The 288,358-nt window shown below is 32.2% G+C and overlaps 2 protein-coding genes across 2 annotated transcripts; both read left to right on the forward strand.

Moving 5' to 3' along the window:
- The first annotated feature begins 7,544 nt into the window (after positions 1-7,544).
- On the forward strand, positions 7,545-8,909 carry LOC129983899 (uncharacterized). The gene has a single exon (XM_056093591.1). It carries the CDS (start codon positions 7,545-7,547, stop codon positions 8,907-8,909), a length of 1,365 nt encoding a protein of 454 aa, XP_055949566.1.
- A 31,798-nt stretch (positions 8,910-40,707) lies between these two features.
- On the forward strand, positions 40,708-190,305 carry LOC129984741 (PAS domain-containing protein cky-1-like). The gene is made up of 10 exons (XM_056094688.1): positions 40,708-40,912; positions 111,556-111,737; positions 155,470-155,528; positions 174,501-174,590; positions 174,707-174,892; positions 181,819-182,003; positions 184,542-184,648; positions 184,958-185,111; positions 185,280-186,452; positions 188,358-190,305. Exons 1-9 carry the CDS (start codon positions 40,875-40,877, stop codon positions 186,448-186,450), a joined length of 2,172 nt encoding a protein of 723 aa, XP_055950663.1. The 5' UTR covers positions 40,708-40,874; the 3' UTR covers positions 186,451-186,452; positions 188,358-190,305.
- Positions 190,306-288,358: the final 98,053 nt, after the last annotated feature.

The raw sequence follows: 288,358 nt of genomic DNA on the forward strand, positions 1-288,358 counted from the left end.
ATTGAAAGATTAAGTTAACTCTTGGTGCAGACTAAACCTAAGAAAGTACAATGTTCAACACGTGTTTGATGGAATGGAATAAATATGAAATGCAATATTTTTTATGCTAAAAAAATAAATGAGAGAAAAAGTTTTCTGTGACATTTTAAGATAGCTATATTATTAATTCAATAATTCAGATTTATTTAAAGCATACATAGTTTAATATATGAAGGATATCCGCTCTAATCAGGGTCCAATAGCTAATTTCTAAAACTTTATTAATTTTTGTATTTGTCCTATACAAAATAATCTAAATGAGATAAATAATCATATTTTATGCAGTTTGAATAAATAAATATTCTGATGAATTAGGATTTTAAAATTTTTATACAGAATTCTTGATTCTTAAGATTTTAATATTTTAAACTAGTCGCCTTTGGTGACTATCTGTTTCGCCAGGATTAATATTCTCTGAAATTTTCAATTAAATATTTATGTTGCTTGGTCTCTTAATAGCTTCTTTAGAAAAATATTTTTGAGATTGAAATTTCGATGGTCATATAACTCGTATTATTATAGAATACTTACGATATTTTGTCCATTGTGTACTATTTATATCTCTAATTTGCAGTCAGCTGAGGTAAGATTTAAACTTGCATTTGAAATGGAAGAGATAAAACTTCAATAAATTCGAAACCTTTTTTGCTGAAACCAAACATATTTTTTAAGAGTATAATTACAGAAAATCGAATCCTTCAGCATTGTCATCTTATATGTAGCACAGAATATTTAAAAAAATAATTTATGTAATATTTCAACGAATTATTCAATAAAATTTCTCTGGCTCATCATAAAGTTCACTTTTACCTTCAAATAAATGAAATGCGGCAAATAATATTTTATTTCAATCAATAAATATACTTCTGAAAACAATTATGAAGATTAAATCTTGTACAGTCCTTCGATCCTATAAATCATATTCAATAAGATTATCTTGACAATCTAACGCTTCAGTCTTCTGCAATCAAGTCTGGCCGGGTTATAAAGCTCTGAAATCATTATTTTAGGACAATCTACAATTTTATTATTTTAGACAATCAGTCTCGGGGAAAATCCAAGCATTGATTGGATATTTTCTTCATGACATCGAAGGAGTGGCTGGTGTGTGCGAAAACGCGTTTGTGTTGCCACCCTATAGGCCTGACCCTCTGACCTATAGCCACCGAATTTAGTACCTTCGGAGGGCGGAAATATGCACCAGCGTGGTGCGATTTTTTTAAAAAAAATTTTAGTAAGAATTTTAATTAATGAATTATTAAGGGAAATTTGGCGCTTTTACGCAATAACTTCTGAAAATATTACAGCACAAAATTAATTTTTATATTATAATAAAGTTCAAAAAATAAGGAATATTGTCAATGATTTACTGTACAAATATTTTTTTCTACATTCAATCTATTTCTGAAAATATTTTTAACAAATTTTCCGCCAATTTATTTTACAAAAAATAAAAATGAATTTATCCTGAGTAAGGCCGTTACGAATGCATGGGAAAAAGGACCTTTTCCAAAGTGTTGCCATCACATTGATAAAAATTCAGATTCAGGGATTAAGTTAACTCTTACAGCAAACTAAACCTAAAAACGTTTCATTTTTAGCATGTGTCTATATGAAATGAAATAAACATAACATATGATATTTTTAGAAAGATAAGTGCGAGAAAACGCTTGCTTTGAACTATTAAAATATATCATTCATTCAATAATTGTGAAGTATTTAAGACAAATATAGTTTCTATATATGCAGGTTATCCACAGAATATTAGAAAGATACATAGTGTAATGAATGAAGGTCATAACGCTTCTATAATAGAGATGATTATCAAAATTTGGATATCAAAAATATTTCGCTGAAGATTCTATTGAGAGACCAAGTGGCATAAAGTATTGAATTGAACCTTTCAGTGGACATTCAATCTTGTGAACCAGCTGCTTCTCTAGGGAGGAGAGTCTCTATTGTTAAAGAAGATGAGTGTGCGTGTACTGCCGTTCTATAGGAACAGCCGTTCGATCTAAAGTTCCCAAATTTGGCAGAAATAAGCTTTGGGGGATAGAAATGTGCGCCTCGGTTTGATATTTAAAAAATTTTAATTAAAAGTTAATCAACATTTTTATGTGTTTCCACCATAACTCTTGAAAATATTATAAGGGTAAAATTATTTTTATATCAACATAAAGTCAAACAAAATACTTTTCCCATGATACCAATTTTTAAAGTATAATTTTTTTTTTTTCTGTATTCATTAAATATTTTTAAAAATGTTTTGAGCCTTTTTACAGCTTTATCTTTCATTTTTGAAATGAAACGCAACTCGTTTTCATTGTTGCTTCTGATATTTCACTTTCTTTATTCAAATTGTTGACGATCCAGATAGGAAGAATCGGCTCATTTTGCCATCTTAAGGAGATTTCTGTTTAAAGCATGTTTCTGATGAATATTTTCAAATTGGATTGAATGAAAGATTTAACTTTAGAAAGGAGGGATGGTGAAAAAAGTTTTTAAAAAGATTTTAGTTTGAAATACCGCTGCTCTTTCTTGTGATATAGTTTGATGTGTAGATAGAAAATGAGGGAAATGCATAACACAATGAATGGAACGGTGTAAAACTTCTGAAGTAGCATGAGTTCTTTAACTGTCGGTATTTGAAGTTCAAAAACATTGTGCTGCAAGCCATCAAAACCGTTGCTCAAAATATTTAATTAAAATTTTTACCAACCATTTATCCAAAGGCAGCTATTAAAACTTAATTTAGACCACATAAGAAGCTATTGGGCAAATTTCAACAAATAGGGTGATGAATTGGATTAAAGAGTTTTTGTAATCACAATAAATTTTCTCAAATTGTGAAATAAAATGGAGCTTAATGACCCTCATATTCCTTTTGCACATACATTTTTTCTGTAATACACTTTGATTTTATGACAGTAATTACCTAAAACCTGGGAAATAAGAATAACAAATGAAACAATGGCGTAGCTAGGGTGAGGCACGCAAAGTAAGTGTCTTAGACGCCATTATCAGGAGAAGCAAAATTGTGAAACAACTTGATTGAATTTTTAAAAAAAGTGCTTTTTCTTTTACTTTCATTCCCCAGATCTTTTAAAAAAAAAAAAAAAACTTTTTTTTTTCTCTTTCTCTCTTATTTTAATATTTCTGTATATTCAGTTTTCTCGATTCATTTACAAAAACCAAACTAATATTTAAGTTCAGTGCACAAATGTTATTTTTTGACATGAATAAGCGAGTCGTGCACTTCGAGAATACTTTTCCGATTAATAAGCAAAGGCAGATGCATCTCCAATGTTATTCACGAACTTAGTTAGTGTTCGATTAGTCTCAACTCGGATTTGGCATAAATAAGGTTATGTTTCTGCTCGCCAAACAAAGCAAAGGAGCAGTTAGCGTTCTGGAATGCTCAATGGATTATTTAGAATGGCTTCAATCTCAAATGAATAAGAAGAACCGGGAGTAAATTCCATCAATAATGAAAGTAACAGAAATTATAACCGAAAAAAAAATCATGCGAGGATAAAATAACCAGCTATTAAAGGGATACTTTGCTGTTTTTTGAATCAAGAATGAATATATTTCGTTGTAAAATCGTATTAGAACAGCGAAGAAAACCACCTTGCCATCACCCCTATAATATTTGGACGATGCCTTGCAAACGTTTCTTTTAAAAAATCCTTTGAAATGCATTAATTTGAAAAAAAAATGCACTTGAAATATCCGGAAGCTTGCTTTTCATCCATTTAAATTTTTTAAAAAATAACTCAGCAATTGATGCCATAATCATTAAAAATATAAAAAAAAATAGGATTAAAATAAGAAATTATTTGAACTTAAATATAATATATATTAGATGAATCTGTAATACAGACTGTTATTTCATCTGCATAATACTATGCCATAAAAAGTTATTTTAAAACTTAAAAATCATTTAGTTTTTAATTAAATTTCTCGTTTCTTGTTCAGGAAATATTTTATATTTTAATAGTTTGAACAACTAAAAAAGAGTTACATGAGAAATTTGAACAGTTAATTGCGTGAAAATTTTGCTATATTAGAAAAGCATTCCTATTGGTGAGAGCCAGAATATGCTTGCTGAAGGCACCTGGTGCTGATGATCTTGGGCACCTCCTCTGAAATAATCAACATAATGTGCATCTCTGTCTGTCAATCATTACGTTTTAAAATATAATTTCAAATGCTTTTACACATTTTAATTACATTTTTGTTAACAATTGTCTTTAAAACTGTTATATTACTTAATATTCATAAATAGTTTAATTAATCTGTTTGAATAATTAAGATGCATTGACTAGCTGAAACACCACGCTAGTTCAAAATGTTTTTACATTCAATTGTTTAAGCTTAGCTTCAATTCCCAGAGCGAATAATTTTTTTTTTCTCTTTTCTTTCTTTCTTTTTTTCGGTGGGGGGGGGGAGGGGAGGAGAGGAGGATATGAGACTTTAAAAAAATTGAGAAGGAAAATACCAAATCCTTATTTTCCCTGAGAAACATTTTATGTCTATGCTTCTCTAAAATGGAATTAAAACCTCTCTTGTACATAAGAATGGATATTCATCTTTTAATGGCAATCGAAATTTGATTATTATATAAAGAAGGCATGTCTTTTCCCTACATAATTTCTTAATAACAGAGGAATTAAAATGGCATTTAAATCACGGCAGATGCCTGGTATCCAATACTTTAATCCCTGTTTCTGGAAATAAAAAACTTCTACGGTTAATCGAGGGCTTAGGGGGTCATGGTGTTAAATTTCTTTGTAGGCACTTAAGTATATCACTCAAATGTAATCATTCATTTTAACTTGTTAATAATAATGCCTTAAAATAACATAATTTTCGACATTTTTTAAATTATTGTTTCTGTGATTTTATTAATAACTATAATAGTAGTTAATTTTTTCTATTGGTTAATTAACTTTTTATAATTATTAAGACACTTGAATCTCCAAAATTTTATTTTTAATCTTAAATATGCGTATAAAATCTTTATATGAAGAAATTAATCATTCGTTGAAAAAAAAGTAAAAAAATGTAATTGAATCTATCCTAACAAAATTACTTTGTACATTACAATTGAATAAATAATTGCAATCTTAATTTCATTATTAAGAAGTAACAAAATCAAAACGAGAACAAATTTAATTCTAAATATTGTAGTGATATAAAGCATAATAAAATAATTGCGTTTTTTTAGCCTCCCCCCTTTTAATTCGAAGCCTTTGATACTTGCCAACAGCATCTTATTCACACTGCTTAGCTGTGTGAATTTCGTAAACTAAACTCGCCGCTACTGAAGTAACACGCTGCGTCTGGTGGAGCTCCTAAAAACCGCCTGACTCGATTATCTTAGCCGTTTCGAACCATAATAGCCTCGGATATTCTAAAATCAGTTTAATATAGACACATTTTTAAATCACGACTTATTTTCTTTGAACAAGGTTTTCCAAAATAGTTCATTTGAAATTATAAAAATAAATCTGCATTAATATTTTAATAAATTCTTTTATTAATTAAAGATAATCAATAAATTTTTTATCTGTATTATTAAAATTGATTCTGAGCAGCGCAAATGTTACCGGTTCTTGCTATTTCCCTTGCCTTTTCTAATAAGTTACCCAATCTAACAATATGGATTCCTGCTCAATGACGCATACCTTTCAAACATTCATACAGCAGCATTTTTTTTTCTTAAAAATTCATAAAATTTGTTCAAATTATTGAAATGGTTCAGAATTGAACAGCATTTTTTTTTCTCTCTTTCTACATAACTTTTTGAATTTTTTTCAAGGATGTCTTCCGAAAATGACTCTCGATGAGATCGTTCCTGGTGTCAACATTGGCACTCTTGTCTGAAAAATCCATTGGTTTTGTTTAAAATATGGGAAACTTCTATTTTCTGGTACTGGTTTGATTAGTAGAGGCCTGAATGGATAATTGAGGCTGTATTATATTTATAGTTCGAACTTAGGATAGAGCGACCCGCAAAATAGAATTTTAAATCTCGCGACGCCCCTGTGAATGAAGTCTCCGATGGACTCTGGTCGAATATTGTTAGTTCCTGGGTTAAGTTTAAATCTGCCACAAGAATTCGTTCTTAAAGGTTATTTTAAGAGCGAATCCTTGTGGAGCCTTGCGTAAGTCTCGAGTTTTTTACGAACCTGAGATTTGCAAATCAGCAAGAACGCCTCCATCAATTATTTGTTTTTAGAATAAGAAACATAGGGCATTGGGTATTCGAAGATTAAATGTGATAAAATGCCTTACTGATAATTTGTACTACAATTCTATTAACTTAAATCTCAGAATTAATACAAAAAAAAATTAAGCAATTGAACTTTTGTCTTATTATTTCTTTCTTAAATTAACAATCTCTGTCAACCTAAGTTCTTTAAAATATATTTTCATTGTAATGCTTCGTTACTGATTAAATAAATTGAAAAACTTCAAAACTCGCACATTTTTTTAAAGCACTTAAAGGTAATAAATATCAACTACAAAAAATATATTGAGTGCCATAGAGAATCATTATTTGATTATATATATTAATTAAATTATATTAATTAACATACAAATATTTAGAAATAACATCAAAAGAAATGCAAATTTTGTAGATATAAAATCAATCTTAGTTATATAATATTTATTTAAAATACTCTAATTGATTTATGATCGGTTTAAAAATTCAAACTATAGTTTTAATGTTATCCGTACAGAATTTTATTTCTAGCAACAACCATCATTTCTTTTTAAACTTTAACTTAGAATCCGTACTAAAAATTACAGGTCATAATTGAATGCATTTATATTATTTTCATTGTATCCATTTCTCACACCACTTTACAATATCGATTTCAAATCAACAAGCGGCAACAAACTCATATGCTTCATAACACATGACATATGCAATTACTTCCCCTCAACTTCACGACCTCGATGTATCCTAGGGATCTTCTCTACCTTCTAGATTCTCCTCCCTTTAGCCTGCTGCTTTCTACTGTCTTTCGTTCTTCCCTGGATGGCAAGCGAAGGAGCTCTTCATGAGATGTCGCCGATCGATTGGCTTCTTGCTTCTAACAGATAGCTAAAAATCCCTTGTGTTGACAGTGCGTGATGACCCATTAGGTGCATGGTACACTACTGTCTGTCCACGACAAGAATACTGCTAGACATTCGTCTATGTTTACGGCGGGCGCTATAGAAACAGGTTGCGGTAGGGATGATCCATTTTCAATGGGTGGAATCGGAAAGAAGTCTGGGGGGGGGTATTCTTTTTCTTGGCGTCAATGTGAAGCGATAACAGAAAATCTATTGCTCATTCGTCTTCTCGCTTTAATCGCAGTTGCACGTATCTTTATATTCGCTTAACTTATTTCTTTTATATTTTATTAATCTTTTCTTTGGTTAATATTAACTGCATTTTATTATTTAATATTTTTTTTTTTGTCTCGTAAATTTTGACATCCTTTAAAATGCCTTTTCGATTTAAGAAAGGAGAGACTTTAAAATCACAATCACGTAAAATTGTGCATAATGTTGCAGAGTTCTGCTCCGAAGAAGCTGCAGCAAAATCTTTGAAGGTTCCTCTTCCACAAGCCATGAAAAGAGCTGCTCAGGCGACTGGAGTGTCGGAAGGCACTATTAGGAAAATTAAAAATGAAGTTTCGACACTGGACAAAACGGAAGTTTTGAGTACTCCTGGAAAGCACCGTAAAAGGCCTATTGACCGAAATTGTGAAATTGACGACTTCGACAAATGTGTTATTCGTCAAACAGTTCAAGATTTTTACGTCCAGCAAAAGAAAGTGCCTTCTTTAAGAAAATTACTTCCCGTATTGAGAGAGAAGTTGAATTTTCATTGGAATAAGGAATCATGGAGGAAAGTTTTGCATTCAATGAATTTTCGCTGGAAGAAATGCGCGAATAAAAGAAAATTTCTCATCGAAAGACCTGATATTGTGTTTTGGAGAAACAACTACTTGCGAAAAATGAGGCAGTACAGAAAAAGTAAATGCCAGATAGTTTTCATTGATGAAACGTGGGTCGACAGTAATCTAACATTTAGAAAATGCTGGCAAAGTGATACAATTTCAGGAGCCGAAATAAATGTAAATTCCAAAAATCGATTGATCATTGTGCATGCTGGCTCGTCCACGGGATTTATTCCTGGCGCTCAATTAATTTACAAAGCGTCAACTAAAACTGGTGATTATCATGGCCAAATGAATTATGAAAATTTTGAGAAATGGGTGTTGGAAAAACTCATTCCAAATTTGCGCCCAAAAAGTGTCGTGTGCATGGACAATGCTCCATATCACACAAAAGTTGCAAATCCGACACCTACCAAATACAGTACGAAGAAAGAAATGACCGATTGGCTGATTAATAACGGAATAGAATGCGATATGAAAATGAGGAAAGCGGAACTGTATTCGCTAATTGATAGGAATCGCCCTAAAGAAATCATATATAAAATTGACAGCATAATAAAAGAAAATGGGCATTATGTCTTGCGACTTCCCCCCTACCATTGCGATTTAAATGCGATTGAATACGTTTGGTCTTCAGTCAAAAGACTCATCAAAGAGAGAAATATAACAGGAGACTTAAGTTTAGAAAACTTACAGAATCTGTTGTTCGATGCTTTGGGCGGAGTGTCTTCCAAGGAATGGGAGGCTCATTGCCGTCATGTGGAAAAACTTGAAAATTCTTATTGGGAAAAAGATGGAATTTTAGAGGAAGTAGTAGACGAACTGGTAGTTCAAATTGGAAGTACTGAATCGGATTCCGATTCAGAAGAAACGAAATCATGTGACAGTGATTCAGAATTTTTTTAAGAAACTACACAACTGTCACTCGATCTCTGCTAGTTTTGTCATTTTAAAATAATATAGTTTTGCATTCTTTTAATCATAATTAATATATTTTATAAATAAAAAGTGAGTTTTAAAATTGCTTTTTTATTTCTTTTCGATTATTCAATTATAGATTATAGCAGAATGGAATTGTATTTAGTCTAATACATTTTGTTTCTGATACATTGTTATTATTTTCTATTTTTTTCATTAATGTGTTCTTGATTTCTACCATTCATGTTTGTGTTAATAATCAAAAGTTTCAGTTTAACATAGTTTTGATTGTCCTTATTTTTTAAGGTCTGTTTTATTTATTTATTTTGCAGATTTTACTAAATTTAAAGCATGAAATTTAGTTAGTTAATTGCTGATTAATTAATTTTTATAATTGATATGATAATACTTTAAATTGTAGAAAGTGAAACGAAGAAAGAAACAATAGATTCTAATATTTATCAGGAAATAATAGAATATTTTAGCATGAAGTTACTATGGGCTAAATTAAGATAAAACCTTGGAAATTAATTAAATTGAAATTAGAGTTTAAAATATCATTATATATATACTTTTATAGCTTTTTCTGGATCAAAAACTTTTATTTAATGTTATAAACTGAAATTTAATAAAATAATTATCGTAAATTAGAATTTAACTTTTTAGCATAAATAAGATCGCCTTTTGAATTGATCGATATATGGAACTGGAAAATATAGAAATCCATTTCAGATTATATTTATAAAAAAAATGCACAGTTCAAACTTTTAAAGCAAATTATACTCAGCTGTTTGTATAAGTAAAATTAATTGATCATTCATTTTGAATTTTTTATTTGAAAAGTGTATTGAAAATTTATTAAAAAAAAGTTCTTGCAGGGAACTTTGAGTTCCATTATTTTTTAAACAAGTATATTTCACAATTCAGTATTTTATTTTCATCGAAATTATTGAGTAATTTCCTTAAATCTACAGGTATAATTAATTTAGTTATCTACTATCACAATCATTGTCAAGATAAAAAAAAAAAAATGAGGAGGGGAAAAAAACCCCGTTGTTTTAACCTTTTGCTCTTAGTGTTAAATAATAATTATGAGAAATTGTATTTATAGTTTAAAAAAAAAAAGAATTACTTTGAAATTCAAAATAGTGATTCTATTATGCTATATGAAAATATTTAGAGATTAAAACGATTTAATTTCTTTTCTAGAATTGAATGAGTATATGCAATTATTAAGAAGTAATTCTATTAAATTTTTATCGCTAAATATTATTCAACTATATAATGGTATGAAAAAATATTATATTATAGGTAGCGCATTACATTTTTTTCAATAAAATAAAGAAAAATAGTCATTTATTGAGACTTGTTGTCTCGCCTCTCTGTAGTTTCAATAGCTTTCCTTCTTAACTAGGATTCCAAGAATCTAAAAATTGTATGCACGTTAATGTGAGTTAGAAGGATTAAAGTATTTAACGAGATTCCTTTCTACTCGGGTGCACTGATTGTGATAGTAAAACGGTAGAAGATATGTACGGTATTGATAGGTTTTGAATAGAACGGTATTGATAGGCTTTGAATAGAAATGTGAAGAATTTTCAACCCCGAAATGATAAAATGCATGCAGGAATTATGATCCTTTATTGCTTCGAGGATACATTGAAAGGAAAAGCTCATTTATCACTCTTACTTGAATTGACAGCTCGTGAGAAAAATTTTTCTTTGAAATAATTGTATTTCTTTTTCAAGCCGGGGGAAATGAATAAATGGTAATCTGGAATACAAAAACAAACTTTTACCGCGTTTTTCGTAGAATAATGTAAAGCGATATTGGGCTTATTTAGTTGGGTTCCTTTAAATCTGGGACATCTGGCACGTGCATGAATGAACACTTGAATTATCTTCAAATTCAGAATACTTTTACATATAAACTTTGCGAAATTAATTATGCTGTAAAAAGCTTGTGCATATTGAAAATAAGTTACAAATCACAGTTTGATTTTTAAAAATCTGAAAATTGATAGTGTGGTAATCGTTAATTTTGTGTTTCGGGAAATAGTATATACATCAGAAAAATAAATATAAATTTGGAAAGGTTTCAAACCTATTTAACAATGAGCATTTTACTTTAAAACAAAATAAAAGCACTTTTATAAAATTTATGAAATAAGTACGATTAATTATGTTAAATTAGATTACCTCGCGTTTGCTGCGGAGAATTTGATATTAATAACTTATATAAATTTAGAGCAAATGAAATGAAGACGATTAATGTTTTGTCATGCATGATTTTACTTCTTAATTTTTTTTTTTCTTCTTGTGTAGTCGTTAGACATACAAATATTTATTCAGTTTTTCTATTTGATTTGTTTTGTTCTTTGCATACATATGACAGGAATGCCGGATATTTTCAATATTCCGAGTATGCAAATGATTTTCAGCTGAGTGAATTATTTTTTTAAATTTGTTTTCAAGAATTAAATGCAATAATACCAAATATCGCCACTTTGGCGCTAAACGTGCCAATGTAAGAAACTTGAATGAATTTCTACCTCTGCGAAATGAACTCTTCCTACAGTAACCTGTTTCTATAACGCCCGCCGTAAACATAGACGAATGTCTAGCAGTATTCTTGTCGTGGACAGACAGTACTGGTCCCCGGAGTAGCAACGATTCGGCCAGTATCCTGATCCCGTCACAAGAATCGAATTCTAAAAACTGCCCAATTTGGCTTCAAGGAGAAGGAATACAGAAATTAAAAGCCACTAAAAGTATACGTTGAAGCATGGAAGCTCACTCAGCCTACTGTTGTCCCTTCTTTTGCAACCGTACTTAAGCAAAATAAGTTCGCACAAACAACTAAAAAGTTCACTAAAGCTGATATAATTATTACAGGTCAGTTTTACACTTCATCTGAAATATCAGTCTCACTACTTACGAGTGAGAAGATTTGCATTGTTTCATGTCCGCCCCCCCCCCCCCAAAAAAAAAAAACAAAGTCCAACCAGAGTACTGGTATCCAATCAAATGAAAATGCAGCTCAATCCCAGATGACAGGTTTGAATAAATAGACTCGTGTTTCAAACGGCTTATTTGTCCAGGACATATGAAATGCACGGCCTCTGTGAACCCAACGTCAGAATCAATGTCACCCGGACCTTCAGTACCCAACGTTACAGAACCGGATTATCTCATTGATGACGGTCCTGACGGAACTATTGCTGACATTCACCACGGCAGTTGCATAGAGCAGTCATCCCAATCAGAAGATCATAGATGACATCAAGATTTTATCAAAGATCTGCTCCTAAATTTTAAAAGAAATATAGAAGGGAAAAAAGTTGATATTTAATTTTAAAAATTTCAGAATCTTTTATATATACTATTTGTCATCGTTTTTACTAGTTCTATATTAGATTTTTCGTATTCTTCGTTTACTTTTAGTCTTGATGTTTTCGTACCATTGACATTAACACTGATTGACAATTCAAAGAAAGGGCCATGATTTTAATTTTTAAATTTATCCTTTTTGAAGTGCGTTTTTAATCCAATGCACCCTCTAATATAGCCATATGTCTATCGAAGTAGGGTCAAGTACTGCTCTAGCGCCAAAAGCCTCACCCAACCAACCATCTGTCATTACTTGCATTGTAAATATGCAGCTTTTAAATATGATATACACACTCTTTATTTAGTATGAAATCCTTCTTCAATTGAAATTAAACAATCTATTCAAAATGCAGTGACACCGAACTCATTAGCTTCACTACATTGACAGTCACTTTTCAAATGAATTGTTTCCTCGTAATTTTAATTTGACTAAATTCATTTAAATACATCAATGCTCTCTGGCAAAATTTTAAAAGTTAGCTCGCCTGCACGAAATTCCCATCTTGTTTAAGTGGAGCTGGATTTCATGTGCATTTGTCTTTGTGAAAGACTGATCGGTATCAGTCAAATACTGATATTCTCCTGCACCACGTTCATTTGGTGTGATTACGAAATATTTACTAAATATCTCTTTTCACTTTCGCTGGCAAATGCCAACATTTCACAAATAAGCATTAGGATTAAGAATTTCACGTGGATTTTAAACGCGTATCGGCGACCTTACTCCAGCCTCGGGCCTTCCGTCTTCTTAACGTTTTGCCCCAAAAGTTTTGCAATTGAATAGACTAAGAAAGATTTCATTTTAAAACTCTCTCAACATGATACACTCACACAAAATAATCGATTTCATTCATTAATACCTAATCTTAATATATTCCAACAACCGTGATAGCAATTTCTTGCCAAAAGTCACCCATGCAGACAATTGCAAACATAACACAGAAGTAAAGTTCAAGCGTAGACACTTGGGATTTTTTTTTTTTTTTTTTTAATTTTGTGACGAAGGAAGAATGACAAATGAAGGAGCTCCAGGAATCTCTTGCAACTGACAAATCATTTATTTCTACATATTTCTTCTATTTGTCACATTGTTAACAATAACCCCTGCATTCCTTCTTAACCAATAAATAAAAGTTCAGGAATTCGAATGTGTTCTTCAACCTTTTACGGATAAAAATGCAAGAAAGAAATTAAAAGAAATACAATTAAACTGTCACTTATTAAAGGTTTTTTAGTAAATGAGCTATTTTTACCTTTTTGTATATTGAGATTTATAAAAAAAATAGTTGCGAAAATATATTAAAGAAACTTTTGTATTATAAAAAAAGACTACTATCGCAAAATATATACAAAAAAATATATTAAATCTTGTGACAAAGAACATCCACAAATATATTTATAATTGAAACAGATGATTTAGATCAAAAATATTTATCGGAATACACCGAGAAAACTTTTAATTTGAAGTCAATTTCAATGAAATCGTGTACTGCGAAAAAATACATAACCAAATAATAATATTTAAAAAGTGAAACAAAACTTAATGAAAATGTTATGAATAAAAACGAGGAATGTCTGAATGTGGAATTTTATAGAAAATCGAACATCAGAAAAAATCAGGATTTCTTGCTTTTGTGAAGTTACCGACTTGGTGGATCTCAATTTAATCTTCAATTATCTTAATTTGGATAAACTTCTTTCTGCACTTGCCACATAAACTTATTGAGTGAGTAAAATGTTTATCATTTTCCAGAAATTTGCTCCAGATTATTTTTGTAAATCTGACGAAACATCTCGAAACTTTTAAATTTGACGAGAGAAAAGAATCTAAATAAGGAAATAGGCATTCAGTCTTCAATCAGTTTTTCATGAAGAAGCTTCGCTTTTTATTCTATTCACTAGCTGTCTCTGACGAACAGCAGAAATAATGCTCGTTCAAATTTTCAAATCAATATTTTATGTAACTTACTATCTTAACGGATTTTACAGCACAATATTTTTAACTTCAAATTTTGACACTCATATAGCTCATACTATTATAGAATCCTTGCATCTTTCTTTTATTCTCTTTATTTCCTGTTACATCCCCAAAAATTTGAACTTTAAATCGAAACAGAAACGGTTAAACTTCAATAGATACAAGAACTTTTTTGCTGAAACTACTCGTGTTTTTTTAAAAATATGAGTACAGAAAAGAGAATCGTTCAGTCCTGAAGTCTTATGTGTACAGAATAATTTATAATTTATGCAACATCCCAAAGAATTATTCAAAAAAAAATTTCACCGATTTATCACAAAATTCCTTCGATTTTAATTTCAAAAGAATGAAATGACATAAATAATAATATTTTACTTTGTTTCAGTCAATAAATGTATTTCTTAAAAAAATAACGAAGTCTTCATTCGATACAGTTCTTCCATATGCTGGATCCTGATAGTAGAGCAGTCTTGGCAGCCATCTTTCAAATCAAGAAACGTCTCAGTCTTCTTCGAACACATCTGACTGAGCCATAAATGACATTATTTTAGGACAATCAGCTTTGGGGAAATGCCAGGAGCTGATAAGTTATTGTCCTCGAGAAGATCAATGGAATAATCTGAAATCCCTTGTTATTATAAATTGTGATATTTAGACACTCATGGTTCAAATAAATTTTTGTGGGAAAGATGGACTTTTTCAGTATTGTCTCAAGAATATTTTATTAAATATGACTCATTTCACCGAGTGTCTATATAAAAATTTAAAACTACACAAAATATAATTATTTACTTTACTCAGAAGCAGTTTTATTATTAGATGTGCCTACCTGTTAATAAAGATTCAGAAATGAGCTGTTGGGTCCCGATTTGAATGAATATCCTGTACATACTGAAATAACACAGAATTATTAAATTAATAGTACAAATATTTTTAAAATTTGTAGAAACTTTTCTTTTATATTTATTTTTCAAGAAACTGTCATGTTTATTGTATTACATGCAGGCACGTGCAAGCAATTATACTTTTCTGGGTTTAATTCGTAGTAAGATTTAATTTAATCTTTTATTTTGAGCTGATGGCTACACATTTACAATTTTTTTTTTCTACGCAAGCATAAAAAGCTCGTGCAGGTTGAATTTTGTTTGTGTGAAATATATTGTTAGGAAATATACTTAAAATATTTTTTATCGAAAAAATACTATATGGAAAAATAATAGGTATCTTTGAAAAAATAATAAATTTTTTTTTAATATGATGTAAAAATTATTTTGTGTCCCAACATTCTCGATAAAAAACGAAAAAATTTAATTTAATTTTTAATTACATAAAATTCTAATTAATTTTTTTAATAAAACCATTCCGGGATGACATTCTGATCCTCTAAAGCATGTATGTGCCAAGTTTTGGCAGGTCCAATCGTGCAGCTTGTAAAGAGCCGATACATCCATTATTGTTATAAGAGGATTCGCTTAATACTTTTTATTTGCTGAAATTGCTTAGGTTGATATAATGGATTATAGATGCTTTTTCAGAAGGATCTCAATAATTTTTTCTTGAGCCTTAGATACTTCTACAAATAATTTCTAAATATTAAGCAGTGTGGCTTTATGCTCAGAAATTTCAACTTTGAATGACTCTTATCAAATCAATAAACTCGCTTTTTTTCTCTGAGATTCGGTTACTGACCTTGATGTTATATCTGAGGAAGAATTTGATTTTTTACGTCATACTGATGGTATAAAGCGTATTAAAAAAGCTCAAAAGCGTATTAAAAACTCATCTATCGCAGACTGAAAGTTAGAGGATTTTCTTATCAGCTTCTTTGAAAATATTATATTTCAGTATTTTTGGACATAATCTTGAATAATGTAAATTCAGGATCCTTATCATAAAAATAAAATAGAAATTCTATAGCAGATACCAACTAAATCCTATTTTTTTTTTATTTTACAAAACTAATCATTCTTATTTACATAACGTATCTCCATCTTATCTCTGTAGTACTTTTATCATTCCTAGTTTGAGATCCTATCAAAATCTTTCAAGAGCTTTTTTTTCTTCTCTTTCTTGTTTCGTAAAGTCACTAATATTATGATTGATTATAAAGACATGCAACATGTTTTCATTTTGTTGCATAAACCAGAACTTTTAGAAACAACCACTTACCTGAGAATATGTTTTTCTGATTTAAGTACATATGTTCCAAAAATATTATAAAATTTCAACAAGTTTCCTAAAGAACTTAATACTTTAATATGCTCTTTGGCACTTTTAAAATGACTTACGATTTTAAATTCGTAATGCGTTTTTAATGTTTATATGAATATTTTATATGACATTTAAATTCTTACCATATTTTTTAGAATATTTTTAAAGTTTAATATTTGCAGCATTTATTCTTTGTTTGGTATTCACTCTGCAACTAGAATTTTTTAATATTGTTAGTTTTCTTTAAACAAATAAAAAAAGAAGCTCATGCACCCATTAGCATTTTGTCTATTAGCTCTCGCCAAATTCTCCAATAAATTTATGAATTTGCAAGTCCTTAAAAAGGAATGCGTATGTGCTGAAGACAACATGTTGCATTAGAACTGTTGGCGCTTTTTAATTGAAAGAATAAAATCAACTATAAATTTTTTGTTTACAAACATATATGAAATACATAGAATGAAAGATTGGGATATATTCTTCTAATTGAATTGACTTCCAATAGAAGATTCCACATTAACATGAGTAGAGACAGTCATCGTAAGTTACACCCCTCCAATTTAAGTTTGGACTGCACTGCCCTTCTTGCAGCCATTGCTTGTAATGCTGTTTGATCCATTGCCTATAATTACTTCATTTTTACCTTGTGTTTTCTTAAGTAACGCAGTTCCACTCCTTACGTTAAAATTGGAGCTTTTATATACTTTATTTTTCTTTATTTCTTTAACTTTACATGATTTATTCAGTAGCAGCTTTTTATTTCATTCGCTTCTATCTCATTCTTCGTCATTCATTATTAAAGTTAGTTAGATACCGAAGGTGTCCAAAATAAATTGAAACGCGTCTTAATTCTTAAGTGAAGACAATTGAGAATTTTAAATAGCAAAAGTGAATAAAACAAGATAGGAAATAAAATTACGTTAATAAAATATTCCCCCCACTAATTTTTTTAAAAATTCACTTTTTTCATTATTTTAAGATTTTCACTGGACCAGAGTTTTCCGAATTTTTTTTAACCACTGTCTCCTTTAAAAAACATATTCCAATACTTTTTCTCCCATTTAGTTGTGGCAATTATTAAAATATTGCTGCGTAATATCTATAACTAACTTATCTGTCCATATTTTAAGAATCAAAAGTAGAATTAAAAACGTAATCGAATGTAGTAAAATATTATTTATTAAAAATTTGAAAATAAACAGAAGATCAATCAGAAATTAAAAAAACAACAACAACATAACGAGATAATTGATGTTCTTAGAGTTTTAACAATTTTTTAATGCCCGGTGGCAATTTCATTCAAATTGTCGCCAACTGCAAAGTTCAGTGATGTGTAGCCCATTTCTTTCCTTAAGCATTTGCACCACAACTCCTCTCAGAACTCAGATTTAGATAAAAGGGGCCTAAATGGCCCCTCTTATTTGATTGAGAATGCGTGGTATTGGAGAGAAACAGCACCTGAGTCCTTTACTTACCCCCGTCCCCGAAGGACTTTATTGAAATAACAAAAATTTACCATAATGTAAATAAATTGACTGATGCATATAAAAAAAAAAAGAAAATTTTCTTAGACATTAACAAGCTTTTAAACTGAACCCACGCTTAGCAAGTTCTACGAAGAAAAAGCAATTAGAAATGTCCATCCTCTTGCACGCAATTCAAAGCAGAAAACTGGTATTGGTTTTTGAAGCCAAAAATCTTGGTTTCTGTTTTTGGATTTTACTTTTAGTTTTTCGTTATGTATGAGTTCTCTTTTAAATTTGATTATTCTGTGCTGTCTGTATTTATGAGAGGATCTGAAACCCCAACTCGATATATTCATGTAAACTGATATGCGAATATACTTGGAGCCATAGTATACAATTAGGTGTGTTAGAGGGGAACATTTTTCCTTTTGATACAATTGGATCATTACAAATCGTCTCATGCATGCCTCATTAAAATGTACAAAATTTTAATGGAAGATAGAAGATAGAAGGTTACTTAAATTATTTTTCCTTATTATTTTAAAAAGGTTTTCTACTAGCGAAAAGGAGACCTGCAGGAATTGACGATGACATTCTTTATATGGACATTATTTTTACAGGTATGAAATAAAACTGTTCTGAGAATCATCTAAATGAAGTTTTCTACGGATAGAAATCAAGCGATGCAATGAATTTACTTTCAAATCTTAGGAATGCGATGCAAAGAGAGCCACCGTGAATCACTTTCGTCATCAAATCATTCTCTTCTTTCGCTCCACTGCGGTGACGTAACGAGGGTAACAGGTGCTCGGGATAAACGGTGAATTTTGTCGCCCCCCCCCCTCTCATTATCAGTGGTTTAGTAACTATAGGTGCCATGGCATTATTTCTTTCGTTCCTTCGTGATATCTTCATTTCAAAGAATGATCTAAAAGCACTAATGTTTTATTCTGATGACGCCCCATAAGCCTGGCGCCCGAAGTGTCTGTACCGTCTGCTTTGTTCAACTGCAATGCTCTTCTAATATTGTGCACATGAACATTTTATTGCTGCAGTCATCGATTGTCTTCAGCTTAAGGACAAAGACATTTATTGGAAAAGTTGTGTAAATCAGTATTCGTCGTCGGTCCCGTAAGTAAAGGTAAGAAAAAGTTCATAACCAGTGTTCGACTCTTCAGTAAAAGTCAAGCAAAATCAAACAAAGCATCTGTGGAGGTTCTGTTATTATAGTGGCTATTTTCCTGTCAGCTCACGGTAAATCAAACTTTTCATTCTGAAATTTGTTACATTTATACTCCAATATGCAAGCTTATTAGTGCACTGAAAATACATGTATCATTAACATGACAATATTTTTAATATAATATACTTTCTGTTCATTGCTTGCTATATGATGCGATTACTTTTACAGAAGCTCTAAAAGAAAGAGCTAGTAAGTTTTTGCATAATGTACCTCCTGTGTATTAGATGCTGTCTAGGAAAAAAATATGTAATACACAAGAGATAATTTTGTTAAAAGTCTAAAATTTTATTTAGACTTTTAAATAGTTAAAAATGGATTTGACATTTCAACGCTCTTCCTTGATAACTTCGGAGCATACTATCATGCAAGAGCAATTTTTACACCAATTTGAATTTTTTTGAAATTGGCTTTTGAACTGTAGCAGTTTATTTGCATGCAATTTTTTCTTTCATTTTAATAAATCTTCAAAATCTGTTTCAAACACAAGTTGTAACGATGAGTTTCACCGCAATAATTCTTGTAGCTGCTGTTTTTTCTGTCCACTGCGTGGTGTTGAAGTAGTTACGCAGAGCAGAAGCGGAAACGAAATAATCCGACACATTATCACGCTGCGATGCTTCGGTCTAAAGATTCGAGAGTTCTGTAAGTAGGATAATGAAAGTAGGATAACTGTACCAATGGAAAAAGGAGATTCAGGCTAGGAACCCTTTTCATTTTCCAGTTCTGGTTGAAATAAATAATTAGTGTTGAAACAAATACATCCTAAAAGAATGAGATGTCTTAGAAACACGTGTTTCTTCTTCTTTAAGCCATTACTATTTAGCTACAAAATAATATGCTTCCTTAGAAAATGAGGAAAAGGATGAAACAAAAAAGTGCGTAAACAAAATATTTGTATTCTTCTGATTTGTTTTTCATCGTGAGAATCAAATCATTCACAACAATTTAATAGCTAATCTACTTCTCCCGCTGCACATCTGTACGATTAGGAAGCATTGAATCACGTGAATTGCCCGCCGGTGTAATGTTGTATGGACTCTACGCGGATTAGGACTAACCGTGTATAAGAAGAACTAAGAACTAAATAACCAACTTTTCTGCTCCGATATTCTTCCACGTCGCCTTCAAACTTTTAATGGTGGATTGATTTAAATTTTAAGAGCAAAATAGAACAAAGTAATAATTAAACTTATTCACTGAAACCGGCAATAGTAGCCTCCACAAAATTTCCCTGCATCCTTTCTAATTCCCCCTTCCCACACCTCACATAAAATTGTGGCCATAAACGGTGTAACATTCCCCGTTTCCCAGTACTGATAAGACATTGTGTTGTACTGATTCATTGTGTCGTCGCTGTTACTAAACTCCTCGAGATAGCCAGATGGTGGATCTTTTCACCTGGGTGGTCTCGCATCTGTTCATTAGCGACTACAATGAAAGACAACACATGGAATTCCTCGTCCCAGAGGTATTGTAGTACCTTCAAAGAGAAAGGGGTGTCCAAACATCTGAATGCTAGATGTTTCTCTTTGTGAAAGGACCTTCCCATGACCCACTGGCGCCACTGAGAGAGCGTATGGCTGAACCCCGATTAGCCGAAGGAGAGCTCAAATGACCAATGTAAATTAAGAGGCGGAGATTGTCGCCGAAATAAAGCGCGGAGATTTTTTTTGGAGAGGAGAAAAGAAACGAATTGCAGGAACTGTTGGACTACACCCAAGAGTTCGGAGTCTGAGAAACTACCCCTGGAATGGTCGTGTTGACGAGATAAAGAACTGAGTTTCAAGAAAAACCTTCGATTTTGACTGTTGTACCTCCTACTACATGTGTAAATAACTATTTATTTAACCAATATTAGAACAAGTTGTTCTTTGTATATATAGAGCTGTAAAATAAAGAATTGTTGGAAATTGTGCTTCGTTATTTGATCAGTCTAGATCAGAACTTTACAACGGCTTGAGAGAGCTCATATTTTTACTTTCAGATTTTTTCGCACATAAGGGTTCTATGTTTGGCAGCATGGTAAAGAAAATTTTGTACTTCTATGTTATTCATTGCATGCCATTGCTGAACAATAGTTGAAAAAGAGCTTATTCATGCGGGATTTGTGGGGATTTCTTTCGATCAGTCATTGGGATAGTGTTAATGCACAAATATCAGAAAATAGAATACATATATTTTGGATGCCTTTTTTCTGAGCGATAGCAACTAAAATTTGACATAGAAGGGCAACTGAAGTCATAAAATAATATAACAAATTTCTCTAATTTATTTTTTATTTAATTATAAATTTGTTTATTTATTATCATTTATTTTATTTTATTTTGTTTATTAATATTTCATTATTATTTAATTTATTTTGTTATCGCGTAAAAATATAAAATGCGAGCGGATAGATGGTCAATGTCTTCACGGATGTGTTTCTGAATTTGATGTGGATCTATGCTTTAGATGTTATTTCTGCCTAGCACATTTTAAACGTCTGCGTGGATAAGAACCCGTGCCGTGCATTCGAACAGCCGGAAAGGCAGACTTCCTTTAAAGGAATTTAGTTCAAAATTTGATTTAAAAAAATCTGCAAATTCGGCCTCAAGACGAAATTTGCATCAAACTTCATCCATCTAGCTTAAAGCGTTTCGGAGTTATCGTGTTCGCAGGCATCTGCAATTTCATACCTAATTCCAAAAATACATTCCAGGATGTCTGAAACAAGAAATTCGCCAACATTTTGAATTTTTGGAAAATTGCAACGCTTTTTTATATGCAAGAAAAAAAAATACTTAACATGCGACACATTTGGACGAATGTTACGGACAGGTACGAGAGAGTTTGTGTGTCGGCAATTAGACTAGGTTAAGCTGCAATGCAAGCAGAAGGTGTCTCCGAGGAAATGCGAAGAGAAACATATTTGTGTGATGGGTTTCCGTTTGCACAGCTTGGTCTTAAGTGAAGGAATCGCGCACTGGACGGGTGTTTTGGAAGAACGGGCCTTGCGGTTGAGGAAAAGTTAAATATTACTCATCAAGAGGTGCTGCCGTTATCGATTTATTTTTGTACTTACTGAAATAATAATTTCAGCTTCGAATAACATTCATTGATTGTAATAGAGTATTGCATTACGATATCACAGCTTTTTTTCCCCCACTAATGTTATTCGACATTTCAAATACAGAGACCTTAGGTAACTCGCCTTTAAGTGTGATGATACTGTACTATTCTTAGGTTAGCGAAAGATATAAGGTATACAAAACTAATACAATTCAAAAATGTCATACAACTCGTTATCAATTCTCGAATTCGTAATCAGCACTCGTAACTTCCTCGACCTCGCACATTTTTGATCAAGTGATGCAGTTTGAACCCGATGCAGAGTATAAGTTCCTAGTCTGCCTTTAGTCTCAGAGACACTGTTGAAATGCCTTCATGTTTTTTAATAGGCAATTTCTAATTACTACCTGGGGAAAAAATATTTCTAACGCACTTTTTTTTAACCTTTCCTTTCAATTTCCTATTGAAATGAGAGATGGATGGGATTTTCTATGAATAAATAAATGTATTTTTCTACTCGGAGTAAATTGGTAGCTCGCGAACAGAATTTTTATTCGTAAAATAAATTGAATACAAATAAAAATTAAACCTGGAACATGAATAAAATTTTCGGAATATAACGATTTAAGAAATGGGCTCATAAAGAAAATAATTATATTTCTTAACTAGCCGCCTTTGGCGACCAGCCGGTTCGCCAGTATTACCGCTCGCTAAAATTCTCAATTAAATATTTTAAGTAACTGGTCTCTTAATAGATTCTCAAACAAAACATTTTTAATCTTCAAATTTTGATAGTCATACCAAACTTATACTGTTGTTTAGATCGTTTCGTTCAATTTACTATATATATTTTGCTAATTTGTTGTCATTTCCGGTAAAACTTCAACTTTAAGTGGAAATGATGAAATTGCAATTAATATATATTTTTTAATAAAACCAAGTGTTTTATTTTATTTATCATCTTTATTGCTATTTATTTATTATTATTATTACTGAATATGAGTATTGTAAACAGAATCGCTCGGTATTTAAGTCTTATGTGAACTACAAAATATTTTTCATAATTTATGTAATATCTCAAACAATAATTCAACAAAAATTTCTCAGATTCAGCATAAAATTCAGTTTTTAGTTTTGCTTTCAAAAGGATTGAAATGAAATCAATAAAAATATTTTTTTCCGGCCTATAAATATATTTCAAAAATTATGAAGTCTAAATTTAATGCAGTAAGGTATCATATTCTGAGAAATATTCTGGACACACCAAATTTTAAATAAATAAATGAATGTTTCTATTTTCCACGATCAACTAAGACTTATTTATGAAGTTTTGAATGTTAAAAATTTCGAAAAACTCAACATTTTCATAAGCTTAGGCCAATTAATCTTGAGAAACCTGCGCGCTGATTGGCGTATTTTCTTTGAAACGATCGATGGAAAATCTAAAATTATCCTTTTTTATTGAATAGTGATCAAATCAGTCAGTTTAAGTGATTGATTTAGTTGATTGGAAATTAACTCTTTTTATTTAAAATATTAGTGTTTCAAGAACATTTTGTTAATCGTGATTTCTACAGCAGAAGCTTTATGTAAAATCAAAAAATTCGTTATTTATTAGAGCATTTATTGAATCAAGTTACATAAAATATAATCATTTTCCATTTAGACCATTTTAGAAGATCTGTGTCTTACTAAAGGTTTACAAATTAGCTGTGTGGCCCTGATTTGAATGGATATCCTGTTCATATTCAACAAAACTTGCGTTAAAATAAAACTGATTTATTGGATTAATAATATAGAGAGTGTAAGAGATCATAAAATAATTTTTCTTGAATTTATTTTTAAAAAAAATAATATTTCACATTTGTTTCATTTCCTACAGACACGTGTCGAAAATTATATTTTTGCAGATTTCATTTCCAAGAAGATTTAATTTATTTTTAGTTGGAGCTTTAATCAATGTGATGGCAACACTTTGAAAAAAGTTAATTTTTTCCCCTGAATGCGAAACGTGCTCGTGCAGTTTAAATTTCATTTTTATTTTATACGAAAAAAATTGTTGAAAAATATAGTTAAAATATTTATTTAAAAATTCATTAAAAATAGACATTTAATTTTAAGGTTAAAACATTGGTATCATTTAAAAGATAAATTTTTGATCTTTAACTTCATGTAAAATTCGTTTTTGTGCGGTAATATTTTTGGAAGTTATAGCAGAAACACGCCAAAATTTCGCTTAATTTTTAAATAAATAAAATTCTAGTTAAAAATTCGAAAAAATAACTCCGAGGTGCACATTCCCAGCCTCCAAGGTATAAACGTGCCAAATTTGGTAGCTGTAGGTTGAATGGTCTGGTCTGTAGAGCGCCAACACACACACACACACATTGAGCTTTATTATAAGTATAGATATAGATTAATTCAAATATAAATATATGTCTAAAAATTTTAAAAAGAAATCAAACTTCTGTTTATTGCCTTTTAAATTACATGATTTTTTTCTTTTAAAAAATATTTCAAAACAAATATATATATATATAAGGAAAATTAACAACTAAATCTAGGTAATGAACAATTTGAGTAGGGATAACAGTCTTTAAACCTAATATTTGATGAAGATAGTATTTCAAAAAATCCTTGATGGCAAAGAGGTTGGTCATCATTGGTATGAGGTAAAATATCAAGTGAGATCGAATATCGGCATTAGATTGTATCAGATACAATGAAATCAGCTATTGGCCTTTCATTGTGCAGAGTCGCACAACTATTGACGAAATATAACTTAACGGCCCTGGTGTAATAATTCACTCTTATTCTTAATACAAAAATATTAAGATTTATAATTACTAAAGAAGTGTAATAAATAAGTGGAATTGCAATACACATTCAAATATCAATTTTATTAATGCATTTTAGATGATAAAGCAATGTTAAAGACTTTCAAATTTAAAAAAAGGAGGGAATTTTTACCATAAGTTTCTTCCTTTCTTTTTTTCTTTCATTCGATTTATCAGGTTCTGAAATATATCCCATGAAATTTGGTATTCTTCAGATCTCACGTTTTCCCCAAACGCCGCTCTGAAACTTTATATTTTAATTTGAACCATCTCGAGTCACAAATCGAAAATCATCAGCGACCAGCCTTGATTTGAAGAGTGAGAATGGGGGGGGGGGGCTCATTCTGAAGGAAGTGTGTGATTCTACGGGGAAACAGGTATATGTAAATAAAATCTTTCTATTGAAAGGATTTAAAGAATTATTTTCTTCGTCGTTTAATGTAACTTCAAACATTTTAGTCAAACCCCTCCATCACAGGCTTCTGTTAGATAACTGCAAAGTTTGAAGTAGGTTTTTTTTTTTTTTTTTTAAATATAAACAAAGAATTTGCATGATTTTTTTAAATTAATATTTAAAAAAATAATCTATTTGTCTCTGTTGTGAAATTAGTTATTTTATAAGGAGACATTGCTTGGTTGGTATACCAATATTTGTCATTAACTGTTGGCCATCAGATTTAATTATTTAAATTTTAATTAAAGTAATTTTTAAGCCATCAGAGAGTGGCCCATGCTTCTAGTATTGAATAAATGTTATAAATGATATCAAGATGCTTGCTTTATTCTATTTTAGTCAATAAATGTTCTCGAAAGAAATATGATACTCATATTTTTTGTAGTTCCCCATAATTGTTAATAATATTATTTTTGACCCTAATATTCCATAAAGAGGTTCCATTCTTCTGAGATTTTCAGAACTGACTGTCAATGAATTCCACAAATTTTGATGATATTCAAATTCTAAATCAAATTTAAACTAAAATGTGAATTGTGTCGTGCGAATCCAATCCATTAGATTCATTGTTATTAGATCTGCTCTTCAGCTAAGTAAATAATAACAACCACACAATGAGTAAAAAAAATTATTGAGACTCTCTCTCTCTCTATACATGTAATAAATCAGCATTAAAAAATGGGAACAGAGTGTGAAATTTGTAAAACAACACATTAATTTGCTAATAAGCGGATAAAATAAAAGCAAAGAATTGTTTATTAAGAATGAAACTAAATTCAGTAAGTTAAGTTAGCCGAGGTAAGTTTCATCAAACACTGAAGTTCGACGAAGCATTCCCAGATAAGGTTCATTCCATTTCATTGCAGAATTTCTCCTTCTCGAACTCAAACGAATTTGTGTCGATTTTTATGTTTATTAGAGATTTAGGATAGGATTTGAATCCCTTCTTCATCACATTAATCAGCACCAGTAAGCAAAAATAATTAAGAATGGCAATTTAATTCGAATCGTATCACATAAACTTAAAAAAAATTGTTTAAAGTGACTTGGCTTTTTGCGTACCGTCATTTAAACTCATCACTTCCTGTATGTGTAATATTAGATTAAAAACATTTCTGACCCATTCTATTTTGTTGCAGAAGAATGAAGTTTATTTGTGGTATTTTCTACAAAGGTACTCTACTCATCAACGCTTTTTGACCATCTTACATTCAAAGATGTGAGCCCGAACTTGGAGCCTCCTCTTACCTCCTCTGCTAGTACCTTCGTCGCTGCACCTCTTCGGAATTCGAGAGTTGTTGCCTCTTAACTAAATTCTTCATATAAGAAAAAAGGGTCGCATGGCGCGAAATCATGGAGATAAGTCATAAAAATGGCAGAATGTGAGTCATTTGATGCCAGAAGAGGCCAATGAGCATATGCTCTATTATGAAGAAGTTTTCACGATTTGGCATTCCTGTGACGAAAAATTTTGAATGCCTGTCATCACGAACTACGCGCATGTTCTGTACATACTTGAACTTGGTGAAACTTGCTCTGATTAGTTGAGCATATATTGCTCGTCATTTTTTTTAAGAGTATAATATAATTCATTTACATTAGGAACACTTTTTAAAAGTTCTGGAAGAAAAAGCTTTGAAATGCTTGACTTAAGTTCAATTTGAGATATTTTTATTCATTAAATGGTTTCACCAAAATTGTTTTCGATTTAATTCATAATAATTGAAAAACACTCAGATATTTATTTGAGTGAATCAACCAGACACCGAGAATGAGTGTTTCCTCCACAGTTTGTCACTTTGTTTTTTCCGATTTGGGCATTTTTAATGAGAAGAGCTCCTGCAGTGCCGAGCGAATCAGGCGCTTAATATTAAAATGCAATCTTCTGTACATTTTTGAAATGTAAGAGGAGATAAAAACAGAACTAAAAATTATTAAAAATATCAAGGATATAAAAAAGACACTAGAATGGAATTTTTAATTGTTTCAAAACATAAATATTTATTCGATAATAATAAAAACCGATTATAAATAAAAAAAATATCTTACAAAAGATTAAAAGAATTGTTAAAAACAATAAAATAATTAATTGTATGGATGTTCCTTTTAATTTTTTTTTTTTTTTTTTTTTTTTTTTTTTTTTTTTTGCATTCACAAACCTTTGCACACAAAGGATAAACATTAACATTAAAGAACGACTGCTAGCAAGGATTGATGATGATGATGTCGTGTCCGCGTTAAAACGGAAATAGGGCCTAGCAAGGATTATTTATTTTGACTTGTCGGCAAACCTCTGGCCTAATAGAACAGTTTGCAAATTTCTGCACTAGATGGCGCTCGTCTTAGTGTGCCTTTATCACATTTACCTTTTCATTTTTTTTTTAAATCTTCAGCTCTATTATAAATGATTTTCGGAAAAAGATGAAAGGTCATCAAAAATACTAAAAAGAGAGAGAGGGAAAAGGAACGGGGAAAAAAACCAAAATGTATCTGATTTTAAAATTAAAATTTCACATATTAACTTTTAAAACATAGGATCTTCAAAAACTAAAAGTTGAAATGATTTTTGTATATATTTGCTTTTTAGCTAAAAGGGAATCCGGAAAGAGAATTAATAATCCGTAATAAAGATTTAATAAAAGGTAAGAAAGAAATTCTCTCTGAATGTGAACTCTGCTTAGTCGTAGAAGTTGAAATAAATTGTCGCATTAATATCAAAATTCCATCTCTCCATTCCTTTTTAAATTATTAGTGAAAAAATGTGTCTTTTGGATCCATTATCGGATACCATCTTGCTTGCGTTATTAAAATGCAACAAGAATTCTATGTTTTTGCTGACTTTAACATCAAAAATAATCTTTCCAAATTTCGATAACTGAATATCGGTGCAAAATTTTAAAATGATGAAAACTGCGAGATTTTTAACTATTTGTTATTGAACCTTTTAAGGAATTCATTACATTTTCCAATGCTTCAATGAATTTTGAAACTCGATTGTCAGCAGGAACAATTCCATTTAATACAATCGATGCCTTTTTATCCTATTTTATTTCTTTTTTCTTTTTGTCTGTCATTTTTTTTTTTTTGTTCATTGAATCGGAATTAATGGTCTAGGACGAGATATTATGTATATTTTTCCCCTTCCTGCTATTACTCGATGATTCCACTACAAACCGTTTCAGTGCTGATAACACTCAAAACAAGCAGGGCAGTCCATTTCGACGTGCACATTCGCCATTCCAGATTTTCATTTTGGTGCGGTCGACGTGAAATTTTTTTTCTATCTAATAAAAATGAAAATATATGTTAAATAAAAAATAAAATGTTCAAATCAATGCTGCACCACAAGTGAATCCGGTATCCGGATACTGCTCTTTATTCTGAAACGAATTACCGCGCAATGAAACTGTAAATGCTTTTCGCTGTAGAAAAATGTTTTCTATAAATGTTTCAAATATTTTTTTCTGTAAGGGGTCTCCATATTTTGATATACACAAAATCTTGATTTTTTAATAGGATTACTCAATTTTGAATATATAAAATCTATATAATATTCCATAATTTTGAGTCAACGACTTGTAAGTTATAAGCAATTAAAAATTTGAATTCCTAACATTAAATGAGAGTTCCCGTTTGTATAATATATTTTCAGACATGAAAAGTTTAAAAATAACTACTTTTATACATAAAATACTCCGTAAGCAAGATTAAATTTATGCACTTAAAAGTATAAAAGTATATTTTATATTTTTAATTAGTTTTTAAATTCCCAAATTAAAAATTTTTGATTATAAGACTTTTAAAGCCACTCGAAGAAACAAGACCTAAAATCTTTATTCACATGTTATTCATTTCTGCCAAATAATTGTTAAGGTATGCAGCAATAACTAAAAGCTTTCAGAACAGTACGGTTTTCGTTTTGGGAGTGGAGTGGAGTGGAGTGGAGTTGGAGGAGGGGTTTCTCATTTCTGCGAAAGGATTCTCTGTTAGGAGTAAATATCGCGATAATAAAACGGAAAACAAAGAAAGTTTTTCTAAGTTGTTTTAGAATCGGATAGTTTTATTTCTTTTTAAAATAAGTGCCAAGGAAATAACAGATTCTAGTTCGATTATATTTCAAGCGAAATTTAGTTTGAGATAAGTGGGGACGGATTACAAGAAATGATTTTTGTGATATTTAATTAATTAAAAAGTACAAAAGTAAAATATTTCCCCAAAATGGAATGTGTATGGCATGAAATATGCGAATAAAAAAGCATCTCCTTCAGCGTAGATAATGCAATGTAACTAAACTTTAACAAATACCATTTTTTAAAAGAAACAAAAGTTTGTAAGTCTTTCGGCAATTATTTTTTTTTATCTAATACGCTTTATGGTAAAAAAAAAAAAATAATAAATTATTAAATATAAAAATAAAAATTATTAAATAAAAACTATAAAGAAATGAAATATAAAATTGCTTTGAATACCGTTTGGTGTAAACTTGAGCATGCAAAACTGCAGAATAATGTTATTCATTTTTCTAAAAAATAAGTATCTGATTTTTAGTTTGCAGCTGTTTCAAAAACACTTTTATTTAATCTTGTTTTATTAATTGCTGAACTTATCCAAATTTCTGATTATTTAAATATATTTATATTATTATTTGCAAAATTAATCATCATTTATTTGCAATTAAATGTACAAAGAAATCAATGATATCCATTTCTTAATTAGCTTTGTGTCATTGCTAATAACGATGAAAAATAAAAAAAGAAATTAAAAAAATAAATGAATAAAAACATTAATTGTTCTTAGAGCCGTACTTAGAGACTCAAAAGGAATAGTAATGATAAAGTAGTTTCCTCTAGATTTTTTTCTCTGATATTTTGGACCGATCTGTCTACAATTTTACATCTGACGATTTCTCATACTGCAGAATCTGTTAAAATATGAAAATGTTTAAGTTGAAAATGGCAAATATAAATTCGTAGACGTTTCCTAGTTTTGATGAAATGTATTATTTTTAAAGAGCATATTCTTCTAAATCTAATTATATTTCCCCCCCCTTGAATTTACCTTTTATAGATTACTAACAATAACAAGTATTCGGACATTTTTTTGACGGACTGCACAACAGCGTCCAAAGCCATTTTGGTACATTTTCACAAAAATAGATGGCGCTGTTTAGTTCGCCAGTCATGAAATTGATGAGGATATGCGTATGTAAATATTGGAAACTTCACAAAAATATTCCTGTGAGCTATCAAATACAAACCATTGCTTGGACTGTACTTGCTAGCTGAAGAAATAGATTCCTTGCTTTGAGAATTGCCTTCATCATTAGCAAAACATTTAGTGATTTTGGTTTAGAAAATAAATTATTTTTTAGAAGTAAAATTTTGAAAATGTAAGAAGTGCGCCTTTTATTATTTGTGGAAGGATATGAAAAAGTTTGGCACTTTTTAAGACACTGATAAATAAAAAATAATAACACGAGTATTATTTCCTCTTCAGTCTCATTGTGTTACTTACGAAAACAAAATGGAAATGTCAAAAGATTTTGAATAAAATTCTTTCTAAGTTATTATGTTTGGATCTGTAAAAGAGAACTTTTAAAAATTGTATTTTTTGCGTTCTTCTGCGCCATTTCCTTCATTTAAACTAAAATGAAAACAAAAAGTGGACGCCGTTTTCCTCCTTTCTTGCCTACTTCCACAGTATCTGTTTCACTTCATTATATAGTGAAAGTCATTGAATTTGCATTTTTGATAGTTGCGATAGTTTGCGATGAAAAATGTGTGAACCAGCGGATTAAAAAGCACGAAAAATGTTCGACTTTCTCGTACGCTAACTCACGATGGTGAGCTTCTTCTCGTTCTGAAGAGAGCCCGACCCTCTCCTTTGATTCCCATATCATTGTCACTGAAGTTTCCAAGTCATTATCCCCAAAACCCTGACGGACCTCCCCGTTAACGGGTTTGCTCCAAAAAAAATCGATGCAGATCTTTGTTATGCCGAATTCCATCCGCCTGTCAATCGCTGTCACGAAAACAAAAAGTAAAGAGAGACGAAACTCCAAAAACAGTTTATCAAATTTAGAGAGATTCGTGAAAATCACGATGTTTCATTTTTCGAAAATAATTTTTATATGCGAGGAAGCATAATAAATGAATAAATAAAAAAAAAAATGTTGGAAATAAAAATGAGTATTTAGTTAAATGGATCGGAATGAAACCTGGTTTTTGCTTCATTCGAGCAATTAAAAAAACGCGCCTATAATTACTGCGCGGTATCTCATTACTCTGCGAAAGACGCACAATAACATCTTTTAATAAATAAAACAGTTGCAATAATTGGTAATTTACATAATAAAAATGGCTCCGAAAGTCATGCATAATCTATCAATGCCCGCGAGAAGGCGATTTTTGTTTATTTAGATTGATGAATGAAATCCAGGCAAACAATTCGATGCTGCCACTTGAATTTTTATTGCAAACTTTCGCGAACTCCGGCAATAAAATGTGGGTTCATATCGTGACGTCACACTTTGCTTCGAAAGAGTCGTGACACCAGTGAGCACTTCAAAATCAGTGAGCGTTCAAGTCGGTTTCAATGATAGTGATCTCTCTAACGCATTTTATGTAATATATTTAAGAGCTGGAGAATGACTTTGGGATGCAGTCGTTAAATGATAAACGCATAAATCTATGAAAGTTAAATGAGAATAGATATCACGTGTCTATAAAAAGACAGTCATGTGTCAGTATAAATCCGCAGGTTTTAACTGCACGGATGTTCAGTGTACAGCTTTGCGTCTTGCTGTGCTTCCATTTTTCACTCCTGGAATGGAGAGCTGGTTTTGCTGTTAGATGACCCCACAGCGATCTTGTGTTTATCCAAAACAAACAAACAGAAAGATACTGCCATGTGCTTGCCAGGAACGGGCTTTTAATTGTAACTGTAAATGTGTTATTAAGCGTACTGATGAATTATTGTTGCTTAAATTGTAGGTTGATAAATATTAATGATTTTTCTTTTTCCTCTCTCTCTCTTTTACTTAGAAATTTTCTTTCATTTTAAAAAAGAACTTACATCCAACATATTTTCTATTTGACTATGTTACGTTTGGTTTTACATGAAAATGTGCAAGTGTGCATTAGTAAAAGGGCCTACATATTTTTATTGTATATTTACTTATTTGCTTTGCCTCAGAGCCTCGATTTATCTAAAAATGTGAAAGGAAAAAAAGCATGCTTGAAAATGAGCAGCTAGAGAAAAAGTCAATATTAAACTAAAATTGAAAATATAATAGTTTTAATAAATTGTTTATTTCTGGAATAAGTAATTTTTGGTACTAAAGTGATAGCTGAAGTTTTTGAATAATTTTAAAACTAATAATTACAATAAATGAGTGGCTTTAGTGCAATAAACGAGGCTTTGACTGCCAAAAACTGAAAAACGAGACTTTGAAACACGCGTACATGTTCTTTTTTTTATGTGGCGAACTTTTATTATACACAAAAAAAGTGCTCATGGAAATTAAGAGAGCTGAAATATTTTTTTATTCACAAAAGGTATTAAGAAAATACATAAATAATTAAAAAGTAAAAAAAAAATAATAATACAGAAATAAAAACTATTTTTTGTACAGTTTTTTTATTTCAAATGGAGTGATACAAATTCGAATGACTGACGAATCTTTAATATTGTGTCAATAATTCAGCCGGAAATTTGAATTATCGATACATTCGAATTTAAAATGTCCGAAGCAGTCGAGTTCTACACCATGTGAAGAAAACATGGAAAAAAAAATATTATGATCGTCCTATTTGCCCTTTTCATTGCTGATAAATTTTTACTCTTCATGCCTCTTTGGGTGCGAGAGAAAAATTGAAATTATGTCTTCACATCCGTCTCGCTGTCCATAACTATGTGAACGCTATAATTCAGAGAAGCAAATGAGAGATTTGAACCTGACACCAAAATTATGGCATTTTGGTGTAAAGATGGGCAAATGGAAACCAATTTTAGTTTAAATTCATCGACGGAATAGAGCACGCGATTTTTTTTATACTGCGTTTCGAATGGAGGGTAAGTAGTTACATCACATTTACCAAGCTGCGTCAAACATTTGATATTATTCTATGAATCTGCATCTAGATCATTTTATTTCAGACAATTTTTTTGCAATAAACTTTACAATTACGGAGGAGTGAAATATGTATCGGTCAACTGTTTTGATACGTGACTTTTAAACTTAAAACTGTTATTAATTACTCGATCTCGGTCTGTTTCTGACGGTCTTCACGAGCTATTTGAAAACGCAATGTCTTATCCATTGTATTTCTAATTAAGGGTATTTACATGCTGAAGTTATCAAAAAATCCAGCTGCTAAATGGGTGCTCCCTTTTTACAGTTTGACGTACGTCTGAGATATGCCCAGCTTCTCCTACACAAAATTTAAAGGTAAGTCAGGTATGCCATTAAATGTCGTTTTTACTGTAGAATAAGTGATAGCAAAGTGAAGATGCGAGGCACGTGGTCGTTCAATAAAATTTAACAAAAGTATAAATCCGCTTAATTAAACATAGTGAACATAAACTGAGTGGCATGTGAATTTTCCGATGCCATGAAGCTCATCTGCTAACAACATGCGGAGCGCCACCGTTTCGGAAGGCAGGCCGCTTGAACGCTTCTACCTGAATGTGTTTTGTTGATAATGCATCTAACTTGTGATTTTGTTTTTTTATCCATCGTGTCGTTGTTCTGTTGTGAATTTATAATCCGTTAAACCAGTGTTATATTTTTATCTGATGCACTACTTTCCTTCTTTACTTCTCGCCCCCTCCCTTTTTTTTTCTTGTCACCCGCTCCTCTTCCCCGTGTTCGCGTTCTTCGCATTTAAAGTTTGCCTAATCATTTCTGAACTATTTGTCTTTTCCAGAGTGGTTTAAGACAAGAGTTGTCTAACTTTCCATCTTAAAATATTAAAGTACTGTATTTTGCCTTTTAAAGATCCTGTTAAAACCAATAAAAGACGTTTTACATTTTCTTTAGAATAATCGCTAATTCTCTCCAAAAATAGATACTCCAATTTTAATTGTTGATTTTTTTCCTGTGCATTGCCGGTGCAAACATTTGTTATTGCAGCCATTATACGCGTGCTCGTTGCAACTCTCATCAGTGAGCGTATCGTTGCAACTCTCATCAGTATGCATTTCTCTGCCTGCGAGTTATTGCAGCCATAAGTTGGAATAAATTTTGCAAACATTGAAAGCTCAAGTAAAAGAGTGTTTATTAATTAAAGTAATACTGCATCAACACTCACCTTATTAAATTGCAAAAATCGAGGGGGTTTTGTTTTTTGTTTTGCTGCAATGTATCTGAAAATATTTGAGGATTGAATTGAAATTATGAAATCGAACAACAGTGAAAAACTGTCGCTCTTAAATGCTCCTTCTGACATCGACCGGGAGCAGTCGCTCGGATGGAATCCTTTTTTTGCGCCACTTCATAATTCAGTAGCTTTATAAAAGGACCATCCGGGTTTTTTTTAAATTAATTTTCAAAGTTTTCATTACTGATATATGAAATATAGTTTATTTACTATAATTTTTCTTAAAGTCAAATGTTTTCAATTATTATTATTAAAGAGGCTTAGCACAGCAAGCCTGAAAAAAAAAAAATAAGACGCAAAAATAAATTTATGCTAGAAGTATATGAGCTGATTATAATAAAAATGTTAGTAAAAAATAATGAACAAAATTGTATTTCTTCATTTGTATAAAAGAGTAAATTGAAACTAATGTTATCACTGCTCATTATTATTCTTATAAACGAACGATAGTCTTATAGACATGAGCAAATGCACACTTATTAAAATCTAGAAAATGTTTTGTTTTGTTTTCCCTTTTTTCTTTTTCTTTCTTTTCCTCATTTCAATAATTTCGGATTACATCTTGTTTTGAAAATATTTTCAGTAAGTTTAGACGCTGTTTATAAAATAATCACAAATAAATAAAACAGTTCGAATTCAATATTTTTATTTTTGGAAAGTAAGGAAATTAGGATGAAAAATTGTCATTTATAATTAGGCATTTTACTAATTTCGATAAAAATAATAAATGTTTTATTTCTAAATAATACGTCTTTATATTTCATAAAAACTGATATTAACAATCATATAATAATAAAACATGCTGTTTTAAAAGAGAAGTCTAGTAAAATCTCAATTTTTGCATAAATACTTTTTTTCTCTCTAAAGTCCTAGTTTAAAATGTTTATAGTTGGCTCTAAGTCCTAGTTTTGATAGGACAAAAATTTTAAAAATCATAAATAAATAAAATGAGTAAATAAGACCATTTCGTATGCTTTTCACTATAAAAATCATTCAAGGGTTGAAACGCTGCTATTATAGAAAATTGGATCTGGATTTTTGCTTATCACTTTTGAAGTACTAACTGTTTAATTGTTTTGTAAATTACAGAAAAAGGTTTTCTTCAAATGTTAAAAGTATCATTAAATGAGAATTAAAAAAAATAAATAGTGCAAACTCTTTATACACAGCATTATATATATATATATATATATATATATATATATATATATATATATATATATATATATATATATATATATATATATATATATATATATATATATATATATATATATATACTGAGGAAGAGAGATACCTGCAGAAATAAATCGTAGAATTAAAAAATGTAATGGTGTCTCTTTGTACATTACTTGTACAATTAGACAATAAAAAAGTTTTTATAAGTAAAAAAAAGTCTGCATTATTTTTTTTCTGCAGTTGAAAGGCGTTATGCATAAATAAAGGTTTTTAATTTTAGCCCATTGCTCATTTCACTTCCACCTCATTTTTCCAACATCACAACTTGATGCAAATAGAAACTTAAATTTGCTTTTCGTTCTAATAGTTACTTTTGTATCCTATAGTCATCTTTAAGGAATAATTAGCAAATCTGTAAATAAAAACAATCTTTTTTTTTTCCCTGCAGTTTTGGTTTTGTAAGAAAAAGTGTCAATGCATTTGGAGTAAAACATCAAAAGTGGTCACTTATTTCTCTGAATGTAATAAAACTGTGTTATTTTTGTAATTAAATGATTTTTTTTTTGTTAATTTTCATTTATTTTTTTTCCCTTTGATTGCGAATTGATTCTGTTTTTAATTGGTCAAGATAAAGAGTATATAATTTTAAGATAATATCACCCTTTCTCCTGCCATTTTGGTGAAAATATTTCCTTTTTCATTTCCAGGAAAATTAGTGTCAAAGAGCTTCATTAATTCTTCAGAAGTAACGAATAGTGATGTTTCTCTGTCCAGATCAATACTAATATTAATTCAACAGAAGTTTCATTTTCATTTCAGAGTCAAAAATAAATTTTTGATGGAAGCTGAGTATCACTCGAGTTCCTCAGTCTTCAGAATGGATATTCACTGAAACGAATCTTTCATCGAACGAGTTGTTGAAATGCATGTGACATTTACTTTTTGCTTTATTTCGATGGTGAAACATTCAAAAAATTATATACCATTTGATTTTTTTAATTGTCTGTACTTAGAGCGGTTTCATTTCTATGATTTTATTTTCTTCATATTGTACAGTGTTAGTATTTCATTATTTTTTTCATATTAGTATCTTTAATCTAAAGGTACGTAGAAGTTTTATTCCATTGCAAAGAAACTTCAGTTTTAGAGATAAAGAAGGCAAAGCATTGCTCATGAAATCCGCTCCAGTTAAATTGTGATTGTATTATGAGCAGTATTTAACATAGAATTTTGCATTCCAAACAGTGTTACACAATGAGAATGCGAGCTATTACACATCATGCTGTCAACAAACTTCTGTAACTGCAGATCATAACGATGGGATCAGTCCCAAGATTAGCAGAAGGTTTACAAGAGTTCAAGAACATTATCCATTAAATCCAAAGTCCATTTGTTCGAGAGTTCATTAATAGGAAAATTCATTCTTAATTTTTCTGAAATTAACAAATTTGGGGAATCATTTTCAATGCATATAAAATTCTCCAGTATTTTTTTCAGACCGATTCATTCGAAGTAGGGTTAAAAAAAATGGCATTCATTCAGAACATTGAAACTTCCATTATTAAAAAGCCGTGCTTTTTTTAAAGCAGCAAAATTCTTTCACTCTAAAGTAAAATTTGGTCATTACAAAAATACGATTTGAAGGATAACATGTTTTTAATTTCTTTGTTTTACATAAATGATGCATTAAATATTAGAATGAAATTTCTTCCTGAAAATATGGACTTACCTCAGTGCATTTGAGCCTCAGCTTTAGACCTCAATTCAATGGCATCCTTCAACCCGCCCACATTTTTCTGACTTCCAATGAGTTGTGACACATAAATGTCGCAATACATTTTTTGAAGCTTATTTATTTTTAAGAGAGACATTTTATTTTTATACTAACTTATTCTCTTACATAACAAGACAATATCTAAACGGGAAATTGAAATATATCCGCCAAAGACCACGAGAGATCTCTTCTTCGGTACTTCATACGACTGTCGGCCGAAGGAAGTATGAAAAAAATAATAATCATTTCCCCAACAGAATTTGCTATCCATCAACGGCAGCATGTCCATTTGGTTACATCCTACCCCTTTATTCTTTTATTTGCTTCGTAATGTTTCATTTTATTAGTATAGAGGAAGACTTACTTTTACTTTTCCGGTACAGAAGAAATATTGTAATCATCATCATAAAAAAAAAAAAAAAAAAAAAAAATCTTCTTTTCAGTTCTCCCTGAGTCCAAAAAATATATATATATATTTGAAATTATGCCTGTCTGTCTGCGAATACGAAAATTCGAAATCTCTTTGAGGAAGAAAAATGAAATGTGTGACACGGACTAGCGACCCAATGTGTAGATTCCTATAAATATCTTAACGAAATCCAGTCTCAGAAAGTTTCTGTGCGGATGTTCGAATACAAATGAACTCGATCACTACAAAACTCAAGCAGATAAAATTTGATACACAGGTTTATCATCTAAAAATAAATTCTTACCAAATTTTGAAGGAAATCGGTCAAAGGGTGGATCGCCGATCGATTTGCACTTTCGCATGACATCAATGCAATTCGTATCTGTGATATCTTATGTCTACGACTGACATTCCAGTTCAAATTTTGGTGTCAGTCTATCAGTAAAAAATGTCCAAAATTCATATTCTGGCGATAGATTGAGTAAAAAAAGTTAGATTCAAGCCAAAAGTCTCTACTTCGTCACCATCTTCCGCCGATGCCGTGCAAGGTATTCGAGGCCTAACGCGAACACGCACGCAAAGGGGAAGGGGGATAAAAAAGTTATTCTAGAGTGCGCGAAAAAGTTTCGGTGGGACCACTTTTTTTTTTTCAACAATTGATGATTATAAGTAAATGCGATTGAAATTATTTATTATTTTTGTAAACGCATTCGGGATGGAAAATGTTTTTGTCGTTCTATGGAACATAATTGAAAGTAAATTTTAAAAGCAAAGGATTGTTTCTGGAAAAAAATCGAAAGCTCAAAACTGTGCTGAAAATCAAATGGTGCGCATAGCAACATGACGTGATAGAAATGGCCTTTCATAACTGACTCAATTTGATCGCTCGTCGTAGGTGAAAGTCATAAAGGCTTTCAAATTTGTATTTCCTTTCCAATAACTATCATCTACTATGAGTGCTTTCACCTCGCTCTTCTATTACAATTACTGTACTTAAATATTCACTTACAGCAAGTATAGTGTAGATAGCACGTATGAATATTGTTTAAAGTTTCCTACATCACCTATCATAAATAAGTTATTTAATAAACTGTTTTTATAGAAAAAATGGATGTGTTTTTGAATGTTTTTTCAAAGCCATCTGTTAGTTTGAATTGGGTACATAGCCAGAAATTTAGGCCTATCCTTAAAATAATGATTTTGATCTTACAGGCTATAATATAATTTTCCATCATTATAATTATATTAAAACGGCTAAAAATACTGTTATTTAATTTAGCAGAAAATCGACATTTGACGTTTCTTTAATATATTTTTCATCAGGGTGTTCTCACCACTGAATATAATAATGGCATTAAAAAAAAATTCTTAAGTCAAGAGTTTAACAGAAAATGTATTATTTTTTTTTTCATATTTTTATTTTAGAATTTAATTTTTTTGAATTTATGCATCCTTTTTCATATGTTCTGTCATCTCCTTTCTTTCATATATCGCTCCCTTTTGTTTCGTTCAGGATCATATTTCTCATACGATGTTTCATTAATGAGAGTTATGCAGCAAAAAATGGGGGCTACGAAATCCTGTGATCTAATCTAGCAATATTTTTTCACTTGAATATAATAAAATGCGCAGAGCACGGGTCCGAACCCTGCCCAATCGATGTGCACTCTGTTGGAGATGTGAGGAAGTTTTCAAAAAAAAGAATTAGTGAATACAGAAAGTCTTAAAGTTTTCCGGAATGTCATTGGCATAGGAATAAGAAACTCTTATCGCTAATTAAACGCTTGAGATTTCTTTCGTCTTCTAGATGAAAGCTTTACAATTCACGAACTTTGTCAAGAATGAAATATTGAGAACTTGCCGACCAACTTACCACGATATTCTTTTTTTAAAAAAGCTGTATACTATTTCAAAGAGTCGTATGAGAAACAGCAAAGTATGAGTGTTATAGCTCTTTTAACAGGATCCTTAAATTGAAATCATTTCTTACAAATTTATTTAAATAAAAACAACTAGTTTCGCTAGAAATATTTTCCAGTTTTGTACCTTTTTTTCTCTCTCAAGACCGTTACCATTCCAAAGATAAGCAAATTCTTCCTTTGATGAAAACCGATCCAACCAGAAGATCTGCAAAAACCAATAAAAAATACCGTTTGAGAATGACAAATAAAACTGTCAAAAGGACCACCGACTTCTTAATCAGCGCCGCACAAATTGATATGCTTTAAAATGGATAATAAAAAAAAGAAAATTGCTCTTCAAGAAGCCGGCGTTCTCACCGCAACGAACTGCAATCGAGAGGCGTGGTTTGGTTGATTGAGACCACGCCCTTCGCTTCTGACGTCACATGTGGAGCCGCCCAATGGCGGCGTCATCGGTGAGCTGCCGGCCGGGTCGGTTCAGTGCCTCGTTCGGCGTCCGGTGAGTGCAGGTGTATGCAACATCGGCATAGAATCGCCTCGGTCGCGTTGTTTGTTGTTTGTTATTGTCATTCGTTAATTGTGACCACGTGCTTTCGGGGTGTGTTGACAGCGGCCTTCCCTGTCGTGTGCTGACTCATGGTACGTGGATAGCCGAATTTCAGATGCTCGCCAACACTTCCAACATCCTACAGATGTGCAGGTAAGTTGTCCGCTACTTACTGTTTGTGTTTCGTGCGGATAGGGGATCATTATGCTAATTGTTCGTCTGAGACATTACATTTGTAATAATGTAGCCGGAGGGGGGGGGGTTGTTATTAGCATGGTTCCTATTTGTTAGGCATCTGGAAAGTCATCACAATTCGCAGTGTGCAAGTATATTCACCCTACTTCTAATATCTGCTACGAACTTACGTTTACTTATTTCAGTTGGTCACAGAGCTAACTGTTTATGTGAGGCTTATTTCCATATTTAATAAATGTGCGATTCAAGGGTTCATCTTAATTTGTCAGACGTATTACGGGGCCATGTGTTCATTTATTTTGTGCTAATTACTTGCATAAGACTCCCGTGGTTCATTTGGAACATGGGATGTTGGCGGGCATTAAATTGTTGTCTTTTCAGGAGTTTCTATAAGTGGAGTCTGTTTATTTAAAATGGTATCAACAAAGTCTGTCATTCTGGTTGCATGGAAGCAATTGTTGTGATGAGAATGCAGAAATTAGTTCCAGTGGTGCAAAAGAAAATAACTAGATTCTTTTTAAATAAAATCTGGAACTAGGTTCTAGGTTTTCTTTTCTGTAAATGTAAACGAAGTTAAAAAAAGAGGAAGATTTAAAATTAGGGTGTACTAAGTTTAACAAATAAGAATTTGAAACAACACTAATGAGTTCTAATTTCTAACTAGTTTCTAATTTTTAAAAAAATAGAAATTTTTCATAGAAATGCTTGCTCTATTTGAAAATATTCTATTTGACTAACATCAAACCAGTTTAAAAATCAAATGAGGTGATTTAGAATGATTGAAAATGGAAAGGTTAAGACTCATTAAATGTTTTTGAAGAAATAATAAGCAGCATATTGTTTATTTTCAAATAAATTAATAAAGTAATTATACGAGTGGAGGAAAGTAAGATTTTTCATAATTGTGAAATAATTTGTTTGTTTATTTATTTATTTTTAAAAACAAAAGCAGTTGATTCAACGATAACGTCCCTTGTAGTGCCATGAAGGGGGATCGATTGCAATAGTGTCAACATATTCGATCATTCATTGCGATGGTTTTGGAAAGAAATTTCAAAGTTCATTTTATCCCTGCAACTGAATACATTTTAACTCATCTAATTTTTACAAAAATAAATTGCAGCACTGAAATTACTTTGGAATTCGATTATTCTTAAAATAAAATAACACAACTTTAAAAACAATATATATATACTCGAAATATTTTATTTAATTTATTAGATGACCGAGATGCAAAAATGACAATGTTGATAAAAATGATGTTATTGTCATTTTGCAACATTTGACAGAATTTTGAAAAGTATTTGAAATGTATATCCCAAAATAATATCCTGAATGATTAAAAAATTAAACTATCCATTTAATACATTTTAATATTGTAGTGGTTTATTTGTAAATTTTTAATTTGAAAACTCGACCTTTTATCCGTTTTAATAGTATTAGAATAGATTAAATCAACAAGCACTCACATTAAAGCTAATCTTAAATATCTATGTTTGACTTTGAAAGTCCGTGGTCAGCAAGAAATGCCTAAATCGATTTTTTTTTTTTTTTTAATCAGTTAATGTCTTGAGGTACTGATGACCTATATTTTTATTTTTATTGCTCGTGAAACAATTTTAATTGCATCTTGTCTATTTGAAATAATAAATTTTCAATTGTTACCAATATATATATTTCAAAATTTTGAATTGATTTTTGGTTTTTATAAATATATGAAATAGTACTATTTTTATCAATATCTTCACTAGAAAGAACATAAGAACTTTACTGCAGTAAAATGATTTTCAATTTAAAATAAAAGAAATTCAAGAAAATATGAAATTTTTTAAAATTAGGCATCCACAATACCGCGCATTTCATCTCTTTAAAAAGTATTTTCATTGAACAAATTCCACAATATCTTAGCCTAAAAGAATTATTTTAAAACCTTAAGGGATTATTTCAATCATTTTCCTCCACTTACAATAAATCATGTTCCACATCTTTCAAATGTATCTTTAGTTGAACGCCTAGGCTTTAAACTTAGGTACACGGAGAGTTTTAAATTCAATTCAGTCGATCTGATTAAACTACATACTCTATTTTTCTCAAATGTATATCATTTTGCTCTCTAGTACTCATCTTTAGATAGATTTTCCCAATTTTTTATAGTCTTATTTTTCAAATTGACTGCGCCAATTACTTCTAATTTGCTATAATATATCCCAAAATGATGGCAATCAAATCAATGCTGTCCATTGAAGAATTATTCACGGCGTGATCTGTCAAATAATTACACGAGTAGAGGGGGGGGTGATCAATTACCGAATGAGTAGTGTCAGGAAACAATGAGGGGAGGGGGGTCCTGCTGAGACGGCCGCATGGTGTCGTGCGTGTCTGATTTCACGGTCCGTCGCGCGTGACATTGCCCCGTCGCTTCCGCGCTCGACGCTGGGGCCTCTCCGTGCGCGATGCACTCCCTCTCCCGCAGCGGATTCGGCACGAATGCGTTCTTCCAACTTATTTCGTTTATTGTGACAGTTTGGAATTATACCAGGAGTTCGTATCGAAGTATTCCTATTCAAAACACTGCAGAGCTGATGTGCTAAAATTCTTTTTGTGATTTCGGAACCGAAATAAACGCTTTTAATGATTTTGGATCAGAATAAACAGAAAGACAATTGCAGCTAATCGCTGCAATTTATGATTTAAAATAATGTCTCAAATCTCAGCTTAGTGAGTATAAAACAAGCATGCCACATTTTAGAAGAATATTCAAACACTTTTGACTTGGCCCAGAAGAGTACATTTTCGCGACAAAAATTTTCAAAAAATATTTACGTTGGAATGTGATGGGAAACATACAGTCCTGAGCATTTTGAAGATTATGAATTACGAAGGATTAAAAAAATTAAATGGGAAGAGCCTGATACAAAACGAACCGACTGCGTTGAAAGTGCCTTTACATATTAACATATCATCCATCATTGAAGTTTGGCTTAGAACAAGACGAGATGAAATGTACTCATCCCGACTGTTGAGTCACAGATGACGATGAAGAAGATGCCGAAAATGGCGTTGGGAGGGTGGGGATTCAAAACCCAATTTCCATCATTAAAGTTTTGCTACAATGTATAACTAAAACTGGCCAATATTAAAATTTGGGTGTTTAAAATAGCAGACAAATATGAAATGAAACATTGAAGTTCAATTCAAAATGCCTATTAACAAATTGAAATGAAATGCCACAAAAATATATTATTTTTGATTACAACTGTTAAATAGTTCAAAGGCTTGTGTGAGTTTTCATGACCTACCTGCATTTTAGACTCATAATTTGAGTTCAAAAGAAAAAAGAGTCAGTAGTCTAGAACCGTTAATGTCGCCAGCAACCATTTCAATTCACAGCGGTGCAAATGCTGCTGGTGCTCCGAAAGTGCACGATATGGAGAAATGGGCGAACAAAATTATTAACCTCATTCCAGTCAAATTTGCGATGCATATTAACTTCGACATGCATTTAGCATAGAATCGAAATGGATTCCAACAACTGCCGCAAGCATCCAAATATCTATTTAAATAATGCTTTTAGAAGAACTAAATATTTTCAGTATTGGAAAAATTATAATTTTTATCAGATATTTGTTTTTACTTCATTCTTGAATATCATTTCACCCCCCATTTTTTTTTAAATACAGAATTGAGATTGCCTTTGCTCTTTTTTTTCCCCTATTGAATAAATTTTATTTAAATAATTTTAATGCAAGCGGAGAGAGAACCATTCTGTGAATCAAATACGCATTCAGTTTATGTCATTAATCAAGATAATTTTTTAAAAACTTAACAAAAGAGTCAATTGCGCTGAATTCTACTAAAAATCTAATGTAAGCAATCTAAGCACAGTAATTGTTTATCAAAGTTATTTCTCAAGTTATTTCCATTTCGAAAATCATCTCATTAGCCACGCTTTTTGGATCACGACTCTGGTAGCAGAGAACAAATATTTCTTACGGTTAGGAAGCTCCTTATACAGTTCGCATAGTTTCCACGGATGCGCAGTTTTATCAAGCTGAGGAAAAAGATGAAAAAATTATAGATTTTTTTTTTAAATATATATATATATATATAAAGGCTGAAGTGAAAAAAAGAGAGAGAGAGACCATCCAAATAAAAAATACTCTATTCCGTTTTGCCTTAAATCTAATTCATATAATTGGCTCGTAATTAAAAAACGATTGCAGGTTTAAAATGATTAATTGCAGGAAAAACTTGTAAAAAAAAAAAAAAAAAACGGAACATTTGATTTTTTTTTTTTTTTAATTTGTCTTTAGAAATTTATTTTGAAAAATAACTTGTTTTTACAGAATCATTTTTGTTCGATGATGTCATGGGAAAAGAAATAACTCATTCTTTTATTGGCTTCATTACATTTCTTTACCCTCCTGGGACGTGAAATTTCTGGAAATAACATTTTTGAAAACAGAATCAGTTTGCATGTTCAGCTGTCATCTATAGATAATGACAACTATTTCAAATGAACGTCGAATTTTATGAACTCTCCGTACGCTATAATGAACTGAAACGGAAAATACGAAGTCATGAGGCGAAAGGAGTTCATTTATGTCATCGAAAGTTGCTATAAAAGAAATTTCAAATCACCGCTTTTGTCTTTATCAGATGTGATCACAAGTGATGGTTCTTTAGGCTTGTGTTCGCCTAAAGAAATTTAACTTTATATTTGGTCTACTCAAGAAATGAAAATGAATTGACTTTATTTACTTAAAGGGAAGGATAAATTTGCAAATATTGCATTTAACTTGTTCAAATATATATTAGTTTATTAACAGAGCTTGTTGTAAAATATTTATAAATATCAAGTATTACTTAATACTGAATGTTTCCCAAGGAAATGAATGCAGATTTTTCATTGATGTTCCGGATTCATTATTGAAACTTTTGCAAAGAAATGGCTTCAGTGCTCCGTTTCGATTTATTACTTACATACTTCATCACATGTGAAAAGTAACGTATCTTATCCAATGAATTGAAATGATGTATTACAAAGTCTAAATAAAAATGCATGACACTGTAGAAAACTTTCCAACAACCCTTTCCTTTCTTTCATGGTCAAGCGCAAGTTCTCTCTTTGGATTCGTTCGGGTGGCGCAGCATGGAGTGATAAAAACCCAACATCCACTCCATTACTTTGGCCGGGGTTTTTTTTTTGTTGTTGTTGTTGTCGGTTTACTAACATTTTTATTATTATCTTTGCCGTTCTATTCTTTTAGCGGAAAGATTAGCTAAGTACATGAAATAAGATTTTCTTTCTTAATTCGATAAGAGAGTGACTCGAAAATTTTTCTACTGTTTTAAAATTTTATGTAATATGTTTGGATTTTTATTTTGAGTTGAATTATTTGAATCGCTTACTGAAACGAATAGGTCATTGTCGATTATTTTTATTTACGTTGTATGAATGAAATAATCTCCTTGTGGGAAGATTTCATTTCAGGAATAACAGAAAACTTTGTGTTTACATGTACTGATTACTGCAATATCATGAGTTTCAATTTCAATTGTATGCTTTGTTCTGTTCGAAAATACTGTTCCAGTATTCCGTTGCAGCAAACTTAAAAACTAAATCCTATATTAATTTTCTTGTATATGATAATCGTAATATTATGTTATAACGTTATGAAGTATGGCTGCGTTGGCCTGTGGTGCCTAAATGTGTGTAACATTAATATAATTCAAATTGTAGCTATTCTTCAGAGATCGCGATTTTTTTTTATAACTTCAGATAATAAAATGAAATATCAAACGATCATACTACTAGCGGAAGTCATTTTTTATTTATTATTAAAATAATAGATAATTTTTTTATTGTTTTCAAATAAAGTAGTATAAATAATTAAAATTATTTTTCACGTTTTATAAAATATAATATATTAATCTATTTCAAGAGAATTTGAGAAAGTATATCGCTCATACTAGAAATTCGGAATTTTCGAGATTATTCAGTAATGAAGAATATATGAAGCCAAACATAATATTGATGGTTGGAACTAAAGTTGTTTTTTCTTTCATTGTTTTCTTTCTTTAATATCATCACACTTCTTTCAAATGCTGATGGATGGGTGAGAGCAGTTTCTCCGGATTCATTAAAATTTCACTAAAATCAAATATTTGAGCTGCTCTAACAGTTTGATCTTTGTGAACATAAAATCGCATGAAAAGTTTCAGACGTGTATAATCTTCTTAAAATGCACTAATACCTTCTACTATAGAAAATTAATCATTTAAATGATTACACAGAAACATGTTTTTGTATCTTTGAAACTTCTGAGGACTTTACCCCTTATTTTTTGTGCATCTAATGTAAAATGTTTTTCTGATTTCAACGATGTTATGATCACTATTTAATGGTGTATGAAACAATAATAAAAAAATACGCGATGACAGAGTATCTGTTTTCAGTGACAAATTTAAGCAAAAATGCTTTACAGTGACAAAAATGTGTCGATCTATCATCCCACACTGTACATCCTACCCAAGAGCGATTTTCCCCCGCGCCTACTAACAAAGGAAGAGTGCAAAACAATCACTGAAAGGCACCGAAATGTTGCACATCTTATCAACCTGCTGCTTAATTTGTTCTGGGGGGGGGACTACCTACATGTGGTTTCGTTCTGCACCTTTACATAGCAGGTGTGCCACCTGTTGTGGAGGGAGGGAGCGAGTCCCTTTCATCAGAGGAGTTTTCCTAATAAGTGGTGATTTGAGGGCGGGTGTTCTCTCTGTCACGTGAGAGTGAAGGGTGCTCAGTGGCCACCTGTTTGTGACTTCCGGGGGGTTTTGCAGCCATGTTATATGTCCTGATGATCAAATTTGGCAATATTTTTCATTAATGAGTGATAAGAAGGCAGAAGATTCTTTTAATGAGATTACAATCTGCGTTAGATGCTGGAAGGTTCTTAGATATTGGTACTACGAAGTCTGAGAGCTGAAGAGCCACGTTTTGGCTACGCTATGAAAAAGAAACTTTGAGATAAATGATAAGTGGAAGCGAAGTTTACATTGTGTGAGAAATTTATTAAGTAAAAAGACAATTTTAAAAAAAATATGAGTAACTGATATATAACGAGTCTCAGCTTTTGGACAGTTTCTGATTTTATGCCCGTATATTCTTTTCTAAATTTTTATGAATTTTTATTATTATTATTATTCGTTTCAAAACCAAACACTTTTTGAAGTCTTTATTGACAATTTTATGTCTGATTTACACGACTTCTAAAGGCTTTATTACTACAAAGCCAGTAAACGACGAACTATTTAATGGCCTCGAATAACAAAGCCATAACAATGTTTTACTTTTATCTTCGTGAATATGGCGGTACCTTTCTGGCTTCTTTCTCTGTCATCCAAACTCCAGAGTAAATGGCTGAGAAAACGAGGTATGCAGTGTATTAATTGCCATGCGAACTGATACTTCACATTACTAATTATATTGGAAGCAGTGCTAGATTTGGTTTGGTAATGAAAGAGGTGTGTTGTTCAAAGGTTACTTTTGACTGTGTTGCACAAATAGGCAAATACGGAAAATAACTTGAAAAGAAATTACATAACTAAATTCAATAACTGTGCAAAGAAGAAATAAAAGAAATATATTTAAAATATAAAAGTTGTGTGATTCAAAATTCTATCATAGGGAGAAAAAAGAAAAGAAAGAAAGAAAGACAAAGCCTTTGTAAGAGATCAGGTGAGTAATCGAGAATTTCGAAGCTTAAAAGGATAGGTATTTGGCTCTCGGTGTTATTTGCAATGAGAAAACAACATTTTTACGCCGATGAGATAAGAAATTATTTCCTTTGCAAAACTGAAAAGAGTCAGATCAGAATTTGGAAGTGCAAATTATTAAATACAGCTCCAGAAAAATTCTGTTTTAACCGAAATGTTCATTCGTAAGATTCTTCTCTATAAATTAGTTAAAATATTTGCAATTTCGAACATACTTTTGAAACACGTTGTACTTCAAAACATTTAATTTTCTAATTAGAAAATTAATTTCTGTTTAAAGAGAAATTTCGCGTTTACTCCGAACAGTATTACACGGTGGAGATTATGGTTATAATGCCAAATTATTCAACAAAGATTTTTAAAAAATTAATGCCTACAAATCTAGTCCATAAAATTGTATGGTATATTAATACGCAAGTATAAAAAATTAGCAACAATATTTGAATTTATTATTAGAATATATTAAAAAATTAAAAAAAATAAAATAATTAGCCATTTGTTTGATTACTTTATTTTGAGGCATGTTTGGAACTCACAATTAATGTTGAATGAAAAGGAAAAATAGAGAATTTTTCATTGAAAAAAAAAATAATGAATGTAGTTAAGTAAAAGTAAAAACAAGGATTTAGAATGAAAAAAGTGAAGTAAGTCATTTGAGTTCTTTAAATATTTGATTTTAGGTGAAATTTTAAAAACTCCTTTCAATGTTCATTTTAACTGCAATGTTAGCTTTACAGGTTTCGAAAACAATTTCACTTTTTAATCGTCATTAAAAGGTAAAGGAAGACTCTTCAAATGGAATAATAATAACTTAGAAATATTTATAGTTAATTCAATGAAATTAAAATTTTTATGTTTTTAATTGTGCTTGGAATTTAAATTTCACTTAGAATAATGAGTTAGATGATTTTACAGCTATTTTTGAATTGAAAAATTTAAAATTCTAGAAAGCCTTACGGAATAACTCATTGCACACAGCATGTTTCCATAAATACGAGGAAATTGGCGAGCATTATATCTATACATTGAGGACTCAAAGTTTCCTGTAGCATCTTTAATCAATAAGACTCACTTATCATAATTTTCCTTTTATTTCTAAAAAAATAAGATGAATAAAAAAATTTAAAATGTTTCTTTCGAAAGTTATGTCAAAAGGTTATTGAGGCACAATTCTTTTTACAAAATTCAATTTACTATCATTTTGGTGTACACAAATAAAGTAAAATGGATCATTTATATATTAACTTTAACTTTAATAACTTTAATAAATCGAAATCATGATAACTGAAAAATGTTTTATTTTCAGTAGACGAGGCTATAATCTAAAGTAAAACAATTTAAAAATATACTTAAAAAAAACAGGGGGGGGGGGGCACAACTTTGTCGCATCCTCTCTTATAAAGGTGTTATCCCAGAGAACGCCTTGGAATACAATAATGAACTTTTTGCACGAATTTCGCCTTTTTACTGAATATATTGTGAGATGCTTGGCGAGTCTCTTTGCCGATTACTCCCTGGAATGCAGTTAATAGCATCCAAAAATCGAATTTTTGTTTTACATACATTTTTCTCTGCCAATTGAATCAAAAATATTACATAAAGTGACAGTTGTAGCCACAAAATCACATACCAAATTTCATATATTTAAGTCATTGCGTTTTTGAGTTATCGGATTTACACATTTCCAAAAGTAAAGACCGACAGACGGTCAAACTTTTGTTGGATGTGGCTCAAAATGTGTTAAAGTCCTACTCTATAGATGTTACGTCTACATACAACATTTTATCCAGCTAACTCCTTTCTTTTTATAGTTATCGTGTTAAGTTCTGAAGTTTCATTGGAACAGCCGGACAGAAAGACTTCTTATCGGATTTTGCTCCAAATTTGACCGAAAGCTACACATTTGGTCTGAAGACCGTAAGCTTAAAGTGTTTTAGAATTCGCCGACAGACAGAGAAACACTTTTCAAAAATGTGTTTTTCGAACTCATGGAAATCTAAAACGCGGAGATTCGTCCACATCTCGAATTAAGATTTTTTGACGATGACAATACTTTTTCTCTACTTCGCGTATGAGAAAGCAATAAAACATGGACCCACTGTCCAAAATGTTAAGAAAATAACAATGAAACACATTGTTATTATCTTGTTGAGTTACTTTTGCGCTTTGGGACCTTTCACAAATATTTACAACACATTTTAGCAAAATGACAGTCGATTTTTGCTCATTTTTCGATTGGATGCTTTCTTGATTACTAAAAGTATATTTGTTGAATTCTTGCAGGACGCAATTCCAAACGCGCTATTTGGGGACAATCACAGACCACCCACAATTTGTTGATGTCAGAAATATGCCTTACATCATTTGCTTGGTACAGTTTAAAACATCTTGAAATTCCTGCATTTTACTTTCAGTCTGGCAAAGAAATGTTAAGATATCGCCACGAAATTCTAAATTTTCCATGCCAGAGTTTGCCATGCAATCCTAAATCTTACTTTTGTATGTAGTGCTGTATTTGGTGAGCCCTAAAATGTTTGCTTGCTATCCATTTAAAATAACGTTAATATTTGTTTCCCTCTATAAAAATTCTATTGGCTCTTTTTGCATAGCATCAAATATCAACTTATATTAGCATATTTGTTTGCTTTGTTCATTTTGGGCTTGCTTTTTAGAATTCTGCCTAAAACATTTTGTCTCCTTACAAAATTAAAAAAGACTTGGGATTTGCTAATTTCCGAACAAATTTTCATTTTCCAGAGTCAATTTAACAGTCCTTGTGTTAGGATTAATGTGAGCTTGTCTCGTGTGTCGCCACTCGCAGGGCTCACTAAAATCAATTGGCCGATCCCTTCTTGGTTTGTTTTCAGTATCGTGTGTTTTCTTGAACCTGCAGATTATACAGTAGCCTTGCTTCAAGATTTCTTCCGTACTCTTTCTTGCAGTTATTTACTAACACATTTCCTGCAAACTCCTTTTACATTTTCCCCATTGTAAACATTTATGATAGATTGTGATTCAGTTTCGCATTTAAAATTACGTTTAAAAGGTAGAGATAGTAAACTAAACGTTAATAATATGATACAAATATATTTGAAGGATCTTATTACTAAAGTGTCTCTATAAATTTTTATTGAAATCAGATAAAATTTAAAAGGCGAAATAAATTGGGATTTTAAAATAATTTCGTGTATTTTATTTATCAAAATGCCTGTCGTGTATAATTTTGTTGTACTTTTTATGTGATTAATACGTTTTAAATAGTTTCAGGCATCATGGATGCATAAATGCTTTCTTGAACAATTACATGATTCAAAAAAGTCCACCATCTTCTAAAATTTAAATTCATACGTCTTCCTACGGCTCTCTTGCGTCACCACAATTGTAGAGTTAATAAGTGTCACATTAACTGAATTTTGAAAAATTCAATTTGCGCTGTGCAACATTTGTACCAAGATCACCTTCTTCGCCACTTTACCTCTCTCATCTCCTCATAACTTTTAAGCTCATTCTGCATTTATTTATGATGCTGTAGCGTCAGATCGATTCCTTTTTTTTTCAAGCAATTTCTATGCAAGGGCATGGTTGAATCCCCCCCCCCCTCCAGACAAAAGGATTTCACTCAGCCGCGAATCTCGATAACTCGCGATAGTGCTAGCCGCTTTATCGCTCCCCGTGTCAATTAATTAGCGAATAATTAAGAAGAAAGCATTCAAGACGCGCCGAATTCGTGACTCACGAGAGTGATTCGTCCCCACCCCAGTATCGAAACACTTTCTCTCGGCGTCTCGCGACACGAATCGGTAGGTGGAAGCAGTTCGCAAACCTCTTCTATTTCTGAGCGTGTTCTCGGGAAGTTCCGGATTTTGTTTTCGTCTAGCGTCACATTTTTAGAGTTTCACCGTAAAATGATGATTCGCAACTACATCTATAAAAACTTGTTGCACGATTCACGTTCAATTCATCATCGTCGTCAAAAAATTCAATTTGCAGGCTTTTGCTGCATCCTTTAGTTGGAGAAGTCTTATTTTTGGCATTATATCCCTCTGTTTGTAAACGAAACAGTTTTGACACGCGGTTTTTACCACGAAATGGAAGATTGTGTTCGTCTCCATGCACAGATAAGCAAGAAAGCGCTTAACGACAACACACAATGGAATCTAAAAGACGACTTCACGAGAATCATCAAATTTTGGATCAAATAATAATGCTTGACATTTTGCTTATCCATATTTATGTGCATAACAGCATAAAAATACAGTGATTAAAATCTTTTAGGAAATCCTGAAGTGAATTAGATATTAACTGTTTGAAGACTGGTTTCGAGCTATATATTAGTTTATTAAAAATAAGTGTATGTTAGCAATTCAATTTGCAAGACCACTTACCCGTTTGATTTCACAAGAATAATATATATGATATGTTTTTTTCTCTCTCTCTCTCTTTCTTTTTGAAGGAAGGATGGTTAATTAAGTTTTGTTAATCCTTGTATTTAGTTTATTCTTTCACTAATAATTAAAAAATTCAGTGTTACTAGCCAAATATTTTGATAGTTTTCACTTTAATCCGTTAAAGCATGAAGTGTCATAATAACCGAAATTGTAAAAGAGAAGTAAGATAATATTTAGAATGCTTAGAATATTGCGTTATCTATACAAGATCAATGTCCGAGTGTGCTCTTTATTCTTTCATCCATACCAAATGACGTCAAATTGAAGTCAAATTGAAAAAGCGATTATAGTGATAATAAAATACAGAAAAATTAAATTTGAGAAAAGGAAACATCAGGAATTCCGTTTATATATTGACTATAGGAATATATGAATGGCAGGAATTTTTAAATGGTAGGTTCTTCATAGCCGTACTATAATATTCTATCACTGGACATTCATTTTTCTAGAACAATCCTTCTCATCGTAAGCATTCGGAACAATAAATCTCTAAATGAGTTCGAATAAGAGTCCGTAACAACAATGCAAATGTTTCCTCTGGGAGCAGCTGGGATTTATAGCAGCAACACAATATGTTCTGTTTTCAGATGATGGTGAAAAATGACGTTTCATTTTCGATTTGCACAATTATTAATAAATTTATTGTCATTTTCATAACTTTGCTTGTCAATTAGTGGAGGGAATCAACTATAGTCTCGACACAGAAGGCTCCAGAAGTGCCGAAGAAAATTTAACAGCAACGAGAAACCATAATTATCTCGATTTGTTGTCATTTTTTTTTTTTTTTTTTTTTGTGTGTGTGTGTGTGTGTGTGTGTAGCAAAATGTAGATATTTTGAAGTATTAGCTTTTAAATGACCCAAATGAGGAAAATCCATTAAAAAAGAAATTATTATTTTAAAAATCATCTTTTTGCTTAAGTTTCTCAATCCATTTTTTTAAAATGTCAATGAAAATCTGACAATCCATTTTGACAGCAATGTTTTTAATAATGTTGGCCAGTTTCTATAGAAAATTGCAATTTCATTTAAAATACACTGATTATTTTTTAATAACTAAGATTAAATAATATTTATTTTAACCCAAAAACCGAGATAAAATTTGAATCTCTCTCACATAAGCGATCTAAAACAAATAGGATACAAAAGTTTTTAAAAAAATGCAGTATAGGAAATAAGGTAATAGTATTCATATCTTTAATTGACGCTTTTTGGAGAAAGAAAATGAAATTTTATGAAATGTATCCAGAAGAAACTCGAAATAAATTTGCAAAATAAAAGCCTTTCATTTTGAAAGCTAGCAGAACAATAAATACTCATTCCACGCAAAATTGCAAGTTAATAGATGCTCAGAAATGCAAAAATGCTATATTTTCGTCCAATACGCTGTACTTTTGTATCACAAATGAAGCAATCACAACACTGCCTACGAAATAAAATTTCCTACACAACATTTGTTTTAAACAAAAATAATGCTGTAAAATTGCAATGGTCTCGGAGGCGGAAGCGGGGGCCAAGTTTTTAAGAGTTCTAAGGCAATGTAAATATCTGAAGCCCTTCTTTCTGAAAAAATTTCAGTACATCGTGTATAAGAAATGCTCAATAAAAGATTTAAAAGTAATTTAAAATAAAATAATAATAATAAAGAATCACAAAACTTTCTTACTGCGATCAAAATAGTATTTAATAATAAAATTGGACATAGCACAAAATTATAAAGAACACTTTTTTTAAGAATTATGAAATAATACAATATAAAGCTTACAAATGATAATCAGTTAGGGATTGGTACAAGTATAACATTTTAAAATTAATTCAAACAATATCTAAGTTTAACTTGAAAGAGCTCACTTGCACTACATTTACAATTAAATGGGATTTTTTTTTTTTTAAATCTTTCAAATTGCTACAAAAAATAATCTCGGGGCTTCCTAAAATTATAGAATCGTAGGCAGTTGCCTATTTAATAATTCGGTCCTAAGGGCATAGTAAAAAAGAATCAATATCACTACCTAAAGCATTTTTGATCACTAGATATCTAATAATAAAAGGGAATTTAATTATTAGATTTTAAAAAAAAAACAAATATTATACTCAATAATTCGTTGTAAGATTTTTTCACGTCTTGATGATGCATGAGTAAGAAAACGATTAAATAAAGGAGAAATTTTGAAAAAGGGCGATCAGCAGAACACCGAATGTAACCAGCGCGCCAATTACAATGAATTCCGCCAAAAGAGAATTGCTCCCTCGAGTTTTCTTAAAACAGCGAAACTCTTTCGGTTTCGGTCTGCTTCGCGTTTCACCTATTTTACCTAAGAAGGAGAAAAGCATGTACAGGAAAGGAGCAACCCTCCCCCCCCCCCTTTCTTGATAACACACAACACTCTCAGCTTGGAAGGAGGGGGGCAGGGAATCGTATTTACGATTTTTGACAGTGTCGGGTAGTGACAGGCGGCGTTCTGTGGTATTCATGAGTCGGCGGCATTTGGGTAGACAAAGCCGTCGTATTTTCTTCTGTCGTAATTGTGCGACTGATGCGCTATTGTTTTCATTCGGGATGTTTAATACCGTTCGGAACCCTGGCGAGGGGCACACTTTTGTGTTTTCGCTGCTGCTCGGACAATCGTTTGGCCACCCCCCCCCCTCCTCCTCGCGATTTCTCCGTAAAGAACGACAATTGACAACTCTCTTTTAAAAAGTCTGTATTCGTCATTTCCTGCGTCCGATTCAGAGTTTTTTTATGAATGCGACGCTCATTCGGAAGAAGGGTGCTGTATTAAAAAGAAAGATGCAGTGTTCCTGGTAAAAACGAGTGCTGAAAGACTACTGGCTAGTTTATGGGCTTAAAAATTCAACGGTTTACCATACGAATTATGGCAGCTGTCAAAATTATTTGTACTTATTTTACTCTTTCTTTTACTTGAAAGGAATTAAATTCCATTTGATTCCATTCTTATTCTATTCTATTCTATTGTAATTTCATACTTCGAGTGGAGATGAAGATGTGGAAGAGGAAGATGCGTCTCAAACCTTGAATTTTTAACAATTTAAAAAAAGATATTTCTTAGAAAATATTTATACCAACAAATCATTTAAAAAAATATATAATCCCTGTGAAAAATTGGTCGCAAGATGATTTCAATGTAATAAAAAAAGAAAAAGAGAAATGGCGTAAGATCAGTGACAAAAAAGTTGTATTTATTAATTATCAGTAGCCTTGTAAAAATATTCTTGAAGCACATGGTTAGATCGCAAATTTAATTAGATTTCAACAGCTCCCTCCTCTGCTAACAAACAACATAAGAAAAATTAATTACGTCATTTAATTTCTTTTACATTAAAATACATAACAAAAACCTTTAAATTTTTACATATATTATTCATATTTAAATATATTCGAAAACCATTTAAGTTGCAAACATATAAATTCCACCACATTCAGGAACATCTGACACTGAAAATATGTAAAAAGATATTTTATAAATTATTACTCACAGCTCGATAGTACTGGAAGTAATTCTGATGTATTTGAAAGTAACTGATACATACAAAAACATTTTTCTTTTAAACACTAATAGCCAATATTGTGTAACAGTGCTGCTAATATTTTATTATGCCATTTTCTTCCACAGCTCTCAGGCGTGGAATGGTTGTGTGGTTAGTTGAAAATTTCTGCATCCTCTCAACATGAGTTGTACTCAGAAAAGCGTTAGAAATATAAAAGAATAATTAGTTAACAGCACATGCTTTCATGTTAAAAGTACTCGCCGTCAGTTACAGCACATACCTCGAAATTTATTGTTCAAAAGATGATCTTTTCTCTCCTGTGCTCCCGTTTTGCATGTTTTGTTCTTAGTATTTTTGCATTCAAGATTCTTTTCATACTAAATAGAAGAGGTTCTACAATTTTATAACACCTGTTCTCCCTCATATTTTACCTTTTTCGAGATAGAAATATTAACTCCTTTGTTTGTCACAAGGTGGGCCTGTAAACGATCTCAACATATGGGTTCTCTTTACTATGGCCAGGCACCAAATTTGAGGCATTAGTTCTCGCCGTTCTAAGCTAATGTGAGATAACTTGTGGGCATCTTGTATATTAATATATCAATAAAATGCGTAAAATGAAAAAGAAAATGCTTTGTCGCTTACTACAACAATTCACAGATAAATTCCCGTCAGGAAAGTAATTAGTTGCTTTTGAAATAATCATGTACTTTTCAATACACACAGGGCCGGCCTTCTCTATAAAGAAGCCTGGGTGCAAGAAACAATTTGGGGACCCTAAATTTTTTTGCGAAGTAAAAAAATTACAAATACGAGCATAATATTAATTACTATTGCATGCATATTTAATGCGTGAATTTGTTTCTGCTATTGATTGCTTCAATTACAATATTACAAATTTTTCAATGCTTAATATAGTAATTACATTTAAGAGTTCTACACACATGCCTATTATTAATATTAATTTGCTTAAAAAGTTCTATAATTTTTGGCAACGCAAAAAAAGTTTTGACACATTTAATGAGTTTAGAAATAATTCATTATAATTATTATTTAGTATATATTGCGTATGCCTCGTGTGTTATTTACATCCCTTTTGTCAGAAATCAAATTTGTAACAAACTAATTTTCTGGATTATATTTTTATTTACATCATTGTCATAGTTGAATAAGAAAAATGCTCCAAAAACTTTGTAAATTTAGAAAAACATGAATTGATTTGAAATATGTTTAAATCTAACTGACTACCGGACTAACTTAACTAAACTAACTTAACTAACTAACTAACTAACTTTCTGTGCAATAACAGTATCCATTACGGTGTTAAAAAATAACTTCTAAATTCCTCTACCGGGTTTTCTATAACTTCACCCTTTTGATATTTCGGAATATAATTTTTTTTTCTTTATCAAATTCTTTTTCAGGCAAATGTTCAGAAATATTCAAATAACGTGCTATCACCTTTGCCTCGTCTAAAAATGTGTTCAATTTTGTTCTTAAATTTTAGCTTTCAGTTGTAATTGTAATCATATCAATTCATTCAATAAACTCTATAAAGGATTCAATTATAGTTCATCTTTTTCTTCAACATTTGTATACACAGTAATGAATGTAGTTTTTTCCTGATAGAAAATATCAGGAGTACAATCCATTGGGATACTACAGTGCGTGGCTGCTTTTATATCGTCTTTCATTTTGTTAAAGACTTAAATTTCCAAACGCAAGAATAATTTGTTCTTCGGATATATATGTTAAATGACGCACAGTTCCATTTTTCGAATCTTTTATTCTGTTTATAGGATCCATTACCACAGAGTCGCATTTACTTAATAATTCGCTTTAAAAAATTTCCATCACTAGGGATTCCTATTATTTCATTTGTTCCTCAGAGTTTAAGATTATTGAATGCTAAAATTAGAATCACATTTACAATGCTTTGAAATAATAATTTAAATCTTTTTATTTCTTTAACTTGATTTGTTTTATCAATAGTCAAACTTAAATTGAGTCTTTTAGTAATTCTTTAAAAGCAATAGACGAATTCAAGAGGCAAATAAAACGCTTATGATCTTCAATTAGATTTGACAGCTATCTCCAATTATTATAACCACTTACAAATCTTGTAGAATGTTCATCTCCTCTTCTTTTGGAAAATAGTATAAAATTGGAATAAAATACCGACTCTTGAGTTTTTGTATGCATTAAACGGCGAAACTGGGTTTTATTAGTTGGTATTTTTTTAAAATAAAATGAGTGGTGGAAAATGAGCTGCCTTCAGCATTCTTAGCAAAATCTCTTTTGTTTTGTATAAGTCCGGTTTTAACACACATTCTAAACTTATCAGTTGTATTAATGGGCTCCGAACCTGGTTCACTTACATTCACTTGATCACCACTATTTTTTATAGCCATTTTTGTAGTTGTTTTCTGATTCTATCCTATTTGTATAAACATACGGCTCTTCAACGAATTTCACAATTTCTATACATGCATGACAAGACTGTGCAGTTTGTTTTCTTCCCCTGCTGAAACTTGAATTGTAACTTCTGAAGTCGAAACCATTTCATTGTCAGAATTTCTTCGTAGGAAAGAAAACTCTTATCTACATGTGACCTCTTTAAATTTAGCTCTTCTTCTTTTTTCTTTTCTACTAATTTTCATTTTTGAAACCCAGAGGGACACTTCTTTGGCACGGACATAATTATATCGAACAAAATTAAACCTTTTATAGTAGGAATTATCAAAATACAAAATGCCATCTAACCTAGTAGGTGAGATAAATGACCGTACGTTTATTTATATTATGTGGCACACCTGCACTAGATTGTAATATATCTTCATTCATTTCCAAACTCGTCGATTTTTCCAGACAAATTTCTTCCTCTCTTCTTTCTATTCCGCTATTATTGCTCTGAATATTATTTTAGTTCTTGATCAATTGGGGCTCCTCAATCCTGGGGCCCGGTGCATAGCTACCGCCGCACCACCCACATGGCCGGCCCTGCACACACACACACACACACTATCATGACAAAAAATTCACACATTCAACATTATCAAAAAACAAAAACAAAAAAAACATATACACTTTCAAAAATGTGAGCTAATGTGATTAATGACATTCAACATTATCATGACAAAAAATATGCACTATATATTTACATTTTAAGTTTTCATTGATTATAATGATCCATCAATAAAATACGTTTGCTTTAAACATTAATGAACATACAGTCATCAGAATATGCAGTTTACCAATATCAATAGAAGCAGAGAATTTTCCTAAAATGAGATAGTAGATCCGAGATGAGATATAATACAAGAAAAAAAACACACACATTAGTTTTAATTTAAAATTGTAAGAAGTTGGGGAGAGGGGGGGGGGACATTTCAAACCCTTTGAAGATGGCGGTTTTAAATGGAAACAAGGAAAAAGAATTGTATGTATTGTATTCATTCATTCTGTAAGTTAGTATCAAATCTATTGTTTCAGAACCGAAAGTTTAAAATAAACAACGTTCAAAAATCATTTGGATTTTTTTTAAATGTATAATAGTTTATTTTCAAAACAATCGAGGAATTCAAATCCTCAGAGGAATTTCTGCTGAATTTCAAACTGAATGAAAAGAAACGGAGTAAAAAACGAATTTAGAGTGAATGTTGAAAAAAAAATTTAAATTCTAATGATACGTAAGACGGCGAGCAGAAGTCGAGTTCTTTCCTCTATATGTTTGTAGGCATATCGAAAGCGGAATGAGGCTCATTCAATTCCTGTCGGGGGGGGGGATCTTTTATACAAGACAGTCCAGGTTCAGAATTAGAATGGAAAGAACACCTGTGGAATAAAGTAAAAGATGATTTCAACTGATTGAGAACTCGTAGAATGTATACTCATCATTCATTATTATCGGAAAGGGTCGTATTTTTATGCATCAACGATTTTATCATGAACGCTTTTATATTTTGATTTATTCTTCAATCATAACGAATGATATCAAACTCTTTTCTTTCTTTTCAATTTCTACATTTTCTTAAAAAATTAGGAAATCATTTTCGCTAAATCAACCATTTTGAATTTCATTAACTGCCGTACCAAATCATTTTTCTCGGAATATTCATGTCAAAATCGTTTTTGTTCATTTTAATAACCATATCTTACCTACATGTGAGTTTCTTAATTTATTTTGGCAGATTTTTTGTATCAGAATCTTTACGAAATATCATTATATGAATAAATGACATCTAATTATTTAACGAACGATTTTACATCTTTGACACAAGTGCCCTTTAAAGGATACTTGTGATAGTTTTGCTGGCTTATTATTTCTTAGTAATTATCAAGTGGACTATAGCATAGCCAGTTAAAATAATAAATAATATAGGTTAAAAATGAATAATTAATGATACTTTAATTCATTTAATAATAATTTTAATTATTCAGTGGGAATAGACATTATAGCTTTGAATTTTTGTATGATTCACAGATTTGTATTTTTTACAAATTTTTATATTTGACAAATTGGCTAATATCGCTACGCGTGCGCCACTCACCCCACCCCTGGCCTATTGGCTGTGGGCAGTTGCCTAATTCGCCACAAGTCACGTGAAATATTTTGTTACTTTCTTGCATGTAATGCTTGCAGCACCATCCGGATAAAGCTGTGCATTAGTACTTCGAATTTTACACACAATTATATTATAAATTTAACAATTATTATAATGCTATAAGTAATGAAAGTTAAGGAAGGTTTTAAGGCTTAATTAGATGAGAAATTCTCAAATTTTAAACACTGTAACCTATTTCATCCCCTGTGCGTGAAATGTTTCCTCTTTCTGGAGGAGATTGTATGGATTTAAAACGAACATTTTGTAAAGAAAAATAAATAAAAATAAACAGTTTTTGATAAACATGATTTTACAAAGAAAAAAAATGTACCTGTTGTGTACTCTGATGTTTTTAAGCCCGCTTCCTATTTTTCTAAATTATGGAAAGATACATTCTACATCCAAGCTCTTGTCGCGATCCACAGTTTGGAAAACTCTGAATTAAATAATTAATTTTTTTTACGCATTGCAACAAAACCTACTTCCGATAGCTTATTTATTATGCTTTTGCTAAAATTATTATCGAATACTATTAAATTCACTACTTTTACTTATTTGGCTTGCACAAGAAAATTATTCTAAACACAAGAAAATTCTAACCAGTTTCTCGCTACTTTTGTTTAAAATGATACCAAAATACTTTAAGTAAAAGTAATTTCGTTGAAATGAGAGCATTAACTTTGTTAGGAATTTAAAGCGTGGAAAAAAAAAAAAAACTTAACCGCATGTGACGGGATTGTTGATCTCAATGAGAAGGTGTTCCCAGAGGAAAAACCATAAGTAACTGAGCTTAATGGCAAGTGGCTCTGGGTGCGGCGAGACATCGCGTGGAAGCTGCACAAATTGAAAAGTGATCTGATTGATGACTTTATTTAACACTTTCAATGATTGCACAAATTCGCATTTTATATTGATAATCTTCAACAGGATGGCACTGATCGATTTAATAAAAGCAATTATAAGAATATAAAATATCGGAAGTTAAAACATAATATCAATTAACACTTTTAAGTGTTTTAAAAAACAAAGCTTTTTAATTGCTTGACAGAGGACTCAATTTTACACTAATACATGAATACATACACAATACTATATATGTATAGAGGATGAATACATACATAATTTTACTACTAATATAATAATAAATTTAACAAAAACTGTTTTTAATTTTGCACTTTTAAAAATGTGCTAAAACAGTAGTGATATTCTTATTTTAATAGCTAATATTACTCGAGATGGATTTTTTTTGTTAGTTTTTCTACTAAAAAAATTTATTTGGATAATTTCGACCAACTTTCATTAAAACCTACTTTAATTTTTATATTTTGTGAACAAAATGAGTTGCACTTTCTCCATAATAAATATTTACATTAAAAGTTAGAATTATTAAATATTAAAGTTTTTTATATGAAAAACAGGAAACAAATTAAAGTATATAGTAATGTCTTAACTGGATATATCCCTTATAAAAATTCTAGAGAAACAAATTAATTCACAAATATATATATTATAAAAGTCGAAAATCTTATTAATTTTACAATAAAATATTCTTTCTAGCTAAAATCCCCTGTAAATATTCATCCTTTAAAGCTTCCCATATTGTAATCTCACAGTTTTACATGTTCTCGAGACCGCTAAAAATATTCGTCGAGTCGGCAATTCTTAGATATCGGAGACTCTGGGGCCATCTTAACAAATTTGTCACCTTATTAATCCAATCCTTAATAACTTTGAAATGTGAGCGTCCTGGTTCCAAGGAAAATACTCACTTAATAAAATAATTGGAGAGAAAGGAAAACTAACTTGTTCACTGATAAATGCTTTACAACTTTGTATGTCGACACCTTCTCAAAATAATTCCCTTTACTATGCAGGGTGTCCCAAAAAAGTGGAACAAGCGTTTGTTTGCATAACTGTTGTAATTAAACTTATATTTCTAGTTACAAAGTTTCATCAAATAAAGTATCCGAGCATATGAAAATATTTTGGCTTCTGCTGAGAGATTTTTAACTGCTGACAATTCAGTTTTTATGCTGCTCTCACAGCGAAAAAGGAAGGTCGAATAATGAAATATTTATATTACGCTGACCTGTAAGCCCATCAAATTTCGTGCTTCCACCAATAAAATTTGCTTAGATATTAAGAGACAAATTTATTTGACTTAAACCATTTTTCCACATCTCTGACTGAGCGTAACTTTGATAGTTATTTTCAAGGACAATACGCATAGCTCGAAAGATTATTAAATGGACAGAATCAGAAAATAATAATGCATTTATTAAATTATATTTAAAAAAAATAGTCCTAGTTATACAGTAATTGAAATGCTTCTTAAAAATTTATTCAAATATCTATACAGAGTTGTATAGACGTGAACTAAGTAAGGCTGTGCTTACCTCATAATTACTAACTGACACCTCTACAAAGCTGTCCAATCGAATTCATCCCTTATGACTTATAGACAGGATACTTTTATATCGTTGGGGAAGGTTTACAGAGCATGCACTGATGTCGATCAAAGCGAGTTGAATGCATTTTTCGTCGTTCAGCAAATTATTGTATAAAATTTAAACAACACGGATTATAAATAGATTCTAAAAAAGCCGCACCACATATTTATAGAAAAATTCGACTCATAAAAGATCTCTTATACGAAAAATGGATTTTTTATAGTTCCAAATGTAATAGATTTTAAGATTAATGTTTCGATTTTAAATAAAGTAACATTCGTTCGTTCAAACTGCACTTTTCTGGAAAAAAAAAAAAAAAAGATTTCATTTAAGTTTGGGTCTAATGGAAAAATCTTAGACATTTATTGTATAGTTGTCCACGTTACTGTTTTATCAGTTCATGGACTTCATTAAATAATTGTATCCTTAACAATAATAATAACTGTATGCCTGCCAGTTTTTCAGTTACGGATATCTGTTGTTGCGATTTAAAGACAAGTTTTCATTTTAAAATAGTTCCTGAACTGCCGGTTTGATAATTCTGGCTTGTTGGTTGAATGTTCGTACACTAGCTTTAGAGTAGTTTGAAAAAAAGAAGAAAAAATGCCAAATTTGGCATCGCATGTATAACATTATATCCGCTTTTTCCTCTCCGGAAAAGTGAGGATCTTTTAGTTTGCAATCGCTAAAATTCATAGAAAGATGCCATGAACAGTGAAAAGCAAGTCTACATTCTTCAACAATGAAGCCAGCATTAGGATGACATTCAGTTTAAAACGTCAGCAGATTCAAACGTTCCTTGTTACTGAAATAGGTCACTTTTTTAGAAAGTAAACAATTCCAGTATTTCTTTGGGATATCTTTAACATTCATTCTCTCAAATTTCTCTTCTTTTTCTTCTAAAGGCGATGTTTAAACTATCATCAAAGTAAACAATATTATTCACGATTAGCAAATTTTTTTCAAGTAAGTTTCATATTTTCACGTCATAATGTTTGAACATTGTACTGCTGGGCAAATATTTACAAATAGCAGTTTTTTTTTGTATTGAATTAATTTGCATCTCTGAAATAAATTTTTTCATTTAAATTTGTGATGAGTCCTTCCAAATTTAAAATGAAGCGCATCTCTGCAAAGTTTGCAAATAGAAATGTGAAACTTTATGTGAATGAATGTATGAGAAAAATTTTACTAATTGGCACTCATTGGAGATATAAAAATTTAATCTTTTTAACTTTTTCTTTTAACTTTCATAGAAGCCAAAGCTTCTCTATACAACTGATTACCTTATTTAATGAAAGTTTGTAAATGGAAGTATAAGTTAGGGAAAATATATATAAGGGAACATCCATTCTACTCCTTTCGGATATCGTTTAAATGTTGCGGTCAATCAGTCATTTTTAGATTAAAAACTAATCGCCTCTGGCTACCAGCTTATTCGCATGGAGTAATGCTTTCTAAAATTTTCAATTAAATATTTATGTGCCTTGGTCTCTTAATGGCTTCTTCAGCAAAATATTTTTAAGCTTCATATTTGGATGTTCACATAAATCATATTATTACAGATGTCTTACGATATTTTATTCATTGTACTGTATAGCTCTCTAATTTGCTGGCTGCTGTTGTTTGAATTTAAAATGGAAGGGATGGAACGTCAATAAAAATGAACACTTTTTGCTAAAACTAAGCACATTTTTTAAAATTACTATAGATGAGTACCACAGAATTTTTTTAATATAATTTATAAAATATTCAAAAAATTATTCAATAAAAAGTTAAGTTATAAAGTTTCTAATATCATTATTTTAGAGCAATCAACAATATATCAGTCTCGGCGAAAGCTTAAGAACTGATTGGCTTTTTTCTTCAAGATGGTGGATGGAGAGGTTTAAAATCGCGCGTTTTTATAGAAATAGAATAGAGGCATTCAAGTTTTCATCTCTGAAACAACTTTAATTGCGAAAGAGTGGAACTTTTTTTTATTTAAAATATTAGTGTCTCAAGAATATTTTATTAAACATGACTCACAGAATAAAGGATCTGTCAAAAAATTTAAAAATCCTAATTCTTCAGAACATTTATTGAATAAAACTGCATAAAATATGACTATTTATTTCATTTAAATAATTTTTTATTAGAAATATACTCCGATTAATAAAATTTTAGAAATTAGCCATTGGGCTCTTATTAGAACGGATATCTTGCATATAATTAAATCAAAATGTATGCCTTAAATAAAAATGAATCGTTGAATTAATAATATAGTTATTTTAAATCGTCATAGAAAACTTTTTCTCGCATTCACTTTTTATTTTTAGAAAATATATTTTGTATTTATTCCTTTTCATATAGACACTTGCTGAATGTTACACTTTTCTAAGTTTAATTTGCAGTAATTAAACTTATTTTTTAATTTGAGCAGAACTTATTTTTTAATTTGAGCTTTTGTCAATATGCTGGCAACATATTGTAAAGAAAAAATTAAGTAGTTGATTAAGCATTAAATATAATGAGCAAATGAAAAAAGTTTAGTTCTATTTCAGTAGTTGGATACATTAAAAATTATTTCAAATTAAAATGAAATCGAATAAATAGAAATAGCGAATCAAAGACAGGAGGATTGTTATTTTTATAATAAAGGAATCACATTTACCCTCATTAAAATAGTCAACAAACAAAGGGAAAAAATAAAATTTTTGCATTAAATATACCATTGTAATCAGAAGAATGAGTGAACTTTGTTATTCAATTTTTGAATAATCGGATGAATGATACTGTGGAATACTACTTTAATGAATAAATTAAATTTATAATCCAATTTCTCATAATCACATCCTTCAAGAGGGGAAAAATACAAAATTAGAGAACAGAATGGTAATGTATGAGAGAATAGGACAAAAGCAAAAGCAATATTTCAAATAGATTTCTACAAACTTGCCTTTGATGGTGATTGGCCACATCAGCACATTCAGATTTCATGAATCTTCCTTCCTATCGAAGGTATTTCTGTCGAAGAATCTGGGATCTAGTCTTAACTTCACAGTCAGATTCGAAATCCGATCCCTCAAGAAAAAAATCCGTTATGTCATTGGGCCATCGTGGGCATGCTACCTCCAGTTGGAGTGGAGCGGAAGCTTAGAAAAGAAGGGGGAATCAAGTATTGTTCCCTTTATCTGATCAAGATTCAAAATTAGAAAGTCTGCACTCATGTTATTTCTAAAAGGAATGTTTTTATAATTAAATACAACTATAGACTTATTGTTTGATTTTGTGTCATTATCTCATGCTATTTTTAACACATGAGGACTGTAAAATTCCAAACAGCACGAAAGTTGAGGGAATTCAAAAATAAAATAATAGCCTGAAATGAAAGTCTATGACTCCATCTGATTTTTTTATGACTTGAGGAAACATAGAAAATTTAAATTTCACCGAAACTGTCCAGAAATGACTATTTGGAAGTTTAACAAGAGCAGGCAACCCCAGAGAGCTATCCTACAACCCAATGACCGTAAATATCATTTATTTATGCAGGAAAAAGATACGGAAATTAAATTACTAAAGTTGTTAATAATTATATGCGGCAAGAATTGTGAATCTGCGTGAAATACGAGAACACGAAAGTATTCCCATTGCGTATTATATGCTGAAATGAGAGAGTAACGAATGCTTTAAAACTGTTCACTTCGTTATTTGAATAATTCTTAGAATATGAAGCAAACCTCTTTCACGGCGCATTACAATTTCGGGGAAGCTTTTCTTTTCTTTGCTGAATAGAATAATAAAAATGCGAAATGTACACATTGTTTAAAGTTCTCTGCTGTTCATCGTGCAGAAGCCATTAGCAGCGTTTAATGGACAATCCGGCTGTAGACTATTTTTCTAATGGGCTTCACTTTTTCTGTTTCACCTGATTTTTTTTAATTTGATTTTTATCCTTTAAATACAAAAGAAAATTTTTATTTCATAGATTATTTTAATCTTTAGGGTTATTTTTTTATAACATTTGATTTAAAAACTAATTTTATGCATGGACAGAACATGCTAACTTTAGACGGTATTTGACTTCATAAATACTTTATTTTTTTATTCTTTGATCGTTTCATTTTATGTGTTTTTATACTCATTAATATTACTTTTTTAATATGCATCTTTTGATTTAGAAACCAATTATACCCATATAAAAGCTCTATTGTTGGAAGTGTAAAGACATTTTATCTCTAAAATGTGAAAATTTTAGTCAATGTCTTAAAAAAGGAGCTGCCATCGTGATGAATTTATGCATATAAAGAGCTAACATGTGTGACATAGAAATCGCTCTTATTTCTTACGGTCGAAGGGCAACAATTGAATGTAAACCACGCGTCATACAAATACTTTAGGTTGCTTCGTTGAAGTTTTCCCAGTTGCATTTTATTTAACATTTCGCATTTCATTAATGGCACCGCAAAATATTATTGGAAATGCTCTGGAGCGAGTTAGCTGTGTGATCAAAAACTGCATTTAGTCAGCAGGAAAGTAGATGCTAAAGAAAAAGATCCTAAAAATAAGCATCAAAAAGAAACCTTATTCGAGTGCGAAAATTGGCTTAACTGTCTCTCTGATGAGTAATCGCCATGTTCACATCTTCAGAAAATATTATCTCACAGAAAAGTTATCTTATAACCCGTTTTAAGAGCTCATTCCCGTTCATTTTTTTTTTATTATTATTTTTTAATAATTTTCTAATACTTAATTCCATACTCAATCTGTCGCTATGTTTTTAATGTTATGTCAAGCCTATCCGTCAAAACCATCGCTTTTGCCAGACATTCACTCCGAGGTATAACTTTTACTTCTGCTTTCGTTTTGCGGTATATACGCTTTTTAATTTGGGCTCGCAGAAGTTAACAGTAGACTAATTTAATAAAATTGTTGTTGTTTTTTCAATGAACAAGGTGAAATTTTAAAAGAATGCATTTCATAGTAATAGCCTAAAAGGCCAATAATCTGCTCGACAAAATCAGCTCGAATCCTTAAATTAGCTTATTGTTCTTTTAACATATTATTAGAAATAAAGGAAAAAATAAGCAGATGGCGTGGGACCCGGCCGTGGCCATTTTTATAGAAACAAAAATCGCAGTTCGCCAGCGAAGGATAACCGGAGAAGGAGCAGATTGGTTGCGCATTCACAGTTTTTATAAACTCAGAAGGAGAATCCTCATTTTTTTTTTTTTCGAAGATCATAACTGGCAAAATGAACGGATAAAAGGGACATCCGTTGAATTTTGAGAGGCCGGGTAAAAGCAGAAGCTCTGAACAACTCATAAATTAATGTAGAAGAGTCATAATTAAAAACGTCTTTGTTTTTAAAAGAAGGAACAAAGTTAACAAGAATTTATTTTAAAGGCTAATTTTTGAATACTGAATTGACAAGAGTACTCAGACAAACCTCATGCTTGCATGAAAATTGCTTATCTTACATAATTTTTTAAAGTAATAATGCAGGGAATAATTGCAAAATTTACGATAAATACCATATATCAATAAAAAGTTTTTCCCCCTTAAAAGTTGCTTTTTAAAAGATTTTAAAAAATCGTAATATGATATTTTTCAATATATATTTCGTATATTTTTCAAAAAAAAAATTAAATACGTTTGTTACTTAATGTATTTCTTCGTTGATTTTTTCAAATCAGATTGATTCAATCAAATAACATGATTAAACTGATTAATCGATGAAACGGTTTCATATCAAACAATGACTTTGTTAAATCGATTTTTTACTGATTCAAATCTGTTGCCATAAAATCGAAATGGGTGCCATCAAAATTGACTGATATTGCTAATAATTGGATCATTTCTATAAATTAGTTTTTATTAATACCTGCAGCCGACAAAGGAATGACCTTTTTTCACCATCCTCCGTTGCCGCCAAATAATTGCCCAACATCACAAGGTAGCACCAACGGCGTCATTCGTAACTGGCAGACAACTGAATGTCCTAATTAAGGGATTATATCAGAGAAAGACGCCAGTTTTGCATCTTTTAGATACAAAGAATGCCGGTATGGTCCTTAAAAAAAAAAAAAAAAAAAAAATGCAACTTTGTGATATGATTATTTTTCATTTGGTCTAGTTCCGCCTTGATCCGATTTTCAGAAGGAGGGATATTTCACATTAATTGATGACTTCGCATCGAAGAGATGCAGCCAAAGGCTTCTTCCTGTTTGTTTACTTCTGAGATGCCACAATGCCTCCTTTTTAATTTTTTTACAAATACTGAATGTTCATTGAATTTTACAAATATTTATTGTTCATTTGAATTTAGACTGAAATTAATCTTGATTTTCTTTCTTTCTTTTAAAATAATTTTATAATAAATTTTTCCTAATTAATTTAATTTCTTATAAGGTTTTTTTTTTAACTTTAATATTTTGTTTGAACTTTTAATTTTAAAGTTGACGCAAATTTGATTGGTCATGGAAGGTTTTTCTTTTATGAGATTCTTCATATTATATCTATGTATATATTGCTCTTCCGTTATTAAATTACTCACTAGATCGAAGCATTCTTATATGTTCTTAATATATTTCTAAATTTTATTAATGATATTTCTTGAGGTCACAAATGGTTTGGGTTCCTTCATTTAACATACATTTTTTATAGTTTTTGAATATTGGCACTTCTTAAATCAAGTTTAAGAAATGAAGTGCTCTGAAAAAGGGAAAATAACCAGAAATCATGTTTATAAATTTTGCCCGATCACGTGTTATGAATTAGCCGGTTAGCATTCTCTCCGATCAAATGTTTTAAATACAGAGCTTAAAGCAAACCACTATCAGAAGATCTTTTTTTTTTAAAAAAAAAAAAAGAACTTGGCCGATTTAGTTTTACTTTCGAGCACGTTTTCAACATTTATTCTAGGCTAATTTTTTTTATAAACTTTTTGAATATGTTTTTTTTTAAATCTGTTATAGCTCCTGACCTCAACATCCATGTTCGTACACAATATTATTAAAGCAAATAGTCTTCATAAATATAATAATAATAAATGATATATATAGGAACTTGAACAATTATTCAGATAATATCTTATCATTCACAGGATGAGAGAGATAATTATTTTGTACAATAATACATTTTTCATCATGTAACAATGGAACATGTATTTTTTATAAACTTCTTTTTTTACAATTAGGAAAATTAAGCCTTTAATTCATTTATTTGTTGCACCTTTTCAGCTTAGCGGACCTAAGGAATATCTAATTGAAATCCCACATTTACTTGTACTTAAAAATTCGAAATATAGGCATATTTTAGAATATGATAAATAGACTTTTTAGACATGGTTCAAAAGTTATTGGTTTAATTTTTTTTATATTACACATTCATTTATTATTCCTTTGATTAAAAGGATCAGTGCTTGCCTTGCCATTAGCCTTGTTGAACTAAAACTAAATACCAAAAATAAAAAAGTTTCTTGTAGTGTAATGCCATTTAACTGCTCTCAATTCCTGCCGAAAAGTTCACTTGGCGAATGGTCCCCCGTCGTTTGGCACACCTGTTGCCTCTCATTGTTCGGTAGCCAACCGCTTCATTTGCGCCGAGGTGTGGCTGCGGACCACGTGGATAGCGGGCGCGTGCCTCAGCCGGAACTGTTCTTTCCTTGCCCCCCCCCCCGTGGTGGAGATATCTCCCTAATTTGGTGTCCTCCTCACGCCCACGCATTCCCTCTGCCATTTAGGACCGCACCCGAAATCGACGCGCTGGAGCAACTCCAAACACCGAGACGAGGCGAAAGGAGATCTCTGCTCCGGGGAGAGAAGAGTCCAACAGATTAATCAGAGCTGTATGTTAATATTATAGTTGCAATCAATGGGTTTCTGTTTGCTGTTGTTCAATTTTGTGGTTACCAAAGACACCCCGTCCTAAAGAGACACAACCAGTTGGATTGCCGGTAGACATTGGTTTCTTTTGTTTACTAGCATTCATTTTAAGAATTTTTTCCATTGTTGTAGGAATTCGTTCCATTATTTTAAGATATGGTGCGTATGTAGATGTATAGGATGAATATTTCATGTATTTCAATAAATGAATTCATGGAGTTAATTTTTGAAATTTCTCGATCTGATAGTCTGAAAGTTCGTAAGACTGTACGAGTTAAATTTATCGAATTAAAATTTTAAAGATTAATGAAAAATTAAAAGGTTGTATCTACACACATATTTCATAAAAAAAATAGATCCATAGATAGATAGAACCATTTTGATCAAGTTCACTCAAGTGGGATATTTTTCATGAGTAAAGAGCTCTGATATAATGCTAGGAGATAGTACCTGATCCTGATAAGTATATGAATCAAGAATATATTCATGATTGATTTGATTCATAATTGATTTCTTTTTTTACAAAGCTGACAATGAAATTGCAAATAAAAGGCAACCTGTAAAAATAAATATTAAAAAAAAAACCTTTTTCAATAGATTATTTTAAAATAATTAAAGAATGCAAATTTGAAAAAAAAAAAAAAACATGTAGTAGACATTATAATTACTTAGATTATAGTGGACGTATGGCATCTCCGATATGTTGAACTCAATTATCCAAACTTATAGGAAATTTGAGGCAAAAAAGAAGAAGAAGAAGCCCCCCCCCCCTGTATTTTAAAAATCAAATTCGATTTGAGCGAAAAAAAATTTTTAGATGTGTCTTCATAATTATTCAAAGCTGAAAACTTTTTCATTTACGAAGGGTTCAAAAGGACAGTTTCCCTGTCGCTCTTCAAACCATTTGAAATTCTTTGAAAGAGTGAACCTATGCATAAATGGTTATTTGAATTTTAAGGCTTGTGCATTTATGGTCACATAAGTAAGATCCGATTGTACTCTTAGCGAATAAAAGGGGCACATTTTTTATGAGTTGCACAAGTGGGTTTCGTACTGATCCAAGGACAAACAGCAACGTTTAAGAAATTGGTATTGATCTGAAGAATTCATTCGATTACGATTCGATATGTTATCAGATTAAACCATCATACTGTATGTTGTTTTTATTTCATTTGCTTCGTTTGTAATTTTCTAAAATTACAAATGACGTTCTAAATTTTGAATTTAAATTGAATTTAAAAAAATTACGTTCTAAATTTTGAGTGTTTAATAATTCAAAACTTCGTAGAACTATCATTAGGAGCTTTGTCTATGGCCCAAAGAAAATTCCTATGTAATAGAATAATTAAAAATTATATATAAGTAACCGATTCTCTGATGAATGCCTTATAACGAAATCCTGATCTTAAATACGATCGGTAGTAGTGGTAACATTACAAACAAATTAATATTTTTACTTTATTCTATATATTTATCTTTATTAATACATAAGCATACCTAGGCTTCAAATGAGCGTTATAAAATATGCATGATTCTGTATTTTATTATATAGTGTAACATGTTGATTCAAAAATATACAGTTTAATTTATAATACAGGAAGTCAAAGAAATAAACTTTATATATTTTTATAATATATACAAATTTATATAATATATGCAATTTAGTTTAACAATAATAATGTCTAATGGAATCAAATAATTTAGAATCAATTCATTCTCTCTCTCAATTATTTATTTAAAAACATTTATCTTGCTTTACAAACGTTTGCAGCATTCATTTTTAAAGCAAATTCATAGTTATATTAGAATAGTAAACTAATAATAACTTCAGTTTGAGCTTTTGTCAATGTGATGGTAACATGTTAATAAAAAGGTTTTATTATTATTATTATTATTTAATGGACGCGTAACGTGCTTGAAATATTTTTGCATTTTTTTCCTTCAGGAATCTTGGTAAAGATTTCTGTAAGATTAATTGTCTTTTATGAAGTTAATTTGAAACTTTTCAATTCTTGTTTCTCAGAATATTGAATTATCCATCAGATTAGGGATGCAGAGGAAGGGCGTTTAGCAGAAAAAGACGCACTGTTTTCGTGAGAGCTCCGTAGAATACTAATTCAAAAAAAGAATTCAACTCGATTATCATTGAACTAAAAATCGAGCGTGTCAGAATTGTTTTCCAGTTTTGAAAAGCAACCACATTATGTATGATTTCAGAAAGAAAATCACTTGAATAATGAACTTTAAAGGTTTGGATTAGCAATGAGCGGAACAGCCTTTCTCTTCAGCGCGGCGCTTCAAGGCTAACAGGTGTCAAGACTCTGAAGAGTTGAACTCGAAACGATGAAGCTCAAAAACCATTCACTTGACATGTTTCGAGAGATCTAAATCATAGTTTCCTTTCTTTCTTTCTAGAAGTTTTATAAACTGGAAACGGTGAATAAATTTTATTTCATTTCCAAAGTGATTCAAGTTATTAAGAAGTATTGAATAAAAATTTGTAACTCTTAATGATTATATTAAATTATATTTAGTGGTTACAGTTTCCATTTTCTTTGTATTCCGATATTTATTCGATTTGGGGAAAAACCTAGAAAATAAATATATGTCACAATTTTTAATTTTTCTTGTTTAGTTATTAAAAGTAAAGATTAAAAAAGCAAAATTTCTTTTTTTTAAAAAATTAGATTTTCTATGTATGTTTTAAAAATTGTTTTTGAAGTAACACTTTTAAAATTTGCATATAAAATTTGAGGGGTTTTTTTTTTTGAAAGCATATTGTGGGTTTACATCTTCAATAACTTTCGATTCTATCACTTCAAACATTTTTACCAACCTTTCAGGAGTTTAAAAATAATTCCATAGAACCAACGTTAATATTCACGAAAGAATCAAAATCATCAGGCGATCCATTCGACATCGAAATCTTGATAAATTTTCGCGGTTTAGATGGCTCGGATTACAAGTATATATCATAATTTTTTAAATGCTAAAAGTTATGGAAATCGGTGATTTGAATCTGTTTTTGAATAATATGAGCAAAAAAAAAAAAAAAAAAGTAAAGAAAACTTTTATATATATTTGTGAAATTTCGTTAAAACTTGTAAGACACCTATTTTACCCAAATAATGCAAGATAACATATAAGATATTCACGAAGTTGTTCAGTATATTTATAATTACCCTGTAAGCATATTGTATAGCATTTTACGGAGTTCGAGAGTACAAAATTTTTAAACTGATTTTTAAATAACTTTTTATTTGAATGTGAGATTTTTCTGCATAAATATGCACTTTTTTGTCACCAAAATAATTTCATTCAAAGACTTTAAATTGCTGAAAAAAATATTTTGGATCAAAGTGCTAGTCGAAAAATTTAGATTCATCCTAACAATAATCTTTTACATCTACGCATCCATCAGTAAAATAAGAGAAGCAGTTGTGCTATGTGAGGAAGAGCTTGCTTCGGGCCAGGAGCATGTTGCATTTTGGTGTACAGCCTTAACCTGTCCGGCGCGGAAGACCATCCCGGGCAATGTGGTCTCAGGTACCTTATTGTTCGCGCCTGATGGGGAGGTCAAAGATGATGGGAACCACTTTACCTGGCGCCGCACGCGATGCTCTTCACAAGTCAGAGGGACGCGCAAAGGCTGCGATTTTCCTTCCTGCGAATCTTCTCATTTTAATAAAATCCTTTCGGGATAGTTGAGGCTGACATTTTCGGAACGGGAATAAGAGGAAAGGAAAACTTCTTGAAAGCGTTTCCGAAAAGAAAGTAACATGCGATTTTCTTTCAAAGATCAAGACTTTCTCTAACTATGAATTGTGATCCTAAGTAAGATGAAGGAATAAGAACTTCCGTCACTTCTTATCTTAATAAAGTAAAGTAATTAATTAATCTACTTTCATTCAAAACATCATTAAAATTACTGAGAAAATAAACATTTTATTCTCTTAAGATAATGATAAAAGCTAATTTGTCGAGAAAGAGAATTGTTACAACTTCAATATTCCTTAAAGTGTAAAGTTAATCTATCTAGAAATCAGCTTCTTACCATTTACGAAAAAAAGGATTCTTAAAATAAACTTTTCTTGGTGCGAACTTGCAAGGATTTACTACTCACCTAAAATGGTGATTCATATGAATCCGTTCCGCCATTCAATTGGAATAAACCGCTGAAACATTTAATAATAATTTAAATATAACTTTGAAAGAATTTTAATGAAATATTTAAAATTTTATTAACTAGTACACCGAAAGAATGTTAGAAAAGGAGGCTGACCGTGTTTTCGGATTCAAAATGACATAATTAATATGACATTATTTGGGATTGAAATCCTTAGTTAAAATTCTTATGGTTCATCTTCCCATCTTTCGTTGAATTACTAATATCTCACTTCCTCTGCTGCTTGGTTTCTTTGTTATCTTAGCGTACAAAAGACGTGCTTCGCCAGTCTATTCTTGTTCTCTAAATAGGTTGCTGCTGACAAAAAACTTTTAACGTTACCATCCATTACTAAACTTTTTCATTTAGTGTGGCTCTTCATTTTCGACTGCAGAATAAAGATTCAGATCACATCTTCCTTGACCGATCTATTTAGGGACACAAATCGAATGCCCATTCACCGGCTATTAGGGGTGGATCTGAAAACAAAAGCATTGATGACAGGGAGCATCAGACGATAATGGCCGAAGAACAATGGGGCCGTTCGATTAATCCCCTAACCTTTTAGTAGGCGTTGGGCCGATCTGGGCCACCGGATATGTCGCTGTGAGATCAACCACCCCCACGCCTGCCCTGGGAAGCCCTCCGTCGCTTGTTTGTCAGCTGCATAAACTGCCCAACAAAGCGGCGCAGATGAGTCGCCTGCCCCTGCTGGCATTGCCGATTCGCACGACTGCGCCGATGCGGACGAAATAAACAAGCTCGCAAGTTGTGATTTAATCGGTTAAAAGAGTTATTGAAACCGAAGAAGGTGATTGCATGAAAGCTCAGTAGATTAATTTTTTTCAGCCTTTCTTAGGCAGAAAAACTAGAGCAAACGACAAGGCAATTTGCACAGGAATTTTGTTTGTCGCTTCCCCTCCCGCCCCCTGCTTTGTGTTGTTTTGAGATTCCAAAGTGCTCAGATGTGTCAACAGAGGATTTCTTATCCATTTCAACCATGGTATTGCCTTTCCCTCTTTTTCTTTTCTTTTGGTGAAAGCACCTACCTTGACTTCTGGACTCTTGAATTACCGTCGTTGGAAAGATTTCAAAAGTGGACTTTCATACTTAATGACTATAAACATCGGTATGAATTTTCCAAACTCACTTTCTATTGATTCTATTTTCGAGCTGTTTTTGTTTTCTATTCCTTGCTTAGACGTTTGTTAGGCTTCGGAACTATTACTTTCTTATGCTGTCTAGAAAATTTTGTCCTTAGTGTTTTGCTTACATATCTATCGTACTGAGGACCTACCATTTTCGTATGGCATCGAGCAATTTTTTTATTGCCAACCTGTTGCTTAAATGTCTGCTTACTCGGTAATGGCGATATTCATGTGGTTTCAAGAAGTTTCATATTTAAATGCTCATATTTATTAAAGTGTAACAAATCTCACGTGTGATTTAATAAGAAGGAATAAGATCGACACCAAATTCTTAAAAGTAGGGTCTGTCAAGCATAGTGGCCAACAAATTGCGAATTCTTGACTGGGTATGTTATTTAGTATTGGCTCAAAGGCCCTTACATTGATAACGGTGGGATAGGTCGAAGTGTTAAGCGCCGTTTGGCATCATTTTCTTTGTATGATTTTCGCATCATTTCCATGATTTACATACAGTAAGCCCATGATGAATTTTCAGAATCGCATTTTAATGAAACAAAAGATAAAACTTCATTGAAACAAATAATATGTGAAATAGAGTAAATTGCTTCCTAAAGGGAAAAAAAAAATTCTCGGTACATTTAAATTTCACTTTTGGCAAAGGAGCTGTGAGTTTTAATTTTAAATTAATAACCCCCCTTTTTTTAACATGGCAGGGCTTCTATTGTTAGTATATTTCATGCTCCCTAACTTTTTGAAGAGTATGCAAATAAAATTTATAGTTATCTTTGGTATTGAAATTCTCGAAAATTTTTAATTGTATTTAATATTTCCTTAACACAGCATCTGCAAACTTTGCAATGAATGCCTTTTGTAGTTAACACTCGTTCGAGCACGATGGGAGATCGAGCTCCCGCAGTCTGAAGATGAGTTATAATAGTTATAGTAATAGAGTTTTTTTATAGGACAACACAGAGTCACACAAATAAGGGAACCCTGTACTTGCTTGAGGCGACTGAGCAAAGAATGCTGAGAATTAACATGCCAATTTTTTAAAGCTCGTTTATAATTAAGAATTTGAAGGATACATGAAAAATTAATAGTATAAATATATTGCATTTTTTGTCAAAGTTTTCGCTCTTTTTGATCGGTAGCATTCCTGCGGTTTATAAACTAATAGAAATTGACCACATCCTCCGCCATTTGTAAAGCTAGTTTAACATATCAGTTAGTTTGTGAAATTCCTCTATCACTGCTTTAACATCGTTTCCAATTTTACAGCTAATTGTTTATGTTAACAATTACCTCAAAATGCTCCATAATTATACTGTCAATTTTTTTTTTTTTTTTTTTTTTTTTTTTGCAATTGCTAAGCACTATTTACGTTAAATCAATATCTACTTGTCATAATGTATTTTGTGTCTTGGTAAATATATTGCACTTGATTTCGAGTTTTCATTTTAACTCCATGAAAATGGAGGGGATTTGGAATCTTGTATAAATTAAAAGAAGTTGAAGTATATAATGTATTCAGTTATTAATTCACTTTCTAAATAGTTTTTGCAATTAATCTGAAATGAAATGGGATAAGAAAAAAATTAATTTTATTCTAATTTAAGAAGTTGGATCGATTATGGGTGCTCTTATCGTTTAAGTGTAACAAATCCCGGATTTGATTCTCTCTTTCAAATCTTCTGTTCATTGCCATCTTTGCATGTTATTTTTACCGCATTGCTATTATTTATTTATTATGAACTAAACGTTAGGAAGCCAAAACTCGCCGAAGTGAATTTTGTGCTCTCATAAATGAACCACAACTCACATCTAACAGCACAGTTTTTTTATATTGTGCTGTTAGACGTATTCTGCTTTCTCCAGAAAGATTCGCCAGGAATTCCACAACTAAATAAATGTGGAGTACCTGACGTGAGCCTTTTGACGTAATGAGTTGAATAAATACAGACAAAAAATATATTCAAAATCAGACTATTATTGGTAAACAAATTATAAATTCTGTGACATGAATTTTAACTTTTTCCAAGCGGCTCACTCTCGACTAATTGAGATCTTTCTTTCACTCGGTGGTCGCTTTAAAATCTACTGCTGGCAGAAAGAAAAAAAAAAAAAAAAATGACGAGAGCTTCCGTGTTGAGAAATGGGAAAAATGGTTCTGGGCAAAATGTTTCAAGACGACTGACTTCTCAGACTCGCCCCAGTATTAACGCTCATCGCAGTTTCTCTCTCTCTCTGAAGCTTGCGAAAATAGAAACGAAAAAAAGAGCTGGAGCAGCAGTAAAAAGAGAGAGATTCCAGGCGATACATTGAAAAGGCTGGGAATTCCTACCTTCTATTAAAAATACCACCCACTATTCGAAGCACGAAAAGAAGAAAGATCCAGTTATAAAAAGAAGCCGGGAAGAGCAAAACAATCACCAGTTGGGAATGAAAGAGAAGGTGGCCGAGGAAGGGTAGGGTCGTCTGCAGAAGAACACCTCATTCCCTAATTGCAGGTGTGGGCTGCAGGTCCAATGTAGGGAGAAATGAGGTTCCACGGAAATAATGAAATGGCCATTGTTCAGCGGTAATGCGATGGTCGCAGCCGGTAGAGAGACATCAGCGGCCGGCAGTAATAATCAGAACGACGTTCCATAGAGCTCCCTTAATGATACCGTTGAGAGTTGTTTCGGCCCAACGAAGATTGGCACCTCGGCTGCTTTCTTCTTTTCTCCTGTCAATGGCCATTCATTCCCACACTGCCGGCGTGTTGGAAATCATTTTTCACTTTCGTTGTTAGTATGTAAACGAAGCATATTTTTAATTTAATTCATTAAGTTGCCCGAATTAAATTAAATTAAATTTATCGATTGCTAACGAGTGTGTGTGTGTGACGGGTGCACATTTTTCAGATCGTGAGACAATTTGCTTCGAAATAGTTTTTATCTCGGATTACTCTTGATTAAACAGCCCTATTCTGAATCTTCTTTCCTCAAGCAGTTTCTTTGCCTGGTGTTTTTTTATAGTATGAGTGCTGAAGAGGTGCTACTGCTGTGGAATGGAATTAGAATGCACTTTTCCTGTTTTCAGATTTTTATTTACTGATTATTCAGTGGATTTGGACAGTTTTCCCAAGAAGGAGAATGTAGGCGCAGGAAAGCATAATGGTGACCACTTTACCATATTGATGAAGACAATGCTTTTTCATTCGGTGCGCTTGGAATTGTAAAGCTAAAAAAGGACAATTTGCAATGCGAAATAGAAAAGTTTCTAATACATGGAATAATAGATTACTTGCAATCTAAAAATGAATTTTGGAAAGGCGGAACACAATATTTCTTCTTAAATGTTTAAAAAAGTAGCTACATCTCAAAATGCTCATTTCGGAAAGTGTTTCTTTTAAGAATGTCATCGCATCATTCCGTTTCATGCTATGATTTTCAGTACTTATTAAACTTTTAAGAGCAAATAGTTTTCTTTCTTTGTTTTGAATTTCATCCATCTATATATACACAGAGCGCAATTTTCTAATTACGCATAGACTAAAAAAATACTAAACTGATTCATGCGGGGTTTTTTACAAAATGATTCTCTTTGTCCCGAGTATGTTTAAAGATAATGAAATCCTAGAGTTCACCAATAGAAAGAGAGTTATGAGTTTAATAATATAATATCACTATAGCAATAAGCCATCAATCTTATTTTCACCAGAAGAAAGTTGAAAAACATTAAATGCATCATGAAAAAGAATATAAACAAAAATGCATAAGATTTTGGAATAAAATACAAAATTATTATTAAAAACCATGTTCTACATTGCACATTTCTTTTTCTTGCTTCCGGATTAATAATAGTCTGTATATAAGAAAAGCAATGTTTGTATCTCCATTCTTTATAGACTAAAAAAATCTGCTGAAGTTGGATGCAGTTGTATCGTTTAAATGCACTTGAACTCTCATTGAAGTTCAAGAGATAAAAAAAATTCTTTCGCGCATGCTTAGCGGTCATCTCGATTGCATTTACACTATGACCTCTGTGTAGTGAAGGTTAAAATTTGTGAAGTTCTGTAGTTTTCAACTTTTTAATGCTTTGCTCACTGGTTGTACTTAAATTTTCAAAGGAATAGTTCAGATGCAAATGGAAAAAGAAAATGAACTCATATCACGTTCCAATCTCTTGAAATTTGCTAACACCTCTTGTATAATATATTTACAGTTGGGTCCCTCTTTTTAAGAGATGACTCCTTTGAAAGATTCCCAGGTTTTTCTTTCATTTTTATTTCCATTAGAAGTTAAAAATTTCAGTCATCATCCATTATCTGATCCTAAATCTTACTAACGACACTTTCTTCAGCGCAGCTTTAGAATAGAGTATTCAAAAATACAGCAACTGTTCACAAGGGTATTCGAATATTCGCTTCGTTGAAAAGGCTCCAACAATTTATTTACCAAGACTTAATTTTACGAGAGAAAGAATCATTCTTTTTGTGTTAAACAAATTTTCCTTTTGAATATTTTTGTTTCTTAATTCTGATGTTTGCCCGTTTCGCTCTTCGTTTATATATAATAATCTTTTTATAGCTGTTGTTTTTTGAGCATATTCGTCAAAAGAAAAAAAAAAAAAAAAGTGGAATTTTAGGTAACCAGCCGTTGAAACAATAGATACACTTTACCATGGACTTCTTATTTGTGTTCTGAACGCGAAAATTTATTAAATATAGATTCAAATTTTTCATCTAACTTTTTAATGAGTGAAGAAAGATATTAACCCTATAAGTTTGTCAGAAAAATGGGAATGGGGGTTGAAGGGGAATGTTGGTGAGGGGGGGGGGTCATACATACAACTTCAAGTTTTAACTTGTCTCCTTTGACTTTACAGTTGCTTTACTGGCCTTTTGTTGGTGTAGAAGAAATCTTAGATAAATATGTCCTTGTGTTCTACTTAATCGTTGTTTGCTTCTTATAATTTATAATTTCAAATACAAAATAATCTTTTTATTATTAAAAATTCAACATGACTGCCAAATAACAAGGCGTGTAAGAGCTTTTCTGTTTCTTCATTCTGATGGTGGCTGTCACTAGAAAATTATGTAAGACAATGTCCAATAGAATTAATTTTGATCTTACTGCTAAAAACTAAGATCTACATAAAAAAATTCCCACCCTCACGTTGCATGAAGGGTTCATAAAAAAAACGTTAGTGAAATTTTTTTTTTTACTATAAAACTGCTCTGCCCAAATAGGTTTTATCTACTCTCTTAATTAAAAAGTACTAATAGGTGTCCTTAATAATAAGAATTATGGAATACAAATGTCGTCCCACTGAGAAATTCGTCAATTTTGATGTGTGTCTACTGATTTCGCATTGAAATTGAGTTCGTCAGAGATTGCCATTGTCATATGGAATAAAATTGCTTATTGCCATAAAATTATCAATTCTTTACATGACACTCAGAATAAAATCTCGAACAAAAACAAAAACAAAATGAACTTCAGAAGCTGAATTGAGGTTGGAAAAAAAAAAAAACCCACAAAAACCTGTCAATAAACTCTTGTTTCTTTCTCGGACTGATGAAAATTCATTCGCGTTCCATTTCAAGAACTGGATGTCCTCTGCAGCGGCAGGTATATATCAATAAAATTGACTCGTCTCATTCGTTTCATCTGGGCAGCAGCTGTCCAGGCAGCGAGCGATGGTGTCTCAATCTGGGGAAGTGCGAAAGATGGAATTCCTCAACACCCGGAAGCGATCCCGCGACGGACAACAATGAGCGCGCGCATCTGAATATTTATGAAGAGGGCGTGAGAACTCTATGGTTGCCCCACTTCTTCCAGACGACATCGCCCCTCTGCCCCGGCACGTGCACCCTCCTTGGGCGTCGCCCCTGCTTGCTGTAGACGATGTTAATAGGAAAGAATCTCTGGAAAAATTCCATCAGCATGTGTCTGAGGAAATGGCGATCTTTTGTTTAGGTGTGACGCAACTTATTGCTCAGGAAATAGTAGCACCAATTTCTGAAGGATCAGAATGTTGATTAGAAGTTTTAGACTGCCGATAAATTAAAAAAAAAAAGTTTTTTTCTGGGATGAACTACAAAAAAAATTATGAAATATGCTAAACATGAATAATATTTTTAAAAATCTGAATCTACTTATTGTAATTCAAATTAACCTTTAACTCAATGCGTCTCTTGTTCAAACAGCCGAATTCTATTAATTGCTTTTTATCGACCGATCTATCAGTTCCAACTTATCCGTAAGATCAAGATGTTAAAATAAATATTGCCAGAAAGTGCATAAAAAGACGATAACAAAAATTCCTCTCATATGACGAGATGATTCAACTCGTCAAAATTTCCCGCCATTCTTCCCCCTGCTTGGCGAAATCTATCGCAGATCTTCCACGATGCCGGATCCAGAGATCCGGTTTACGAAAGCGTTTTCACACTTGCGGTTCGGAGTCGGAAAATTGTAATAAATTAACTCCATACTCGATGGCGATAGGGGGGGGGGGGATAAACAACACATCGCGGCTGCGATACCATCTACTTCACTGTGTTCTAAAAAAAAAAGTGCATGGGTGATTCGCTCCGTTACCTTTGACCCCAGACGATTGTTTCTCGTACCCTTTCTGGACCTTTTCCATTACCGCATGCGAGTTCCTCTCACCAGCTTTTAGTTTGCCGTAATCGATATAAACTGATAACATCGACAAGAACAGACTTGGCGCTATCATTTCCCAGCCAAACACTGCAGTAGAAACGTCATTTGGAGCGTTTGTGGAATTGAACGATTTCCTGCATGGTCAATTAAAGGGAGTTTTTCGTGGCAGTGAAACACTCCAGCAAGTTGCTGACAAGTGGCATTTCTGTCTTCATGGAGGCATTCTGTCTTGGGGCGAGATTCATAAGCTGGTTTCCTTGAACCTACACAAATGATCCTCAATCTATAGGAATCGAAACATTATCATTGCTACTATATCATTATATATAACGGAAATATATATATTAGAAATTATATCATTGCCAACAGATTTGTAACTTTTGTTAACAAATATGAAAATTCTTTAACGTATATACATTTGGGATCTAATTTTTCAGTGCTCCATTATTTCAACAATTTTTGCAGTATTTTGAGCCTTCCCTTTCAATTGAATTATTATCCCTTTCAAATGAATTTCAAATAATGAATGAATAATGTAAAAATTTTACAGCAAATGATATTTTTAAAGCGCATAAAAGTCACATTTTTATTTCTGTTTGAATATAAAATAGTGTTTGCGCTCCTCCGCAAAGGACACTTCCCACAAGTTAAGAATCATTGAGCTGAATATGAGACGAATAACTAAGAGTTTGTCTCTGTTATTGCTTCATATTTTATCGCCAGATCTTGGCTCATGCTGCTCTTAAACTCAGTTAACATTCAGTTTATGATAAAAGATACATTGCATCCCATTATGTTGAATATCTGTCGTGAATTTACTTTTAAGTAGAAATAAATAAAAATCTCTTGTTACAATGCAAATCTTTTATTTTTTTGCGGCAAAGTCACAATAATCTTTATTTTTTCATGCACGTCTTTAAAATAATCATATAAGTTATTTTAAAGACATACATGGTAATAATAGCATTATATATTACCATTCTATTTGTTGTTCCCGCAATAGTAAATGGAAACGAGTCCTTTTTTTTTTTACCATACGCGAAAAAGAAAATAACAATGAAATAATTCTTTCAGTCGGAAAATGAGTATAGCATAACACGCTTCACGAGACTTTAGTTTGTACTGAGGAGAAACATTTCAATTATATTAAGATATAAATTCCAAATCTTTAGCATGTTTCCTAGCATTGAAATGGCATTCTTTTTGTATGCATTTTTTTATTCTTTGGTTTATATCCTTGCATCCCGTGACATATCAATTTTTTTAAATATAGATATTTTGTTCAATGTATTCAACTGAATGAATATATTGATTAATTTGCATCTGAAATGAAAAATAATCTGCCTTTCTATCCTATTCAGTATGCATTTAAAATTATTTTGCTACGTTTTAACTATTTCTTCAAAACTGAAATTATTTTATTTTTATGGTTTACAATAAAACCATAGAAACTAGTTATTGCATCGCAGTTCTTCAAAGTTTCAATTCTTTTCACTCTGATTTTCAGACTTTTTCGTTTATCAGAAAGATCTTCTGCCATAGTGAATAAATGTAAAATGTCTTACTGTTAATTTAGTTCCCAATTTGCTAAAATAATTAATCCGAGATGCTTTCATGTTAGTTATTGCTTTTACATACTCAAAAATCGTAATTATGCATATTTACTATTTTTTTAAGTAAGTTATTTGAGCGCTCAACGCTTTCAGGTGATACGAGACAGTGACACGAGTTCATACATATATCTTCGTAAAATGATTAATACTTATATGTTTTCATTAAAATTTTTTAAAGATATAAACTTTTAAGTTGAAAACATTTAAAGTTGAAAACAAACTATTTCGATAATTTTTTCTTTTAACCTTTTTCTATTTCTTCTTCAAATAAATTATTTATTTAAAAATAAGAAGATGTAAGAAGTTTCTCACTTGAATGCGTTTTTAAATTTTTTTTTATTAGAGAAAAAATTTATCTATTGAATATTTTTTTCAAGATCTCAATTATATAATAAAATATAAAACAGATATATTCTATTATATATTTCATATTAACTATTTAGTAAACTTCCTATGAAATGAAATGCACCGAAGAAAAAAAAAATTGTGTATTCACTTGAAATCTTCTTTGTGAAATCCTTTTATGAAAGTTCCTCTGGTCGAAAGATATATATATCTATCTTTATCCATTTATTGCACTTAATCATTTGCTTTATTATTCCATTGAATTTTTCCAATTGATTTTGTTACACATGGCTTTAAGCCATGCGACGTCCTGTTTTGTCCACAGCTTGAAAGATGAGCCCGGTGCCATCCCTGTCCTTTTACAATTTTGATATTTCTTGAACCAAAGTCATCTAATTTCTGTGATAAGAATAAAGATGCATGTTTATGCGGAAAGTTCACAGAATCAATTATTTTCTCAGATATTTCGATGTTTTCTTGGGCAATTCTTTCTAATTATCCTGGAAATTCGCGTAAACAACAGTTACGGATCTTCTATTTGCAGACATTATTGTGTGATTTTTAAAACGTATTTGTCATGTCAAGTGTTCCGACTCGGAACAAAAACTTTCTCTTCGTTGATATGCAAGGCGCGAACCGCTTTTATTTAAATGCAATTTATAAAAGTTGGCTTGCACCTGCAGAACAAACGGTATGTCCAATTAATATGCACACGCTTCATTTGGCGTGCACGTTTGCATTTTGGCGATAAAGAAGTTGTCTGGTGGCGCTGGCAATTTAAAGATACCCTTAAATGTGATATGATGCTATATAAACTTTTCTGGAACGAATACTTAAAATCATCATAAGTGTGCAGTTGGTTCATAAAAAGACTTCTCAACATCACTGAAATATAATGACAAAAATAAGTCAATGTGCAAAAACAGAGAATTGAAAGTGAGACATTTATATGCATTTCTAAACCCATGGATACGATTTGAAGTGCCCTAATATTTGCATGAGGGAGATGTGGGGGAGAAGACCACGATGCCCGTTTCGTTCTTTTTTTTCCTTCTCTATATTGAAATAACGTTTTTGGTTTAGTACTTTAATTACAATATCCAGAAGGTCGGGGAAAAAAAAAACATTTCATTCAGCGTCAGATGTATTCTATTTATAAAAAGTACCACGCCAAATTTCATTTAAATGCAAAGACCTTAAAAGCTTTTTGTAAAATTTCGCTTTTCCAGAAAAGCGTACTTTCCGAATATAGGTTTGTTTTCTAAATATTCTTTGTTTGATTTGTAAAATTTAAAAAATCCCTGTTTCTAAATGCCAATCCATTTATTAAAATCTCTGTCAACAGATTTAACTATACACTTCGTATAAACAATATTTAATACAGTCAGTGTCTATCACACGTTATTGAAAACAGAATGTATCTTTGATCGAAAGGGAGAAGAAAAATGTGATCAGTCATGGACTGGGAACAGAATTTAAAGCGAACGGATGCAATGGATGAATTCTGACAAATTCTCAAAATATACCGAGATGGCTGATGTGCTTTATTATTTGTTTGGAGTTATTAATAGAGTGTTTGTTATGAAATGATGCTTACGTATTCCTTCTCTTCTTATTCTGTATGTAAATTTGATCGATTTTATCCATCTTTTTTCATTTAATATTAAAAAGAACATAAAAGATATTTCCAAAAATATATTTTATGTCTATTCCGTACAGTACTTCATAATGAAATTATATTTGTGCAACAAATACATTGGTATATAATAAAGAAATGTCTAAATTGGATGTAAAGGCTTACTAAAAATTATTTAAGGATCAATAAAAGGCTATTAACGGCTCAGAGATGCTAATGTTTAAGAAAATACAAATGTATATAACTTTTACACACTATATGAGGAAGAACTTTACAAAGAAGTCTTACAGAAGTGCGGTTACAAACTATAAGATCCCTATTTCATAGGAGAGGAATTGAAAGGAAGAGGTGCTGAACATGGATGCAGAAAATGACATTTTGTCATATTTTTTAAGTTACCCCCCATGCCAGAGAACGAAATTCAATATTCCAAAGATGGCAGTTCAAAGATTATTATAATTCAATAACTTTCACATATACAGGATTCGCGGACTATTTCAACAGTTACATGGAAATTACACCACACAATTGAAGTCTGAAATTGCACCACCGAGCCCCACTTCAAGTGAAATAAAGTCCTTCTTTTCAGAGCAATGCAATTTGAAAAGACGAATGTCATTTGAATCAAGACAGAAGCATTAATCATCAAAACTATCACTTCTGCAACGATAAAAATCCATTCTTTGCACAAGAGGTTCTTCATCAATGGTAATTTCCTTTAAATGTGTGGTATGGCATTTTTAAAAACTCTTTTGTTTATTTCATTTAATTTTTTTTTTTATAATTGTATGCTGAACCGTTACCGGTATATTTAGTTTGTGCTGATTGGCATTACGTCTCAATGAAGGGATGAATGGACTTTGGCACTAAACCTTTGCCGACGAATTCAAAGAGCTCATCTTCAAAGTTACCAATGATGAGCTCGATCGCACATGCGCAAATATTGTCAAAAGAAAGCAATGGACAGAAAAGGTACTATTTGATAATTTTTTAAAAATTTGAGGAAAGTTAATGAATGCTTTATTATTTTTTTGATTCTGTCCTTTTAATAATCTTTCGATATATGTATATTGTCTCTCAAAACTGTCATGAAAACGTTGCTCAAACACTGATCAGTAATATGGAAAAATGATCTGCATAAATAAATTCGTTTTTTTATATTTCAGCAAATTTTACAGGTAGAAACATAAAGCTTTGGTTTGCTTCTAGACTTGCTCTAAAAAAACATTTTACTCATTGACAATTCTTCGCAATAAAGGCGGTATGAAAATTGAAATTAAAAAAAAAAAATTTTTTTTTGTTATTTATCTCTGCAGAACCCAAAGTATTTTCGTATTTTTAAATACTTTGGAATTTAGCAATTAAAAGTATAAGTTTAATTACAATGTGTGTGTGTATTATATAATAAAAATTTTAGAATTTGAAAACACGAAAATGAACGAAGACTACCGCCTAGAAAAGGCAATATAAACTTTCGTTTCCGATTATATTTCATTTGTCAAAATTACTAAGAATTGCTAACTTTTGAAATATAAAAGACACGACTACGAAATTTTGTTGCTTTAAGTAAAAACAGGATTAGCGAAGTAAGTAGGTACAATAAAAATCGTCATGTCGATCATTATTCAAACAATAAAAGGTATATGACAATTCTTTTTTTCCTTTTTATGACTGAATTCTCTAAATAGGGATCATATATAATAAAATAATATAATATTTAAAATGCCTTCATATATATATATATATAGTGACTATCTTTCCATAAGCTGTCGCTTTTATAGTGGTTCAATCAAGTTTTCTTGCGAAGAATTGAAAGCAACTGTTGTCCGTTTGGATGGGAGTCGTTTTTCCACTCGTCAGTTTCAATACCTCTGACAAAAACCACAAGAGTGTATTGTCTGATTCCATAACGAACTTCTGGCCACACCACTGGCCGGTGATGCCAAGGGCCGCCAGAACCCTCATCTGCGGGACTGACGCTGACAGCTCGGGGTCGGCCTGCTAGCCGGGAAGTCCGACGATTGACAGTGAGCGAGGGTGGTTGCCACAAGGGGCCCCCTGTCGCGTGCCATAGGGCTTGTCTGCCCTCGTCGAGGTGAGGTCACGGGGTCGAATCGAAACATCTCACTTTGAACATAGCCTCTCTGGATTTTCAAAAAGCGATCGCTTCTATGAAACGCATCTTCTTTTTTTGGTGGTTTATTCGTGCGTCATTGAGAAGTTCATTGACGAGTTTATCAAAATGTCAGATCTGCGTCAGACACGTGGAATCATATTTCTTTACCCCCCCCCCCCTTTTTTTTTTACTGTCTTCTTTGAGAAGATGTGATCCTTTCTGACAGACTTATGGAGAGAAAAATTGAGTTTCAAATCATTTAGAAGCATTTCTTGTGTATCGTCTCAAAGGATGCTATTGGAATTTTTCCCCCAGTTGAATTAGAAGCTGCTTTTGAAATAATTTAGAGATAATTTTCTTATGATTATGATTCTAACTTATAATGATGTATTATCTTCTTTGTTTCTTTTCAACATTTTTTTTTTTCTGTAATTGATTTTTTTAGCTAAATTTCTTGAGTTATTTTTATTATGCTTGGGGATTTAGAATCAACTGAATATTTTATTACAAGATTAAATTGTTTCCTTTCTTCTTTTAAATATGATTTTAATGGGTTTTTTTTTCGAAATCTCGCCAACTTTTTCTCGTTAAATCCTTACCTTCCAGATCAACTTAATATTTTAATGAAACATATATTGTGTGCAAGAGATGTTCAACTCGACACTCATTTGATTGTCTTTCAGCATTCTTCACTTTAAAAATGTAATTAATAAAAATGTATTTAATAAAATGTAATATCAAATATCCTCGAAAAAGAAGAAAAAATCAGCAAGAAATATTTAATAAAAAAAAAAATGATGGATTCTTGAATTACAACATGTATAATACAGCCAATCTTAACAAAGGCAATACTTTATACCTTATCTTCTATCTGACTTTGACGTTTTATAATATACAAATCACGATCTCTTTAGAGTCGAGTACAATAATAATCATGTGATGTACACATGTTTTTTTTCAACCCTTTAAAAAATAGTCTTATTTTAAAATATTCCATTAATAATTGTAGAACAGTTATTCTTGAACTTATTATTTTCAGATAACTGCGCGTAATATTTCATAATCATTTTTTTTTTATTTTCATATTTGGAGTCCCATCAAGCTCTTGTTTTTGTGAGAAAGAGGAATCGGAAAACTTTTTTAGGAAGAGGGATTTCGGGAAAAAAACAGAGAAATGTTCGCCTCGCTACCTTTTTTCGAAACACTGCTTTCGTTTCGCTACCAGCCTGCTTGTCAACTGGTGGCCTTACGAGACGATTTTGAGTTAAGGCTTAAAGTAAACAAATCTTTTTTTTAAAAAAAACTTAATTTCAATACGGCAAAAGCACACGATGGAATATTTTGATGGATGAGCTTGAATTTCATTGTAAAATTGAAAACAATGTTATCGAACAAATTAATTCATATATATATATATATAAACTAAACCTAGAGAAGTGTAATATTCAGGACGTTTTTATATGAAATATAATATTTTCTTTTAAAAAAAACGAGAAAAAGTTGTTTTTTGTAACGTTTTAAATAGCTATATTATTAATTTAATAATTCAGTTTTATTTATGGCTTACACATTTAATATATACAGGTTATCCACTCTTTTCAAGGCTCAACAATCAATTTTTAAAACTTTATTAATTTTCATATATATCTAATAAAAATGTCAATTAAATAAATAAATATATTTTTTGTAGTTTGAATCAATAAATGTTCTAATGAATTACGAATTTTAGATTTTTATACAAATTATGTTTTATTTACTATTTTGTGAATCATGTTTAAGAAAATATTCTTGAGACATTAATATTTTCAATAAAAAAGTTTCGATTTTTTGTAATTAAAACGGATTGAATTATGAATTCTTGTCTATTTCTATAAAAGCGTGCGATTTTGTACCTCCGCATCGACCGTTTTGAAGAAAAGACGCCATTCAGATCTTGGAATTTCCCTTAAACTGATAGTCTAAAATAACGAAACTGTTGATTGCTCTAAAATAATGATATTAAAATCTCCATAACTTGGTGAGGTTTGGTCGCAGAAGATTGAAATTCTTGTGAAGATCATTTTAGTGAATACGATTTATAGGATCGAAGGACATAAGATGAATTTAAACTTCATAATTGTTTTCAGAAGTACATTTATTGATTGAAATAAAATAAAATACTATATGCCTCATTTAAATCTTTTTGAAGGTAAAACTGAATTTTATGATGAAGCAGAGAAATCTTTATTGAATAATTCTTTGAAATGCTGCATAAATTATAAAAAAAAGTATTTTATTGTGCGCATGAAATTACAGCGCTGAAGGATACGATTTTCTGTAGTCCTATTTTTTAAAAAAAACATGTTTTGTTTCAGCAAAAATGTTTTTATATTTATTGAAGTTTTATCTCTACCATTTCAAGTGGAAATTTAAATCTTAAGACAACTGGCAGCAAATTAGAGAGACATATAATACAATGAACAAAATATCGTAGCGTTTTTATAAATAATACGAATTATGCGACTGTCGATATTTAAAGTTTAAAAATATTTTGCCGAAGAATGCATTAAGCGACCAAGTTATAATATAAAAGTGAAATTATAAATATTAAAGTGAAAATTTTAAAGAGCATTACTTCAGAAAACCAGCTGGTGAGCCAAAGGCGATTAGTAATTTAAAATAAATGGATGTTTTAGAAAAAATTGATCTGCAATTTAACTTCGGATATTTCCTTTTGTTAAATAATACTTCTGTTCTGTTTCATCATGAATGTTAAAAATATTGTTTTGTAATTAGTAATGAAAATTAATTCCGCATTCATTGTAATTTAATTTGCTGAGAAATCACTGCAATTTAAAGTATTTATACATTCTCTTCGGAACAAATCTCTACTGATAACAACGGCGAATGTGTCTGTTGGCACTCTGCAAGCGTTTGATCTGAAACTTTGCAAATGCTCTCTGTAGAGGGTGGAAATGTGCCTCTCGAATTAATTAATTACTATTTCTAATCGAATTACTAATTGAATTAATTAAAAATTAAATGAAATTTTAATGTTTCTTCACTGCAACTTCCGAAAATATTGCAGGACAAGGAAAAAAAAAAAGACTCTAAAAATTTAAAACATTTTCTTACCAGTGATCTCAATTTTTTTGCCGAATATTTTTTTCTTTTTTCAATTGATTTAAAAAATATTTATGTATATTTTATAACAATATTTTTTTTTATTACTGAATTGAACACTAAAATTATTTTTATTGTTGCGCTGACATTTCGTCCTGGGGTTTTTACTGATGTTGATGATCAAGATATGAGGATTCAGCTTCTGTTCGAAATAGGTTTCAGTATGAGGCAGGCTTTTAATAAAATTTTGAAATTTCGTTGTGTTTATAATTATGGTTTCATTTTCAAAACTGAGAGATTTCTAGACATTATTAAAGCGCATCCATTTTTAAGAGCTGCTGCTCTTCTCTATAATATAATTGAATCCATGAAGATATAAACAGAAAATTAGGAAAATGCATAACACAACGGCGTGAGGCGTCTAAAATAATACATGTATTTAAATGTGAAGTTTAAAAGTATTTTGTAGATGAAGCCATTCAGAAGGAGTTTCATAAAATATTTAATTAAAATGTTTAGCAACCATGACCGGGGGCAAACTACCTTGTTGGCCAAAGTAGACTAGTTTGCAATGGAAGGATTTTTTTTTTCTATCGGAAGAAAAGAAGATTCGGAGAGAGAAGTGAAACTTCGTCCCTCATCGATCCTTTGTTCTTTGGCGGAGTCATGAGCCGCGTGAAGCCGGATTTCGCGTGTTTTTTCTCCTCTCTGCAGTTTCGACGATAGATGATAGCGCTCGGCAGACGTCAGGAGCACGGCCATACTTCAGCACGAAGGGGGTATATGCAAATTATAGCAGTGACTCTTGATTCGAATGGGGGGGGGGCGAGGTTCACTCGTTGTTTTTTTTAAATTTTTGTTCTTTGTGAAACTGATGCGATTTCAGAAAACTGAGATTTTATAGCGTATTTGGAAGTGACGTCATATATTGCGTTGATTTTTAAAAATTAATTATTCCTTTCATATAAATATTATTTTAAGAAGAGTTCTGTTTTTAAAAAGGAAAGAAGATTTCTTCTTAAACGATGTAAGCTTATGTAGGTTTTTAATTTTTTCAGCGACCTCATCTGCGCATTTAAAAATTTTCTAAAACTGCTAGCGTAGTATTCAGCAAGGGACTAGAACAGCTCGGCAATTCATTTATCAATGATAAATAAATAGTTACGGAATGTTATACTTTTATCAAACATTTTGAAGGATTGCAATGCCTCCATGGCCGAGTTTCGGCTTCGGTTCGGCGGAATCAGAAGTGGTGTAGCGAAGGACATGCAAATAGATATTGAGAGTAGTGGAAAAGTAATATTTTTGAATTTTAATTTGCGTTTTTAATTATCATTTGAATTTTTCTTCACCTTAATTTATGTTTTTGTTTTAGAAATCAAGGAAGGAGTACCTAATAAATACCTAAATCGGTTACTGTTGTTGATTTTGTTTTAGCTTCACACCACCGACCTTAGACTCGACGATCGCCGTGTATTTGTGTCTAGTAGTGGCATTGAATCCGTCGAAGTGCTAAACGATCTGACCTCCGTCTGGAAGGAAAATTTGGAGGCAGGGTGCCCATTATCATCTCAGCCGTATCATCTGAACGCCTTAAAAAATGCCGAGGCGCGTCTCCAAGTAGTTCTATGTAGCTTCAAAACAGAGCGCTAAACCCATGACACAAAGTCAAAATATTGCGGGTTTCAAAGAAATGATTTGGTTGTGTACGCTTTTATGAATCTTAATATTAGGGACAAATGCATAGCTTTTCAAGATTCCTCTTGGAGTCGGAAATCATAATTAAGATGCCTGATCAGTCAGGCATCCGTAAATTTAATTTTCAAGCATTTTCTCAGCATTTCTGATAATAAAATATATTAAGTTGAATACTGAAACTCCAGTGAAATTGCTGAATGCAGAAGTTACAAATGAGCGGAAGAGGAGATGAGCACATTTCCGATATCATTAACACAGCGGAGTAAGTACAGATGAGGTATCGTACCTGAATACATAACTGCAGCAGCTGATAGTTTTCAATTTAAGGAGGGTCCCTCCGTCTTGGTGATAGCTGTCAGAGAGATGGAGTGTGTGACAAGAGCCCCCAGCAGAGTTCCTGATGTCCCATTGCGAGCATCCACCCTCGTGCACGCCATTCACTGGAACGCACGGCTCTCTTCTTCCGCACTCGCTCGCTGAAGACATCGGATTCGGAAAACATCCTCCCCCCTCCCTCTAACGATGCAAACTGCATTGAGTGAATCTTTTGATAAGTTGGAGAGTAGAGCAAGTTTGTAGGAAAAGGTACTTCTGGGAAAAGTGCTTCATCCAAAAGTAACTATTTTAAAGAATTTTTCTTTAAAAAATGCGTTTGCATCGAAGTAATTATTAATAATATAAAAGCAAGAATTCCGAAATGAATTGCATTGCGATGGCAAATAACTTATTTAAAGAAGGGTTGGGTTGGGAAGAGAAAGTCAAAAAGCAAGAACTATGAATCACTGAAATGTTAGCCTTTTAAAGTTTGGTTTTACTTCCAAAGACATGTTATTAATATCCACATAAGACATAATAATTGACATAAGACAGTTATTAATATCCATCTAGTTTTAAACTGATCATCCGAATTGACAGAATTTCTGCTTTACTGCACTGTGCAAAACAATTCACTGTTTTTCTTAAAATGTATGAAGGAAAGTGCATTGTTAGTCACCCAATCTTTTGACAATCTAATCAAAAGTCACTTTTTATTTCGATTCATCTGTTGCATAAAAAAAAATTAAATTTCCTTACAAAAAAAAATGAGTTGTGCTTTGAACTCTTGGCTGTCGGTATTGCTGCGTATGAAAGTTTGAATGCGCTCTGATTTTATTTTGATAAAATTAGTACCATTTTCTCATATGTTTTGTGATGTTATGCATTTTCTAATCTACATTGTATGAAACTTATTTCGATTTAAATAAATCTCAAGCTGTATTTTCGTGGTGAGTCACAAGATACTTCACTAAAAAAGAGTCATTTTTTACAAAAGATTTAATCCTATGGGTTTAATTTTTTTTTTTTTTTCAAACAGGAGATAGAAGTATAATGCAAAATGTTTATGTTTGGATTGTCATTAGTGGAGAGCAACATTTCAGCAGTTTTTCATCATTATTATTACTTTAATAATCACAGCTGTTTCGAGGTCATTTTTTTAAATGTTTGAATGTCAGTTGTGAGCTGTTTTTGCAATTTGTAAGCATTTATGTTGTATTTACTATTTTCTATTAAATAATATAAATAGAGATTTTTTGAAAACTTTCCCTTCTTTTTTTATTTATAGTATTTTAATACATTGAAATATCCTACATTAATTATTATTTGAAAATCTACTTATTTTAAAAATGAAAATTTTCATTCTTTCAAATTTATAATTGTTTCATTTGTTGTTTTTATATTAGTTCATATTGTTGTTTCATTTTCAAATGTATCATCAAACAAAGGGGGGGGGGAAGAAAGAAGTTTCTACTAATATTAGAATTTACTACCCTTCTTTATTGCATATTGTTTTCATTAACTTTTATGTGTTTGTTATCTTTGTTAAGACTCGAAATTTTTTTTAATTGCATGCCTTTGGTTAAACTAATTTGCTTTTTATCTAAGCCATAAATTTGCTTCTTAAGTACTTATTATTTTTAAGAACTTTGTTATAAATATGCTAGTAAATTCTATGTCATTAAATGTGTGAGATGTTTTTCAGATAAAAGACTAAATTCTAAGAATCCCGATTTGTTGAAAATTCAATTCTTAGAAATTATAATTTTGCAAGTAAAATTATTGACAAGACTGAAGCGTCATTAACTGAATGCATTCTGTTACATTTGCGCATAAAAAAATGAAGCAAACATAAAATGTTTGGGCATATCAAGTATTTGCTTATATTTCCTACCATTGAAATTTTTTTAAATTTTTCAACGAAGATAGAATGCAGATTTGTTGTAGGACAAAGGCGGGGGGGGGGGGAATATAAACGCACTAATAGAGTGATGTTAGCAGGTTTTTTCCCACATCAGATTGGTTTGGTCAAGTTAGTGCATGAGCAATTATTTTTTAAACTAAAAATAGATTTAAAAAGGAAATTCCAGTGTACATTATTCAACCACCGTTTCTGTGCTAAACTAAATGTTAAAACATAATGATTTTATTTAGAAGGCATCCTTCAAAATGCTATCCGATGCTAAAATTTTAGTTATCGATCACGTACCTGAAAATTTTAACATATAAAATATAATTGAAATCAATATATTCGAAACCAATCGAGAAACATTAAATTTTATTTACTCTTCTACAATACAAAATATTACTTTGAAGAGTTATTCATTTATTTAAATGTCATCTATCTACTTAATAATACATAATATCCTATTCGAGATTTCATTTTAAAATTCAAAATGGGATCTGAAAACATGTATAATCTCTCAGCGCCCATAAATCATAGAATTTCTTAATATTCTTATTTAATGTTTGGACATTTTTGGCTAAAAAATTCCACTTCTAATCTCTTATTTCCTTTAAAAATAAACCCTGAGAAATCTGTTTGAAGAGGTAGAGGAGAAAAGATTAACAACAGGGAATAAAAATAGCTGCACTAAAATCACATAAAAATATTATTTGAACAAAAAAAGAGAATAATCTGTAATAGATGAGATCCTTTTTTCTGATGGTTATATCCCGACCCCCTTTTTCCAACTCACAACTTCAAAGAGGGTAGAATTTCTTTTTTTCATTACTACCAGTGCCTGCCCTTGCGTTTTAAGAATTAAAAAAGCCAGAGGGGAAAAAAAGTACTTTCCCAGAATGGCGGATGAAACGAACCTATTAATCCCCACCGCATCCTCCCCTCTTCTCGCTGCACTTTATATTCCGGGATAACAATTACAGTATTTTTTTGTGCTGACCTCTGCGAAGATTAAAACAATACCCTCTTCCTTGGAACAGAAACATCTGCCCGCCTGTCCTCATTATAAAAGATGGAAACATCCGCTCTCCCGTCAGAGATGCCTTCAGCTGTCCAAACACCTCAAGAAAACCTTCTTTGTTGATTTCATCTGATTGCTTCCTCTATCAAGTCTCAATTTTTTGCGCCATCACCTGCCAATTCCCAATAAGTCACCAATAACAAGAGTATTGGAAGCAATAACCCTCGCCCGACAAATCATCTGCAGCCTCCAAGCAAAGCCAATACCTTATTGGCTGAAAATTATATCCGGAACTTGCATTACTCGAGACTCCCCCCCTCCTTGTTTCCTTATCTGATATGATTTTGGTCTCTAACAGAATTAGATTTAATTCAACCGCTTGTACCATTGAAACAATTTACTTCTAGAAATAAACCTCCTGAGTCAATACGTCGATGCATTTGGGCGAGATGATTTCTTTCTGCACTATTTTCTTGTTGAAAATGGACATAATGGTCACGTTTGAAATAGGATTCTGGAAATTTTATTCGTATGCAGGAAAGAAAATAATTGGAGATTTATGGCCAGAGGAAACTGCGTCAACTAGAAATTGCTTATCGTGGGGAGGAAAAAATCGTGATAAGCAATTTCTAGTTGCCACAATGCCCCCCCCCTTCTTCTTATATCTTACAGTGGGATTTAGCAATTCATATTCTTTGATTTGTCAATGAATCAGCTCATGGATACCGTCAAATTTTACCAGTCCTTTTTAAAATAGTGTGAATTTGCTAAAGGGCATAATTTTTCGAAATTATTATGCTAATTTACGCACAATGTAATGGAGCAGAAAATTAGTAACAGTCAATCAAAATGCTAAGTGCTGAGTGTTATTTCAACGTATTTATCATCTTTCAAAAATAAGTATATTCAATCAACAACCCTCATCTTCCATAGCTCGAATCTAAATTCCTTTTTCCTGTTTTCACCGCTAACTCTTTAGAGCTTTTAGTAGATTACGTCTTTGTTGTTATTATTATCATCGCATGTGATCTTCCGTAGTTTTTTTAATTTGAAAGGACGAATTGAATAGATTTGAACAATGTGTAAAGAGGTAGATTAATTGACATTTAAGCATTTTGTAAATGACTTATTTTTAAATTTTAGCTTCACTTGTCTCAGCTAGCAAAGGAAACACAAACTTCTACTGTCATATATTTAGTAATTTTAATATGCTTGAAAATCTTTTTATTTATTTATTTATTTTGAATCAGTTGAGATCCCGAAGTTACATTGTTCATTTCAAAATATCTATTAAAGAAGAAAAAAATGAAAAAAAAGGAGATTAAAAAAATCATTAAATTAGCTGAAAAAAAAGAGCGGCATATTCCAGGTAGAAAATGATGGTACGATGAATTTCATAGACTTGTTCGCGGTCAATGGTCCTTAGTTTTGAACCGCATCGTTTCGGTTATATCAGTAAGAAACAAATAAAATTTTCTTTAAAAATACGCACTCATTTCGTAAAGATTACTCCCGTATTTTAAGAAGACGCACACACACAAAAAAAGTCACGCTGCTCAGCAATATAGTTCTTGGCAACTTTTCCTCCATTCCAGCAATAAAGGAAAGGGTGGGATAAAAAAAAAATTAACGGTTCTGTTTTCGTGGCAAATTTACAACATAATCACGCCTACCCCTCTCGGGCTTTGTGATCCGGAATAGAGACGTCTCGTTAAGCTGCAGAGTCGGATGCTAATGCTCTCCGCCATTGTGCCGGGCATCCACGTGCCACGGATCACGTTTTATATGGATATTTTAATGTCCGGACGCGGCTCCGCCTCCGCGAATGATACAGAAGATGTGGAATATCTACGACCGAAAAGTTACATTGGAGCAAAGACGTATTGCGTCTTTTGTGTGGGAATGAATTGGGGCGGATTCTCTCCTAAATTCTCCGTCTTCTTTTGTCCTTTTGAACTTTCAGAAAGATGCCCGGGACGTCTTCTTAAGCCGAGGCAATTGATCCACTCCGCACAGTAAACTTTGGTTTAACATAGTAGAAAGGGAATTGTCCTATTGCGAAGTTGGTTGCAACTTTGAGAATTTTTGTTATTGAAGTGGAACATTTTTGTTAATGATGGTGAATATTCGCTATTATTTAACTGTATGGGCATTAAATAACAAATTTTGTATAAAGTTTATGACTAAGAAAAGAATTAATTTTTAATTTGAGAAGAGACTTCTAGGTTTCTAAATTTTAGAAACTCTCTCCAAATTGGTTCAAATGTTTCAACCCTAATTTTCTAAATTAGAATTCGTCTATATTAAATGATGAGAATCAGTTTTTAAACTCATTTGAAAGAGATGAAAACATATAGAAGGGAGCAGCGTTTCGTGAAGGTAGTAAAACAAAATTATCTTTCTAATAATCAATAATAGAATAATTCGTTTAAAGTTTTTTTTTCTTTAATTTCTATCTTGTTAAAAATATGAAATAGATTTATATATATATATATATATATATTCCTCCAGATGAAAAAAGGTGTGTTATATCTATTTTTATGAAATATACTATATTAATCAGCCGGAATAAAGTCACGAACAAACTCTTGTACATGTGCTTAAATTGCTTGTTGTCAGTGAAATTGATTGTTTCTATCGGATGTCATTTAATTCAATTGTAAGATGAACAGAAATCAAGATGCTTTTTTCAAGCGCTTTCTCGATTGTTTGGCTATTGTCATTTCACGTGTAAGAAACAAGGTGTACGTTGAAGGTTTTAGACCGAATTCCTCATTGAGCTGACTGTCTGTCAGTGCGTCTACTCGTGTGAAAGTAAAAACTTGCAAAGCTATTAGTGAGATGTCTTGCATATGATCTTTTACCCAAAATTATAGATCAACATAAAATTAAAAAGAAAATCATCGGGAAGGATTCAAAACACGCGTTCGCATTCTTTCTTTATGTAGCAAAGGCTTGGACGAAAGCTTTCGATAATTTATATATTTATTTTTGTTTCATCGTGTGCAAGTGAAAACTTACCTAAAAATTCAATGATTTAGATAAATGGAATCTCTAGGATTACAAATATTTCGCATTTTGAATGCAATAGAGCAAAGAAAAGAGCTCCAAAATAGGCGCTCACTTCTTTTCACTAAGCTAAACATGAATCGTCCCACAAAGTGTTTTTAAAATCATAGGGCAAATATTAAGAATAGAATTAGCACGCAGAAACATTTTTTGCCTCAGATCATGGGATCAGAAGCTGGGTGGGAAGATGCTATTGCAACTGGATTTGTCATTGAGCTAAAGAAAAGAAAAGGGTGCAGTGAGTTTGTATCCCGTTAAACTGCGTAACTCACTCTCTCTGCTGTACCCTTTGCTTTACTTAATTCAGTGACGGAAAGCCTCCTTTGCATTACCAACCCAATGTTCCATAGTAAAAAATGCTTCGTTCCTGTTACCTGAACCCTTAAAGTGCATGACTTTAATATATATATATATATATATATATATATATATATATATATATATATATATATATATATATATATATATATATATATATATATATATATATATATATATTACTGTCATTGCCTAATTTTTTTTTTTTTTTTTTTTTTTTTTTTTTTTTTGTGCAGTGATCCAAGAGATGTAAGGCAGGCACTCAAACAGATCTTAACAGAGAAATCCAATAAGAATTTTTGCAACACTAATATAATAAGCAGGGCCTGCATTGTTTTCTCTCTTATGTGTTTCCAAACTGATGTTACTTCATCCACAAATTTATTCCATTTCTCGAAATAGAGTAACTCGTGGAGATAGCCGATTACCTCATTTAATGAGCCAATAAAAGAGCTCAGCGGTAATATGTTTTCGTACGGGCCTTCCCGAAATACGTCTAGATTGGGTAAACAGCGACGGTCACGATTCCCAGCCCACGACTTTGTTCAGCGGATTTATAAAATTGTATTCATTTTTAATGTCGCCCCGTTGCCACCGGTGTTTGATCAGGGGATGGAATTTGCCTCTTTTAATTTAACTCACTTAATTCGATGTTCCGACATTTTGGCTGCCTTTTTCGAGGAAAGCGTCGTTTTTTATATCTCGGTTTCGACATTTTTTATGGACGGAATATGAAGAGATTTGGCGATAAATTTTAAGTAATAGGTTTAGTTGGGCATTTATATTTCAGATATTGGCAAAAAGTTAAAAAAAAAAAAAAAAAAAAAAAACCGAGCGCTAAGAGTGATTAGTGCTTTTAATAACAGTCGTGACTTTAGTTAGAATGATGAAAATGTTTTCACCCTTTTTTTATATCTAGTTTAAACAATTGTATTTCTTATTTATTGAATTTGTATTTGAAAATTCATCATTTAAGAAGAGTGAAAGTGTATCTTTCATCTAATTTGTTTTTCTAAATGAATGTTTAAAATATTTTAAAATTCATTTCGGTTTGAAAACTGGCATTTCGGATGTCTGTGTGTTCGGATTTCTTGTATTAAAATGAAACAGCTCAGTCTAATAATTTTATCAAAATGCAATAGAGCCTCGCTTAGCAAGCGGAATTTTTTCCTAGATCTTACTCATAATGGGAAGCATTAGTTAAGTGAAACATATTTTTTTTTCATAGGATCAATATAAAATTGGAAAAAGTGTTCCATTCCGGAAAAGAAAATTCAAATTTATGATATTGTAATTTATTATTTATGATACATGCATATTTTACTATAAAATTGCTTACATATTTTTACTAAGGCTTCAAAATTTGGTGAAATGAGACACAGCATTACGTTAAATTGATTTGCAGTCCATATAATTGTTGTCTTATTATATATATATATATATTAGAGCTATGTTTATAAGTTAAAAAAAAAACAAGCGAACAAAGACTGGCAGCTAAGAGATGTAGGCAAGATTCTATGCCGTCATGATGCTTCCACGCCACTTGTTTTGCGGAAATTGTTTGCAACCATTTTTTTCGTCCTGTGTTTTGCTCCTGATGCGAGTCAATGTCATGAGAGGTGCTCATTTAAGCGAGGTTTAAATATATATCTTAAATTGTAATGCTCCAATAAAACGATAATAAAATGACCAAAGCGTAGATTTTTTGTAGATAAAAATAAATGAAATTCATTTAACAATCAGCTGATACTGAATTTCAGTTTAGCTAGTTATATTTACATTCTGTTCTGCAACAACGCGATGGATATTTTAGGGCAGACTCGTAGATATGAATGGTGGTCATCAAAAGAAACACTCATGAAAGTAACGTAAAGCTGAATAAAAGTCTCTCGCAAAACAAGTGAAATGTACGCCTCGGTTTGGAAAAATGAATAGTTTATTAAAATTTTATTAAGTTTTGTTAAAAACTATGTCCGTAGTATTCTTTTTTTCTCTACCTGTAAAACACAATACCAATATTTTTTATTAATCCAAAATTTCATTTTTATTTAAAATGTAAAGATTTTTTGAAATACCGATAGTTATTAAATCACGCAATATACGGCTTCATTAATGGTATAATAAATAAAATAAAATATCCAGTCTTTCGACAATGATGGTGTCGATGCCTCCAAAGCATAGGAGTGTTATTTTTACTTGGATGAAATTATTCTTGAATGATCTCATGATTTTATAATTTTCTGTTTCAATATAGAGTTTCAAAATGAATTGATATCTATTCTAAAAAGGCGCAGTTCTTCATATTTCTAATCTTTATATGAAGTTCTTTTTCAATAATTAATTTTGAATTTAAAAAATTCACATCGCCTAGTTTCTAAAATTTCTTTTTAGCTACAAGAAAACTTTCAACAACTTAAATGTTTCTGTGTGTCAATCATCAATTTAAATGTAAATGTTGCTGTGCCATTTATGCTCTAAAATTTGGATGCAATTTTTTTTATATTTATTTTAAATAACTAACAAAACTTTTTGTCGTTCTAAATAATAACCTTATTAAAACTAACTAGCTATACATATTTAACGTCATTCTGAAAAATACCTCTTAATTTTCTATAAAATGAGTCGCGTCGAAAGCTGATTATTTTGCTTTTTGTATATAAATATTTTAAATAAAATTTATAAATACATCAATATAACTTGACGCAAGTCTTGAAATAAGTAAAGAGGTGAAATTGAAAACTCAAAAGAAAATACGATAATATAAAAATTTTTGCGAAACCGAGTCAACAAACTTTTATTCAAGACTTAACTATGAATGAAGACTACAGGAAGAAAATATTGCCATCGCCAACAAGACTTGACACCGAATTTTGAAGGATCGTTCTATTTCAAGTGTAGCCGAAATCCTAAACTCAAAGGAGAGAGAGTGAATTACTTTTGGCTGTCTGCGAACATGATCATTTAAAAGTGAAAGAATTAGGTAAATGAAATTTGATATGCGTTCTCACATCAAAACTATGCATCTGTATCAAATTTTGACGAAATATGTCTAGAAAATTTGGATCGAAACATAATAGCACAAAATGCAAGGATTTAAGCGGATAAAATTCGTCATACGATTCTGTCATCAGAAATGTATTAAAGTTTGGGCTAATCAGCCAATGGTGCAAAATAAATACTTTCCTTCACCACGCGCATCTTAACTCCAAACGCGCCGTACTGTGTAAGCATTTGAGAAATATTGCCGATGCTTGAAAGTTGACCGTTATGATGGAAAGTCAGTCGATCGTGATGCGTGTGCCCAAATCAGAGCCGCACGGAATCGCCGTCTCCCTGCGGCGTCTGACACACATTGGAGGAGCTGATTGGATTAGAAAAACAAAACCGTGAATTTCATTTCTGCACCAAGAAGCTGGCAGTGCTGGACTGGATTCTCCTTAACAATGGACAGTTTGAAATTCTCTGTCCTCTGGCGTTATTTTGATTCGCTTCATATCAAATTCATATGGAGCGATCTGATTTCATAACTTGATTATAACTCTCGTTACTGTTTGGGTTTTTTTCCCTTTTACCATAACCTTTTCAGTGAGATCATTAAGAAGAGTCATTTCTTCTCCTACATCGCGGAGTAGTGCAAGTGGTCAAAGACCCACATTTTTATGCGCAATTTTTGGTATCAATTTATGATTTACCAATCCGGTTTAATGAAAATGACATGATGGCTGGCCCTTTATTCTATTAATCCTGAATATATTATATTATTTGTGCTTATGAACTCTGTCTTAAAAGGTCATTTAATTTATTACGTAGTAATAAACTATCACAAAAATTATTTAGTTAAAAGAATATTATTCATAATAACGATTGCTAAATCAATTCAACTTTTATTTTAGGAATCAATATACATTCAAATTTTTTCTCATAAGTTGGGAAAAGCAGCCAGTATACCCATTGCAGAAATTTTTTCGGGGAATAGGTTGTTCGGCTGGTTGCATTGTAACGCGCACATGGTTGGCAAGCATCCTCGGCAGTGGAATGCTTATGGACTGGGGCAAATCTTAATGAACCCGATCCTCAGGAAGATGGATGTGGAAAAAACTCTGCTAAGCCTCTCCGCGTCATTTCTGTCTCCGATTCTGAATTTTAGCCATAACTTCGTGGAAATATTCTCTACTCGATATTCTCATGCACTTATGCAGAATGGGGCATTTCATGTTTCCGTTGAGCGTGGATTTTGCCACCCATCGATCAGGTCCTAAATTTAATATAAATCTGCAATTTTAATGCAAGAATAATACCAGATTTCCCTTTCAGCTCTTCTTGTATTAGAACCGCGTGTCACACATATACGAGTTCCAAATATAATTTTTCCCGGACTCAGGAAAGCCATGGGTAGCCATCAGAATCTTAAGAAGGAATTATTTTCCTAATTACAAGATTTTTCTAATGAATTCAATGACGCACTAGAACAACATGCTTCGTTTGTCAAAAAATTATGAAACAACTTAAAAATACCACTCGTACTACTTGCCAAATTTTGATACCACTTGCTATGAATAACTGTTTCGCGACGAATAACAGCATGCATTAACAAAACAAAATATTTGCGTTGTTTTCAATTCGTTTATAGAAGGCACTGATTCAAAAAGTATTTATTTTATGCCATAGTTGAATGTTGCGTCAAGTATCCAGATTAAAATGACATAAGCTTGTTTTGAAAGAAAATAAAACGGTATATTTTCGCCTCAACAAGGAATTCATACTCATCTTTTCGTTCCATCTGTAATTTATTTCCCGTCCTCTGCTATTTATTTCTTCATTACTCTCTTAATTTCTGGCAACCGGTTACCTGGGTGGACAAACACTGGGTTCCAGGTGTAGGGAGGAGACGCGGAGTCGCTCACTCTCGCCTGCATATTAATGAAGGCAGCGGCAGTTCAGCTGCAAAGCTGAGAACTCAGTGCCGGGAGATAAGGCAGGCCGTTTTATGCTAATACCGCCGCTCTTCGGGAAAAAACGGACGTTAGCACACAACGGTTCTGGTGTTCTAGGAAAGCGGCTTCCGCAGAACTGAAGTGAAGGGACGGCGGGGGCGGCTTCTCCCGGAGGGGTCTTCGTTAATCGTGCTTCGGAGGACATAAATTGACGAATTTTCGTGCGAAGAAGACGTGTGAAAATCGTCATGATGATAATGATCGCATTCCTAAGATGCAGAGAGTTCTCTCACCTCAAATTACCACAAAATGGTTTATTGTCATTTCCGAAATTAAATCACGACCTCCCCTCATTTGGGACTCACTCGACGGACTGCTGTTCTGGATAGCTATTTCAAAAAACAATGCTAATAATGAAGGAGATTCCAAAACCTGTCTGGAGCATCGCATCTTGATCATTTTTTAAGCTTGATTCGACCATATCTTATTTTTAAAATTTACTCTTAATCATATAGCACTGATAGCATGTACATAAAATATTTATTTAATGTAGCCGCAATGCATTTTAAATCCAATTGTTAATACAACAAAAAACATTGTTGCAACATATACTCAAAAATTTATTTAAAAAATTATGTTTAGAGAAAGAAAAAAAATGTTATATTGAAATATAATCGATATCATTGAAAATCTTATATCCTAATATTAAAGTAATGTAAAAATAGTTTTCGTATAATTATACACTCTTTCGTTACTGAGGGAAAACTTTAAAAATTTGGTAAGTTTTTAAACGAACATCAAATTAAAAATTTTGAAGCTTACTTTCTTAATGAACACCCACAACTCAAGAAAGAGCTTCATGCTAAATTTGGTAGTTCTAGATCTAATAATCTATCCTGTAAAATGATTTAAAAGATTTTTCTCACTGTGCATATACTATTTTATGCTGGCGACCTGGCCTAAGGGCAGCGCGTCTTCCTCGCGATCTCAACGTCCCGCGTTCGAGTCCTGATTCCGGCATAGTTGCTCTCTACCCTGTGTTCCATCTATGAGGTGTGTGAAAGAGCCCCCCCCCTGTAAAAACGGTTTGTGCAAGTGAGTGTGTGTCATCTTCATATGAACTAGAAGTCAGACTTCTGCCCTCGGCTGCTCAGGGACCTTTGCCCTTAGAAGTTACTGCATACACGGCTTAAGTCGCTGACAGTTCGCCAGCGGGCTTGTAAAGTGCCATAAGTAACAACAACTAATTTATAGATAACATCCCATTATATAAGGAGTACCACATTAAAATCTGTTCTGTGCATCAATGCTATTCTATTACATCGTACTCTTTTTCCATCCATTATTTTATTGAAAAACCTACGTGGTATAAAATGAACTACAATGGTGTAGTAAAATAACCAAATAAATCACTTCAAACCAGTATGGTATAAAAAGATATGTAATATCTTCACGGTCATTTCGTATTGCAGTTTTGAAGAGGTGGCATATGGGAAAATTTTATAACTCCTTCTATATAATTCTGCAAATAAGGGCACAACTTTTTTTTGTTCCTTTTTGCAAAGGAAAATGCACTGAAATAAATAGTCAATGAAAATTTGAACATAAATGATAAAGATTACTGTGGAATGAACTTTTTTTAATAGGAGAAATTTTAGTAAGAGTCGTGCTCTTACATGCTACGTTTCACTATCATCGTATCTACGCAGCCTTAAAATATTATCACTCGTACAAATGGGTTATAATACTATTTAGCAAATTTCTATTCTACCAGTGTTGTAACGGGTATATACTTTCCTTTTAACTTAATTCTCTGGCTAAAAGTCTCCTACAAGGCCTCCCATTGCATTTGAGGCCCCGATGCCCTATGAGTTGAAAAATGATTTATTTCTGTATATCTGATTTCAAAGTTTATTCCTTGCCCTTAAGATGGTTGCCCTTAGAACCCTTAAGTCTGTCCTTTAATTTTAGAAATGCCTCAGAACTAAATATCACTAAACGCTAAACAGCTATAATACGAAGCATTTTATCTTTATTTGCTGATTCAAGCTTCTCCCATTCATATTTGAGACAATTTAATATTGAGAAGGTTCCTTTAACCGAGTGCTTCCTGTTGCAAGAACTTGCTTTCTTGAAGAAAGTAAGATCCGAATCTTTGCTGCAATCCTTTTGTGGAATCTCCCAGCTTAAAGAAGCACAGCGGCCGGTTCGCGTGGCGGTTGACACTCGGGCGTCACCCTCTCACGAATCTCTGCAATTAGAGCTCTCCAAGTTTCATTCATCCACTTTTCCTGAAAGGGGTCCTCTCTTCCCCACTCCCCTTCCTTTTCATTAAATGTAATAAAACTAGAAACGTTCCTCTCAGATGGTCTTCTCTAGAGATCAAAAGAAAGAAAAAATCATGAAAAAGGGTTATTATTTCTTTCCAGGTGCGAAGACTGACGTTTAATCGGTTGCTTTGCTTATTTTGGGGGGACGAGAGGCATTGTTGGGCTACCCCTGGGTTGGGTGTCGTCTGCCAAATGCAATGGTCAAGCTTTTGTTACCCCGCCGTTAAAAGAAGTTTCCTTTGCCTTTGAATCCTTCATTTTTTTCTCCTCTCTGTCATTTTATTTTTTTCTTTGATTTTTACTTTTTATATATATATTTTGTTCCGAAGAAGAAAAGGTGAGGGTGTTTCTGAGGGTCGGCTCGTTTTAATTTGTTTCATAAGTCGACCGCTTTTCTAAACTGGTATTTCTGGTACGCTCCACAATGGTCGAGTTCCTCCGCTCAGAAATCTTGCGAAGGAGAAGACTTATGTGGCGGATGATTATAATTAAAATAACGCCAAGATTTGTGTGCTGGAAGCTTAACAATAATAAAGTCAAGAGTTTTTTCGATGCAGTGGGCTGCTTTCTGAAAGGAATGTTTTGGAAATAAGAGGATATCTAGTTGTTTTTTTTTTCTCTCGTTCTTTTTTTCCTTCTGAAGTTTTAATATTCACGTGAGAAGCAAGTATTTCTGTAAGTGGAGAGGTCAATTTTGTTTGCGTATGAATATCTCTGGCTCAATTCTTCGAGCAGGCACTGATGTGGACCTTCAATCAAAACTGTTCTAGTTTTCAACTCATTGCTGCGATGAGTAATGAAATGTCTGAATATATAATGATTAGTTTATTCAAGCTCAGATTTTTAGCTTACTGAATAAGTAATTCAAATAAACTTATGGCGAATTGGGTTTGGTAAAGAATAAAAAAGTGAATGATGGTTTGTTGAATAAGAAATGAAAAAAGTTAATTGAAAACAAAGATTTCAAATAAATGTCCTAAATTTTACCATGTCTTTAAAATAGATAAAAGGCAAAGTCAAAACCCTTCATTTCATACACTGGTCAGCAGTTAAAAATGTCAGCGCTTTTTTTTTTGTGGCATTCGGGTATTTTCATGAAGTGGGAAATATGAAATATTTGAATAATTCAAAATAATAGCATTACCAGTTTATCACAATTATTGCACTAGCGATTATTTGCATATGTTTTATGAAATAAAACAATCAAATGACAATTCCAAGATCTTTTTTTATATTATAGTTATTCTTTACAGTTATTCGTCGCTACCTTAAATAGAATGAGGTAGAACTATTAGAATTAATAAAACTCTAATAATGTCCTTGATTAAAATTTTCAAAAATTTGTTAACAAAGGGAGCTTATTAAATTTGATCCTAATTCAAAAAAGTTCTTAAAAATTTATTGAATAAGTTTTTAAAAAATTGAATATTTCCTTCTTGCTAATAGTCAATGCTTCATTTTGCTGATTGCTTTCTAATTTTGGGATTATTATAAAATATCTAATCCATAATAATATCGAATAAATTCGACTTCATTTTAACGACCCTCTTAAACAATTCTTTATTCTTTTTCGTCACCAAATTTAAAACCTAATTGTTTCTTTATTTTTATCACATTGAAAATTATAATTAAATCAGTTTTTATTAGCTCAGAGTTAGAAAAAGTCATATAGTCAATTTCTGAGATCATTGCCGCTTCTTGAGTCAGAGCTTCTGCTGTAGCCCAATGGGCCCTTTGTTTAAGATGGCCCGCGACACTGTTTATTAGACCCTCAGCCTTTCATTCGGCGTTATATAGCTGAGTTGTGTGGAATGGTGAATAATTGCCAGAGTGAAGTTCGTCACCCCTCCCTCGATAAGATTCCGATGAAACAATTTTAAATTTTGTCAACCATCATTCAGAGGCCGAGGACTGAAAACTAAACTGTCCGTCAGGCAAGTACTCTAGAAAATGCGGAAAAGGTCGCTGAAGCGAAATCCAAGCCGTCTTGCTTAGCTTAGCGAAACTTCAGTTCATAAGCCCAAGTAGATACCGTTTAGAAGAAGTGAATTTTCATTTATGAATATCATTTCATTCTGTGGAATAGCGAATGTTTATCTCTCAGTATTTTTTTTCCTTGCTAGTACTATTAATTTCGTGATTATTTGCATATATATATATATATATATATATATATATATATATATATATATATATATATATATATATATATATATATATATATATATATATATATATATATATATATATATATATATATATATATATATATATATATATGATGCTTTGTATGCATAGCCTATTTTCATTTGTCAAGTGCTAAAAGAATGTTTGCAAGGGGGATAGCAGCATTTATATTCCCCTATTAGATTTATATGCAATCAGCTGAATATTTAGCAATGACATAGAATTTCAAATGCAAATAAAAGTCGATATCATAAACACATATCAAACTTTTGCGCCCAAGCTTTTATTCTTATAGTTCCGAATGCTCACTCCGTAAAATAACGGAGCAACCAAACGCAGATATGTATTTTCGTTGTGCCTGTTGTAACTATTTTTGGAAGTAAAAAGAATGCATACTATCGGGAAGTGCTTTATTGAATACTAAAATACTGCTTATGTGTGCTAAAAATTGTGAAAGTGCATCTATTTATATATTTGAGCTTAAAATAGTGCATTTTTTAAAGGATTATGCAACCTTTGGACAAAGAAATAATGTGTATTATTTTGAAACATTAAACGAGGGGCATTTTTAGGGAAACTTTAAGGAGTACAAACGGTGGAGATGTCTCATTCACGAATATCGACAGCTTCGGTTTAGTTACATTCGGGCTCCATTTAGAAGAAGCACCCAGTTTATGTTGCAAAATATTTCCTCCTTTAAACCGCGATCGAATGATGGAATCAGCCGCCGTCTTTTCTTGACATTCCCATGCCATGACAGTGGGAAGACTTTAGACATCGGATTTGACTTCATCCGATTTGCATGTGTGTCAAATATGAGTGGAATGGGATTTCGAACTTTGAACTCTCGATGCCAAACTCTTGCCATTGTTTTTCAAAATATCACATATGAACTACTAAAAAGGCATAACATTTTTATTCAAAAAATTTAAATGGATGGTCAAAATGAATACAAAATGTGCTCGTTTTAAAATTTTTGTTTTTGATTTTTATTATTTAAATACAAAGTGTATATATATATATAGATAGATGTGTGTGTGTGTGTGTCTTTCGCTCTTCTTTAAATTGGAATGAGAAAATTTCCAAACTAGATTTTCATCCATGTTATTAATCAAAAATTAGCAATTGATTATTTTTCTTTTTATGCAGTCAGTATTGGCCAAGCTGCATGAAATTTAATATAGATTCTTTCACACACACCTTCTTTTTTTTCTCATTTTGTGTGCAGATTAGAACATCTTTTGAGATACTGAAAAACAAATTCGACTGAAGACTAATAGTTGAATCAGTGCTTTTGGGCAACTCGAATGAGACTCTCCATTCACGCTGTCTGTTTCCTGAATAGCATTTTCTGCAGAGCTTTAAAGCGAAGCGCTCTCTCTCTCTTTCAGTTTCGATGCCAACAAGTCGACGAAGGGCGCGTCCAAGTTGCGGCGGGACCTGATCAATGCTGAGATCGCCAACCTGCGGGACCTCCTGCCGCTACCTTCCTCCACAAGGCAGAGGCTCTCGCAACTGCAGCTGATGGCCCTCGTCTGCGTCTACGTGAGGAAGGCCAACTACTTCCAGCACGGTGAGCATCCCATACATACTCTCTTTGTGCATTCTGCCAATGTTTCAATTGCTGACATTTTACATTTTAATCGAAAATCCCGGTAGACTGCCTACATTATATTTGCAAGAACTTAAGGTATGGCTTATTCGTGGGAGGAATGAAAGGACTTACTAGAAACCTAATGTATCTTAATTTGGTGAGGGAAATAATCAAGAAAAATAGTATACATTATGTTCGAAATGCTGCTTATTGAGAACAACAATGTTATATTACTTTTATCAAAAGATAGTGTTACATCTATAAATCTTTTGAATGCATGCCTTTATTGACCTCAGGATCTATTTAAATAGGGTCTGTATTTAATATATCTCCGAACTAATAATGCAAGCATCTGAATTGTACGCTGATTTGTACTGAACTAGATGAAGGGGGGGGGGGAAGAGACTAACTGTAATCAAATATCTTCTTCTTTTTCTCCTTTTCATCCCCCCCCCCACCTTACCATTGTTTTATAAAATCCTATTATTTTTAGAACAGATTAAGTATTAATAGATTGAATTTTAGACAAGATACGACAAACATCGTTATTTTTATTTAATCCTATTAAATTACTTTTGTCTCCTTAAGTATCCGGATATAACTGGAGAAACAGCAACAGCAGATCTTTGTACTTGTGTCTTTCTTTTAAAATGAGGTAACCACATTTTAATAAGAGGAAAGGAAGCGAAATGAAGCTTTATTTTAAATTACAAATTAATATTGTATGCAAATTAATGCTTTTGAAATCAGCGTTCTTTTTAAGGTAATTCAAAACTTCTTTAATATTATATTTTGCTTTGTTATGTTACGCCACGCTAATTTTTTTATTTTTTATTTTTTTATAAAATGTTAAGACATACTGTTGTTAATCCTTGAAAAATTATTATTCATGCTGTTAAGCGTTACAAAACTGTTATTTCACAATTTGTCAAGTGGCATCAAAGTGAAGCGACAAATAAAGGTGAGCCCAGTATTATTTAGAATTGAGCATGCATTTGTTGATTTTCACATGTACGAAAAGCCAAAATCCTAATTTATCTTCTGCATACAGTTTTTGCAGAAATTATACAGCTGCTGAAACTATTCCATAACATTTCATGTGGTATTTCAATATCAGTCTGTGGTGCCATCTACCTCTCTTGCATCGTGTATAGAAATGTCATCCTTTTTTTTTTCCTTTGTAAAAACGATAATTTATGGGAATTTCTGCCGAGCATCATGTGATTCATTTCAAGATTGCTCCCCACTCTTCAAAACTCACACCTTAAACCGAAATAGAAAGTAATACGAATATATATATAATTTATAGCTCTGTTTCCCTGCTCAGTAAATCTCATGGTAAGGAAGATAGTTTTACAAATATAGTAATGTATGTTGAATGGATGCCGAGTCAGTGACCTTGCCTTGGCGAAAAAAATGAAGCATCCAGATTATTCGAGAATCATGGTGATATCTCCATTCATTCCGATATTTATTCCAGAAGCTTCATTGATTTTCATGGAAGCAAACAATGAAGCTTCTAGAGTCATTGTCAATCAATAAAAGAGGTAACGAGAAGTCTTCAGGGTGGGCATTTTGTGCTATTGCAGTTGTTCTACTAGTGTCCTTCTTTTTATTTTAAGTGCTGCACTTTCGTTCCATCATGAGAATACACAGCTGTGTATTCTTGTTTTCCTCTAGAACCATGTGTGCATGCTTGTTACTGAGCTTACTAGTAAGCAAGCCTTTCCACCCCACAACCCACGGACAGATTTTGGATTCTTTCCTTAACAACATATATGCAGAGGCGAAACGAGAGTAATCTGCTTCCGAAAAATAATATCATTCTTCTCCCCAATCCTTAACAATGATTTAGTAAATACTGATAGCGCCAGGAGCATGGCATTTTTTTTTTGTCCCTTCATATATTTTGTTTAAAAAAGAATGACATGAAAACACTACTGTTTTGTTCCCGTCAGTCTGTCACCAGGGGCTTTGGAGCTCTCTTGTCCTCTGGACTCTATTCCATTAGAGATTTTATGAATATTCCAAGGAATAGGAATTTAATCTCGCAATTTTAAGATCCTCAAATATGGAATCAAATGAAGGATATAGAAAGGCCGCTTAACTACGCGAAAGTATTTTCAAAAAAATAAGTTTATGAATTAAATTGAAGAGTTGTATTCTTTCCTATAATTAGCCGAAAATAACTTAACATGAAATTATAGACTATTTTCATCAAAAATTTGCACCAGGGCTTTAAAATGCGAGTTCATCTCCAAAAATTTATCCAAGTTATTAATCCGAAATTTAAATAATTGAACATAAAATTTGCATGGAAGAGAACAAAATTCCAAAAATAATAGTGGAAGCGTGAGCCTCCCAGCTAAAGTAGATTGCTAAAAATAATTTTAAAAAATGCATTTATATTTTATTACTCATGTATATGTAGTGAAGCTTCATACAATATTTAATCTGTGACTTCTTTTTTATTCTACCGTATTTACAGTTTACCCTATTTAAAATTGTACCCTATTTACAGTTTCCGGAAACTGATATTTTAAGGTAAATTTCATGAATTGATGTTACGTTTTTTTCAATGCCTAATGCCTTTTTTTACTTATTTCTTGGTTTATTCATTCATCCGAATTTCGGCATATCCAGATCGATTAAATACTTATTTAATTCAGTTAATCAGAATTCTACAAAAATGATTAACGCGAATAAATTCCTTTTCAGAATTAATTGGCGATGATTGTGGAAGGATTGCTTATTTTACAGATATCATTGGATTAAGCTTTGTTCCATGGATTTCCATTTTAGACTTTTCTTTAAAAAATCATGTCTACAAGCGGAAACAGTATAGAGTAATTTTGTTCAAGCAGATATATGGATTTATTTTCCCTTGTCAATTTATCAACATCGATTTCGATCAAATCTAAGACAAAATGGATTAATCTTAAGCTTCGCTAAGGTGTGAAGTAAAGAAGACGGAGAAGGAGGGAAATTTCCTGATTTAATCTCTGTGCTTTATTGGCGTATGAAATTGATTGCCGTTTCCTGGGACACGATTCTATAGGGGTGCTTTGCCATTTTTTTCGAACGCATCTGCCTCGAAATTCTCGCTTGCATCTGCTTGGCCTTTTAGACTGGCCAGAGCAGCTGCACCGTTTCCAAGTCACGTTCGCATTCTCCTATTCGAAAATCGAACCGGTGCTTTATTGAACATTCCGATAAAACGGAATATTCTGCACTTAATCGATGTTCCCCACCCTACCAGCAGTTTGAGAGCAATTCATCAAAGATACCTTCATTTGCTGTCTTCTCTCTTTTGCACCACTATAAGCAGTGCAGTTGCCTCAGTCAGTAACTATAAGCATTATTGCATTTGCGATTGTTTCAAAAGAATTCGTTTTCCAAAAAAGTTTTAAAATGTACCTAAAGTATTAAATTCTAAGAAAATAAGTATAATTATTATTTAGAACATTCGAAACTCTCCATTCCTTAAAAAATTTTTTAACTACAAATATTATCAAATTAATAACAACTTAGCACACCCTGTTACATTTCAAGGTTTTTTATACAATAATTTTCGACTGCGACCAAATATTAATTTTAAAATTGTAGACACATTCGTCGTTTTGTTAAATTCTTCAGCGCTAATAACAAAACGCTTTGGAAAGTTATCTTGATTCGAAATATTTTATTCAAATTTCACAAATAAATATCTTAATGTTTTAACAGGCAAAATGGGGAAAAACTGCAGTGAAAAACTTTTGGATGCATATACTAAACAAGTAGGACTACGTATAATGTATTTCCATTTTCTCAGAAATTTTTTTATTAATTAAGTCTTAGAAATTACTTTATAATTAATAGATTCTCAGAAATGACTGTTATTCAGACATCTGTGCACGGAGAACTGTTTACAATACCCATGTAAAGCGTTTGGAGTTGTAGATCTCCTATAAGAGTGAGTGAAAATAAATTGCTTCTGAGCAACCATGCCAGATAAAGAGCTGATTGAATTCTTAAAAATATTTAATGCTTAAATTTGGATATGCACTTTGGATTGTAACATCTTTCATTCAAAATCAAGATGGATGACCCGTTTTTAGTACCACTTACGATAATGAGTAGAATGAAAGAGTAAAGAAGTCATGTGATAAAGCAAAGCTTCTAAAACATCACTTTATTTTACTGACAAAATTCAATTTACTATTTTTAGACATCGGACATGACTCATGTTTCGTCACTGTCCAGCTCAAGTAAACTCATTCGTTTGAATATTTTCAGAGTTCATATTTTAAGAAACCTCAGATACGACGGGACAAAAAATATATATATATTACTAGACTATTTGGGATTCTTTGGTTGGACAATTTTCCAGGTCTGTAACATTCCGCGCACAGTGATTTCTACATCACGCAATTTACAGAAACTTTAAACATTGTGAAGCAAATCTCATCCATCACATATACACTTCTTATTGAAAAATGACAGCCAGCGTGTGTTTTTTCTTTGTAAATAGATACATTTTTAATCTTAATATAGTAGCATAAAAGATTTTTTTCCCAAAGAATAATCTGGAACTAAGTAGTCCTTAATTACAAAAGTTTGTGTATGTGTACTGTAGCGGGTTAGATAACAGATTTTCTATATGTAATACATTTGAATATCATTTGTTTTAGCATATGTATTTTTTTATTTAAATTGGATATTTGATTAAAACCATTTAAAAATTATTTATTTTTAATAATTTTCATAATAAAACGCTCATTTTGTTTTTGTTTATTTTTTGCATTTTACTCAAAGAATGATCCTTTTTTATAATACAGATAAATTGAATAATAAAATATCAAATCCGTAAAATTTTAAAAGGGAAACATTTACATTAAAAAATACTATAACTTTTTAAGCATATATAAATATATCTATTAATTTTTCACTCGAAATTATTTATTTTTAGAGATGAATATCTATTTAAAAATGCGCAAGTCATTGGTATATATTTATGCCTAAAATAGAAGTGTAAGTGTACATAAACTTAAAAAAAAAAATAGCTAAAAGCAATTTGTCTTTCTCGTACTTATAACAAAGCTGTGTGTGTGTGTGTGTGTTGAAGTTCTACAGGGCAGATCGTTTGGCCTACGATACCTACAATACTTTGGTATGTATACTTTAGAGTTCGAGAATATGCGTTCCAGAGATATTTTTTTTTAATTTTTAATTAATAAAAATGAAACGAAATTTCGAATTTTTTTTAAATAACTTTCTAAAATATCATCGCTCAAAAATGATTTTTACTTCAAGTTAAAGTTTTAAAAAAATTATCTTCTCAATGATACCCAAATTTTAACTTACCGTTTGAGTTTCTACTTTCAATTCATTTTTTAAAAATATTTTAAGAATATCTTTGAACAATTTATTTTGCACAAAATAAAAATGATGAATATAATGAACCAGAAATTTTTTTTATTGAATCATTCTTAGAAATATTGATTAAATTATATAAAAAAAATATTCTATGGTATTCATAAGATTACAATGTTGAAGGATTCGATCTTCTGTAGTAATATTTAAAAAAAATATTTTTTTGAAAAAAAAATTTCCGTATTTATTGAAGTTTTATTTCTTTCATTTCAAATTCAAATTTAAATATGACAGGAACTGACAGAAAATGAAAGAAATATATAGTACAATGTACTGAATATCTTAAAGCTTCTCTAATAATATAAGTTGTATTACTACCAAAATGTGGAGCTAAAAAGTATTTTGCTGAAAAAATACTAAGAGACCAAGATACATAAATATTTAATTGAACATTTTAGATAGAATTACTCTTACCGAACCAGGTGGTGGTCAAAGTATCATTTGAATAGCCTGCATTTACTTCTTAAATTCAGAATAGACTGCGATATTTTTGTTAAATAATTTTTCTGTTAACTTAAATCACGCTCATCATAGCGACTTTTCACAAAAGTCTTCATTTTAATTTCAGATTTCAAACGATCCAAATTTCGTCAATAGAATGGAGCAGCCCGTTTATTTACCTTTCAATGTAAAAAGTGGAATGCGCCGTGTTTTCTCACATCCGATCACAATGTTTCTCGCGCATTACTGACGAATAATAGTACCCACCCTAATCTGCCTGGCACCTATTCACCACCACTAAGTTTCTGTCAATGCGTTCCTTTAACTTTTTAATAATAACGTGTATCTGATTCGCGCATCTAGTCACAGAATACATATAAACACATTATATATGTGTGTTTACAATCACAGGGAAACAGTCAAAATAGCAATGAAAAAAGAATCGCTTGGAGGAGCATAAGATCTCAGATTTCCTTTAAATTCTTACATAGAGAGTTTTAATATTCCAAATGAGACTGTCATCTAATCAGACAGTTAAATAAATGAATATGTCAAAGGGTAGGAAGAGAAGATAAAGCGTCATCAAACGCAATGAGTATCTAAAGGAATGTATCTATAAGTAACCAACACAACAGAATATAGAGAAGAATTCTATGAAAGGCTTTTCTTGGCAGCGTTTGATAAATGAGAATTTATAAACGCAGTATTTAATGTCATTTAAATATCTTTATTCGTTTCTTTTAAATTTTAGTAATTAGAAACATGAAATGAGTAGATGGACCATTTGAAATAACTTTAAAACTCCGACTGAAGGGAGGTTTTACTTTAAAACAATATTTCCCTCTCTTCTTAAGCCTCTCATTAGAATTTTTTTCGACCAGTGCACTGTACCAGAGAAGATTAAAAGGAATCCGATCTAATCTGTGATGATTTTCCATGCTTTCGCTGGCAGCAAGTAAATCTGCCCACGCAATTTCCATTACTGAAGTTCGTTCCCCAGCAGAACGACCGAAGCCCGCCATTATCGGCGAAGAAAACGGTGAATTGAAGCGACAGGAGTCGAAATGGAGAGAAGCCTGTCAGAAGATGAGACGAACATGTTATTTGGCATCGAAATTCATTCCAACATGTTGAATTCCCTCCTTCATTTCTAACCCTCTTCCACCCTCCATCACACCGATTTGTTCAGAACGAGATGCTTCAACGGGGCCTTGTCGGTAGCACACACCGCAAACCACTGGGCCGGTCCCCTCACGACTTGCTGCGGCCAACCGAAGAACCAAAAAATGAGCGCTCTTGCACCTACAACCCTTGAAACAACCCCCGCTTACAGCTGGCCCATCGGTCACGACCGGCACTTTGTTAGACATCACCGCTTAATGATACATCATACCATGCTCCACACGGGACTTTACAGCAGTTGACGGCGGGGGGTGAGAAAAGAACTTCTTGATGTTCTATTAAAATCTCGAAAACAAGCCCCCCTTCTCCACGTGATCGACCGCTGCCTTGGTGATGAACATCAATTAAATGGGGGTGAAATTAGGCGATCGTGGGAAACAAATATTTTCCAAGGTGAAATCTACTTTTTTTTCCCTCCCTGCACATTCTCGGAAGGAGGTTTCTTCAAGCCTCTCAGGTAGGAAGCTAATTGCGAGCAGAGGGTCGAGTCTTCGAACCCTAATAATCGTCCATTTCAGGTGAGGCATGGGGGGGGGGCACCCTCTATGAGTGATGGAATGTTGGATGAGCCATTTCGTATTCCATTTGTCTTTACCTTGTTTATTCGCTCTGTTGATCGTCAGTGGAACTATATGATGAATCCCTGTGAAGTTCATGGTAACCACAGCCTGAGGTATAATCCTTCTATTTAGAGGGTAAAGGTTGCTTATGGGCATATTTTTCTAAAATAATAGTTTTAAAGCAGGTGCTTTTAAAATATGCGCCTTGTGAACTGTGCCAGGGAAAAAGGGGCCAGATAATGCATTCATCTGATAAACATAATTGTTTGCTATGAAATTAACTTCTAGACGCGAGATGGCTATATTTCGCAGGGTTCTTTACGCGAATAATAGAAGTTTGGTGTACGTATAATTGTTCTTCCATATGAAGTTTAGTTGAACAGTGTTTCATGTGTTCGAGCAAATTTCGTTTCGCATTTTGGATTCTTTTAAGACTATTAATCTTAAATCTTTTTGCTTTCAGATCCATGACCAGCTGCTAAATTTTCTTTCAGGATACAGAACTTGAGATATATGTATTATTTTATTGATATATATTTTGGAAGTTAGGATAAATATTCTATAAACATGAAAGATATTCTTCATTTAATTTGAATAGCATTATTCATTTAATATTGCTATTCAAATTCATTACCTTTATTCATTAGAAAGGAGCAGTATTCACTATCTTTAGATAATAAACTGATTTTCATCACCCAGCGGACAGTAATGTGAAATTTGTCTTTCTGGGGTTCTTTCATAAAATATGATTTCTTAATTTGTAGTTATGTTTTGTCTTATGTATATTCCATTTGATACCCTTTACTTCATTTACTTCATTGATACCCTTTACTTCATTGACTGTTTAAATTCATTAGCGAATTCGATGTACGATTAAAATATTTAATGTTTTTTAGAAAACCCAGTTTATATTATAGATTTGATTTATTGAATACTACCAAATTCATTTTCAACTCCTTTTCTCTCATTTTAGAAAGATTACACATTACAATACAAAAATCTCCACACATCGTAGAATATTATACATTTTTGCAGTACAATCATTTAACAGTTTTAGAAAATGACAAAGCAGCTGTAACTTTTCCACTGTGGTAAATTGCTCAACTTTTTTTTTTTTTTAATGTAGGACGACAAAAAATAATTGGAATTTTCTGGTCACAGCAAACATGAAGAGATGAACTCGAAATTCATTCATTCACAATTCTGGAAAATAGAGTTTGTGTGTGTGTGTATGGGATTATAATTTTTTATAGGAGAGAATAATATTCTAGTTCTTTCAATGTTAATTTTGCGAAATCTCCTTCAGATGGAATTGATATGCAGGAATTGGACAGATATTCTCCCTTAAATGTTAAGTAACTTCAAATAAAAAAAAAAAAAAAAAAAAAAACGCTCTAGCTTTTTAAAAGAACAAGATTAAGATTTTCTTTTTCACAACAAAAACCAAACAACAATTTTTTTTTAGTAGCAATAGCATTCTCGAATTGGGAAAAATATTAAAATCTGGCCAGCCGGTTGACACAGCGGAAGCGAGAGTTGCTACAATTCGACTTGTATAGCAGATATTGGCAAGTCACCACGGTGCTCTCTGGCGAAACCGGAAGTCTGTTATGATTCAGACGGAGGTCTAAGGGGAGACTTAATCGAATCTTACATTACGGATGAATATGAAGAGCGACACGATTTAAAATAAAATTCAAATAAGTTTAAACCTATTGACAATCACGGTTCATTTTATCTACTCACATTCTTTGTAAACATTCTCCATTCTGTGCAAGACCCATCATAGAGCTGTTCAAAAGATTGACGCGCAGTATTTCAACGAGCGAAATCTTGAGTTGTTACAGCCCTGGGCGAATACAGATTGACATTTTAGGAGGGGGGAGTCACCTTCAAGAATTTAAGTACATTTCTTGGATAAGTACATTTTTTAATGGATTTTCGGGTCAATAAAACTATTATATTGGCTGAGAATAAAGAATTAAGGCATTAACTGCCGTTATATGGCATGTGATTATTTTAAATGCGAAATTAGAGTTGAAATTTTCAAAATTTAGTTAATTTGTCAGGAAACAGGAAGAAATAATAAAATGCAAACCATTCATTTAAGCTACCATGATTGCGACATTAAATTTACCCCAAGCTTTGGCTATACTCTCTATATATAACATAGAGAGTATGTATATGTAACATGTAGAACGGATTACAACTTTATTGTTAATGTATAATGTACAGCAATGTTTTATGAACACACCACTTTGATACGACTATAAAAAAATGTGTCGCTCATAGTGTTTATAACAATGGTTTCACAAGAGTCCTTGACGGCAAATTGATTGCTCATTAATGAAGATTTTTTACTACATTTTTAAAGAAAATTGGAAATATCCTACCATAAAAAGGTGGATAAATAAACCAATTTATTCGATTCCTGTTCCTAACCGATTTCGATAAAGTTTTTTTTAATTAAACAATCATATATTTGTATCATATATATTATCAAACAATCCTTTCTTTTAGATTACAATATGGTCCACAATTTTAGAAAGGATTCTGATCCCCAAGACTTTCCCTTGTATCCGCGCTTTTACAATAAACCCTCTTTTTTATATAATGGAACATACGTAATCTCACCATTTCACAGCTTCACAATTAGAATAAGACATCAGCTTTTTTTATTATAAAACAATTTATCCATTCATGATAAAATGGAACATACTGTTATACACATTGCATAGTGCTGTAATGACAAAAACTCGCTGCATCACGCTATGCGCCAGCTTTGATAGCAGTAGCACGCACAATTTATTGATGAGTTTTGATTAGTACAGATTTTTTCACTTAGAAGATACGCCATGCTTAGAGAGATAAGAAAAAAAAAATTAGGACTGTTTTTAACCTACCTACCCCAAAGAATAAGACGCAGGGGTTTACCATAAAGTAGTTCTGCATGGAAAACACTCAAGTCCTCTTTCAAACTTGCTCAGATACCCAGCATGACAGTTGGTAGAATACTCCAACGAGATGTGGAACGGCAATCATCTTCCATCTATTCATGAAATCGCTCACTTTGCCATTTGAAGCCAAATGATAGCTCGTTGTGCGGATTCACAAAGAACCTTAAAATCGAGTCTATCCGATTCAAACTGCAGGCCGCGATCTGCAGTCATTGTTTCAGATACTGCAGATCTTGTCTGTTAGTCCAATTTCACAAATTTTTAAAAAAAATCTTTTAGAAGAGTTTATAATTTTCATATCGTGCATCAGGAAAATGTCCGGACCGCTTGAAAATCCATCACCGCATGCCAGACAGTAAACATATCATAGGATGGTGTTAATAACCATACGAAGTCGAGATGGATGTGATTGAATCGTACTGAAATGAGAGGAAACTGTTAGACTGGAAACTTGGAATGGCTCGATATCTGATTTCTAGAGAAATAAATGCAGTCTTTCCATAAGAAAGTTCAGATAAATATCTTATTAATTTATTCGTAACTTCCCTTGAAGATAAGATAAATAATAAATGGTATATATATATATATATATATATATATATATATATATATATATATATATATATATATATATATATATATATATATATATATATATATATATATATATTTGTGAAAATTGTTTTGAACGTAAGGGCATCTTGGTACCAGTTGAAACATTAAATATCAATTAGAATCCGCATCCAAGTTTAGTATGTTTAAGTTTCAATCTTGAACAACAATAATCACGAACTATTTTCTCCAGCCATAGTTTCATGACTTATTTTAGTTGACAAACGAATTTCAGCTACAAGGGAGAACGCGCCAGTTCAAACATTGGAATCGCCTGCAACGTAATGGGTATCGGTCAAAAATTGGGTCACACAAAAAAAATGTTTAATTATCTAATTTGATAAGATGACTTTTTTTTTAGCTTGAACATCATAGATTTATGATCACAATAAATTGGAAATTTCTATCTTACAAAAAAAAAAATGTCGAAAATGATTAAGAGACGATAGATCGGAAGTAATTCTCAGTGACAGCTGTTATAATTTTTTTTATATTTAACTTGCGAGGGGAAACAAAGTGGTTGAGGCTTGTTGTCGACATGTTGGCTCAAAATAGCATCTGTAGTTAATTCCAATGCATCAGAACAAGAGACAATGCCGCATCGTCACTTGGATGTATAAGCAAAATAGCGTTGGTACATATATTATATCGGTTTTTCTTTTTTATTATTATTCTTTCTGACTAAGTTATAACGCGGGGCTTACACATGCACAGCTTGGACATGAAAGTGATGATAAAATTAAACTTTTGCTAGGAACCGTAGAAAATCATAAACAGTCTTAGGCACTGGAAATTTGGAAACAACTTTAATCTTTCCATATAAAGGAGAAATATTTTCCTTGCTAACTAAATATTCAAAAAGAAGCACTTCGGTTTCTCCAAAAATACATTCTTGAATGTTTAAAATTATGAAATATTGATTAAATCTATGAAAACTCTGTCGCAAGCCATGCAAATGTGTGGGAAAAAAATCTTTAGATGCGACAAGAACATCGATTACAAACACAGCAATTTAAATTACTGAAAGCGTCTTCCAAAGAAACACTAAAACGTTTGACTTAACTTTCTATAGGGGTGGTCATTTTTTCTTTATATCGGATTAGTTGATTGGTATCCGACTTTTAAGTTTTAGTTACAATTTGGATTAGAAAAAATTATTTTGCCATTTAATTCCATAGAATGAGTACTTTTAATTTCTCAAATGTGAGTCATCTCGGTTTACTAAACACGGGAGGTCCGTTAATGTGTAAACAGTTATTTGTAGAATGATTTACATATGCCAGATTGAGAGCACGTTTGATTACATTAGAAATTTAAAACGGTTGATGGTAACAAGAACCGTCCAAGATCATCGTTACGCCACTGTTAGTTTTAGCATTTACTTTAAGGAAAGTCATCTTGTCAATTAATTAGTCAGCGATTTTTCACATCGATAAGATGAATCATTCTTTAAAAAAATGCACCCAAAAAGGTCAAAGACATCTGCAACCACAAATTTCTATGAAAGTAACCGTCATGTGCCAATATCCAAAGCAACATGTCTAGCGCCGTAAGTTCTAGCGCTGAAGAATTGGCTGCATACGAAACGAAATTCGCGTCCAATGCACATTTAGTTGAATTTCCGTAAGAAGCTTGGTGAACAGAGATAGCGGCAGAGCTATTAATTAAAAATGGAAGTTGCGATCTGCGGTCGTAAACAAATAAGCGGCTTAATCCATTGTAATCGCCAGCAGCTGCTACATCTGACGAATTTTTCCTTCTTACACGCACATGGTTCCACATATTTTTTTTAGCTTTATTGGCACAATCATTTCTTAGTGTTAATGTCTGCGAAAAGACGCAATCGAGAATAAGATTTTTGATTTTCTATTTCTGTCCTTACTACACAATAACTGTGTAGCAACTCACTGATCTTGCATTGACAACCTTTCCATTTTTGGCTCTGGCGCATTTAAAGAAGAATTCGTTGAAAATGCACAAATCATTGCAGTCAGTTAACTGTTGCTTTTGATTAATTTTATCATAGATCTGTGCATTATAAACAGACAAAATGTGTTGCATTGTCAGGGTCTACATCATGTGGAGATTAAAGAGGCTCCCTCATTTAAATGCTGAAATCTTTAAAAAAAAAAAAAAAAACGCTGTGGTTTTTACAAGAGCAAGAATACGATTTTATTTTCTCAAAAATAACAAAACCAAGAAAAATCTAAAAAGAACAAACAGTCGTAACTCTGTTGTACTGAGAAAAATATTAAATTTAGGCTAACCATTTAACATAGTGGGTAGTGACAGTCGGGGCAGCTTAATCAACGCAGTAGGGAGTGGCAAGTCATCATGAATATTAAAATCAAAGGAGAGTGAGGAAAAAAAGATATTATTTAATCGATTTTGGAAAAGAAAGCAGGTATTGATTTTGTAATATGCATTTAAAAGAATAAGAAGACCATCATAAATCTAACATTTTGAATCAAACTGAAGGAAACTGTAACTACTTCATGTCAATAAATCTCCTCCACTGTTCTCCATTAAAAAAGACCCTGACAGAATATTTTATTTCCTCAAGTAATATCTTTCTGAGCGATAAATCAGATATTGTAAATGCATAGATCTCTCACGATTCCGTCCACCAGCAATTTTACGACCAGAAATTTGGATGCAATTCCGCTCAGCTTATACTTTTAAAAGTAACCATCTCGACTCGGTTGCATCCCAGTTTTCAGTTGCGTGGAGCCTGCCCCATCTTGCATATATCAAGCTTCTTGAGTCTGAATAATTCATCAAAAAGTCCGCATCCCATCGTACCGGAGAAGGATGATTATAGGCTCATTGTGCAAGAGTAATGGTTTGCCGTGATAGGTGGGTTTATGACACTAAAAGACAATGTAATGGAAATGGAGAACACAAAGAAAGAGTTGTGAAAGCTAATCATAGTCCAACCTGTTGCGTAATGCGTGCATCAGCGATGCTCCTGGAAAAGAAATTACTCGGGAGAGGGAAGATCACTTTTAATCATGGGGTCAGGAGGTGGTCTCAGTTGCTGGTACAATGAGGTCCCTGCACCCGGGGTGTCATTAACAGGAAGACTCTTTAGGTTCTTTGGAAAGCCAGGAGAGGAGTTTAGGAATGATTCTACAGTTGGAATTTCTTTTTTCTTGGTTATGATCAATGACAATTTGGCGATGCCGTCAAAACTAAAGGGTCAATCATTGCGCTTGATTAAATACTCGTAATTATGACTGAAACATTTTCAAAGTAAATAAAGTATCTGAAAAGAAATTATTTGCCATTTTTCGATAATGAGTAGAATGCCACTTCGACTCCACCACTTCATTCTCAAATTTGCAAAAGAAACAAATTTGACCAAAACGCTCTGATAATTATTTTATGAACTGAATGCGCAGAAATCGGCAATTTTATAAAGATTCTGCTATAATTAAAAATATTGAAATTTTTGGTTGGCTTCTTACACATTTATTTCTCCCATAAATTTAAAACAAGATTTAACAGAGGAACGTTATTTTAATTTCATGGTTATTGAACATGGCAGAATAAATTTTAAAGCGATTGAATCAATTAATTCAATAAAATTAATTTTTAAAATTAACAAGTTTTGCAAATAAGTGATTATAATTTTGGAGTGTTTTGAACTCTTACTTGAGTTTTATATTTCTTAATCACACTCGAACACACCAGAGAGAATTTAGATTGCGAGAGATATAGTAAAAAATATTTCTGCATTACAATGACACGTTTGTAATATTCCTGAATTTCGGAACTAAAGAATTATAATGGCAATGAAATATTTATAACACTAAATGTGAGGGTGAATTTAAAAACATGCAAAAATAAATAAATAAAGCGTATAATTTTTTTTTTTTTTTTTTGATAATTTAATGCATTTGACGCCGGATCTATTATTAATGTGGAAACAAAAGAAAAAATCGAGGAAAGAGAAATACCATAAATGTACATTAAAATACTTTTAAAAAACTGAACAAACGATATTTTCAATTCAAATTTCTGTAGATGAAATAACATAACATGGGGGGGGGACATATTTCAAAATCTCCAACCAGTTTTTTTAAACAAAATTCACTCTTAGTTGTAGGATTTATATTCACACTAGCCAATTAAGAATCATAAAAATAACACAGATACATTTATGTTAGAAAAGCAAATGATTTTCTGTGTGAGTGTGTTAAGATGTATGCAGAAAATTTAATATTTATCTTATTATCCTCTCCTTCCATGTTGCCGTTATCCCTTTCGTCTTGTAGCATTCGTGGTCTTTTTTTTTCTCCCCCCCCCAAGCAACGAAAATGTACTTTTGAAAAGCTTATACTATACTCTTAAAAAAGCTGTACTCTTAGCACAGCCAAAAAGTCCATACATGTTAACGACTCAAATCTTAGAACTTAAATTCTGATTTTTCAAGTATTAAGTTTAATATGCGGAAACTCGTCTATAACACGATGTTAGCTATGCATACGGCAAATTTTCAAAACGTGCTCAAAACCAGATGATCTTCACTATACGTTAAACAATTTTGGTCGAGCGGCCAGCAATATCAGCACTGCAGACAACCAAGATCTGAATTTGTAGCCGAAGGGTCTGAAGGAGCAGTTCCTCGGAAACATTGTTTACAAGAGAGCCAGATGATTGGGAACAAGAGTAGACGACTCTTAAAAAAGGGGGAAATGACATTATTGCAACTGTCGGTGTCTTCTGTAACATAAAGGAACCCCTTCCTTAACCCGCAAACCCCTGTTTACGGATAAAGGCAAGATGGAAAATGATCCCTTCCGTGGCTACCTCGGAAGCCAGTGATGATGCACATTAGGCGTCAGGAAACCAGTGCTTTTCGCCGCATCACCTTATTTTTAAGGTGATTAGGTGGGTGTGAGGTAGCCATCAAGAGACGATTGAAATTCAGATTGCGAACCTCTCTTTCTGCGGCTGTTGCGTGAGCGAAAGAGAGTCGGCTGTGATCCGATTTTTGACCTGGGCTGCTCACGGCGCCGACGAGAGGCTCTCCCGAGGTAATCATAGATCCCAGGATGCGACTTTTGAAATGATCGTGGAATGAGGGTAGATATTGCTACGGAACATGCCCAATGAATCGTCTGGTTACATGCTTTTATTTCATACAGCATGTAATAAATACATTCGTCCATTTATAACACAATTCACGCAATCCGATTTATCCCTTGATGATGCTCAAATACGTTCAAGAGTGAAGGAGGCGCAAGTTGTATGAAGAATGATTGTCCCATTATTGGCATGAAATGCATCTTATACATCGATGTGATTGCAGTGATTTGGATGCCATGATTTGATATTAAATGGCATACTATAAATGCATCAGCCTCTGACAATATAATTAATTAATTCTGTGTCGTATAAAACCTTAAATAAACTTTTGAATTAAATAAAGAATACACAACGCGAAGTCAAAATAATTAATACAACCAAATAAAGCTCAGAAAAAAAAAGCCTTTTTTTTTTTTTTTTTTTTTTTTTTTTTTTGCGTTATGTAGAAATGCAAAGAAGCTTTACTATACGAAAATTGCGTCGTCTTTAGATTGTTGCAATTTTTGCACCGTGCAATTAGTATTCTACGCTGTAGGAGAGCATGAATTGAAGGCAGTTTTTTATTTTATTTCGCGATTTTAAATATTTCTGTGGCAGCCTGTCTTAAAACGGTACCAATTCCAATATTCCCCGCTAAATGAAGTCATATTGAAATTCATTAAGCTTTTATTAAAAAGTTATTTAACATTTAGGATTTCAAAAAATTAAATTTTTGCAATCTTTTCTGCTCTTAAGATAGAAAATAATAATAATAATATTTCTTTATTTCCTATTATTTTTTTCTTTAAAAAATTTCTTTCGGTATAACTAATGCAGCACTCTTGATTATGTTTTTAATTTTTTTATCCTCTAAATACTACGTGACTTCTAGTGCCATTTCATCGTTGTTTGTTAAACTCAATTTTTCATGAATTATTACATGTCAAACATCATATCGTCACATACGAGCCTCACATTACTCGCGGAAAGTGCAAAACGAGGAATAAGAGAGAAAAACATTAAAAATAAAGGAGAAAAACTTTCTTTTTCATTTTCTTTACAACTGAGAAAAGCTAGAGGGAAAAAAAGAGTGACAGATTATAATAAAAACATTCCAAGTGGAGAAGAAAACTGGGGGCTGTTAAAACCAGAAACAAAATATTAATTTTATCGAACAGCATTATTAGAATTTAAAAAATCAATTCGTATTTTTTTAAAAATTTCTTTGAAATTTCATCGAGCTTTATGATGTAGTTATGTGTTTATCTCATATTTTTTTCCATTTATTTCCATATAAAAAAGAGAATATAAAATGAACTAATCAATAATATTGAATCAGTGTTAAGTAGTGTTAAATCGTTTCTTTAAATATAAAATCTTCTATTGTATCCTTTTCCAATAACACAATCGACTCGATTTCTGCAGCCTCATTCCAGTGTCTCAACACCGCATTTTAAATCCATCCTCTCATTTACTCACAAATTCCTCATCATTCCAACCTCTGCATACGGCACTGCCAAAAATTCCGTGACCATTTTGCCGATGTTACATTTATGGAGCGTAATTACGTAATCCTTCTCCGTCAGCGTTATTAGAAGCCCTGCACGACACGGATGTGGATACAAAGTAGCACTGCTAACTGCGAAAATAACTGCCTCGTAATAGCGCAGTATTAATGGAGCAGGGGAATGGATAGAGCATTATTTGAACTAATAAATCTCTAACTGGCTAAAAAATCGAAATTTCAGCCAAATCCATAAGTGCCCACGGGTCGTTTGACTATCCCCTCAGGTATCGTCTGCGTCTTCACGGCGCCCCTCCGATCGCCTCAGGGCCTGCCGGGTGTAAATAGACCCATTTAAGCATCTTCATATCACGTGATCGAGCCTCTCTCCCCCCCCCCCGACTTTTTTTTTCTTTCTTTTCTTTTTCCTCCCTTCCTCTATTCTTACCTGAGGTTTCTGTGGAAGGAGAAAAACGTTTTCGGTTTTCGGCAGTTCTCAGGCACTTTTTTTTTTTTGGATCTCGGAGGGATAATGAGCAAAGAGGTCAAAGGTTGGTCGAAAGCAGTAAACTCTCGCTATCTTTGGAGTATAAATACAGAGGGGTATTTGGAAATAATGATGAGAAGATGAGTTAAGTTTGTCTTGTTTTGGTTTTACTTGCCTAAAAAAAAATTAATAAAATATTTTAAAATTATTCTATGACGTAAGCGGAGAAATAATTTAATTGAAAAAAGAAATAAAAGCGGCTTTATACAAACTGTTCCGATTCTATTGCAAAAGAAAATTTCCTTAATATGTATCGAAAATTTCTGAAGCAACAACTTTTTATTTATTTATTTGAGGTTAAACATTTTAAAACGTGGTTACAGGTACCAAACTGTGGGGAGTAGTTTTATGGCAAATCATTTTCTTGTTGTTGGTCCAAATCGTATAAAGAAACTTTTTTTCTACAAAAAGTATTTTAATTTATAGATATCGATTCTTGAAAGAATAGAAGAAATGTGAAATTTGCATTTGATACTAGGTGACATGAATTTGTAGTAGCAAATATAATCAGTTACAAAGTACACCATAATACAAAGCTATTTATTTTTATTTGCAAATTCATTTTATGAGTTATTTTACCCTTATAATTATGAATTCACTCATTTTATGATTTAAGTATTTGTCGATGCGCATTACGATGTTTTTGAAAAGCTTAGATTTCTAAATTTCTTTCAAGTCGAAAAGGGATTTGTAATGGGTGGGAAAACCACATTTTTGCAATTTTGTAACATTTCAAAAGTAGAGAAAATATCAGATGCAACAAATCTTAATAATAATTTCATTTCAGTATTTCTTATTACTTTAATTTTATACAATTTAATTTTTTTCATAATGATGTCTACTTCAGAAATTGTATCTTTTTCACTCTTTCTCTTTATTATTTATATTTTAATTTGAAGAGCTTTTATGTTATTGAATGTTAACAGTGAAAGTAAAATTCCTCGCTGCCAGATCTGTACATTTAGAATTTAGCTACTTATTGAATATTTCTGTTATTCCTTGTTTTTGATTGTTCATTCGTAACAACAAATTCTATTTGCAACAAAAACAATTTTTTTTAGTAAAGATATTTTATTCTCTAGTGAAGAATCTTAAATCTCTTTTAAATTCCTAGAAAAGAATCTTAAATATACTTCTAGATTATAATTGTTTTATGTGAGAAAATAAAGGTAAAATCTATCGCTGAATTATTTTATTTTATCTCAAATATTTTTTATATTAGACTTACGGAAATGAGAAATTATCAAAGGATTTTTAACATGTCGCTATTAAATCTGAAAATGCTTTTCAACACAGTTTCAACTATTTTTGTCTTTTTTTTAATGGTGCTGTTATCATTTCAGTAGAGGACGCTTTTTCTATTGCTATGCATTGGTTTTATTAAAATTTATGATCACTGCGGGTGCGCCACGTTTTCATCACTGTTGAAAATAATATTAACGGCAATCAATTTGAAAAAGAAAACGAATTAATAATTAACACCCATGTGATATTTCTTTAGTTGAAGGTATAAATTTTTTCTGCCCACTCGAAACAAATTACTTCTGCTGTTAGATTTCAAAAATCAGTTGTTTTAAACAGAGCCAGATTCCAATAAAGCAAAACAGGTAATTCCCTGTGATGGTGGTTGCTTTTGAAACAAAGCCAAAATAAGCAACCACCATTTTAAATCGTCAGTTTAAACAATGCCAAAATAGTCAACTGCCAACATTGATAGAAAAAGGGGAGGAATTCGAATTTTTTTTCAATATTTTCAGAGTAGTATTTCCACTTGATTTACAAAAATTGTTTAAAAACCAAATGAAAATAACGCTTATTTTTAAGAACATTATTTTTAGGCTTTTTTCCATATTTTCATATTTGTCTCCAGTACGGTACCTTTTTTTTTTGTGTGTGTTGGCGCGTTGGCTCGCAAGTCCTTACAGTATTTGCATAATAGAATTTAAATTGAATTTAAGACTATTTAGTTTTTATTTTTATCTTTTTGTTTAAAATCTTCTTAATTTTTTTTTACTCTGAAACCGAAATCGATTCCATTGAAAGTGATCTGTGAATGCATATTTTGTTATTTTAATCGATAGTTACTTTTACAAATTCAATTAAATAAGATACGAAATGTTTTGAAAATAGTGGATTAAAAAGTGTGAAAACGATTCTGTGACCTGGCTCAGGTTTTAAGAGGTTTGAACATTGGGTTTTCTACTTTCGATTCTCTAAAAGTCAGGCTTTTGGAAAACAAAAATTTCCAACTGGAATATTGATTCGCATTACTATTTCTAGTTTAGGGACCAAAAAAAAAAAAAAAGTGCTTCTGATAGAATAGCTAGAATAGACTTTTTAACTTGAAATTCTTGTTTATTATCATTATTCATACCTAATATTTTCATGCCTTTATCAGTCTTATTCTTGCTTTGATTTTTTTAAGGAAGCAATGTTTTATGTTATTTTTAAATGGTTAACATTGTTCTAATACTTGTTGTAAAAGTGCATCATAAGTTGAAGGTAGACTTCTTTAGATAACTTTTCTGAATTTGCTTCCGTGCTTTCACTCCTCACCAATGAGCAAAGCAATTTTTTTCCCTCTAAATTTCCATTTCAAGTAAATCTTCCAGTTCATCAGCGTGACTTTTTACCATTGCACTTCCATCAGAGAGTATTGTTTTCCTGAGCATTAAGAGAGGAGTTTATTACAATTGGAAAGCTTCTGCCCGATCTCACCCACCTCCCTTTTCCTAGGGCAGCTGATCCTAATGAGCGGGGTTAATGAAGGCACAGCGATTAGAGCGCACGCAAACGGCGCCCGTGAATGGCAGAAGGGTAACTCCCATCCCGGAACCAGTGCTGCGTGCTTGCGTGTCTTCATCTGGCGGAGAGCACTGTCGCTCTCTGGTGATTCACGCGGACGAAACCTGCGCTCATCCTTCCTCGCCCTTAGCCGATAGTGTTTCGGGTTGCTCTTTCGGGGACCGAAAGACGGTTTTCCTACCCCTTCAGGACTGCAAGGTCCAAAGATGTGGGAATCGGTGATAAGGTTGTTCGCTTTCATTAAAAGTAAATGGGTACAAGCCCGATTCATTGGAACCTGAGTTTTTCTCCGATATCGTCTCCATCCCGCTAAACGCACATAACGATAATCCGTAGTGCTCTAGAGAAGAATTGCGCTCTCATCGAATGAAGGGCTTTGAATGGCTCTTCACCAATCTGTCAAAATATGACTCGGAGAGATTTCTCGGGTGGCTTCGACCGTTTTTTGCACAACAAGAAGTTTTAATCTTGATTTCCTTTCTCAACTTTACACTTCCGGATAGAAGAAGAATTCCACCATTCCACTATTTCTACGATATACGTAGAACCAGGGGGGGGAAAAACAGTACATTAAAAATTAAATAACGATTAGAAATTTTTTTAATTAAATGCATTAATGCTAAAAAATTGAATCAAATCATCACAAAATTTTTGTTGTGTTTGTCTTTTAATGTTATAATAGATCTTTAATGAAACAACTTCTAGAAGTATTTTTCTACCTCTATTTGGGAACAGGAAACTATGGATTTATTTATATAATTAAGCAAACCGTGTTCTTGACTGTAAGGCTGTTCGATTCGTGATGAGGTTTCTTTCAAGAAAAATAATGAATGGTCATCATAAAATCTTCTTTTATCATGGGAATTGGGTAGCTGCAATGAGTTGTGTCCAAGAGAAGCACTCTGGCACACTCAGTACGATGTTACTTGATCATGATCTGTTAAGCTTACCATTATTATTACTTTTATTTTCCATTTGGAAAATTTTCCCAGCACCCCGAGAGCTTGCTTGAATGCAGAAAAAAAAAAGTTGGTGGCAAATAAACGAAGAAAGCAAAGAATTGAATGGCGACAAATGAAAACTTAATAATATTATTGAAAAATCTTTCATATTTAGAGAGTATTGTAATTATATTTCCTTATAGTTTTAACGCTTTTATGATTGAACCGAGCAAGACATTCAACTGTACATGAAGGACAATCAATTTAATTAAATTTCTGTTGATCGGCAAAACATTGTAATCAAAATAAGAAATAAATGCATATATGTACAGAAGAAGAAAAAAACTCTTGAGAATGAGAAAAATAATCTGAAGTGATACAAAAACTGTTATAGTATAAATTATCTATTTATTTACCAGCAGCGCTCAAAGTGGAGAGCTGGTGTTCATGGGTGGGAGATCAAAATTATTTGCGACTAGAACTGGTATTTATAGTTGGAAAGCAAGTACTAAAATATTTATAACTGCTCGCATAACAAGTTGCTCCTGCTACTTTTAAGCAAAAAGGTATCCTTCCTTAAAATGTAACTATGCAGTTTTTTTCCCCTTGTCCTGCAAGAGGGAGAGGGCGACGCAACGCAAATTAGCCTACCGATTAACGGGAGCACTTCTGAGGCCATTTGATCCTGACCTTGAACGGGCCGTTTCCAGGTAACTGTCAAGGCTCTTTTAAGTTTGCCGCATTCGCACAGAGATATGGGGATCGTTTTTTGTTTTCCTTTTATCCCTGACTACTGTTTACTAATGATTATTTGGCAGAACTCTGTGTCAGCCGCAATTACGATCAGTACCGAAAGAGCCAATAAACGGCTCAGATTAGGCAAGGCCCACCCGCAACGAGCGCCAAGACATCCCCCCCCCTCCTCTTGTTATTTATACAAGCGAGTTGCCGCTGCAACGGAGGGGGGGGGGAGGAGAATGAAGTTCGGTTCTGAGATGAAAATTACGCCAAAAGCTTTTGCGGATGTTATTAAAACGGTTTTTACGGCATTAGACGTCCGACAGGATTTTATGGCGGCTTTTTTTATGTTATTTTTTTACTTTTGGGCTGTGTTTCGACGCCAAATTTCTACTTCTACTTAATTTTGTGGTTAAGTGGAAAGGACTAATGATAAGAATGAATTCGCGAATGATAAGGTGAATTCGCTACTGCTGAAAATTAAAGTATTTTTGTTTCTGAAGTGTAAAGAGAACACGGCTGATTTTGTCTTCCGCCGGAAAATTTGAAAGATCAAAACAAACAATGATAATTGCAGCTCAAAAAAGTGAATAAAATTTTGGCGAATTAAACAATTATATTTAGTAGATAATATTCGAAAATTATTTTCAGATTAAAATTCTAAAGTAAGAATTCACTCTCTGTGGTGCGTTTCTTCCTTCTGGTTGGTACTATTTACTGCATGATAAAATATCGTGTCCCGATGAAGGGCAATTTATTTATAGTGGCTCTACCACGGCGAATCCATAGAAGTAAACATGCTCATCGACATGGATCAAATTCTGTGAATTTCGGCATCTGCTCGATGGCGGACCTCCAGATTACATCTTCGTTTTGACAAAGGGAAAAGTTACTCATTTTCATTTTGCACTGTTCAAAGGAACATGCATAAAATTATCTTTATGTGAAGGTAAATCTAATATTTTCATTTATAAAAAAATCCTGCATTTAGCAAAATTTAAAATAAAGCTCAAATTTTATAACCGCTTTTAAAGTTTTTTTCCCCCTATGCTTATTGGAAAGGGAAAGAATATTCTTTGCTTGTTTTTTTCAAGCAGTTCACAAAGATTTAAAGAGAAAAAGAAAAGAAAAAAATAGGATTTATTTAAAGTTAACATTGCCACCAATTTTCTAATTTGAATGTTATGAATGTAATGCGTTAATGTGATAATGAATGTTATGAATGTAAACTTCCTTATTTAATAAATTTTTGAATTTTCATGGCAATATTTTCAAAAATTTATATAATTTTCAAAATTTCTGCTCCTTTTCCACTTTAATTTACTCAATATCTTCTGCTAATTGTGTTCTTAATTTTTGTAAAAAAAATTTTAATTTCATTCTTTTTTTGACGAAAACTCGATATTAAAATAAGTGTTATTTCTTTTTAACTAGCAATCAGATGTTATTTTATTTTCATGCAGCAGAGTATAAAACTAAAAAAGTCAGAACTATAAAATGGATAAACAATAAGTTTAATTAGTAAGATTGATTCTAATTAATTGTTTGAATTAAATTGATCTCTGTAAATAAAAACATTCATTTAACACTAATACTTTTTACACTTGTTTTAAATTCTTTTTCTTGTTTCCTAAGTTTTGTATTATATAAATATATATATATATATATATATGGTTTAATTTGATTTTCATTACTTTTTTCTCAATTCATCTGTGTTTTAGATGTAGCTGCATTTGCGCTCTCTAAATGCTATGATGTTTCTCCTGTTACTCTTTTAGTTTTAATTTGAATAAGAAATAATTTTTAGTTGCAATTCCGAAACTATTTTGTTTCGTTTTCAAAATATTTCTTACTTTAGATTGGTAACTTATATATATATATATATATATATATATATATATATATATATATATATATATATATATAATATGTATGATGTGTGTGAATGTGTGTGCGTGTGTCAGTTCGACAGACTAATATTTTGATGCGTTATTATGTAGTAGCCTTATCATTTTTATATCTACGTAGAATGTATATACAATATTCTAATCGGATGTCTTTCAACATATGCGATGCTTACTATATCTGTTCTTATAGCAATAGCAATTAAAAGGAAATAGAATTAATTATAATAATTGTGAAATATGCATTTCGGAAGTTTATGAAATGGAATTCATTCCAAAAATACGCTTTAATTAGTTTATCCTTAAAAATTAAAAATAAGTATTAAATATGCATAAAAAATAGTGCATTAATATTATTTTTGACATTTAGAGCAAATAAATTAAAAATTACAAGAATATTTTTTCACACACCTGCTGACATAATCGATTTGTTAAAAATAAACCAATCGTTCTTTTCTTAAAATTCTGAGTAGCTTTTTCTATTTGATCCATTGCAATTAGCAATCACTACTTTATGAAAAGAGAATTAAGATGGTGTTTCCGCAGCATTATTTTCCTTAAGAAACACAGCCTCTCATCTTCAGTCTAAATAAGATATAATTTAATAATCGTAATGTGCAACTAGCACCGTGACAGAAAAAAATCATGCGAAATATTGAACGATAGTTCTTTCTCGTGTCCGCATTTAAATGCTCGATAAACTACACCTTTTTTTGACACATGGCATCTATAAATGAAACATATCCCATTCTAATGAAGAAGGTAAAGACATTAGTGTCATCTAATCTCTTTTTGTCATACAACTGGTCACTTTTTTGTTGTTGTTTTATGATCTGGCCAAATGGTCGGTCCGATCGCAGCGAAAGAGGTGCGAACTTTCAATCGCCTTCCGGAGTGCACGACTGGAGCAACCGATCACGGAGTTGGATGCTCCGTGATCGGTTGCGTCACGGGACATCCAACTCCGTATGAACCCTAACATCATGTGCAGGCCACGCGGCACGAAAGTCTGTCCGGCCAACAAATCAAAGAAATACGAAGATTATTTCTTCGAGTTTTCTTTTTGTTACTCTCTACCATGCAAATTCATTCATTTTTGATGCATTGGTGGATATTTCCAACGATAAAAAATAACGATTTCAGTTTCAATTAAAGAGTTACACTTTGTCATGTTTCTAGGATTCAAAGGAAAAAAAAAGTCTCAAAATGAATTAATCTCTGAAAAGAAGGAGTTCAGAATTTAAATAGATTTTTAGTTGCCCTTGCTTAGAAAAGAGAGAGAGAGAAAGAGTGAAAGTATTTTAATCGTCGATCAACATGGCCCTCTCGAAACTTTTTCGCAAACTCCCTAACAAAGGGGTTATCACCCCCTTTACCCTCGGGTAAAAATTAGGGATCTTGAGAACCATGATTGTCCAGACTACTGATATTTTTTTTTTCAGAGTCTCTCAGATGTGAGTTTCGTACTTCGTAGTGCATTAAAGAAATCTGTCTGTGCATTAAAGATGATTTTATCCTCCATTGAAGAAGACCAAAATGCAATGCAGAATTATAATTTCAGTAACAAGATCTCATACAAAATATCGTTTATTTAAATCTTTGCCTTTTTCGCGTTTACACGCATTCGAAAGTGCAGACCGACAAAAGGTCCATCCCTTGACGGATTCAATTGAAAATTTGATACGGATCTGGATTTTAGATACTAAATCTGAACACCAAATTTCATTTATGTAGCACTTTATATATTGTAATTATTGTCTTTACGTATACTCGAATTATCAGATAGCCAAAGAAATCTTTCGCTCAAAAAATAATAGAAACCTGATGTTAGACAATATTTCATCTGAGTCATTCAAAGCTTTTTGAAATTATCGTGTTCACAGACAGATCGACATTCCCAAAAAAAAATTTTTTTTTTTTTTTTTTGGCCTCAAAGAAGGTTGAAACGTGAAAATTCATGAACATTGTGAGGTTGAATTGTCGAACTCTTCGATGATTGCAACGCTTTCTTATCTTTTCTTTTGCTTACTTCATATACAAGAAGAAAAAAAAGTTAAGACTTTTGAGTACGAAAAAAAAAAAACATTTATAGAATTTCTGTCTTTTTTTGAAAATACGGAAAAAAATTTATTTTTTACACCCAAATTGAATAAGTGTGTCAAATTTTGGGCAAAATCCATTTAAAACCAATTTAAAACTTAATTCCCCCATGATTAAAATAATAAGTATGTTGATGAAATTAGGCTTATGTTTTTATGGGAAGGTTTATAGAATGACTAATGATAAGCGTTTGGCGGATCCCTTACTGCCGAAAATAAAAGTGCTCTTGTTTCTGAAGTGTAAAGAGAGAAGCGCCGATTGCTGGAACTCGGCGAAGGACTTTATGAAATCGTGTGTCAAATTGAAATTGGGAAATGTGTCGAATGTTAAATTCAGTCAGTCAATGCTAAGACGTTCAAAATACATACTCCCCTCTCTACACTATACTACGTGGCTAAAAAAAAAAAAAAAATGAATAAAGTTCTATAGTGTGAAAGTGAGCGAGGAATCCGCCTCATGAATATCCTTCTTTCACATCCAAAGCAAAGAGTTCAGCCCACCGTGGGCCCAGCAGGCACATGATTCTTCTTCATTGAACTCCCGAATCAAGCAGAAATGATGAAACTTGCAGGAGCATTTATTCCATGGCTCGCTGGAAGAGGCATGAAACTCCTTAATCAGAGTAAATTATTTTTTCATAAGTTCAAAAGGGATAAGATTTTCTTTTGAAAGTAAGAATTAGAAATACTTAGAAACAGAATCAAAAATAATATTTCAGGTATGGCTATTAGCTTAAAACGAGCGGGAGTGGTCTCTCGGGAACTATCTCGGATCCTTTTTCTATAAAAATCTTATCCTCCTTCCTCCACATCCAGTGGTTAAAACCGCAAATACCTTGCAAAACATTGGTGAGCGGCATAAAGATCTGTGGCGTGAATCTAATATTTTTACTGAATATATTGTGAGCACATGAGTGTTGAATGCCTTTTTGGCATCAGATTTCACATAAAATGGCGGTTGTAGTCTCAACACCCCATTTCGCTGATTGAAGCCATTGCGTTTACAAGCCTGCTAAAGTAAGTGCATGCCAACAAACGGCTTGATGAATGGAGTTCGAAATTGGATATCTATATTTTAGATGTGCAGCAAATGTCATGTTATTATTCTTTGCGTTCATTTGTATTCGATCAGGGAAGAGATTTCGTTCAAAATTTGATAGAAATATACACATGTTTGACATTTTTGTGTTACCAGGCTCAAAACATTTTTATGTTCATCGAAAAACAAACAATATGTGTTTTTTGAACTCTTGTCTGAATGTCTGAAATTCGTCAAATTCTAGAGTACACATTTTTGGATGATTACGATACTTTATACTTCGTATAAGAGAAAGCAAAAATGATCCATCATTTGTGCTTAATCAACTTCTAGTAGTATTTTTTATTATTTTTTAAATGTTTACAATCCAATTTAAGCATGTCATATTCCATGAAAATAAGTAATTTATGAACCTCAAAATCGAATCTAAGTCATTTGTTTATAGAAATGAACACAAATAGAAAGAAATAATCAGAATAACAAATAGAAACAGATAATTAAATTGAAAGTTTGATATGAATAAAAAAACCGGGGTTCGATTCGCGGCGCTCAAAGGGAAGCCGATGCAAACGTTATTGACAGTTATTCAAATGACGACGAAGGCTTTCAGGCCAAGATCCTTTTCTTAGTTCATTCTGTTTGCAAGCGTAGAAGAATCTCAAAAATAACTGACAAATAATTTGACTTCCAGTCACTTCTTGATGTGCTGGAGTTTTCAAACCCTGTGCATTTCTGTGCTCGCAGTGACAACATACTGTTGAATATTTCATAACTAAATGATCAATGAAACGATTCATTCAACACTTTGATTACCAACCATCACCTAATTCGTGATGGTTATATTACTTCACATGGCACTTTGTTGATGCCATTGTGATTTCATACGAATTCCATATTTAAAAAATTCTTATCATGAACCACTCTTTGGTAGTGAATTTGCAAGAAAACATAATTGATTTCAAGATTTCACTTTGTTTTTAATGATGGATTAAAAAAAGAAAAAATAAGAAGGAGCATAATATAAAAAGTAATTCTATATTTTACTCTTCTAATAAAAGTAATGTTGTTGCTTTTAACTTTTAATGAGCGCATTTCTAAAATTGCTCTCATTAAATTTAGTTTGAGGAATTTCTACTAAGAAAGATAATATATATTTCTTTTTATATTTTAATGCGAAGCTGAAATGAAGTGGACTCACTCGAAGCGAATAAATCATTTTTTTTTTTTTGTTATTTCGATTTAATTAACATAAACCATAATATGGATATTCTTCCAATTCCAGAGAATCAACTTATTCAACAACAAAACCTGCCGCTTCTTTTATCGTTCAAACCAACAGCAGTTTGATCAAAACACCAAAACTTCTTTGATTTGGAAATAATTGCTTTAGTATTCTTTTTAGAATGCAGAGGGAAGGAGGAGGGGCGTGGAGGGTGTTGCGGTTAATGGGTTAATACGGAACGAGACCAGAAGAATTCCGTTGGGGTTGGGTCCTGTTCGACGCCCACGCAAGAGCGCGGCCGGACTCGGTCAAGGTCCGACGTCTGCAGAGCCGGAATGAATGATGCCACTCAGCAAAGAGAAATGGTTACAACGAAAGACGAGATTGCCTATCTACCGATGATGATGCAAGCGTATAGATCCCTCCGTCTACGAAAAACAAGACGGAGAAAAAAGGAAGAAGGAGCGATGTCCGCAGAGTGTTACGATTGTTCTAAAATATATTTTTATCTGGAAAATAGAATTCAGTTTCTTAATCAGTGAGTTATTACCTGTGCATACTTTTTTAGCTCAATAAATGCTATTGTTCATAACATCGGGAAGGCACATGAAATCCGAAAATTATTCACGGCGTTGAAAAATTGCATTACAATAACGTTTATGAAAGCGCATAAACTATTATTTATTTATTACAATGGAAACCTCATTTCAAAGAGATTCATTTTGGAGCCATAAACAAAGATTATCCAAGAAAAAAAAAAGAAGATAATTAGGGCTATTACAAACTGGCCAAGAAAAGAGAAAATGTTTTGGTATTATCCGAACATCACTAATTTGATATTTGTGAATATTCTGAAATTATTTCCTAAATGAAAAATTCTAAAAATAAATAAATAAAAATTAAAAATAAACACATGCTCATGAATTTAAAAAAAATCACTTTTAAACGGTAATTTATTTACTTTCTTTCAGTACAAAATGGCATAAAACTTGACAAACGTTTTTGAACATAAACACCATCAGTTGTTCGAATGATACTGCAGCATTACTTTTGCACTAGCTGTGTGATATTTTCCCGAGAAATAAAAGTTTGAAAATTTTTTAGAGTTGTTATATAGGAGGAAAAAAAACTGGACTAAGAAACGCTTGGACATATGTAACTGAAGTGCATATTTTTTAAATTATCCTGCAGTGAAATCTGTTGGACCGTTTTATGGACGTCGCTTGGATGGAAGACGCAGGATGCCATGCAAAATATGAAATGTACGAAGGATCTGTTGTCAGCTGCTAGTATCAGCAATTGTTGCGCATGACTGTTTACATGCGCTACCATTGTATCAATATGCAAGTTTCCTATGGTTTTTATCATAAGGTGCATAATATTACTAAGATACTTATGCTTAGGCTTTATAATATAAAAAAGATTTATTGCAAATCACTTATCACTTATTCAGTAGATTATGATAAATCGCTTGTACAGTAGAGGATGCTGCTTTTCGAAGAAATAAGGTCATAGGAAGATATTAATTGCCTGATCTCCATTCCTTCAGCCGAATTCTATGCAGAAATCACGAAAGGGACAGCAAACTTCTGAACTGTGCTCATAAATTTCACACTGTCATTTGTTCTAAACATCTCTCCATTCTTTCGCTGATGAAAATTCTTGCTCGCAAATAAATGGGAAAGATGGAACAAACTATCCGCATTCCCCTTGGGCAGAATTTCTCTACAGAAAACAAGTCGGTGACTCCTGGATTATAATGTATGCGCAAATCAGATACCAACGCAAGCATAACCGCTTCCTCCCTAATGACGGTGCTCATCTTCGATGAAGCTGTGAAAGCTTTGTCAGAGATTAATAACAGTAAAATTGTAAATAAAAACCGAAACTCCTGAATCTTGGCGCATGAAATTCGCACTCTCGCTGCATTTGAACATCGTTCAACTATCTCATTGTTGAAGATGCTCACTCTCGATGAAATGAAAGAACGGGAGGGTACAGACTACCTGTGTTCCCCCTCTCAGAAACCCGCCTGACCGTGGGTGGACTCAGTCATTAGGCTAAAGAACCGAACCTACTTCTAATTACATTTCAATGAGCGAGATTCGACCCCCATCTTTCTTCCCCGGCAGAATATTAAACTGGACACAACTGGTTATCAGTCCACGGGAGGGAATGGGAGGACTATTTTATTACCCGCTTTTCATTTTTTGTTGCTTCACTTTCTTATAATGATAAATTGGTTTCCCCGATTTCTTAAGCAGTTTCCATCGGTTATTATTATGCCGCAGCTAAACATGGCTTCATAGGACTCTTGAATTATGGCGTTTGCGGAGGTGACTGGATGAAAGAGGCAATAAATGTCATATTGAAAGCTGGATGAAGGAAGTTGTCTCAAGATGTTGCTACTCGCTCAGAATAATTATAACGACTGGAAGAGGATTGGATTCGGGCAGTCAAGTTGCCCTCTACATATATCTCAATGTATATCCGACTGATAAATAAAGTCGTTCTAATGTGAAAGGGCTTCGTCATCTTTATGTGTTATTAATCGAATTTATTCATCATTTTGACAACAAGCTTTTATTCCTTCCGTCAAATCGTCGTTTTGAAAATTGTTATTCACAGTAATGCACCACTTCTGGAATAGTGGCAGTTTTATCCTCCTTCGTTCTCACTTACTTTTACAATAAGTCCGTTTTAATGTAACGAAAGGAATCAAGTGTCACTAAGTCAATTCAAACTCTTCCTGTTGCCCGATTGGGTCCAAATTGGATGCAGGTTTTTTGGTGGCTATTTTGGTGGCATGATTGCCGATCTTCATTCATTTTTGCTTGCTGCGTGCTTTTACGATATCGCATTTGCTTATACATAAAGAGGACAATAAACAGATATTTTGTTCTTTCAGAGTTTTAGTTTAAACTTAGGTAACAGGTCCACACTATTGCTGAAACGATCATTCTCTAAAACTCAACGATCGAGCATTTTCGGGTTCACAGTTGGAAGAGCAGACAGACAGTCAAACTGGTTGATGGACCTGATACAAATCTACATTTTTAGCGACGAAAATACACTCCAAATTTCATCCATCTAGTCTGTTCCGTTTTCGAGCTCTCCCATTCATTCGCACATTATTATTCTAAATCATAAATTCATCTCAGAATAGAAGCATAGATCAGCTTTTAAAACCGGCCTCATCAAAATGATAATAAAATCTTGAATTTTAGCTTTCATTCTCAATTTATAGGCATTTGAAACAAAAATAAAAAAAACACATAAAAAGATAAATGCATGCAGCAAGTGCAAAAAATTATTTTGATGTCAATAATTCAAGATTTGAAACCAGCTTTGTACAATACAATAAAAAAAAAAAAAAGGGAAAGTTTTTTCTCGATTGTAAAATGATTGAAAATCCTCTAATCTATGTACATTAGCTCCAAAAGTTGGATTGATAAGAATCACGTGAAATGAATGACAAGGAATAATTTTTTTCTATGTTATTTGATAATGATAATAACTATCATCACTTTTTGCTTGTCGTCTCGTTTGATTCAATCACCTGCAGCTTAAGGTGTCATGAAATAGCTGAGACATTTTATTTCCTCTTAAATGCTGGCAAGTAATCTGACTACCACATCAAAACTGTTTCATCCTTTTCTAGTTCCGGTGATTGTTACATCTGAAAGGGGAAGGGGGATTTTATTTCTCTCAATTGGCACACATTTCAATTTTCCACCCGCTTGGCCGCAGAACAAATGGCTGCCCAACAAGCCGTGTCTTGTTAAGACAGCGATCCTCCTCGTTCAATGCAGAAGACCAGAAAGGTCTCATTTACTGCGAAGTTCTCACGCCCCGACGGTAAAGTGTAAACTGCGGGTTCGACTGGAAATATTATGTCGGTGTCTTATCTCTCTTGCCATCGCGGTTTGACGTCCTCTGGGGAAGTGGTGTTCACGATTCGGCTTTTAATTCTCCAATGTTTATTGTTGTTGGCTTGCTTTTTCTTTTAAGTGTGGAAATAAAATTTCAGTTTAATTTTTGGGGGAGGGAGGAGTCTTCTCTCTCACATCTTGTAAAATTTCCCATAACATCAGGGTTTCTTACACTTTTCTTTCTTTTGTTTTGAATAAAATTGGAACAAAGGTTGGATATCAAACTAAAACAGCAGCACAGGTTAAAAAAAAGTCTTACGTTTTTTGCGTATACAAAGATTCTCAAATTTTATTGGAACGCATATTTATTTAAAAAAACATTGCATAAAAAAGGAGCAAGATAAATGACAGTAAAAATGTTTTTTTCCTGATATTTGGTATCTCTTTTCTGCTACCACCTTCCCTATTTCGAGAGATATTCTGGCCCCAGTGATTTTAATGCTAAATCCAATTCACGGTAAATGTTGTTAATTTTACCACTAATTGAAGACTTCTTTTGCTTTCATAATGGAAAATCATTGTTCAGATCGGCAAGTACATACAACTCCTTGGTAAGCAAACAGATCGAAGCAGACTCACTTATACACCGAAATGGGGGCTTTGGAGAAAAAAATATAAATAAAACGAAAAAAGGCTCATTGGAAAGGTTTAAGATTAAACATGAACATTTAAGAAATTTTGAGCGAGTTGGTTGCAGTCTGAATGATATTTTAATCTTATTTGCTCATCTGACAGAAATACGCTCTGTCGTTTGTTTAAGTCGCTGGATTACAATTTACAGACATTTTTCATAAATTTTTAAAGCGACGAAAATGTAAGATAATTTTTTAAAAACAAAGCAACACCAAATTTGTATTATTAAAAATTGCTTTGAGTTATTCAAATCTTGTTTTAAAGTACATGTATTGAAAAAGTATGCTTGGGGTTGATGCTCTTCGCTTATAAAAAAAATTTGATATTTAAAAAATTTGAATCAATTTTAGTTCTCGTGGAGCATTTTTTATTTTTTCATTTTTCAATGACTTAAAAAAATGTTCCGCTTCTTCATGTGGAATGTCTAGATATTTTAAAATACCTTCTTTTGAAGTTGTGATTTATAAAATGTCCATAAATTCTAATATCTACTAGTACTTACTTATATAGTTGTAAGATAAAACATTTTGAATCAACCACATAAAAAAATTAAAATTAGAAAAAAAAAAGGATATGGTAAAAATTAAATTGGATGAGTGCCTACATTTAATAAAACCTATAATAAACTTTCAAAACTTCAAAAATCTAATCAGCAGTTATTTGCTACTAAAAACGAGAATCCATGTTTTACTTTTAATGCGGTTCAGAATTTTACTTCATGAACTAATTATTTACATTCAAGAACTGTTTTTGTTTTCGCAAATGATTTTAGACAGAAATCTAATTGAATTTTTGAACTGTTTATGATTTTATAATCCTTTTGAATAACAAACTGTACGATTTATAGCCTGTTTAATCGTATAATAGGTCGATGATCCATCATCGTTTCAATCAGGTTTTTATTCATTACAATTTGCATCAAAATCAATATCGCTGACAGGTCAATATTTTAACACGTTCGACTCCAGGCAGCAGAAATTCACACAGGCAGAGAAACTTCGCAAAGGCTTTTTTTTAAAAAATAAATAAATAAAAACTGCTTCAGATCGGTAAAGAAAACGCGAAAACTGGCAGGCCGATGTTTTGACCCCAAATGCAATATGGACAATAATTCCCCGTCTAACTGGTCTTCTAGCCTTGACCGGCTGAACCTCCATCCACCCCCGCCGACGGTTGACCGTTCCATTAAGTGCCCCCCCCCCCGTCGATCAAGTTCATTAGCCCATTAAGCTCAATGAACTTTAGAGCTCATTAAAGTAAATTCAGCTTCTGGAAATTGTTTCCGAATATGTCCGTCCGGAATAGCATATTGAATGTGAGAGGATACCTCGGGCAGATGCGAATGAATTCTTATGACAATCTAATAGAAAATAGGTTTTTATATGGATGCAATATTTCTCTTGAGCATTTAAAACGAATGTGAAAATAAAATCCATTCTCATATTCCTATGGTAATTTTTTTAAAAAAATAAACTTAACATATTAATTAATTTATTTTTTAATTAATTAGATGCAGTATATTTTGTAATCGGATAGAGGTATATATTTGAGATTCAGATACCATTTAACGGATTTTGAATTCGTTAGTCGGAATTGTATCTGAGATTATACAGTTTTCTGTGTGCAGTTGTACAAGCAAAAAATCCTTGCATAGCAGATTATCAACGATTCAAGAATTCATTCCTTAGTCATTCCGATTTTTCTTGTAATATTTTGCAGAAACGATCATGTCTCATACAATGTTCATTTTGGAATTGGCTCCATATTGCAGAATTGAGATTAATAGCATTAAAAATGATTTCACTTTTAAATGAAAGTAAAGTCAAATTGAAGAATTACAGAATGTATTCTAATTGTTTTATAAAATTCATTCTGATTTCGTAATTCTTTTTGCTTTCTCGTATAGAAGTTTAGAGAAAGTAATAATTAAAGAAAGCGAAAACGGAGATTTCCATGAATGAGATTCGAGATGAATCTGCACAGAGAGAGAAAGTTTCGGGGAGACCACTCCTCCGCGGGCTTAGATAATTTTCAAAGTATTATTTCTGACAAATTAGAAAGTGAGCCTTACAAATATTTCAAGCATTCTCCGAACGGTGTTCTCACTTTTTTATTATATCCTTCTCCTTCTGAACAAGAACTCCCGTTTTTAACATTCCATAGAGTTGCTTAGTATTTTAAAAAGAATTCTTTTTTATTGGAATCTGAATAAAAACAATTCTGTTATATACCTAACATGCGGGACAAATTTATTTAAAAATGAGAACAGTAAGGAGGGAGCGGGGAAATGACTTTTAAATTAAGATTGGCAGTAAAGCTTTATTTTTAATGTGTTAGAGCGTTAATAACTTATACATAATTAATAAATAAGCAATAAGTTAATTTTAATAGCTTTTCAAATAAAAATTTTAATAAGTAAGCAACTTTAGAAAAAGAAGGCATTTGGTGCATGACAAAACTTGACCGTGTAACGAGCATGTGAAGCATTCGAAACTTTTTTAAAAACTGAAAAGTATTTTATTGCTCTTTTGATTGAATATATTGCACGTCAGTAGATAATAACTACTGTATTAAGGCAATGATTTAAATAAATGGAATTTCGTTTGCGCTCTCGTGGCTAAAACTATAGTTCTTTGCCAAATTTTGATTTCAGTTTGTCGGAAAAAGGGCATCCAAATGATGTATTCCATTTTCTGGCACTTGTGTGTTAACCATATTTCAGGATTTATCGTCAGCAATCGCTAGATTCACGCCAGAGATTGATCTTTCGTAGCTACTGTTTGCCAGTGCTATGAAATTATAACGCAAGTATGTTTTTTCTTTGCTATATTGCCAAAGGGGAACTCTAAAAATAAATAATAATAATAACTGAGCCCTCATGGACACAGTCTCACTCAAGATCCCTCATTTTATGGGGGAGGGATGGCACCTGCATTAGAGACTGGTGCGAATTAAAGGCGCATGCCAGGGTTCCCGACAGGAAGCCTTCTTTTAAAAATCGCAATGAACTTCTTTTTTATACAAGCCCCTGTCCACATTTCCCATTTTAACCGGCTAGCCAATCTCTCAATTACAGCTAAGCTTATTCTAGCGGGAAAAAAAAAAAACTAGTACTGCAAACACTGGAAATCGATGATTAATGTAAACGATTTTACTCCAAATTTCTTTCTTTCGATGGTAATTCTTTTTAGTCTTTTATTTTAAAAGTTATTGTTTATTTAAAAATATCGTTACACACACACACACACATCATTTTTTATGACAATTGAGCTGTGGAATTTTCTTGAAGATACAAAAATTATGAACATAATTTAAATATAGAAGCCACTTTTTGATTTTAAAATATCTAGAGAAGAAAAGATAATTTTTCTCGCTAAGCTAAAATCTATTTATCAAAATAATACAGATGCTGCAATATTTGAAAACTTATTGCTTGCAGAAAACGATAGGGAAAATTTTACTAACCTAATTGAAATGTATATAGCCACAAAACTGTTGCCATCTGCATTTTCTGGAGTTGGAAAAATTTTTAAAAATTTTGTAGACTCTTTCTTTAACTAACTCATCAGCAAAGAGGTAGTTTTCTGCCTTGAAAAGAGTATAAAATTATTGTAGAAGTTCAGTGTCAGAAGAGGGATTAAACACCATGACTCTGCTGTAGGCGGAACAAGAACAATTAAATGTTATTGACATATATTAAATAATATTATGCACTATTAAATTGTATTATTAGAGAGAGAGAGAGAAAAAAAAAAACAAGGAAAAAATTATTTTGATTTCTTCTTATTTTTTTTAAATGCTTGATTACTCAGTATTTTTAACCATGCATATTGAGATATTTATATGTTCTTGTACTGCTATTCTGGTATTGCGCTTGTGTGCGATTTACTTTTAGAGCCTTGATAGGTTTGCCTTTTATTTATATATTATTTTGAACAGTAACCTCTGCTGTCACTTTTTTTATACGTGCTTTATGACTTCTCTGAGTGTTTTTGGCTCATACAGTCAGTAAATGGAGCCCTCCCTGTAGCGTACTTTTTTAAATGAATAATTAATTTATAAATACTTGAAACATTTTTCTTCGAATCCTTGTGCATTCATTGCATACAAACATTGTTATTTAACATCAGTTTCAATAGAATTTTTTTTTTTTTTTTTTTGAATCGGAGAACAATTTTTTATTGATTATAGCTTATAAATTACTCTAATTTTCAAAATGTATTAGAGTGTTATGTTATTTATTAATTATAATGACCAAAGATTTGAAATTTATATCCTTATATAACTGAACTTAATCTCATTTATTTATTCTTCAATAAAATGAGGAATAAAATATTTAATATAATGTGGCCCTTTAAAAAGAATAATGAAAATAAATAAATAAAAGCAAAAGATACAGGGATTGTACTGTTATGAAAACTTAAATTTTGAAATTCTTATTTTTACCACTCTTTGCTGAATATAATATTTATTTATTCGACAATTATAGTCAAACTGGTGTTATTAGGAAAAAACTTTCTTTTCTACAATGAATAGCACATTATTTGGGTGATAGTAAGAATAATTACATGTACGAATTGCCTATATGAATTTCATAAATTTATCTACTGATTTCAAAGTATATTAACTATTAACAAAGATAATTATACTAACAAATTTGAAAAATTAAGTAACATAATTTATAATTATAAAATGTAATTATTTGCAATAAAAATAATTGTTATGAATTAAAATGTATGACATTAATTTAAAACATTATATCTGCGAAATTGAAATTCCCAAGTCCCTATTCTTTCAGAAAGCCTCCAAGAACTTTAGCTCCAAGGCGCCCTAACATGTCTGATACGCCCTAGATTAGAGAATGTGTGAGAAAGTTTTGGGGTGGCCTCTACCACTATTTTAAATTCAAATATGCAAGTTTTACAATGCTGTTAAATTTTGGCACAAAGTATGTTTAACTATTCTCCTTAATCGAAACGGTCCCCACTCTCATTAATAAAGGGTCATTTTATGCGAGGGGGAAAAAAAAGTAGCTTAGTTCTATTTTGACTTTCGCAGATCAAATCTGGAGGCTTGATGTAAAGCTACTCAGAAAGAAAAATCAAACTCTGCATACTATAATTCTTTATGATACGTCGAATGCGTTATGATACGTCAGAATTAATGTCATGTGAGCAAATTAAAAATCTTTTAAATTGAAGATTATACGCAGAAGTTGTTTTCAACTAAAGAATCATCCAAATATTTTTATCCCTTAATGAAGAGAAACATACATACTGTCTATTTAGATACGAAACTTTCCGCGCCTTACTCTTGGGCCAGGAGTCATTGATTTCATCAAAATAGAGGCGCAGTGAAAGATGGAGCAGAAGCACGTGGATGTAGAAAATGTCGTTAGCCGTGAGGTATATCCGAATAGAAGAAAAAATAAATAAATAAAACAGGATAAAGTAGAGGCTTAACAATGAACTTTGAAAATGCGTTCATCTTATGCTTAGCATATCGCTCCTTTGTGGAATACAATCGCCCAAAAGCGGTTGCCTCGAGATTCTTGAAACGAACATATGCGGATACTGAGTGTTTTCTTTCCTTTGGATCAAATCAACTTATTTGAAACAGATTGAATTGAATTCTTTTTTTTAAAGCTTTTACTGCAATTAGTCAAATTGTTTCCGTCTCATTTCTAAACCTTATTCTAAGCGATTTAATATGCTCTTAAGTCGCTACAGAGGCAGACAGATTTACGTTCAATTTCTGAGTTGCTGTTTTTTCCCCGCCCGGTGTGGTTTGAGGAAAACTGCATCGGCATTGGTGTTCAAATTCTTAAGCCACGTCAACCATGCCTGAAGATCCATGAGAGACAAGTGGTGACAGCACTTCCCATTTGGTCACAAACCGAAGAAAAAAACCAAACAAAAATGACACTCAAGATGTGCAGTCAAAGCTTAGCATGGGACCGCCAAAAAGAAAAATAGAGCCATCATAGTCATTTATACGCGGCCGCCGTCGTCGTACAAGCGACTGGACACAGACAAATGACAGAAGACCGCCGCTGCTGTCAATGAGTCCGGAACCCTCTGAAAAATGGAACTGATTCGGGCTCCCGGCGCTAAGTATGCGGACAGCGAAACAGCCGCGATTTATCTTCGGAGACGGATCGAGAAACAGTTCTGCCGCCGCTCATTTTACAGAACTGCTTAGTATTCGACAGATGGCACCGGTTTGAAGAATGGATATGAGGCTGCCACAATGTATTTGTCTTTCTTGGCAGTTTTGAACCTCGTTATCGCTTTCTTCGGAGTAGTTTTTAATTTCATTTCAGAATGCTGCAGTGTGTAGATTAAGAAACTAAAGTATTGGTGTTGTAATTAAACTGATGATAAAAAATTAAACGATGAGGAATATGAGCTGCTTATATTGCACCTCGAAGAAAGCAGATATAGAAAAATGAAAGAAATGTGAATCTATCTTTCGAAATGCTGCTGAATTTTTTTTTTCGCTACTTTTTCCCTACTAATTATATTTAAAATTAATTTTGATAAAAATTATTGAAATTAGGGAAAAAATTGCAAACAAATAAGTTTGGATTTCTTTCTATTGTACTATGATTTTTTTAAAAAAATTTTGAACTATTGGAAAAAAAATGTTATCTGTGATAATTCAGGAAATACATTAAACTTTTAACGTATATTAAATAATAGTTTTCGACAATTCCTGGTATTCTTGAAAAGATATGTAAAAATGGTTTATCTAAATTAAAATTATAATCGAAATTTTGATTTTTTTTTTTCATTTAGCATCTACTATTGAAGAAGTAATTGTATGTCAAATTTAATAGATGTAAGATCTATGGTTTTTGTTTGTTGCATTCTGATAATTACACATGGTGTTGTACACTGTGCGATATCGGCATCCCGCAATTTACAGAAAGATGCCGGCTTGAAAATATTGTGACTTTAAAAATTCGAGATATATAGTTTTACAGTTATAAGAGTACTGTTAAAAGTGGAAGCCAAAAATTTAAAAAAAAAAAAAAAAAAAAAAAAAAAAATACTTTCCTCACAAAAAATAAATTAAAAAATATTTCAAAAATGAGCAAGTGTTTATATATATATATATATATATATATATATATATATATATATATATATATATATATATATATATATATATATATATATATATATATATATATATATATATATATACAGCTTAATAAAGAAAACTGATATGCTGTTAGTAAACGGTTTTCAAATTCATTTTAAAAAATGTAATCATATCTCATTTTACTTTTTTATGTAAAAAGAGGATGTGTTGTAACATTATATTTCGGAAGTTAAGCATTTGCTTAGCTTCCGAAATATTTTGAAGGATCTTCATTTTAAACCTAACTAAGTTAAAAAAAAAAAAAAAAAAATCTTGAACTGCACTTTTCTGTCTGTGAATTGCTAAACAAGGTAGCTCAAAAATGGAACTAACTATATTATGATTTTTTTTTTTATATAGTATTTACACTAAAATTATAGCAGTCTATCAAATTTTGGACGAAATATATTGGGTGTAAAATTTGTGTATTTCTCTATATGCATGTCAACTCGGCAACTCACATACACGATAGACTAGATGTATGAGATTTTTTACGATTTTAACATTATACTTGCGGATTTCAAGAACCGAACAATTTATTTCTGTCGATCTCCTCATTCGTGTATATTTGAACTCGATGACTTAACAATGCGGCATGAGGAATGAATTTGGCCTGTTGTCTTGTCATCATTTGTGCACTTGTAACAAATTTCCCAAAAAAAATTACAAAATATACAAAAACAATTGTAAAATATACGAGGCGAAATACAAAACTTACGGTATAGTTGTATAAACAAAAGAGAAGGTCAAAAGTTCGGACATTCCAGTTAGTTTTACAATCAAGTTTCCCTAAATAGCATTTTTGAAAAACAGTTTCAGAAGTACACTTTTTTATTAGCATATTAGAAAACAGAACTTTTTTTAATTTTTTATTTGCTTTCCAGTTTTTATTTTATTCATCATTTTAAATCTAATGGAATCTTGAAATAAATATTTTCACAAATTCTCTTCTAGGTTTTGTCGTGGATTTTGAATCAATATCTTATTTAATTAATTGATCGAGTAGTAATTAAATTCCTTAAAGCATTGAAATCGTATACGATCATCGATAATGCATGAGTGTGTAGAGCCTCTAAACAGTAGCGGATTCAGAGAGTTCGGACCCTATCTTTGTGAATGGAGGCAGGTGAGACTGACTGAAATTTTTCACAGTAAATAGTAAAGCTTTTCTAATTTCTTTCTCAATCCACTAGTTTGTCCAATCAAAATAATTTCTACAAATAGGAAACCATCTCATAAAGCAGTACAGAATTAGAAAACTTCCTACAGATGCGTTTAACATCCCCAATAGGGTTCTGCCGCTTACAAGATTACGGAAAACAATGGCCTGATGAAACCAGATCCTGTTTGGCCCCAAACATCTCTCCCGATCCTCTTTCCCACAGTCCCAGTTCACTAAAGACCCCATACCTGAGCTCGAGGAAAGAATTCCGGAGGTTCACAGTGATAAAGTGTCGGCGAGCGCCATTAAAGTCCCGCTAACAGAAAGCTTCAGATCGTTTGGGTCGTGGGTGGTCCCCCGATAACACCCCCCTCAGATGCTTCGGGTCCCCTCCCGCCCTGTCTCGACGATAAAGTTGCGCAATGTCCGGAGATAAAAGTCCTGGCAGTCGCATGCCGAATGGTGGGAAGAGGTCAGGGAAGAATTGTCGGGATGTCGCTTGTTTGCGGGTTTGGAGTAATTAAAATTCTTTAAGGTAAACCTTATGACTCGAGGCACCCAACATGATGCTGAGAGGGAAGGCGGCCTCGTAAAGGTGTAATCGGTTGACAGTCCGAGGAAAGCTGCGCTGTATATCATTGGGCCCGATTAGGATCTCCCGATGATGGGAAGTTGAAAGCAATCGATATTATGCCCGTTTGATAATGACTGCATTTTAATGGGTGAATTCCTGAATATGTTGGATCAGAATGTCATATAAGATATTTTTTTTCAAAACATCTTAATGACACAAAACATTTTATCAGGTTTATTAAAAGTTTGACGCACCTTCTCTCAAATTCCATGTGATTGTTGTAGTCACATTGTTGTTGTAACGCATTTAAGTTGATGCATTCATATTCTTGTTATTCTGCTGAACGCGCTTATATATAGGAACATTCGGATTTCCGAAAACTTCGTCTACTGGAGGTACAAGGGTAAGTGGCACTGGAGCATTATATGAATCTTTCGTCTCTTGTCTTCATCAGTGGTTCTGTAAATACAAATTCCATCAAGTGCACAGCCTTATTTTTTGCACTTTTTTCATATTTTTGTTTAATATCTGACACAAACGCACTAAATTTTGTCTTCATGGAGTCCCTTAAAACTTGTTCCCGGGTCATTTATGCGTCGCTTGTCTCCCCTTCTGCCACTGTTGGAGGGACAGAATTGGCGAAGAAACTCTGTCTATGAATATTATCATTCTTGTGCACTGCACTATAAAAAAATATGAAGTATTTTATACGAAAAATTTAGTTATTAAATATTTTTTAAGCAAAAGGATCTCTGTTAAGTTTTTGGAGTCCAATATACCGATCGCTAGTTGAGTCGACAGAGCTAGATGACTTTTAGGTAATATTCTAGCTATTGTAAACAAAATTAACTCCAAGTTATTCATAAAGATAAATTAAAATTATTACTAGTAACTTTTCCCCCTTCAACTCGGTTTAGAATATGAAACATCGGCAATTTTAAGGAAAATAAAATACTAGTTTGCGAGACTAGTTTTACTAATTGTTGAAAGAAATTCATTGTCATTACTTTCCCCAGTAGTTGACTTTATGCAAATCACTAAAGCGATTCTTCAAGCTGTGAAAAAATGCCATCACGAAGAATGTTTATTTTATGGATCAAAGGAAAGAAGATTCTTTTTCTTTTTTTTTTCAAAATAAATAAATAAAAATCACAATGAATTTTATAGGAATTGTTGTTTTACAATTATGAAACATTAATTTTTAACAATGTTTTTCTCTTTTCTATTTCAGTATTCAGGAAACATGAACTACCTCAGGAAAATATGATTCCTCATTTCGGCTTTTCAAAGGTATGAAATACCCAATTTTTATAAGACGTTTTTTATTATTATTATTATTTTTTTTGATAATATTTTTAGTGTATTGATTTCCACCGTTTCTTTTTTTACTTTTTAAAAAAAATTCTAATCATTTATTGAATGCATGAAATTGTATGAAAAAAAAACCAACCATAAAGCTTGCCTTAAGAAAGACTTTTCTGTAGAGAAATCAGTTTCCTACTTCTAGATAAATTAACTACGAACAGTTCCGTGCCTTGTTTATATTAATCCCTTATATTTTGAAGATACCTACCCACGTGATTGAAGCAGTTTTTAATCACTACACAGAGGTAAGCAGTAATATTAACTCGTTTCCTGACGGTGTTCATCACTAGTTCTGACACGAAGGAGCAACTAAATACAGAAACTCATTCTTTCATTTCCAATTCAATTAATTTGTTTTTTATAAATTAAAATCTTTTTCTCGTTTAACTGTATTACTCTGCACAAAAATTTATCCGTCGATGCAAGCACGAAGTTCCCAGTCAATTAATTAACTAAAAAGATAACTTATAGACCTTCTTTAAAGCAAGCGATATATTTTTTGCGTCTGTTGAAGGAAAAAAAACAACTAAAATTTGATTTTATTTATTACAAACGTTTGATTTCTATTTTATATTAGATATTTTTAAATTTTCTATTTTCAGAATTAAAATAATTTTATAATCAATTCGCGCAACATATTCCTACTTTCATCCATTTAATATTGTTACAGTGGCAAAATTGAAAACTATAAAAATACTGTATTGATTCAAGACAAATAAAAATATATATATATATTTAAAATTGTGATTCTACAAATCTTGAAAAAATATTATAAAGGTAAAATTTTTAACTGCAAATGCTGAAGAATTTGAAAGAAAGTGGAGCGAAATTTTTGACGATTCATAGATTCAATATTTCTGTTTTCATAACATTAGTGTGAATGGTTTTTCTTGTCTATGATTTTGATTTTTTTGCCTATGATTTTTGCCTATTGAATAATCTGATTAAAGAAAATGCTTTTAAGGCTACAGTCATTTTGAAAGAAACTACTTGTTTAATTGTTTTAATTTGTTTGTTTATTTTATAATTTAAACATTTTAGTTTGTTTGTTTTTAATTTGTACTTTAAATGTATCGAAAAAGTTTATCGTTTAGCTGAAAATCATTATAAATCTGATTAACATTCGAAAATTAATTTTTGACAATGTTTTGAACAAAACAAAAAGCACAAAGAAATTTTTTTTCTAATAATCTTATGATGAATTTTAAAGGTAAAAGAAGCTTGTTAAAGGCTCTTCGTTTTGAATGTGCATAAATGAAATGGTATTGTAGGATTTGTGTATTATTTAATTTTTTTAATGCAACTGTTTGCATCAGCAAGCATGGGTGGGTAGTTTTTAAATTTTGGGATATTTTAGTATTTAAAATGTTTTTTTTTTTTATTAAAAATTCTTAATTGGGAAACAAACAGAATAGAGAATAAAATTCTCAGTATAGGTCTATAAATCTGCTTTTAAGAATTTTTAAACTGAGTATGCTCTTAGTGTCACGTTACGTTTACACTCGCAATTGAGACTGGAATCTCTTTCTCTAAATTAAAAACAAAACAAAAAAAATTCCTTTAATTAAAATTTTTTTATGTTGAAAAATAACATAAAATTTAACTTGCTTTATAAACAGAGAAATGCAATTAAAACAGCACTGGATGCCTGGAATAAATTCAGAAATCAATGAGTCGTAATGAAGGACGGATTTCTGTCGGTACTCAAAAAAATTATAAAAAATACCTATTTGGCACAAAGACTGTGCCGACAGTAACGAATTTAGGTATATAGCTTCAGCAGTACATAACGAGGTCCCTCTTTTGATAGCATGACCCATTTAGTTTTTAATATTTCAACGGATTTTAGATATGTTAATAATTTATTTCATTAATTATTTTATCAATTTTATGTTTGTGAAGTTGTTTTATTTATTTATTATCACTCCAGACTAACCAGAGCCACATTTGCTTCAATCACGCAGTGATTGAAGCAAATGATTTGTTTTATAAATTTTAAACCAAGCGAAAATGAAACAGATGGGGAATCGAGCAATTATGACGAGGTTTTATCGTTATTCCGACATTTTATGTTCCATAGAACTGGCATTTTGTATGCATTTTATTTACGGTGACTAAGAAAGTTTTTTAATCGACCCCTTTGCGGCTCCCTGTCAATCTAGCGGTCTTGGGCAGCTGCTTAGTCTGTACAGTTGGAAATCCTCAGCAGTGTCACGAATATAAAATGGCAAATGTTTGAAATATGGATGACCTGATTATGTTGTGCCGAATACTTAATTAAGAAGAATTAAATTGGTAAATTGTGCTCAATATAATTGTCTGTCAAAACATACCATTCATGAGGATCTCAAGTGCAAGATGCTCTTTAGCAACACACATTTTATGCGGTATAGTAGAGCAAAAGTATTTTTAATAACAGGAGACAGTATTTGCTAATTTATAAATTTCATATTTTAAAAACACCCTTAACGTATTCAGTTTTCTTTCAATTCCTCAATCAAAATTTGCAGAAACGTGACAAATAATGCCTTCAATCCATAAATCGAAACGTCATTTCTGTTCAAATAAAAAAAAAACCGCGAAAAAAAATCCCAATTACAAGCCTATTACCAGCGTGTTGTCTTCTGTCGGTCAGCTTAGCGGGAATCCAAAGGGTTCACGGAAGGGGAGGGTGGAGGATTGTAATGAGCCCCCGCAGGAAGTGGCTCCCGTGCGGATCCGCCCCTCCGGGCCAGTAGCAACGGGGCGACGTAAGACCGGCAGCCCCACAATTACGGCGTCATTTGCGCAGACGATGACTGGGTGCGTCGAGCCCTGGGGCAACCAGCCACGCCCTCTGCGACAACCCCCCCCCCCAGTCTCCACCAAGGAGAAGCACTTCCAGGCACGAATCCTTTGTGGCTCCCTTACTTTTCAAGTAAAAGACCGTAAAGATTTTACTTGAATTATGGAAATAATTTTAGTACCAGTTGAGTCTGCGTCAAAGAATAGTCCGATTTTCTTGTCGGAGTTATGAACACAGTTACAGCAGAGCTTTCTAAATTTTTGAGAGATTTTATATAAGGTTGTATAGGTGAAAGCTAAATCCTCAGGAGTGTTACTTCTTCAAATTTTTTCATTATTTGATAGTTTAAATCTAAATCTCAATTCAAATCATTGCATTAAGATTGGTCAACTAGACGCATTAATTAACTTTCTTTGTTAAAATCGCCAAGTAATTCTATACTTAATTTTACTCTTTTTATTTAATATAAAATTTTTCCTATAAAAATACCTCTATATATCTCTCTATCCCTCTTCCTATAAATATTCCTCTATTTTTCCTATAAAAGTCCCTCCAAAAATATAGCCTGGAAGCGTTTTGGAAAAATAATAAATAAAAATGAAAGTCGAAATAGTGTTCTCGAATAAAAAACGGTTACAATCACTTGATTCAAAATAAAATGTTGCAAGATAGTGACAGCATTGGTGACTCGTTTCTTGAGACAAATAAAATGAAGTAATAAAACATTCAACTTTGCTTTCCTAGCAGTGCATACACTACTGGACTGCACATTGACTAATTCGCATTAGTTTTCCATATGTGAAAGATTTTTTAGTAATTTTGATGCACCTAAATTGCTTATTAAATATCTGTAACTCTGACTATTTTTAAGATATTTTGTTCTATATGCTATCGTGATCACAGATATAAAGCTATTTTCCATCTAACGTTGCAGTTAATCAGCTCTAATAAAGTCCCTATACTTGCCGTCTTTTCGAGTTAATCAAAAAAATTTGTGAATGATCCTTTTAAAATTTGATTATCAAATCAAATTTAAGATCATAGTATATTTACTACGTTGGTGATATTTACTTCTTTGGTACAACTGAAGAACTGTAGCGAAAAATATATCAAGAAATGATGTCTAATTTTTGAAAAATCGTTACTTGCTAGTGAGTGGTGTGCAAAAATGAAACAGAACTGCCCTCACAAAAGAAATAAAATTCTCGCATCACTTGACCCCTCCCCTCCCCCATACCGACTGATATTGAACTGCATTCAGAAACTGGTTTGTCGGACCTTCAGAGATGGGAATGGCCAGTCCAGTCCGAATCTGCTCTGTCTGCGATTGAAATGTTATGCCTACCCCAAAATCAATAACCTATCAAACATGAAAAATAAAGAAGAAGAAAAAATCCTTCGATTTGACAGAATCGTTTGCTCTCCTCCCCTCCCAGTCCCCACATTCGATATAGGAGTCTAAGTGTCGAGTGGTAGGTCCGGGTTCATTCGGGGGTTCATCTGATAAAGACGATAATTATTTTGATGGATTACGGAAACGATTTGTCCAAAATTAGCTGCTTTGCGCTCTTCTGCCGCAAGAAGGGAGGAGGACGGCGACCTTGACGAATAGAAGCTGCCACTGAATTATTGGAAATATCGAGTACCTGTTCAAGTGGGTTGATAGTCACACAAATGTAATTGGAAGAACCTATCCTGTTGCCTCAGAGGCGGAGTGTTCGCCTTTTGCGACAAAACCCATCGACACTGGTAAATTTCCCCTCATCTTTGTAAATCCTCTTCTTTTAGGGTTCCTAATCATTTTATTTAACATCTATCAGCCCAACTCTCCCATCTTAGATGGAACAGTAGTTAAATACGAGTGCTATGAACATTTTCATATTGCTTGTATTGAGGAACATGACAGAATGTCTCGTTCACTTCAAATGGCAAGTAAATGCGATGCTAACATAATATTCTCATTTTAGTTGCATTGCGAAAGTTCATAAGACATATTTAATGCTAGAAACTTCATTTTTTAACTTTAATTTTCGAAATTATTTTCAGAATTCCATAAAATTTTATTGACAACAAGTTGACGATAAATCAAATCAGTAATAAATAAATAAAATAAAAAAAATTTAAAATAAAAGCCGTGATGAGAAAAATAGAAGACAGTAGAAATAGTAAATTAACTGTATTATGAATTCGTCGATTAGAACAAACATCACATCGAATTATTTCCATTGATACTAATTGTGTGAAGATGCAACAATGAATAACAAAACTACAATACGAAGGGGCTTCTTTTCATACTTTTTTTTTTCTCTAAGCGGAACAGAAAAGCAGACAGAGGAGGAAGCGATTTAAATAATAATAAATAGATATACATAACAGGAATTCAATATGCGAATAAGTAGTAATAAAATGCTCTGCTAAACAAGCTAATATGAACAAAAAGAAAACTGCACAAAACGGTGGTAACCCTATCAGACTGCCCAGGTGGGTACGAAAAACATCAACGGAGGAAAAGGGATCGCACCCATCACGCGTGAAAAGAAGGAAGCTACCTGATTGTAAACATCGCCTGCCCCCCGACTCGTGTATTTAGTGCGTTTACCCCCGATTACCTTCGCGCACGCCCACGCCGAGGCACGCTCGCGGGAAGAGTGACCGCTGTCGTGTTCCACGGTCACCCTCCGCTGAATCCGTTATCCGAGAACCGCAAGGCCAATGTCGTCTCGGACACAATTGGATCTTTATCTTTCCCGTCGCTTAAGCATCGATTCCTTGCGGTCATGGCTCATCTGATGGGAGAGCTGAGATGGAATGAAAAAGAAAAAAAGGATAGTTCATTTTTAAATTTGAATATCCGATTTAATAAAACTTTTTAGATGTAGGCATAAGAAATTTCGAATTAAATTAAATAAAAGTATTATCACCCCCATAAAATTAAAAGCCGTGGCAGTGAATACCTTGGATGGCATTGGTTAACAGTAGTTCTCATTACCGATCTTTTGCATAATTGAAACAATTTCACAGAATCTAGCATGGGATTTTTGGCGATTAATACCCACTATGTGATTAACACACTTGCCCGAAGTCGAATATGCATTTCGGAGGCCTTTTTCCCCTACTAATTGGAATTAAAATTTTGGATAGAATTAGAGTTCTAGCCATAATTTCAAATTCAAAATTTCATTCAAGCCATTGCGTTTTTGAGTTATTGCATGCGAAACAACAGATAGACGGACAGTTACCCATTTCAAAGATTTGGCTCAAAATTTTGTAAGAATCTATACTTTAGATGCTAAAACTGTAAGCCAAATTTAATTTACCTGAACTGCTACGTTTTGGAATTATCGTGTTTACGTGCACGCAAATGTACAGACAAAAAGTTAACCCTTTTGCAGATTTTGTTCAAAATGTGATATGGGCTTACATTTTAGATGTTAAGCTTAAGTATCCAATTTTATCGATCTAGCTCTCTATATTTTGTAGTTATCGTATTCACTTGTACTGGAAAAGTCGGACAGATATACTTCCTGTGATGGGCCCATTCATTGCACCGCCTACAGAATCCTCCCGAATCTACAAGATTTCTGCCGATACCAATTCTCACCAGAAATAGAACGAGAGGGGAAAAAACTAATTATTCTGCGGATTTTGAATTAGATAGAAATTTTAGTACTCAGCCATACTGCCAAACTCTCTGTGTCCCGCTCAAAAAAGGAAGCGCTCCGTTTTCAATTCTCTTAAAAAGCTTGCAGGGCGGCGACATCTTCTCAATGGTCTCTGCTGCGAGATTTGTTCATGTCGGTGACGAAATTTTTATTTCTTCCCAAGATTCTTCTTCTTAAAAGAGATGACTGTAAACAGTTTGATCTTCCCGGAGACTGGCAATTCTAAAAATTTAGGCCAGGAGAAATGCATATGTTTTTAAAATATTGGATCGTAATTCATGCATAGAAGGAGTAAATTGTTCAATTTGTGTGATTAATTCTCGCCAAAGAAAAGAAAAGAAAAAAAAAAAAAAGGCCAACGAGTGGTTTTGTGTCTGTCGAGTGAGAATTCCGATTGGATTGATTCTCTCCAGATGCTGGCCAGTGGACTTGGAACTCTTGTGTGAGATTTGCGGTGTTTGAACTATTCTAGTCAGAAATCAAGAGAATCTTGTGGGAAACCATTTCATTCCGTGATGCGATTTCATATCGAGCCAGAAGACATTGCTGTGGAAACGGTCGTCGATTTAGATAGATAAAACAAATTTTGATAAAGTTTGTAATTCATTATTTGGTCTTGTGATGGACCAATTTTGGAGCGGATTCTGCAATCTCTTCGGTTTCTTTGAAAGGAATTTTTTGTAAGTAAATCGATAATTAAGATATAAATTATTCTTACAGTGTTTTTGCTAAATATGAATTAATTATTAAATAAAGAATTCATAAAGGTAAAAATCTTGCATAAGATCTTTTACAATTGCTCGACAACTTATCGCAGCCACGAAGTCACATTTCCTTTGGATCCATTTTGTTCAAAATTTGATAAAAATCTGTAAATTTGATGTAGAATCTATGTACCAAATTTCATTCACACAACTCAAAATGTCTTTGAATTATCACCTTCAAGACAAAGACATAATTTCAAAATGTGCTTTTCGGTCTCTCTGGGGTCTCAAAAGAGATGTGTCAAAATTTCAATTTCAAATTTCTCGATGATTACAGTATTTCCTCTTTGCATACTTCTCTCAAGAGAAAGGAAAAGCGAATGTGGGCTGAAGTCTGTCCTGGATTTCTCCAAAAAGATCCGTTCTTGTGTAGGTTGTCAGAAGTGATATCCGAAGCTTTAGATTATGGGTTTCCTAACAGTGGGTTGCAGTAGTAATTTACATGAGTATATATCTCTCCAATGGACCGCAATTTTTAAAAATTTCGGTACCGCTTCTTTAGCTCTCTCTCTCAACACGCTTTCGTGGGAACGAAAGCTGCAGGGAACACCTTTGTATTCATGTTAATCTTCTTTCTGGTGACCTTTTTCAGAAAGTTATCGTTTTTTTTTTCAAGGGTTAGCAGCTTTCTTTCGTAGATATCAAGCAGAATGGAACTCTTCTTAACTAAAATTAAATTTTCTCGCTTTACTCTACTGAATGTCAATCATTTCAATTTCTGAAGAGTGCTGAATCTTTCCAGATTATTCATCACTGTTTTTCGATATATCCCTTTTGTTGTTTAATACGGGTACGAACATGCGCGAATATTCAAATTACGAAAATACTTCCTATTTTGAAAGCTGAAACATTATTTCGGACCTCCATTACACACAGTAACACATGTGGCAAGTGCAATAAAATTAAAAAGCAAAAATCACACTAAAGTATTTCAAGTGTTCTTACATATTTTAAAATAACATAGTTGAGCTTGTCGTTGATTATAGCCGACGAGGATAGAACGTTCAAGGAGTACCTGAACGCACAACACACCTCCTAACCAAACAACCTCCCACGCTTGAAGAAAATTATTACACTTAATCTAATAAATTATTATAACTTTTAAAATATATTTCGATTTTAGAGAATATGATCTGACATCGGAACATCATTTAGCCGAAAAACCGAGTTCGTAACTGGAATGGAGCAGAAAGGTAAAGTTCAACCCATTTTACGACTTCGGCTTTCACGGTTCAGATGCAGGGGGTGACATTCTTGATAGGATTAGTCCAGCAGGGGTCGCAGCGAAAGACGCACGGAACAATGGGCGGCAGACGACAACAATGGGGTGAAGGTAACCCCTATGAACTTCCGCCTCCTGCACCCCCTATCACGAATCCCGTTCCTCTGCTAATCGCCAGATTCAAAGGGTCATTCTCGCAACAAATCGACCAGAGTTCAAAATTTGCACTTAGGATTTCTTCGAACCTTTTTTTATTTTTATTTTTTATTTATTTATTTATTTTTTTATCAAGCTTAAGAAAAAAGAACACCGATCAGAAAAATAATAGGTTCTTTTTAAAACTATTTTTGAATAGTTGAATTTTTCTGTTATTCAGAACTAGTCGCGTTTGGCAACAAGTTCGGTACATCAGGACGAATGGTCAATTAAAATTTCAATGAAGTCTCTTCTGTAACTTAATCTTAATGGCTTCCTTGTTAAAATATTTCGATAGACAGGACAACCTATTCTATTTTAGAAGCTTTATGACCTACAGCTCTTTATTCCGTGCCCTTCTCTTTGTTTTTGGTCTATATCTTTATACACTCAAAGTGTAAGAGCAGCCGTGTTTGAAAATGAACTTACTTTATATAAATCTCTCACCCTTGCTTGATTCTGAAGTTATTAGTTATTAAGTATAGTAAAATTTCGAATTTTTATTTAAAACAGGCTCTAAGGTGACATTTATTCAACTTCGAGGAATAAGCTGAATCATCTACAACACCAACAATAGAAGAAAAACTTAAGATTAAATATTTGTTGTGAAGGGGAATAGGATTTGAGTTTTACTTCAACCTTGAAATTTACAAATACGAAATATGTTTTAAATATTTTTTTTTAACTAACCAAAAACAGATAAAAAAAAAATGTGACATGTAATCAAAATTATTTGAGATAAGAGGTTATTGAGGAAAAATACCAAAATATTTCTAACAAATTATTTAATGAAATGTTATTTAATGAAATTAACTTTAGATGTGATGTGCAGGTTTCCACCTTCCAAAGTATATTTGCACCCCATTTAGTAGCTTTAGGATTAAAGTATATCTTATAGCGCGTTAATGCCTCTTTTATTATTAGTCGAATTAAAGTGAAATCCATAGCGATATTTAATATTCTTCGAATGAATTCGGATTTTTCATCAGGCGATCGCTTAGCTGAGTCACAACACTGGACAATGAAATAAAATTACCATTTGTTCATAGGAATTTCGTTACTCATAATTAATACAGGTATACAATATGTATTTAACGTTAATTAAATACATTATTAAATAAGATTATATGTATATTATTGTATTGTATGTATATTATATATTTGTATTATAAGTTATTGTTTAGAATACAAGTTATTACTGAGATTTCTTTTTCTTTTATACGAAGTTTAAATAATGTAGTTTAAAAAAATTGATAAACCTTTTCCATCAATATTCTTTATAATTGACTAAATATTCGAATACTTGAGAAATTATCTCTAAAGAACAAATAAAACTTTTTAAAATTAAGGATGTCTTATTTTTTCCTCTAGTGCCGCAATATTTTCCTTGTACTGACCCTGCCATAAAATATATCTTGGAATCTTAATTAAAAATTTTTTTGATGATTAAAATATCCCTTAATTAAAATACTATTATTATATCAATTACAAAAACAAAATATTTTTTTCTCACCATTTTAATTTAGGAACGAATTAAAAAGAGAGAGAGAGAGAAAGAGAGAGAAGAGGAAAATCATATAAAATTATTTTTCACACTATTTTATTTCAAGAAAAAATGCTCGGAGCAATATACGATGGAGTTTGATTATTTCGAATTTTATAATTCAATTCCATCCGTAATTAGAATGTTTTTTTCTCTGGCCTCTCGGTTTTTTATTCACATAATTCTGAAATGTCTCTAATAACTCGAATTTATTCGGTTTGAAAAGAAAGCTGCAAATTAAAAATAATTATTTTTATTTCCGAGTGGTTTTCGTTCTTTAAGTGTGGCCATACTTTGTGTGATTGCAAATGAATTTTGTTTCACAGATGCAATTATTCTATAATGTATACTAAATCAAAAATGTAATAAAATATTTCTCACTTTACTTTAAAACTTTGAACACTTTAAAGTGAATTTTATTATTCGTTCTGAAGTTTATTATTATTCATTTATTTATCGAAATTTCTTACTTATTTGTTGGAATTTTTATTTTTAAATATTGTAAAATTTGTAATTAGTATTATTTTATTTATTGAAAGTAAATATTCATTATTTATCAGCTATATAATATTTATTAAATCTGTCACTTTTTAAAAATAAATTTTTATTCCTAATTTTTACTCTGAAAAAGATTTTTTCTTTCTTTTCAATTTAAAAAAAAATCTAAATAGGTGTTCTTTATGTTTCCATTTTGAAATTAAAACCAAAAAGAGATCTTTCTTGTTACAATGAACGGATGTTTTAGCATTTTGGAATGCGAAAAGTATCTTTTTAGTTAAATTTTAGTGTTTGAGATTAAATTTGTCCCATTTCTATTTTAAAAACTGCCAAAAGAAATAAATAAAAAAAAAATCCTCTCGGCAAGCTGGAAGGTAAAAATAGATTCCTTTACATCTAAGTTATTATCTGGCAACATAAATGATTGATGTTAGGAACAATCAAAATGAGGACTTGAAAATCCCTTTTCACGTCTGTTCTGATCACTTTCAATATCTAAGATATTGCAGCTATTTGGATACAAAAGTTGTTCGTCTTAATGAGATGCTAATTTGGTTCATCGGATTTATTTGTCTATCTTCAATATTAAGAAAATTATAGCGAAATGAAAATTTCATTCCCCCCACAACCATTTCTACCCACTTCGAGCTAGATGGGCCATTTAAGAACTGAAGAAATTTTCCCGAAGTCTTGTAATGAGAACCAATGCAAAATGTAGTCTTCCTTTAGGAATCTACCTAAAATTTTGAATAATGCGGCTTTGATTTCTAAATCATTTAAGAAAATCTGTTCCGAAAATATCTTTTGTAGCATTTAATTGCTAAAAAAATACAAAACAAAAACATATTAAAACTCTTTTGCTGTTTTTATTGTAAAAGAAAAATACTGGATATCTTGTGGACCAATAGATTAATAATAATTGCAGTTATAAAACTGAAATATGGATAAAATGATATTAAAATAATTAAAAATCAGAGAGAGATAATATTTACGGAAAAGTGGAATGACCGATAACATGCTTCAAGAGTTTCTCGCTGGTTCCATTCAACTGAAAATTTTATTTAATAAAATCACACAATTCCATGCAAGGCAGCAGAAAAAAGCTAATCATGCGGTTCACCCAAAATGCTTCATAGCAGGAAGAGTGCGAGAGCTAACATAAGCTCTTCTTTGAAAAACCGATGGCAGAGACATCTGGTGATGCATAAGTCAAATTTCTTCAAGTATCAGCTATGCGATATAAGTTAGACACAACGTTCATTTCAGTTTGTTGCATGGCAGCAGCAATGATCGAAAAAGGATAATTTTTTGAAATATTTTCCAGCTAGTTCTCGTATCATAACAATAGCATAAATTCAGTTGTATAGACTATTTTAAATTACTTACAAAACATTTCGTTTTTGATAAGCTAAAATCGTACAAGCGAGCAAGAAATGGATAGGAATAATGAATAGGACTTGCCATAAATAAAAAAGTATGTGTAAGGATGTCAGCATAAAATATATCAACATTTGAAGGAATCACCAGGAAAATGAACTTAATATCATGAATTTAATTCATTCCATTGTTAGATAAAATATTTTTAATTTTCAGATATTCATTTTTTTAATGTTTATAACTAAGTGACCAAATATTCCGAATAAGCTGCTTGAGACTTACTTTTAGAATTTTTGAACCCATTTTTCACATTAAAAAAATTAATAATATTGAGATATTTTTAATTCAGTCTTTGACAAGTGATCAAGGGTTTGGATTACTATCTTTTGTATTTAATAAATGAAGAGATGATAAGCGAAAGATGCAGAACTGGTGACACCAACTGACTGAAAACGTGTGCAATTATAAAAATGACAGATGAATAGCTTTGGTTTCGCATACATAATTTTTCCAAAATATTTATGCAAGTAAAATAAAGTGCAAGGAGATTAAAAGTTCTTCGTAATCTAAACCAATAACATTAAAAATTAGAGTAACTTTACTTTTGCTCTCAAAAAGATATCAACGCAATGATTTTTATGGAAATTTCGTTTTTCTTCATGTCTCGGATGTTTCAGTAGGAGGAAAAATGCCCTTATTAAAATAAATGAGGAAAAAATCTTTTGAGTCACTGAAGAAATTTTAGACACTGAGCATGTCTCAAAGTCACTTTAAAGTAAATGGAAAAATTCATCGATTCATTTTTAATTCTTAAAACGATCTTACAAAAAGTTTTAACAGTTCGCATTGGCATCATTTCATCACTTACTCTTTAAATACTTCTATTAAAATAGCATTAAGTCTGACTTTTTAAAAAAATAATCTAAACTAATTCTATATGAAAATATAATCAAGAAAAAAGTGAATGGAAAAAAAACTCTGCTCAAAATCTTGAAATTATTTTTCATTTCTTCAAACACATCGAGTCATTTTTCCATTATTCTTTATAATCCTATACTCAGGATTAAATTCATGATGAATAAACTGTACAGTTACGAATGATGTTCTAAACGCTGCATTTAAATACTAATTACTAATAATAATTGAATACTAGAAAGAACATATTGACTAATGTATTAAAATATTGAATGAATATTGCAAGGGTAATTTTTCATGTATTATTCAGATTATTTTTATGATTATCTTAAAGTAATTTGGTAGTCTGTATGCAATCTTGCTACTTCATTTACACTCTGGTTTCTTATCTGTATAATTTCCTTTTTTCTTATATGTATAATTTCCTGTAAATGAGTACGGCTTTTTCAAAAAGTTTTCGATGCCATTACTTCGAAATTTATTGTTACAAAGACCATAAACAAAACTGAGCTATGAATCCTTTTCTGATCTAATGATTCTGGAATAAAATAAGATACTGTACCGAGGGAACAACTAAGCAAAACTCATAAAACTACATTATATATATATATATATATATATATATATGTATATATATATATATATATATATATATATATATATATATATATATATATATATATATATATATATATATATATATATATATATATATATATATATATATATATATATATATATATTGCTCTATCATAAATTTTCATTTCTGAGCCATTCGGATTCTTAGTTATCAATTCATTAGAACTGAATTAATTTATTGAAATTTAGTGAAAAAAATCTTAAATCTGTTTCGCATCTTGCATTTTGATTATATGAATAGTTGTTCTTCAAAAGTTTTAATTCAACTCACTTAAGAAAAGCAGGATTATTCATCCTCCCATATGGGATACTGTGCTTAATTCTACAAGCTGAGTATGTGCTTGTCGGCCATTTGATAGACGGGCGTCTACATCGGTGATATGCCTCATGATGATATGCCCCGAAGGCAAAGAGCTGCAACGACTCATCGAATGAGCTAAGGCGGCATTATTCAACCGCAAAGAAATATATTTTAAAGCCTGCGCCATTGTCAAGAACTCTACGAATACACGACTGATGCAACTCCAGAGGAAGCCGCTGCATTGCAAGCAGACTGTCCACTTGCGCGTGCATTAAACGAGCGGACGGTTCTTGCATTTGCCGCCCGGACATCATAAATCCATTTTATTCCGCAGCATTCGCGCGCGAAATTCGGCTGCTTGACAAGGAAGCGGACACTTCTTGCGAATGCTGCTGACTCACTGACAAACGTATGCGAGCCTGTTTTTTTTATAGCGTTTTGTGGAGAAACTGAATGGCATCATTTCCGGCCATGCAAAACTTTTACAAAAGACCATGTCTGCCTGTGCATTGGTTTTTAGACTCCAAAGTATACGTACACTCACTTTCTTCTGCTCCTCACCCGTTGGATGCAATTGACCGCTTCGCTCTGAAACAATAGCCGACGTCCATTTTTCTTGAACGGGGGGAAAAACCCGACGAAATGTTCTTTTCTCTTCATTCTCCTTGTATTTTTTTTTTTTTTAGTTGTTGTGTTGTCTTTATTTATCGCACGTCTTGTTCCTGTACGGGAAGATGTTTTCTGGCGGGAGGCGGCACTTTTGAAGTGATCCTGTCCCGTGAGTTACTGTCGCATTGTGTGCCAGGATGTGTTGAGTCGCCGAGTTTTCGTCACAAAGCGAACAATCGCTTGCTGCGTCATCGGTCGGACTCGCGCCTTTAAAAACCGACGCTCCGTGCCCTCTCCCGTCCCTACTTAAAAGAAAGAAAGCGGCTCAAGTTTTCGAATTCAGAAATGCAGCCAATACATAAATGGCTGAAAGACAATGGCTGACTTTCACAACTTCTAAGAAATTCCATCTCTCCTTGAGAGAAAAAAAAATAATAATTACTTTTTCATGCTCTCATTTCTTAATCACTTTATGATTATTTAATGGCAGTAATAGTATTAACAGGTTGCATTTCATTCCCCTCTTGATCAAAAAACATGCATTAAAAAAACTGAAATATTTGATAAGTAATGAAAAGTTTTGATAAGAGGATGCATAAGCTTCTATTCTCGTAATCATCATCATATGCAAATTTTTTCTGTTTAAAAGTGGTATTTAAGCAACATTTTAATTTCTTTCAAAGCGGATGGGGATCGTTTCAAAATAATAATAAATGAGCTCTAAAAATTCATCCATTATATTGATCATCTCTTTTATGCCACATTCAGGTGATTCATTTTGAATGAAATAAGTTTTCCCATAAAATTGACTTCATTTCATCAAAGAAAGCTAAACTTTCCAAGTTTCTTTTTGTTGTTGCTTTTAAGCAAATATTTGATTATTTATATAAACCGCTGGAAAAGGGCCAAACTTTTCTTCAGACATTTTGCAATTTCTGATTAGTGACTTCATTCGGGAATCATTTCGGCATAATAATAATAATAATAATAAATTAAAATTCGAAATTGTCGGTTACAGAAAGGGCCTATAACGAAAATCGAAATTTCCACAAATATCACTATTCCTAATTAATGAGATTGATTACAACAATGCTTTATTTTTAAATGATTTTGCTAAAATAGGGGACCTTGGGCAAGACTGTGTGCCTAAGTGCTCAGATTTTTATTTTCAAAGTTCCGCACATGAAAGTGACACTTCATATTATAGTAAAGAAAACTGGTACGTATTTATTATTTGCATAGTTTGCGAATAATAATGATGAAATATCGACTACTGAATCTAACGTGTGATCTTTGTCGATTTGTCGCTGAAATGCGGTTAATACACAAATGCCAGAAAGTGAAATATATATTTTGGAAACATTTTTTTTTTCTTTCTGACAGATTGAAACCAAAATTTTACAGAAGAACAGAATTGCGACTAGATATTAAATTTCCTTTCTTTAAGTCATTGCTTTTTGAGTTGTTGCGTTTACTTGAAACGTGGAATACAGACAGACGGAGGAGAATCCATTGACAAATTTTATTCAAATAAAAATCTGCACTTTAGATGCTAATAAATCCGTGAACCAATTTCATTTATCAAAGTTATTGTGTTTTTTAATTAATGTGTTTACATACATGCGAAAGTTCAGAACGACAGATGATCAACCTCTTCATGAATTTGATTCTAACATTGATACAGACCTTCAGTTTTGATCTTAAACCTGTGTACCAAATTTTGTCTGCTTAGTTTTCATTATCCTTTAGTTTTGTAGTTATTATGTTTACTTGCACTTGGACTCTTCTGCTCGGATTTCGCTTAAAATTTAATAGAAATTCTTGAGTAATTATTTTAAACCGACTAACAAGCACAATTCTAAAAGATTTTTTTTAAAAAAATGCATTTTACAGATTTAAAGTCTAAAATATGGAGATTCGTAAAAAGTGCGAATTTGAATTTTTGAAGATTAGAATACTATTTCTACACTCTGAGAGAATAAAAAGTGGTTTAGGATTGATAATAATCAAAAATTTTGCACTGAAAATCTATTACAATTTTTTCCGATTGATTTTCTTTTCTATTTTAAATATAACTTCTGCGTAATAACGCCACAACCACTGTACAAATAATCGCAATACCATATTTTATTTTCCTGAATATAGCCTGCAGTGTAAGAAATTCTACATCGGATTACAAATAATGATTGAAAGTCGAGTCTTTGTAATGCAACCAGTCATCACAGAAAGAGAAACAGGGGCTTCCTTCAAAATTACTCCACTGTGGAAGAGAACTTGAAGTAATTCACCCCTGCACTGTTTTTAAAGTAATTCCTGAGCTGGGAGTTAGGAACATTATTCATCACATAATAGCGCACTAACGGTTTTTAGCACCTGTTTTCTCAGATATCGAGCTCGGTGGCCTGAGGTGATAAGATATTGGCCGACCCCTTGCTCAAACAGTCTGTTCCAGAGAGAGCTTTTTTAATGCCGCAACCTGTAAGATCTACCCCCGTGAGAAACTCGCCTACGGCCACTTAAGATTAAATGTTTACCGTTTGTTGCGTCGTAGATTCGATTATCGGTGCTGTGACCACAGGCTATGCATCGACCTTTACAGGTTGATGGATTTCACTGCCTACACCCCTCACCTCAGCGCTTTAAACGCCCGTAATCATTTTCGTTGGTCGAATATCCATTTTCCCACAACAGAGCTCTTGTTTAGAACGCTATTTTCTCAGAAATGGTGTTAGTATGAACTTACTGTAGGCACAATCCATACACACCTGCAGGAATAACCAGGGAAAAAAATTCTCACGGAAATGGTTCAAATTTTTGAAAAAATAAACTTGTTAGTTTACAGCTCAATTATATTATAAGGAAGTGATTAGTTGCAGTTATTGTATCTGGTGATTAAACGTTATTTGCATGTTCTGTACCTTCGAATAAAGCATTCTTTGAAGATTCTGTCAAATTCTGTTGGACTTGTTTATGTGCTGTGTGTGTGTGTGGGGGGGGGGGGAGTCTGTATTATCTTTTTTTTTTTTTTTAGAAATTGAGATTAGGAATGTAAAATATAAGCATATAACTTATATAACTTCTTATCCGCAGATTCGGTATCTACAAACAGCGCATTAGGGGGAAAGATCTACTACATCTTGTTATTAATTTGCAAATTCGATTATCTATATTTATATTTTACCCATAGGTGATATATCCGTTGTTTTAATTAATCCCGTTTTTTTAACTTAATTAATATTGCCCATGTGTCATGAACATCAGAAAAAAAAAAGATTCTGAAAACCCACAGGGTGCCCAAGTTAGCCAGTCATTTTTCAAATACCGCATGCAATACAAATCAGAACATGGCTGTTAGCATTTGCAAATAGCAGTTTTTTCCGTGCGCACTGCGTCTAAAGAGTAAAGAATGCTGAAAAAATCATTTTAAGAATAGATACTTTTTAAACTTTATTCAAAATGAATTGTTTATACATTTATTTAAATCGCTTATCTCTTAATTTGGCAATTGGTAATTGAATCATTGCATTTTTCTTTTTACGTTTAAGTTTTACTCACTACTTGCATTTTTTTTTTTTTTTTTTTTTTTTTTTACAGAGAGTATTGGGTTTTATTATTACACTTTTTTTACAAGAATTATTCGGACTGCCGATAGAATTACCACATACATAAACAGTGACTTCAAATTTCTTTAAAACACATAACTAAATGTGAGAGACAAAAGCAAATGTCGGAGCATGATGCCTGTAAAAATGAATAAAGTGCATTTAATTTATTAATTGCATGTAAAAAAAGTCTTTGAATTTATTTGTAAGCATAACATTTGTCTCAGCTTCAACTAAGGTCATGAGAAAAAAAAAAGTTAGGTAAATATCTACTTTAACTACAAAGAATATAAAGAGACATTGATTGCATTGTTACGTCAGATTGGTCAGAAACTTTTGCAACTGCATTTCAGGTATTATTTGTTTCTCATCTTGACTCTTATTTGAAGTTAGCTTTTAAAAATAGTTCTTATTAATTTCTTAATACCTTAAACCAATATGCATATGAGATTCATGTTTTGCTAAATTTCTGTCGAAAATCTTACCTAATGTTTATATAGTGAGTGATTTACCATTTCTAGTGAGATGATAATGTTTACATTCTAGGCTGCAATTCTCTAAATAATGCATTGGGATAATGATTAAGTCGTATTAAATCCCGAAGTTGAATCCTCTGGTGACAATGGTATTCTGCTGAAATGTGACTTCGGGATGAAAAAATGCACCCAGAATCCGCCTAAAATTCATTCATCAGCATATTTTATTAAAATAATCTTGCGCGTCTGTTGGTCGATTTTGATGATTTATGCGCAGATTTTTGTACTTATCGATGATTTTCTTGACAGGCCTTGAGTGGTTTTCTCATGATGATGACCCAGAACGGAAAGCTCCTGTACATATCTGATAATGCTGCTGAATATCTGGGACATTCAATGGTAAGTGTTTGACCTCTGTCTCTTGTGGCATTTTCAAATACAAAGAATAGGGATATAAAGAGAAGACTTTCATTATCGAATAATCAGACAATAATAGAATTCATCATGCTTTTCAGGAGGACTTGTTGATCCACGGAGACAGCGTGTACGACATCATCGAGAAGCAGGACCACCAAGCCATTCAGACGGAGCTGATGCGCAACTCCAATCCCCTGAACATGATGCACGATACGCGCATGTTCCTCTGCCGCATGAACGTATCGCGGAATGCACGACGACAGATGAGGTTCGGGGACCAGAAGGTGAGATATTTCGCCTGATTCGAATGCTTTGCAACTCATAAATATTAATCGCCTATTAATGAGGTTTGGTAATGACACCCTTTCTTTAAATAAGTGAGTTGCTCATGAAGGGAGACAAAGCTCATGAATCTGTTTGCTGCGGTAGCGATTTTAATCCTCCTTCATCGAGCACAAAGGTTTACATTTGGAGATCCTCTCTTTTGAGACCCATTTCATCTTCGGCTCAATGAAGTTTTCCAGAGATGAGCAGCTCGTGATTTTATCGAAAAATGTTTTTATGGACTAGAAAAAACTTTTGTGAAGATAAAAAAAATAAAAAATATTACTTTCAAATGTAATTCAACAAATATTTTCTTCAAATATTTTTTCCACCTTTTTTATCCTGTAGCGAACCATCACAAATTAATTTGCGACCCCCTGGTTTGGAAGCATATTTAGCTATACTTATGCGCTGAGCATTCTTGATAAATACAAAATGTGACATCATCTTTGGTCACAGAGGGCCTTGAAGTCCTGAATTTGACATCGCGCATATAGCAGTAAGTTGCCTCCCAAGAGCATTAAGAAGTAAAAAAAAATTTTTTTTTAAAGGTTAATATTTGTTTTCTTTTGGAGGAAAATCCCCAACCGTAGCAAGTAAACCTATGCTACTACGCATAACGGCCTAACAGTTTTTGGAGAACAAGCACTGAGAATAAAAATAAAGCGAGAAAAGAGCTGCTCATAAATTTTTGATTCATTTTTCTTAAGTTGATTGGAATTACCACAACAAAAATAATTAAGTGCGAAACATTGCCCCAAAAGGGGTTTAACAGAAGATCTTCGGTAATCGGGATAAATTCCGAATAACTTATTCTCGTGATTTTCTCATCCTATTAAGAAATTGGAACTGAGAGAACTGGAAAGTGGAACTGAAATTACAGCAAGGGATATTTACATCTGAGTGCGACTCCAGCGCATCGCTTATGACGAATGACCAACACATTCGCTGCGAGTGAGCGTGCTCACCTTTGTGTAAAACCTTTTCTGTTTCTTTCATGTGTTTATTTAGCAGCTGTGAAGAGATTTCGCTACTCTCGAACGATCGAGCATTCCATTTCTGGAATCGTAATTGGCGCGTATGTAACAACCGAATCACGTGATCTCTCCCATATCGCACCATCGTAGACACCAAAGAGCAACACGGAAGATGCGCGAGAGGTCAGGCCTCCGTGGCGTGGGAGTGCCCTCGAGGATTGACCTCTGCAAAGAAAAAAAAAACGCGATCCTTGTATTTATTGATTTACGAGCCCATCAAGTGACCTTTGGCGCGCGGGTTCGCAGGGAGGGGCCGCTTCGCTAAATTTTGATATCAAAACATCAATCCCCCCTGTTTGCGGTTTTTTCACCCTCCATCCCCGTCCCTTCTTATTTAGTGACTTTCAACGTTTCTTACTTTTTGATCCCGCATTTAAGGTGCAGGAGAGCGGCAGCGAAACCTTTCCGACACTATGTTTTGAATTTGAGTTGAAGCAAATAGGTGTAAAGCAGATATGTTTGGAGGGCAAACGTTAGAGATTCAAGTTGTTGCTAATTGTATTCGTGTATTAAAGTAATTGAAGTAGAAAATATAGTTGAGTCTTACAAAGACAGCGCTAAAGAAAATCACATGACACTTGCCAATGACGATGCTTCTTGCTTAATTTAAACCAGCGCTATACGATACTTAGACATTACAAAGCTTGTAGCACGGGGCTCTGACCTGCCAGCTTCCAAAATGAAGCGTGGAACATTCATTTTGAAAGATATTCTGATAGATGTCGGTTCTTTACTCTCGAGTCAAAGAAATTCTCGAATATTCGTAGCAAGCTCTCCGTTTGTTGTGTATACGATTGCTCGGCACAATTCATTTTCCATCGTCAATCAGATAAGTAATTGCATTATTGACGTCAACTGAAACCGACAAACATGACTCGATTCAATTGGATCAAACATTCGGCGCGTCATTTCACGTCAAATACTTGTTTTTGCGACTGATGACTCAAATGTAGGATCTAAAGTACGAATCAAAATTCGATACACCATGTAGCACACGATTTTTAGCCGTCTAGTGAAGAGAATCTAGAAGCATTTTAAGGCCTCTTTTCTTTCTTTCTTTTTTGGACCAATAGGGTCCAAAATTTTATCTGAGGTCTACTTTTTGTATCAAGACTGCATAAGAGATTTCGTAATAATTCATTCCCCCCCCCTTTTTTTTTTTAATATTTTTGAAATCTATTTTGTTTGCGTAAGGATTTGGCACAAAATTGGATACCACATATTTACAATTTTAGTAACAAAATTATCAGTCTAATGCCATTTAGCTCATTTCAATTTCTGGAGGGTTCAGTTTGCTGCTGTGTGTGATTGTCATGCATCTTCAAGCCTGACGCATTGTCGTTTCGTCTCAAAATATTTCTGCAAATTAGAATGAAAAAAATCTGATTTTTGTGATTTAAAGTCTTAGTTAAAAAAAATGACGGAGGTCCTTGTCATCAAGAACTGAAGTTCAAGGCAATAAAATGTTTTTTTCTAAGAAAATGTACAGATGGCCGAATGAAAAATTAAAACTCATATTATTCAATAAGTTTTAAAAAAACAAGAAAACACGTGCATAATCTTTTGGTACAAATACATTTGTCACAGATATTGGTCCTGATACAAAAATTATCCGGATAGAGTGGACTCCCCTAAATTGACCAAAATTCTTAATACTCCCTGATGAAGCTGTCACCGCCCTCTCCACCACATAAAAATCGTTAAACTTGACCATAGCTAGGAATTCCGAGGTGTTTTGGGCGCCTCCCCCCTGCCTCGACCGGTTGAAGCCAACATTAGCAACAGAGCTAACATTTCAGTTAACATTAACAAGATTGCATGGTTTATTTCATTTAAGTCTGGCATCTTTTGGTTATCACGTTTGCATGCATGCATCTGTCTGCGGACACATTTGATTCGAAATGTGATAGGAATTGACAGTTCAGATGCTGAAATCGGGTAACAAGTTTGATCTGTCCGGTTGTTTGCATTTCGTAGTTATCGTGCTCACTGGCTCTTGGGTGAGTAACCAGACACATTGCCTCTCTATGGATCTCTATCGAAATTTGATAGAAACCAACGAACTTGGAGTTGACATTACACATTTCTTTAACTCAAAGCATCATTGCATATATATATATATATATATATATATATATATATATATATATATATATATATATATATATATATATATAAAGATATTTTTCATATAAGAGAAAGTAAAACTATTAGTTCACCAAATATTTCCCTGGAGAATTTATTTAAGAATACAGAATAAAACCACCGCATTAGCAAGCTTTCCGTATTCACATCTATGAATCCATTTCGGGCATTTAGAATATCTATTGGGGGGGGGATTAAAATGATAAACCAAAAGTCCTCTTCCCCAAAAAATACAAAGGTAGTTTGCTGCTTTGCAGCTTTGATTCGAGAGACCTGAGCTCCTCATAAATCAACGCATAGATGAACTTGTTGTGCATTATACCTAAAAGGCTCAAACAATCTTTACACTGAAATAGCGTTGAAGTTTGTGATTTTTGGTTGAGACACCAACTAGTCATCTGACCAAAATTCAAGATAAGATCTATTGCACCCCCCCCCTTCAATAAACTGAATATTGCGTTAAAACGGGACCTTGATAGAACTAAAACAAAACTTCTCCGATTATCATTGTTATTTATTTTATTGAAAAAAACATGCAAACGATTTTTTCGCCTCTTTATCCTTGCACCCACTTAATCCACGCATGTTCACTCTGTAATCCTATTTGTTCCGTGTGTCTAATCCAAAGGAGGCAGTAAGTAATGAAATAATAATCCCTGAAATGGAAGGAAATGATCGTTTTCGGTGACCATAACCCAACCACAGGCACCATTAAAATCTTACATCCCCTGATCCGTAAATCGCCGATCTCATTAGCTAGCTACCGAGAGAACAAAAGGCCTGCGGTGTAGGGGTGGGGCAAGTTAAAAAGAAAAAGGTCGTTTGAGAAAGAGCGGTTGCGTGTGAGAGAGCCACCCGTCATCACAGGTACCGGTGCGGCATCTTTCTGATGTTGCCCGTTCGTTTGCTCCCGTTTCGCCGCAGACGATTCTGAGCACAAAGGACATTCCACAAAGGGGTTCTTCGAAATTGGAAGGACCCGGTAGCAATTACCTTTGTCTCTGTTTCGCCAAACTTTGTTTTTACACTTAGAATGACCGTGGGAACCTGGCTGTGGACATACCAAAGGAATGAGCTGTAGCTGCGTGGGTGGGATCAGTTGGGTCGCTTTTAACCACTTAAATGGTTTGTTTCTCCTTCTCGTTCTATAAGATGAAATTTGGGAAAGTATATGCTCGTATTTTTCGTTCTAATACTTTTTAGAACATTTAAGATGCTCATCAGTTACAGCATTTGACAAATTTTCATTTCAAATTGCGGTACTCACGAATAATCGGTTGTTTCATGAGATTAAGATAGTTTGAGTGCGCAAAGTGCCCGGGCAGAGCAATCAGGGCGATTTAAGACTAAATGGCTTTTTATACGATACTGGAAGAAAAATTTCAAGCGGGAGGTGTTAATCAATAAAAGAAAGAGGTTTTTGTTCTTATCAAATATGATTTATTTTTCAAATTTTTCCTCGCTCTCTGCTTGATCGAATGCAGTTGTCATAGAAAAAGAAACCGATTCCAAAATATGAATATATTTACCTTAAAGTATACAAAGAGACTAGAAGGTAGATATTAGGAGCACTGTGGTCATCAAAACATTTGAATCGGAGATTTTGACGAATCTCCTCGTTTCACTTTTCATTGTATCTAAAAAAGGCCTTTTGGAGTTTTGTCTATCCATGAACAAGATATTCCGAAGGTTGGGAGAGCCCTCTTTGAAACTTTCTCGCGTCATCTCAAATAAACGTTTTATTCCTCTTCGCTTAAAATGAAGGATCTCGAGCCATTTTGTGAGAGCCAAATTTTATTCTCTCATTGTCCAAAGGGAAATTGCTCAGGCTTTTATTTTCATGAGAGTTGTTTAGTAATGAAAACCGATGCATTATCTAACTCCGATCTATAAGAATAAAAATGACTGTTATTTAGTGCATATACTGAATCCTAAAATAGATGCTTCATTTATAAATGATCTGAATTCTAATAATTGAAAGCATGTAGTAAGAATGCAATGGATGCGATGTATTCGCGTTTTAAAATAGCTTATGCTTAATTCATTTAATTTTTAAAACTATATCCATGCCTATTTCAAATAAAATAAATTTACTTTAACTTGAGAGTCGAATGAACCTGCAATTTTCCCCTTTCATCCCGAAATCTGTTGTCTGTAACTTTGTTCGACTTTGAATCTGCTTGTCAAATAGAATCTCGAATGACAGAAAAATGCCATTCTAACGAATAGGAAGGGAATTTCGTCCTGGAAATTCGAAAATTTGTGAATTTGCTTCCCATGCACTCTTTTCTGTTTTGGCATTCTTCTCTTGCATTGGTCAACGCAAGATATTTCCAATGGGGTCATGACTTTACATGTGGAAAATCTGAAAATTCTTTTGCAAAATTCAGCAATAACTTTTCATTGATGTAATATAAGCGTGAAAATAAGAATGAAAAGATTACGGATGTGAGCTTTGAGCTTCACTGCAATTTTCATTGTACGACTGTATACTCCAGTCAAGAAATGTTTTGGTGCTTGGTGAAATAAGTTTATATAATGCATATAAATGATTGTATTGCGCAGGCGCATTGTTAAATTGCATTAGAATATTTAAATTTCTTCAAGATATCGCAATTTACATATATTGTTCCTTGTCCATTGTTACTAAAGAAATGCGACAGAGATTCGATGCAGTTTTTAACATACGACGTTTTGTACTTGGCACATGTTGTTGCTGAAAACAAATCAGTTCTAAACATTTAAGTCATTTTCTATAGTTTAGAATCTCATATAAATAGAAATGATAAGAATTCAACAAAGCAAGTAAGAACCAATTGCTGAAAACTTTTAAAAATGAGATAAGATAAAAAATCTTACTATTGACAATTACGGATTGGACAATTGTTACAAAACGTCACTTTCTTAAGATACTAAGCTGAAAACCGCCCACGCACTCACCGAGGAGAACAGTTTAGATCGAAACGTCGTGACTTTGATTTAGTCAACCGTTTAGTAAATGAGATTCGTAAAGGGAAGTTAAACAGCAGTCATTTTTTCAAACTGCTTCAGCGTTTTACGTTTGTGGAACTAAATTTACGGTTAAAGTTACTTCAGCTGATGGAACACGGATGATTAAGTTTAGTTGTATTATTTGTAGACACGATTGAAGCATAAATTGTAAACAGTAATTTATGTTATAATATATATAATTTATTATTTTAATTTCGTACAATAGGGAATATCTATGTACTTCTTTGTTGTTATTTGCACAGAAGACGGTTTCTTGTTACGCATATAAGATGAAAATAGTTGAAAAAGTAGTTTTCGTTTTCTTTCATGCATTAGCCACATATTCTGCAAATAATATCTTATCTTAAAAAGAAACATGTTTTGTTTGCTGGTATTGCTTTTCGTGTTGAGTTACGTTGATTCAACAACGTCAGTATTTCAAATAAAATGCCTTCTTCCTTCTATTCAAATTATCCTCTATATGCCATTAATTCACGAGTTACCATTAACATTATGATTTAATGGCTTACAACTGCTTTTAACTGAAGAAAAATTTTCAATGATGCAAAATAAAATTCTGGAGGACACTTCTCCATAAATTTGTCATTTTTATATGTTCAAATAATAATAATTTATTTTATATAATTCAATTACATTGCACTATTTCATAAAAGCTAAACAAAGACATCCATTTTCTGTTATTCTCTTTATAGGTAGTGTTGGTGGAGGGTCATTTTGTAAGCTTCCTTCCGCTGTGCAGTCGCAACGAGCCCGTCTTCCTGGCCACCTGCACCCCCGTCGCCATGCCCGAAACGAGGGAATGCGTTGTCCAGGGCAGCACCTCTGTCTTTACCACCATACACTCTATGGACATGAAGTTCCTCCACGTCGACAGAATGTGAGTTCCGACATATTAATTAATGCATTTGGTATTTTGAAAGTATAATCTGGCTGCTGTTGAGTGGCGTTGGCCGGAAAATTTGTTCTCTCTGTCAGAATCTTAATCAGGAATTTGAGGTTTCCAAAAATACTTCCTAATAAAATAATTGAGGATTTGAAAAAAAGTCATATGTTCTCTAATTAGCGCCTTAGAATTTCCAAAATTGACGCATTTTCAATATAAGATTTTTCAAGCCAGTTAAATTATTCTGAAAATTATGTACACTCAAATTTTAAACATTACTCTTGCATTTAAAGTGTCACACCACGTTTTGCAATAAACATAATTTGATATTTTTTTCAATATGATACTTTATAAGATAAATAAAGAACTCAGTCTCAAACACTAATTATCAGCGTACATTTAACCTCTTTGTCAGTCATACTGTCGAGAAAGTCTATTAGATAGACAGTTAAGAGTTTTCTGATTGGTTATATTTGTGTGAGTATTTTTTTTCACTGATATGCAACCTTATGTAACTGGACAAAATCGATTACTTTCTAACTATGAGTCTACTAGTACCTATTCTTACTTGTCTGTGCCTCTCCAGGCAGGCTAGTATTAATAGTCCTTGGTTAGCATTGGACTTTTTCAGGGCGCGAAATTTCATAGACTTGATATCGCTGTGCTGTTCTCGGGGATGTGCAACAGCAAAAACTAGTGTCTATCCGCGCGTTTTAAAAAATACTGAACACATTTAAATAAATGCTTTGATAAATGTTTTTATTTATTTTGAATTTTCAAACTTTTTTGTCTTCAGTCCTGCTAGATCATCCGATAAAGCGAATTTTATGAAGATTATTTTCTATAGAAACTTTGGCAAACATCATCATTATTGCTTAAATGATGCCATTTCAATTAGAAAAATTTTATCGTAGCGAATCCAGTTCAAGATTCGCTCATTTAGCCTAATTCTCTTTCACTAAATGAAAAAAAAAACGCCCTTCAAATACTTGAACGAAATTAAAAATTGTTGAGTTGATACATATTTCTTTTAAGCTTACATTATTTTCTTCTAAGAGATATCTGCCGACGTTTTAATTCTGCTCCAGGACTTGCAGGTTTTGATGATTCCAGGGTGTAAAAATGTATTTTATAAATAAATAAAAATCCACTTTAATTAGACAATCAATCACCAATCCACATTCACACTTTCGCTGATTACTCAGTTTATCGTTCTGTTTGCATCTCCTTCGTGTTCTAATGAGTTTTTCGTGTGATTTATAATGTTCACTATAATTAAAGGCTACTGCAGTTGTTCTTATGAAAATTAACAGCTTCATTCTGTTTTGCCCTTGATAATGGACAAACGTGTTTTCTTGGGGGAGGTGGCCTTCTCTCTAGTATCAATGAAAAAGAGGAATTTAAATCCATTTTTGCGTGGAGGATCTTCAAGCCTCTCATGATAAAAATGATCACTGTTTTTAATTGGACTCTTCACGCCGCGCTGTTTATCTTGCGCCGGTCATTAGTGTGCTGATTGGAAATGATTATTTTCCATTATTTCTGGTGAAACGAATCACGCTTTTCGGCAAGGTCTCTTGTGCAGACAGTGAAAACAAAAATCCGACCATCGGTAGCCATCGTGACCAGAAGCAGAGTCGATTCATACCAATGCAAGATGGCCTAACCGAAACAGAAGTGACCACCTGTACTCCACCTGCCGTCGCTGACCACAGGTCAAGGTGGCTAGCGGCGTTCCCACGGCCCCACATTCCACCTGCTGCTAAAACATTACCGGCCATGCCCCTGCATGCCTTATCTGTTCCAATCGCTTTCCGTCTGGTGACGTCATTCCAAATAGAGGGAGGAATATTCAAATATGAGGCATTGATTCAGGGTGGAGCTTAGGATGGTTGAGAGAAGACAGCAACGCGAGATGGAATGAGAACAAGACTTTCATTTTGTTACTTTTTAATTTTTTTTCTGGCAACGAACGTAATGCGATAGATTTCTTATTTTCCTTTATTTTCTTCTCTTCTTTGCAAAAAGCTCAAACTTTTTTTTTTCTTTTTTTGCACTGATATTATTATGGTCAAAGAATATTTGTTTTTCGAAGGATTTTCTATAGCTACTATCTTTTAAGAAGCAAAAAATAATGAAGCGGTCCAAAATCATCAGATATTTTGAATTAAATCAGTATGAATAAATTGAACATTTACTTTCATTTTTTTAAACTATGAATTACTTCATTAAAATCGAAAATAACTCAAATGTCATTGTGAAAAATGTGTGCTTTTATTTACTAACTTTGTTTAATGAATTTTGAGGGACAAAGATTTTTAGCAGGTTTACATAAATGTCATAAAGAATCTTTCAAAGCAAAACAAATAGATGGAAAAATCCCTATGTTATATCATTTGAACCATTGTAGTTTATTATTATAACTAATGCACATTAAAGAATGTTCAATATTTATGAAATACAGTCCATTTCATTAAATTAGTGTCTGGTTGTCTTAATTAAATTTGTTTCTATTTCTTATTTCTTTTTCAGAGGGGAATTTCACCTGGGATATACCAAATCCAGTCTTCAGGGAATTTCCTGGTATGAACTTGTCCATTGGGAACATCTCAGGGAAGCGCAATCCAAGCATCGCCTCAGTGAGTAGCCTTATTTCATCAAGATGATTTATTAGTTGAAAAATTATAATTGAGAGCTTCAATAGGAAATGTCATTGTAAGCAAAGCATCATAGATTGAAACTGTTTTTACACAAAATTAAATGTATTAGTTTTGAAAACAACATATTGAAAAGTGTGTTCATGCCAAATATTTGTCACCTTGTTTCTTTTTGAAGTTTATTTTAAATCTATTATCTCTGACGTAGAGAACTTCTCACAGTTTTATAGGAAAGAGAAAATTAATAACAGAATGCAGATCCATCTTTTAAAATCATCCTTCTTCTTTCAGTTACGCAGTCAGAACAGGAACGATCCTGTATCATTCTTCTTCGACTCCAGAACAGTGCCGGCTGCTGGTTGTGGGTGCATGTCGTGCTCCAGATCAAAGATGGAACAGAAACCACGCAACAGTCCGTCATTGTCTGCACCAATCAAGTCCTCAGGTAGGTATCTGTTGATTGCTGGAATTTTTTCACATTGCTTCAATGATGAAAAAGGAGGCAGGGGAGCACATTGATGTAAAGATGAAATAAAGTACATGCGTTAACTTGCAAGTATCATTTCAATATTTGGAAAAAGTAAGCTTATATAATTTTCAAATTTATTTTCAGTGATAAAGAAGCAGCCGTTATGCGGGCTAACAGCTGGCTTTACCAGTACTACTCCCTGCATTCTAAAATGCATTATGGCTTGACATATGAAGCACACCCTTCTCGGCTTCCTACCTACTATTCTGCAATGATGCCTTACCACCCCTCTCCGACAGAAGCTGCTGTGCCCCATTCGCCTTATCATCTTCATCCTCCTGTAAATCTGAATGGAAGTTCAACGCAGCCACCACCACCTCCAACAGTATTACAGTACGGTGGTGTACCTTATACCAGTCTCCCATCCGAAACAGAAACAGCAAGATGGCCAGTTTCAGTTAAAAGATCAGCATCTCCGACTCCCAATAGTCCACACAAATCACCATCTCGTGGCACCCCTGCCTCGCCTCTGTCTGGGGGAATAACTAGAACTTCTGGCGGGTATTCTTCCGCAGGTGCAGAAGTCGTGGTACCGCCTTCAGCATACTATGGTAACACACAAGTGCTTGCTGCAGTGTCCTATTCTCATCTGGTTTCTTTAAGAAGTCAAAAGCAAGTGGACGAGGATGTGGAACAGTCTATGACACCAACCAATACAGAGGAAGTGTCGGCCATGATCTCGCTAACAAACAGGCCGGCGTCTTACCTCCCCATAGCATCTGTTCTGTCAGAAAGTAATAGAGTGCTGTCTGACAGTTGCGCGGATGAATATATCAGAAGGCAGGATGATGCCAGTACTCGTGGTCATATGTTCTGTTCATCACCTGCAAACAGACTCGAGATTCCTTATGTACGATATGGAAACACATATCCTCTGGTGGAATTTGACCCGAGGAGGAGATTTTCCAAATGGGAGAAAGACATTCGACAAAGTACGCTTTGGACTGGTTCAGAATCTCACCTGGGTCCTATACAAGGAGAATGCTTTCCTTACAGTGAGGGTAACTGTACCAAAACGCAGTTCCTAGAGTCCGGTCCTATGTACCAAGAACTAGGACAGGAGCAGAGTTTCAGGGCTCGGTTTCTAGGGTACGATATTCCTAGGAGAGATGATGTCCTCAGGCTGTCTTCAGAGAATCATCATGGGATGGAAACTCAGCAAGAGGTGTATATTAATCATCACAGTGCCAGGCCTTGTCTAGTCAGACCGAGCGCAAGTCCTTCTCCTCACAGCAGAGCAAGCTCAGATTGCTGATGGTAAGTTGCAGTCTCAAAAGAATTTAGATGATATTTTTTCCCTATATGCATCATGCTCCTTGTAGGATTTATTTAACGTAATTTTCGAAAACTTGAAAACTTTTTTAAACAATAGTTAAATCAACTCTTTTCGTTATTTAGTCATCACTATCGTCAATAAATTCTTTTCTAAAGCAGAAGAAATTTTTAAACCACGTTTGGAAACATATATAATTTAGAAATATTAAGAAAATAATTTCTGAGAAAAATTCATCTTCCTTTTCAAAGTTTGTCATTGCAGTAGGTTGTTTTTTCTATGCATTTAATTTGGGTTGGAGTGGGTTTGATGGTGTGTTTAAATTAAATAAGGATATAATTTTAAATCGCTCTTTTTTAATTTTTTATATTATTATTATTAATAAATAAAGCTAGATGGGTGTGAAATTTAGTTGTTTGAAAGTTTGAGTATTAGAATAATTTTTAAACACCACAAGAGAGTAAAAATTCCATTTCAATTTTTCATGACATTTAATAAAGAGTTTTGTTAAGTTTACAATTAACAATTGCAAGAAAGGTATCTTTCTGCGATTGATTAATACTGTTATAAGCAATTTCATAGGATTTTTAGGAAATGTAAACTTTCTGTTGTTTCCTTAAATTTATAAATAAAAATTTAACATTGAAATTTATATAATAATGAAAAAAAACTTAATTTTTTTACTCGCTTTCCTTTTTTTATATAAAAAGTAATTCCTAAGCAATGTTTTTTTTTAATTTCATGAAACGATCTATGAAGTTTAAATTATTCTTCTTAAAGGAAGGGGGGGGGGGGAGGATCCATCTTTTTTAAAATTCAATATAATAAAAAGTATATTCGAAATTGTTTTCTGCAGAGGAAAAATTAATTAATTATGTTTGAAGGTAAAATTCGTAATTCTTGTCGTGCACCGTCAATTCTATGCTGTGCAAACGGGCTTTCCAAATCATTTCCCATTCATTTAGGTCAGTCATTCAGGAGTCACTCAAATCTGTCCTTCAGTTCAGCGATTCCATTCTCCTACTCTCTTCAAAATTCGAGCTATTCTCCTCTATTCTCCATTTCTACGTAGAATATCTTCTGAAGTACAGCACAGAGTTTTTTCTGTTTCACATCACCGCGCCAGAGCTACGCATACGAAACCTTCCTCTTCTCCCTCTTCCATAACAATTTCCAAAACTTTTTCTCAATGGACTTGCAGCGCCTATTCCAGATGGCATCTCGAGGTAGAAATGGAGGCAGTTCGGATAGCCAATCCTTTCCATGCTTTGACATTTCTATTTTTCAGTTGAGCACCTGGAGGGCTCGTCAATGAACAGAGACCGAAAAAAACTTTCTGAACTTTCAATGAAGTAACTATTTTATATGCTTGTTTCGAGAAACTTCACGAGAAAAGAAAATCACAAAAGAAATGAGAAATGCCGTAGCCCTAATCCTTCAACAAACTAATAAAAAATAAAAAAAAATAAAATAGAATCCTTTTGCATCTGAAATCTTCTTTTCTACACCTCAAAGTTACTCAAATTGAAAGTTATTCATCTTTTTAACAGTTATTTCTAATGGATCTACATTAGGACATACTTACGAAATCAAGCATTTTTTTTTCGAGCTATAAATCACCAAATGGGGAATTTTAATTGTAACTTGACGAAATAAAATTAAAAGCTTCTTAAATGGAACTAAATGGTGGCTAATCGGTGGACTTTTAATGATTGTTAGGGAGCTTGACGATATAACTGTACTTTATTATCGAGCCTTACTAATGATCGCAACTATTAAAGTTGAGTTCTCACCCAAAAACCAAAGACCTTAATCCTTGTTGAAAACAGTCAAGATCTTGTGAAATTTTGGTTATTTTTGTTTTAACGTTCTGCTTTCTTCTTTCCCAGATCTGTCAAAAGCGAAACTCCCTCTCAGAAAGGGACCCGAAGTATGACATATTGTCAAATCACTGCAACAGAGTGTATCGTACCCCAGTTCCTGAGATTCATCCTCCCAGCCGCTACCTCAGCAACATGTTGCGACCCGAGAATCGACAACTCAGCATCCTAACCTTTGGGAAGTTAAATGTTTGAAGCGATACATTGTACAGCAAAAACATAACCAAAACTTTTCCCTGGACTTCGAAACAAGATGGACATTGATAGAATCTTGTTGTTCAACAATGCAAAACAGTGCTTTTACCAAGAAACTGTTCCTATGAACATTCTCATCTAAGTTTTGATAAAAACAAACATACGTTTATTTGTAGATAAATTTTAGACATTGCAACAAAGTTAAAAAAAAAAAAGATTTTTTTTGTAGAAATAGATATATGAATTGAAAACCAAGTAGCCGAAATCCCTTTCATGAAAATTAGAATAATAATTGCTATTTCTTTTGCTGTTATCTGCTTCTTGAAAGTTTGTGTCTTCTTCAAACTAGTTCTAGCTGCTTTTTTTTTTTTATCTTTGCGTCCCTTCTTTGATATCAAAAAATTCAGGAGGTGATTTTTCTTTAAAAGAGCACTGACAAGCAAAGGAGTTAACAATAATTGACAAATATCTTCAAAGTTAATGAATTTTGTTTTGCCAAATGAAGAAAAATGTCAGGAAATTCAGAATTAATCATAAACTATTTTACTGCAAAAGTAAAAGCAAAATTTTTGGACTGCCGCAGGCGACTCTGCATTAGTATTAGAACACTAAAAAAATAAGAATCGTTCCAGAGGCAAAATAGATTTTTTTTTTTTGTAAATATGCATATCAAGCCAGTATTTTAATGATTTATTTCAAACGTGGCATTAATTTTTAACAAGGAAATTTTTTAGATAAAAAATGAGTTTTGTCAATGTTGCTTTTACATTCCTAGTTTTTCCATACTTTCTTTAGATAATTTATTAATCTGTAGTAAAGAATGATTTAACAACTACTTTTAAATCGAAAATGGTAATAACTATATTTTAAACAGTAAAGTATTACAGAGATACTGATAATATGGCATAATTTGGTATTCTCTTGTGAACTAAGCTCTTCCAAAATTAATTTGCATATTTGTTTCCCTAATAAGCTTACGCAAATTTTGTTGCTAAGTAGCTAAACAATAGCCAGCGTTAGTTTAATTTGACTAATTGTATATATAAAACTACCTGCGATTAAATCACAGAAGAATTGTGTTTTCTGCATGCCGCAGAACTTTAGAAATGCCAAAAACTCAACAACTCATGGCGGCTACGGATCTTCATGCATGAAATATTAATCATAAACTAAATTTTGATCAAATGGAACCATTGCCTTTAGGCGCATAATTTTGAGAACTATTCCTCTTTTCGTGTTTACACACTCTCTACCACTCACCTTTGACATCATGAATCATAGGATTGTGATGTATCAGGAAATAGCCTTTTGTGCAGTTTCTTAACAAATGGAAAAATTCAAAGCTTAATAAATTAGGGAACCGATCAATAATTAGCTGAATAAATAACTAATTTTGCAGGTAATAGCAGAATTTGAGCAATTAATGTTTCACATTCTGCTATTCGTTGCGCATACCTCACACTCCATGGAAATGCAAAGACTTCGGTCTGTTCCAAAGCAGTAAGAGCGTAGCTACTTGTCCTAGTGCTTCACGGGCCCGTTCTGAGGTACGTCCTGGTGCTAAAAACCAGTTGGTGCTGGGATTGTGCATACAAGCCACGATATATTTCTTTGTCCATGTAGGTAGTGTGTATTTAAGTTGCATCCGAGAGAATATCATTTTCTGTTTCTATGTAAATTAGCCTATTTTGTCTTTGTTTTTATAGTATTATGCAGATGTGAGCGAAGCTTATGTACAAAAATAAATTAATTTTTCAATCAATTCGTGTCTTGTTTTTGTTTCACAGACGGATCAAATTTCACAAGATGAAGTCTCATCGCGCCCTGTTCCCATGGCCCACTGCCTTTACAGAAATGGTCGTAAATCTGCCATCTGACCCATTGTAGGACCACTCTCGATCGGGAGCTTCCCGCAAACTGTCAGTAAATTGAACAGATATCGAAGAGCCCCGTAAATGAGGGGAAAGAGGACAAAAGACGCCTGAAGAAAGGGCCATGGGAACGGGGCTTCATACATCATCCAAGCCTGACGCAAAAACATATTTTCCCTAGATATTATAAAATCATTATTTAGTGACATTGAAAAATATTAAAACCACATGGAACAAAGACACTAGTATCTCTTATATAACATAATCTATTCTTTCCAACCAAAGCCGAGCGGCAATTTATGCAAATAATACTAATAGAATGACATATAAGATTTCGGATGATCATTCAGAAAAGAGAACCAATAACTGTAGTTTCAACAATATATATTTGATAAACAGATCTATGATTCTGATACTTTGCACTATAAATTTGATACTTTACTCTTGGTACTTGGAAAGTATCATTCGAATAATTTGCACTGTGAATTTAAAATTTTATATTTGGTACTTGGAAACTGTAATAATTTGTTTATAAATTTAATATTTACAATTGATGCAATGGAAGTATTACTTGAAATTCGCTCCTTTTTTATGATTTCAGTTCTAAAAAAAGGTCTTAAAAAGATTTCATTTGTGACTTTCGAAATTTTTTTTAATAATTTAAATAATGACTATAATAAATAATATAACGATAATGCTAATGACACATTAAACCAGAGCATCCATTCTATCAAAACCTGACGCGAATATAATAAAAATGCAGCCTTCAGTTCGAATGCTTTAAATGGGACGAAGGTAAATGATGTTCGCAAAGTTGAAAGCATTTACTTTACGATAAAAGAAAGAACGAGGATCATGTTTATTCCACGTTGAAATATTTTTGAGCAGAATGAATTTTATTACAGGGGAATAATTCCTTTCACATGTTAAGGATGCCAATGACTTATATGCAAACAATCATACTTCAAACTCAAATGCAAATCGTTACTATCCTCCGGTCATTTCAGGGAATACAGAAATGTCTTAACATGGGAACGGAAGTCTCAGGTGCAACTGTGACAGTGAAGAAGTGAAAAGAGCAGGATACCGTGCCCGGGGAATGTTGGCATTATTTTAATGCATAGATTTTGTCTAGCGTCTGACTGAACTTTCCAGAATTTCAAAATATGTTGAAAAAAGAAGAAAAGGGATGATTCTAGTCTAACAAATTATATTTATTCCTATTTTCCTGCTCAACACTGCAGAGAATATTAAATATTTCTGTAAAATTCAATGTCTTGATTATCTTCCGAGCGGGAAATCAGCGTTTATAGTTCGTCAGTGGATTCTGAGACGACCCCATTTCGACGACTTCATCTCACTAAGGGGTGAGACGCGGAACAATGAGTGCATTTCCGGTATTCCTTTTGACCTTGGATTTTCCCTATTACATACTAGTAAATGTAAACATCTCCTTTTATCTTTCCTTTCACCCCTATTTTGAAGAATTAAACCCATCCTTACGCATGGGTTTTACAATCCGTTGCTGAACTATAACAATTTATTTGGAGTGAAAGAATAATAGTTATTATTTATCAATTATTATCAATGTAGTTGAAATTTCAAACTTCTGAAATTATGAATTATCCATCGGGCTTCTAAATTTGGATCGTAACTTAAAGTAGAGATCACAGACAAACGGACGCACTACTCAGCCTCGTTAAGAATCATTCTGACGATCATCTTCATTCGAAACATTTCATTCTTGTATTAAGTGCAAGTATTAAACTAAATTTACTATTATTATTTAGCTTTTATAATTCTCTATGACTCTTATTTAACCCTTATTCACTTGGGCATAAATTTGAGATTACTACGAAAAAATAATTTTAGGCCCTTAAATAGATTCCATAGAAATAACGGAGGACAAGATTTATATACATGGGTTTGAGGTTCCAATGTTTTCTTTCGTTCATAAACGAAGTCACAGACTATTGCAGCCAATCTAGGATCAAAAATGAAAAAGTATGATCAGTCTTGACGAACAATGTATGCAAGAACTGCATATAGTTTACACATCTTGTAACAAAATCTGTGGAAAAAATCAATAAAAATATGCAACATTAATACTTCCATAAGAATATTTAATACACAAATATTTCACACGCAAATTCACGATATCTTTATTTTTGTAGTCGCTTGTTTCTCTCTCTGTATATGTGTGTGTGTGTGTGTGTGTGTGTGTGGATGGACGTGAGTGTCTTCTTACGATTGTGCATTTTTTTAATCAACGAATGTTGTTTTTTTTATTTGGTCTATCACGTTTCAATCAATCTGCATATTTAAGAGGGGGGGGGGCTGACGTAATTTATCGGATTGCATGCGAAAAAAACTAATTTCGCAACAGGTATTGCAGCTTGATCTCCAGTATTACTTATAAAAAACGATTAAAAGTTGCATATGATTTTTTTAATTAATATCGCTTGAATAAAGAGTTGAATATCACGTATTTTGTTTCGAGTTATAGTATTATTATAAATGACCCAATTTCGCAAGGGATTTCACTTCTCTAAATTATCTAGAATCGAAATTTAAAAAAAATCGTGCTTTTTAAATTTAAGGTGAAGGCAATGGCACAAAGCAGCAAAAGTTTATTGTGAGATGGTACTTTTGATGCCGATGAACGTTGAAGGTTATCATGTATTCCGTTCGGAGGATTAAATCTCATTTGAAAAATTTAGTTATTCAATCTCTTTTCAGAAGAAATTAAATGCATACTAACATTTAAAAAAAAGTAAAATGAAATCTGTGTTTAATTCAAGAAAGACGGGTGACACATCTTAGGTCCAACAGCTTAAAAAAATTTTTTTTAGGGAATGGAGGCACAAAGTATCCAACAGAATGTATAGTATTTTTTAGACACTCACATGTTGAAAATATATTTGATATAGCAGCCTTTGGCGACCCTTTGGTTCATTCGGATGAATGGTTTCTAAAATTTTATATTAAATATTCTGTTTTACTTTTGATGGCTTAAACATCAAAGTATTTTTAAACTTACATTTGATAGCCGTACAACAAGTACGATTTTAAAAACCTTATGATGGTCCTCTCATTGTGCAATGAATGCTTCTTTCCAATATTTTGTCATCTCGCCTAAAAGGTGAATTTCAATTCGAATAAAAAGAAGCGTTTAAATTTTAATGAATGCAAAGGTTTACTCGATAAAATGGAACATTTTTATTTAAATAACAGAGCAGAGGAAAATAAGAATAATTCAACATTGGAATATTTGAAAAAGAATAGTTCAATAAAATATTTTTCATAATAACGGAAAAAATTATTCAAAAAAAAATTCTCTGATTGAAAAATAAATAAATCAGTCAATTAAAATGAGAAAAAAATTTCAAATGATAACAGCTGTAATATTTTTTTATACATTCTTCTTGAATGACATTCAACAGAAAAGAGTTTAAAAATGTCAACTCTTTAAAAAATTTCATCATTCCTTATTTGTGAAGATGAACGCTAAAATTGTAAGAGCAACACATTTCTAAAAGTATACAAAAAGCATACTTTAAACAGATGCATGGTACTCATTATGGAAAAAAAATGCCACCTTCTTACATTTATCAATAATAAGGGGGGGGGATGGCAGGAAAATATATTAGCAGTGACAATGAAAATAATTTGCATTTCACACTAGAAATGAAATATATTGTTGTTAAATACGCCTAAAATACTTTCTGTTATACGAAGTAAAGAGAAGGCATTGTAATCGTCCAAAAATTCAAACTCCAGATTTTGATAAAACTCTTCATTTCGGACCGCTCCAAGTTGCAAAACACATTTTTTGAAAAATATCCTCAGTCTACTATTTGTCTGCGTGTCAAAGATAACTAAAAAATGTTTTGAGCTAGACGGATGGAAATGGATATATGATCTTTCAGACAAAATTATAGATTCAAATTTTGTGCAAAATCTTTTTGGAATAAGTCTTAGTATTCGTCTGATCGAATATGAATGAACTTGATTATACGAAACGATGGAAGCTGGATGAATCAATTCGGTCACAGATATAGCATCTATACAGTAGATATCAATCAGATGTTGAGTCAAATCCAGCAAAAAGTGGAACGTCTGTCGACCTGTATTTTCAGAAGCATGTAGACATGAGAAAACGCAAAAACGCAACGGTTTAAATCTATCAGATTTGATATTGATTTTGTGACTTGTAGTTCTGTATGAAATTTTGGTTTCAATTGGTTGGGGGGGGGTAAACGCATCTTAAGCACCACTGTGTAGGTACTTACGCATCTATGTGCACCACTCATTAAGTCTTGGGGGGGGGTCCACTTCCTCTGGTTTAAAACAAGGAAACACATATACGGCAAAAATGTAATATTATTGAAAGGCAATTTTTGGAATTTTAAGATGGTGTAAATATAATTTTTATGTAATAATACTTTCTGGAGCTATCAAGACAAACGCCAAAATGACACTTACTTTTTAATTCATTAAAATTTCAAAAAAAGTTGCTTTGATGTGCATATTCCATTTTCCTAGGGATATATTGCCCAAATTTCGTAGTTGTAGTTCAAACTGTTTAGCTAGTAGAGCGCCAAAACATGCACAGAAACGCTCACATTCATCTTGAGCATCACACCACATTTGTGATTCCTGCATGCGACAAAACGCACTCTGTATCCATTCACTGAATTCTTTTACTTTAAAAAGTTTTATTACTCTCTTTCCATTCTGAAAATTTGGTTGTCAAATTAAATAGAAGATGGATGAGAAAAAAAGTGACAAAACGCTAAACCTCGCGTCCACTAGAATCAGAAAGCTGGCTTCTATGGGAAGGTTATCCGCTATTGCAATATTCGTCATTATCTTCTGCTTATGACATATGACCTTACTATTCACAGATATTTGATTTTAATGTCACCTCCAACACAGATATCATGAAGAATATAAGTTGGCATTATCTCTCTGAAAAAAAAATATATATGGCAAGTATATAGTACAATATATATACCTTGAACACTTGCAAGAAAGGTATTGTATGTGTATTTTTTCACACGATTTTCAACCTTTAAGACAAATCCTACCAAATATCTTATGTAGCTTGCTCTCAACGGCTTCCTCAGCAAACTAATTTTAAGGTTCAAATTTTGATAGTCATAGGTTGTCATGACTATTTCTTATACTAAGTCTTATACTTTCTATTCGGTTGTGAGTCACTTGCGCTCGATCACATCTGAGCTCATTCATTAACTATTGATACATGCGCTCAAGCATTAAAAAGGCTGCCATATTATAAAGTTTATCTTCGTATTTACTTTTTGCGCATTGACAATGAACAACACAAGATTATCAATCAGTGTCAGTGTCAGAAAGCAACTCCGTGCTTCTGATAACAGGATGGAGATTTTTGCGAAAAAGTGCTGATGGCTCTAATGACTGCTCTTTTGAAGCGAACGACTAATACCGCGTTTTAGAAGAATGTTGAAAATATTAAATAAAATGCTCGAAATTTGCTTCTAAAAGTTCGTTAAAAAACACATAAATAACTTTGCCATACCAAACAAATTTTTAAAAGTTATATTTTTGATATGCTTAATATTAATGTAATTCAATGAAATAAAGCCCTACTTTCAAATTTAATCTCTATATCGTGCAAATTTAATTTTTATAACTTGCTTAACTTATTTAAAAGAATGAAACAAAATATTTTAAAACTATTCTTCAACAATACAACGGTCTTCTAGTGTATGTTACAGGTCTACTATGTGGCAAACTATGAAGAAATTTACATCGGTCGTTAAAGTGATTAAACATATGTTTGTTGTTTTATGGTGCAAGAACCCTATTTGGTTATACTGCGCCAATCAAACAGTAAAATGAAAGCAGAATATTAAAGACAAATGAATATAAAATCTATGATATTAATATATAAAAGATAGTATTGCAAAAATTAAATATACGATATTACAAAACCAACATTTGTGTTAACAAATGAAAATGTAAAACAATGAGATAATGCAAAACACAAAAGGTAAAAAGTGTTAAATACAAGTATAAAAATGAATGGCTTTTAAAAGGTTAAAAATATTTGGGTGGAATTTTTCACCCATCAAGTCCTGTAAAGTTATTGATGATGTATGAAAGTGTAATATATACGTTGAGGGTTAAATACAGGGCATTCAATTAAAATGTGTTTGGTACTAAAATCAACATGGCATGTAGGACACACTGGCTTCCTCTCACCAAAAATGAGATGCCTGTGAGTGTATCTAGTGTGTCCTATACGCAGACGAGTCCATTTGACATCGATCTCGCGTATTGGAAGAACAGGCCAAGGACCAATGATAGGTTTCACGGAGTGTAACTTATTATGGATCTGTAGACCCCATCCTCCTGCCAAGAGGAATTTATATGACGGGAGAATGCCACCTTAACGTCACAAAATGGAAGTCCAGCCAGCCCTCATACAGGCAATCACAGATTTTGCAACCGAATGTGCTTTTTCATTTCCTGAAATGCCAACATGACTCGGAACCCAACAAAATATAATGTTACAACCATCATTTTTCAAAGAGCGCAAAATGAGTAAAATGCGGTTAGCAATTGGGTGCATCCCATTATTATAGTTAGACAGACAGCATTAAAGGTATGAAAGAAAAACTGTTTATACCGTCGTCGCAAAAAGTGCTCTATTCATTTATAAATGAAATAGTATAAATGGACTTTACATTCTTAATTTGATTCCTTCCTAACATGATTTTGAAGATTTACATTTAAATATTAATAAATATCATAGATTCCCCATTTTCCTTTCTATCATTTTAATGAATTGAAAGATGAATGATCTAAATTGTGTTGAAAACTTCCACAAAACTATCGATCCCACAGTTATAAATATTTAAAAAAATTATAAGCAAATAAAATATCTAACTACTAAAAAAGGACAAATACAATGCGATTCTTGTAAAATAATAGTCATAATTATTCAAGGCCTGATTTCAATTTGGGGGGATCAAAATGAATAAGCCAAGAACTCGCATGCAGGTTCGCCTCAAATCTTTTCAAATTTCTCTGTTTAAATTGCTACGAATAGTACCAGAAATTTTTGAAATATACATGCTTTTTAATTATTTAAAAAAATATGCCGGTCCTTTAATTCAATAAAATAATAAATTAATTAAATATTTTCTAAGAAACAAAAATCAAGATACAGGATCCTTTAAATTTCAATTTAAAACATGTTCTTTCTTGATTGCCCAAAATAAAAGATGTTATCAAAGCATATGCTATGCAACTTATCGTTTTCTATGCTCTATTTACATTTTTCTTGAAACGCAATATTTTTCAGTGCGCTCTTAAAAATTATTTTGTTGCCATAATTGCGTTTTATTGAAAAATGTTAAGAAGTTTTTAAATGAATGGCTAGTCTAAAATATTCTTATATTTTTTCAGAATATTTTTATATTTTTTCAAAAATTAACATTAGAAAGATGCTAATGTATACAATTTTTAAATTGAAGCTGTTCAAAGAGGTTTCATTAAATTCAATTAAAATAAGAAATTAATTATATTAGTAATGTTAAAAATAGGAGAGCTTTTAATTCTCAAAAACAAAAAGAAAACATATATTTAATATTAAAAATCTCTGAAATTCATTCAAATTTGAAATGCATTACTGCATTTTATTCGATGTAGAAAAATTAACATACATTTTATTTGGTTCTGAATTTGTACTGCCATATTTAAATACTTTATCCCATGTATGCGCCAACAGTAGGTAATTGCAATATCTACACGTACTATTTTAAAAAGCTAAATTCTCAGACAAATTTTTTTTTCGCAGATAAAATAGCATATTACTACCTATTTTCTTAAAAACATTGCCAGGGCTTTCATTGTAATTTTCAGCTTGTTCTATGCTCACACAAGCTTGGAAATAGCATATAATTTCCAATTACTTTATATTTCATTTTCATTTTTACTTTCCTATCAAAAGAAAAGAACTGCCACGTTTGGACCATCCTATAAAATTGGATCTTTATATTAATCTCAATTCCATTAAATAATTAAGTCATAAAATAAGATTTATTTCACAGCTATATAGACGTGCTTTCTAGACTCATTTTTTCGGGAAAGCACTACGCAGTTGTATTTAGGAATAAGTCTTTATAATTAGATATCGTTATACACATATATTAAGAAAGAAATGGTAGTCCTTCAGCTATCTTTCCAAATAGTTAACTTCCTACGAAAATCCAGTAATTAAACATGCTATACCCTGAAAAGGATAATTTTTTAAAACTTTAATTGGCTATAATAATTTTATTAAAATACTTTAAAAACAAGATTGTGAATAATTTGGAATTTGTTGGAAAGTTGCTTAAATTGGATCTGAAATCATTGCTTGCATTTGATAACCAAATCAATTGGACTATTGTGTCACCCAAAAAGTAGCTATAAAACCTATCTGTCCTTATAAATCTGTATCGAAACAAGCTAGAGCAAAAGGACACAATAAAGAGATATTAAAGACATCGAAATATTGGCTCAAACAGAACAAAAACTAAGACCTATGTTTTTGTGTGACATGCAAGGAACAAACGAATAAATTTTAAAAAATTATATCGTTCTTAAAATGTCAAACTTGAATTTCAACTTTATATAAATTTGAAACACAAAGGATATTTTTTTTGATTAAGCTTAAAGAAATAGGTGTATTATCATCCTTCCGTTCCAAAATTCCGTCTCTTGCAGGAAACAAAGTTTGCATCATAGGATGGACCTGATCAGCTAAAATTTCTCTATACTTCTCCCCAATGATGGTTCCTTTCAGTATTACGATTGGTCCAAACAGAAAACCACGCTGTGGCTGTCTGTCCATATCGTGACAGATCCACAATCACGACCATACTCTTGCGCAGGTGTCCTGTTGTAGGGAAAAGAGTGAAACACGATTCGATAGACCATATTATTTTCTTCCACTTATCAATCGACCAGATTTTGTGAGTGTGACACCACTGTAGACGCCGTTTACCATTAACATCTGTAACAAGTGGTTTGGGAATTTCTGCTCTGCCCTAAATGTTCTGTTTATGAAGGTACCTTCTAACTGTAATAACTGACACTGAAGAATCCAGATGGGTATTGAGCTCTGCGGTCAATTTTGCTGCAGTTGCTCGCTTTTTAGACATTACAATCCGCTTCAATACCCATCGGTCTCTTCCACTGAGCTTCTCTTTCCGCCCACTATTTTGTTTTGCCGAGCTTCTCTTGCCGCGCTGTGTGTATGCTGTCATGACTTTAGGCACCGTACCTCTAGAAACGTCTAAAAGTTCGGATGTTTCGGTCACACTTGCTCCAGCTAGGCGGGTCCCTAAAGTCTGGCCTCTTTGAAAATCCGAGAGGTCCGACATTTTATGCCTTTGAAAAAATCCAAGAATGACAGAACTTCAATAAAGCTAACACATACCACCAGAATATATACATTGCTATTTAAAAAAATGATGGCTATTATTACATTTTAATGCTTAAGGAACGCATTCAAAAATGTCACTTTTATTCACAGGTGTTTCCATTATTTTGATAACCACATGTATTTGTAAAATTTGGATGTTGAAAGGAAAAACAAACCATTTATTTTTATTTATAAAAAATAACTTCATTTAAAAAAAGAATAACATCTATATAAAATAGATATTCACTAACTGATAGGAGAGCTGAACAAGTTTACATGTTATTTTTTTAAATAGATAACAATCTACTCGTATTTTTCTTTGTAAATTTTTAGTTATTTATATAAATTCTCATTTTGCATAAAATACCTAATTTTAAGTTATTCACATGCAGTATTAAATCAGACTTCTTCTTTCCACTGTAATACAAGAGGTGTCCAAATGAAAATGTACGAAATGACACTGTGGGAATAAATAAAGACTTTATTCAAAGTATACACCATAGGCCTGAACACATGAAAATCACAGGGTGACATGTCCGGGTTGTACGGCGGACGGTCGAGCTGCTCCCACTTGAGCTTGGCCAGTTCCGCGTGTGTGAACCTGGAGACGTGTGGACGTGCGTTACCATGGAGCAGAATCCACCCTCCATGAGTAGCCCCCGTCTTTTGTTCTTGATGGACCTGCGTAGTCTTCGGAGTGTCTTACAATACACATCGGAGTTAATGGTTCTGAAAAAACAACTGAAAAGGAAGTGCTTCAACTCGGACGGTGAACTCAAGGACGCTGTGAAGGATTGAGTTCTCGTCACGGCCTCAGGAATTCTGGGAACAAGGAATGCTTTGGCTCGTTAATCAATGGGATCGTTGTGCTCAAGCGTATGGTGTATACTTTGAATAAAGTTTTCATTTATACCCACAGTGTCGTTTCGTACATTTTCATTTGAACACCCCTTGTACTTTTGATACTGTTATTCAGAATATCAATAATTATTTTATTTTGTTTGTTAAAAATTCCGAATATTGATGATAATTCAAAATTATTTTTCTGACATTTAGAAATGCAAAACATTTTTTATCCATTTTTCGTTGAAGATAATATATTCTAAAATATAAAAAAAAATTATACAATTATTCAATTTACTATATGATTTATATATTGGAAACTTTTTCTGCAATTGAAATATTTATTGAGTATCTTAAGATGGATATTTTTAAAAGCATGTATGGTATTTAAATCAATTAATTTGCAAAGATTCATATCTGTCAAAAATACATATTCTCTTTAAAAAAAGAGGAGACATTTCCTCTTGAAATATTTTTGAGGCGGACTCATCAGTCTCAAAGACACTCCTTTTAATTTTTGATACATATTTCTTGATGACGATTTTAGCTTCACTCGGATTACAAAAATGAAAAATTTCTGAGATAATACTGTTGAATCTTCTTTTCAAACTCCTTTACACCTTTTAGATTTTTCGTCAAAGCAGCGGAACCTAATGACATTAATTTAGGCTTATTGTCGATATCAATATCTATTATACACAGATGAAGGCTTTACTTTTTATGTTTCGAAAATTTCCAATAGTAATATTCATATTTAAAACCATGTCAAAGCAACGGAGGGGAAAAAATCACCAAATTCTAAATCAAGAGATAAAATTTCTAAGACGTCTCTCGCTTTCTTAAAGGAGCTTAATCAGATTTATCGTGAGAAAAAGCTGATTGTTCCATGACAAATAACCATCACTCATATCTAATGAGAGTGAGAAATATGCATTTTCTTTAATTAATGTAAATGCTCGCCAAGTTTATCCGCCAAAGGTAATTTAACTCCAGTAAACCTACAAAGTGAGCGCAAATAGCACTAGTTAATGAGTGAGCGCGAATACGAATGAGTGCAAGCCAGTGATTAAACATAAATTGATGCAAATCTTTTTTTGCTCAAGTTGAGCATGTTATTTTTGTAAAATTATGAATACACAAAATTGTTCAGCATCGAAGTTCAAAATATTTTTTTATACAATTTATGCCATATCTCAGAGGAATCTATATGTATAAAAGGCTTACGTGGACGCAAAATCAGGCTGAATTTGTTAATCGCCGTTTGGCAACACTTCGACCTTTCCCGGGAACATCAACACGCGGTTTGATAAGATTTCAAGCGAACGCTATTCTTAACGAAAAATTAACGGAAAAATTTTTTCACGATGAGTTTAAGGCGTGCCGTAACGATTTTAAAACGAAATCGTCGAAAAAGAGAAGACAGGTCGAATGAAAATTCTCATGAACGATTCATAAGAAAGTCCAGTCGTCATGAACGAGATAAGGTGAAACGTTTATGTGTGCGGAACAAAGTTTCCGAACTTCAGGAACATAGTTGTGGAACTATGTCAGGGCACTGTTCTTTTTGCCAGGCACGTTACTGGAGAAAAGAAGCAAATTCAAGTGGCAAATACACGAAATGTTGTCATGATAAAAGAAGAAGAAGAAATTGTTTTAGAACATCGGTTGAATTCACCAAATATTGATAGACTTGCTGACCAATGATTCAATCGAAAGAAGGAGCTATCGCAAGCATATAAGAGAATATAATTCTGCTTTAGCCTTTGCATCCATGGGAACTCACATTAAATCTCCTCCTGGAACAGGGCCATATTGCAATAGGATTCATGGTTAAATATACTACATTGGTTCTCCTTTATACAGTGGTCATAACAATCCAGGTTATGGTCAGTTATATGTGCTTGATATTAGTGAAGCCACTGAAAAACACATGGAAAGAAATGATGGATGTTTGCTCTCTGTGATTGGATTCTATGTTGAGAGCAATCCATCCGTTCATCGATTGTTGCCTGCAGATGAATCGTACAACTGAATAAAATCCTGCTACAAATATCAGGATGGTTTTCAGGAAACTAGAAATTTAGATATACCTAGATATAACCAGCATATTACAAAAACAGAAATTGCAGTGATATTTGTTGGAGATAATGGCGAACCACCTACTAATCGAGACATCTGCATTTATCCTGTAGGCGATAGCTGCAAAAATATTTCTCCATTAAACCAATGTTGTGATCCCATGGTCTATCCCTTGCTGTTTTCAAGAGGAGAATTAGGTTGTAACATAATTATGGAACATTTTGCCGAAGGAAGATCCGCAAAATACCCTCGAATCACCCAGCTATAAATTTATTCTTACCGATTTGCTGTGAGAAGCAATTTTAGCACTCTCTATCATAGTGGAAAACTATTCCAGCAGTACACTGTTGATGCCTATGTTAAAATCGGAGGATCACGTCTAAATTATTTGCGTAGTAATAAAAAAAATAGAATTGAGCATAACAAGGGGCTATTAGATGCATTAAATTCTCGAGCATTGAGTCAGGGTGTACTTACAGGAAAACTGACTATACTTCCTACATTCCAAGAAAGCCCTCGCCATATGCATCAAAATTACTATGATGCAATGGCAATGGTCAGAAAATTTGGTCGACCTGATTTATTTGTGACATTCACCTGTAACCCAACATGGGTGGATATTTTAAATGTGCTTGAAGGACCACAACGCCCAGAAGATAGACCCGATATAGCTGTACGTATTTTTAAGATAAAATTGACTGAGGTTTTAGACGATATTATTAAAAGAAATCGGTTTGGTCTTGTGATATCAAATATTTATGTTATTGAGTTCGAAAAAAGAGGATTACCTCATTACCCACATTCTTTTAACATTAGATGCTTATTCCAAAATTCGTGACATTGACAAATATGCTAGTGTAGAGCCAACGCTTTTTCAAATCGTGACTAGATGCATGATTCACGGTCCATGTGGTGCTTTGAATCCGAACTCATCATGTATGAGAGAATGTGCGTGCACCAAATAATATACAAAAGAGTTTAGGAAAAAAACAGAAGAGAATATTAATGGGTATCCTATGTATCAACGAAAATGTACAGAATCTGTCAGAATAAGTAGGGATGGTTTGGATAATCGATGGGTTGTACCTCATAACCCTTGGCTTTCAAAAAAATTAAATGCTCATATTAATGTAGAAGTATGTGCTTCGATTAGAAGTGTCAAGTATCTGTATAAATATGTGCATAAAGGATATGATGCAGCAACAATAAGATGTGAGAAAGAAAATACCCTTGATCATGATGAGATTTTATCATTTCTAGGTGGGAAATATGTTAGTGCAGCAGAAGCTATGTGGCGTTTGAATGAATTTAGTTTATCAGAAAAATCTCATGCTGTTGTACGATCAGCTGTTCATTTGCCAGGTCAACAGACTGTTGTTTATGAAGATGGGCAAGAAGAACAAGCTGTTGCAAGAGCTGCAGCAAAGCAAACAACTCTTACTGCGTGGTTTGAGTTAATTAAAAATGATCAAGAATCTCACATTTATTTATATACAGATATTCCTCGTTATTATACTATTACGAAATTTCCGGGTTCGTTTGGATAGTGGATGTGATATGGTGTGGAGAACGCTCAATCAGCAGGCGGCAGTAGAAAAAAACAACGACGTTTATTTACACGAAGACAGGACATCACAAAGATGAAAACTATGTACAGCAGAGACGAACACAGTAGACGACAGTAGCACACTTCAGTAGACAGCAGCACACGAAGCGGATAGACAGAATTCAGCAGGAGAGGGGTTCCTGGGAGATTCGCTCTACCGTCTCTTCAACGGCTGAACTTCTCGCTTCAGCTGCCAACTCTCTACTTCTCACACGACATCACTTACACCACTTTTCTTCCCCGCAGCTTCAGAGTGCCCGTCTTTTATAGTTCCAGGAGGCGGGACTAGAATCTTCAGACCAATCAGGACGTCTCTGGGTGTATCTCGGTTCCTACTGGATGGATCGTGAAACTTCTCAAACGTTCCAGTATGATCCATTTTATCGCCAAATTCATCGCCAAATCGCCAAATGATCACCCAGTTTGTCGCCAAGCTCTGATGTCATTGACCCGGCACCCGCTCAACATGCACAGGACAGATCGTACATCCTGTCTTTTTACGATGTCACTAGTCGTACTGGAAAGCAAAATTATAGATTTGTAACAATACTTTCAATAAAAGTACAATGGAGTGGCAAAAACGGCAACGAGGAGTGAACAGGTTATTGGGAGAATGCCTGTGGTTAACATTCAAGATTCAGAAAGATATTATTTGCGTTTGTTACTTTTAAGAAAAAGGGGAGCTGTAAGTTATGAGGATTTAAAAACTGTTGATGGAAATGTGTGTAATACTTTTCAGCAAGCATGTAAAATGGAAGGATTACTTGAGGCACAATGAATGAAGCAATACAAATTCAAGTACCATTTCAGTTATGTTTATTGTTTGGTATGATTTGTGGTTTTGGGGAAGTAAATGATGTTACAGAACTTTGTTTTCGGTATAAAGATAGTCTTAGTGAGGACTTTATTCGGCAATATTCTGAAAATAATGGATTTCAATAGGCACTTACAGAAATTGAAGAGCTTCTTAAAAATTATAATTTAAATCTTAAAAACTTAAAATTACCTACGGTTTATCTGCTAGATTCTCTTTCAAATTTGCCGTCTTTTGATGCATTAGAAGAACAGCAGAAAGGACAGATTAATACTAAAAAACTTAATGAAGAACAAAAATTGGTTTTTGATATCATAATAAAAGCTATATATGAGGACAAGGAAGATATATCAAAATTATTCTTTCTCGATGGCTCTGCAGGAACAGGAAAAACTTTTTCTTTATAATATGTTGTTGCACACAAAAAGGGGAAAGGGCATCACGTAATTCCAGTTCCTTCAACGGGTATATCTGCTACTCTGCTTAGTGGTAGAAGGACTGCACATTCAGGTTTTAAAATACCTATCCTTTCAAATGCTTCTTCAACTTGCAATCTTAAGCCAGACACACAAGAATCTAAGTTGATTTGTGAAACAAAATAAATAATTTGGGATGAAGCACGCATGTTCATGCTTTTATTGCTGTTGACAGACTTCTGCAGGATCTTACTAATTGTTCTCTGCCATTTAGTTGTAAAGTTATTTTACTTGGTGGTGACTTCAGGCAAGTTTTATCAGTTGTTTCGAAAGGTTCAAGATCTTTAACTGTAATCAATTGTTCGAAAAAGCATAATCTGTGATCTAAATTTATTAAATTAAATTTAGTTAAAAACATGAGAGCCCTAAAAACTGAAAGAGAGTTTTCAAATTGGTTATTGGGAGTCGGTAAAGGTAAGAGTGGGAATACTGTTATGCTTCCAGATGTTTTTTATCCTTCAGAACAAAATCCTGTGAAACAACTATACGGAGATTTAAATTTCAGCACAGTTATGCCCCAAGAACTAAAAGGTAGAGCTATTCTGACTGTTACTAATGAGGCTTCCATTGAAATAAATAATCAGGTATTGACATGTTTGTCTGGGGAAACAGTTATTTATGAAGCTATTGATAACATAGTGATGATCCCAATGACGGACTAATATTTCCAGTAGAATTTCTTTTCTTTAACACCTATAGGAATGCCACCATATAAATTTTATTTCAAGCCAGGATGTATTATTATGTTATTGCGAAATTTAACTCCAATCTAAGATTTGTGCAATGGAACTCGTTTAATTGTAACCAAATTGCAACGTAGCATTATAGAGGCAAAATGCATTAGTTCTGCAAATGATGAAAAGTATTTTATACCACGGATGCCCCTTATACCTTCTGACAGCAATATGCCATTTAAATTTAAACGAAAGCAGTTTCCAATTCGTTTGGCTAATAGTATGACAATTAATAAGGCACAAGGACAAACCTTTGGAAAAATTTATTTGATGCTAAATAATCCTGTTTTTAGTCATGGACAGTTAGCTATATGTGGACTTCTCGTGTTAAATCCTTTGACTATGTGACTGCTGTAGCACCAAATAGGGAAATTGTAAATTGTATATACCAAGAAGTTTTAAACAAATGATTTCTGACTGGTGTAAAAATTTAATTTCTAAATTCTATATGCAGCATTTCATTCAAAACTGATTAAATGTAATATTTTGTTGGCAAAAAAAGTTTTGAATATTTTGCACAAGGTTATCAGTTTTAAAAAGTTAGAAATATATCATGATTTCAAGTTTCAATTTCTAACTGTCAACATATTTCAGGACATATTCTCATCCCTAACATGTCTTTTTCTGTTTTCTGGCGTCGATTGTTCACACTTCAAGCCACTCTTTCCCTAAATTTTTTTGTAAATAGTGATTTTTTTTAATTCTGTTTCTATGGTATTGTTCCCAAATTTGAAAAATTGTGAGAAAAGCACAATTTTTTAAAAATTTGTTTCTATGATGGATGTATATAGTTCCTAAATGAAAAGTTATTTTTGTTTACAAAAAACTTTTCTAAATTTCAATTTTATAGTGCAGTTTTTCCTTTACATTTTTTATGTCTTTCATTATCTTATCATATTTTGGAATACATTGAGTCTGAATATATCTGTTGCTAGATTAAAGTGGTTTAGTAGTCGGTGAGCGAGCGAAGCAAGCTGCTTAGATCGCGAAACGGTCCGAGAGAAACTGCATTAGCAGTTCCTGGGGGTTGGCGAGCATAAACGAGAAGGGGGCGGAGCCCCCTAGTATTCAATGAAAGTATCTTTGATTCAACCTGAAATTCAGTTTACAATAATAATAAAGCAATTTTCAAATGATAAGAATGATAATATATTTTTGTTCGTCCAATCTTTAATCTTTAAAAATGAATATCTTAAAATGCTCTTTTTTCATCGTTTACTTTTGAAGTTGAACTTTAGTTGTAAGTACAGCAGCATTTCAAAAAGTCTATTACAAGCTCACTTTATGAAGACTGCTCATCATGGAAAAATAAACCAAATTTTCATACTTTCATCTTTAACAATGAAAATATATATATATAATTGAAGCAATAATGAAAACGACTGGAATTCCTTTATAGTAGTGACACACATTGTTGTTGAATACATTAAAAATTTTTTTAATTAATTGAAAATAGATAATCTCATGTACTCTCATGTTCGGCATGTTCATGTATTAACTTTGCATAACATATCTAAATATATACTACTATTTTTATTTTATTTTGTCTTTACCAATTTATATTTGACATTCAGCTTTCCCAACTTTCCGTGCATTGAAGATGGTACTCGATTTTATCGCTTTTTTAGAAAACTTTAGCCATCGACGACCAAACACTGCAAATTTTTTTATTTAAATTTTTTCAGAGGAATGATTTAGAAAAAAATGTCGATGCATTCTTTTTCACATCAAGTATTATCTTCTTTTTTGTGGGAGAAAACATTACCGTCCTCAATATATCACTCTCGTCCAGTTCCGATACCCGCTGCTGAAGCAACCACCTGTTGAGAGAAAGACAAGAAGCATAAAAGTGTGGCAAGGGAAGTAATAATAATAATAAAAAAAGAAACAAACCAAAGCGACCGAATTGTTTTATCTTCGTCCTCTGCTTGCCATAACAACCAGATTATCTCGTGAATCCCTCCTTGCGGTCGAAGTTACGATCCTGCCATAAAGGTTGGTATGGGGAAGGCATGCCATGTGGGTGGTCTCAGGTGAAATAAAGTGCAGTTAAAGGAGACACTAACGACGATCAGTGGATGCCTGTTATCACACTAAGTGCTAATTATGAAGACGATTAATTTCGCTTGATCGACCGGGGCTTTAAAGATAGGCGACTCCTGCAGATACGAGCGGCTCTCCAGAATTTGCGCGGATGGTCTCGGGAAAAGACGGCACCCGATTTCGTTCCGTGCAATAAGCAATCAAGGGAAGTATATCTGTTACCGACCGAACTTTTTAATCTTTTATCTACGCTAATACGACAAAAAATGCATTTGAACTTGGGAGTTCGTCTTTGAAAATGGCTGCGAGTTAGTTCTCCCGCATTCGTAAACATCCATAATTTCTCTACAAACTTTGGTGGAAGAGATTTACTTTTGATCCATAAATAATTTTCTTCTAAGTTCTGCATTGATATTTTATTCATATAACTTCGATATTTATTTTTTATATTGCCCACATTTTATTCATTCCATTCATGCTTTACGGTAGAAGCTACTTTCAAAATTTTAATCGACGGTCAAAGAAATGAATTAAAGTTCAATTTTTACTTTTGTCGATCTAGTGTAATTCTAAAAAATATCATAGAAAGAAATTGTAAGAAACTTTTTCGAATAAGATAGCAAATTTGTTAAATTCTCTGCCAGAACTGATATCACGAAATGACAAAAGGCAGCATCGACAACAATGCTTGATTTAAGGAATATGATTTGAGAAATCGATTCCTGCACTTCCATCTAAGAATTTAGAATAATCGAAAATAAATTGTCGGGAAATCTGTATATCTGCATCGAAGGAGGTTGGTAATAAGAACAGTAAAGTAACAGCATTCTCTTTTAAATTTAAGTCGAAATTTAATTCTTTAGAGAACACTTGATTTTTTTCTTCTTCTCAAAGCTTTTATTAGAGATAGGACAGCTTTCATCGAAATAAATCCCAATGCAATATACTATAACACATAAATAAGAGAGGATTAAAGTAAATATTAATGGAGAAATAATATAAAAGATTATATTAAGTAATATAATAAAGAAAAATTAATTTTTATATATTACTAGTTAATATGTGCGGCGTTGCTCGTGATTAAAATCGTTTCATGCATCCAGTTGCTTGCCTTGTGTCTTAACTATGGACCACGAATAAATTTAACCAAGCTAAATCTACGTACATATGTAAGCCGTAATTTCAGACTTAGTAAAGTTGCAAATTTAGCGTGATTGTAAAGGGAATTCTATACCCAAGGATAACTCTTTATAACAATTCACAAGCCACTCAGTTGAGATAATATTAGAGCACTCATTATTACAAATACGTATATTTTTGAAAGAAAATAAAAATTTATTAAGCAGTAATAAGTTATTCAGATAAATAACAGATACAGATTACACAGGGGAACAGCCATTTCATTTTTTAGATCTGTGATTCGTTTTGAACTAACTTTTGGCTTCTGGATCCAAAAATGACCCCAGCTATCTATCAAGTCTATCAAGCCAATTTTTTAAGCTACTGGATACCCTTTCTTTGTCTCAGAAATCATACAAAGTGCACATATAAAGGAAAAAAAAATGACAAGTATTTTATTCACAAATATTAATTTTATTTATAAAAAGGCTATATATATATATATATATATATATATATATATATATATATATATTGCAAATTGGGTTGTATACATTCAAACAGAAAATATTTTTTGTTTTCTTTTTTTACTAAATGGTAAACATGCATATTATAGTAAACATTTTCGCTGATAGCGTTTCCTAGAATGTTTAATTTCTGGACATTTTGGTTTTAAAATAACCGGATTTTCCAAAAATAGTCAGCCATAATATGTATATCTCGTATACTTTGATACAGTGCTTCTAGGATTTTCAAATCTTGGTGGAATCGCTTGCAGTTTGGTGCTTATGTTGCAGTCGAAGTTATGTTATTGTTCCGGTGATATGTTCATCTTTAACGAGCTTCCGAATTGTAGATCATTAAACGCGCAGGCCTTACCTTTTCACATGACAGGCTAGAAAATGCCGAAATAAAACAATTTTTTCAACTCGCAAAGCTTTAACTAATTACTTCATGAGGCCGAATTTTGTATGCAGATGTATGTTCTTTCTATCAACAAATGGTTGATGTAAAATGTTTGGACCCCTTAGTTTTTGTTCAAATATTTGAGGGCCAATTCGACTGATCCAATCCTTTTCATGAGCTCTGCTGTCCCCCCCCCCACATACAAAAGGAATAGTTTGTGAATATGCGATGCTGACCATTTTAAGGTCACCACAAAGTATCCATTGGCGATATTGCAACAAATAGATGACTCTTTATATGTTTTCATATTTTTGCTCAAATAAACTGAATAATCTGTTTGGACTGCACCAAATAAATTTCCATTGTGCAGAAGAGCCCGCTTCAATGAAGATTCACCAATCAGTTGCGTTATGAGCTGAAATTCCCAACTCTTCCATTACACCAAATACGTTATGGCAATACACAAATCCATCATCACTTCAAAGGCATTGCAAAATCGGACTTTCTTTTCATATAAAGTAGGATAACTATGCATGAAAGTAATACCTATGTGTATGTGACTTTTTTCAACAAAGCTTTTCTTTGGAAAATCTGGATATTAACGGTTCTGAAACTTTTTTGGATAGTTCCAAATCTCATACCAAATGATTCAACTGCTGCTGCTGAAATTCCTTACGAATGAAACAATCTTCAATTTCAAAATCTTCGTTGTCGGAATCACTCCGATTTCAAAAGGCTCTTATTCTTATAATTCCAGAAGTTAATTCTTTGAAAGCTGGCTCTAGGTTTAATGAGACACTGATAACTTATAAATGATGGTAAACTCGGATACTCTATATTACATTTGTTCTTCTTGTTATATCCTGACGCTTTCATTTTGCAAAAGTAACTATCACTTGAGTGATCTCTGGACTCTTTCCGAATCAGTCCAAATTTAGGTAGGTCGGATCTCTTTATAGAATATTACCTTAATCAAAAGTATGGGAACAAATATTATAATCATGTTATTTTTAACAAATTATACAAATGCTGATACATTCAACTAAAACAAAGTGCGCCTAATTAAAGAGGTAATGCAAGGCAAATAAATTGTTTATGTTTGCTAAAATGAAAAATAATCATTTAACCTTAAAAAAAAAGGCTTTGCGACCCCCCCCCCATTTCTTTCTTCTGTATGTTTGGCTGAATTTAAGGTTTGAAGTAGATTCTGTCTGAGGTGCATTTATCTGCTGCTCTCCACAAAATTTTCTGTTACACTCTCTAATAAAGGTCTCGCCCTCTTGGCATAAAATTCTAGATCTTGGACAAAGCTAAAAAAATATCCGAACTGTCAGACTTTTATTTTCGGAATTCCTCGCATGAAAGTCGTGTGCTTTGTAGCATATAATAAAGAAAACTAGTACCTGTGTATTCATTGTATGTAATAGACAAACAATAATTACAAAATATCGATCTTTGGCATTAATCTATCGTTTTTATCTATTCTAGTGCATGACCTTTAGTGATTGATCATTGGCATGCAGTTAATACACAATCACGCAGACACAAAAAATCTCCCCCTTCTTTTAAATTTAAAATTTAAATTCGTTAAAGTAATTGTCAGTATGGTAACATACTACCAAAAACAAGTTTAATCAAATTTAAAAATATTTAGGTCTTCTGGAATAGGATTAAAAGCTTGAAATTGTAGAATAAAAACGTAAATGTTCAATTAAAAAAAACCACCGAAAGAAGTTTCTGGTTTGCAAGCCGAAAAATGCAAATTTTAGAATATAAATGAACAGTAACAAAAAGTTTATACCTGTGTCTTTTAAGAATATTTGATTAGCAGTCAGAATTTTCACAAAGTAAAAGTTTATTATCGACGGTTTCATTTGGTTCTACTCTCTCTTTTGATTCACACATTTCTTGCAATGGTGCGCATAAAGACTATTCCAAAATTAAAACGCGTTCAGCAAACCCATCTTATTCTTTTATGTTATGAAATGAAGCTTATATTTGGAATAAATAAAATGCAACTAAATAAAATTTTAAATTAAAAAGACTTTTATTATAACAAGCTTACGAGTATTATTTAATGTTAAAAAATATTGCAAGTTTATCCTCATAGTAAAATAAGTTTTTTTTTTCTTTCAATGTTAATTCTTAAACTGTTGTAGATGTGGGACGGTGTTTCTCTTTAAACCGCAGAAGATTTTTTTTTTTTTTTTGTCCACCAATCTTTATCTAAGAGTTCACCTCACTATCTGAATTCCCAAATATTTTTGGAAACCTTTGTAATGTATTTTATTCTTCTTTCTACTCTTGGGAGGGCAGATGAGGTTTATATATATATATATATATATATATATATATATATATATATATATATATATATATATATATATAGCGCCAGTTCCTGTTTCAACGATTCGTTTCAACTCTTGTTAGCTCAGATTAGTTACAAGAGACGATTTTCTTATCATTGAATGCTGCTTATTAACAAGATCGACCTCGGACCTCGACCTCGGAACGAACACAATCCTCGAGTGGCCTGCAGACCCTCTCTTCTCCTACAATTTGCCACTTACAATTCCTTTACTTTGATTATTTTTGTACTGTCGAGAGTTAAAATAGAATTCAATTATTTCTGAGTTTTGAATCGACAATATTTTAAATTTAATTGATGCACAATAATTCGCCAGGTTTTTTTTTCAGCATAAAATTTAAAGTTTGGCGAAAGAACTCTTTCTAGATGAGTACCAGCTCTACTAGAAGCGAGAGCGCCCTAGAAAGAAAGGGTCGATTTTATTTATTTATTTTTTGAATCTCCGAAGTAACCGGGAAACAAGATGACTTATGCACGAATGTCAATATTCGTCCATTCACAAAATAAAATGTTCACCATTTCAAAAAGTCTTACTGTAATATAGCCAGCAAGTTAAGGAATTGGCTTATTTAAAGGGTTTGTTGAAAATTTTTAAAACATTTTTATTTGCTGAGAAAAAGGATTTAAGATTTTCGCACGGACTCTGGGAAAGTTGAATTTTACATGGTAAATATGCTTTTTTTAAAAAAAATTTCGATTAATATCCTAAACATTATATTTTTGAACTTGAAAAATTCCTTATTTAATTTTCTATTTCATTATGTCATCTTAATGATGCATGATTATTATGTTTTATTGTGTATTATTCATATACGTAAGGTTTTTAATAAAATTCCTCTTTAAGTTTTATTAATTTCATATTATATCCCCAAAATAGACTTCATTGCATAAAGAAAAACCAAGATGGATCTAATGGACGCATTTCGGTGTAGAAATAGTTTTATTTAGATAGTTATAAGAAATTGGTTGATGAAGAGAGTAAACTGTAAGAAAACGTGAACAGCAGACCTTTATTTTGTGAAATATATATATATATATATATATATATATATATAATTTTACTGACAGTTCGTTACACATAAATTTTACATAGCATTCATTTTTAGTGCCAATTAATATTCTAACTTTGCGTTTTTATGTTTGAAAAACAAGAGTCTTCTTTCTATTGATGGTTTTAAAAACAAATTGAAAAATTTAAGATTGAGACATAAATATTTTACAATTGAAATAGATTTTTTTTGATAAATATGGAACCATAATGACAATGTTTTTTATCCATTTCAAATTCTGAATTTCAAAAATCTCACCCACTTGCATCAGAAAATCGAATATTCATTTTGGACGCCTCGTTTCCGGTGGATTGAAATCAAACCTTATTAAAAGTATGTAAATAGGAGAAATGACAAAAAATTCAATTTTTTATATTATATAAATAATATTTCATTTGCCATATTTAAAGACATAAGCTCTTTTTTTTACCACGTAGTTCCAAGCTACCTAAAAATGAATCAAGCTATCAACGGACGGTAAAAAATTGCAAAAAATAAAAAGAAGAAGAAGAAGAAAAGAATGAAATAAACTATTTAATTCCATAAAAAACATCGTTATCACAAAATTAATATGGGGTATATATGATTATTTTTTGTAAGTAGTGTAATGCAATTATCAGTACTGTTTTTCCCTTGACATGTGTGTCATGCGTAACTGAATGTCTTCATTCGCATTTCAAAGGTTTCATCGAATGATACTGATTATTTCATAAGATTATTTTTGAAAAGAACAATGCTTAAAATATTTCCCATCCGAATGAGAAGATGAATAAATGGAACAAATCTATCGAAAGGAACTGGGGGAGGGGGGACCATGCTTTAATTTTTTTCTCATACAATCGGACGCTTTCTGTGTTTACCTCCGTAATCAGAGAGAAGAGTGCCGAATATGCATCTTGAGTTCGTTTTGATTAGGGTTTATACAAAAACCGACTTTTCGAAAAATCGGTTTTCGAATTCGATATTTCCAAAAAACCCGGTTTTCGAATTTTTGTCAAAAAAAAAAAAATTGAATAGGGAAAAAGAAAATATTTTTCTCTACTCTATTTTTTTTATTTAATTTTAATTTATATAAAATAACAAAAAACGAAATCAATATCAAAGTCAAAATATAAAAAAACAAAATTGAAGATTACATATACATATTACTTACACAAAATAACGAAAACTCAAACAAAAATTTCAAATAATATTTATGTTATTTTCACTCATTTTAATTTCTCCTAAGAAAATAGGATTTAAAAAAAAACATTAAATATACACTGAACGGTGGCTAAGTCTCGTTCGAAAATACTCATTCACTAGTTACTGAGTTTGGCATCAAATGACAAATCTAATTTTTTTGTTTTTTTATTCGTTTGGTCAAATAATGAAAATTCAGCTTTCAGTGTCTTTGGATTTGTAAGTTTTTCTTCAGGGTCTTCAAGAAACTAAACAATTATATTATTTCGGACAATTATTTTATGACCTGCTTTCAAATGATTATGTAGATTGCTCGTAGATGATCCTTTGGGGCTCAACATTTTATTACAATGATTTCAGATTACCTTGTCTATCCCGAACTTTTTGAAACTATCCCAAACTTCCGACTTACTCATTTTTATCTAAAAATGAAATTAAAGTTATTGAATAAATATTTTTGACGTTTATTTTACAATTTTATTATTTTAACTATTAATATTAATGCAATTTAAAATAATCTAATCTACACATTTTCTAGGAATTTTGAAAAAAAAAAAACATTTCTTAAACTCATTCCGATGCTTGCTAAAGGCATAATTTATGTTAAAACGTTGCGAAAGAAAATATGGAATATTTTAACAGCCTGTATTTTATTTAAAATTCCATTAAACAGAAGCCAGAACTTCTTATTTTACACTAATTTTTGATAGAAGAAATTTATATAATAAAATTTAAATTTTAAAATGTAAAATAGAAAATTCAAACATAAAAATTAAACATACCTAATACTTACGTTATTTTTACCAAATATAACAACTTCATATTTTTGTTTCCAGTTTTCACTTTCACAATATTAAGCAAACCTGTCGTGACTCGAGACGGATCGGATTCTGAAACCACATTTTGACAATTCCATTTCATTAAGGGGTGAGACGCGGAACGATGAGGACATTTGACCTTGGATTTCTCGCATTAGATACTTTTTTAGTTCTTTTTTTTTCACGTGTATGTGAGTGTTATGTCATTTCTGACAGCATTTTATTGTAACTGAATATTTCGTGTTGTTATGGCTAGTTCAAGTGGTATAAAAAAGCTTTCAGGAGTGGTACGAAGAAAATTTTATATGATATCATTAAATACTGTGATCAAGAAGCAAGAAATTATTTATTCCTTTCACACGTTCTTCGAAACGAGCCAGTCAAATTGCTGACGTTTCTAGTAGCACCGACTTCATACCGATAGACAAAACATCCGACGAGAAGCAAGAGATGAACTTTATTAAACTTTTGTTTCACATAGAAAAAAAAAGTGAAAAGAGATGTTCATGAAAAACATAAATTGACGAATTCGAGGCGCAACTGTGCAGTGCACAAGCACTGTCCAACGCAACTTGCAACGTTGAAAAAATGTGTTTGCTGTCCGTTGCATAGAAGGAATAGCAAATCAAATAAGTTCAAAATTAATTTTTACATAATAATATGAATTCTTAAAACCGGTTTTTTAAATTTAAAAACCGGTTTTCGAATGTGACAAATTTACTTTAAAAAACCGGTTTTTTAAAACCGGGTTTGAAAACCGTTAAACCCTAGTTTTGATGCACAGATCGTATATTAAAATTCATCCTTTCCCTCATTGCTTCTGGAATTATTATTTTAGGGATACAATTCTAAATTTGTGTTCTTCTGACTCTTAGTGGTCTGAAAGGTAAAGAATCCTCAAAATTTGGCTTTTCTTTTTCGGCTGATGCAGAAACGAGATGATATAATTCTTTGATTCACCTCTTTAAAAGGCCCTGGATCCGGCCCTATGACTCCAAACGAAAGAAGGTCTTATAAACACAAATCATACGCTCTGTGAAATAAAATAAAAAAAAATAATAAAAAATAAACATTTTTATCAGCCTCTGCAACGGAATTTGCAAATTTTTCTAATAACCATAGATTTCTAATAACTGCGGATTTTCTAATAACTGTAGTCTGAATTTCATTTGGGATTTTATTACTAATAATAAACTAAAAACGCTGAGAAAATTTGTTTCTAAAGTTTTTTTTTTCTTTTATTAAATAATTATTTTTTGTACAAAGACAATGCATCACTTTACTTCCCTGCTCTGTCCAGATTTTCTGAAACGCCATTTCTCACCTGGCATTTCCTTATTTCCAAATAACTACGACTTCAAGAACTTATACAATGCCGTTTTATGCTGTGGGAGTTCATTTAGAAAGATTCTGTGTCTAAGGATGCTATCTGAAGGAAGGCTTGCATCCATTACATTCCACTGTTGTGCAACAGAGAACACAATTTTTAAAAGGGATGGAAGACAATTAGGGTTCGCAAATATACAGAATGCTTTGTTTATTCGCAACGACAGTTTTTCTTTTTTTGGGTGCCACGTATGAAGTCAACACCTTTTTCTATGAACTGTTTGGAGCCACAGATAAAAATTCCGATTTTAACAGCAATAGAAAAAATCGCATCATTTATTTGACACAAATTAGTTAAGATCGCTTTAGATAACATCATAGCGGCACCTATGTACTAAAATTTTATCCGATTTTTCTTTTGGTTTTCACAAAGAGCATCACTTGTGCCATATAGTAGTGCCATTTTGCCCCGTTTACTGACTCTAAAATAGTTTGAATAGGCACACTTAAATTTCCGCAATCTTGTATTTCATCTTTACATATTTCATGTATAAGAAAATAAAAAATGCATTGCATTTTATAAGTTGTTAATAGATAAAAGCATTTTCCATTTGTTATGAATTTACAAAGAGACAGTGAAATATCTAGATTTGCTCATATTATTTAATTCGATTCAAAATTATGAAATTTATTCTGTATATTTCTCGAAATAATTTGGAAATTTTAAATGAAAGCAAGCTAAATTTAAAGTAAAGTTAAAGCCAGTTCAAGCCTCTCGTTCGGAACATGGTGCTTCACGTGATGCTATTTTAAATTTGGTCAAGTGTCACATTGCATTAGCCTTTGCATTCAGCACACACACCTTTACAACATGCAATTTACAAAAAGAATAGCAGGCCAAAAACATTATGCTGCGAATTAAAATGAAAGTGAAAAGAAAGCTTTGACACCCTTAGAAAGGATGATATCTCTTATACTTGCAGAAAAGAATGCGAGTGAGAGATTTAATGAAATAATAAAAATTGGACTGAATATCAATACAACACTGAAAAATTGCTAAAAACTGTGCATAAAAATTATTAGAATGAGAGAAAAATAATTGTAAGGAAATAAAATTTGTATCCTTGCAAAGTTAATTTTTTTAAAAATTTAAAATGGCATGAAAAAAGATTTATGCGTAACAGCTCCGAAATTATTAAGCAAAAAGGTTGGAATTTCGATTAATTTTGATTATTTAAAAATCTAATTAAAATTTTGCAAAAAAAGAAAAAAAAAACTTTTTTTTTGTAACCACTTTCTATGCAAAAATTAATTGCATATTAAATTCTTCTATTATTACTACAAATACACTATTTTCTTATTTAATTCCTTGTATTGTTTTTAAAAAAAAATGCAGTCTTTTTTTAATTCAATATCTCGCATGGCAAACAAACATTTTTAAGCCCTTTTATTTTTCTAATTTTATTCTATATTTCTTAAATATTTTTATTATTTTAAAAAAACATTGCAATATGCAGCAAATGGATATTTGAATCTTTATGAATTTTCTAATTTGATTACAATTTTATCACTCGACAAATTGTTTTGCTTTATGATATTTCTAAAAATTGAGATGTGTGTCAATAATGAGTATTTGAATCCACGTAGTTTTTCCTAAAAAGTTGTGAGAAGTGTGAACAAAATTTAACGGTTCTGGACTCAAAAGTCCGAACTCACGGGGCGGCGGCTCGAGCGACTTTTTTTTGCATGGCGCTATTTACTGAGAAAACAAACATGCATTTAAACTTATTTTTTTAACATATCATAACATCGCATTTCAAGAGTGCACTCTTTCATCTCAATCTCGCACAGTATAGGAATAGCGATGGCCGTCGAAAACGAGATTTGCGCAGGTAAGCAACAAGTGGGTAAATGAAACTTCGTCATTTGCGAGGAGAGAGCAGAATCGGATTGCAAACCCGGGCAAAATAAAAGTGCTCGGGTTAATTGCTTCCGGGTGGCAAGGCCGCTCACCTCCCCTCGGTTCCCATGGGGACGGGGATTCAAGGTCAACACCTGCCCTCCCCCCACCCTCCTACCCGGATCCGTCCTCTGCTCTGACAGGTGCACACATCTCCATCCTCTGCCATCCTTCCGAAACAATGAATCGGTTCGGATGCATTCGTTGGAGAGCTTTGCCGGATCCAGATTCGCAAACGCGGTCCTTCCTTCCCAATGAATGATGTGACTCATTGTTTCTGAATATTGTTTAGTTCGAGAGCAACTTCATCGCAGCATTTCCAGAATGTTTCAGCACTATTTCGCAGAAGAGCAAAAACAAAAACTTGCAAAAAATGAAGATGAGCAGATAAAAATAGCAAAAAATAAATTGCATTTCAAATCATTATTTTCTAAATTTCGGTATGAAATTGTAATTAAAATCATTTCATTTGGTGGTCATATGATGGTTCTGGCATAGCATGAGGCGGATACAGGATTTAATGAGAATGCCGTATCATAGTATTCAAATATTTGCTGCAGTCGTGTCATAAAGATAGAGGAAAAATTATGATACCTTTTAGGGAATGATATACAGTTGTGGTGTCGTGAATTCGGATAGAGTTTCAATATTTAGGTTTTTTTTTTCAAATTTTTTTTTAAAATTATTATTGATATTGTCGAGATGATGGTTGTTAAAAACAAAATTTTTTTCGTTGTCTTCAAGTGTGTCATTGTTTCAGCTATTCAGTTACTGAATTACACGGCATTACTTTGCATTTTAAGGAAAATCAGTATCTTTGAAACACTCCCATTGAAATAATCCAATTATAACTACCTATTATCCTTTACATATTCAACGCAGCAAAAACCTAAATAACAATGAATACACATTGTCAAGATGTTTTTTTTCTGGGTTGTTAGCACATATTGGCATGAGCTCGTTGTGTTGTTTAGGATGTAGCTCGTTGTGTTGTTAGGTCCAGCCGTTATTCAGTTTCTCATTCGGTTGTTTGTTTCGTGTTTCACATGATTGTTGTTGCAAAAAGCTTCACCGTGCAGGGAAGACAGTTGAAGTAATTTTTCGAAAAAAATATTATGTATGTTCTTAACTATTCATTTATATAACGCAACAAAAATATTCAGCAATTTTGTTGATTTTAGCACTGAAAATATTTATATAAAACAAAAACAGTCGATTATTGCAACTTACTACATATACAGAAAAACAATTACAAAAAACTTGACATTATTTTCTCTTTATCTCTTTTTATTAATTAAGACACAAATGACATTTGGTCGTTATTTTAACCTCGCAAAGGGAAACTACTTGTTTTCAATTGGTTTGCAGTAAAATAGAGAAATAATTATTCAACCAATCAGCATAAAAATCAGTATGCAACAAAATTTCAGCTAACGAACGCAAATGATCAACTGCTTCCCATCGAACACATTTTGCAAAATCAGCTTTGAATCTATCCTCCTTCACAAGATTTGCAGGCCACTGTGGACTAGTTGGCACTATCTTGGCTTCGGAATTAGGGTGTTCCTGGATTCGCTGAAGAACTGCCGTGCAAGCAGATATTCTGAGGGCTAAATCTGTAAGGGTGCCCATTGAAAAGACATTCAGACTCTCCTGGTGAGGTGTGGAAGTGGGGGAGGAAGGACAGCTCAAGTAACATCCTCGTTATTAGCCTGTTGTTTAAAAGTTATGTGATCTGTCCAAAATAATCTGAAAGTTGCTTTATAACTGGATATTAGTATAATGTGCTATAATACCTTATCAGAATTGCTGCAAGCGCCCTCGCAAGCTAGCGAAGAAATCTGAAAGTTAATCCAAAATTCTCTTTTTCACTCCCTCCCCATTTTTTATTTTTTTACTTTCTTAAACCCTTTCCTTTCTCTTATCCTTTCTTTTTGTTTTCATTTTTTATAAATTATATTGTTAATTTCCTTTTCTTTTGCTTTTTTTTACCAGGTTTATAAGTTAGAAATTTTTAATTAATTTTTTTTATTATTAAATGATCTTTTGTTAAACTCTTTCAGGCGTAAATCCTCAGGGAGAGATATGATCTTTGGAGGGATGCAGGTTAATAATTACAGCAAAAAGTCTAACTTCATTAATCAAACACGAATTAAGATAAATTTTGAAAACTGTAATATGTTGAAGTTTGTCCCGAGATTTTGTTACAATTGATCCCGTCGCATAGTTTTGAACATTTCTATTAATTTATAATTTATTGTGATTAGTAAAAGAATTAAAATAGTATGTAAAACTAAATGCATGGGCAAAGTGAATATGCAAAAACATTTAAAAAAGGATCAATTAATTCAGATTTAATCAAAATTTACGAATTTCTCTCCCTCCCCTTTTACTAACTGGAATATAGCAGGAGTTCACAATTTTTCACAACTCGTTTCGGCTAGAGACCGGCTGTGCCCATAAAATAGGACCCATCATTAAAAAAAAAAAAAAAAAAAAAAAAAAAAACGCGTTTAGGAAAAATGTCAAAAACTAGTGCATAACGTGCGTTACAACTAGCCTCTGGCTCTTTCAAGTTAAGCGGGTTTCATGCAAGTTAAAATAACTACAAGCATCCTGAATAAGGGGGAGATTAAGTAAATTTACTGTTAATGGAATTATTGGTTTTGAGGGCAATCTTTGCAATTTGAAGGATATTGCTAAATTGCACATGCAAAAAATTAATTTTATAGTAGTAACATTTTTTTCTGAATATTTTGGATGTATTCGAAACTGTACCAAATATTTAAATTTCTCCTTTTGCCTTCTTTCTGCAAATAGTTTTAAAGAAATAAATTTGTTTTCTTCTTTCAGATCATCGAAAGAAATTTTCGTTTATTATTGGCGAGCTGAACGCTTTTATTACAGCAGAATTAAATTTAGTGCAAAGCTAAATAATTTCACCTCGCTCTGAAGCCACTTCAAGATAGTCATAGGGCCAACCCCTTAATCTAGAACTCTAAGTCGTACGACGAACACGGTATCAAAGCCGGTAGCCCGCTCTCCAGGGTTCCAGGCCACTCTAGAAATCTCAAAGAGAGATTTCGGCTACTCCATGCATGGCGGTCCTCCAGTTGAAACATTCTGCTAAGGAAAAGGGAGACGCTGCTACCCTCTCTTTCGACAGGGTTCTAAATCTTTAAACGCAATCATCTTAAATAAGGTGAACGAAGCTAAAACTTTCAAAATTTTGATTCTAGATAAGATGGCAAAATTCGTAATGACTTTTATATAATGAAGAATTTATTTGGCGGCTAAGAACTTTCGACTATTGTAGAAATTTTGGTGCTAAATTTTTTGTACCAAATGTACGCCTAATTAGTATCTATTTATCTATAAAGATAGACTTTAATATAAAATTCTTTGATATATATATATATATATATATACGATATTATTGAAAGGCATGTGACATTTAAAAAAATGAACGTATTTTTGAATGCGGGTCAAAAACAATTATACATTAAAAAGCACAACCAAGTTTTCAGTTAAAGCCTGCCACAAATTCCATAATTTTGCATTAAGTTAGAGTTGCCTGAATTTAATTAAATTGGAGGTTTGTGAAACACTTAAGTCTGGATTTTGAAAGCTATAGTCCACATTTTTTTGCTTTCTAAAAATCTGAACAATATTATTATCATTTCAGTTTTTTGTAATTATATTCTATATAAGTGAGGCAATTTCATGCTTTCTTCATGAGCACCGTCGCTCTCCATCTACCCCTCTCAAAGCAATAGATGCAGACTTTTCTTTCGATTTTTATTGCCCCGGAGGCATTAATGGATTTCAGTGAAGGAGGGCAGGGGAGGAGGGAATCGAGAAAGATTGCATTCCTTACGCACAAAATCGCTTACGATAAATCCTCCGACTAAAAAATACTAAGGTGGGAAAAAAGAAAGAATTAACTATACCGTACCACAGAGTCCTGACACAACTTCACCGCTTGCAGACGATACTTTTCCTCCCTCCCCCCCCCCTCCAACCCTTTGAGGATGCAGACAAGAAATTCGAGGATCCGGCTGCTGCCCCCCTCTCGTCATTATCTCCCGGTCGTTAGGTAGAAAATCGCCTTCCTACTGGTCACCGGGAGCGGACCACCGCCGGCCCCTGGATTCCCGATCGACGAATGACCGCTTGGAATTCGAAAGGACCTCTGACCTTCCCGCCATTGGATCGTATTGATAAATTCTGCGAAGCTGATTTATACCAGAATGAGAGGAATTCGGAGTGTCAAGGAGATGTTTCAAGACAGACTGCGAAAATCATATGTTTTCTGCAGGCAGGCGCGGTGGATTTTGCTGCCGGATAGGAAAAGTCCGAGTTAAGGTTTTGACAGGAATGCCAAACCACGATTGTCATTTATCATCATCCCGTCCACACATTAGATCCGGATTTTGAAGCAGTTCCGAAATATTGGTGATTAGAGCTGAAGTCAGATTTCATTAGTTTAAGTCCTTGCGTCTTTTACTTATCATACTCATATGGGCATGAATAGATAAACAGGTAGACTGCACATGAAAGGATTTCGGCCAAAATGCGATAGTAGAACGCCACATTTCAAATTTCGTCATTGCGTTTTTGAATTGGCGTTTTTGCAGACGAACTCAAGAGCACAATGCCATCTTTTTTATTTTATTTTATTTTAAAAATTTAAAGTTACCCGTGTCAAGAATTTGGAACCCACACCGTGATGAACAATTACTGTTCGTAACGGCATAAATAATTCTTTTTAAAAAAATTGTTGATTTTTTGCTTTATTATTTTTAATAAATATAATTAGAGTTCTTATACCATAGAAATTTAATTCAACGTAAGCTTTCAGGAAGATTCTTATAGGAACATTACCTATTTCAATGGTTCTCATGACAAGTCTACGGAAAATTAATATATACTATAATTATATCGTTCACAAGAACGTAATAAAATTTGGATTCAAGGTATTCTGAGGTGTATGCTCACGAATCATATGAAAAACAACAGTTAAGCTCTAAAGTTACGGTTACAGTGACAAAATTTCAAAATTTTCCAATGGCAACATCAATTTTTTTTTCACGAATATTTTTTCTGTAATAAACAACAGTAAATAACGTTGAAATTATATCTGAAGCATGAAAATGACCAGCGCTAGACAGACTAAAAAGAAAAGCGAAAACAACTGTAGTGTGCCTAACAGAGACGTGAAGTTCAACAAATTCCTTTCGGTATGGCATGCGCTTTGGTTCTAGGCGTCATCTGCCGCATGCCAAGTACCATCGTGGTTTGTAGGTCAAGTAGAAAATTTATGAAACACAATAAAATATTTTTTTTTCTATTGTTTCTCTTCTGTTACTGGTTATTTTCTCTTTTCTTCTTAGTCTGTTTGGCATTGGGGATTTCCGGGCTATGGGTACCGTTCCAACGGTATTTATTATTATTTTTTTTTCCTCTTTGGAACACTCATTCCAAGAAAAAAAATTGGCATTGTCATTTGAAAACTTTGAAATTTTGTCACTGTAACTGTAACTAACCTGCTTAACCTTGTTTTTCATAGGATTCTTGAACGCTTCCCTCAAAATACCTTGAATCAAAATTTTATTCCGTTCCTATGCACGGTATGATAGCTATGGTCTCATATATCGGGATAGATTTTATTTATAATCACCCTGTATGCATACATACCATTTCCATACAAGAGTATATATTTTAGGGTGGAAAAAAAAGGACTCTCTAATTTTTTTTTTTTTTTTTTTTTTTAAGATTTTTGTTTGGTAATAGTAGAGAAAAGTTGACTTTTAGGTTAAAAAACGATTAAGAATAATATTATATCATCTTGAAGTACCTCAAAAAACTTGAAATTTGTAAAAACAGAAATTAAAAAACTTGACAAATTTTAAAATGGGCCTTAATTTTTTTGTTTTAAGATTTTAGCTTGGTAATAGTGGAGAAAAATTGCTTTTTAGGTTTAAAAAGAATAAGAAACCTTTGGTTGCAATACTACAATATCTTGAGGTGCCGCAAAGAGCTTTAAGTTTGTAATATATATATATATATATATATATATATATATATATATATATATATATATATATATATAAATTTTGATAAAATAATTTTTAATAATTTTTTGTACATATAATGTCACAAAAGATGGTTTCAAATACTCATATAAGCATTGCAACAGGAAAAATTTTAATTATAAAATGTAATATTAATGAAAAAAATATTTTCTAATGTTAAATTTTAAGTTTCTTACTCCTGTATCCTTAATGATTACAAATGTTACAGCTGCAAAATGTTTATATTAATATTATTATATGTTGCCGCATTAAACTGGTTTTTGTTTTAAATTTTGGCATATTCACATGTGAGTCAATTTTTGCTCTTATGTATCCTTCTCTTGCGACTGAACCACAGACATTTTCAGCCGATTTGGCCACCGGTTTCACAGCTCTTTCCACTGCTTGCATGTGACAAGGAAGCCGGGAAAAGTCGATAACTGGGTCCACTATTTGGTTTAATTACAGATGTCGTATGAAGTCTTTGAGAGAGTCACTGGAAACATGTTTTAACAAAGGGGGGGGGGTTCAGTTACTCTTCTAATTCTCATCTTTTCTATTACATTGGTTTTAGCTTCTTCTGTGATTATCTCCAAGTCCTGTAAAACAGCACTGGTTATAGCTGCAGTAGTTCTATCTTATATTCCGTTGCAATCAGCAGTGGAAGCTACAAATGACAATTTAATAAGCATTTGAGTGCTTTATTCTTCGTTCAGTTTTAAAGGGCGGCCTGATAGTTTTATCTCTTCTTGTATATTTGAAGGATCTGCTTGTTTGGCCTCTTCTTGTAAAGGACACTGTCAGTTCGCCATACGGCTTTACAGCCAACTCGGGTAGACGTGGGTGTCTACTTCTACTGTCAGTTCACCAGTAACCGATTCTGGCACACTAGTATTTTCTGTTCGTTCATGATTAAATTGGTCTGTTCTCTGTAGCTCTTTATTTTCCTTGCTTCTTTTTTCCTGAAAACGCTTGTGTTGTAGCTGTATGAATATTATCTATAGCCATTTTCCTATTAGAGAGTTTATCTTTCCACAACTGGTACTTTTTTTTTCTTTTATATAAGTAAAAATATTAAGGTTTACACACTTACAGACAGCAATATCAAATAAACGTTTAGCTTCTTCTCTAAATTTTGTGAGTTTTAATCAAACCTATTCAAACCCTTTTCTGCTTTTAGACTTTAGTAAATTCCCGTATTTAGCACGATAAGTTTTTATCATTTGTAAAATTCTTTTGCTAGAAACAATGCGAATAGAAGTGCTTAACCATATTTATTTTATTTTAGTAACTAAAGTATCACATATTTCACTTACAGAAGGATCCTTCTCTGAAGCAGTTTTGTTGTTATGTATAATAAAACAGCAGCAATCCATAGAGATTCGCAAGTAAGCAGTTCAAATTTAAGCAAATCACTAGATTTCTCAAAAATAGGACATTTCGACATTTGTCTTGTCTTCACTAATTTCGACTGCACCATTTTTACTCATAACAAAGCACACAAACTAACAAATCAGTTACCCAATAGACGGTGCGAAGATACCAATTCAACTAAACTCGGCAAAGCTACTGACCAGACACCTGTTCTCAGCTTGTCACCACACGCAAAGAAATCTCCTCCTCCCCTTATTAACATACACTCCAGCGGTGACTCAGTGTCCTGGATGCCACGCCTGTTTAATTGTTTATAACGTCTGTAAAACTGTTTTTATATTTCTATTCTTATTACAATACCTATTTAAAAAAAATTATTTGAAAATATAGACACTCAATAATCTTTGAAAAAATTCCAAAAAGTATGTTTTTATGAAATTTTAAGGTCCTTGCGATACCTCAAGACGTACTTCAATGTTTTTTTCATATTTTTAATTTATCTTATCTACGCCAAAAGGCAATTTTTCGGCGATATTCAATTAAAAATCAGAAGTCGGTTTACTCGCTCCGCCCTAATATACATTTCTGGTGTAACTAGAGTAATTTTGTTTGACTTTTAACCGGCTTAGAATATGTTGTAAGAAATTTAAAAACCTCGAATGAGTTCGTAAATGAGCCGTCTAGCTGAAAGAGGGAGGGAATTGAAATTTTCATTTCGCTATAATTTTCTTAAAATTGAAGATAAAAAAATGAATTGAATTATTCAAATTAGCACCTCATTAAAACGAACCAATTTTGTATTTAAAGTTTTTTTTTTTTTTTTTTTAAAGTTGCAATTGCTTTGAAATGAGGGCTAAAAAAGGATTTTCAAGCCCTGTCTCTAATATCAATTTATCTTTCAAGTTTAGGGGGAAAAAAACAACACTATTTTATTTTTTTTACTCAAAATTTTGGTGACATTTTGCATCGGACGTCCCTGAGTCTGCAAAGCACATTTTTGGCATTATGACTGACAACTAGTCTGTCGGTCTGTTCGTAACAAATATAATTCCAAAACGTTTTGAAGCAGACAAATGAAATTTCATACTCTGTCTTTTCACCAAATTTGTGGATTTCTATCAAATGCTGAACAAAATCTGTTCAGAGGAAGTCTGTCTCTCCGAAAGTTTGAGCACAAGTTTACTCACTAATTATAAAATTAGAAAAGGCTATGTAAATAAAATTTAGTACACAAATTTAGCATCTAAAATAGAGATTCTTATCAAAGTTCGAACCAAATGTGTGAAGTGTTGACTTTCTCGAGCATGAAAAAATTCATAAAAACGAGGACTTAAATCAATGAAATTCGTTATATTGCCGATTGTAGCCTACAATTGTAACTCCGTGTCAAATTTTGGTGTGAGTCGGTCTGCAAACAGGCGTCCAAAGCACGCACTCTCCAAATAGATGCAGTAAAAATGGTAAATTCACGCCAAAGATCTGCATCTTGTAACTATCAACAGATTTGCCCTTTATAGCTACATGGCACTGGCGAGCGCTATGCGCTATGTGAGTGTTTGCAGCCTTATCCAAGGTCTGCAATTTTATGCGGATAAAGGGAGGAGGGGAAATTAATTGAAGGGTATGCGAGCATGTTTTGGAGAAACCATTCCCGTTAGTTTTTGTGAGTATTGAAATGAATTCGAAAATAGTAGCTTAGATGTAAAGTAATTTATCTTCACCTTCCAGCTTGTCGAGAGGGATATTTTATATTTATTTCTTGGGCACTTGCTTTCAGTAGAATTGATAGTGCGGCTCAGATTCAAATTTCTTCGATATTTTTTAATGCATTATTATTTTGTTAGGCTTCGCGTAATTTATTAAATACTTTTACCTTAAATTATTAAATACCTATTACTTTTGTTTTTTTATTAATTAACTAATCACCAGGATACCAGTGTTCCGTACTCTTATACCGCAGAATGATGAGATTTTAAAACCCATCGTTTGATTCTTTTCGTGGTCCATGCTTTTAAAATCTTTGGATTGATGGGTGGGAACTTAACAAACCTTTCTGTACGATAGTCATCTTTCTCTTTCAGCTGAATCAATCAAGAACTGGACGATAATAATTTTTTTTTCATGCTCAAAAAATTTGTACGGAATGTGAAAAGAGCAAATATCCCACACCACGTCAAGGCATAGACTGGGAAAGGAATATGAAACAGCGATGCTATCAAGCGTCAAATAAACAAGGACTTTGTCTACGTGGGCAACTACTCTAATTTTTGTTACTTTCTTTTTCTCAATCTAAGGCACTCTTTATTTTTTAAAATAGGGAAGCAAGAGCCAGAACATTCACAAAGCAAGTTTTTATTATTCAAAAAGTATTCACACTTCATAAATAAAGCTTAAGATGTTAGTGACAAATATATTTTTAAAAAAACTGACGCAGGTGCAGGCTTGGATAGCACATGTGAGAGTCTCTTAGTTTGACCCTATTTACACGGTTGGTGCAAAGAACTCCTAGGGAAAAAATAACTCATGCGCTCTTTACCGATGTACTTCCATGACCACACACCTAACAAAGCACAATATCACTCAATCTAAACCAATTTGTTATTCGGATCTTAAAAGGTCGGAGCATTTAAATGACTCTAAAAGGACAAAATCATGTTCAATAACATTCATCAACTTGTATATTTAATATCCACAACTCATTTCAATATTAGTAATATATTTACAGATTTTAGTACATGCTGCCATTCAAAATTTATTATGAGGGGCGAAGTCCGAAAAGTGATAGTTTGTTTGATGGACAAGCCCACCATTGTTCCTGCGCCCCTAGGCGATTATCTAGTGTCATCTAATATTAAAACTGGCTCTTTTCCCATTTCTGGAATTATAAATAATGCATATAAAAAATCTTGGCAAGCAGTTTGCTGTATGCACTTTATAATACAGCGCGACAATTAACTACATATTTAATTGGCTTTCGCATTTGCGTTTGTTATGTGACTGTGAAAGCGCATGAGTGGCTTCCAACATACAACTGAAACGTGATTCTTCTGCTGTTGAGGCGCGAAAATATATTTTTGCAGTTATGTCTATCTTTCTATTACATTCTAAGAACAGATAGCTCAAAAATGCAGAGAACTCGATGGAGATGTCAAGAGACATTCGTACCGAAAATGTAGATCTGGATTCATTTTTGAGTGAATCCATCGATTCGGAAAATTGTTCTTTGCTTAAATATGCAAATTCGATTTTCTTCTTTCTTCAACTAAACAGCACTAGCAAAAATTATTTTAATATGCATGTTGCTACATGCATTAAATAAAAATGTTATGCACATTTTACTTCATTGCATTCACTTATTTTTGGTTTGTCATTAATGCTTGAATATTACAGCACCGAGATTAAAAATAAATTCTTAATTTCAAATTTGCAAAAGAAAAACCTGAAATCTTATATAAAAATTATTTTACGTTTGGTCATTTAGTACAGTTTCTATACAATGAATAACTATTTAAGGAAATTTTCTACCAAAACTTTGCCTTCAAACCTTTTTTACATGTTATTTACTCTCAGTATTCCGAAAACTAATTTCTAAATAACACATTTTTTTTCTAATTTTTCAAAAAATATTTGTCTGTTTGATACATTTCGAGTCTTCTCATTTGTCGAAGTTTAAAAAAAAAATTTTAACCAACACGGCTGCCGTGTAAAGTTGCAGCATCTGAAAAACTCGGGGGCTGTCGAAGAAGGAACCTGTATAACTTTCTCTATGGCATCGTAATTTCTGAATATCTATTTGGCATGACTCATTTTTAAAAAGTTACAAAATAAAAAGTAGACACTACAGTGAATTTCGAAGAGGATAATGAAGAAGCTATTAATAAAGTTTCACAAGAGGAAATTTCGAAAGCATTTAAAATAATGCGAAGGCATTACAATCTGAAGATAATATTACTGATGAGGCATTTCAGTCTTTACAAAAATACAAAAAATATTATGAAAATTATATTCAATATAATGTACTTGACAGGATTAGAGACACTTTGACAGTTTAAAATATGTGTTTGAATCAATAAAGGTATTGATTCAAACGTTTCGGGCATTTCTTCCCTCGTTTTAATAACTCAATTTACAAATTTCAAGGAAACGAACTGTGTTTATAACGAAATTTATAGTGGAACTACAAAACTTCGTTAGATAGACTCGAACTGGAGTTTTTAAAATGACCAGCAGATTACATACAAAAATTTGTTAAATTTAAAACAACAAAAACCCACTGTCTTTAAACTTCTAGTTTTGATGCAGTCGAGAACGTTTGGGCGCATAACGTAAAGGCCATATCATTTTTTAAAAATCGTAATTTAAAAGCGGCATCTGTATTTGGAAACATACGAGAAAAATGAAGAAAATAGTCACGTTTTTTTCTCCATTTATTTAATTTAGCTTTTAATTTAAGGATATCTAAAAGGAATAATGAAAGTACAATATTATATGTCTCATTAGAATACATCAGCATTAGATCCAGAAAGGTAAAAGAAAAAAAATCGATTACAAAACTATACATTAAATGTTTAATCATCATTTTCGAATTCCTGAAAAAGAAGTTCAGAAAAAACTGGAATAGGAATATAACAATAATTTAACCAAAAGGTAAGCAAAAATGAAAAAAAAAAAAAAAAAAAAAAAAAATCTATTTATACAAAACCTTTTTTTTTTTTTTTTTTTTTTTTTTATGGAAATCCGAAAGTAACATTACAATTCAGAAAGGAAATTAGAACTGTAATCAACTTTTGAAATCGAGAAATATCCATTTTATGCTTGCTGTCTATTTCTGAAGCAAACAAATGACGCCCGTAGTCATCAAAAAATTGCATTACTAACATGTTAATTAATAACATTTCACTGACAAAATTATGATGAACCGACTTAGTGCATCTTCATTGCCCTAGAGATATTAAAAAGAATCAGTGTTTGATTCTCTAACACTTATCCTATGATTTTAAAAATTGTGGATTGTGATAAATTGTAAGTTAGCTTTTGGAATTACGAATGAAAATTTGAAATTATTATACATTTTACTTTTAGCTCTTGCATTCGAAACAAAAATATTACTACTGTCAAATTTAAAATTTATATTGATATATTCTATTACTAATATACACTTTAACTAACCTATATTATACTGATTTATTGTGTCCTCATTAAAAAGATCCTCACTGAGAATTTATTTTTTGAATCGATGATTTGGTTTCAGAATTATAATATCCTACTGATAATGCTCATTCTAAAATCATGTTCCATGCTGTTTTTTTTTTTTTTTTTTTTTTTTGTATCATTTTAATTTTGAAGAAACCGTTGGTATTCTTCAAATAGAAACAAATTGGAATTGGAATTATCTATCATTTTATGGGAGCCATCGATATTATTTTTATAATCTTATATTTCTCTGGATGAAGTACAACATAAACTAAAAAAAGAAAAGGAGAAAAGCTAACGTATTATTAAACTTTTATCCCTCGGAAAAGATGCTGAATTTTAGAATATCAGAAAGTGTTAAAAAATGTTAAATGAAGTGAGCTGTGCTGCCAAAGTGTGTTTCCTAGCCACCTAAAAAAAATTACGCCTGCATGATTCATACGGAATACTCTTTTCAGTTTCTTTGGGGATGTCCGGAGCACGTTCAGCCTTGCCACTGTTCCTTACCTTAAATATGAACACGATTCTCGCTCTTCCAGCCCTTCGCCTCTTCACTCACTTCCCGCTCGCATGCGTCCTGCTTCACGATGACAGGACTTTTTGAAGAATCACCCAACCACCACGAAAAGGACATTCTTTCGCTGCACCCGTGAAAGAGTGATTTCGGAGCAGGAGTGAACGAAGACTCTTTAATTGCGGCTCTCCTCAGCTATTGCACCCCGAAGATGCTTAAAATGTGATGGGGAGGGGAGGAGGGGTGCGGAATGATTTTATAGAAGCATTCCTTTATATTATAGAAATATTCTGCTTTATTATAGAAAAGACATTTCTGTTTATCAAAACCAATAGGGATTGCGGTGGTTGCCCACATTGATAATGAATTTTTTTTCATGTGCTGTCTCTATGTGCCTAATGGTTTTAATAAACCCCAATCGCCGTAACCATAACATTGAAATGCATGTCTGTGATTTATCATTATTCGCCGATCCTTATTTAACATGATCTTTCGCTCAACTGAGAATAATAAGCTGTTTGAAATGCTGGCTTAAAATTGTGTGCCAAGATCAGAAGCTACGGCGGAAAGAGGGCGCCGCACCAGCGGACTGAGCTGCATCGGTCCGATGGTTTTTCCTGCGGAGGCAGAAATCGGCATTTGCTTGCACTTCAGAATATTTGTTTTTATTTTTATCTCTTAAATTTACGATTATTTTCAGTAGATGCTGAATTTGAAAAATGTATCCTACTTTCATTAACCATGTTATTTTAAAGGAAGAAAAAAAAACTGCTCTTCGAAATTTTGCCGGAGGAGACGATTAAAAGTGACGTAAATAAGTAAATAAAATTCAAAAACTTAACGCAGACAAATAGCAGTAATGACTTCGACTTTTTTTATTTTTTCAACAAGGCACACTGCAATTAAAATTTTAGCTTAAAATAAAAACTTCCGTTTTTCCTGAATCTTTCAGTATCTCTCCAATCCATGCTTACATATAAGCACAGCCAAATGAGATCCGTAATAGTCGTCTAAATTCGGACGATTCTGTTTATTCAAACGCTCTTTGCATTGGTCTTTTCTATTTCGATTTTGGAAAACAGTGGATCTGTAATAGAATATTAAGGAAATAAAATTTCTATCCATCGAGCATTTAAAATTAACATCGAAAATCTGAATTACATAAAAAATTATATGTATTTATTGCAGCTAAAAATGAATATACATATAATAAGAAATAACATGAGTTTAAAAAAGAGTGAAAAACTTGATTCAGCAGTTCTTACTGCAATAGAAATATCGAAAATTTGTTTAAGAAAAGGCTGTCAGCACTCTTATTGGCTTTTGTTCCATGAATCCTTTCTCTAATTTAGAGGAGATTTTTGCACTTAAATTCAGTTCAGTATAAGTTATATTTCTTATAGTGAGAATAATCCCTAAAAGCAAATCGTTAAATATGAAAGAATAGTTTATTTCAATAAAAAATGTTGCAAAAAGAATGAAAAAATTATAGATTCTGCCAAAAAAAAAAAAAAAAAAAAGCATAAAAAAAGTATAGACGCAATAGCAACAGTATCGAAAAATATTTGTTAGTTGTTCATTTCTTTAAAAAATTAATTTCACAGATTGTTTAATTTCTCAGAGAGAGAATCTTTACCTCCAGCTCTTATCTAAATGTTAACTATAAAATGTGTGCAATTATTTGATTTCGAAAGAAATTGAAAACTTTGAAGAAAATGAAAGAAAGCTTCTGCAATATAACATATTCTAGTACATGTAAAACCAAATAAAAAATCGTCGACTCAATAAGCTGTTAACCAACTTACAGCGTTAACAACATATTGAAAACTGCGTTGATTTTTTTTCCTTCTTGCAAACGCAGATAAACAAAAAACATCTAAAAATTGCCACCACGTATTAATAGTAAAATGTTTTCTTTTTTTTCAGAAAAATATTTGAAGATTTTCATCCTAACAATTAAAATGATTTTTGATCAATATAGTCGAATGCTTGCACTCAATGAAAACAGGGCCGAGTAAAAATAATATTCAGGCGAACTGAGCAGTATTGTTAGAAAGCGCCTTAATAAATCAACAGTGAAAGCAATTGCTACAAATTTATTCATTTTTGAAAACTCTCACACCGTTAGTTACGAATGTTATGCTTCTTATTAGTAGCTCTTTTACTTGAAATTCCAGAGGGCATCTCCGGTATTTTTAAAACTTACTTTAAGAAATCAACGAAGTAATTACGTAGTTTCAATGGTTTTAGGGCTTCTATTTATTTCAAGGACGAGGAAAATTTCACGCTTTAAAAATTAAAGAGACGAAGTCATTTTTTTTCCAATGCAATAGTTTACTGTCTAACTAAAAATTAATAATTTTATTTAAAACCATTAGATTTGGGGTAATGATAAAAAAAAAAAAAAAAAAAAAAAAAAAAACTTTCTGACTTTCGGCGAGTGGTTACATGCTGTTTGTACAGGAAATGATTTTAAAATGACTTTAAAATGAAGAAAAGTGAAATTTCGAGACAGCAACGTAGTTGTGAGCTGACTATTTTGAAGCATTCGAAGTGGAACCTATACTGGTAGCGGCATTAGGGTCAGTCGTTCATAAAACAATAGAAAACTTTTAACAGGAAAAAAAGCAATAATAATAAGTTCAGGTAAAAAAATAAAAAAAAAAAAGGAGGAAAGGGACAAAGAAGAAAGACAATGACGAAACTTTTAACTTTAAGTATTCATAAAATAATCTTAAAAAAAAATGGTTGGCATTTGCGTGCCGCTTCAATTTAACTGTAAACTTTTTCACTTATTCAGCTACTAAAATGTTAAGTGATCTGCTGATCAGAATTCTTCGAAAAATGATCGATAAGTTCAGCAAAGCTGCACTCCATATTTTTTATCGCCATAACACAGTTTAACTTGTTCGATGAAGGATTTTAGATCTTTAACAATTTAACAATTTTCAGTTTCCTTAAAATGATGCTCAAAATTATTTACTTTGCGGGAAACAATACCATAACTCTTGGAATAAAAGCAATGCCAACTTGAAGCAGGGAATTTTTTTTCAGTTATTTTTTAACTGCAACAGGATTACCAGTTCGCGTTTATGAAAGCCTGATTCATAACATTTGATACTGATGTGGCTTGAATCACAATTATGCATTAGGTGCTCTGGAGAGAAAAAAAAGTTAGGGGGGGGGGCATTAGGGAGAAAAATTAAACACTTCCTTTCTCATTTCTTTGATTATTATTATATTACATTTCAGGCACACACACAGACAGAAAAATTGCAGAAAAAAATGTCGTTAATTGCAAAGCATAAACCGAAACAATTTTTGAAAAAAAACAATGAAGAACAAAATTAAAAAAAAAAAAAATGATACATCTCATCGCATGATAATTCCAGAACACTTTTTTACTTGCAAATCTGCCACTCTTTAAAAATACTTTGACAGTTAAAAAAAATTAAATAAAAAGTTATCAAATGATTTTTGCTTTTGGCCAGCTTTCATAATTGCGGTTACGTGCATGCGGAGCCAATTCTTAAATTCCACCTCACCTGCCCCCTCCCAACTCGATCATGTGATTAATGGAGAAAAATTCCGAATTCTATTTGCAAAGAGACAATAGCGGAATAATAAATGGTGAACCCTTTCCGACCTCTATGCTACACTGCGCATAAGGGTGGATCCGAGCAAACGATTTTCCCAAGCCACTGATTATCCTCCATCCTATATCCTGAAACTGAGATTCCCCCCCTCCACTTCGAAGGTTCCATCTATCTATCATTCAAACCCTCAAAGCATTGCACTCTAATTTACAGAACATTCACAACACGCGATGGCATGCCGCTACCACCAGATATGTCTTCACCCTCACCCCCACACTACCAGTTACGCAATACCCGGTTTTGTGGGCGTGGTTAGATGGATAGATAACACCCGGTAAGCTCCATCACCATCGCGCCCTCTCACCATATGACTCCGCCCACGTAAACTTCCATAGGCGGATGATTCGTCAGCGGCATCCACCCCTCAGCTCTCCATGTCTTCCAATCACGTACAGTCTTGGAGTTCAAAGAGCCCGAGCTAACATCCGGGTTCTGATCCCCGGGCAAAGCAATGACGTCAGAATATCTGGGCTCACAACGGATTTTGAGATGGAGTTCAGGCACTAAGACTTTAGAAACAAAAAATGTTTAATGAAGGTTGAAGAAATCAATCGGATGATGTTTAAATGCAATTATGTACACATTTTAAAAATGTATTTCTGCTGTATTACAGTTTATAAATTTGGCTTGCTTTAATTGAAATTTATTGCCAAATTATTTATAATGCATCCCGACTGAAGGTGAATAAACTAGCTTACCACAATATAGTTGCAATCATGGATATTTAAATAGTATAATATTGAACGAGGCTATTTTTACATTAGTTTTAATCCCTTTCATTAAAAAAATATTCTTCAAAAACACAATTACGCTAAGCACTTGTTATGCATACATCCTCAAGACGGATCCTTTCAACGAACTGCAACATTTAACTGAAAACAGAACAACAATCTGTTCTTTATAAGCTGTTGGCCAAATCACTGTATCAACAAACATTTTCGAAAATAAGATTCAAAATTGAAACATCATGCATTTGTAACTCTTTAGCAACGAATGTTTCATTTTAGTAGGGGAAAAAAAAAAAAAAAAAAAAAAAAGAAGCTCAAATTGGGAATGTTATAAGCAGATGTTCTATTTAAACAGTCAAAGGAATTTCCTCCATTCAAAAGTAAAACATAAAAGCAATCATTTCGCAAAATAGCAAATATATCACTCTAAGATTCAAAGAAATTTTTTTTCCAATTCAAAATTGAAACGTTATATGCAAACATTTTGTAAGACAAAATTATTTCATTTTAAAATACAAAAAAAAACCAAAAAAACTCTTATCTAATAAAAACATTTACCCAAATAAAATATTCATAAATTATAGATAATAAGTAAATAAAACTCACTGAGTGGAGAATTTAAAAAAAAAAAAAACCTTCATGCATTGTTAAAAACAGAAATTCATTCTAATCATTAAGCATCAGTATTTATTCTTTATTAACGAAATACTTACTTTCGATTTATCGTTCTTTTTATACTGTAATATTCTTTTTTTTGTTTGTTTACTTTAAGTTTCGAATTCAAAATAAAATTCCATCATGCTTGAGCTCGTCATTCAGGGTTGTTTGCATTTTGAAAAGGCTCTATCTCTTCACGAACGTTCAGTATTTCTTTAAGAAAGATTTTTAAAAAATGAAAAACACATTCTGAAGTAAACCTCTTGAAATGCTTCAACGTACGGGACCTTTTCGAGGTGGATGCAAGTTTCCAATGAAGAGAAATTTTTCTTGTGGGCTGAATGTACATCACACAGTGAAAGGAATGGAACTCTTAAAATGAATGCGTTGAAATGGTTCGGTTTTCATCAGAAGAAAGAGGAAGGAAAAAAGGCAAAACGACATTCATTGATAAGGTTTCCGGAGACACTAAAAAAATTGCATATATTGCAAAAATATTTTGTCGACGTTTGTTTTGTCGTTTAAAAATATTTAAAAAAGCGAACACAGTCGAGAGCCAATTTTCAATAGGGTAAACATTTTCAAGGTTGTCTGGAATAGGTGCCCATTTAATGAGTGTCACTTGCACTCACATTGTAAGCTTCTCGAAGCTTAATGACTTTTGGCAGGCAAATTCGGCTTATGTAGGCAAATTTGGAATGTATATTTTCTCGTTCTGGCAGGAGATTGATTGATAGATGAAAATTCTTTTTTCTTATGAGATAATCATGCTTTTTTCCCATTTAGCGCTTTCAGGGCTTGAATCTTCTTTTCTCAAAAGGCATTGCAACTTTTTTGAGTTCGTTCGTTACTGCACAATGAAGTTGCGGATTTCCTTTGGAGTAGATACTTCTTTGCATTACTATTTCGTACATAAAGAATAGAGAAAGTACTGCAAGCGTAAAAAAAAAAAAAAAAAAAAAAAAGAATTGGGATATTGATGAAATTTCTATACGTTTGAGATCTCTTTGTGCTAAAAAAATAATTTTTTACAGTCTGACTGTCTGCCTGTGACAAAGATAACTCATAAATGCTTTGAGACAGATTGACTTTTGAGACCAAATTTGCAATTTCTATCATATTAGGAGGGAAATCCATTCAATTTTAGGATTCTCTTCATTTTCAGTTTCAGGATAAACCCTTTTTCAAGTGACGGAAAAGTAGATAATTTTAAACTTGATTTTACAGATAAATCCAGGACACTTTTTCCTGTACTTCTATTATGATCTAACGCATGTTTTTTTTTTTAATAACTGGACGTTTGTGACCGTTTTTCTTTATTTTTTTAACACTCATTTTGCCAACAGAGACGCTGTGATCTGTCTCAAATTCAAAAAAGTCATTTTACACAGGCACACAAACATTCATATATATTAGGATAACGTTTTATTTTGACAGAATTATTCCAAAACTACAACAAAACTTTCAATATCAAATGAATTGAAAGAGGTGTGATTTTCTTATGGACTATAAGAATCTTGACACATTGGTGGTATTTAATTTACAATAAAACCTTATTAGCACTTTCAATTTCATATTCATAAAGACAGTTTTATTCAGTTTTGTTCTGAAATTTTCTAGACTCTGTGTTCTCTATGACGATGAGCTCTTAATATTTTCAGAATGGATAAATCTACTAATAATAACAATGAATCTATGTGTGCATGTCTGTTTGTGTGCTGACGCTTTGCAGGTAAGATCATTTCGCCTACGGAACTTAATGTCGCAGACCTCCACGCGGTGTACCCTGGTTAAAACTAAATCTGCTAAGGCTTTGCCTCCTTCCTTGTGTCTCTGACATTTTAGGAAGGGCAGAGATCTAATGGCGTCATAGCCAATCTTCTGGGCATTTGCAATAAATAAATAATAACTCTAATGCCATCCAATTTGGCATATATAGATCTTGAAAAGTCCAAATATGAACCTCAAAATGATTTTTTTTTTAATTTTAATTATTTAAAAAATTAAGCTCCAATTCCGCTTTTCCAAATAACTTCTGAAAATATTACTGCACATAAATGAATTTTATTCTGCTTCAAAACATAACTAATTGTATTTTTAATGATACAAATTTAATAACAGGGTAACTTTTCGTAAATTTTGGCAATATTTCAAGTTTATAAAATACATTTTTTGGGTCTAATTTTGAATAATACATCACCCTGTTGACCTGAACTTCAAACCGTGTTCATTGTTTCATCGTATATTAAATCCCCTGATCTTCCTCCACTGTTGAAAGTTACCTGTGTAGTTTACAAGACGAATAAAAAATTCGAGACACAATGCCGCGAAATTAAGAAGATAAATGAACCACATATTTGCGTTTATAATAGATCTGTGATGTCATAAGACTGGTTTCTGTTTGAAGAGTCCATACGCCCAATGAGCAGGAGACATTTAAGACAATTGAAATAACACGGCTTTAAAGTTTGACAATTTGCGGAATCAGGATCACGAAGTTATATCTAAACGATTATATATCTGTAAAACAGAAATTAAGTTAAATTTTTATCCCATACCAGTGACGCTACCTGACAGTGAGCTTAGAAAGTAATTCTTCTCATGATTAAATGGTAGGAAGTAATTGAAATTAAAAAAAAAGAGGATGTTCTATCGTATAGTAACAGAAAAGGAAAAAACAAATTTTAATTTAATTTACTTTTTAGACAATATTATACTATTGTTATACAATAATATATTCGAAGAAAATCTCATCAAATTTCGATATAATATTGTAGTATCAGATGAAAGATCATATTATTGAAAATCTATCCTTTATGGAAAATTGGAGACAATTATCTTTCTTAAAATTTCAATTAGAAATTGCTTAAAATACATTGATCTGCCATAACTCCTTACAAAACGCTACATTGAAATGAATCAAGTCATTACATTAAGAGTACTGAAAATAAAGAATTTTCTAAAAACAGTTTTAATATGACTCTAAAATGAAGCTATATTTATTTTTCTTGGTTTTTATCTTTTTATTTATAATTCATTATTATAAGTGCAACGAAATCTTGAAAACATTTTTTTTTTAAATTTTTATCACCACTCATTAGAAATAAACAAATTAATATATTAAAAAAATATCTGATGATGAACTTATAAAAGTATTAAGATAATGTATTGATATCGAGAATGTGCAAGTGTGCGAAACTCCAAAACGCTAATCCAAAATTCAGCGAAAAATGAGTTATAAAATAACATATTTACAAACACAAAAAAGTCAAATTAAAGAAAAAAAAGTATATACAGAGGAGAAAGAGGCTCACACAATATGCATGCAATAAAATCTTGACCGTAATAGGAAAGTATTCCTAAAACAAAGTGATAGGATTTTAGCTGTGATAGGATTTTTCCTGTATCAAATATATCAAGAGAAAACATTTTAATTCTTTTTTATAAAACGCAACAGGAATTTCAAGTTCGCCAAACACTTATTTGGAATATTTTTCACTGCCTGTCTGCTTGCTTATATATGAGAGTGGTACAATGACGCTCGGAGAATTATATTATTTTCGTGTTTCCAGCCATCATTAGACCTGGGAAAGGTCTTTTATCCTCGGAAGGAAATCTCCTCGCATGCTCTCTAATAATTACATTAATGTATTATTAACCATATGCTAATGGCGAACGATAGTTACGGAAACGACTCTTATTATTATTATTATTTTAGCGATTCATTTACAAATGCCAAACAATATATATTTTGAACGAATATAGTTTTGAAAGTTCTTTTCCTCGCCTAAACAGACTGAAACCAAAATTGGGCATCAAATGACAATAACAATCACAAAATCCTTTACCACTCCCCCCCCCCTTTTTTATACTGATAGACGGTCAACTCCTTGATGGATTTGGATCAAAATTACTTTACTTTAAATATTAAATCGGAGCACCAAATATAATCCCCTTAGTTTTCTCCGTTTTGTAGTTACTATGTTAAAATCTATTCGAACAGCAGGACAGATAGAATGCTCTTTGCCAGATTTTGCCCAAAATATGATAAAAGTCTGCAATTGTTTTCTAATCCAATTTTTATCCATCTATCTTAAAAAATTTCCGAGTTATCGTGTTCACAGAATGACAGACATAACGACAAAAACATGTTTCAGTTCAGGAAGTTCATCAAAAGTTGGAGTCCGAATTTTTTGACGATTGCAATACTTTCTCTGTACTTTCTATACGAAACTAAAAAGGGTAAATTTGCGAGCTCAAAGGAACAGCAACAAATTTGGATTCATTTTTTTCCTCACCGAAATATTCTTTGCCTTCTTTTCAAGATAGTCGTGCTCTTTATTCGCAAACCTTAACAAACACTGAAGCTTCAAAATGACCTAAGCAACACTGACCGTATTCACCTCAGATATCTAACAATATAGAAGCCATTCAACCCATATTAATCCGACTTATAAGAATTCAACGTTTATAAACTTTATTTTCTTTTTCCACTTAGAATTTTTCCTGCTTTAGGATGCAAAACTAATGTAAAATTCAGAAATGAAAACAAATAACGCAAATGAAGTTTGTCTGCAATTTTTAAAATATGAAAGTTGTGGCGATGAGTTGCTGGACTGACAATCGATGTATAGAGATACGTGATCAAGTGGCTACTATCATTCATTGACGGCATTCTGGTCCACATCCACCAGAGAAGCAAATAACACCGCAAGGAAAGGCGACTGAAAAAGAATTGCGACTCTAGGAGACTTTCTAATGAGGAACTTATTATAGATACGAAGGAACAGAGAAGAAAAAGTGATTCACTTGATATGAAAACCTTTTACTAGAGAGAGCAAAAGTCGTTGGACAAGTTTGTCAGACATTGTGGAGCAATCAGCCTCGAAATAGTTCCATTTTGACTTACTTTTATTTTCACTCTCTCGTATGCGAAATAAAGGGGAAAAAAATCTGTCATGTCAGAAAAAAAACATACAATCGAATAATGATTTTGAAAAATATTTTCATTTAAGACTTCCCCGAGTCATTTGTTAATGTTTGGGAAATTTTTCGCATTCTGTCTGTCCGTCTATCAGTGAACAGGATAAGAAAGAGAGAAGAATGAATTCTAACATGAAATGTTTGCATCCATCCTGTAGACTGGATCAAAATTTTGAGCGGAAAGGAATATCGTCTCTCTTTTTTTGTCCTCGTGCAGTCGAATACGAGAACTGCGAAAAGGGAAGAGTCACGCGGATAGAATGTGGCGCATCTAAAATTTAGATCGGTATCGAAACTAAATCTGTCAACGGGTAAATCGTCTGTCAGTCTGTCCTTTCACATACGTGTAAATGTTATAACATAAAAACGTTGCATAAATGAAATTGAAATTTGGTATACGATATCGTTACTAAAACTGCAGTTTTCGGTCTCGAATTATTGTTACAATAGGTTAATTAAAAAAAAAAAAAAATGCTTAGCTCGGTTTTTCTCGGCCTTTCACTATACTAAGGAGCGCAAAACTCTCCTCTATGGGATTTTGTAAATAAAAATCTGAGCACCTGTCGATATCCCTGCTTTATCCAAAAACCGCGATTTTTGTGAGGGGGAAGAATAACAACTTTATTTGGAAGAATGCGAGGTAGTATGCATTACATCACATCGATATGTTTGAAAAATAGATTCCGTATTACATAATGTCTTTTGATGATTGCATATTATAATAATGTGCACATTTTTTTTTTCCATTCTTGTAATAGTTTTTTTTTTTATTTTTTCTTTATTTCTTCATTTAAAAAAATTTTAAATTTATTTTAAACCCTTGCTAAGTAAATGAAACCGTTGCAGGTGCATTCTTTTCTTCAAACCGCTCTCTTTCCAGCTTCTGCATTTGATTCATTAAAATTTGCACAGTTTAACCAAGTGCGAAATAATGCTCGGTTTGCCCGAATCCAAAGCATGATACTTTCGGTAGCCGGCGTAGCTTCGAGGTATGACTCTATCTCGATTTCTATCCATAATCATGTGAGTATGTGATGGTGCTCTGCAGACCGGTGAATTGATTGAGAGCAATCAGATTTAGCTTGATTAGAGCGACTTGTATATTTTAAAGGATGGGTATGTAAACCTTGGGACGATTTTTTTGTTGAAATTTTTGAATTTCAGTTAATTAAAATGAAGGAAAATATTGACGTTATTCAGAGGTAAATTCCGAAAATGTTCTCATTATAGCTCTGATATTATGGAGGAAAAATGATTTTTACATCATCATAAAATTCAAAAAATTATTTTTCTAATAATAATAGTTTTTTAAGCAAAATTTATTTTCCATTTTTAATTAACTTTTATAAATGTTTTAAGTATATTTTACAGAAATACCTTTCATTATTTAACATAAATTCATTTTTTTAATTGTAGAAATTCATATTTCGTGTTAACTTTTCCTTCATTGTTGGTGATAAAGATATCAAAATTCGGCTTATTTTTTTATGTGTCGGTAGGTTTCTGTATCAATATACTTTTAATAAAATTTTTGAACACTTTTTTTACTTGCAATTAAAATTAGGAAGCAAGCAATAGTGAAAATATTTTAAAGTGCTTCCATTCTTAGACATCGCTGTGTTTTTTGGGGAGAAAATCAAGGAATTGCAATGCATAATGAGTAGAACGATGTAAGGCTTCTAAAATAATCTCAATTAAATGTGTTTCAAAATTTGAAGTTCAAAATATGTTTGGCTATGAGAGTCACCAAGATTGAGTAGCAAAGAATGTTTAATCGAAATTTTTAATAGCCATTCATTTCGGGTGGGCGGACCAACTGGTAGCCAAAGACCGCTAGTTACAAATAACACTGATGAATTTTCGATATTTCTGTTGGTTTCAAATGTTTTTAAACAATTAAACTAAACAGTAGTAAATGAAGCCTATCTACAAACAAAGCGGAAAGAAAATTTAAAGCTAAAAGTTCGGGGGAGGGAAAAAAAAAAGAATAAATGCCTCGGTACTAAAATTCCTTCTGCAGTGCAGCAAGTTGTCAGCGGGTCACGCGAGGCACCTCCGCGCCACCATGAAACACGAGTTTGTCATCAGGTGTCCATTAATAACCGCAGCGCGTGAGCGGGCGAGTCGCACGTTCACCGCATGAATTAAGTGAATGAATAGAAGATGCGCTAACGAGTTGTCTCTCGGACGAGAGAGAAAGTAATTCAATCGTGTTTGCTGCAGAAGATATCTCGGATTTCTTTACGACGGAGTCAACAATCAGTTGATTGCGACGGATTACTAATTAATAATCTCCTCCAAACGAAGTGCGCTTGGAAAGTGTACTCTCATCCCTTCCGATAATGACAAGGAATGCATGCGCGTCTTTAGGTCAGTAGGGCAGACAGACCTGACACTTAGGAAATTTGGCGTCAGCAAACTTCGGAGCATAGAATTATATTCTTTGGAGAGTTTTTTTTTTTTAATTTTCATTCGAGTTTTAATTACTTAATAACTAAGTGATATTTCTTTTTAAGTTCTTCTCGATAACTCCTGAAACTTAATAATTATTTTTACATCATCTTAAAATTCGAAAAATTATTCTTTCAAAGATACTAATTTAGTTATTGTAAAAATTTCCTCTAAATGCTTCTAAGTATATTTTATAACTAAAACTGACTTCTGCGACTCGCCACTAAGGCACGGATTTATCCGCAACACTGGCACGCCGCAACACTGGCGGGAACTTTCACCGACCATGGTACAACCCTTCCCGTGGGAAGTCCGTCCCATCGTCGATCGGAAGTAGCCGATCCCCACCCTTTCAGTACCCACACGAGTGGCAAGAACCAACCACCATACCTGCAGCTTCTCTTCGTTTCTGATGTGCCCTCGGTGGGAGATTACATTTTATTACGGTGCTTTTATTTTTTTTTTAGTTGTGACATTTTAATCATCTTTACTTTCTCGCATGCAAAATACGCTTTAAAATTCCGAACTCAAGAATTTGATGATCTGCACACTTCAACTCTCCAAGAATCCGACAAACACATCTCTTGAATGATGTAGACCTGTCAATAAACATGATCATTCAAAAACACTTTCAACTAGGTGGATGAAATTTGGTACATGACATTTGCAACAAATTTATATATTTCTACCAAATTTCGAATGAAACTCTTTCATAGGAAGTCTGTCTGTCCTAGCATAAGCGAACGCGATGTTTACAAAGCGTTAAGAGATATATCAATAAAATTAGGTCAACCAGTTTAGCATCCAAAATGTAGATCCGCATCAAATATGAAATCGTATCTGTCGACGGGTTGACCGTCTGTCAGTTTGTACGTAAGCAAAGCGATCATTGTAAAGCTTAATTTAAGTAAATGAAGTTCGGTTCAAAATTTTAGATTCTAAAATGGAGCAAATTTAGCGCTGAACCCATCATCCGACAGCTTGTCCTTCCGCATGCATACAACTCAAAAACGCAACGCTATGCATTAAAGAAATTCGATAAGGGGTCTGGAGATGGCAACTGTCAAACTTTGGCTTCAATGGTTCCAACCAGAGTCGCACGAAAGACATATTCAGTTTTCTGGTATTCGTTTATTAGCTGCATACCAGAAACTAATCACCAAAAAAAATCGCTCATTAATAGACTCTTCTGTAACTATTATTCGCCAATGGCATGAGATTGAATATTCAAATATCTGTTGTTTTGTTTTTTCTCTTACTACGAGGCATTCAATTCTCGAGAGTTAGAGACGTTTGTGGCATTCGCCGATTTATCAAACATCCACACTTTCATGCGAGAAGGTGAGTTTGTGTTATCGTTGATTTTCGAATAATTTTATATCTCTTAATTATCAATACATATTAATCTAGCTGAGGATTCATTCCACAAGGATTGCATCATCAAAAATCCAATTTCAGATGTGTATATATATATATATATATATATATATATATATATATATATTGTTACGAAATTTCCGGGGATTCGTTTGGATAGTGGATGTTATATGGTGTGGAGAACACTCAATCAGCAGACGGCAGTAGAAAATGAAACAACGACTTTTTTTTACACGAAGACACACAGGACAGCACAAAGACGACAACTATATACAGCACACAATTATCTTCAGCTGAGACGTGCAGACAACAGCACACAACGGACTCTAATGCAGACCGTAGCGCACAACTTAATTCAGCACTCACTTGACTCCGTCGCTGCTCCGCTAATCTCTGGAAGGCCAGTTCTTTCTGTCGATTCCAACTACTTTCCGATCCGGTTCACGACTCAATTCACCGTCGGTTCACAACTACGACGACTCCACTGGTCCACGACTCAATTTAACACTGGTTCACCACTCGACTCACTACTCTGCGGCAGCTGCGGGTGCTTCCTTTTATAGGTCTCAGGAGGCAGGGCTAGAAGCCTCTCAATCAATTAGGAACATTCGAGGCGTATCTCCGTTCCTACTGGACGGATCGGGAAAATTCTCGATGTTTCGGGTATAATCTATTTTGGCGCCAAAGTTGCCAAATTCGTCGCCAAGTCGCCAAATGGTTACCAAGTTTGTCGCCAAGCTCTGGGACCTCCTATGGAACCCACTATGCTGGAAAGCCGCATCACAGATTCGTAACAATATATATATATATATATATATATATATATATATATATATATATATATATATATATATATATATATATATATATATATATATATATATATGATATTTTAACAGTCTAATTTCAATTTAATTAATTTGCAAGGTTTTATCTTAATTTAGCCCATAGTAACTTGATTCTAAAACATTCTCTTATTTCGTGATCCAATTCCACTTTCTCTACCTAATTAATTTAAGAGAGCTTTGCAAAATTGCTGAATCGGCTAAAAGCCTAACTTTCCCACATTCCGAGTGAAGGGACAAAATACCGCTGACGAGACAAATTCTTTCTTTAAAAGATCCCTGTGTTTCCCTTACCTCGTCGACCCATGAAGCAAAAATCCCTATCGAAATCTCATTGTATATAAGCAATGTAAAGAAATTTTTTCCACTTTGGATCTTGCATCTGGTATTGACACATACCCTTGCATGAACAAGATAAACATAAATTGGCACTTGTAACTACTGAAGGTTTGTATGAATTTCAAGTCCTACCTTTTAGCTTTAAAGATGCACCTTCAATATTCAATAGGACTATTCGTAGAATTTTAAATAAACATAAATTTTCAAATTTTGCATGTCACTATTTTGACGACAAAGTAGTTTTCTCTAATTCATTATAGCAAAACTATGATCATTTAAAACAGATTTTTCAAATGTGTGAAAAAAGAAAACATTAAATTAAAATTTTCTAAATGTGTACTTGCTCAAGATAAAATTAATTTCTTGGGGCATGAAGTCAAAGATGAATGCATTTCTCCTGATTATCATAATATTGAAAGTATTAAAAAATTACAACCTCCAAAAAATGTTAAACAACTTCAAGGTTTTCTTGGTTCTGTAAATGCTTATAATAAGTATATTGATACTTATGCTAAAATTAGAGAACCCTTAAATAATCTTCTTAAAAAAGATACACCATGGCAATGGACAGAAAACTGTCAAAAAGCTTTTGAAAAGTTAAAAAATAAATTGATAACTAAACCAAATGCATTAACAAACAAAGCTTCTGATATTGTCCTTGTATCAAAATTAAGAACATAATACCCATCAGAAAAATTAAAATTAAGTCAATAATAATTTAAACTTTAAAAAATCCTTTTATTTCCCATGTTTTTTCCATATAATCCCCAACTTAGGTTGCCTGTTGTCTCCACTCGTAAGAGTTAGTTTTTCTTTTCTTCATGATGATGATGTGATAGGCGCCATCACAACATAAATTCAAATACCTCAGTCTTATTGAGATGTGAGTATAGGGTCAACCTCACAATTAATCTCTATCTCTTTCTATTTCTATCCTGGATATGTTGTTCTCCACTTTCGAAATAAATATTCCTGGATGAGAGTAGAGAGAGAATAAGAATTACGTCCCTCTTTCTTGATGTTCTAATTTTGGGTCATTAAGTTTCACCCACTACTAGAAATTGGTGGACAAGGTTGAACTATTCACCACTAATTGGCTAACTAGAGGGTCAAAAGTTTTTTTTCTTCTTTTAAAATTACACATTTTTATGACAATTGATTTGAGTATTAATGTTTCTGAAAAAAGTATTTTGATTCTCATATTATTATTTTCAGATTCAAGTGTTATATACAAAAATCAGAACCATGTTGATATATTATTATAAGTTCAATTTTTTATTCCATTATTTTACATTCAATTTGAAAATTTTGGTGAGCCTTCTACTATTTAAAGGACACTGTGTGCAAGCCTTCTTTAGAGACATTCCTCACCAAATAGAAACAATCTTACAGACTAAGAGACAATAGACTGAGTTTCTGCAGAAAATCATTTTTATATTGCATTTATATTGCATTTTTATATTGCATTTTTATATTTTATATTTAATACTATTACTTTTGGTGTAGATGAATATTTAAGTCTATCTAATATTTTCACAGATATCCCTTTATCTTTTTTTATACTTTACCTAATCTTGTTCAAAATTACTTTTATATTAATGTAAAGGTAAGGGAAATCACTTTATATATGATTTCCCTTACCTTTACATTATCATCACTTTTAATATGATTTTAAATTTTAATTTTTCTTACTTGAACACCACTGTAAGGTATGGCTGTGTGTCGAGGGCCCCGACGCACTTTCACGTCTTGCGGTGGAGGGAAAATTGTAATGATATTTTAACTCTAATTTCAATTTAATTTCCAAGGTTTTATCTTAATTTAGATCATAGTAACTTGATTCTAAAACATTCTCTTATTTCGTGATCCAATTCCACTTTCTCTACCTAATTAATTTAAGAGAGCTTTGTAAAATTGCTGAATCGGCTAAAAACCTAACTTTCCCACATTCCGAGTGAAGGGACAAAATACCGCTGACGAGACAAATTCTTTTTTTAAAAGATCCCTGTGTTTCTCTTACCTCGTCGACCCATGAAGCAAAAATCCCTATCGAAATCTCATTGTATATAAGCACTGTAAAGAAATATTTTCCGTATCAAAATCTCAGGTTATATAAGACCAGGGATAAAATATTCAAGTGCTTTTTCCTCATTCCTTTCTGTGTCATTCTGTGTTGTGTGTTGCTCGTCGCTTCTGCTGTAAATTATGCGTGCTTCTCCAAGATATATATATATATATATATATATATATATATATATATATATATATATATATATATATATATATATATATATATATAACCAATCTAAAGTAAGAAATAGTTTGAAAACGAAACTAAAATGAAAACGAAACAAAACAGTTTCGAAATCGCAACTAAAAATTATTACCTATTCAAACTAAAACCAAAAAACGAAAAGGAAAGAAACTTCATAGTATTTAGAGAGCGCAACTGCAGCTACTTCTAAAACACAGATGAGTTGAAACAAAAGTATTAAAATCAAGTTAATAGGAAAATAAAAAAAAACCATATATATATATATATATATATATATACTCAAAATAATAAATTTTCACAATGTTTTTTTTATATTTGAAAGTCTGTTCATTTATCATTTCAGAACAATTTTTATTTTATGTCAACAATAATTAAAAATAAAGTTAAGGATATTTTGATAGAACTCAACGCTGAAAATGGTATTGTAAACAATACTGTTAACACGATTTTTAGATTATTTAAAAATTATTGTCTTTTTTCTCTTTCCTTTCTTTTATCATGTACTAGATGTTATTTTGGAATATTCTCAGTATAAATTTCTTTGTTTTTGATGACATTGTTGTAAATTTAGATAATCCCGAATCACTAGAGTATCTTGATTTTCCACAATTGCTGCAATTTCTCACAGTAAATACTCAGAAAGCATTAAAATTTTTCTCCTGATAAATATTCTTTGATGTTTCTGAGTTACGCTTTTCCAAGTCAAATGACAAAAGAAATATTGAAAACATTCAGTGTCGGTTTCATAGCTGATAAAAATAAATATTCATTCGAGTCAAAAACGGCAAAGAACTCTAAAACTGACATTTAAAAAAATGAATTATGCACCAAACTAAGAGGAAATGGCCAGCATACAAAAATACAAATGAGAAAAGCAGTGAAGAAAAATCTTTTTTTCATTTAATTAAAAATTAAAAACATGAACTTAAATCTGGTATTTTTCAAAATGTAGTTTTTTCAAAAAGCTTCATTTTTCAAACACGATTGCTGAAATGGCAGTAAAAATATTTTCTGAAATTTGGCACACATTTCATGGTATGCAAAAATGTCTAGGGAATGAAATATGAATGCAGTGATGCAAATTTGAAAAGTTATGCGCCTTTTAGAAAAAAATTTGACAAAAATTTATGAATTTAGACAAAATTCTTGTATTTGCAAAAATGTCGCGTTATTTTCAAATTTTATTCTGTCTCTAGCTAATGCATCAACAACTACACATACCGAAGGATATACCATTCCGTTCATTTGTTTTTAATTGAAAGTGTTTGAAAAAATAGCAAAAAAGTTGAGTTTCTAAAATATTGAAAATAATTATAAAATTGAAATAAATTTTGTAGCCTAAATTAAGTTTTTACTTGAATTCCATTTGAAAATAATAAAATTTGGCTTCAACATTATTATTTCATATAAAGACTTTCGAAAATAGTAGAATGCTTTAATGATTAAAAAAGTGGAAATGAAGTGTCGAATTTCCTTATAAATGCTTTTATTAGTACCCCAAAAAGCAGGAAACAATCTTTACCGAAAATCTAGCAATGATGGTGAAAAGAGTTCAGATACAATGAAAATAAAGGATGGAAAATTCGGACATTCATTTAAAGTTATAATTTATTGCAAATATGACTAAAATTTCAGTTCACTTCGAGTATTTCTATCGGATTTCAGGAATTAAGATTTTGTTTCGACTAAATTCAAAGAATTAAGAATATGACGATAATTCATGTATTTGACTTCTAGCCTATTTTGATGTCTATGTTGCTTTCACATTTGCATTTTCGATGAAAAAAATATTAAAAGCAAGCGATTAAACATATTCTAAAAAGATAGCAATTAAAACATTTTTACTTAGAATAAGAAAATCATTAATGCGAATTGGAATTTTTAATATTAAACTGCGTCTACCTATTTTATATTTTAAGGTAATATACAGTACAATTCTTACCATTACAATTGTAATAATAAATTTTTAAGAGGTCAAAATTGAGATTTCAGTTGTATTCCAAGCATCAATTATTAGCAATTTTTTTTTTAATTCAAATGTAACTATTGCATTTTTGCTAAGTTAGATGTGCAACGGAATGGTTTTATCCGGCACGTTGCTCCAACGAACATTTTTTTACTAATGAAAAAAAAAAAAAAATGCAATGAGTTGGCAGTTGTTCCTCTTTACAAAATTAGATATAATTTGTATCAAACATTGAAATCGACATTTATAGGTATTTTATGTTTACTTTTAAACTTGTAAGATTATTTTATTCGATAAAAATGCTTTTCCGTTTATAATATTTATTGTTCATTAAAGAATTTAATTTTAAATTTTATGCATATAATTATATTTATTATAAAATACATTGAAAATATGTCAACTAATGTCGCTACCCTTTTTTATGATATACGTAAATATACTAAATTCAGTTCATTCTTCCTTTTTTAAAAAACATTTATTTCATTATTCAAATTCTAACGTTCATGTGTTAAAAGCATAACATATGAATTGCATTATTTTTATTGTTTGAGATAATTAACATAATTTCGTAAATAATCTGTTGACTTAATAAAAGTGATAAAAGAAGACAAAAGTAGAAAAATATTATTGAGGAAAAAAAAAAAATCTGAAAAAAGTAAAGTTACAACCTCATTCGCCATGTCATGAATAAATTTAACTTCTGATTAAACTTTCCATGCAAATCGAAATTTCGCAAATTTCATCTTCAAAATCAGCTCTGAAATGTATCATGGGTTTTTATTATAGATTTTCTTTAAATTCATCTTCTTCTTTACATTGTTAATTTTAAATTTTCAAAAAACTATAATTTTTCAAATCTTATATCTCTAAACATTTTGCTTCATTTCTATTTCATAATCTACTGTTCAATTAATTAGGCTTTTTTTTATTTATGATAAATATTAATTTTGATGTCCATTCATCTTGATCGAGTATAGATCGAACTTTCGATACTTATCGAAAATTCTATATTTCTCAAATTTTCGATACGAGCTTTTGATATTGATCGAACATTCATGTTATTGAGAATAAATCTAGTAATATCTATTGATTGGATTCGGAAACATTCTATGGAATTACTTCGAAAAGGGGGAAAGCTGGATTGACAGACGTCTATCATTTGGATTAATTTCAGATTATATATGAGTGGAATATATGATGGGATATATATGATGTTTATCTTCTTTAATTTTTAATTCACATGATTCTAGACATTCTTAAAAATATATAATTTTTCAGAGCTTAATTTTGCTAAAAGAATTATTTTATTTCTAATGCTTAATATATTGTTTATCAGTTTTTTTTTCACTTTACATTTAGGATTCAAGTTCCTTTCACCGATAGATTGTTCCACCCATCATTCGATTATCATTTGAATTTTAATACTTATCGAGTTTGATCGAGCGTTCGATACTAATGAATTATTTTTAAAAGTATAGAGAATCAGTCCTAGCAATATTTTCCCCTTCGTTGAGGGAACATTGCGTGACATTGAAACGGCTTCTATGCTAATGAAATGGGCAGTGTTAATGGAAAGATTTGGTGGTGAAAGGATAAATGCCTTTTCTTACTTTTATTTCAGATTATATGATTCAATAATATGTTGCACTTTTTTTACACTCCTTTACGATTTCAAGAAGCATAAAAGTCGAATAAAAATGTTTGTTTCTTTTCCGATATTCAGTAACTGAAATAAGTATTTTCTTAGTGAAATGCTTTACTTTTACGAGAAAGATTACTTTTAGTGGCAGTTCTTCAATCTCTCATTGTCTTTCACTTAACACTTTTCAAGACTGTTAATTTTTAATTTTAGAATTCGATTTTCGCAATATACCTAGATGATAAACTTTTCCGTATTGGTCATAATACTGTCAATCAATGGTTTTGTTTACAAGCCGGTTGTGTTATTGTTAAGAATCAGTTCTAGAAGAGGTCACTTGAAACTTTATCTGAAAGTGTTAGATTTGGTGAACAATTTTGGTTTTGGTTTATTTGGTTTAACAATTTTGAATCTTAATGATATGTTAATTAATACAATTTCATGCATTTTAATATAGTCTGAATACTTTCCCTTTTGTCTTTTTATGAAAGATGAAATGCTTTTCAATGAATTTATTCAAATGTGTATGATAAAAATGAAGGACGAACGATATTTCTTCTAATATAAATACTATAACTACTTAGAAACAATAATAATTTCTTCTAAATTCTAAATAGTAAATTCATTATTTTACATTAATATAACGAATTTTATTAATCGAAAGGGTTTTGGTGTCATCAGTTTTTGCTTTGTATCTTCTTGATTCATTTTTTTAATTCAATAATTCGAACACTGAAAACATGTTATTTAAATATGCGCACTTAAAAAAAGTTGTTTCTTAAATTTGAAATACAATTAAATGAGGTTAGTGATATTGGAATGATTTGTCAGAAGGGGACAGCTGCAAAAGGAATAATCTTGGAATGCCATAAGTAGCTAGAAAAACTTCCAAGTATGGATATTACATTTCCATGAGATGGCGTTTTATATCAGTTAAAAAAAACGACAGTTTTTAGAGTGGAAGTGTTATTACAAATTTAAACCTTTCTGATTATTATTGTAGATTTAACCTCGATGTTGTTGTATTTTTTTAAATTAGTACTCTGATAGGGATTAATTACTTGTCCGTCATATAACTTTTCATTTTATATATGAAATATTGCAAGTACAGAGTGCGTAAAAAGAGAGAGTCTATTGACTTAGAAATATATTAATATTTCTCTAGCTGGCCATTTCCTGCTGCGAAAAACTGTGAAAGATGTTTGATGAATTTAAATTTAATTTTTTTTTTATGTGACCTATTAAACGATAACCGAAATCTACTGCTGAAAAATAAAACAATAAAAAATGTTTTATGCATTAATATATGTAGTAGATATATTCTTCATAAATTAACTTTTTTTAAGATCGTCCTTATATGTAAAATAACTTGTTAAAATTCCTGATGAATGAAGCATTGGTAATGCACTCTTCAACAGTATACATCTACACTTTACTCATAAACTATGTTTCTCCCCCAGAAGACATAAAAAGCAAGAGAACTGACGAATTTGCGCTGAATTTAATCACTCGCTTTCCATATTTAAAACATGTGATTATGTCCACTTTCAGGAGAATTGAGGACCTTATTAACCTTCCAGAGTCCTTGAAGTAATGCAAATCTCATTTTCGATTTCACGGCTTCTGTAATTGAATAAAAATATAAAATGAAATAACTTTCAAAATACCGCAAAAAAATTTCGAGAGTTCAACATTGCCAACTTTGCATATTTTATAAATCTGCCTTTTTTTCTTCCTTGATTAGAATTATTTAAATAATCTCTTTGTTTTGTTGATATAAAAGCTCCCGTACTGTAGATTTGGAACTCTTGGGAATTTATTAGAAACGGCTATTATATAATTAGAAACGGCTACACGGGCATGTTTCGATGTGCCCATTGATTCGGATTTTCTTAAGCAATTCTTTTTTTAAAAAAATATGTGCATGCTACAAACATTTCACTATAGAAAAAGAAGAGCTGTTTAGCAATGCGCCCATAGTTCGCAGAACTTCAATTGAGATCAGTATTAAATTTCAAGAAGAGCAGTGAACTTTCTACATTGGGTTTTTTTTTATTATGAAAGGAATTAAGTCAGATTTATGTTATTACATTGCAGTTGAAACTGTTGTTGTAGCATCAAAGTTTTTTTTTTAATTCTTATCAAAGTTTTTAAAATTATTATCAAAGTAACTTCTCACAAAGAATATTCAAAATACTTAAAGCATAAAAATACCATTATCCTTGTTCAGCATTCATTTATTATGAAGTTAATAGATTATTAATATTAAATATCATTTGTGCAACCAAAAAAAAAAGGCTTCTATTCTTTTTTTCCTTTTTTTTTTTTTTTTTTTTTTTTTTTGAATGAGGATAGAAAATGTAAATCAAAATAAACCCACTTTATAGTGCACGTAGAAGCAATTATACGTAAAGATAATTTGGCATTTAATGCATTTCTTTTAATATGGAGTAATCTTTTATTTGATATTAATTGCAAATGAAACAGTTGGTGCCTCAAAGACTTTTATTTTACATAAAATATTACTTGAGAAATCATCTTGATTTGTATACAATTGTATAATATTTTAACTAAGATATACATTTAAGACCTTTAAAATTTTGTTCCTAGTAACCACAAATATATTAGAAACAAGCATATTTATAAAAAAGGCTTAGCTAATTCTGTTTTCACACTTTTTCATTGAAACTTCATCGATTTTGACTGCCTGCTTTTCAAGATAGATCATTGTACGTAGAGTTGCTAAATTTTGCCCAAATATATTTGATAGGAAAAAATATGCAATCAGTGCAACCCAAGAATATAAACTCACAAAAATAATTTTATATCTAACGTAAATTACCTTAAAATTAAACAAAGAAATCCTTAATTTTATTGTTTCCTCAGTCTTTATGTTGCGTGCTTTTATTCTATTTAAAAAATGTGTATAGAGATCTTAAATGTCATGCACGTTTTGTAGTCAAGATCTTCCGTTTACATATATATATATATGAAAGGATAAAGTTTTCACATATAAATATAAATAGGACCAATGGATTTTTAAATAATAAATTATAACTATATTAGGTTTGTTAAGATATTTATATTATGTTCATGTGAATTATTTATTTGATTTCCGAAAGTTAAAATCTTTGCATACATTTAATTTCAAATAATAAGAAATTGATCAGCTTTTAAATTCTGTCATTAATGATCTGAAATGTACTTCTAAATGACCCAATTATCTTAAAACAATTAGAATCGTCTGTGGCTGCAATAGTTAAGATCAGGTGTATTTTTTTATAATAGAATTTCACTATTTTAGATTTCCTTTTACAGTTTAATGACTTTCATTTTAGAACTATATTTGTTATACTTTGATTGTGAAGGATTGATTCAGATACTTGATATTTTTTGCAAATATTCTTGACGTATTTAACCATATATTTTAAACTTGCCACTTTCTGCAAAAAATTGATTCCCCGAGATCAATGACTGCTAAAAATTTCAATTGTTTTTTCAACAAATCATTCCACTTTGTGCTTTGCACTTGCCTAATTTTATATTTTTCTATCTATATCTTTATACCTTTGATTATGTCCCAGGAAAAGACAGCAATATTTTAAAATGGAGGCACTTAAATTTTGTTTCCAACATTGCTTGATTCTGAAATATATGTGTAAAAAAATTATTAGAATCATACCTAATATGGAAAACTACTCAACATGGAAGAATAAATCTAATCTTCGTGTCCTGATCACAATGTCAGAAAAAAAAAGAAGCGAAGATGAAATATTAGTATCAGCAATGCTAACGGTTTTGAATTTTTTTTTAATGAAGTATATTGTTGCAAAATACGTTTAATTTTAAAAAAATTATACAGAAAGAAAAATTATATGATAAAAAATTAGTATCTTAAAAAGATCATTTTTTTGAATTTCATGATGCTGTTAAAACTGTCATTCTAAACTGCTGTTTCTACTGTAAATTTTTAGAAACATATCGCGAAAAAACATCAATATTTCGCTTAATTTTTGATTAATTAAAATTCTAATTGAAAATTCTAAAACGAATCGCTCCGAAAACTCTTTTCTACCCTCAAAATATATACACTTGCCAAATTTGGTAAGTATATCGAATGATCTGATTTGTACAGCGCCAGCACATGCAGGCACGCACAAACAAAAAGAAATTTTTCCTTATGTCTAAGCATCAAAATTTAGTTAAAATATCTATTCATTTCTGAGCCAAATATTTATGCCAAAACTAATATGATTTTAGCAAACTTAAACTAATAATCTTAGCCCCCTTTTCCAATGACCTACGAATGATTTATTGGAAATATTATAATTTTAAATGAGCAATTCTTATATGTATATATATATATAAATTTATTTCGTGTACGTGTATCATGGAAACGGTTCTAACGATTTGGATCAAATATTATATTTAGATAGGGTTTTGCTTTTTAAGTTTATATAGGTGTGTTCCCTAAAAACACACAATTTCACACTTGGAACCCCCTTCCCTGCAAAATTTATAATTATTAGAACTTTTTTCTATCTGTTCTCATGCTAATAATGTCATATAGCGCCCTCTCGTTCATTTTTGTGGTATTTTCATTGTTCCCATAGGATAATAACTTGCTGCAACCTCAAAATTTTGGGAGATGGCGCTGATGGATGTGAGATGAAATAAGATTGAAAAATATTCATATGTCATCAGTATGTGATTCGTATCTAAATATTTCTCTCAAAAAGCACAATTTTTTTTAAAAAAAAATGTTAAGGTAAGTTGAGTTTTCTAGATACTGTACGGAAGAGTCCCAGTACCGAAGGGGGTTGCTTTGTGACAACCTGTATTTAGTCTGCATGGCTTCGGCAAAGAGAGAAAAGCATTCTGTTCTGTAATCGAACTGCCACAAGTTCCGAAATATGAATGTTACACTGAAATCGAAATAACAATTTATGGAATTGGCGATTTTTAACATCAGGCAAACGATTTCAGCCCAAAGAATCATGTGTGTTGAAATAGAAAGGGAGAATTGCTGGTGTGTTTTTCGTTTTAATTTTGTAAATCAAATTGCGGGTGATTTTTTTTTTCGGTTGCGCATTAAAATCTGAGACCAGTTTCGAGTCGTGCATCCAGAATAATGATGCTGAGTACAAAGGGGATTGCTTTGCCTCGTAATGATGCTTGCCCATCACGTACAAGATCTCTTCACATCATTTGACTAGAAACAATTTGATCACTTCGCGCTCAGCCGCGATCTAGCACCCAATAAGTTCTTCCACTTCTTTTCGGATTAAAAGAAAATAACTTGGGAGGGGGGAAGGGTAAGTGCCACTGCGATGGTAGATGACCTCAAAACAGTGGTTTGAAACAAGGTTTAACAAACTAGGTGGTGTATTTTTATGAGGATTGAATTCAAAAGCTGATGGCCCAATAAAACAAACGGCTTAGTATTGATGGAAATAAGTTGAAAAGTAGATAGGTCGAGCCTTTTAATGTAAAAATTGATAAAAAAAAATTATAGTCTTGTGTTTCTAATTTCAAAGCTATATGCACTTAAAATGATAATAATAAAACGTTCGTATATCATCTGTGCCGAAGGTCGAAAGCTATTTTCATGGAAATGAAAATAATGGAAAAATTAATATGATAAGAAATAAATGAATGCGGAAAGAACTCAAAATGAGTGAAAATTAATGCGTAAAATAATGCGTAAAGAACTCAAATTTATTCTATTGATATAATAAGCCTCATCTCGAACTGAATTTCCCAAATGATGCTTTTCCCTCGAAAGGGCATTTAACTGAATCTGGTGCATATTCTTTTAAAGCAAACTCGTCTGCCCGAACTTTCATCTTGAAGTCACGTTATCAGGATGCGTCATCAGTAAACCGTCGTCTATCAGGTGAACGCATTGGCGATGAAGCAAGACCCGAACACTTTTAACCTATTTAGTAATCCAGAAAGTTTCCAGGCATGCGAATTCGAAACAGGAGACCAACTCTCACAATTTTATGAGGGATAAATACTAGCAACCTCCATTGTCAACCAAATGAAAATTCGGAACGTTTTACTTTTTAATTAATTGTATGTAAAACAATACCCTAAGGACCGGCGCATGATTCAAATTGTTATCGAACGAGTCGTTATGAGCAAAATATTGGAGAACTGATGAGAGGCCTGAATAACGTTGATAGAGTTGAATAATGTGCATTGCGCACTTCCGCGCGGTTATTAGCGACACTTTTCTTCCTAGCATTTTTATCAGAAGAAATAGGATGCATTGTTCGTTTCAGTATCTCGAGACGACCCTTTTCCGACGGTTTTATCTCACTAAACTGTCAGATACGGAAGCATGAGCACATTTCTGGAATTCTTCGTCATTCTTTGACCTTAAATTCTGCCTTATTAGATACTTTTTTGTCTAATTTTTCTTTTTTTTACGCATATATGAGTATCGTGTCGTTTAAGACCGTATTATTTTAATTCAGTCTGCGAGTCATCCGAGTTTATTTTATTGCTAAATGTAAACATCCCTTCCTTTCATTTTTCCTCTCACCCCTATTTTGACAAATTAAACCCATCCTAACGCATGCACAAAAAGGCAGAGTGTTTTAGAATCCGTTGTCAAACAATATATGTGCAGTGCTGTCAACAATTTTCACGTCCTTCCAGTGTTGATTGGTCATCAACGATTTATCCAATATAAATTGGATATGTGCATCGGGGCTGGGGATAGAATACGATTAAACAAACAAACAAATGAAAAAATGGAAGTGAGAACCACGAACAGGAAAGGTTTTTTTAGTAAGTTGAGTGATCCTCAATATCCATGCTGATATAGGTAAGTTGTACGTATTCGATTTCTGAAAATACCGGATGCTATAAGCAGAGTAAAATGCATTGATAGCATTAGGTACTGTATGCATACTGCTACGCTGCTGTAATAAGTGATGGCTAGTCTGCTTAGCATTTTTTTTTCGGGAAACCGGAACAGAACTGTATCCCGGTCTCGCGGATGCATACTTGCGGTCTGTGTTGAATCACAGATCGTCAGTGTCCTTGGCCGACACTTCAGTTCTGCTGGAGACAAGTGCCCTTTACGGATTATCACGTAATCCTTCCTGCGACCAATCGATTTTTTCGACAGGCGGTCATAAATCAGACGTGTGCATTGACTTATTAGAGATAAATGTGAGACAATCGATATCCCGGGAAAGCAATTAGTTGCCTGTAATACATCAATAAAAGTTCGGTAGCGCTCGTGTAGCTCAGGTGCTGTTCCAATTTGCATCCAATATTTGGGGAGAAGGGCGGGCAAAATCATCGCTGACTTCTGATCAGGCTTCGTAGGTAAGTGTGCAGCACCCAGGTGCTATCAATGTATTTTTTTGCACTAATCGACATTCTATCACTAATAGCTTGCTCAATGTATGGCCGGGATCTAAGCTATTTGATTGTGGAGATTTGAAGAGAAATATTTGTTCCCGAAGATTCGAGGAACAGACGTCATCCATGTCATTTCTACAAGGAGAACCTTTCCAAAATAGCCCTCATGCAGTTCGAAAATGGGTAGAGCAGAGCAGAGACTTTTGCAGAGTTATAAGCTCCCCCCCTTTTTTTTTGTAATTTTCTTTATAATGTCGGATATTTGCATCATTGCAAATATCAAATGTATCATTGCAGAGTCAATGATACATTTGAAATTGTTAAGTACAGTTTTTATCGAAAAGAAAAAACATTTCGATAATGAGATGTGGGAAGAGCTCTTTTGACAAATGTTGTCAGAGCATCTACCAAACAGATGTTTTTGAGAATTCGCACGATTCGAAGATAGAACACTGAAATCATTTCAAAAAAAATTATTTTTTTAAATTAATTAAATTTTTTAATCATCTATTTCTTTGCTTCCGAGACATGTGAGTGAAGAGAAATATTTTTGTAAGACGACGAAGATGTTGCGAAAATACTTCAAGAAATTCAGAGCTTCTAAGCAGAAGTTTCCCTTATTCTATACTATAGCGAAGCTTTATTAAAAAAATCTATGATAGTAATCTACTTATTATTAAAGAAAATCCACAAGATCTTTCAAATCAAATCGATCTTTCTCCTCGCTAGAGCTTAAAAAAAAAAGATTATTTTATTTGATGAAAATAAGTCTTTCCAGTCTTTTCGGTTTAGTAAGAGCTATCCACAAACTCTTCAAAAATTATAATTTCACTTCTTTAAAGTGATAGACATAATTACTAAACTGTTTTGGACACCTAAGAAATTTTCCTTTCAGTCATAAACAATGATTAGAAATACTGTATCTTAAATACGTCTTAATAATTGCCTTCAAGGATATATTTAAAAAGCGTAGATTCATTCTATTTTGTATTTTCTCCAATTATCGAATGTTTCTCTTCTGTTATGTTTGTGTTATTCTTAGATAAGGGCTATATATAATCTTCGCTTTCTGTTTTATCGCATGAATTGATTTTTTTACCAAGTTTTTTACAATAGAAATAAGATGGCATTTCATTAGTTAAAATACTGTGCGAAAAGCTCGCAAAATGATTTTAAAAAAACTTAACTGAAATGGCTTCTATTAAACGAAAGGCGTAAACTAATTACGTCAAAAACTTCAGCATCCATTTTTCTTCAAATAAACGAGAGTAAGAAATATCCAGAATTTTTTTTTCAAATGTTTGATGTTTTCATGCATGTCACAATATGTATATTAAATAAAATGTTGATATTTTTTTGCAATGCGCATGCACAGAATAATATAATAATGCGTTTTATTACTTGCAATAAAAATGGTTTAAAAAGTATTGAAAAAGAGAAATAGCAAGTTTATTACGAAAGGGTCATTTAAGCATACTTATATACTTGGGTTATACATCTACTGTAAAATTCTTCTTTTTCAATACTTTTGATATCAGCAATTCTTCTAAGTAATATTATAATTAATATTTTATACTTCTGTGTTGTACTTGCCTATTTCTAAATTATATAATTCCTCATTTAAATCGATAGCTTATATAATCTTTCTCCTCTGTACTTCCAGGTTAGATGGCTCATTTTCTAAATTGCATTTCGTCGATCATTGGAGATTTAAAATCTTTCAAAGTGATAGTACTATCAAAATGCGAAAAAAAAACTATAAAAAAAACAAGACACGATGAAGGAAAAAGAAATGTCGGTAGCATAAAATGAACCAAAGAAATTTATTCCCAGAAAATTTTCATTGCATTATTTCATCAAGTATTACAAAGGAAAAGATTGCTATTCCCGGTAGCAGGAAGAAAAGTGAATAGTCTCTCTTTTCTTTTAATTCATTTCTTCCTTTCGTTCTTTTTTTTTTTTTTTTTTTCTAAATGTATCCATTAGAGTCTATCAGCTCCTCCAAAGTATCGAAACGATGGATGTGGTTTGAAAATCGTTTATTGTTTATGCGCTTAAGTATTCTTTTTTTTTTCGGGCTGCACTCATCTGCGGTTGCCCGCTCTTTCCGGAACTTAGCCAAGGTAATGTTCGCGAATCTTCCCACTTTACTTTTGAAAATGCAACGTCGTCTTGATTCTGAAGTGGAATGCGAGGAATCGATGCAGTTAGCGGGGCAGTTATTGAATCATTTAAAGAGCTCTGGAATGGGAAATTTCAGATCGAAAGCACATATTTTATGAGCCATCATTTATTCTATCCTTCTTAAATTCTCAATTTCTGCAGGATTCATTTCGAATAGTATTTCAATAGCTATCTAATCAATATTTAGTATCTGTTATTAAATATTTTCCTCAATTTTGCACCATTCGAAAAATTGGCCATTTCAAAAGCGAATGTGTGGCCGTTTTATGGTGGACGCTGAATCAGATTATCAAGTAGGCAACAATCTATGAATCCTGCATCATTAGGAAGTCTCAAATAAATTTTCTAACATTTTTGTTTTTTGCCGTATTTCCTGAATATATGAATCGAGTGCTTTCATTTAACTTACGAGGATTGTGCACTCGAAGAGATTCAAAATGAAATCGAACGCCATTTTAATGCAGAATGTTATAATAATATTCCTAATTAATGACCTTTCACAAGTTTTTTTCATTATATTTATTCTCCTCATACGTGGATTACAGTTTAATTTTTAAAAGAAAAATAATTATAAGCATGAAGGCATTTTTTAAATATTCAGAATTGCTTAAATGAACAATTCAAAGATGCTTTCAATGAATAGGATGCTCAATTTTATGCGGAAAAAATAAATGTACTTTCTCCTAATACATAAATTATAACTTATTTTTTTAAAAGAAAAATAATTATGTTCATGTATATTGTTCTTGAATTATAACTATAATTTAATTTTTAAGTGTTAAAATATTTATAAATATAACTTTAACTATAAAAAATATTTTAAAATAACTATTTTTATCTTAAAATGATGAAAAGTTTTAAATTTTTGGATTTTAATAAAGATAAATTATTTATAATAGCTCAACAAACTTGTATTTATATCGAGGATTAAAGAGAGCAGCTGGAATAAATAAAATTATATCAGCAAACATTCAAAAAGTTAATAATAGAAAAGAAAGAGTGCAGTGCATAGGCAGAGGGTTCAAAATTCGTAGTAACATACAATATGTGTTGTGCGCTGCTCGATTTTCTAAAAAAAAAAATTTTTTTAAGGTAAATGAAATTTTTTTATCGATTCTTTTAATCTTTCTCTTGTGGATAATCATTATTTAAGAATTTTGCAAGATGTCAAAATATATCTATCTTGTTTCAAATGTTTTTAAGATAATTGCCATTCTGTCTCTTGTATGTAATAAAAAAAAATCAATGAAATATTTTTATGACGTCAGTCATTTAATTAACATTTATCATCATTTAAGTTATATATGTAATTATTTTTCCTGCTTAAAAATAAAATTATAGTTCATGTATTATGAGAATGAATATTTAGCTTTGAAGGAGATTTACTTTTAAAACATTAATTTTTGATTGATAAAAGTTACATCTAATTAAAACTGTCTGTCATTTTATTTCAATAATTTTTTCAAGAAAAAGGCGTTCATATCTTTTTAATTATAATTCAGGTATTAACAGAAAATACATTTATTTTTTCATATAAAAATCAGTATCATATTAATTGAAATTATCTTTAAAATGCTTATTTAATTTAAGTAATTCTGAATATTTTTAAATAATGCATTCATATTTATAATTATTTTTCTTCGAATATTAAATTATTATTCAAGAATAAAGACAATAAATATCTGTTTTTGGAAAAAAAGATGAAAAACAGATTCCTTAAAACTGTTTGTAAATTATTAAATTCATTTGAAATAAATTAGAATTTTTTTTTTTTAAGCAGAAAAATGTTTTCTTAGGATTGAACTCGGGTCTCCTACGTCCGTGTCTTAACCACTATACTACACGTGCCTTGACAAACAGCGACACATCATTAGTATATAAGCTAATAATAGAAAGCGTGAGGGGCCATTTTCTCGACATTGACTGGCCATTGTGTTTTAATATTTTCGTGAGTGGGCATTCTAAATGTATACTACCATTATACTAAGTCCCGTCTCTAATTGAATTTTCAACCTCGTGCCCTCCTCTTGTAAACTGAAATCGAATTTTTCATTTATCTTCTAATATTCTTTCCTTATCTTTCTATGCCGAAAACCAACTCCCTCGAAATTAAATCGTAAGCTCCCTCGAATTAAACTCGGAGGCCGTCATTAAATGATCAGAATTTATTGCATAAAATTTGCTGACGATTGAATTGAACTGAATTTTATTGTATAAAATATTTCCTAGAAAATAAAAATCATTAAAAAGCATCTGATATAGGAAGTGACGAAGGGGAGATGGGTTTCCCGAAACTCGCCCCTAATGGACTGTCCCTGCTCCATGAGAAAATATCATGTTCCCCTTTTTCTCAATTAATGCAAATGTGTTGTCCCTGGGTACGATTTTTTTACCGCCTTCTAACAAAGTACACTCAGTTAAGGTAAAAACACATTTTTTTTTTTTTTTTTTTTTTTTTTTTTTTTAGAAATTGAGTTAAAAGAAGAATTAAAACATCACATCATGGCTGCACAATTCTTTTTGATATTTCTTTTTCATTACGTAACCTAACTACGCTTCATTTAACCTAGCTTCGACAACTTAAGTAAATTCAAGTAAGACTTGCAGGAAATGAAGTCCTTGCTGATATACATTTTATCAAAGAAAAAAATTAATGTTTCAAAAAAAGAAATTAAAAAAAGAATCGATTTTCCAATGCCTCTTTAAAAAAATCAATTTATCGATTTCGAAACTATGCATCGAGTCACACGATGAGACGTTATCCAAATAAATGGAACTCACGATATCTTCGGTTAAGTTCCGTTTCCGATCACTGCTTTCTCTTCAAAGTTTAAAGTAGGAACGATTGCGTTTTTTAATTCATTTTGTTATTGCTGATTAGGTTATTTTACACCTTAAAAAAATCTGTTCTAATTTACCTCGAATGTTAAACTTTTTTAAATAGATAAAAGGTATTTATTATTATTTCAAAAATCATTTAAATAATAAAAATCACTACATGGTTAAATATTTATCCTGTTTTTTTTCTAATATTTTATACTCTACCAATCACCTTTGTCGATCAACTGAGAATACTCGATGGGCTCGATTTAAATTAAAATCTCTTACACATAACTTCATGGTTATGATTCTCTTAAAAAGTAAAGAGTCTATCTAGTGAAATTGGGTTTTTTTTTCTGATATCATTGCACCAATAAAAGTTCAAGCCTGTTTCAACTTGCAGGTTGTCTTCCACAGTATTGCAACTTCACTTTCCAATTTTTCATGTAAACTGCGCTCAGCTTTCAACAGCAGAAAAATATTATGCAATTAAATATTTTATGAAGAAAAGAAAGCGGTTAACATAAAAACAACATTGCAACAATGAAAACTGTTGTTGAAAATTATGTAGAATTAAAGAAAAATACCGAAAGTCTGCGAAAATGCTGCTCATAAGTTAAATGAATTAATAAAAAAAAAATTAAAAAATTTTTTTAAATGGTATAAATATTAAATTTGTATTATAATAATTTTGGAAGTTTTCACGATAAAATTTCAGAATTCCCTTTTTGTTTTAATTCCAATTAAAACTTCAAAACAATTATTTTGGAAAGAACATTTTCACCTCATAATGCATATCTGTGAGAAATTCGTACGTTACTTGAGAGAGTACCGATGTTCCTGTTTTTAACAACTTGAGATATTTTTTTTTATCTTGGATTTTGAGCTAGTTTTGTAAAATGCATTTATTTAATTTATTTTTATATTGATCGCAAATGTTCTTTCATTCTACTAACGATTACACAAGTGCTTTTTTTTTTCCTCTACCATCTATCACTAAGTAGCACATTTAAGAATATGGATATTTAGAGCACATTATCTACCAATAAGTAATTGGACTTCTGCGATAAAAGAAATAAACACAATTTTTTCATAGTCAATAGTTGGTAGAGCCTCCACCTGAGGCAATTACAACCTAAACCCTCCTGGGCATGCTTTCCACAAGTGTTCGGATGATGGTCAGTGATATTTTCTTCCACTCGGCTTGGACAAAACATGCTAGTTCTTTCACTAATTTTGGACGGTTGCTGCACCCAATTTGTCCCAGAGGTTTTCTATAGGATTCAAGTCTGGATTCTGGATAGACCAGTCCTGTCTATTCATCCCATTGTCAACATACCAATCCATGGTGGACCTCGCAATATGACGAGTGGCGTTGTCATCTTGGAAATAACCCCTAAAATCGCCACAGCGTAGGAAGCACATTGTTGTCTAGAAGAGTGGGGTAGGAATCGGCGTTGAGATCAAGAGTCGAAGTCCGTACCACGAGAAATATTTCCAGACCATCATTTCACTTCCGCCAAACTTTAATGCAGGCACAAATCTTTCTGATTCTCCATGCATACGCCAAACCCAGACTCTGTCATCCGACTGATAGAAATCGAACATTGATTCATCACTCCTGAGAACCTATTTCTACTCATTGACGGTCCAATATCGACATGCCTTGTACCATCTCAAACGAGCAGCATGGTGTGATTTTGCAAATAAACGCTTATGGGTGGCCGCCTGACTTTGGAAATCAAGCAAATGTGCTTGCTTGTGAATGGTATGGATCGAAACAACAGCCCAGCATTCTTGTTAGAACTCCTGGAGTATGTGGGCCATCGGTTTGATGCGGATTTTCCAAATTTCTTTGAACAGCACTCGTCGGTCTCTACCTCTTTTTTTCGTAGGTCTGTCGGGTCGGACCACATTCCGACAATCATCACTTGCATTCTATTTCTTAATCCCGAAAGCCACTGTCGATTTTGGAATGTGTAACTCACTAGATATGTCCTTTCAGCATCGGCCATTTCTATGATATCCGAAAATTACGCCTTTCTAGAAATCGGACAGCTCTGAATTTCGCGGCATCACTAAGCCCTATGCTGTTTCCTACACGATATTCAAGCGCAGAAAATGCGATGTAGATCAGGACTGCAGATATCCTCACTTGCACGGGTGTTCAGATACCTATTAGTAGATAGTGTGCTATACCAACGAATATAACGTTATTTGCAGTTACTGAACTTGAGGATAAAACTTTATTTGCAACTGCATTGCACTTAAGAATTTAAACAGTTTTACCAAGTTTTGTTAAATTCAGAATGCATCTTTGGAAATTTTGAAGTTTTTTTTTTTTTTTTTTTTTTTTTTTTGAAAATATTAAATAAACGACGAATGTTAATTTGAGAGAATTTCCAGAGTTCCAAAATTGGCATTTGTACCTTTCGGATTTCGTTAAATTTAATCTTGATTGACAGTTTTCAGTTCATCTTATTTTATTTTTTATTAATCGGATTGGAAGTCCTACATTATCTAAATGAAATATAATTCCAGTATTGCTCCCTCTCTTAAAGAAATGTACAATATTATTTTTATTTTGATTGGAAGAAAAAGAGTGAAATATTTTCTTCGGTTAATTATAAATTAAATAAATTGCATTCCGAATTTACTTTTATCCGAATAATTTCGTTCAATAAGAGGGCTTAAACTGGATTTAATTGGAACATAACACGAAAAGACTCTTCTTTTTTTGTGAAATTCACAATTTGAATTTGATAAAAGGATGTCACTATGGTCATATATTTATCAAAAACAATTCTAGTCAAATTTAAAAGCATTTAGGTCTCCGGGTAAAGGCCTAAAGTCTGATTTTTTTTTGAAAAATATAGATAATTAATAAAAAATAGTAACTAAGAAATTAAAAGAAAATTGAAATAGGAAACAAAAATAAAAAAAAATAAAAAAATTATATATGTGCCTTGTAAAATTTAGATAGACTAAATTATAAGGTTTAAAATAATAAAATAAAATAATGGTCTGTTGGGGATGGTTTCATTTACTTCTTGTCTATCCTTTTAATAGCGAATTTCTTATAACCGAACACATAAAAACTACTTCAAAATTGAAATGTCTTCACTAGACCCATTTTATTGTTTAGTTTATGAAATCAAACTTGTTTTTTGGAAAAAAAAATGAAATTAAGTAAAATTTTAAATTAAAAAGGACTTTATTTCTTAAAAATTGCAAACTATACTCAAAAATATTGTATTGTAATCCTTATAATAAGCAAAACAGTGTTTTAATGTTAATTTTTAAACTGCTGTAGTTAAAGATGCGAAGTAATGTTCCAACTTTGGAAGATATCTTTTTGTTTAGCAATTTTGATATAAACAATACAATGCGCTACCGTGTTCATTTCGAAATTACTCATATGCTGCGTGTGTCCAATGGACGCACTTTTTTTTTTTCCATTTCAATTTCTAACAATACTTTTATTTGAAAATTCTGGATAAAATTAATGGAACAATTTCTTTATGTCTTTAAGAAAATATTGAGCATAAAAACCGCATTTTTTATGCATATTTATTCACATTTCATTCAAGAAAGTAAAGTACAAAAGATAAATTTTTTCATTTTTTACACAAAAGATATCCAAATAAAATATTAGAGGAATTTATTATAAAAATATTAGATACATTTGTCAGATGTCTTCTGTATTAAAAACATAATAGCATTTATTAAAATACAACATAAACTATATTCTTATTTATTCTGAAGTCATATGAATGGGCCGAGTAACCTGCTCATAACTATATTTATAATATAATAAAAAGTTTCTCACTTCATAGCTGTGGAAGTGAGTTTTGTACGTACTTAATACAAATACCACCCACTTAACATATGTATTTACCGAAATTCATGCATACATGTCGAAATGTATTATCTGACATACAGACATAGCAGCGACTTCTTTTTTTTACTTGTGCTCGCTGAGTTATGTGTTCCGGCTGCAGAATTCCTCCGGCTGCCCTTGTGTACTTTTCACTTACTTCTGCAGCACCTTAAAGTGGAAGCACATCTCTTTTATAATTATGGTTTTGTATTAATACTATGCCCAGACTTTCAATAAAACTCGCTGTCTTATATGTGATTCTTTCTTACAATTAAGATTTGCTGTCAGGAATAGTACGTAAACATACATAGGCACTCAGCATTCAGTACGATAAATTTCTTTCCACTCATCTCCAAAGAATGCTCTTCTATTATATTTGAGACCAAGATTACATTTTTTCCCAATGTCTTTTGAAATAAACAATCTAAGAGCAGACCGTTTGTCATGAATTCTCAGATGTCTAGTAGGTCCGGGTATAAAACTCAAAATATCCCTCAAGGCTTGCGAAAAAGAAAAAGTATTTTGCTTGAAAATAAAACAATTCTATGGGAAACCAATTTATTTTTGGACAAATAGATGCTGCCCAATTTCTTCTGAATGATCGTCATCGTCCAAAGATAATTCGGAAGTTTCAGTAATGCGGTCTTCAGATACAGATATAATTTTTTCATCCTCAGCTAGTAGCATTCCATGAATTTCTTTTAATAAAGATTTCCCCATCATTGAGAATCACTGTTAAAGCCGGAATCGACGTTAGAGTTACTTGTTGCACATCACTCTCACGTCAATTTCAATACTGCAAAGTTTTTCAGAGGAAAAAAGAAAATCCCTTCAAAAACTTTTTTCCTGCTTCTCATTGATTTGATTAGGGAAATTCCCTCAAAGAATTTTCTGGAACTTCTGCTGATTCTAAACGTTTTTAGACACTTTCATCATAATACTTTTCCAGAAATAAAATATAACTGTAAAATAAGTATTATAAAATATATGTATATCTATATTTATAATAAATATTAATTTTAGATACTTTTTGATTTCTAAATATATTATATTCTTCATTCACAAAAGAGGAAATTGTGCCTTTTCTTTTTAAATCTTTTCACTTTAGCATAAGGCTCCCAAAGGATTTGTTTAATGAATAGGTTTATGTTGCAATAAAAAAAAATACGAATATATTTCACAGTATAGCAGACTGAGAATATTTATAAAGCCTGAGAGTAACAGCTATGTTGTCTTTAATTTTATTACAAAATCAAATGTCTTTTGAATCGAAATGGACTCGAACACGGCACCAGGGTTAAGTTCCAAACGTGCTTAGAAACTTCTGTAATCTATTTTACAATTCTTTCTAATGCTTATGACTGCGGATGAATTTTTAACTTCTTTATATCGCCAATTCCTTTTCCAACGATCAATTCTAGGTTTTCTTTACTTAAATTAGATATGAGAGGTGGCTTCGTCATTGTTGTAAATTGCTTATTTTTAAGACTCAAGTAATTCTCTTCATCAGAATTAACTTATAATGGTTTGAAGATCCTCTTTGCTCTCAATTCTGTTTATCGAATTTTTTTGTTCTTTTTATTTGCTAGACTTCTAACAGTTTTTTTTTTTTTTGAAAGTTAAACTACTTGCACAAAAGTCATCTTCTAAATACTTGAGACTTTGCTCTGTCTTAACAAAGTGCTATGATGCATCAATAAATTTCTGGCAATATTTACACAGTGATCAGTGAGACGACGCAAATTTCAATGAAAAATTTAGTTAGTTTTTTCAACAACGAGATTTCACCAAGTTGCGCAATACATAAACACAAAATTCAACATGTTTTGTCAGCCATTTTGCATGAAAGATGTGTCTGAGTTTTCTGTCGCTAACTCTTGGGAATATTCGTCTGTTAGTATAGCATCGCCTGTATCTTAAGGGTATATTTGATCTGTTCTCAGATTAACCGTTTACTGATATGCTATATTATCTGTTTTGTTGTACTCAACATCCTGTAAGAATTGACAACTTCTTAAGTAACTTTCTATTGTACCACTTAAAGAAGTAGATCCAAAAAATGGACAATCCACGGCAAGCATAATTCTCAAAAGAAGAAACTCATTTAAATGAAGAAACCAAACTTCTTCTTACATTAGGGATTTTAAAGCTTATTCGAACAATAAAATCGATCCGTTAGATGCTCCAGTATTTGCTCTGGCACCACCAAACCATGAATTCCAGTTCTTTTCTTGTCAATGTAATTTGCTTTCATAAATTTTAGTAATGAGGATACTGTGTGTTTCAAGAGCCATTTGTTTGAAACATGATTATCTTGTTCTTCACCAAAGTTATGCGTTCGCCTTGCTTTAGAATCTGACAGGTTTGCCGCTTCCAGTTACTGTTTGCATCTTTTCGGCAATTAAAACAGAATGTAATATGTCTGAAGTGTGAATTGAATTAATGTCTTGATAGTATTTCAGCCTTTCTCGAAAATTATTACCATCAGAATGCAAAAATCCTTATTATCACTGTTTAAGGATGCACTATAAGAGAGCTTTCTTTTCTGTGAAAATGTTATAATAAAACCAGATCTGTGAAAAGAGGATTAAAATTAAAACTTGCTCTAAAAAAACAAATAAAAATTGTATACTTTTGATTGCCTTTTAAAGAAAACAAGAGAATGCACAATTTAAGAGTAAAGTTGAAAAGTAAACGAAAGATTGGACACAGAATGATGCCCGATTTGTGATTGAGGACAAAATCGGTGCCATTCAGCCCGACTCTCGCATCATACAAAAGAAACAAAAGACTGCAATCGGAGAGTGTAATGCAAAGCCTTGTGAACATTTCGATTGTTTGCATGATCAAAAACATTTTACCAAAGCTTATTAGCACTTGGTGCACTTCATTTCTCTGTGTAAGAACACAATGATGTTTCGCACATAGTTATACAAATTTAATTCATACTTGATTTTTTAAGGGAATAAAAACTGAGGACCAGTGCGCGTGTCTATAAATTTGTGAAAAATAATTGCATCATTCAAAAATAAAGAAAGAATAAAATTGAAGGCATATTTACAAATTTGCAAAACAAGTATCGATTCCAGTGTGTAGTCGAGGGAGTATTTTAATAGAAAATAATCGCATTTTTTACTAGATTTTAAAAATCTCTTTTCAAACATTCTTATGTGTAAAACACATCATGATATTTAGTAGATTGAATATCAATGCATATTTAGGAGGAAAAATTGTTTCAACAACATGCAAGTGCAATTCGCTTTTTAGTAGCTTTTTGATAGACCACAATATTCCAAACGGCACGGGAGGAGGAGTATTGTAGAACAAAGCATGTGCCCGGATAAACCAATTATGAGATCTGAACGGGGAAAAAAAAAAAAAAAACTTGCAGATCTCAGTCAGCATCGAGAGTTCTTCGGGACCGCCTTTGCTTGTTTAGAACGATACTTTAATCATGAAATAAATGACTCCCCGTACCGACGCAACAGCTCGTTTCGTCATTCCCCCTCCCCCTCTCCCGATCGAGATCGATGCACTCTATCCGCATGTCCGGGTGAAGAGCTTGCCCGGCCTTCAGACTCGTTCAGGAAAAGAAGTCGAACGCATGCCAGGTGCGTTCACTTTCAGTTGCCTGAGCATGTTGACATGATTCACTCTCTCTCTCTAAAAATTGACGTGTTAATGATTCAAGAGAATTTGCAACAGGATTTTAACAGAACAAAACTTAAAATTTAATATTAGATTTATTTCTTGTTATGAAATATTGTATTAGTGGAATTCATTTTTCAATTTTGTATACATACAAAGAACAATGCATATCATAAAGCCTCCTGTATATTACTTCTAAGAGAAATACAATTCTTGCCTCTTTATTATTTTTCAGTGTTACACAAAATTGATAACTTACAGTATGCTAGAGTTGACGGGTTTTTAGGGTTGAAATGGCACCTTTATAATGCATTAAAGTTAAAATTTGTTAGAGAGCTAAATTCAAAGTAAATAAATTATTAATTCTTATTTTGAAAATTTTCAGAGGAATAACGTTTGTTATCCGTTTAGTTCCTCTGTTAGTCCTTATTTTTATTATAAATGATTATGTTTCCATTCCATTCATGCGATTGTTTATAGTGAATCCAACAGGCAATAAAGTTCGTTTGTAACTTTTCTATATTTATTCTTTCATAGACAAGTTTTCGCAATGGTATTCATTTCTACTCAAGTGACATCTATGAAATCCTCTGAACAAATTTAATTTGAGGATTCATTATGTTTCTTGGAGAAAGAAAGAAAAAAAAAAACGTTACATTATAGCAAAGTGTTAAACAACGTGCAACCAGATACAGCAGGTTTCATCGCATACCATGCATATATCCAGCTGGTGACGAGATACCTAAAGAAACATCATCTAGCTCAGCAGACTGTTAGACCAAAAATGAAATATAATAGGCTAATCATTAAGCTATATAGCAAGAAAATTTTTAGTTGCATTTTGCACCAACTGCTCAGAGTACGAATGAACGATGATATGTGCGGATTTTTGATACTTGAAATGAAGGAATTTCACAATTTTATTTAATAGAAATCGTATGGCGCTGAAATATCAATCACATTTTTACTTTTTCGTATACTTAGTATAAAGAAATTACTGTAATCGTTAAAAAAAATTATTATGCGGTTTTTACGTCAAATTCGTAGATTTCTATCAGATTTAAAGAGAAATACGTTTAGTGGAAGTTTGTCTACCCGGCTGTTCGCACATAAGTGAGCACGATGGCTACAAAACGGTGAGATCTACATGAATAAAATCCGGCGCACATCTATCAAATGTTCTGCCGAATCCAGTAGGAAGTTGACCCTCTCTCGTTCTGCACTTTTGGAAACATGTAAACGAGATCATTTAAAAACGCAAAGACTTCAATGCATCGAATTTGTAAGTGATTTGACTTTTTGATACGTGTTGTTTTAAGTAACAATTTTGTTTCGATAGGTTGGGAAGGACGCATCTGAAAACCAAATTCGATTCTCTGATTCTGTTATTGCATGCCAGGGATGAATCGCCAAAACATTCGCCAAGGATGGCACGATAGATTCAGCAAAAATGCTAAATTCTCGCCAACGGTTAATATTTCCTCAATATTGTATGCTATGCAAAGCGTTCTCTAGACTCTCAGCTTTATTAGAGAGTATGAGAGATAGTTTTAAGAAGACCATTCCCGCTGGCTTAAAAAAATACTGTGCAGGAAATGCCTAGAGAATTTCTTTAAAAAAATGTCTGAAAGTATCTAATTCATCGCAGAATTTAATATTGATCTTGCTCAGAGTAGGATTGAAACATAAGTGAATAGGGAAAACTGTTTATCCTATTTTCTTGTTCTAGCATTTGCTTATCATCTTTTCCAGTTGTGTGCACCAAAGTGAGAAAATACTTATCTAAACTATCATTTCAAGCAACTTATAGTAAGCAAGTTTCTCAAACTTAACTGGTGATTCCATTCATTGCTTCCTCCTAACTTGATGCATTCAGCTCTTAAAATCAAACAAGATTCGTGAAGCTCTCAATAATCAAGTGAAATACGCTTGATAATAAGTCGTAATACTCGAAAGCAAGGAAATAGATTTTTATGAATCTCACTAAATCAATGAAAAGATTTCTAGTACTTATATAAATTTCTAAAATCGCTTAAAAAAAAAAAACAAGCTAAATCAGTAGAAATCTGATCTTCGATTTTGCTAGTTGCTTCAAATGAGTGACGGGGTTTCCTTATAGCTCTTGCTAAATCAGTTACCGAACTTGAAACACTTTCGGATGGCGAAAAATCGGCGAAGGAGATTTGCATAAAGTAAACAAATTCGGAGCGTTTCGTCGGCAACAGGGCGGGAGACGTTTCTATGGCAACTAGACGGGAGCATCTTCGGACGGGTAATCTGCAGCATCTAGGGAGGGGGTCAGTGGGCCACGAGATGGAAAAAGTGAGAAGGGGTGAGGATGGGAGGCGGGCAGGCGATTGCCGATGAACCCGCCCGTGATCCCGGAATGCCCGAGGCAGGGCCGGTGCCACGAGGCACGAGGGCCGAGCGCGCTCGTGACTAAACGTTCCGGCTCAGGGGTCAGGCGCGGAGATTTTTCCCACACCATTTGCATCCAGGGACCAGAGGGATGGACAACAATGGCTACCATTTCGGCTGCATCTCCCCCCCCCCCAGTTCTTGTGCAGACGATTCGGTGTTCTGCCACCCTCCTTCCATCTCTCGGCTATAATGCAATGCCTTCGAGTACTTATAAGTTTTTTTCCGAGTGTTGTGTAATGGGCGTTCGGAATGCACCTATGGCATGCAGAAGATGAAGCTCTCCTCGTCCCGGATGAAGCAGGTATGGAACGGGGAGGCTGGCTGTCGGAGGCTACAGGTGTCTTCTGGCGGGTAATGAGATCACTCGCTATCAATGAGGGTGGGGAATAGCATTCGGCGAGGATTTGGCAAGAGAAAAGGAATTTTAAATGCTGTTTGGCGCTTTTGAAATGAACGTGGAGATTGTTTAAAAAAATAAATTTTGAAAGTTGTCCCATTCATTTAGAAACAGTTACATAGAATAAACACACAGATAATTCGCTAAAAAGAAAGAAATACCCCTGAAATTCTAACAGAAAATAATTAATTTTATTCAGAAATAAATTTTCTACAGAATGCGAGATAATACTTACTTTGAGGCGCACAAATACTGTATTTTATTATTATTATTATTATTGCAAATGAATCAACTTTTGCATTTAATAATCTGAATTTTTTTTATTTCATTATTTTTGTTTATTTAATAATGGAAGCAATTTCTTTAAGGCAATCAACTCCACACAGGTGGGAAAAAACATTTTAAAATTGAAATGAATGATAAATGTCCCTAAAGTATTGGAGTTTTATAGAATGTAATTATTTTTGTAGTTTATTAGTTTCACTATTTGTTTTATGCATATAAAAAACCCCCGACATTTTCCGATTTTATTACAATATTTGCAGTTTTATTGCAATGCCTACTAAATTCAATTGAATTTTTAAAAACATGAGTATATCAGCCTTATGTAAGACATCTGAAATAAGTAATGCAATTTTAGCTAAATACAAGTGCAGAATTCTTTGTAATATAAATCGCATACTGCAACAAGCACAGCAAAATTGAATTAAAATGTAAAATGCAACTGGAATTTTACTATAGAGAAAGTAATTTTTATATATGTATCAAGACTGGAAAAGATCTGGGTCCTTTAAAACCGAAATAAATACCACACAATCTTGAATTACCTGTTGCAGTTTCGTGGAATGTGAATGCCACCGTCTCTGTTTAGTTGCTACGGTTATTTAATGTAAATAAGGTGCTTTGCTGCTCTGAAATATTTGCAGTCTTTAGTGGATGCAACTTAATACGAAAGGAAGAAACCTCCGAAATCCCCGCTGGAAAATAAATTGAATGCAAATGAAAATGTATCTGTAATGCATTGCTGTCTGCTAGATAGCAGAAAATAAATATCGATCGCCTTCTTTATTATACAGTTATTTCTTTGAAAACTTTGAAATTTAAGCATTAACGTTAATTTTTTATAGAAGTAGCACCATAAAATCGAGCAACTTTCATTTCAATATCCAGTTTTTTTACAGAATATGATATTTAAACTATATTCCATTTGAAAATATTAGTTATTTTAAATACAGTAGAATCACATTAAGGGCAATTTAAATAACGAATAATACATCTTATAGCTTTCCCCCTACTGTCATTTTGGTAGGTTTCCATTATAGCGTCTTTCAAGTCACCAAAACTTGAATTTTGTGCGTATAACCTATTGCAAATACGATATTACAAAACATTTATGCAATATCTTGGTAAAAGATTTTCCTTTATTTTTTTTTTACTGGTTATTTTCCATTTTAGTGGTTTCCTAATCAAAACATTGTTTGATATCCCAAAATCCTTTATGCAACAGCTTGGATTCCCCCCCCCCCCTCCCGACTGACTGGCCTTCATTTTAATACCTTTTAAGATACAAACCTCTGTTTTCAGATCACATTTTGCATAAGTCAGATTATGATGATGTCTCAAAATATATAGAAAACATCCTGATAACGGACGAGTTTCTGACCGCATTTGACTGATCATATTTTATCATGAGGACACAAACCTTTATCTTATGTCCCGAGTCCTTCACACAGCATCTTAGTAACAAAAGATTTGCTGCTCTTCTGTACTGTATTTTCCCAAGGCACACACTTTTATTTTCAATCTTTCATTTGTTGCCTTTTGCAAGTGCCAAGTTATCAAAAAGTATTTATGCAGTGCAGATTTCAATCTACTTTTGACTGATTGTCTATCTTCAGCTGCGGACATTTTCAGGACACAAATCTTTGATTTATGCCACACGTCCAACACTTTTTGCCCATGTCAGGCTAGACTATGTTCCAAATCATCTTTGGCACATCCTGAAAACTGCTGAAATTTAGATTGAAGTCATCCATTGTAATTAATTTTTTTAATATCCCCCCCCCAAAAAAAAAAACCAAAAATTATTTCATATAGGCTTTCACATTTTCATTTCATTTAAAACTTCATTCACAGAGCAAAAAAGTAAATAACTGATTAATAATTCAGCAGTTTCTTATATTATTCCCTTGTGCAATCGCTGTCATGTCAGCTGTTAAAATGTAATCTATCTCTCAGTCTGCTTAAAATGCTCTTCATTTATAATCTACAGACAAGTTGTCTGGTATCAATTTATTTTAACTTGATTTCATTAACGAATGCAAATTGTGAGTTAGCACAACCAGAAAGTGGAAGAGTTTCCCAGCGTCCTTTGTTTGTTTGTTTCTGGCGCATTTAGAAGCTCTCGCGTCTGCGAGTGTCTTTACGGTCAACACATGATGACGAGTCGGGATGGAAAGTAATTTCTACTCTTATCTTCCTTTATTATCAAGCAATGAAAACGGAAATGATGAATGAGCTTTTCACTCAACTGAACACTGAATCGTTTGACGATGCTTTTTTCAACAATCGATCATGCTCTCGGTGAAATTCTCCTCGCTTTTAAAATCAGGAAGATAAGCTAGCATTCGGCGCTCAGAACTCGTTGATGTCAGAGCGCCAGTTGAAAACTTGCGGGCGATGGATCATTGTGATTTTGTAAGCTGAGAAAAATAATGCTTAGTTAACTCAAACAATTACTGATTTAAAAAGGTCATAAAATTTATTTTTCCCCAAAATAACTGAAGGAAAAATGTCGAGATAAGTAATGAAGTAGATTGTTCATTAGAAAAGCTCTAAGGAAGACATTTAAGAGTTTAATATTATAGTTATTAATTTTTTTTCAATTCAAAATGTAACAACTTATTGTCAAAACAAAAAGGATATTAAGAGCCTTGTATCTCTCCTTATTCCCTATTTCATTGCCTATCAACATGTGTCAAGTTGATGCTGTTTTGGAAAAATAGCTGCGGACAGAGTGATTTGGAGGCCATATTTTGAATTAGGAGTTCCAGGTTCGAAAATCGATTCCACCAAAACAGTGCTTGATTGTGCGGTGCACCTGCTGCGAAGAAATATTTGAGGCCTACTGTTATTTGAATACACTATTAAACTCACTTACACATTTTGCGCATGTATATGTCAATGATTAGTAAAGCTTACTATAAAAGGATTTGATATACATTCTTTATATAAAGCAAGCACATTATTATTACTTACTTATCAGAAAATTAAAAAAAAAAAAAAACTAAAAGACATTCTATCAAGATTTAAAATAATATAATAAAAAAGACTCATTGGACATTTTTACATTGTTTTCCCTCCACAAAATAATCGATATCTGAATCAAAAATTGATCGTTTCCGTCTCAAGGCACTTTCTACGTTCAATTTCTTTCTGATTCTGTGTTTTAAAGAACACTGTGGACAAAGCGCGTTCCAACAGAGCAACAGCCGAGAATTTCCTCAAACGCCTCAGTGCAAAATGGGATGTGGCAGAATGATATTGCCGAGCCTTTATCCAGGGTGAGACTGACAGTGTTGCTCTAAAAATAATTTAAGTTTACGAGTAATGCAAGGTACGATGGTAAATAAGGTCATTTCATCTGACGAAACTTTCTTTTTCTTGTATAATCTCCTTCAAAGGAAATTTGTATCCATCCGTCTTCGATTTCTGAAGAGCACCACCCGAAACAAATATAAAAAGACTGTCCGAGCTCTTGAGCGGGGAAACGATGCATCGAAGGTCCACTGTGCGGTGGAGACACGTTAAATCCGATTTCGAAGTTCAAGCAGCCTTTTGTTAGCAGGACTGGGAAGTCTAGATAAGAGGGCTCCTGTTCAGATATCATGCTCAGCATCGGCCGACGCTTATGAAATACGTCCCGACATAGATCTAGCTCCACAACTAAATTTAATACATCTAAAATTTAGAAATAGTCTGTAGCTTTTGCAAGAAGATGTGGGGAAAATGTAAAAATTAATTATATTGAAAAAATAAATACATTTTAAGGTGAAGGAGGGTCCATTATAATATGACTGGCACACTAAGTTATATATATATAAGTCAAGTCGAAGTTTGTATGAAAAGGGAGATCTTTTATTTAAAATCGCTTTAACTTGAACGGGAAAGGGGAGGACATAGTTTGGAAAATGGATTGAGATTTGATATAATGTTTAGGATATTCATTCATTAAAAAACTTAAAATTATTTTATCATTTTAATTATTTTCAGCTTTAATAGTATGGAACATTGGAATCTATTTTTCCTCTCAAAACTACAACCACATGCGCTTCTAAAACAAATTTGGACGAATCAATTGAGTTCTGAAAATATTAAAACAAGAAATTATCATTAAGCACCCGAGTGCATGGAACTGTAACATGTTAGCATGCCAGGATTTCAGTGAAAAATTGACGACAGGATTCCCTCATTATAAACATAAATAAAAAAAATTAAAAAAAAAAATGCATGAAAAAAAGGAACTATTATATGCAAAATATATAGGATAATATACCGGATCTCGATCCAATGGCTTATTAGAATTTCCGAATTTGAATTGACTTGTTAATGGGACGGCATTGTTCAAAAGATTTTAGATGTGGAATAATACTCCACTTGCTGAAAATGCTGTTAGATGGACAATTCATTCGTTGGTTCATAAAATGTATACAGCAGTCGAAAATTCAGATTGGTAGCATGCACAAAGCTACTAATGGATTCATCGGATACGAAACAAATGACGCTTTCTCCTTTTAGAGCAAAAAACACTATAACGCTAAGCTTCGTTCCTTTTAAATATAAAACTGCATTGTATAAATTATGCATTAAAGTAGCAGAGCAATTTGGGAAATAAGTTCTGCTTGGCCATCGATGCAAAACATTTGTAAATATTGTTTGTTTACCCTTCGCACTCTTGCTCAAGTGTCAATCCAAATGATTTCGATTGACACTTGAGCCATCTCTTGGGTCATCATCAGTGAAGAGAATCGAAAGATGGAGGAGAAGATGTTTACTTATTCGTAAGCAATGTATTCATTTCCTTCATACAGTGATTTGCTACAGATTTGGAGTGTGTGGAAAATAGTACTACAAACTAGCCGCCTTTGACAACCAGTTGTTTAGCCGGAATGAATGCTCTCTAAAATTTCCTATTAGTCGTTTTATGTAGCTTTATATGTTATTTGCTTCTTTAGCTAAATATTTTTAGGTTTACAAACTTTGATAGTCATGTAACTCATGCTTTTATACGAGGGTGGATAGAAAAATGTCCGACATAACAAGTAAAATTTTAAAAAAAATCTGTTTAATGTTTGCTTTATTTCTCAACGTTGTCTTCTAAAGACATACACTTGCTCCAACGGTGCGGCAATGCTTGGATCCCCTCTCTGTTGGAGCTTTCTTCTAAAGCCTCAAAGATGACTGAGCTGACCATCGCTGAGATGACTTCGATATCAGAACAGAATTTCCTTCCAGACAAAAAATTTTTGAGGTTGAGGAAGCGGTTGTAGTCCGAGGTTATCATATAGGGAGAATACGGTGCACGGGGAAGGATTTCAGTTCATGAAGTTTTGCCACCACAATGACAGCCTTGTAAATGGGAGCATTGTCCTGGTGAAACAGGACTTTTTCCTGGTCTATTTTCTTTGATTTTGGAATGCAATTTATCCAAAATATTAGCATAATATTCAACACTTATGGTATTGCCTTTTTCTAAATAATCCGATAGTAAAATTCCCTTAACGTCCCAAAAATCTGTTGCCATAAACTTTCCAGCAGATGGCGCACTTTTTGCTTGTTTTTGTGCTGATTCGTGATGCGCTGTCCCTTGTTTTGATTGCTGTTTGGTCTCTGGAGCATAGTGATGGTTCCATGTCTCATTCACAGTAAGGAAACGTCACAAAAAATCAGTTGGATTTGAATTGTACAGCTCCGATATCATCAAGAGCTGCAGTTTTTGATCCAAGGTCAGCAAACGCGGCACTCATCTTGCTGACAATTTTCTCGTACCCAAAACATCGATTAAAATATATATTTGTTTTTTGGATACACCAACAGACTCAGCAACCTCGAGTTCAATCGGCTATCATTCATAATATTTTTGTGAACTTTTTTAATGATTTCATCTGAAGTGGCTCATTTTGGTCTTTCAGCACGCTCCGCCTCCAGAGTGCTTGTACGACCCCATTTAAAGTCTGCAACCCATGTTTTAACAATTGTAAATGAAGCAGCAGATTCCCCTAGTACAGTATCTAACTCAGTTTTAATATCCGTTGGAGATAAACCTTTTATTAAAAAATATTTTATCACAGCTCGCACTTCAGTTTTCTCCATATTCAGCTAAAAACAAAAGAAGACAATTTTAAAACAGCAGAGACAGAAAACAACCAAACACAAATTTTTTAAAATACGCAAGAAGTATTAAACAAAGATGGCATTTTGAAGTTCTTTAGTCAAAATAATTCCGGCAACGCCACCTCTAGGTCAGGCCAGAAACTTTTCATTTCACCCGTGTAGAAGCCTTACGTTTTTATGTATCTCTCTGACTTACTGTTAGCTCTGGTAAAATTTGAACTTTCATTTAAAGTGGAAGTGATTAAACTTCTGTTAATACAAAAAAATTTTTGCTGAAACCAAACATGTTTTATTAAAAATAAAATACAGAAAACAGAATCGTTCGGCAATAGTCTTATGTGCACTACAAAACAATTTCTCTAATTTATGTTTAAAAAGAAAGAAATTTTATTGAATCAAGAATTTATATTGAATAAAGGATTATTAAATATAAATTTATCTGATATACTATAGATTCAATTTTTAGTTTCACCTTCAAAAGGATTTAAAGAACGCAAATAATAAATTCCTTTGACGTAATAATAAGGCCTTTGCTTCTAAGGAATCCAATTCTATGAAATATTCTTGACACTTTAACTTCTAAATAAATAAATAAAAACCGACGTATTTATTTTCTGAGATCAAATTATGAAATACTGAGCACTACAATGTTGAAACAATCAACATTTCAGCCTCTGGGAAACTCCGGTCGCCGATTGTCGTACCTCATTTGGGACAGTCGATGGAGTGTTCTAACATCGCGCCTATTTATAAGTTAGTTTTAGTCGTATGTATTAATTGTATTTAAACTTTTCTTTACGTTGTCAGTATCAGCAAATTAAAAATTAATAAAGAAATGTCTTCGATTAAGCATGTGTTCAAAATGCTTAAATGCACTTGCTATATTAAGCATCGAAAAAAAAAAATCCACAGTAAAAATAGCAAAAAAAAAAAAAAAAAAAAAAAAAAAAAATCTTGCATTAAATAAACATGCAATGGTAATATGTGTTCGTGTTTGTAAATATTTTTACTTTACAATAAATTTAAAGCCTCAAATAATTTTTTGCACCCAGGCCCTTTTATGGAGTAGGCCGGCTCTGTCTCGATGTCGCTGCAATGCGCAAGTTGAAAATGTACAAGGATATATACTATGCTCTCGATTAATATCAATGAGAATTACTTAAAGTAAAATTCTTCTCTTGATTTTATTTTCAAGGAAAATATCAACGATCTTCAAAATGTTCGCATGCATGTCCGTCGCACAGTGAATGACAGAAGGATTTTCCCTCTCGTGGGTCTCATCTGATATTTGATAAAAATTTTGGAGTCAAGACTTTTACTTTTTTTTTTTTTTTTTGGTTGTTTAGGTTTCTGAATTTTGATTTTCACGTCTCCTGGGATAGAAAACTTTATGAGAGGGAGGGAAATCCGGATGCTCTGAAACGTGGAGTCACAATTTTGATCAAAACTCATTGGATCAAATTTTTTAGCAATTACAGTATATATATATTTTTTTGTATGTTATGAATTCCGGATAAAGGAAAAAAATTACTATTTTGTGGCAATCCTAAAGTATGCTGCTGAGCTTTTCAGAGTAAATGCATTTATAGATGCTTTTTAAGATGCTTCATATTTCCAACATTTCATACTGAGAAGGTAACACAAAACACGAAAATTCTTATTTGATATCTTTTAAGAAGTTGAATTTCTCGAAGCTACTCTCATTTTAATTATCTGAACGCCGAGATTCAAAATACTCTCTGCGCCCTTTCTTTGTGCACGGAAATGTGAAATATGAGATCTCAATGTTACATTTGATCGATGGCACCTGGAGTCTGCATTAAGATCAACAGGAATGTATCGATAAAAATAATTGTGTTAATATAAATAAAAAGGAAGGCGGCTTATTTTTTTCAGCGAATCTAAACTCACGTGTCTCTCCCTCACGTTCGTTCGTGAGAATACAGACACAAAATGCAGCTTCAAGATCGTCACCTTCCCTCTTCCGAGGTTTCATTGTCACGTCATCAGGAAATAATGCTATCCATAGCAGTCACAGCACACTTATCAGTTTGGAACTAACTAAACACGCGTACACGAAGAAGTTGAATATTTCAAATATTTCTATAGGCGTCAAAAGTAATATGTCAATGTGTTAAATTCAGTTTGGCCACTATTTCAAAATTCGTTTTTTCAACGTCAATTTGTTTAACTCTCCTATTTTAAATTCAGGAATAAAAGCAAGTCAATTAACGAATCATCTCAAACTTCTAGAACTCCGAAAAATGCTGAATTAGCAAGCATTTGGAAATGGTCGTTATAAAAGTTGTGACAGTGGATTCAACTTCCGTTGATATGAATTAGAGACTACTAAAATGGCATCTTAAAATATTAAAAAGATTTTACACTTTAAAGACTGTATAAAGATCAGAAAGCGACTCCTTATAAAAGACTGCATTTTCATCACTTTCAACGAGCACCATATTTTTCAAGCTCCATAACACAAGTCTCTATTCTATCAAGTTTATTGGTTCAGAGGAATTCATTTACTCTTATTTTTCTTTAATATGCAAGCGCAGTTGTCATGTTCTACATAACAGAGAATAAAGCTAAGAAGCTCAAGAATCGAAATTTAACTTTAATATATATGTTTTTCTGGAATTCTTTTTTGTCTCCTACAATTTTACAAAAGCACAATTTGTTAAAATCAATATAACAAGCAACGATGTAAATTCTTTCAAAAATTAAATCAAACACTTAAGAAATGACCTCCTATTTACTTATAATAAAGATGCGTTCGTGTTCGTGTTGACGTTTATTGGCCAGACCATTTGATATAGGGCTATAAAAGTTGGCATATACATACTTTGGAAAGTGGGAATGTACATTTAGGAGCGATTTTGCTCTTGAAGTATCAATTATAACTTTAATTAATTAAAAATTAAGCGAAGTTTTGGTGTTTTTCACAAAAGTTATTGAAAATATCACATTTAAAAATGACATTTACATCATCATCAAGAAGTTCAAAAAATTATCTTTTTAAACATACCATTTTTTTAACATACAAATCATTTTTATTTTTTTAAATTCATTTTTTAAAAATAATTTAAGCACATTTTTCAACAATTTGTTTCGCACAAAATAAAAATAAAATTGAAACTTGTTCGAGCATGTTACACCTGAACGTGTCAATATATCAACGTGTTGCCATTAAGCTGAAAAAGTTCAAATTAAAAGATTAAGTTTATTTTCCTCGCAAACTAAACCTAGGAAAATGCAATTTTCACCACGTGTCTATTTGAATAAATATTAAAAAAAAGTGAATGCAAGAAAAAATTTTCACCGATTTTTTAAAAATTCTATATTATTAATTGAATATTCAGTTTATTTAAGACAAAACTGGTTTTCGGCTCCTTCGTCGCTATATTCCATATTGTTTACATTCAAGATCTAGTTAAATATCTATAGAATATGCTCTCTAATCAGAGCCAAACAGCTAATTTGTAAACAGTTAGTATACACATATGCATCTAATAGAAAAATGGTATATATGAAGCAAATAATTATGTTTTATGTAGTTTGAAAAAATAAAAGTTTTGATAAATTATAAATTTAAAATATTTATACAGATTCATTATTCTGTGAATCATATTTAATAAAATAATATTTTAAACAAAAAAAATTTTAATATTTTATGAATAAAATTGATTAAGTTACGAGAATTTAAATATCACTATTCTATAAAAACGCGCTATTTTAGACAATCGACCGACCTGAAGAAAGTTTGTCAATCAGCGTTTGGAGTTTTCCCAATGCTAAAATACTGAAATTGTGGGTAATACTAAAATAATGATAATCAAAGCTTTATAACCAGGTAAGATTTGATCGCAGAAGATCGAAACTTTAAATGCCAAAATTATTTTACTGAACATTATTCTTAGGATCGAAGGACTGCATAAAATTTAGAAGACAGAGACGTTTATTTATTAAAAAATTGGAACTCCACTAATATTTCCCTATTCATGATTCCTCAGGACCAAAGGACTATGTAAACTTCTCAACTATTTTCAGAAGTATGTTTTTTAACTCAAATAAATAATTTACACCATTTATGCATCATTTCATTATTTATTTACTTCATCAATATTATAATTTACATCATTTATATCCTTTCGAAAGTAACTATGAAATTTGAACTGTATGATGAATCAGACAAATTTTTACTGAATTATTCTTTGAGATGTTATAAAAATAATTATAAAAATTAAATTAATAAAAATAATTCTGTTAAATTATAAAAATAATTCTGTAGTACACGTAGGAAGAATTCGATTTTCTGTTTCAAATTGTAATACTTTTTTCACTATATCTGTTCTTTTAAAGTTTTCTAACTATAATTTTTCTTTTTACATATATTTCTTTTCTATAAAATTTTTGCTTCATTTCCATCATTACTTTAATTCCACACACTTGGCAATTTTGCCAAGATGCGCCTTTCCCTGCCAATAGCGCCAGCATTAATATGTATCGGTTCAACACGTAAACAGCCATTGTGTCGCTTTTTTCCTCATTTAATGATGCACAGGCTTCTTTTTAATAATTTTAACCTTTTGATTCCAATACTCCTTGTTTTATTATAGTTTTTGTTTATTATATCTGTTCTTTTAAAGTTTTCTAACTATAATTTTTCTTTTTACATATATTTCTTTTCTATAAAATTTTTGCTTCATTTCCATCATTACTTTAATTCCACACACTTGGCAATTTTGCCAAGATGCGCCTTTCCCTGCCAATAGCGCCAGCATTAATATGTATCGGTTCAACACGTAAACAGCCATTGTGTCGCTTTTTTCCTCATTTAATGATGCACAGGCTTCTTTTTAATAATTTTAACCTTTTGATTCCAATACTCCTTGTTTTATTATAGTTTTTGTTTATTATATCTGTTCTTTTAAAGTTTTCTAACTATAATTTTTCTTTTTACATATATTTCTTTTCTATAAAATTTTTGCTTCATTTCCATCATTACTTTAATTCCACACACTTGGCAATTTTGCCAAGATGCGCCTTTCCCTGCCAATAGCGCCAGCATTAATATGTATCGGTTCAACACGTAAACAGCCATTGTGTCGCTTTTTTCATCATTTAATGATGCACAGGCTTCTTTTTAATAATTTTAACCTTTTGATTCCAATACTCCTTGTTTTATTATAGTTTTTGAGATGCGAGCATTGGCTTTCCGCTTTATGGGCTGCAGAAAACATTACATTTCATTTATGCGGCTCGAGCTGAATTCATTCTTTTTGTAGCATCAATGCACTTTAAATGCAATATTTTTCTTTTTATATCTCCATTTTATAATGCTGATATATTTTTATAACTTTCCAAGAATTGTAGCATATTATGCATTCATACAGTTTGTGCTATACATTTCTCTCCCCACTTTTTTGTTCACAACTTTTTTTTTCTAGTCTTTTTTTTCTTTTTCCATTCTTTACTATAAGTCCGATATTCTTCTATTATTTTTTCCATTATTATGAACTTATTTTAGAGACTTTACTTTTAATATGCACGTTTATATATATATATATATATATATATATATATATATATATATATATATATATATATATATATATATATATATATATATATATATATATATATATATATATATATATATAATATTATATTAAAAGAGATAATAATAATAATAAATAAAAATTCTGCGCATGAAAAAATTCGCCAAGCCACATTGAATTGAAATACTTTTTTGAAAAAAAAAATAATTCATTTAAATTATAATTATTACCTGAGCTTTCTTTGGGTTATTTTCACTTCTACTTTTCCATGATATATGATACAGTACAATTTTCAATATCCAAAGTGAGCTTACTGTGACGACAAAACGATTAGATTTCAAGAATATAACAGTCTCAACTTTCTAGATCTCTCTGAATTCGAAAATATCATTTTTGGTACCACATT

This window comes from Argiope bruennichi, chromosome 9 (assembly GCF_947563725.1).
Source record: "Argiope bruennichi chromosome 9, qqArgBrue1.1, whole genome shotgun sequence".
Classification (NCBI taxonomy): Eukaryota; Metazoa; Arthropoda; class Arachnida; order Araneae; family Araneidae; genus Argiope; species Argiope bruennichi.

What these genes read in the sequence shown, in the direction of transcription:
- LOC129984741 (XM_056094688.1), top strand. Translation starts at nt 40,875, where the DNA reads ATGCTCGCCAACACTTCCAACATCCTACAGATGTGCAG. An exon ending in GGCCAACTACTTCCAGCACG is followed by an intron (nt 111,738 to 155,469) that starts GTGAGCATCCCA and finishes TTTCTATTTCAG; the next exon opens with TATTCAGGAAACATGAACTA. An exon ending in TGAGGTTCGGGGACCAGAAG is followed by an intron (nt 174,893 to 181,818) that starts GTGAGATATTTC and finishes TTCTCTTTATAG; the next exon opens with GTAGTGTTGGTGGAGGGTCA.
- LOC129983899 (XM_056093591.1), top strand. Translation starts at nt 7,545, where the DNA reads ATGCCTTTTCGATTTAAGAAAGGAGAGACTTTAAAATCACAATCACGT.